Here is a 275,442-nt window from a genome sequence, read left to right as displayed (position 1 = left end):
TTCCAGCAACCCAGTGCTATAAATTGCTAAGGTATGTAGGCGTAGCCCTTTCAGATTTTCAGAGTGGGGCCCATGCTTGTTTGCTGTGGACACTGTTGTGTAAGTCAGAAGGTTGGTATACTTCTTATATCTGAAGCTAGAGGTGTAGACAGTGATGTACATGTTGTACTTAGACCTGACTGTTGCCACTTCCAGTACAGAGCTATCAGTGTAGAGTTTAACTCAGCCCTACAAATGCTTACACAAGATATATGTGAGTATGTAGTTTCTTTTCTACTTATGTAATTAACTGCCATACAAAAGTAGTTATTGAGAAGTATTCTTTTGACACATGAACTGTTTGTGGACTGTTATACTGTGCATATTGATGTACCCACTTCTGCAGGATTTGTGTATTTTTAATGTTGACATTAGCACAGGAGTCTCAGGTAAACTGGACAATTCCACTACTGAGTATGCCTACCTACATCCTTGGTTGACCCTAAACACACGTATATTTAAAATATGGGGGGGTGCAGACATACAGAGAGCATTATGTCTTATTGTGTGAGTGTTATCTTACTGGACTTAATGGATTGGTGTGTACCTGTTAGTTTATCAAGGCAGGTGGTCTGTCTGCATAGTTCCCAACTGTGAACCTATCCAGATGGTAGCCAGATGGTAGCCTGTTATTCTTTGTCTGTGCAACCCACAGGTGTTTTCAGCACTGGTACAATGGCATCGTTACAGTCAGTTGCTACCAGTACATGGCTAGATTCTTTGGTATTTCTGTGTTGTACTCCTACATAAGGGTATGCTTGTGGAAGTCCTCACAAAGCTATTTGCAGAGTGTGTAACAGCAGATGAGCTGATATGCCTGTGTGTTTGTGCCTCTGCCAGGCCTATGAAACACTCAGATACATATTTGCTTGGAGTCAGGGATAGGAAGTTAAAAGTGAGGTACACCTTCCAACTAATAGACAGTAAGTGTAGACTTGAGTGAAGCAGTGCATATGGATTATTACTCCTTTTATGAAGTACAAGCGGTGTCTACTGTTATTATTGTGATTATTCATTGTGTAATACACCACCTCTCTGATTAACATCAGTACTTTTCAGAGGGATTCAGAGGGACACAGCTAAAATATGTTTCACAATCAGGAAGTATGGCCTCTGCCCTAATCAGATATGCCAGTGTTTGTCCTGCTATGATACTGTGTGGGGGTTGTAAAGTGCCTCAATAACATTATTTGCTGCTAGAATGGCTGCTTCTCTTATCACAGTCATGTAATGCAATTCTACAACAATTGCTGGTAAAGATCCACAGAACAAGCTTTGTGTTATGGCCTTCCTATTTTTCCTTTACATTCACTCATTGTTTTGCATAATATATTTATTTCATCACCAAGTTATCTGCTGTGGCTTAGTGGTACTTCATGTAGTCAAGTGTGTCTAAGGTCTGGGGTTCGAGACTGACAGAAGTGTTTTATTTTGCTGCTGAGCAGAACAAGGGCCCTGACATACAGAGTGATTAAGGCACTTTTAAGCAGTTGTAAGCGGGTTTGCATGAGTTTTTGCGATGCTTAGCGATTCTAAGCTTAGCACACACATGCGCACACTTGCTCAAACCCACTAACTACTGCTTAAAAGTGCTTACTCCCGCTAACCCCCGAGCTAATTTCTTTGAAAGAAAAGAAAATGGGGAGATAGGAAAATGGTGAAAAAGGGGGCCCAAAGAGTGAAAGACAGTGGGGAAACCAGCTCGGGATGTGCAGGATGTGTGTAGGGAAGGTCCATAGCTGCCCATTTCTTTACCAGCAACAGCTGTGCATATGTTACAAATTTGGAGTGAAATTTGAAACCTTCCACCCCTGAGAGAGGGGTGAGGACAACAAAGTATGTTGTACTGCCAATTCTAATTATCTGTTTACATTTCCAGCGGACATGTGTGTTAAATGGGCAGCTATGTATGGGGCATAATTTTTTTGTGGGAACAGATTGCCCCTTTTTTTTTTTTTTTTTCAGGTGAGAGTGGAATGTGAGGTAGAGGATGTAGGTATATTTGGGGAGGTAGGTTGGGGAGGTAAACAGACAAGACAAACAAGATGCATACAGGGGCGGAGTACGACACATGGGGTGGGTGAACACAATTTACGGGGACGGATGTTTGGAAATCGCAAGCCCATGAGCCCACAGATGGTAACAGTGGGACTAAGATCCCCACTCATGGACAGTCACCACTGCACCTTCACAGCCCCGAGGGTGACTGTGCTGGGGGCTACGTAGGAGGGGCAGGCTCACCCGTGAGTCATGCCACTCTCACCTCGAGCTGGCGTAGGGGATCAGCGACTAAACGCTGGATCTCTCTATGCACCACAACCCAGACCCTTCGGAGAGTGACAGGTGACCATTCTCCACCCATGCTTGCAGGGGGGATGAGCCCCATCCCCTGCAGCGCTTCCACCCGAAGGTGGCACAGGACCAACAGAGGAGTGTGGCCCGGGCTGGGCACCGAACCTGCTGGTGCCAGGTGCAATCGCCAGCTGAGGAGGGACAGGTGGGTCCGCTGGGACCGGCCTTCCCATACGTTCTGTGATTAGGTGTGTTTAATTACAACATAGACAACTGCATTCCAAATTAGGTGTAACAGCATGCAGTAATATTCTCCATTAACCCAACACACCAGGGTTCCAACAGTTGAACAGCAAGCATAACACATGCATATATTGAATGACAGTGGACATTACAACAGCATGCAGGGATGATTGGTGGCAACAGGCCACCAAGATTGTGGTGTTTGAACAGGGCACATGCATCAAAGTAAATGCAGATATTTATAGAACAATAGGACATATGTCCCAACAAATGTTTTGAGATTAGACATAACCATTGAGGTGTGGAATTGCATTGTTTATGCACATAGAGTAGGGTGTAAAAAGAAACCTCCATTAACATCTTATAAGTACTTTTACTCTACACTACATTCCTATTGACTGCAGGTGTATATCCCCTACATGTATTATTACACTAGGCAACATGCATTAGATTGTGTAATGGGTTTGGCTAGTTCATTATATACCTGACCTATATCTGACATACTAACTGTCCAAGATGCAGATGTTACTGCTACATAGTTATATTTTATATTCATATTTATGTATCTACATATCTGGATATGTTCATGTGACATTTTCAGTTAAATTTCTACACAACCCTACATTTCATGTAGCACACTCACATTTCTGGGGAACAGCTTGACAAGCTACTCGTGTGCCAGATTTACCTATGCATGCCAGCCATTTACCGACTGTTGAGGACTGTATATATGCTTCACAGCTACTGGCACTTCCTTCATCCACTTTATATGGGACTGCCCAACTGTGGATTGACAGCACTTAATACAACAGTGCTATTTATTTAATGCAAGGGTACAACAACATTTCAAAGTAAGTGACACAGACACACTCCAAGTATTATACCTTTATTAATTACATTAAACACTCTTTTCTACAGGCTCTCTCCTTTATTTGATATTACAGTGCATATGGAAGACCTATTCAAGACATATTATACCTTTATTGATAGGTTACAACACTCTTTTTCAGGCTCGCTCACTTATTTTATATGACAGTACATGCAGAGATAGTATTCCAGACTTATTTATCCTTTATTAATGAGTTACTACACTCTATTTCTGGCTCTCTGACTTATTTTATATAACAGTACATGCAGAGAAATTATTCAGGGCATTGTATAGCTGTATTATTGGGCTACAACACTTTTTTCATGCTCTCTCACATATTTTATATAACAATACATGCAGAATAATTACTAACCTGCCTGGTGGTGCAGCCTTAGCAGCCTATCTGCATAGGCTTGCTGATTCGCAGCATGGACACCTGCAGCTGTGAAGTAAATGAAGGGATATTGAGACATACCTATCCATTATATAGACTATATTAGCATGTCTTACTGCATTCCATGGCTACCTACTCAGTAGTGGGGCTTCTTGCATATGACGTGCCTCCTGGATCCATTGGTTCAGTAGGTCCTGCTTCCATCTCTTCAGGTCTGCATGGTGGTGACGGACCTGCTCACCAGTCCGAGGGACGCCTGTGGCACTGGTGAGATCATGAGCCAACTGGTTCCAAGCCTCTGCCTTATACTCCATCCCTTGGAACTGGCCCTGCAGGAGTCGAGACTCATGACGATGGACAAGGAGCCAAACCATGTATTTTGACTCCTCGATGCCCCAGCGTTGCGCTCAAAAGTGAGTACCCTCTCCAGCACCACTCATTCTAACTGCAGATGGGAGCTACAATCAGTTATGGCCAGTATTCCCACCTATGGAGCTTAAATATGCCGCATTTCCCGCACTTTTTGTGATTGGCCATTTTTGAAAATTCTTGGCTGAATGCAGACCTGCTTAGCAATGGTTAATATACCATTTATAAGTATATGTATGTTAACAGTGGATGTTTACCCTAAGCTGGCATGGCATAGTGGCTCAGTACTTTGATGATGGTGCACAGTGTCCCGGGTTTGAACCTTACCATTGCTTTTTATTTTACTACTGTCCAGACAGGTTAGGGGGTGTGGCTGTGTTTAGGCAACTTTGCTCCACGTTGCTCCACGTTGCCCTATGGTGCGCTGGTTAGCGCGGTGCGCAGCTCCGTGCAAACTTATCGCACTGGGTAAAGTGCTGCTTAGCTGTGGGCAACTAGATTGCACTGGGTAAAGCACTGCTTAGCTGTGGCCAACTATATTGCGCTGGGTAAAGTGCTGATTAGCTGTGGGCAACTAGATTGCGCTGGGTAAAGCGCTGCTTAGCTACGGGCATTTATATGTCAAGATCCTTCTTACATTTCTATATATACATTTTGTTCACTGATACATAGGCCATTTCAATGCATTTTAGTAATATTTTAGTCATATATGTCAGGAATTCTTTCATATTCTAATTTAAAACATAAAATAGAGAGGGGAGTGGTGGGACTCGAACTGTGAATGCCTCCTCTTTGTGCAAAGGATCTACCACTACGCTATTGCTATTTGGATTGATTTGTATAAACATTTGATATTATGATCTTCAATGTCGACATTGCTAACTGCAGCTAAGCTATGGGCACACCCACGCAAACACGAGCAAATACAGGCAGCTATATCGGGAATTATAAAAAAAAAAAAAACATTTTACATTTTATAACTCTACTGGAGGTTTACAATGTGAGGGAGTTTAGTATTGGGTATGTTAGCGGACTCGCTCATGTGTGTTGACATTTCACAATTCAGACACTTGCAGGGGCGTGGACATTAGGACTGCTCGGCAGTCAGACATGCCCCCTGACTTCCTGCATGGTCCGTGTTAGACTTGAAGTGGAGTCAGCGTGCCATCATGAATATGCATGGCACGCTGATGTCATACCGTTCAACTGCAGTTTCCGAGTAAGACTTATTTAGTCTTACACAGAGTGTTCGTGAATCCGGGGGATATACATATATATATATATATGGTGGGAATATCAATTATGGAACAGTAGTGAGACATATGGTTATGTAATAATATTGCACAGTGTTGTGCAGAATGCATTTCACTATCCTCAGGCTGTATAGCCGTAGCAGACCTCACTGGCTGTAACTCAGTCCCACAGCATTTAACCATTACATGACATATACCTGCACTGCTTGCTGTTTTCAGTGCCACACACTACAACCTACATAGATATGTGCACATAGCAACCTTCAAATACATATATATGTCCAGCCTTCACTAACAGTTGCAGTATGTTCCTTGCCCTATGCACATCTGCATATACATATAGATACAGACTGCTACCACATAAGGAGTGTTCACAGAATGTAGAGTACCATTCAGACACATCATTCGGATGCCAGCAAATACATCTGTGTTACATACCTTACCTTTGTATGTCTCACCTCAGTCTGTTGTACCTGTTGATGTTTTTTTATTTTTATTTATTTAGGTTGGTGTCCTCCACTGCCTCTGTTTGTTTTCATTTTTGTTTTGGTTGGTCGGTGTCTCCAACCGCCTCTGTTTTATTTTTTGGTTTGGTCTCTCCAACTGTCTGTCTGTCTGTCTGTCTCTCTCGCTTGCTCTCTCTCTCTCTCTCTCTCTCTCCAATTGCTGCAATGATATTATTGCATGTGTGGACAGCAAGTACAAGCTGCTTTTGTAGATATCTGCACATGTGCATGTGATGGCCTCTGCACCAATTGGTGCCCACCATTTAGTAATTGCATGCAGCCTGCTGTGTGATAATTGCAGTTCTCACTGTGATTTCAGGACACTGCTATAAAATGATAGGCTAGGTAGGCATAGGCCTTTCAGTTTTGCAAGGTGGGGACCATGTTTGTTTGCTGTGGACACTGTTGTGTCAGTCAGAAGGTTGGTATATGTCTCATATCTGAAGCTGGGTTGTAGCCAGTGAAATGCATGTTGCACTGAAACCTGACTGCTTCTTCAAGTACACTCTTCTCAGTGTATAAGTTTGCTCACACCTCCTAATGCTAACACTGGATACATGGGAGTATGTACTTTCTTTTGGAATTAGGGAATTAACTGGCATACAACAGTAGTTATTGCAATGTATTCCTATGGCTTTCCTATTTTCCCTTTACATTCACTCCTTGTAATGCATGTTATATTTCTTTATTGCAATGTATTCCTATGACTTTCCTATTTTTCCTTTACATGCACTCCTTGTAATGCATGTTATATTTCTTTCAGCACCAAGTTATTGTATATATGCTGTGGCTTAGTGGTACATCATACAGACTGGTGAGTCCAAGGTGTGGTGTTTGAGACTGACAAGGGTATTTTACTTTGCTGCTGAGCAATACAAGAGCCTTGTCATACAGAGCGACAAAGGCACTTTGAAGCAGTTGTAAGCGAGTTGGCGTGGGTTTGACCGACGCTTAGCGATGCTAAGTGACGATTAGCTCAGCTTAGTGTATTTTAGCAATACTAAGCTAAGCTTAGCTTAGCTCATTTTATGTTAGCAATAGTAAGCTAAGCTTGGCAGAGCTTATCATATCTTAGCAATGCTAAGCTAGGCGCACACATGCGCACACTGGTGTAAACCCGCTTACTACTGGTTACAAGTACTCACTCCAGCTAACCCCTGCGCTCATGTCTTTGACGGAAAAGTTAATGGGGAGATAGGAATGTGGCGATAAAGGGTGCTCAAAGAGGGGATGACAGTAGGGAAACTAGCTTGGGATGTACACAATGGGTGTGAAGAAGGTCCATAGCTGCCCATTTCTTTACCAGCAACAGCTGTGCATATGCAATATATTAGGTGGGATATTTGAAACCTTCCACCCCTGAGAGAGTGGTGAGGACATCTAAGTATGTTGTACTACCAGTTATGAATATCAGGCACATGCACTATTTGTGAACTGTTATACTGTCATTAGTACGTTACTCACTTCTGAACAGTTTGTGGTTTGTGTTGACATTAGCACAGTCTGCTCAGGACAACTGGATATATTTCTGTACTTTGTATGCCTACCTACACCCTTGGTTGTGCCTGACTACACGGGTATATAGTACCTTTGGGTAGGGATGCAGAAGTGCAGAGTGCATTATTTATTATCGTGTGATGTTTATCTTACTGAACATGCAGAGTTGCTGTGTACCTGTAAGTCTATGAAGGCTTGTAGTCTGTCTGAGTAGCTCCCACCTGTGGACATATACAGATGGTAGACAGAGGTCAGCCTAGTATTCTTTGACTGTGCACCACAGCAGTCTTTTCAGCACCTGAACAATGGCATTGTCACAGGTGGTTGCTAGCAGTACATGGCTACATCCTTTGATATTTCTATGTTGTACTTTTACATAAGGGCATGTTTGTGGGATTCATTCTACATCTATTTGCAGAGTGTGTAACAGCAGACAAGCTGATATGCCTGTGTGTTTCTGACTCTTCCAGGCCTCAGATACTCTCACGTATATATTTGAACAGCCTCAGGGAAAGGTACATATAACTGGGTTACACCTGTGATATAGTTCAGACATTTTGCAGTTCAGACTTTGGGGGATTCAGAGCATATGTATTACTACACATTTTCTGACGTGCAAGCGGTGTCTACTCTCACTTATTGACATTTGTCATTAAGTGAGATTCAACACTTGTCTGCCTACTGTTAGTACATTTCACAGGGAGTCATAGGGGCACAGCTAACATTTGTTTACAAATCAGGGTCATCACTGTAGAGCAGTCACCGTTGGGAGGTCTGGCATGTGACCTATGCAAATATGCCAGTGTTTATCCTGCCCTGATACTGTGTGGGGTTTGTAAGCTGCTACTGTAACATTATTCCCTACTAGCATGGCTAATTCTCTTTTCACAATCAGTCATGCAATTCAACAACACCTGCTGGTTAAGGCCCACAGTACAAGATTTGTGATATGGCATTCCTTTTTTCCCTTTACATTCCCTCATAGTAATACATGATATATTTATTACAGCACCAAGTTATTGTATATCTGCTGTGGCTCAGTGGTAATTCATGCAGTCTAGTGTGTCCAAGGTCTGGGGTTTGAGACTGACAGGGGTATTTTATTTTGCTGATGAGCAGACTACAGGCCTTGTCATACAGAGTGACTAAGGCACATTGAAGCAGTTGTAAGCAGGTTTGCGTGAGTTTGCGCGACGCTTTACTACGCTTAGCTAAGTGCACACAAGCTACTGCTTAAAAGTGCTTACTCCCGCTAACACCCGCGCTAATTTCTTTTAAAGGAAAGAAAATGGGGAAATAGGAAAGTGCTGAAAAAGGGGGCACAAAGAGGGTAGGACAGTAGGAAAAGATGCTCAGGATGTGCAGAAAGGATGTAGGGAAGGCCCATAGCTGCCCAATTCTTTACCAGCAACAGCTGTGCATATGTTAGAAATTTAGAGTGAGATTTGAAACCTTCCACCCCTGAGAGAGGAGTGAGGACAACAAAGTATGTTGCACAGCCAATTGTAATTATCAGTTTACATGTCCAGCAGACATGTGTGCGAAATGGGCAGCTATGTATGGGGTGTAATTTTTTTGCGGGTACAGATTGCCCTTTTTTTATTTTTTTTTTCAAGTAAGAGTGGAATGTGAGGTAAAGGAAGTAGGAATATTGAGGGAGGTGGGTTGGGGAGGTTAACAGACAAGACAAACAAGATGCATACAGGGGCGGAGTATGACACATGTGGTGGGTACACACAATTGACGAGGATAGATGTTTGGATATCGCAAGCCCATGAGCCCACAGATGGCAACAGTGGAACTGAGATCCTCACCCATGGGCAGTTACACTGTGCCTTCACAGCCCAGGCTGAGGGTGTGCTGGGGGCTGGATAGGAGGGCAGGCACACCCGTGAGTTGCGCCACTCTCGCCTCAAGCTGGCGTAGGGGATCAGTCACAGAACGCCTGATCTCACTACGCACCACAGACCGGACCCTTTGGAGGGTGAGTGGAGGCTCTCCTCCGGCCACGCTTGCAGAGGGGGGCGAGCCCCATCCCCTGCAGTGCTTCCACCCAAAGGTGGCACAGGGCCACCGGAGGAGGAGGTCCCGGGCTGGGCACTGGTGCCAGGTGCAATCGCCAGCTGAGGTGGGAGAGGTGGGTCCGCTGGGACCCGCCTTCCCAGTTGTCCTATGTTTAGCAGTATTTAATGGCAGTTTGGGTTAGTGACAAACAACACCATTCCAAATTAGTTGCAACAGCATGCATTAGTATTCCCATTAACCAAACACACATGAATTCCAAACGTTGAACAGCAAGCATAACACATGCATATTTAGAACAACAGTGGACATTCCAACAGCATGCAGGGTTGATTGGTGGCAACAGGCCATCAGGTTTGGATATGTGAACAGGGCACATGCATCAACGTACATGCAGATATGTATAAACCAACAGGACAAATGTCCATAGGAATTCATTGTGAATACACATACCCAGTTTGTTGTGGAATGGCATCATTTGTGAACATAACATAGGGTGGTAAAATATTACATTAACAAATTAAAACACCTATACGTATTCTGTACATTCCTACTAGATGCAGATATATATCCCCTACATGTATTAGTACAGTTCCCTGTATGTAACCTTAGAAATGTTGGTGATGGAGATGTTACTGCTACATTAATATACATTCCATTTGTATTCATATATGTTCATATCTGGCTGTGTTCAAGTAAAGTATCCTGCTACATTTGAACAGTTACGTACAGTTCTAGCAACACACTGACATTTGTGGGATCACAAGCACAAGCTGCTCATGTACTGGATTAACATGTACATACTATACATGAAACAGTTGAGGACTATAAATATTCTTCTGAGATACTGGCATTCCCATCAGCCAGTTTATATGGGCCTAGACAACAGTGGATGTTCAGCATTTCATACATATATACTATCTCCATAATGCAAGGGTACAGCAACATATCCAAAATGTGGGACAGACACAGTCCAGGTATTGTACTTTATTAAAAACATTTCACTCTTTGGTTGTTGCTGTCTCATTCGTTTCATTATGTAGTGCATGCAGTATACCTTTATTCCAGACTTCTTACACCTTTATTGGTAGCTTCAAACTCTTTTTCACACTCCCTCACTTATTATATATTTACATTTCAGGATGGTACTTAATTCCAGGCTTATTTATTACTGGGTTACAACAATCCTTTCCAGCTGACTCACTTATTTCATATGACAGTATATACAAGGATGTATTCAAGACTTGTCTGTCCTTTATTGATGGATTAGAACACTCATTTTCAGGCTGAAGCAGTTATCTGATATTACAATACAGGTGGAAACTCTATTTGAGACTTGTTTACTCTTTATTAATGGATTACAATACTCTTTTTCAGGCTGCATCACTTATCTGATCTTAGAATACTAACAGAAGCTATATTCTAGGCTTATTTGACCTTTATTACTGGGTTACAACACTGAACTCTTCTACAGGCTGTCTCACTTATATTCTATAATAATACCAGCTGAATAATTACTAATCTGCCTGGTGGCGCAGCCTTAACAGCCTATCAGCATAGGCTTACCGATTCGCGGAACGAACACCTGCAGTTGTAATATAAATGAAGGGCTATTGGAACATACCTATCCATACTATAGGCTAGGATAGCATTTCTTACATACTTAATTACATGGATACTTACTCAGTAGTGGGGCATTGGGCATATGACGGGCCTCCTGGATCCATTGGTTCAGTTGGTCCTCCTTTCGACGCTTCAGGTCAGCATGGTGGTGACGGACCTGCTCACCAGTCCTGGGAATGCCTGTGGCACTGGTAAGCTCATGTGCCAACTGGTTCCACACCTCTGCCTTGTATGCTCCCCATTGAACCTGGCCCTGCATGAGTCGGCCTTCATGTTGGTGGACTAGGAGCCAAACCATATATTTAGACTCATCAATGCCCCACCTTTGCGCTCTAAAGCGATTACCCTCACTGATGCCTGCCATCCTGAATGCACGTGGGCACTGCAATCAGTTATGGCAAGTATTCTCGCCTATGGGGCTTAAATATGCCACATTTCCCGCACTATTTTGCGATTGGCCATTTTTGAGAATTCTAAGCTGACTGCAGACCTGCTTAGTAATGGTTAATCTACCATTTCTATGTATATGTATGCTAATAGTGGCTGTTTCTCCTAAGCTGTTATGGCTTAGTGGTTCTGTGGTTTGATTATGATGCACAGGATCCTGGGTTTGAACCTTGTCGCTCTTTTATTTTATTACTGTCTAGACAGGCTAGGGGGTGTGGCTGCGTTTACGCAACCTAGCTCTACGTTGCTCCCTGGTGCCCTGGTTTGCGCGCCGCACATCCGCGTAAACACATTGTGCCAGGTAAAGTGCTTTTAACCTTTGGGCAACTCTGTTGCACTGGGTAAAGCGCTATTACACTATAAGCAACTCTGTTTAGCTGGGTGAAGCGCTATTAAACTATGGGCAACTCTGTTTAACTGGATAAAGTGCTAGCAAACTATGGGCACCTCTGTTTAGATGGGTATAGCGCTATTAAACTATGGGCACCTGTGTTTAGCTGTGTAAAACGTTGCTTAATGGCAGGCTATTTTATATCTGGGTGCTGATACATTGGCCATGTCACTGCTTTTAATAACATTTTAATCATATTTGTCTGGTATTATTTCAAATACTGATTTAAAACATAAATAAATAGGGGAGTGGTGGGACTTGAACCATTAATGCCTTCTCTTTGTGCATACGCTCTACCATTACGCTATTGCTACTTGGATTAATTTGCATAAGTAGTTCTTATATGCTCTTCAATGTCACAATTGCTAACTGTGGTTAAGCAATGGGCACACCCATGCAAACAAGCACAAATACGGGCAGCTATATCGTGGATTTAAAAAAAATAATAATTTTTTTCCATTTTATAACTCTGATGGGGGTTTACAGTGTCAGGGAGTGTGGTGTTGGGTGCATGTACATTTGAGCGGACTCGCTCTTGTCTGTTGACATTATGCTTTTTAAAACCTTGCAGGGGCGTGGACATTTAGACTGCTCAGCAGTCGGACATGCCCCCTGCTTGCCTACTCAGTCTGTGTAAGAGTTACGGATGAGTCAGCTTGCTCTTATGAATATTCATGGCACGCTGATGTCATACCATTCAACTGCAGCCTCCGAGTAAGACATATTAAGTCTTACACAGAGGTTTTGTGAATCCAGCCCATTCTTATGAATATGTTTTCCTTATTTTGATGTATTTATTTATTTATTTATTTATTTTTGCCTTTGTATCTACCTTGGAAGATACTTAATAATGTTATATGAATGTGAATGTTAAATATGTCTAATCTCATGTGTCTGAGGTATACTCCATTTGATCTGTGCCATAATCCTCTCCATCTTTTAGATCATAATGCCCAGGTGTAATGAATCTCCCATTCAGTCTCTCTTTATACCTTGACTTGTCGATACATTTTTTTTCTAGCTGTCTCCACAGATGTGATTAATACCTTTTTTCGAAATCTGTCTAGGAATAGCATATAACCATATAATCATAATATCATGAAATAATTTTCTAACATAATCTTTTATCCAGTTATAACAAGATGCACCATACTATTGGGAACAAATGTTTCCTCAGAATTTCTATTTTTGCATGCCAGCATAGCATGACTTTTAAATATTCCATCCAAGTTATTTGTCACCTGCTCTAATTTAGTGTCCCCTGTCCAAGAAGTACACAACTGAATGGCTAAAAGCCATACTGTCTACAAACTTAGTTAACACATGCCTTCCAAAGAAAATTGTATCTGGGAGCATTGGACCTCCTCATCTATCTATTGTGCAAAATAAGCAGCTGACACTTCAACATTTTGTGAAAAATTAGATTTTTATTGTTCACAAATTAAAACATATGGGTGACATCAGAAAAATGACATAATGGTCATTGGCAAAATAATTGTCTGTCAAGTACTATTTATAACATTTATAAGAAACAAAGTCTATCAGTTGTAATAATTATGTAGGGTAACGGGGGCGGGGGGCTAGAGGCACTTGGTTTTCTGACTCCACCCCTATTGGCACCATCATTATTGCTAAATAACAACTTAAAATATAATTTCCTAGTGAATAACTTAATTTCTGCAATAGTATCAACTAAATGTAAGCCTGTAGAGGGTACAAATCTAAACCTTATTTTAAAAAATTCAAAGTATTCTTTAGTCAAAACTATATTACTATAATCAAAAATTCTGAAACCTGCACATTCATTAATACCTGTATCAGTGAAGCCATTGTTTATGGATAGCCTTGCCTCCCCCTCCCCGATTCTCCCATGCTCCCTTGTCAGTTGCTGTTAATTTCCATACTGATTCCCCAACAGAATCTCCTGTTCTGACCGCATCTGATTCTTGTGTATTCACATGGACCTGTGTAGGAGTGAGGAAAATTCCTGTTGAGGTGGTGGATAAAAGCACAACACCTTGTTGTCATCCTGTTGCCATGACTTTCCTGGATAGCACTCTCCATTTGAATATGATAACCGTAATTGTTCCAATTGCTCCTAGTTCCTTTATTCATGTGAGTCCTATTCCCCCTTTATTTTAGCATTTTATTATTATTATTCTGTTGTTCTTTTCTCTTATTATTAGATATATGATATGTCATTCTAGTTGTAAGACATTTTGCTACATAAAAATTGTTCTCTTTGCATTACATAATGCTATCACACTGCATATCAGTTCTTATAAATACTTCATCATACTGTTTTACATACACCTCACTTAATAAATCCTCAAGTATTTCCCCGAGTTGTAATTTCTATAATTAATTTAACCAATTTTCTGTCATTGTCTTTAATTAGTAGTCTCATATAGTCCATAGCCATTCTATCAAATAAGTCTAAAAGTTCAAGATGCAATACAGACTTTGTTTCAAGTCCATTAGGATAGTTCCATTAAACCCTTTGGTACTTGGTACACTGCAATATTGTCCTCAAAAATTACATGATGTAGTTGCAAATGATTATATCATAGAAACAACTTCTCAAATATTTGAATTTTGTCTTGTAAACACAATCTTACCTCATGTTAGTCTCACCAATCTCTACATATTTAATTGAAATAGGTTTCTAAAACCATGATGTAAAATCCACATCATAATAGTATAATTGAATACAGAAAAGCAGAATACACCTGAAAAGTCATGGATGACAACAGTTGGGGGGGGTTACATCAGGTCCCTGTGAATATAAAAAAATGAGGATACAACAGAAGATTTTGCAGGGGAATCAGCAAGGAAATTACCAGCAATTGAAGAGGAGGCATGAGAGAATCTGGGAGGTGACAATACTATCCATTAATGATGGCTTCACTCATACTGTGATTAATGAAGGTGATAGTTTAAGAATTTTTAATTACAGTAATTAAGTAAGTAGTTTTGAGCAAAGACTACATTGATATTTTTGAAAAGGGATTTATTTGTACCCTCTGCTGGCTTTCATTTAGTTGATACTATTGCAGAACTTAAGTCATTCACTAGGAAATTACATTTTAAGTAATTATTTAACAATAATGTTGGTGATTATGATGGTGGAGAAAGATTCTCTGCACTGTTTGAGTGAAATGCCCAGGATCCCTTTTAGGGACAGCACTGTTTTTGCAATGGTGCATGTTTAATGATTAAATTAGTCATACAACATTTACATAGGTCACATTGGTTTTAAGAAGCACTGTCTATGGGTTTTAATTTTAATCAGCAAGATATTAATTTTATTATAGAATTAATGGAAATGGTTTTGCCCTTTTTTTTAATTTCTCCAAATCTTTTGGGTTTCTAATACCATGTTGGGAATGGACCCCATTCCTACGTCAACGTACGATTAAAGTTCATTCAGTCTTTGATATCAGCCAAAAGTGCTCTTCATAGCACCCCCAATGTTCTCAGTAATGACTCCTTCTGCAATTCGTATGGAGTTACATGTATTGGTTTGTTTGTTTCTTTCTTTCTTTCAGCTTTTCCCGGTTAGGGGTCGCCACAGCGGAACTCCGGTCCGCTAATGATTGGCAGTAGATGTTTATGTGCTGGCTTGCCGGGCCTAACGCACAACCTTCAACGAAGGAACGCCCATTCATGCATGTCGCCACACAGCTAAATATGATTGTAGATTCTTTTTTATAAGTCCCATTGCTCTTACTACTACCGGAACTGTCTGGGTATCTTTCTTCCACATTGCCTAATTTCTGCCAGCAAATCCTGATATTTTAAGACTTTGTGTCTCTCTGTACACAAGACACTGTAGTCACTGGGTGTGCAGATTCCAATGATCAATGCTACTTTTGCCTTTTTTTATGCACCGCTATATCCAGTTTTCTAGCATCTATTTTTTGAACTGTTGGTAATGGATGATCCCACGTAATGTAGACTTCATAATTTTCTATGATGCTTCCTGGGTCATGTTTTCAGTGTTTTTCAACCACTTCAGTACCATAAACCAAATCACTACCAGCCTCTTCTATCAAAATACATAAGTAATAAACACATCCCCCATCCCACTTACCTTTACTTAGCTGACGATATTCACCCCAATCCAGGCCCAAACTTCTTTCCTACAAATCTCCCATGCACCAACAACAAATCCTCTAACAAAAACCTCAAGTTCCTCACTATCAACGCCCAAAACTTAAAAAATAAATTAACCCTCTTCCATGCCTGGCTCAATCACAACTCTTCTGACATAGCAGCTATCTTTGAAACCTGGCTAAAACCTCACATTAATGACTCTGAATTCCTACCTCCAGGATTTCATTCTGTCCAATCTGACCGACCTAATAGAAGAGGTGTTGGTATTGCTCTAATCTACTCCAACCTCTTGTCCATTACTCCTTACCCTAACCCCATCCCTTCTTTCAATAACACTGAACTTGTAATTGGGATACTAAAAATAAACCATAAAATCATCTGCATTATTTGCCTCTATATACCTCCTGGTAACAATACCAATACACTGGAAGACATCCTTTTCTGGACCTCCTCCAATATTAAGCTAGAAACCTTCATTTTGGGAGATGTAAATATTGACTGGGGAAAAAATCATTAACCCTAATCCCACGATAACAATCAACCTATTCAACTTCACTCAACTTACCAACTCCATTACTAGACCTAATAAAACTAATCCCCCTAGCACCATACTTGACTGCATCCTAGTATCTCATCCAAACAAAGTTATAAAATCTGTTGTCACTCCTGACCCATTAGGAGACCACCTCCCTGCCTTCTCCATTCGAGCTACTCCCACCTCCCCACACTCTCACCACTACATTCATACTCATAACATATCTAACTTTAACCCTACTTCTTTCTCTGACTCTCTTAAGCTAACTAACTGGAACCCCCTAAACACACTACCATTAGATGAAGCCATTGACTATTTCAATTCAACATTCATAACTGCCCTTAACTCCCTAGCTCCTATAAGAACAAAAAGAGTTAAAATAAAAACCACCCCTTGGCTCACCAATGATACAAAAAAGATTATGCTACAAAGGGATAAGACATGGAAAGCCTACCTTAAGCACAAGCAGCCTGAAATCTTCCTAAAGTATAAGCAGTTGAGAAACCTTGCCGAAAAACAAGTCATTAGAGATAAAAAGTCTTACTACTTCAAACTACAAGAAAACCATGCAAGAAATCTCAAACAATTCTGGAATTCTATTAATTCCCTCCTTAGGCCAGGTACAAAAAAACCAACCCCTGTCCTGATACCAGCAAATCTGACCTTGAAATTGCCTCCCTATTCAATTTCTTCTTCACCTCTTCCATCGCTGAGCTAATCAAGACTTTCACCAACAATAACCCTCCTCCCCTCCCTGCTCAATCTTCCGTTAACTTCCCCCCCCTCTTTCGAACTCAAACCTGTATCTACCGACCTAATAATGAAACTTCTCTATAAACTAAAGCCTTGCTCCAATGCCCCTGACAGCATTCCATCCTCCTTCCTAAAAATAGCTTCTGACGCTATTGCTCTACCTATCAGCATCCTAATTAATAGGTCTTTACTTGAATCCTATGTACCTAAACTATGGCACACTGCTTTCATTCTTCCTCTCTACAAGGGTGGCAAAAATTGGAATGTCTCCAATTTCCGCCCCATAGCCATCCTCTCCCCAATCTCCAAAATCCTTGAAAAATGCATCCACCTGCAGCTCTTGCCATTCCTTACCAAACATCAACTACTCTCTCCTACCCAACATGGCTTGCGCCCAGGACACAGTACTAACACCGCCCTTCTCTCCTTCTTGCACTCTGTCAATTCAGCACGTGTCTCCGGTAATATAGTATCCTCTGTTCTACTAGACTTATCCAAAGCTTTTGACACCATCTGTCATACCCACCTTCCAAACCACCTCTCTAATCTCAACCGCTGCCAAAAACTCTTTCCTGGTTCTCCAGCTACCTTTCTAACAGGTCCCAAACTGTGAAATGGGGCCAAGCCACCTCTACTTTCCTTCCTACCCCTACTGGAGTACCCCAAGGTTCCATACTTGGCCCGTTACTATTCAATATCTTTATTAATGACTTCCACAAAGCCATTCCTAACACCAAAATTGTACAATACGCTGACAATTCTACTTTGATCTGCTGTGCCTCCAACCTAACAGAGCTCCAAGCCCTAACACAAAGTGCCTTCTCAACCACTGAAAACTGAATGCTCCAAAATCATCTCTCTCTAAATGCAAACAAAATTAAAATCCTCCTTTTCTCCCCCTCTAAGTCCTCCTCTCTTGATAAAAACTCATTTCAAATTATCAGCCTTAACAACTCCACTATCGACATTGTACCCTCCGCCAAACGTCTTGGTGTTACAATTGATGACCAACTAAAATGTAATACTCATATCCAGCTAAACATAAAAAAATACACATAACACTTGGCTTACTGTATAGAAACAACCACTTCCTCTCTCCTCCCATCAGACTTACTCTTGCCTCTGCCTACCTCCTTCCCTCCTTACTGTATGGTGCTCCCCTGCTCACTAATTTATCATCCACACTTACCCCAAAACTAGAACAATGTTACAACAAAATCTCCAGATTTGCCACAAATGCCAAATCCTCCTCTCATCACTACACCTCCGCTTCACTCTCTAAACGGGCTTGAACTCCCCAGTCAACTTGACTTTCTCCAAATCACCACAGCCCACAAATTATTGTTCCATCCTACTAACTGCCCTGCTCTTTCCAATATTCTACAACCTTATACCCCCTTTAGATCCCTTAGATCTTCTCACCAAAACTTGATCACCGTACAAAAACTCAAGCGCCCAGCAGGTCAGCTTCTCTTATCCTTTACCCTAGCTAAAAAATGGAATGCCCTGCCCTCCACACTAAGAACATGTACCAACCTTAAAAACTTCAAAACCCAACTTCATTCCTACCTCTATCTAAACAGGAAATGCAACTGCACTCTTCAGCCCATACCTCTCAAGATATCTTCCACCTTCTCTCCAGGCTAACCTCTTTACCTTCCTAACCTCTTTGAAATATACTTAGCATAGGTAACTAAATAGTAAAATCTTGATTTTTATGCTATAAGCCTGTTTTTTTCCCCCTCTTGAACAAAATAGAAATTCTTAGTGTTTATTCTTGTGTAGCAACCTGTTATTTGTAATGCAAAAGTGTCTTTGAATTTTCATATAATTAAACTGTTGTTTCCTGTTGGAGCTTTTCTCCCCAGGCCTCCACTGAAAATGGGCCCCCAAGCCCAGTGGACCTCCCCGATAATCAAACTGAAATAAATAAATAAATAATGTTTGCACAATCCCCACTGCAACAGTCTTGCCAGATTATTATGCCTTTCAGTATACAGTCCTTCTGCCATTAGTTGCCATTAGTATGTCACAAACAGCAACAAGGTGTGCAACTATTTGCAAATCTGTTTTACAAAACCTAAATTTGTCTGTTTCACCCACATGTTCAATGGACTTTGTAAACCAATGTGATTGTAGCACACTATCTTGTGCCACCAGTATTAACCTTTCATCTCTTGGTTTGAATTTGCCTCTCATTCCTGCATTTGCTCCTAATCAACATGAGGTCCTTCTAGAAGTTTTCTGTACTTGCAACTATATTTATGTTTTTTCCACATCCCATGCCTCCTCATTTGCTCCTTCACCTTATATTCCTTCTTTTGTTTTTTTGGCACATTCAGTTGCTGCCTGATTTGTATCTACTTGTGGTTTGATTTCCATTCCTGCTTGACGCCGATATGCTTCTGCTAGACTAAGCAGGGATGTCATCTTAGGTTTATTCTCCTTGTGTTTCAAAATGTTCACTACATTAGGGTCCTGTGAGGTCAGCAGATACGTGTGCAGTCCCACAGTTGTAGATCTATACATTTAATCAATTTCTAGGATGCCCATCCCTCCTTCAGAACAGGAGATTATATAATCTTGGTATGCACCGATTCTTATAAATCATTTGGTGAGCATGAAGCATCCTTCTTGTTTTCCTATCTAATCTATCCAACATGTTTTGGGGCCAGTCAGTCACTCCAAAACCATAAGCTAGGACAGGAAGAGCAAATTGGTTTATAGCTTGGATTTTGTTCCTAGATGTCAATGCTGTTCTGAGGATTAATTTAAGTCTTCTAAAGTATTCCTTACTGAATTTTATTCACATTTGTTCATGTTTTATTATTGATCCTTCATCAATTCCAAAATATTTATACACTCCCTCTCGCTCAAGTTCTTTTATAGGTTCATAGGTTCATAAGTGTGTACTAGGCTAATGGCCCTGGAGCCTTTACAACCCTAGTCCAAAAAAATTGCCCAGGCACATGCCACCAGATGTTAATTCATAGTACTCCTATCCAGTAGGGTAACTGGAGTGATCTGTGGGGTGAACTTTCTGTTTCCCATTCATCCATCACATTCTTGTCCCAAACTGATGTTTTCTTGGTGCTGCAGTTTTCCTGCTTTAAAGGTTGCTTTTGCACATTTATCAAGACCAAATGACATTCTTATATCAGCTGAAAACGTTTTGACAACTTGCAGTTATACTTTCAGTTCCTCATCTGATGAGCTATACAGTTTTAAATCATCAACAAAGAGAATATGAGAAGTCTTTACACTTTGTTGTTTTTTAGCAGCTAAATTATAGCCATGGCCAAAGCTGATGAGTAGACAGCTTAATGAGTTAAGGGCAAGGCAGAATAGCAATGGTGACAGAGAGTCACCTTGGAATATCCCCCTTTTAATTTTTATTCCTGGAATAATAATTTGTCCTTTATCATGGCTTAATTGCAAAGTGATCTGCTACTGTTTCATGGTCACTGTAATGTAGTTGATCAATGCGGGTGTATCTTATACATTTTTAAGCACTCTTTTATCCATGAATGTGGGATACTATCAAATACTTTATTGCAGTCAATCCATGACATACTTATATTCTTCCCCTTTTTACAGTTCTCCACTATGACTTTATTTAACAATAAATGATTCTTTGCTCCATATGACTTTCTTTTGTTACTCTTTTGTTCTATTCCCATGATTGAGTTTTTTTCTAAATGACTATAAACTCTGTCAGCATCAGTCCAGTGTATAGTTTATAATTTTTAGTATAGTTTTCAGGTTCACTGTTAAGTAGGAGTAACGTTTTTCCTGTTGTTAGCCAGGCTGGTGTCTGTTTGGGGTGCGCATGCAAATAGTTCTTACTCACGGTTCAATCTTCATGAAAAAATGCTAATACTTTAAACCAGAAGTTAGGTACTGCATCTTGGCCTGGGGTTTTGCAATTAGAGGCTTTTCTTAACTTTGTTTCAATTTCTCTGGATGTTATTTCATCTCATTTCATATCCTGTACCTTTAAACTTCTTATTCTTTCTTTTACTTCTTCTATCCATTTAGCATCGTTGTTATGTTCCACAGGATCTTCATAGATACTTCTCCAAAATATATCTATTTCTTCTTTTTTTAGTGGTTTTCAATTCTTTTTACCTTATTTCCCAATTCTCTATAAAACTTTTTGTGGGTCATCAATAAATTGTTTATTCTGTACTTTTCCTTTATACTTATCTGCGTATCTTCTAAGTTTTTCCACCTGTGCTGAGATTTTTAGTTTGTTATTTGTGATAGTGCATGATAGAGCCTGCTCTGTTCTAATACTGCGCATTGTTTTTATCACATCTATCTTTCTCTGTTCTCTCTTCTATACTCTTCTAACTGTGACACTTCTTGCCCTAATTGCTTTATAATTTTCTCTATTCGATACTTCTATGACAGCATTCGATTTCTCCCCTTCCTTTCCCTTACTACCCTGTGTTTTTGTGGTAGAGTTTTATCAGTTATTAGTTTAGCTGCACAGTAATATATCCTGTTTACTTCTGTTATATTGCATGGATCTCTATGGACAGTCCTAATTACTGTGTTCATTTGTTTTATCAAACTTCTGACTTTTTGTTTTTTATTCAGCTGCTGTAGTTTATTTCTTTCATTGATCTTAATATGTCTGTCTATCTCTACTAATCAAGCAAGTCTTCTCTTAGCTCATTTTCTTCTAGACTGAGGGCACATTTTTAGTTTTCCATTTCCTGCGGGCATTCCATAGAAAGTTCTATTGCATCTTCCTGTGGCACCTTCTCTTCAATTTCATACTGTACCATCTGAGCTCTTTCATATTGGAACTCACTGGTCTAGCACTCCTCAACACTGACTGCATCAGAGTTTTCACAGTTTCCTGTTCCTTCCCTTGCTGTCCAACTTCAAGGGAACATTTACACTGGTTTCCTGTGGAAGTCTCCAAAATATCTTCATATGAGGTCCCTCTCACTAGGTTGAATAAGGAGAAAGTAACAGTCAGCTGCCTGTCAGGTGCCAGTATCTGCCACATAACGCACACACTCAGGTCCCTCAACAACAAGTACAAATATGACTCTGTCATTGTACATGTGCATGTGAATGACCTGAGACGTATCTCCCTGGACTACATTAAAGGAGACATTAAGGAGCTCTCGGATTATGTAGCCCAGGCAGGTATGACCTTAGCCCTGAGCAGCATCCTACCATCACCCAGAATGCTACCACAGTACAAGCAGAAAATGATTGATTTCAACAACTGGCTAAGTTTCTGGTGTCAGGGATCCAGTATCTGCCTGCCTGGGTTGACATGACTGACAGACCTTGATGCTTTGCCAGAGATGGCCTGCATCTGTCACCCCTTGGCTTCCGGATACTGGCCAAGGGTCATGCCACCCCTGTAGTGCATTTTTAGGCCATGTTTCAAAGACCAAATTACCACTGTAACAGCTACAAACAAATGCAATCTGAGGGTCATGCTGCTCAATGCTAGCAGTCTAAATAACATTGACATTTGTGCTGTAACAGAGACCTGGTTTAAAGCAACAGAAAGCACCCCTGCACTACCAAGCTATAATTCATTCCACACCTTTCGGCCCCAGAACTTGTTTCCATATTCATAAAGGATGCACACACCTCCAGACTGATAGCCCAACATAATGCATCAGAAATACTTCAGGTGCAGCTAATATTGGGTAAGACAGCAATTCAGGTTGTAGCCTGCTATAGGTCCCCAACCATGTCCCAAGACTCACACTCCATATTCCTAAGCACCTTGGAGAATATCAGGGTCCAACCTAACAGTCTTACACTGGGTGACTCCAACTACCCCTCCATTAACTGGGAAAACTACTTATGTACCAATATACTTGCCCAATGTTTCCTGGAATTCATTAATTCCAATGCCCTGGGCAAGCTCGTTCTTACCCCCACTAGAGGTAGCAACATCCTTAACCTGGTCATTGCTAGCATGGGCAACTATTGCTCTACACCATTAGTCAACTCCTCCCTGGTTAGATCCAACCACAAATTAATCACCTTGGAAATGCACATCCCTCCCACCCCGCAAAAGTAACCACCATGAAAAACTTCTCCAAAGCTAACTTTGGGCTCCTAAAAACAGAGGTGGATAACTTCATGGCACCCATGCAATTGGAGAATAGTTGCATGACCGTTGAATCATACACAATGCACTGTACAAACACATACACAAATGCATGGATCTCACCATACCAAATAGAACCAAGACACTCTCTTCCAAAAAAACTGGTGGTCCCCTGCCATAAACAAACTCTACAAAAGAAGGAGGAAACTGATATGGAATAAGATAAAGTCCCAAGATTGGAAAATCTCCCTTATCAGCGTCAACAAAAAGTTGACATCCCTCATCAAATCCTCTAAAGCTAGTTATGAAAACATGACTGCAGCAGATAGTAAAGACAACCACATGGCCTTCTATAGTTATGTAAAGAATCTCCATGGGAATACCAATATTTGTTCTGAGCTACTGCACAATGGTACCTCCTATACCGAGCCAACCGATATTGCCAATATACTGGCTGACAGATTCAATGCCAACTTTACCCCTCTTGCCCTCCCAAAGGACCAATCACAATACCAGTAGATTGCCAGGCACCCAGTATTACTGCTGCACAAGTTAAAACAGCACTGTTCAAGGCCAAGAATACAGTTTTGCTGGGACCTAACAATACCCCGGGCAGTGTTCTACATGAACTACAGAATGAACTGGCACCTCACCTGTGTGCCTGTTCAACTACAGCCTCACCTCAGGCTTTGTCCATACTAAATGACACACTTCTACAGTCATCCTGCTCCACAAAGGAGGAGCAATTACATACCCTGGGAACTATCGCCCCATTAGCCTGATGAGTTTGATATGTAAAGCTATGGAACACATCATCATGGGCCTAATAAACAAGGATATAGGGAATCTCCAAATGCTAGATCCCACACAGTTTGGTTTTGTGAAGGGTAGATCATGCCTGCTCAACCTGGCTGATTTCTTTGAGTCAGTCACCAGAGCTGTGGATGAAGGCAAGGTGGTTCATACAGCCTACCTTGATCTGGCCAAGGCCTTTGATACCATTCCCCATGCAGGAATCATAGAAAAACTCACTAAGCTCAGCATCAATCTGTATGGGTTGCAAACTGGCTAACAGATAGAACCCACAGTGTGAAAGTAGTTGACTCCAAGTCAGACTGCCAACCAGTCATGAGTGCAGTCCCACAGGGTTTGGTCCTGTGTGTTCTCCTGTTTGGTATCTACTTCTCTGAAGTCCAGGCCAACATGAAGGGACTCTGGCTGACAAAGTTCACAGACGATTGCAAGTTAGGAGCCATTATTAACTCCCCAAGTGATGATGACGTCCTATATAAAGGACTGTTGGAACTGTCTGGGTATCCTTCATGACTCTGTGTCTCTCTGAACATAAGACGCTGTAGTTACTTAGTGTAGCAATTTCAATGATACTTTAATCTTCCTTTCATGGATCTTATCTGGTTTCCTCAAAACTATTTTTTAAACTGTTGATAATGGGTGATTCCATGTGATATAAACTTCAGCATTCTCTATAATGCTTTGTTGCTCATGTTTCCAATGCTACTCAGCTACTTCAATATTGTAATGTTTGCTCAATCCCCAGCGAAACAGTGTTGCCATATTATTTTGTCTTCCAGTACATAGGCCCTCTGACATTAGTATATCACACCCAGCAACAGAATGTGCAACTGTTTACATTTCTGTTTCACAGAATCTGCATTTGTTTCTCCCAAATGTTCAATGGACTTTGTAAAACAATGTGACATAGTCCAGTATCCCGGGCCACCGATATTAACCTTTCATCTTTTGGTTTAAATTTGAGGTATAGACTAATTTTTTACATATCATTTGATAACCATGAAGCATTTTTCTTGTTTTCTCATCCAAGTGATCCAATGCCTTTTGGGGTGAGTTAATAACCCCAAAATCGTAAGTTAGAACAGGAAGAGCAAATTGGTTTATAGCTTGGACTTTGTTCCCAGATACCAAGGCTGTTTTCAGTATTAATTTTAGTCTTCGAAAATGTTCCTTACAAAGTTTGTTCACATTTGCTCATGCTTTATTGTTGATCCTTCATCATTTCCTAAATATTTACACAATTCTTCCTGCAGAAGTTGCTTTATATCACATTCCTATCCCAGTTTGATATTTTATAGGTGTGCAGCTTTCCTGCTTTAAATGTTTGCACATTTATCAGAACAAAATGGCATTCTTATATCATCTGAGAAATATTTTCCCACTTAAAGTTATGCCTTCAGCTCCTCATCTGATGAACTATACAGTTTTAAATCATCCAGAAATCGAGCATGAGAAGTCTTTACACTTTGTTGTTTTTTCCATGAATCAAACTGTAAGCATGATGTAATATGTTAAGTAGGCAGCATAATAGGTTAAAGGCAAGACAAAGGAGCAGCGGTGACAAAGATTCACCCTGAAATACCCCCCTTTGAATTTTTATCCCTGGGATAATAATGTGTCCTTTATGATGGCTAACATATGATAATCGTGTCGATGTAACATTTATAATGTTTAGTGCGATGCTCACATATGACAAACATACTGGCAAACAATTTACAAACACTCTGCCTCACTAAATTGGAACAAACTAACTCTCCATATTAGATCCAACCTTTCCTTTCCCTGTTTTAAAAAGGAGCTTAAATCACACCTACTAAACTTGAAATTATGCCGTTGCCTTGACCACACATAGTCTTAGTCTGTCCTACTGTATAACCTGTTGCTTCTCCTAACTTTGTTTGTCTGTTAGTAACTTCTGCTTAAACTAACCTCCTAAACCATCAGCTCTACTACTATAGCCCCTCTTTTCTCTCCCCCCTCCCATTCTCCATGCTATTTATCTTTCCCCACCACTTCTTATCCGTTTCTGTATATTTCCCTTTTTTCGAATGATTACCTTTTTGTTTTTACTCTTATATGTAGTAAATGCAGACCACTGCTATATGTGCAACCCTTAATGTACATATGTTTTTCTTTTATTTTTCTCTTTATAATTAATTTTGTATTTGCATTGTTATTTTTAATAGTTTTTGTTCTGTATGTTTATCTTTGCTTATATTTGCTGGGGCTCTTTCCCCTTGGGTCTCCACTGAAATGGGTTGCTTACTACTACTGCAATGCAAATAGTTAATAACCTTATCTTCTTTATAATTATTTTGTGTTGTGATTGTTATTTAATGTTTGTATATCGTCACTTCATCTTTATTTATGTTTGCTGGGGATTTTCCCTGCCGGTCTCCAGTGAAAATGGGTTTGTTTGCAAACTCAGTTGGACTAACCCGGTTAACAAATGTGAAATAAATGTGAAATAAATAAATAAATGACTCAGTGTAACATTTATAGTGTCTATCGAGATGCTCATATATGACACAGTGTAACATTTATAATATTGACTGAGATGCTCACATATGATGCAGTTTAACAATTATAGTGTTTATCGAGATGCCCACATATCACACAGTATAACATCAATAGTGTTTATCGAGATGCTCACATATGACACAGTGTAACATTTATAATGTTGACTGAGATGCTCACATATGATGCAGTTTAACAATTATAGTGTTTATCGAGATGCTCACATATCACACAGTATAACATCAATAGTGTTTATCGAGATGCTCACATATGACACAGTGTAACATTTATAATGTTGACTGAGATGCTCACATATGACACAGTGTAACATTTATAATATTGACTGAGATGCTCACATATGACACAGTGTAACATTTATAATGTTGACTGAGATGCTCACATATGACACAGTGTAACATTTATAATATTGACTGAAATGCTCACTTATGACACAGTGTAACATTTATAATGTTGACTGAGATGCTCACATATGACACAGTGTAACATTTATAATATTGACTGAAATGCTCACTTATGACACAGTGTAACATTTATAATATTGACTAAGATGCTCACATATGACACAGTGTAACATTTATAATGTTTAACAGGATGTTCACATATGACACAGTGTAACATTTAAAATAATGACTGAGATGCTCACATATGGCACAGTGTAACATTTACAATGTTTAACAGGATGTTCACATATGACACAGTGTAACATTTAAAATAATGACTGAGATGCTCACATATGACACAGTGTAACATTTATAATGTTTATAAGGATGTTCACATATGACACACTGTAACATTTATAATATTGACTGAGATGCTCACATATGACAGTGTAACATTTATAGTGTTTATCGAGATGCTCACATATGATGCAGTGTAACATCTATTGTGTTTATCAAGATGCTCACATAGGATGCAGTGTAACATTTATAATATTGACCGAGATGCTCACTTATGACACAGTGTAACATTTATAATATTGACTGAGATGCTCACATATGACACAGTGTAACATTTATAATATTGACTGAGATGCTCACTTATGACACAGTGTAACATTTATAATATTGACTGAGATGCTCACATATGACACAGTGTAACATTTATAATATTGACTGAGATGCTCACATATGACACAGTGTAACATTTATAATGTTTATCGAGGTGCTCACATATGACACAGTGTAACATTTATAATATTGACTGAGATGCTCAGATATGACACAGTTTAACATTTATAATATTGACTGAGATGCTCACATATGATGCAGTGTAACATCTATAGTGTTTATCGAGATGCTCACATATGATGCAGTGTAACATTTATAATATTGACTGAGATGCTCACATATGACACAGCGTAACATTTATAATGTTTATCAAGATGCTCACATATTGACTGAGATGCTCACATATGACACAGTGTAACATTTATAGTGTTTATAGAGATGCTCACAAATGACACAGTGTAACATTTATGATGTTTATTGAGATGCTCACATATGGGGGGCCATGGTGGTGCAGCAGTTAGCATTGCCACCTCACAACAAGAAATTCTCCGGTTTGATCTTTGGCTGGGGTGCCTTCTGTACAGAGTCTGTATGTCCTCCCTGTGGTCATGTGGGTTTCCTCCAGGTGCTCCAGTTTCCTCCTACATCACAAAGATTGGTAGGTGGATTGGATACTCTAAAATTGGCCCTAGGCATGAGTGCATGCGTGTGTGTGCCTTCCGTGGAACGTTGGACATCGGGCTGGCAACTCGACACTGTAAAACTCCACTGCCAATCATGAGTGGACAGGTGATCCATTGTGGCAACCCCTAACCAGGAAGAACAAAAGAAGAAGAAGATTGAGATGCTCACATATGACACAGTGTAACATTTATAAGGTTTATCCACATAATCACAAATAGCACAAACAGTATGAATCTGTAACCAGCCTCCAGTATGTCTTTACTATGACTGCCAAGTACTGCAAGTGATATAATGTCAAAGACAATACACAGTAACTTTACAGCCCATTCCTAAAGCTATTTTATGTTACAGAAAGGTAGTACTGATGTCAGTCTTAATATGAACTATCACTAATCATCCACAAGGACTCTATAATTGTTATATTGCTATTTTCCCAAAATAATGTTTATAGATTTAGGGCACATTAACCGAAGAATAAACACCACTGCCTTACCCTTTAGAAAGCATGATGTTCCCCAATGTACAGCATGCTGCCATGTCCATCTGCTCATTACTGCTCAATGTCCATATGGATGCAAATAAAGCTAACGCATCTGGATGCACATAAGGCCTTTTTAAATGTAGCCGTGCATCGGAAAGCTCTTATAACTTCTGTCAGCCTTGGTATTGTAACAAGGGGCCTGGTAGCTGAAAAATTTAAAAGGAGGGGCCTGGGAGATGAACTGTTTGCAGGCTGCCTGTGTCCATTAGTGGCAGAGATACTAAACCAGGGGTAAATTTCTGGTTCTACATCCAGCTGTCCAAGTTACACTTCAGTTTGGTTTAATCTTCTTCACAGAGGTGAATATCCTATTGCAAAGAAGTGGTTGTATTTGGGAAACTACCTGTCTTTCCAGCAGATCCTATTTAAATCACAGACAAGGTTTAAGTCTTTAGAACAGATATTTCTTTTGCTGTTTGTTTTGTGGATATGCAGGAGGTTAATGAGAGTGGAGTCTGATGATGTTTTATATGCCGAGCATAGCTCTCCCCTCAACAGACTCTAGGAATCAGAATACAGTCATAGGGCTTTGATGCGATCTGAATAGGCCACATTACTTACACTCTGCATTCTTTTAGTAAGGAACTTCTGTTGACTCCCGGTCTGACATTACAATGGTTGAATATGCCTGGTTAGGTACATACCAAATGTGGCAAATTATTCATTGATAGCCCTGATGAGTGCCAAATACAGTGGAACAATGACTTCCTTGGAACTAGATGACACACCCCCAAGAGTCAACCCAATAGTCAGGGACTTGGGGACACACATAACCAGTAATCTAGCTGTTGCCAGCATATGTTTACAGTAGCAAGGAAATAATTCTATGTTGTGCAGCTTATAAACAAAGGTATAGCATATAGTTACAAGGACGTCACTGTTCCAGTTTATTCAGCATTCAACAGACTTATCATCCCCCCTTTGGTATGTACATAACCAGGCACATCCAACAACTGGAATGTCCACAGAGGTTCCTCACTAAAAGAATAGAGGACATAAGTAACATGTGCTATGCAGACCACCCCATAGCCCTATCCCTGTAGTCTATCTCCTACAGGCTGTTAAGGGGAAGATCTATGCCTGTCAAATGAGACATCAACAGATGCCACTCTGACAGACCTCCTGTATATCCACAAAATAAACAGAAGCAGAATTATCCATTATAAAGACTTAAACCTTGCGTGTGATATAAAGAGAACTTGCTGGAGAGACAGGTGTGTATCCCAGAGACAATTTCTTCTCTGGAACAGGCTCCCCATCCATGTAGAGCAGAGTTCTTCCTTAACCCAATTTAAGTGTAACTTGAACAATTAGATAGACAACAGGAAAATCATCCCTGGTTTGGCACCTGTGTCTCTAATGGACACAGGCAACCTGTAAATGGTTCATCTCCCAGGCCCCTGCTTGTAAATGTTTCATCTCCCAAGCCACTACTTGCACTTATCGAAAGCACCAGAACTTGTCAGAGATTTGGCATGCATGGCTAGACTTAAAAAGGCCCTTGTGGTCATTAACCTAGTGCACACTTATAGACCTATTAAGAGAGAGCATTGAGGGACAATTCCCTAATGATAACTGTGGCAGTTATATTTGATGGTATTTCCTGAGGAGACTGAGTGGTAAAGTTAGAGATGAATTTGCCTGCCACTAGGTTTGCTATATCTTCTGACTCAATATAGATGTTAACAATTAGCATTGCACACAATTGTATATTGCCTTTAAGGTTGTGGACATAGCTAAAGAATACTGTGTGGTTATCCTTGGCCTGAGTGGCCCAATTTACCTCAAACTTGCCTTTGTCTGGATTTATGTGTCCTCTGAGCTGTTCATTTAGTTTGATGAGAGTGCTTTTTTCCTGCTGGGTGCTACACCTCCTATTTTTACTATGATTTTCTTCCTTCTGTTATTCAGCTTATTGATGTTGTGATCCTGCCAGGGTGGCTTGTTTTTCTGAGTTAGTTCTGTACATATTCCTGGTGGGTACAAATGCCTCTTTGCAGCAATTAGCATGCTTCAGTTGGGTTTCTGTGAACAGTTCCACACAGGTAAAAGTGTTCTCAAGGTTTGGGGAGGGCTTGAAATTTTGCCAGGATATTGTTTAATAGTAGGGAGTTAGTCTTATTATAGTTCCTGAATGTTCATGTGTTAGCTGGGATTCTGGGTTTTATTTTTACTTCAAGGAAGACCTTTTTGTGATCTGACCTGAAGAGAGAAGATATTGCACCAGGGGTTGTGCAGTTTTCTCCCATATTAGTGAGGAACAGATCAAATATGTTTGCACCCCTGGTTAGCATATTTACAATGTGGTCCAGGAAGTTTGTATTTAGAAAATTCAGGAATCTCTGTACCTACATGCTTAATAGTGGGGTAATTAAAGTCACCCAATAATTTGGTATTGTGTTGGATGGTGAATGTTTCCAGTAAGCTTAAATACATGTTATGGCTTTCCTGTGTCATAGAGAGGGACCTATTGTTTACAAGGAAGTGGTATGGGATTCTGCCTATGGTGATTTAAACATGGAGAAGCTCAAGTGTGTGAACCTACTAACAAACCTTGAGGTATATTTATTTTGAATGTAAATCAAAACATCTACACCTTTAGTTCATGCCTGTGTACGAGCTGATCTAAATGCACGGAAGGCATTATAGCCTCGCATTGATGTCAGGTCAGTTTTGATACAACTCATGGAAACATGTATTTCCTCCCTCCCTTCCTTTCTCTCCCATCTCTCACTTCCCTGTTTCTAGAATACTTCTCTGTGCTTGAGATTACTCTCTTTTAACAATCCCATGTCACACAATTAGCATAGTGTTTAAAATCTGCTCATATCATGCACCAAAAGCCTGAAACTATGTTCCACACAAAATCAGAAATGTTCCAACCCTAGCTTCTTTCTTTTCTGTAGTCAAAAATCATCCAAGGTCATTAACTTAAATTAGTTGCTATTCATACACTATATATATTTGAGGAATACTTGCCCAGCTTGCAGCTTATAACACTGATTGCAGTTGTTTGCAGTCTATTTCACTATGCTTTTTGTAATGTTCTTACTTACTATCAGCCTGTAATTTAGATATTAGTAATGAGCTCCAACTTATAAGAGCTCTGTTATATATTGTGCAGCGGCATCAAATTTACCTACCGCTTAACTCCTACTTATAAAAACATTCTGATATAATGTGCAGCGACATTAGCTGTACTCACTGCGTAAATCTTAAATGTCAAGCTGTTGTATGCCTATTAGTGTTGTCTGCTGTTTATGGTGACTTTTAGATATTTTCATCTTTGGATATAATAGTTTTTTAATATCATTTTAGTGTCTGTAATCAATGTGAATTTCTATTATGTTTACATACCTATTTATTGTGCTGGAGATTGTATACATATCTTACTAAGCTGTAGTTGTGACTGTATTTTATTCTTTAAATGCTACTTCTTGAACTTTACTTTTTTCAATGTTTATAATTATTTTAACCTTTATGTCTTACCTTGTTTATTTATTGCAAGCCCTGTTAAAGCAATCATCGTGATTCTGCACTTCATTAGTTATAATTCCATTCAACTACATTTATCACATGGATGTCTTTATCTAGTAAAAGGAAAATATCTATGGCGTATGTTTGTATTTATGTTTCTTGCCATATGTTTTGTTTGTACTCTTGTATTTGAACTTGCCTTGGAGAGCAGACTACAGGACCCCCCCATGCCCGGTATTCACTATTGGTGCTTTTTTATTCTGTTAGTCTACTGCCTTCCTTAGTCTGTTTCCATTAGGGATTGTCCTATAGTCTTTTAGCTCTTTCCCTACTTGTTGGTAAAGTACTATACTATTTTTGTTAAACAGTTCTCAGTATTGCTGGATTACCTGTATTTTCTTCTCATTATCTGGTTAAATCACAGTGGTTGATTGTTCCTGGCTGTGCAGTCGTGGCCTCAGCTCTGCTGCTCCATTTACCCACTCTATACTCGGGCTCACTATGCTCCCCTACCCTGCCCTCATTCCCACCCTCCCCAGATGAATTACATTTCTTCCAACCCTAGTCACTCCTACTCTATTCTCTAACCAATCAATATGTTCCTATGCTTACCTTTTGTACTTTCTCTGTCTTATCCTACTTACCTTCTCTAACTCCACCATCTTATTTGCATTTCTACTTACTTACCATTTGTATACATTTTATCTTATTTCTAGTTCCACCCACCTGCTTTATTTTTTTTTACTTTACCTGCACTCTGCTATACAAATTCCTTTTCCTCTAACTTATTTTCCCTATCACCCAATTCTCCTTTAGATTATTATCTATATTCTTATATTTATTCCTTTGATACTTTGCATACATAAACATCTATCAATACTATTTATCGTATAATGTTTCCACTTCACATCATATTAATCACTTTTCTATTTACTCCTGCTTACTTAACAAGCTTTCAATTTGTATTAATCTCTCCTCAACATCTTCACAAATCTACTACTTACTTTCTACACTTAGATATCAATTCTCATTTTATTTCTTCAACTATTGTTAACATTACAGATTTCCATCAAATAACCTATAGACTATATCACCTTAAACATAGCCCAATAACTAACTCTTTAAAAGATCACATACATATATCCATATCCTTGCAGACACTGGTAACAATTGCTATGAAACGGATTATTAGCAATGATATTCATCCTAATCTAAGTCCTCAATACATATACCACATCTCTGCCTAAAGGACTAGGATTTTATGATCTCCACGTAAACCCTCTGATTTGTTACTCCTAAATCAGAACCTTAGAAGCATTGTCAATAAAGTCCATAGAATGCATGCCACCCTTTCCCATTACTCTCCTGACAGTGCTTTCTTGACTGAAACTTGGTTAAAAGCACACATTTCTGATAATGAAATCACTTCACGAGCGTACAACATAGTCAGAGCAGACAGAAATGGGAAAAGAGGTGGTGGTGTAGCCATTTTATTTAAGAGTACTCTTACATTGTTACCATTTAATCTTCATATTTCTAACAGGTTACCCAAAGAAAGTTAATTACCATTATAGCTACTTATGTCCCAGCAGGCAATAACATCTCTACGATAGAACACATTCTCTAGTCTATAACAAAATCTGTAACTCAAGTAACTATTATTATGGGTGAATTAAATATTGACTGCACAACCTGTAATTCGCATAACTCTAGCAATCACATCAGCCTTTTCACCTTCACACAACCTATCCAATCTCCTACAAGGATAGACAAAAATTCTAACTGGCAATCAATACGTGATTGGACTTTAACAAACAAACCTAATCTTTGCCAGTATACTGGATGTCTACCTGACAGTCTCAGTGACCATATGCCAACTTATCTATTAATCCTATTAAACTTACTACTTTCTGACAAATACATAGTAACAGAAACTTTAAACCCCAAGAACTGATGGACACCCTTAAGAAATGTGACTGGTACATTCTTAAGGACTACCACTTAATGCCACAGGTGAACATTTCAGCAATTTATTCCTTGATATTATCAACAGATTGGCTCCTCCTAAGACTGTTCGGACTAAGGCCCCATATACAACATGGCTAACTAATGAAACAAAGAACTATCTTATGCAAAGGGACAAGGCTTGGCAAAATTGGCACTCCAGTAAATCCACAAGTAGCCATTTAGTTTGTGTCTTTGTGTCTTTTGGCTTTTCCCAGTTAGGGGTCGCCACAGTGGAACTCCGGTCCGCTAATGATTGGCAGTAGAGTTTTACGTGCTGGCTTGCTGGGCCTAACGCACAACCTTCAACGAAGGAATGCCCATTCACACATGTCGTCACACAGAAGATGCTCTAACGGGCAACATCTAACTGTGAGGCGACACCACTACCACAGCACCACCACTGCAGATATAATTATATTCCAACAAATTAGGAATAAGGCTAAATATCATATCAGTCTAGACAAAATACATTTTTACCATAACTTATAACAGAAGTACCAACATAACCCCTCAAAATTGTGGAGTACCATTAATATTATTCTTCACCAAGGACAAACAGCTACCCCTTCTCCTAATATACCACATTGCTCTGGTATTGTCGCTGAAGAATTTAATAAATTCTTCACAGAAAGTATACTATCTCTAACCAAAAATATTAAACTTGTTCCACCATTAACTCCCAAATTTTATAATCTGAATAATATATGCTTCTCTTTCCAGCCCATCTCCACAGTTGCCATAGAGAAATTATTCAGGAAACTCAAAACCACTTCTATTGCAGCTGATAAGCTTCCAACAGAATACTTAAAATTGGAAGCTGAAGGTATTTCCTATTCTGTGGCTATTCTTATCAGTAGGTCTGTAGCAGAACAATATGTTCCAGCAATTTGGAATGTTATTCACATTATCCCCCTACACAAAGGTGGAAGTTCAGCTGAGCTCACCAGTTATAGACCTATTGCCATCCTCTCTCCCCTATCAAACTCCTTGAAAGATTCATTGACTCACAACTGCTCCAGTATCTTGCCACCAATAGTCTACTTGCAAACTCCCAACATGGTTTCAACTCCTGTCATAGTACCACAGTAGCAGTTCTTAACTTTACAAATACCATTAACCAATTTAGAAATGAGGGTAAAATAGTATCTGCAGTCTTTCTGGACATCTCCAAAGCCTTTCATACAGTTTCCCACATCAAAATTATCTGTTCTTTCCAAACTGAATCTAAACCCCTCGCTGCTTCAGTGGTTCCAAAGCTATCTAGATGGCCACCAACAATCTGCAAAATGGCAACAGGTCCTCTCCCCCCATCTCCCTGTCTCATTAGGTGTTCCACAGGGTTCACTATTCTTTAGCATTTTTACAAATGACCTTAATACCACGTCCCCATCAACTTCATTTTCTTCAATATGCTGATGACTCAATATTTATTTGTGCTGTATCTACTCTAAACTGTCTTCAAGACATAACCCAAAAGTCCTTCTCTGACACTGAACTATGGCTAACAAACCATCAACTCATACTTAATCCCAATAAAACAGCACTTATGATCTTTCAACGCACAAAATCCTCTCTTCCCCTAACTTCTTTCTTCATCACTGCCTGTAACAATACAATAATCACTCCTACATCACAAACAAATCTGTTAGGTGTTACAATTGATAGTAACCTAAGAGTTTGCCTATATATAGCAGAAACAATTAAAAAGTTCATAAAAAGATGGGTGCTTTATATCGAAACAAGAAGTATCTAACTAATGCTTCCAGGGTAGCTATTTCTAGAACCCTCCTCCTTTCAACTCTCTTACATGCATCCCCAATTTTCAGCAACCTTAAAAAGGCTGACTTAAAGAAACTTGAAACTTGTTATAATAAAATAGCTAAATTTGCCAGTGACAGTGTACATTACACCCACCATTGTCACACCCTAAAAAAGCTGTCTTGGCTTGAACTATCACAACTATTATCCTACAATCAACTAATTTTGCCACACAAACTGTTTTATTGGTCCAACAAAACTCCTGCTTTACTAAACATTCTCCAGCCTCATACTACCAACTGTAATCTATAATCAAATATTTCACTATTACACGTGTGCAAGTCCTGCAATATGACAGGTGACTACCTATTTTCAGACCAAGCAGCCAAAAAATGGAACATGCTTCCTCATTCCATTAGAGCCATTTTCAATATAAACCAGTTTAAAGCTGCTCTTAAAAGCTTTTTTAATACTTCTTGGCTTTGCACCTGTTCTAGTCCAGGCTATGTTGATATATGAATACCTGCACATATTGTTCCTTCTGTCCTAACTGCTTCTAAATTTCAGCTCTTTTTATTCATGCACTTTTTTCCCTGCTTGCTAATATTTACCTTAAGTTTTCTTTTCAGTTGTCAGGATAGTTTGATATTTGCTTATGTTGTACAGTTTGCACTGTCTCTATTTCTTACATTGTAAAATAGAACTATTCTTTGTTCAAATTGTAAATAAGTTAGCTGTAATTTACAATATATCTATTTTATGTATTGTCATACTTAGATTATATTTTTATATATATCTTATTAATTTTTATTGTTTTGTTAATGTGGAGCTTTTCTCCCTGGGCATCCGCTGAAAATGGTTATTTATCCCAGTTGGACTTTCCTGCTAAATAAATGTAAAATCAATAAATAAATAAATAAAATAAAGCTGACATTTGCCTATTACTTCCAATATGAATAAGTTCCTTACAGATCTGATGGTTACATCTGTCAAACTATTATGAATGTTCCTACACTGCTCAGTTATTTTGTTGCATATATTGTTCTTTTCTGTTTGGTGGTATTGCGTATTATATGTCTTTGCTTTTCATTTAATAGTTTTATGCATGTTTGTTTAGTGTTGTTGTAACTATGTCATGGCTAAAGAATGGTTTTTTTTTTTTTTTTGGTCCAGTTCACTTACCTCCCTAAATTAATTAAAATAAAACAGTTTTTTTGCGAAAAAAAACAGGATGACAAGTTTTGTAGAGAGAATGCAGTTTCATACCTCTAAACCTACAGATGTTGAAAATAGGATCAAAGGCCCTTGAAAAATGGGAACATCCAGCAAGAAATCTGGGAATCTAATTAGAATAGAAAATTCAGTATCAAGTAATGCATAACTGTTACCATTTCCACTAGGAATGCGGTATACTATTCAAAAACATGTTTAAAAACAGAGTGACAACAATGACAGAAAAATATAAGCACTTTATCAAAGAGACAGTGTAAAATATCTACCCTTTAATGAACTGTACCACAAAATTCTTCCATACAAGGTCATTTATTTTTGGTTCTGAAAAAGACAGTTGTAAGATGTGAGTCCTTTTTGCTTAAATTATTGCTGTCACCAGTATCTTGGTCATGTAGTGTGATTTTCAGTTCACTAGACAAGTTCATAAATCATGTGATGATTGGAAATTAGAAAATTGTATGAAGGGGTAAATCAAGCCTGAAAATAGGGGCATACCTCCAAAATAGGGACATCATAAATCAGGCTTGAAAACAGGAACATTCCTCCAAAACTGGGACAGTTGAAAGGTGTGCATGGTAATACGTTTCCAGATAATAGGTAAGTTACCTGTAGTGCAAGACCTGTAAGATGGGTTTTGCATATCTGCTGTCACTGGCGGGTATCATATCCAGCAGTTAGGTTTTGTGCAGGTGTGTTTTCCAAAGGCATGGTCACCTTCGATCGCAGAAAATTTCCTTGAGACATTGTGTTTTGAGACAACCATGAAATACAAAAGAGATGTAAATTAAAGCCAGTTGGAACACATTTTTCTATAGCATATTCCATTATTCTACATTTCATTTTTACTTGAATTACAACTATATTCACTACAGCTTTCTGGATATAGAAAATTGCACAATTATGCTGCTAGGAAGTAATTCATATGGGTGGTACAGTAGAACTAGCAAGGAGAAGTTGATATTGTGTATCACTTTCTGCAGTTCTCAATTGTAACAAACTTTTACATCAGTGTATTATTCAAAATATGTCATTTAATCACAAAGGCCTTTGTATAATTCACTGACATTTGGCCATAGATTCATTTTACTGGCAAAGAAATCAGGTGATGCACATTATCAAAACAGCGATTGACTGAAAGCACATGGCTGAAAAGTCATTTTATTGATAAAGGTCTACACAACGTGTATACTTTAGAAAGCTTTTTGCACGGGGTAAACACCCTGATTGCTCTGTACCCACCCAAACTAATATTCTAATTCCATGGTTGCAAGCATGTGGAAAAAAGTACAACACACAATGAATCATCACTGCCTCACAAACACAAATATCTATAGATCCAAGGGTACAATATTATAATTCTCATTGTCAACACACATAAAAACCATCTAAATGACTTCCCTTACAACTCCCAAAATCAAAGATTATTAAAACAAAACATCTATAGACTTTTATCTTTTTTGATAAAATGAATTTTCAATCAAATGTACTTTTGGTGAAATTTAGTTTCATCATTTTTACTACATGAAGTCTGTGTAAGTAAAATGGATCTGCAATCAAATGTCACACAACCATTTGTACATAGCTGTTTTATCCACATAATAAAGAATAAATAAAATAATTTTAAAACAGTTCTTGGCAGATATCTTGGACAGTCAGCATTAGTAATCTCAAGATAATGAACATTGGACAGGACGCTTTGCTGATATCAGATGCTGGAACTGTGAGAAAGACTGATTCAGGAGCAAATGCAATTAGCAGTTCTAAGAGCACATGCCTTTATCAAAAACTGTCTTTCAGATTGATTCTCATACAGCAGTTTGGGAAGGTGATACATTTTTATTGGTTTTCACATTTATAGTCAAGCATGTCAGAAGAAAATAAACTGCCAGTGAAAATGAACTGGCCATTTATGTGGTGGACAAAATGTTCAACTTATTGTGTTGTGTATTTTATATACTTACAGACAAAAAAACTGCTTGGGTCTCTGTCATGAGGGCCACACAGTGGTATCTTAATATTTTAGGGACTGCCCATATAGTGCAGAAAATGAAAATGTAGACAGAAGGGCAAAAATTAAGTCTGGAGTAGAAACCATTTGTAACTGGTTTAGTCCATCACACGTCTGCATAACAGACTGGAAAATTCTGAAATACTTGAGATGCTCTGATTGAATAAAACTGAACAACACTTGCATTAAAAGCAGAAATGGCATTCATGAACCAAAAACTTGCTGTTTCTCTAGCCATGGATATGTCTTAACTTATTGAAAAGTTTCCAGTATTTCTCAGTGAAAAGGAAATTGCTACAGCTTCTGTGGGATCACGGGCTTAATCAGAGAGAACAAAAACGTTGACAAAAGATTGATGAAATGAAACTGATGACTTAAGCCTCTCTTCTCAAGATGAAGGAAAAACTGCAGGGGAATCACTGATTGGAAGCAAAGAACAGGATTAATGTAATTTTCAGTGGACTCTGCTTGCTTTGAAACAGCAAGCGATTTGAGTTTAAAGATTTCCTTTGGACAGGACTCTACAACAGAATGCAGAGCATTACTGTTTTCAATCTACTCACTAAAGATTAGAAGCCCAGAGCTACAGAAGTGGAATTAAGTGAAACAATTCTGAGTTTAGCAATGTTTCTTGTACGGATAGTTAAGATGCCAAGTATGTTTAATGCAGCCTAGGGGGTTATGTGACCTTGTATTAACTCTGTTAAATCAGCTATGTGGCTAAAGCATCTACATTGTACAGTGGCAACAAAGTAGCAAACTGTGACTGAACTCCACACAGAATCACTGAGTGTTAACTCCACCTGTATGATAACTAGAACAAGGGATATACAGCTCTTTGGTATACGTGAACTTCGTTACTACCCCATACAATGGATGCTGCTTGGCTTACTTGTAGGGTCATGAAAATACAGGTACAACAAATGATTAGGTTAATGTTATAACAGATATTATGTGGAATAAAATGCCACATTTATTTCTGGGGAAAGGTATTTAGATATAGTGCAGCATAAGAATAACTATATCTAAACCAGGAATGTTGAATGACTTAAAATGAAACACAGAACAAATCCTGTGGAACAGTAACAGGCCACCAGATTCTGACTGTACTAGCTTAGGTACGGGATCTAAATACAGGCTGAAAAGTAGGCATACCCCAGGTGATATTGGGACTTTAGTCACTCCAACTACTTAATTTCTAGATATTTCTAGTATCCCCATGCATGTTGGCAAGACTTTTCAGAGTTAATGGTTCTGTAAAGCTTAAGAAGGTTACATGCATAGTGTGGACTGACAATGGAACAATAAATAGTTTGACCATGACTTAGGAATGGTGAAACAATGCTGGTTCATGTTTAAGTCACCTGCACTCCAGCAGTTTAATATAAATTATTGGAAAGGGGACTAGGCATACATAGTGGTGACAGAGTCATAAGGATGGCCTGCAGACACCCATCAGTAAAACTGATACATTTCAGGGGGAAGGCTGGCTAGGGTAAACAAATGATGGGTGTGAATGGAGACAAAGAATGCTTGTTTGAAAGGCAGTCAGCCATTGGAAACTGGGCCAGCACTGTGTTGATGTAAACCCAGTCACATAATCACAAGGCCAAGAAGGAGACAGCAGCTGCAACAAAATACAGAAAGTTATAATTAACTTTTTTTCTAAAAACAAAAGTATCAGTATATTACCAGGGGGAGTCTTGGAAATGATCAAGGGTAAAGGCTGCATTGATTGGCATATTTATTAATTGGCTGGATTCAGCTTATCACAGATGATCTTCTCTGGTGACCCAAGATCACCTGGTTGCAAAAGTAGCCTGTAATACATTTTTAAAAGTCTGTGTGGTGTGTGTGTGCGTGTCTGTGTGTGTGTGTGTGTGTGTGTGTGTGTGTGTGTGTGTGTGTGTGTGTGTGTGTGTGTGTGTGTGTGTGTGTGTGTGTGTGTGTGTGTGTGTGTGTGTGTGTGTGTGTGTGTGTTTTGTTGATATAATCTGTATTCCCCAATTCTTAACTAACTTCAAAAGTTCAACTGTCAGTGCCAATTTCAATTCTAGTTCACTTTCCATAAATATTCATTTACTTAGTTTGCCTCACAAAGTGTATTAATTTAAATGTGGTACAATTTGCATTCAAGCAATTCAGGAGCAAGATCCTGAAAAAGCAGTGAAATGATGACATTGAATAACATTCTGAAATGTGAAATGCAGCAAAAAAAAAAAAAGAGTTTGAAAGCATCGTAGCACATTCAGCACACAATATTGAACAGCTCCGTGTTTGTGCAATATGCCATACCACTCTCAGAAAAGGGCCAGGCTTTGTGATGAATGCCAAAAAAAAGGGTGAAGACATTTGACTAAATCCTCTGATTGTGTGTGTGTGTGTGTGTGTGTGTGTGTGTGTGTGTGTGTGTGTGTGTGTGTGTGTGTGTGTGTGTGTGTGTGTGTGTGTGTGTGTGTGTGTGTGTGTGTGTGTGTGTGTGTGTGTGTGTGTTACAATATTTTAATAAGGTAAAAAGTGTAAGCATGACCATATTTGAGCCAAAAATGTTCACAAAACACTTATCAACTGGGATCTTGGCCTACACCCTTATCTTAAAAAAGACAGAATCAGAGACTGAGTGTGCAGTCCTGCAGACAATAAGAAATACATGTCAGACTTACTAATCTTTCCAGATAGCCAAGCTTTTCACTCTGTCATGAAGAGTGATTCATGCTATGAAGGAAATTCAATTATCTTGCTTTGATCCATAATCTCATCAGCTTGGGCTTTACAAAATCTAATTACCATAAGTGTAGAGGGGAACAGAAATTGACCAGTAAATGGAAAGCTTCTTCCTGTAACCTGGCCTTCACTTCAACATCAGTCTGGGACTTCTCCAATACTGCTGCTATTGTACGCTTCTTTTGGTCACTCCTTCTCAGTCTTCTCTAGCCACACTCATGGACAAGTCCCCAAGATACTTAAATTCCCCCAGCTGTGGTAGGTGCTTGCAGCTCTTACCTGCAAGAGAAAAGCTACACGATAGAAACACTGCCTTCTGATTAGGAGGAAATGTGATTCATCCCAGCTGCTTCACACTTAGCAGAACATTGATCCTGTCTGCACTGTAGGTCATAGTCACTTGAGGTTAACATAATAACATCTATACACAACAAATATACTACCTTCTTGGATCCCAGATGATGTACTCTAGATGTTGGCTACTCCTTAATATCCCATCTGTGAAGATCACAAGCAAAAGGGGAGACAAGACACACCTGGAGTGGATGGCTTTGCCCACTTGAATATGTTCAACTTAATGCTGAGAATGTAGACATAATTTTCACCCTTCAAATATACGAACTGAATGACATGCAGCAGGGGACCTGGGACCCCGTCATGTTGTACTACTTCCCACAAGAAATTCCAGAGTACCTGCTGTATGTCTTCTGCATTTCAACTAAGTCCATCATACAGAAAAGATTGGCAAACTCCCATGGCCACACTAATTTATGTGGAAGGTCAAAGGGTCAATTCACTGTTGTAAAGCAAGTAGAGAATCATTAGAACTCCTCATGATTCAAAAGACTGACTGTCAATGAAGTCTCCATTCCAGCACCATGCTTTTCCATGTAGGCTAAGAAGTGTTATCTCTTTATCAATGTAACATACCATTTTGTACACTTTTTTGAAAAGGGAAACAGTCACCTCAGTATGCCAATCCAGGTCTTCACCAACACCATCATCATCATCAAGATCATCATTGACATCCTTATTCCTATTTTCTAAATATGGGTGGGGTGTTGCGTCCACTGTCACCACCTCTCTGTCTCAATTCAGATCCACTTTCCCACCTTCTTTGATAGTCATGCCTGACTGTCACCGGTCTTCTCTCACACAATTCATCAGTCTCTTGGATGGCCTCACTTCCTTTTGACAGTCCCAAATCATTTTCACAAGATTGTCTTCTGCTTTCCTGCATGTGTGCCCACGCCACTGTAATCTCTTCTTTTTGACCTTCTCTGCAATTGGAGCTACTTTGTCTTCTTTTCTGGTGTCCTCATTCATTTGTCTGCTCCACAGTGTGCATTCTAGCACCTGTCTCAGGCACTTCATCTCCATCACCTCGAGCTTCCTCAACTGTTCTGCCTTCATTGTCAAGGTTTCTGTATCACTCAGTGGTACTGGTCTCACCACTGTTTTGTACACCTTACTTTCCAGATTATTTGGCATTCTTCTGTCATACACTACCCCTGACAATCTATATCATTTGTTTGCAGTCCCTCTGATTCTAGCTCTGACTTCCTCATTCAGACTTCCTTTCTCCTTTCTGCCCCTCCCAGGTATGTGAAGCTGTTAACTTGTTCCACTGTTTTCCCATCCATTTCAGTTTGTGGCTTCTTCTGATTTTACTCATTTGCTGTCATTACAGCTGTCATATCTGTACTCACTTTCATCCCATTCGTCTTCAGTTTTGCATTTCAATCCCCTTATCATTTGCTTAAGTTTCTGTTCAGACTCTGCTTGCAATGCTGTATCATCTGCATACAGCAACTTTGTTCAGCTGGCTTCTCCGACCTGTTTGCTAATGCTGAATATCCACTATGAGATGGCACCTCGGTCTCCGCTATGTTAAACCAGGCAGCAAGTGAGACAGGACTCGAACAAGGATAAATTACTATTTATTCAGTTAAAAAACGAACATTATTCGGAGAAAACGGATGGTTAAGCGCTTTCATCTGCAGACTTCCTCAGAGTTCTGAGGAAGTCTGCACATAGCAGATGAAGCACTTAACCATCCATTTTCTCTGAATAATGTTCGTTTTTTTAACTGAATAAATAGTAATTTATCCTTGTTTGAGTCCTGTCTCACTTGCTGCCTGGTTTAACATAGCAGAGACGGAGGTACCATCTCATAGTGGATATTCAGGAGTTGTTTTGTTTCCAGTTTCTGTTTGCTAATGTAGTCCTTCACCAGTATGAACAGCAGTGGGGTCAGAGCTTAACTGTGATACACACCTACTGGGAACTCCTCTTTGAGTACAAAGACTGTTCATACTTGTGTCATTTGGTCCTTGTACATAGCCTGCACTAATTCTACCAGTGTTTCTGTGACTTCAGACCATCACATGATTGCCCAAATCACCTTTTTTGGGACCTTTTCTGATGCTTTTTCCAAGTCTAGGAATGCACAGTTGAACTGTTTCCTCATCTGGAACTTCTTTTCAAATATCTGTCTTACTGCAAACATTAGGTCAGTTGCACCGTATCATGATCTGAATCTAAACTAATTGCCTCTCATCTTACTTTGTACTATGTATTCATTTATCAAGCAACTTCTCCAGATCTTTCATGCAGTGTGAAAGGAATTTGATACTTCTATACTGCCCACGGTTGTGAATATCCCCTTTGTTCATGTATACTCCCACTAGTATACTTATGCTCCAGTCATCTGGGATACTTCTTTCTCTCCACACTGTTAAGTGTATCCTCAGAAGCCATTTCTCCCCTATCTCACCCAACATCTTAATTATATCTGCAGTGACCTCATCAGAGTTTGCTGCTTTCCCCTGACTTCATTTTCCTTAATGCTGTCCTTACTTCTTCTATAGTGAGCTCCCCCTCTTCTGTCATAATAGGCTTTGTGGGGGACAGTGCAGCTTCTGTAGGGTTTTCTTCATTCACAAACTGCTGGAAGTATGCCTTCCATCTGCCTTTGATGTCCTGCGGACTGGTGAGCAGATTGTTGCTGGCATCCCTTTTGAAGGGTATCTGATGACTATCTTCTTTATCTTCCTGTTGTTGACTTGCAACCTGATAGTTTCATTCTGCCGTCTACCTAGTCACATTCTAGAAGCTAGTAGACTGCCTCTGATGCCTTGTTTTCAATATAGCATCTGCTCTCTTAGCCTCTTTGTTAGCTAGCCACTATTCCTTCTTAGCCTGGTCCATCTTTTCTATCTCTCACATTTTCTGCACCCCTTTTTCTTTTGATGACATCCTGGATTTCAGGATTCCTCCACCAGCTCTCCATATGTACCTTATTTCCATACCTGGCATGGTCGCATGCTGTTTTGAGATACTGACATTCTTCTTCAACCCCAACTATTTCCTCTTTTTCCTGAGATGCTAGAGGCCTAAGGAATTCTTTGAACTCTTATGATTTCTATCCAGTCAACTTCCAGGCCTTTAGCCTGGTCCCTGTTGACCTTATAGCCTTCCATGTCACCACCTGCAGGTGATTGTGACAACTAGAGGTTTACCGAGGATGACTTTGGAATTATTGATTCTGCCCCAGTGACTTTTGTCACAAAAGGAAATATTGCCAGCCCAGCTATCTGGAATTTTGTAAAAAATTTTATGTCATTTATATGATTTATACAGAAGTGTGACAGAAAGAGATACTGCCAGCCCAGCTATCTGGAATTTGGTAAGCGGTTATGTGTCATTTGTGAATGTCAACATGCTTCATGTCAGATGCCTGAGCTACAACTGTGTTAGAACTGTATGTTATTTACTGAACTAAAATGTGACCACAGCATGCCTTGCTGGCTTAGAACAGAAATGTATATAAATTATTGTAATTGTGTAAATGTAAATGTTTAACAGTGGGAACTAGAACATACAAGGTTACCTCACAGAACATCAAGAAAATAGTTGAATTTAAATTGTTTTATGACTGTGCTATAAAGGTTAGTTTCAATACAGCAAGGAGACAGGGTGTGTAGAACTAGGGTGCCTTCTGCATTGTTTTGTAAGTGTTTTATTGTTTTACGTCTTCTAGCAGTTATAAAGATAAGAGAGATATATTTTTCACAGGAAGATGCTAAAATTCTGATAGTTTCTGACAATGAGGGTTTAGCTTAAAAATAAAGTCAGGTGAGAAAAAGTTATGTCATCCAAGCTAACTCAGCAGTAATATTTGATATTAATTTAAGAACTCTCTGAGAGAGAGAGAGAGAGAGAGAGAGTGGGCATTTTGTATCTGTCTTTTGACCTGACAACAACATCAGCTAGAAGATCCATTCACCACGCTTGCCTTACTGTAAGTAATTTTCTAGGGCATAGTAACTCTTTTAGATTCAGATAGGAATATAGTGAAGTATAGCTTAGATGTTTTATTTATTTATTTGAGACTGTCCTGCAATGTTGTTTTAAATATTTTCTTTGATTTTGAACTCTGCAGTTACTGTAATGATTTACTGAGTATTTTCTTGTTTGTTTATAATTTATTATTAAATATATTTAAATCTGTCTTTGTGGCTGATAGTTGTGACACATATTTAAGATCTTAGAGTACTTGCATATCTATTTGCTGACATTGTGCAGGCCACTCATAATAGCCTGGCCCTTGGTCAAACTACCATTTGAATTTATAGTAAAATTACACAGTAAGATTTGACACCCTTTGTTAAGGGCCTTAAAGTAGCTGATAAGGAATGTATGGTGGCAGTGAAAACTACCTTATAGTCTGGGCAGAAGGGGGCATAGCTAGTAAACCTGTGCCAACATTTCCCAGGTGTGTGTGTGTTTCTATATAAATCAAATATCAAAGAGTGTGGGTGTATGTCAGCTACCTGGGCAGGGACACAAAGCACTGGTTGGACAGAAAGGGTGCTGGAGGCCTTGGCCTGGCCACTAAGCTGAGATCTCAGCTCTATAGCTGTGCCAGTGGGGAGTCTTATTGTGATCTGGAGAAAGAGGGAGAAACCTGCCCCAGACTGACAATGGTCTCTGTGTGGTCTTAAGGGAAATTGCACTTTACAGTGTGTGTACTCATCATCCTCCCAGTGTGTATGATCCCCACTGTTGCCAGTGGTCAGGATTGAGGCTCTTTGATTACTAGCCCAGTGTTGGGGCATCACATATTAATTGGTGGGCAGTGATGGGATATCCACATCACATATTAATTAAGATTCAGTGATGTGGATATTAAATTCCTGTAGACAGTAAATAGTGGTCACTAAGGAAGGTTTTGTAATCTCAATCAGCCACACAGTGAACATTCAGAGATTCATATCACAATTGATTTTTTTTTTGTCATCTTAGTTAGTCAGGGAGAGCAGGCAAGGATGTCAGTAGAGGAGTATGGCAAGCTGACAAAGAGCCAGTTAGCTGAGATGTGCCAGGCTAAAGGACTGGTGCATGCCAACCTGACTAAAGCAGAAATTATTGCAGCCTTAGTCACAGCTGCATCACAGACAGGCAGCCAGGAGGACAACCAGACTGGGATTGGGTATGTACAACTCTCAGAAAATGGAAAGTTCCAACTTCCCACAGAGGACTTAAAAATCCATCTGAGACTTGAACTGGAGTCCAGACGTTCGGAAATAGAATCAGCAGAAAGACTGTGGCAGGAGAAACAAATGGAATTAGAAGCAGCAGCGAGACTGAGATGTCTGGAAGTTGAAGATAATGAGAGGCAGAGAAAATATGAAAAGGAGATGCTGACTGTTTGCCAGGGTCATGGAGGTAATGGGGAAGGGAGTAACCAAACCCCAGAAGCAACAAAGGTCATTACATTTCTTCTATAATTTAGAGGGAGATAATTTTGATATTTTTATTCAAATGTTTGAAAGGGTATGTAAACCAGTATAATGTTGACCTAGGGCTCTGGGTACGGTTACTGACCCCCTTATTCCATGATAAAGCTATAACTGCTATTTATAAATTGTCTGATACTGAATGATTAAATTATAATACAGTCAAAAATTGTCTGTTAGTATTTATTAAGTTAAGCCCTGAAGCTTATAGGAAAAAGTTTCATGAGCACAGATGCAAGGCAAATAAAAAATGTGTATGAATATATTGCTGAACTAAGCAGTTGCTTTCATAGGTGGGTGAATGGATGTCAGGTCACCACTTCTGAAGGGCTGGCATACCTTTTGGTGAGGGAACAAACCCTTAGCACTTTGCCTGAGGACATAAGAGTCTGGTTAGCGGATAGAGAACATAATCCAGCAGATGAGTTGGGGAAATTGGAGACCTATAGCTAGGAAGCAGGGCATCACTGCACATGAAAGAGATACCCAGTGCTGCTCATGGGTCTAAGGGAACCCATGGTGAGCAGCCTAGACTGCCATAATAGAGTACACCAGTAGCAGAGAAGCCACTAGTCCAGGTACATATCCTGGACCAAAGGTTAAATGCTTTAAATGCAACCAGTGGGGGCATGTAGCATATAGATGTGCACGAAGGCAAGGTGAGGAGCAAAAGGTGGGAGAGCCCATATGTGGGAATGACAGAATGCCATAGTATCAGACTGCCACAAGAGGTTATATCCTATCTTAGTGGATGGGAAAGAGGATACTGCTAAGAGAGACACAGTCTCTGAGCTAACCATTGTGAAGCTTGCACTGATTAAAGAGGAGCACTACTTGCTTGGGCAGTCTACTCCAGTCAGAGCTTTAGGTGGGACACCATTATTAATACCTTTGGCTAGGGTTCACCTTGACTAGGAGGTTGGAAAAGGAAGCCAGCAAGTAGGTGTGTTTGAGGATATCCCTACAGATGTCTTGATAGGGAATGATTTTGATAATGCAGTACCTTGTATGCATGCAGTGGCATGCAATAAGGCTTGGAGACAAGCATGTGGGTCTGGCAGCCTGGGAGAGATCCGACAGACAGCAAACTTGAGGCCAGGACCGGTGTGGTGGTTACTTCAGAGAGGGAGCTACCCTGTAGCAGTGAGAGTGAAGGGGAGCCACAGCTGCTTGTGGGTACTGATGTTCCCTTGGACAGAGTGACTGCAAGGGCAGAGGTGAGTAGTAGAATCCAGGCTGACAGTGAGGTACCATTGTCAGAGGATACCAGACTTCCTGTGGAAGGGTAGCTGAGAAAGTTTACCAAGTGAGAGTTGAGACAGACTCAACTCTCAGACCTTACATTACAAGGCCTGAGAGAGGTAGCTAGTGAGGCACCTGATTTTCAAGGGAAGGGGGAATCTGTATACTGGGCCAAAGGGTTACTGTATGGAGAGTGGACCCCTGAGGGTGGGCTAGAGGGTGAGAGAATACAGCAGTTGGTAGTGCCCAGAATCTACTGTCTGGCACTTCTAGCCATAGCCTATGATATTTCCTCTGCAGGTCATATGGGCATAAAGCATACAAAGAGACATATTATGCAGAACTCTTATTGGCCTGGGATTTTCAGATATTTAGCAGGGTATTGCAGGCTCTGTAAACTGTGCAAAAAGGTAGACAAGGCAGGAGACAATGTGAAAGCTTCTTTGATGCCTTTGCCTGTGATTGAGGAGCCATTTCAGAGGGTAGGTATAGATATTATGGGGCCTCTGGAATTTTGTAAATGGTTATGTGTCATTTGTAAATGTCAACATGCTTCATGTAAGATGCTTGTGCTACACCTGTGTTAGAACTGTATGTTATGTACTGAGCTAAAATGTAACCAAAGCATGCCCTACTGGCTTAGAACAGAAATGTATATAAACTTCTGTAATTCTGTAAATGTATACATTTTAATAGTGGGAACTAGAACATAGAGGGTTAATGTGCAAAACTTCAAGAAAATAGTTGAAATTAATTTGTTTTATGATTGTGCTATAAAAGTTAGTTTCAATGCAGCAAGGAGACAGGTGTCTAGAACTAGGGCACCTTTTGCATTGTTCATAGGTTCATAGATAAGTACTAGGCTAATTGTGCTTGTGGGTCATTTTAAGGCTAGCCAGTTACCCCATGTGAAAATAAAACCCTGCACCTTGTATTTGTAAGGTAACCATCTTAACCATTATGCCAAGTGCTTTATTGTTTTATGTTTTCCAGCAGTTGCAAAGATCTGAGAGATGTGTATTTTTCACAAAGATATGCTGAAATGCTGATAGTTTCTGACAATGGGGGTTTAGCTTGGGAACTAAAGTCAGGTGACAAAAAGTGATGTCATCCAAGCTAACCCAGAAATAATATTTGATATTAATTTAAGAACTCTCTAAGAGAGAGAAAGAGTGAGCATTTTGTATCTGCCTTTTGACCTGACAACATCAGCTAGAAGATCCATTCACCACACTTGCCTTGCTGTAAGTAAGTTTCTAGGGCATAGTAATTCTTTTAGATGTAGATAGGAATATAGTGAAGTATAACTTAGATGTTTTCTTTCTTTATTTGAGACTGTCCTGCAATGTTGTTTTAAATACTTCCTGTGATTTTGAAATCTGAAGTTACTGTGATGATTTAATGAGCATTCTCTTGTTTGTTTATTATTTATTATTAAATATATTTAACTCTATAATAGTAAATACAAATCCACTGCACTTGGTAAAGCCCAGTTCCTGTTCCAAAAAAGTAAATCATGTATATAAAATGGGTAAACAGCAAGCACATTATAAAAAATGTACACATTTATTTAATAAAACATTGCAGATATTGAAATAGTAAGCACTTTCACATGAATCAACCATGCTTCATTAGACAGAGATGTCTGATGATGCGTGGTTGATCCATGTGAAAGGGCTTTTATGCTGAATTCGCTGTTTACCCGTTTTATATACCTGATATATTTAAACCTATCTTTTTGGCTATTTATGAAACATATTTAAGCTCTTAGAATACTTGCATATCTATTTGGTGACATTGTGCAGGCCATCCCTAATAGTCTGGCCCTTGGTCAAACTACCATTTGGATTTGTAGTAACATTACATAGTAAGATTTTTATTTATTTATTTATTTATTTATTTATTTGCAGTTGGTTTACCAGGATAGTTCATTGGGCCAAGATGAACTCGTTTTCAATGGAGTCCTGGGGAGAAAAGCTTCAGACATTTTAGGTTACAATAAGTTCTTAGACATGTTTAGACATTGTAAAAAAAATTTGAGTAGACAATACAGATAATAAACAAACAATTACAATTAATTCAACAAGAGTTAAAACTTATATGAGAAGCAAATTAAACAGGATTTTATAATTAAAAATAAGAAGTCATTACATATTAAGAGTCCTACACTTATGAGGTATAGTGTAGTATATTCTTGCAGATACTACAGTAATAATAATATAAGAGTTAGGAGAAATGTTAGAGTGAAATCCAGGGTATAAGCAGGAGAAAGGAAAGGAAAAGGAAATACCCAGTATTAGTTATGAGGGGTGGGAGCAAGAGCATTCCCACTGAGATAGAAGATGTGAGTGAAGAGATTTTTTGAAAATAAAATGGTTAGAGGTGATACGGATAGATGGAGGTAGAGAGTTCCAGAGTCAAGCTAGGCCATGTGATAGAAGATTTTTGCCAGTGGGACCGGTTGGTTTATACACTTCTAATAGATTTTGGTTATTAGACCTTAATATTCTGTCAGGTATGTGCATTTTAAATACAGAAGACAGGGAGGGACAGAGGGAGGGGGTTGAGAATAAGCTTATGTGCGAGGGATAGTTGAGTATAGGTGAGATGACTGGGTAGTTCTAGCCATTTTAATTGTTGGAGAAAGGAACAGTGGTGGGTTGAGGACTTTTGGCTGGTAGCAAATTTTGCAATTTTGTTGTAGCAGGAGGAAAGTTGTGTTTTCAGGGAGGTTTGTAGATTAGTTAGAAATGGAGCTCCATAGAGAAGGGATGGAATTAGAAAGGAAGTAGAGAGAGTGATTTTAGTGGCAGTTGTAAGATAGTGATTTTGTCGATAGAGCATCCCTAGTTTTTGATGTTTTTTATATATTTATTTGTAGATGGGAGTTGAATTTTAGTTGGTTATCAATTTGGACAATTTTGTCTCTGTCACCAGTTCTAGCTGAGTGTTATTTTGACTGTTGATAGAGAATGTCTTTGTATTAAAAGAGTTGACTTTAGTGGGGGTGAATATCATTAATTTGGCTTTAGAGGCGTTGAGTGCTAGGAGATTTGTTTTCATCCATTGTTCAGTGGTAGAAAAAGCATCCTGATTTAGCATTAGGAGTGCTAGGATAGATGTGGCAGTGCAGATAATGGTAGAATCATCTGCATATTGGATGATGTTGGAAAGAGGGATCGCCTTGTGGAAATCATTTATGAATATGTTGAAGAGGAGTGGACCTAATATGGAGCCTTGGGGGACTCCGGTTGGGGTGTTAAGGTATGAGGAGGTTGCCTTTTTCCATTTTACTGCTTGATATCTGTTGGATAAGTAGCTGGAGAACCAGTTAATTGATGGGGGAGATAGGTTAAGTTTTGAGAGTTTGGTTAGAAGCAGGTTATGTGATATAGTATCAAAGGCTTTAGAGAGGTTGAGTAGAAGGGTAGAGACAATAAGGCCAGAGTCCCGGGCTTTATTTACAGTTTCGAGGAAGGAGAGGAGAGCTGTCATAGTGCTGTGATTAGGTCTGAATCCATGTTGTGTGGCAGATAGTAGGTGATTATCTATGAGATATGGTAGGAGTTGAAGTTGGATACACTTTTCAAGGACTTTAGAGATGGGGGACAGGATAGCAATGGGGCAGAAGTTAGTAACACTGTTATTATTGCCACCTTTATGTAAAGGTATGATAAAGGCTTTTTTCCAGATTTGGGGAACTATACTTTCTTGGACTGAGCGATTGATTAGTATGCTAATGGGGTAAGCAATTGCTTTAGCAGCTATGCTAAGAAAGTAGGAAGGGATATCATCAGGGGCATTGGTACATGGTTTTAGTTTCTGGAGGAGTTTTTGTATGGTAGACGTGGGTATAGGTTTTAATGAGAATGGAGGAGAGTGTGGAGAGGGGATGTTGTGGGGTGAAAATGATGAGGAGGAAGAGGTAATAGGAGAGAGGGTGGTTGGTAAAGGGGGTGAGGAAGATGAGGAGGAAATGAGAGTAGGAGAGGAGATGGATGGCAAAGATTTAGTAGATATGGGTGGGGGAGAGGTAGAAGTGCTGGGTGGAGTGTTGGTGGAGGGGAAAGGAGGAGAGTTTGAGAGTGTGTTGTTAGAGAAGGAAGAAGTTAATTTGGAGATAGATTAAATGAAAAAAAGAGTTGAATTGAGTAGCTAAGTCGATATCTGGGGCATTAGGGTCTGGGGTGGGGGAAACAGGCTTACTGGGATTAAATAGGGTGGAGATGCCTTTCCAGAATTTCTGAGGATTTGTTTTTTTATTGCTTTGGAGAATGGAGAAGTAATTTTGTCGATCAGAGATGATCAGCTTTTTTACCCTGTTTCTAAGTGTTTTATATTCGTTGTGAATGAGGGGGGGGTCTTATTTTTCTGGTACTTTGTCCAGGCTTTATCTCTTTGCTTCATTGTTGCTAGTGTATTTTTGGTAAGCCAAGGGGCGGTTTTGGTTTTTATTCTTTTCATTCTTAGAGGAGCATGGAGGTCTAGTAGTTCTAAGAATGTGGTGTTGAAGTGGGCAACAGCATTATCTAAGGGTAGTATTTTTAGACAATTCCAGTTTATTGCTTTTAGGGAGTTATTAAAGGTAGATGGGTTAATGTTTTTATGACTATGAATTGTAATATAGTTGTGGGTGCGGTGTGGGAGTAGGGGGAGCCGGTGAGTGAAAGTGGGTATGTGGTCACCAAGTGGATCTGGGAGAGTTCCACTGCTGGCGAAATAGTGGGGATGTGAGACTAAGATCCAGTCCAGGATACTGCCACTGGAGAGGTTTTTTGTTTGGTGTGTTATAGAGGTGATTAGTTGTGTAAAATTATGTAGGTTAATGTTAAGTGGGTTAATGGGAGACTGAATGGTGGCCCAGTTAATATTCATGTCCCCTAAGATTACTGTTTCATAGCTAATGTTGTTGGTAAGCCAGGAAAGTATGTCTTTGAGTGTGGAAATATTATCTCCTGGGGGGATGTAGAGTGTGGCTATACATATGTATTTGTGTTTGTTAACTTGAAGTAGTGTTAAGAGTAGTTCAGCGTTATTAAATTGAGGAGTAGGTTTGTTATAGGGAGTGATTGACAGGGAGGTTGAGTAGAGGAGAGCTACTCCCCCCCCCTTTTTTGTGAGACCTATCTCTTCTGATAATAGAATAGTTTGGTGGGAGTATTTCTGAGTCTTTATATGGGGTTTTAACCATGTTTCTGATATGGATAGGATGTCAGGTTTATGGTGTGTTAGCCAGGCATGCAGGTTTGGGATTTTGTTAACTATACTTTGAGAGTTTAGGGCAGTGAGTAGTATGGATTTGTCTTTAATTGTTGAGGTGGAGGGGCCAGGGTTAGGATGGATATCGCCTGATAAAAGGTTGGTAATGGAATATATATTTGAGTTGGTGAAGTATATGCACAGTCTTGAGAATAGATTTAGTTCTATGGTGTTTTTATAGGATTTAGAGATGGTTAAATGGGTAGACTGTTTCTGGGTGGGTATGAGTTTAAATGGGAAAAGTAGAAGGTTTATTATAGGGCAAAGATGGGGCGAGATTGGGATGTATGAGTGTGTTAGTGAAGGGGTAAGATGGTTAGTTACATGGAAGGATTGGGAGTGGTAGGAATAACTGGGCTGTGTGAGGAGGTAGAGATAGGTTAAGGTAAGTAGTAGAGTTAGTAAGAAGGAGGAGAAGAAGAATGTGGGTTTTGAAGGCATGATGAAGTGGAGCTAAGTGTAGCTATTAAGTAGTTGATTAAATTGTATGTGGAGGTGAGAGAGAAATTGTATGTGAGAGCTATTAGTGTCTAAATGGAGGTTATAGTGAGAGAGTTATGAAGGATAGGTGGTGAAGTGTTATGGGAGTGGGAGTATGATAGTAAAGGAATATAAGTGGTTTGGTGATAAGTCTATGGAATGTAAATATAATTAGTGTTGGAGGGAAGAGGAGATGGTGTTTCCAGAGTATTGAAGAATGATTGGTCTAAAATGGGCGGGAGCAGGAATGGGTGTTTGTAGAGTACTGGAGAATGATAGGTTAGTAATATGGGGGTGTGGTTATGGGGAGATAAAGGTAGATGTGCTGGGGCGGGTGAGATTTGGGGGCAGGGTAGGGGAGTGGAGTGAGCCCACAGGGCGAACGGAGTGGGTAGAACCAAAGGGATCAGGAGAGGATCGAAAACCTATCAGTGGTGTGTTGAAAAGCAGAAAGGTAAGTAGAGGGGACCTGGAGTTAGTGGGTAGAATGGACTAAAATGCAATAAGAGAGAAAGAGGGAAGAAAGAAAAGAGAGAATTTAAAGAGTTTTAAGTGGATAGAATGGACTAGAATGTTATAAGAGAGAAAGAGGGAAGAAAGAAAAGTGAGAGTTTAAAGAGAATGTTAGAGTAAGAGAATTGAAGTAGATATTAGTGAGGAGAGGATGTCATCTAGTGGCCAAATGCAGAACTGCACCGTAGTGCACCAGAGCAGTCCCAGGTCAGGCGTAGACCCAAGGGAGAGGGGAGCTCAAGAAGTCAGGGAACTAGGTGAGGGGGAAGAATGGAGATAGGAAGTTAAGAGGGGTTAGGCTGCTGGCTTTCCTGGCTGGGAGCAAACAGAACACCTAGCAGGGATACGGACTATGGAATATCGGCTAGGCAGCAAGTACACATACTTCCTTGAATTCCACTAAGGAGAATCTTGGTAGAGTCAGCAGGGATTGTTGAAATGCTTTGAGCAATTGGCTGAGGATGTACAGTAATAGTTTGGGTGAAGGAGTCCACCGAGGCGTAATCACAAGGGGAAAGTCAGGGTGAAAGCTGGAGAACAAGAGAAAAGTGAGAAATAAGTTGTAGTGGTAATTAACACAGTATCCCTAGTGCATAAGCAGAAGAACCAACAATTATTAGTAGCACTGAAACACAGTAAATCACATTAGGAAATAGATAGATTGAGACAAAAACAGTTATAGGGAGTAAAACAGTACACACGTCTACACTGCACAGTATTACAATTTGCTATCCTTAAATGGCCTTCAACAGCCTTAAAGTGAGCAATTTAACAGAATGGGGCACTTTTTTAAATTCCAACATTTAATGGTTGCCGTTGGCAGAGTACATTTAAGGTAGATCAGAAGCATATATGAGACTCCATTTTGTACACAGGTTCTTCTATAGCTGGGCGATGTCACTGTGTTTAAAGCAGTTAAAGACACCGTCACGAGTAATTATATAGTTGAACAGTTTCAGACCTCTAAAAGCTAGAAGCATTATATGAATGCTCCGCTGTATACAAAGGTACTTCTAAACAGTATTACAACCTCTAAAGGCTAGAAGCATTGTACGAACGCTCTGGTACACCCAAGGTACTTTTAAGCAGTAACAAGCCTCTAGAGAGCTAGAAGCGTTAGACGAACACTCCGTTTCACACAAAGGTTCTATTTTAAAAAGGCGGGCAATGTCGCGGTATTTAACACATTTTTAAAACAGCGTCTTAAGTATTATGCAGTAAAACAGTATCCAAACATAAAAACATTCAGTTGTACAAATAAGCACTGGTACTGAGGCAGGGCCGTATCCTGTGGTTCAAAGCAGTAAGCTAGTGAAACACTTATGCATATAAACAGAATCCAAGCTCTATATTATCCGTTTAACAAGTAGGCACAACTAAATAGGCGAGGAACAGTCGTGGTAAACCAAACTGTTTTGTGCTTCAACACTATTCAGAGTTTAAAATGTACACCGCTAATTAGAAATGTTAGGTCGCAATACAGGCAAAGTCTAGCAAGCACTATGAGACCCTTAATATGGCAGTTTCGTTACAATAACAATTATACACGCAATCTCTATATTATTTGAATTACAGAAGCAGTGCACTCATTGAGATGATAGTCACAGCTTGTGATAACAATACAGAGACATACGCTCTGTAATTAGCTTTAAAGCATTAGACCAGGGACATTCCTGATAGCTTAGTAAAACAAAACGGAGTGCAGGGAGTAGCAAATTCAGTTACCGGCACAGGCAATAACCAATATAGAATAAAAACTGTTGTTTTAACTTTAACTAGTAAATAATAAAAGCATAAACTGTTGTTTTAACTTTAACTAGTAAATAATAAAAGCATAAACTGTTGTTTTAACGTTAACTAGTAAATAATAAAAGCATAAACAATGGATACAGCAAATATAAAGAACAAATAGGTAACTTACTGAAGGTGTAGGTGCTCAGCTAAGGACACACAGCAGCCTGGTACGGGTGAGTTTAAAAATGGTGCCCAGAGTTATGGAGGGACTTTAAAAACTTCCAGGAGGAAGTTCAGGGGGGAGGGGCAGGAATAAGGATAGTTAGGTACAGACCGGAAAGGCTGTATTTCCAATGCAGCTAGGAGGTGAGATGTAGTAGTATCACATGGATGAGTCAGAGTATATGGTAGATAGAGGTAGGTAGGAAGTGAGGAGAGTCCCAGGAGTATGGCTAGGTAGTGGAAGATAGGGGTATCCTGGGCAAGGCAGTAAATTAAATATGAGGAAGAGAGGGCGAGATGGGGAGATAGGGAGAGGGAAGGAGACCAAGAGTGTGCAGCGTTGTAATGTCAGAGATAACTCTGATAGCTAAGGAAGGAATTATAAGATGGGTATGAGGAGGAGAGAGGGGGAGGGAGAAAGGAGGGAGCAGAGCAGTATAGTAGGACACGGAGTAAGCAGAACCAAAGGTGGGGCACCCTTTGTTAAGGGCCTTAAAGTAGCTGATATGGAGTGACTGGTGGCATTCCAAACTACCTTATAGTCTGGGTAGAAGTGTGTGTCAGCTACTTGGGCAGGGACACGAAGCACAGTTTGGACAGAGAGGGTGCTGGAGGTCTTGGCCTGGCCACTCAGCTGAGATCTCAACTCTATAGCTGTGCCAGTGGGGAGTCTTGTTGGGGATCTGGAGATCGAGGGAGAAACCAGCTCCAGACTTACAATGGTCTCTGTGTGCTCTTAAGGGAAATCACACTTTACCATGTGTGTACTTGTCATCCTCCCAGTGTGTACGCCCCCCACTGTTTTCAGTGGTGAGGATTGAGGCTCCTTGATTGCTGGGCCATTGGTAGGGTGTCACACCTTTTCTTTACTATCAAAAGCAAAGAAAGAAAGAAACAAAAAATCAAACACAGTTGACATAATGGAAAAGGTCTTCACCTCCCATGCATTTTATTATTTATTTATTTATTTATTTATTTATTTTATTTCACTTTTGTTTACTGGCAACGTCTGATTGGACACATGCCCTTTTTCAGTGGAGGCCCTTTGAGAAAAGCTTCAAGAGTAAAAAATACATACAATAGAGAAACAAATACAGCCAAATACATGCAAGATAGTGGTTTTGGACACAATAACTAGAGCAACAGTAATTTACATAAAAAATGGTTGTTTACACTTAGTGGGTATATCCAAATGATTATGTACAGTTAAAGTGAAACTACCATTAGTGGTAGATCATGCTAGTAGAGTAAGAGTAATGATAACCGAGTGAAAAGGAGGACTAGGTTATCCAGGGGAGGAGCAGGTGCAGAGCCAGGTATTATTAGTATGGTGCATTTTTAGAAATGTTTTAAATTGAAGTGTTGAGGAGTTATTTACTAGTAAGTTAGGTAGATTATTCCAGTGTTTGGAGATGTAGTTGGAAAAAAGTGAGTCACCTACTGAATTGTTAGCTTTGGTAGTGTGTAGAAGCAGTTTGTTGCTGGTGTAAAGGGGTTTTGAGGAGGAATATGGCAGAATGATATCTCTGAGCACCAGTTTTTTTTCTGATTGATGGAGTATTTTGTAGGCGAAGGTATGTTCATTAAAGAGAAGAAGTTGAGGGAGTTCAAGCCACTCGAGCTGCTTAAGTGAACACTGCTATGATTTGTATGAGGCATTAATGTCAAACTTGGAGATTTTGTTGTAACAGGCTTCAAGTTTGGCTGGATTTGTCTTGTGGATGTTAGTTAAGATTAGGGAGGCATACAGGAGAGTTGAGAGGAGGTGGGTTGTAGCAATGGTGGCTTTTGTGTTACTTGTCAGAAATCTGTTGTTTCTATATAGGATACCTAGTTTTTTGTGAACTTTTTTAATGGATTGGGCAATGTGAATATCAAATTTCAGGTTATTGTCAATTTCCACTCCTAGTAATTTGGTATTGTTTGTTGGGGTGATAATAGTTTCATTTTTAGTGGGGATACTGAAGGTTGTAGATGGGGAGGTGTATCTGGTTGGGTAGAAGAGAAGAAGTTTTGTTTTGTTGGGATTAAGGATAAGTTGGGAGCTAGTGAACCTGGATTCAGTGGATAAGAAGGAATCTTGTGTAATGGTATGGAGGTGTTTGAGGGAGGAAGCTGAACATATCAGGGTAGTGTTATCAGTGTACTGACCTACTGAGGCCTGGAGTGTAGCTGAGTGGAGCTGGTTGGTAAAAAGGAAAAAAGAAGAGGACCAAGGATGGAGCCTTGGGGAACCCCTAAAGTGGCAGGGAGAATGGGTGAAAGATCTTGTTGCCAGTGGACAGCCTGTTAATGTTCTGCTAGTTAACTTTGGAACCAGGTGATAGTGGGGTGACTAAGGCTAAGGGATGAGAGAGCATAGATGAATTTGGAGTGACTGACCAAGTAAAAGGCCTTGGACAAGTCCAGGAATATGGCTGATACAAACTGACTATTGTTTCTATGCTGGTTAGCTGTGTTAGTTAAAGGCAGTAAGACTATGGTGGTGCTGTAAGAGGGATAAAAACCACGGTGGGTATTAGATAGGAGCTTGTGTGTAAGGATATAGTCTTTAAGTTGGGTGTGTACAATCCTTTCCAGACTTTTTGAGAGAGGGAATAGAAATGCAATTGGGCAATAGTTTGTTAGTTCAGAGGAGTTATCTTCTTTGTGTAAGGGTAAGATGAGGGAGATTTTCCAGATGGTGGGGAAGTAAGATTCAGATAATGACCTGTTTATAAGTATGGATATGGGGTATGTGATTGTTACTGTAAGTATGGATATGGGGTATGCGATTGTTACTGTAAGTATGGATATGGGGTATGCGATTGTTACTGTAAGTATGGATATGGGGTATGTGTTACTGTAAGTATGGATATGGGGTATGTGATTGTTACTGTAAGTATGGATATGGGGTATGTGATTGTTACTGTAAGTATGGATATGGGGTATGTGATTGTTACTGTAAGTATGGATATGGGGTATGTGATTGTTACTGCTGCAATTTGCAGGAAGTCAGCAGGGAGATTGTCGGCAGCTAAGATAGTGGGCTTAAGTTTATTTAGTAGTATTTTTATGGTGTTAGTGGAGACTGAGGTTAGTGCAAACTGGTTGTTGCTTCTGGGAGGGTGTAAACTGTTGTGGTCTGGGGTAGGAGGGATGTGGTTGGGGCTGGTCTGGGTCATTGCAATTTGTTGAATTGATTCTATGAAGTAAGTATTAAATTGAATGGCTAAGTTCATGGAGTTGTTGACTGTTGTTGGGGTGGGGGTGGTTATTTTTCCAGGATGCAATAAATTGTTAACTGCTGCCCAGAATTTTGAGGGTTATTTTGATGTCTATTCTGTATGTTGTAATAGTATTTGCTTTTGTCTAATTTTACTGGGTTTTTTTTTTTGCTTTATTTTGTAATTCTAGTAAGGTTTGTTTAGTTATATGGAATTTGGTTTTACTATATTGCTCACAGACTTTATCTCTGGTTCGGAGTAGGGATCTGGATTCTTTACATAGCCAAGGTGTGTATTTTATTTTAATTTCACTCTAATGGCTCTAGAGGGGGCATGCCAGTTGAGTATGTTTAGGAGGGTGGAGATAAAGGAGAGCAAGGCTTCTTCTAGAAGCAGATGCTTGAGAGGTTCCCAGTTGCAGCATTTAGGGCAGAGATAAACCTGTTTTGATCAAAGTTTTTTTTGTTTCTGATTAGATTGATGGAGGGGTGGCAGTTTTTATGAATGCAGTTTCATAGGAGAAAGGTTGGGCTGTGGTCACTAAGGCAGTCAGGGAGACAGCCTGGTGGGATGAGAGATTGGGGTTGCTAAGCAAATCCCAATAAAGGATGCATTAACTCTTAGAAGTTTTACCAGTCCTAGTGGGAGATGTGATGAGTTGGGTGAAGCTGTAAAGGTTTACATGGGATGTAGGGTTTGGGGAGGAACAAAGGAGCCAGTCAATATTAAAGTCACCCATTAGTATAGTTTCTTGTGGGAAAGATATAGAGGTCCATTGTAATATACTTTCAACTGTGGTGATATTGTTGCCTGGTGGAATATATCCAGCTATGATATTTAGGTGCTTTTTGGGGTTAATTGTTAACTTAGTAAATATTAATTCTGCATTATCAAATGCAGGTATGGAGAGGTCCAGAAGGTCTAGTATAAGGTGATATTTGAATAAGTTTGCAACATCCCATTCTTTTTTGTTTTTCCTATCTTTATGTAGTATGCTGTAAATGGGGGCAGTAATTTCATTGCTACTGATATCTGCTTTAATCCATGTTTCTGTCAGTGTTACAATGTCAGGGGAGTAAAGAGATAGTAGGGTATGTAGGTCATGGACTTTACTATGCTTCTTACATTCATATTAAGGATAAGAAGGGAGGATGTTCTACTATGGTGGAGCATAGCAAGTGTTGATGGTGAGGGGTTGGCTAATGAACTGCATTTGGGGGTGGGACCAGGATTAGGGTGAATGTCTCCTGAGCACCTTAAATGCATAATTATGTGTAAATGGAGCCTGGAGAGTTTGTGTTGAGGTTTTGAATATTTCAGAGCTACTGGTGATGTGGGATGATGAGGAAAGACTTTGATTGTGTGATAGACTATATAGGTGGTGTGGAACAGGGTTGAGGCTATAGTGTGGTGTTGTGAACAACTTGAATAGTGGAATTAGGTGGTTTGCCAGGGAGGGGGAGTAGTGAATACTAAGTGAGTGTCATAGGTGGAGCAAGAGTGTAGGAGTTTAAGTGTTAAGCTAGTAGGGATATAGAGGAGTGTTGTATTAAAAGACTTCATTTTGAGGTTGAGCTGGTGTGTGAGGTTGCAGTAGATAGTGAATAATGTATGAATAGCAAAAGTAGTAGGGAGAGATATAATGTTAATGAAATGTAAGTGGGTGCTTTGGTAAGTTTTTTTGGGAGTATTGCATGTTGTATACTTCTACCTGACTGGAGAGGTGGAGAAGGGAAAATGAAGTGAGGGGAGGAACTAATGTAGTGGGGTATGGAACTGGTTGGTGTGATGTTATAGGATTGGGTGTTGGGTGTAGTTATATTTAAGTATAAATTCAGGTGAAGTGAGGTGGGTGGGAATTGGGGGGTAGGGTAGGGCACTGGCATGACCCCGAGCATAGGGAGGGTGAATGGAGTAGGTAGAACTGATGCAGGCTGATCGCAGAAGTAAGTCAGCTGAAAATAAACTATTGACAAGTGGGAAATAAGGTAGGCAGCAGGTCAGTGCCATCTAAGACACCAAGGTGAAGAAAAGCAGAGGTAGTGTTTAATTTACCACAGTGAAACTACTGAGAATTTAAGTACAGTAGTATGGGTGAGGGAATGAAGAAATAACTTTGTGGAGAGGGAGTGGGGTAAGGGACAGGTTTGCTGGGGTGCTATTTCCTTGTAAGTTCACACTTACTAGAGATGTCACACCTGGAGTGTTTCAGCTGCAAAAGTAGAGCAAATATGATGTTGAAGGTTTTTAAAACCTTTGGTGTGTTTTACCTGACCAATAACTTGAGGGTTAGGGAGGGCAGGGAGACAGTCAAATATCTGTAAAGAGTAGCAGGGCAGAAACAAAGGCACTCTGCAAACCTAGCTAATTAGCAAAGTACAGCAAAGGAAATAAGGTAAATATACAGACAATGTTCAAGGACTGGAAGGTTTCTTTAAGAAAAACTATCAGTAAGAGTGCATCACAGGTAGAAGTTGTATGCTGCTTACTAATCTGCAAAGGCAGCTTTCATTCTTTTTTATATTTGTATTCCCTTTTGCTCTTTGTTTGCTGCACATTATATAGCTAAAGATAAAAGCAGGTTCAGACTTTATACCTTTGTTTGGTGTTTAATTAGTGAAGAATAAGTACCGAGGGGGAGGGACTGAAGGCTATAACTCTATTGAGAGGGGCTAAATAACAGATAAGTTGAGCAAAATGTATCAGCAATTAAATGGATGAAAGGGGTGGGGGGCTAAGAGGAAGAAGGTTTGCAGCTGTTGCCCATGGGTTATGCACTCTAGCTGATTGTAACAGATTTTAACAAGACATAACAGTAGTCACACTATGCATAAGTAGCAACAGCAAGGATCCTGGAGTTAAAGCTTAGGCTGCAGTCTTTATTTTTTGATGATTGTTAGAGTTTCCTTTGCTTTTAGCTGGAGTGAGAGGAGTCTAAGGTACAAAGTTCAATCCTGACCTTCGGTCAATGCCTATATGGAGTTTGCATGTTTGCCCAGTGTCTCTGTAGGGTTCTTCCTACCTTGCAAAAGCAAACTGAGTGTTTCTACCTCACATTCACCCAAGAATGGAGTTGTGGACTGCAGCACAGACACTTGATTATGTGTATTAGACCACTTTGGGCATCAACTGTGACAAACATTATTCTCTGGATAGGACAACATGGATCACAGATTGTGCACCATGCCAGGGATAGTTACCTGATGGTGCAGAAATTGGCTCTAGGTGATTTTGCCAAGTTGTTAAATGTTGGTAAAATCTGGGCATGGTATTTGCTCATGATAAGTGGGTTGATGGTCCAACCTACTTCAGAGACTCAAGCTAACAGTGAGAGGGGTCTATGTGCCCCTACTGACCAGTGTGTGATTGCCATAAAGCCCAATATTCCTGTGTCAATAAGCTACTGGCTGGCCATTGTCCAATTACCCAGCTTGGGTTACCTAGGATAACCCTGTTGACCAAAAGCTGGACATAAAACCAATCAACCTGACAAACATAAACTAAGGACTGCTACACTTTATAAAGGTTCCCCGACAGGAAAATGATTGGAAGTGGATGACATGATGGTAAGGAGAAGGCTGAACAGCCTCTTAATTCTAGAAACAAAATGGAGGAGCAGTGCAGCAGAGCCAGTTGGCTTGGGATCCAGAGTCTACTATTCAAGAAGAGGACAGACTAGAAATGGAGATGAAATTGTAGTGAAGGAGACGCTTCAGAAGGCAGTGATTGATGTCACCAGAATTAGTGACAAACTCATGGCAATCAGACTCCAGTGTAATTATAGACATCTATTCATAATCTCAACTTATACTCCACAGCAGGGTTGTTACAGCAAGAAAAAAGGTGAATTCAGGTAGCAGTTGCAGAACCTACCAAATAAATCAGGACAACATGAGTTAATGCTGGAAATGGAGGACTTGAATGCATATATCAGGACAGACAGAACAGGATATGAGGACTGTCTGGTCCCACATGGATGGAGCAAAAGGAATAAAGGATGAGAGGTCATTCTAGAATTCTCTCTGGCAAGTGCCTTGATGGTGGCCAACACATGGTTCAGCAAGAGACACAGTAACAAAATCACATACAGGAGAGGCCAACATGCAGCTCAGGTAGAACCAAACCTTTCATCCTCTTAGTACAAGAAATCTGGACAAACCCTGACAAAATGGGGGGCAAAGGACCAAACACAGGGACATATTTTAAGTATTGCTCAACTTAGAAAGTAGCTAAAATTATAGGATTTGCTTTAAGATACATTCTCTGAAGGACTTGAAGTCTGAAACACAAATTATGTCATTATTTAGTTACTTCAGTCCCCAGATCACCCCAATGATTTGTCAGAAAAACACAAATTTTATGAGGAACAGATCAAAAATATGAGCCAAAAATCTGGCAGTTGAGCGGTATGGGTAGATCTAAGTTTGTATTGTTCAATGCAGCTCTTTAAAAGTCATGATAACTGTGAGACTCCAATATGCATCATAGTTTCATAGTTTCATAGTTTAGTACTAGGCTATCTGCCCTGGGGCATTTATAAGCCTAGCCATAGTGATGTGGCTTTCGCCACCCCATGTAATGGTACAAAAGTGTACAGAATAGATTTAGAATACTGTGCCTCTGTCTAGTAGTGACACAGTGAAGACCCCCTTACATAATAGAATTAGTTTACTGTGCCTCTGTCTAGTAGTGACACAGAGATGACCCCCGGGGTAAACCTACGATCTCCCATCCACTCGTCAAGATTTCTCTTGAAGAGAGTCAGTGAGGGGCTCTGCCTAACATGAACTGGGATTCTGTTCCAGAGTATGGAAAGCCTCTGAGTTATGAATCTGTCCCTCCAGCATGTCCTATTCATATTTGTGCTGAGGTTTAAATCTTTAGCTCTCATGGTTCTGATGGATTTGGATTTTTGAGGTGGAGCATGTCCATCAATTCCTGATTGGACATGGCCTTGTACATCAGGCACAGATCACCTCTGAGTAGGCGGTATGCTACTGAATAGAGCTGGAGTTTCTTTAGTCTGGCAACATATGACATATGTTGGAGACCCTTGATCCTCTTGGTGAGGTACTTTTGGGGTCTCTCCAGCTGTTGCAAGTGCCGGATGAGGTACATACCAAATGGGGCATTGTACTCAATCATGGGCCTGATAAGGGAGGAGTATAGGGGTACAATGACCTCCTTTGATCTGGATGTGAATCCCTTCATAATAAGGTGGGCAAGGTAGAAAGTCTTTCTAACCACTTTGGCAATGTGGGTGTCAAATGAGAGGTCACTATCGACTTGGGTCCCCAGGTTTCTGATTACTTTTTCCATACTCAGTGGGTTACTGTCTATGTGATAATTTCTGGGTACTTTGTTTTTCCCAAAGGGGATGACTATACATTTTTTGGCATTTAGTTTAAGGCCATGACTCCAGCACCAGTTGTCCGTTTCAGCGAGGCCTTTCTGTAGGATGTATGTGTCAGCTGGTGTATCGACTATGGCGCCTAGTCTGCAGTCATCTGCAAACTTTGTCAGCCACAAACCTCCCATGTTTGCTTTCACATCTGAGAAATAAATGCCGAACAAGAGGGGTCCCAGGACAGATCCCTGTGGGACACCACTTGTGACTGGCTTTGAGTCTGACATGGCTCCAGCGATTTTGACTTTATGGGTTCTATCCTTTAGCCAGTTTGCAACCCATCTTGTGACATATGGATTTACATTTAAGCTGTTGAGCTTGTCTATGATGCCTGAGTGGGGTATTGTGTCGAAAGCTTTAGCCAAGTCCAGGTAGGCTGTATGGACTGCTTTGGCCTCGTCAATGGCTCTAGTGACTGTTTCAAAAAAGTCAACCAGGTTCAAAAGGCAGGATCTGTCCTTTACAAACCCGAACTGGGTGGGATCAAGTGTCTGTAGGTCCCCAATGTCTCTGTTTATGAGTTCCATAATGATTCTTTCCATAGCTTTGCAGACCAGGCTGGTTAAGTTTATGGGGCAGTAGTTACCAGGGTCTGTAGAGGTGCCTCCTTTGTGGAGTGGGACCACTGTTGCTGTACTCCAGTGTTCAGGTACATATCCTGTAGTAAGGCTAAGGTTAAATAGCATTTTTATGTGCGGGTTTAGCTCCTCTTGGAGTTCATGTAGCACGCATCCCGGGATACTGTCAGGTCCCATTGATGCTGTGTTTTTAGCTTTGCTGAGGGCGGTTCTCACCTGGACATCTGAGATGACAGGGAGGTTACATTCAGCTGGGATAAGTATTTCTTCTTTTGGGGGTGAGGGAGGGGAGAAATTTGCACTGAACCTGTCTGCCAGAATGTTGGCAATATCTGTGGGTTCAGTGTATTTTTTGTCATTGTGAACTAACTCTGAGCATATCTGAGGGTTTCCACCCAGGTTTCTAACATAGCAGAAGAAGGCCTTGTGGTTATCCTTAGTGTCCAAAGCAATTTTTCTCTCAAAGTTGGCCTTGGATGTTTTTATGAGAGAATGTAGCTTTCTACTAGTGCTGATCAGAGATGCCTTATCTTTATGGGATTTTGCTCTGTCGTGCAGTAGCTTCCTTCTTTTGTTATACAATTTGTTTATGGCTGGGGTCCACCAGACAGGACGCCTGCCCTTGGTGGAGAGGGTCTTGGTTTTATTTGGGATTGCATGATCCATGCATTCTTGGAGATATCCGTAGAAAGCAATGCTTTCAAAATTTCTGGCTGGACCTAATCTACTCTGACAGCCTTGTCACACCAGAACTATTTAGTTGCCACTGTGACATCACCTCATGAACTGCATTAATTTCTACCATGTGCTACTAGCACTGCCTCTTCTAAGGAGGAATGTTCATTTCTACCTCTCAGCTGTGTCTTTAGCAAAGTTCTGTGTTTCTCCACCCTAACTGAGAGCAACAGGGACAATACAATGCCTTCCCAGTTGGGGTTACTGGGTCATTTGCTAGAACCTGTCAGAGGCTGTCTTAAAGTCATTCCCCGTGACCTGATGAAGATCATTCTTCATATGCTCCTTCACTAACTGTCACAGCTTCTGTCATTCTGACTTATTGGCACCTGTCAATGTGTTCCAGAGACCCCTCCATTAGCATTGCAAAGATGGCCTCTTCTTTAACCTGACAACTTCCAACTCTGAGTCCTAGAATTACAAGTGCCAAACATTTCAGCTTCAGTGAGGTTCATTCAGACTGCAAAACTTCTACCTCCCTAGGTGCATGACAGACTTACCTTTGAAGGTGAAGTTCACAGAAAAGTAGGTGCAACAAATACGTGCTTAGCAGTGAACAAGAATATAAAGCTGTATCTTCATATGACATTAAATGGAAATATAGTATTATTCAAAATGTGTTAGAAGACCTACTATTGGACACTTGTGTTGATAAAAAGTTGTTTTATTCTCTTTATTCTCAGTGCACTAAGACTGAGCAAGTTAAAATAATTTATATTGAATGAAGGAACATAGCTGTGTTCACTTTTGATGTTAATTCTTTATTTACATGTATTTCGTAAGAGGATGGTGCATAGTATCTTAAATATTTTTTTATTAACTACACTAATAAGGAGAACTGAAAGGCTAATAGTGTATGTCTCCTTATAAAGTTTGTACTGGATAAAATAATATTTTATAGTTCCATTGTATGACCATGTTATTTTTTAGCCAATGATATGTATTTTCAGGATTGTTTGTGTGAGGAATGTATAGTATTCACTGAACAGTTAAACACCACCATGGAATTTCTCATATTTAATCGTTGGAGATGTTTGTTAAATACTGACTTTTTTTAGATGTTTCTATTTTTTTAAATCTTAATGACAATTTCTTTGAATACACTGTTTATAGAAAAAAAATGCATTTCTTAATAGTGATTTGCAATATAATGGAAACCATCCCATGAATATGAAAAAGAATATTCCCCGGAGACAAATGATTTGGGTTACAGGCAAGTGCCCTAGGATGAGGTGTTCAACAAGGCATTCCAAGAAATTCAAATTATTATTAACATTTTCATCAACAGGGGACATAAAAGAGAATTTCTCGAGGACACAGCTATAGAAGTTACAAATAAACATAACTCTGTGTTCCTACATATTCTACAACAAGGATTTGGAGAGGGTCTGCATCTGGCAAAAAATAATAACATGAAAAATGCATTTTGTTTAGATATGACAATTGATTCTGGTGCCATTAAAGAGGTCTTGGTATACAACTGAAAGTCCTCTTATGAAACAATGAAATTGCCAACATTGTTCATCATAAACCCAAGTTTGTTTAAAAAAATTCTGGCAACATAAAGCATGTTTTGCAAAATGATAATACTTTACAGTACTTTATATCGCAAAAAAACCATGGGGCCTATAAAAGTGGCAAATGTCTGCAGATTCATTTATAAAGGGTCATTTATTATTTTGGAACACATGGATAAATCAATTATAGCAAAGTACCATTTTGACTACATGGATAAATCAATTATAGCAAAGTACCATTTTAACTGTTTATGTTGCTATTTGTTCATCATGCCCTGCTTTTTATGTGGGGATGATGACTAGAGCTATATCTGAGGGAATTAAAGAACATCTGTGTGACATAAAAAATAAAAAAAAATGATCAATGCATTATTCAAGCACATTTTACTTGTACAGATTGTAAAAATGTTTTATTTTTATTTTATTTTGTTTTATTTTTTCATAAGCAAGAATCTCTGAATGTGAGGGGAGGTGATTTCAACAGTAGGCTAGAGATATAGAAAAACTAACTAGCTATTGTTCTATCAGGCAGAACATTTTGGTGGACTAAATGAGTCCATTAATATTAAATGTTTTCTAAAAAGTGGTTAGATCCAATTTAAAATTTAACAGATTTTACTTGTATATTTATTTATTAATGTGTTTTAACATCTTGGATTAATTTTTATGTGCATGTTATTAACATTTTAAGCATTGCCTCTTTAAGGAGTGCAAGCCGTGGTCATGTGGCCTTATTAGTCATGTGATTTTATTGTTATTTAATGTCTGAAGTGTGTTTGTTATGCATTCTGATGAAGTCTTTGTCTATCTATCTATCTATCTATCTATCTATCTATCTATCTATCTATCTATCTATCTATCTATCTGTCTATCTATCTATCTATCTATCTATCTATCTATCTATCTATCTATCTATCTATCTGTCTGTCTGTCTGTCTGTATGTCTGTCTGTCTGTCTGTCTATCTATCTATCTATCTATCTATCTATCTATCTATCTTTCTATCTAACTGCCTGTCTATCTATCTATCTATCTATCTATCTATCTATCTATCTATCTATCTATCTGTCTGTCTGTCTGTCTGTCTGTCTATCTATCTATCTGTCTGTCTGTCTGTATGTTTGTCTGTCTATCTACATATCTATCTATCTGTCTCTGTCTATCTATCTATCTGTCTATCTACCTATCTGTCTCTGTCTGTATGTCTGTCTGTCTATCTGTCTATCTATCTATCTATCTATCTATCTATCTATCTATCTATCTGTCTGTCTGTCTATCTATCTATCTATCTATCTATCTATCTATCTATCTGTCTGTCTGCCTGTCTGTCTATCTATCTATTTTTATTTTTTGTGGCAGAGGCACCCAACAAATCCCGTCTTACTCCTTCTGCTGCTTCAACATGAATCACGATTTCTTGTTACTCCTGAAGCTCAGCATGGAGATCTAAAATAATCATAAACATTTGTAACAAGACGAAGCTATTCCTGTCTCTTTCATTTTTATTTTTTATCTTCCTTGTCAGTCAGATATATACTTTGTTTCAGTTTTGGTATTTTATCCTAAATGTAATGTTATATCAGCTGTCTTTCACTAAATGTAAATCCTATACTTTGTAATATTTATGATATGTTTTTCTAATGTGGAGCTTTTCTCTTTCCATCTCTGTGTAGCTCTCAAACACCTAAACTGGCTTGAGTTGCCTCAGCTAATGAATCTCATCCACTGGTCATTGGCACACAAACTGTACTACTACCCAGCTAAAACTCCAGCACTCCAGAACCTAATTATACCCTATTCTACAAACAGAAGCTTAAGATCCGGTACCCAAAACCGCCTATATGTCAGCAAACATAATAATGATGCTGGGAAATCTCTCTTCAGTTATTCTATTTCTAAAGCTTGGAATACTCCACCTAGCCACCTGATTTCCATTAGCTCCACCACACAATTTAAAAAGTTCCTCAAAGCACACTATATGAATACCTGGTTATGCTCCTGTGACTCCCCAGGATAAACACTTACTCAACAACCTATTCTCTATCTAAACCCAATTACAAAGTCCTTCTCTATCTATTTGAACTAAGCCATCTGCATTCTTGCTTAGAACCACAGATCTTGATTTTATTTTGCCCCTGTATTGATCCAGAAATCTTGTTTTTACTAGGCCCCTCTAAGCATTATGTTTTACAAATCAGTTCTGTTATGCTGCTTCACCCCCTGCTACTTCGTAACAACTCGACCATCCACAATGTCTCTGCTGTTAATGTTGTTTCACTCTTTACTTACCAACGTTACTGACTAGCTTCAGCATTCCACACCACCCCAATAAGTGTAGCATATTGATGTACCCCAGCTATACTACTGTACTGAGTGATGGGCCTTCTAAGTGTGATTTCCATAGTAGTATCATCAACACTGTGTAAGTAATGTATAATATGTCTATTATGTACTATATGAAACTAACTGCTAATGTTTCTCATCTTGTTTCCTATGTGTTATCTTAGAATACTTTACTGTGTTCGAACTTGATATCCGTAATCTAAGTCTTGTTGATCTCTTCCTGTTTGACTTGCGTATTTTATCCGGAGCTTTTCTCCCTGTGCCTGCACTGAAAATAGACCTGTGTACAGTTGGACTTTCCCAGTAAACAAATGTAAAATAAAATAAATAAATATTCTCCCCAGGCTTCCATGAAAATGGGTTCCTAACCCAGATGGACTTTCCCCCAAATGTCAGATAAATGAATAAATAAACAATGTGCGCATGCATAGCAGAGCAATAAATAAATAAATAAAAATAAAAATGAAAACAGACGGAATCAGTACTTTGGCGCAAGGTTTGAAAAAGGCAACCAGGTCGCAGTTATGCAGGCGTGATTATTTTAGCCTCATTGTCACGGATCATTCGCTCACAGGCTGACAATCAGCTGTCAGCAATACTGCTAAACTCTTGACTTTAATAAAACCTACTATTTCATACCTCTTTTACGAGGTCTCTGCTTGGCGTTGACCAAGATCTGTAAGCTTGCCTTCATACTTTAGATCAACATTTGTTTCCAAATAACTGTTCGTTCATTTACATTTGTCAGTTACCTTAAATCATCTGTTTCTATTTGAAAACCTTGGCTAACAACATGAAATATATAAAATCTTAAAGGAACCAACACCCTTAGTTTTACTACCCAGGCAGGCAGAGATGCATAATGACTGTAGATTATCCATTCTAAGACTGTCTAATACAGAAATTAGTTAATAAGACATGAGGTTTTAGAAGCAACTAAGAAATATAGCAAAATACTGTAGACATGATTATAATTATATGAACTTCCCTTATATAGATACGTATACTTTTATATATAGTCCATTTGTTTGACAAACACAGGTGATAAGGATTGCCAAATGGTGGCTATGCAATGGTATGGCATGTCGGTACAGGTTAGTGGGGTTGGGCAAGGTTAGAGAGTGTGTGTGTGTGTGTGTGTGTGTGTGTGTGTGTGTGTGTGTGTGTGTGTGTGTGTGTGTGTGTGTGTGTGTGTGTGAGTTAGGGCTAGGGTCAGGAATAAATGAAGAACGGGTGTTGTGTTTTTGTGTGTGAATTTGTATATTTTAGGGTAAAGGAAAAGGTTAGGTTAGGGGACAAATGTGGTGTTTGTGTGTTTATGAATGTTTGTGTACCAGTCTCTCTTGTGTAGTGGCAGTGTTATGGGAAGGTTTTAATGACATTAAGGTATAGGGTTAGGGTTGAGTGAAGGTACAGCATTAAGGTTAGGGTTAGCACCCATTATTAAAGTGGTGCAGGGGTGGAGCCCCCTGTTCTCTTTAGTAGTGGGTGTAAACCCTAACCCTAAGCTTTCCCTTTCCCTACAATTAATATGAGCATATAATGTTATAACTCTGTATACTTGTTCTTTCCATTTTAAATCTGCGATGGTCAATCTTCCCATTTTTGCTAAAGTTACAACTAATATCTGTACTGAATTTCTACAGAATGCAGCTATTTCCGAACATCTCTTGTTTCCCAAATTCCAGATTATCTTTCCCCCTGATAGTTTCTCTGTAATCTTTCTTCATTTGTTAAAAATATTGTGTTTTCTAATATAATTGCATCTTCATCACATGTATTACACAGCTCCAAAATTCTTTTTCTTATTATTATGTTCTTAATACTATTCACATTTACAGAAAGCACTCTAAAATTTTAATTTTCTCTTAGATTCATGGTTTCATAACCAATTTCAAGGCTAGCTTTCCTAACAGGGCATTACAAGCCTAGCCAGCTTCCTTACTAGAGGTGACAATCAAACATTATCCCTTGTGTCTGTGAGGCAAACACCTCAACCATTATACCATCCACCAATCATTAGCTGCATATATTCTTCTTCATCCATTTCCTTTCTTTTTTTTCCTTTTGTATGTATCGCTTTAAATTTTCTTTTTTTGTCATTTACCCTTTTACCAATAGAACTCTTTTTTACTGCCTCACAGTTTGTCTTCATCGTTTATTTAAGAACCTTCTTCTATGTCCTCTTTATTATTTTTTTCGCATCTAATTTTTCTTCTATTTCTACTTCTAAAATTTATTCTCTTTCTTTTTCTTTTTCCTTATGCAAATTTACATTTTTTGCAATCCATCCATAGGTGTCCAATTTTGTTACATTTATAACATTTCAATTCATATCTTTTTTGAATCATGTTCCATTTCCCAATAAATAAAACATTTTCTTTTGTCAGTTACTTACCAAATGCATTTCTTTTCCACAAAAAAAAAATATTTTGGGTTGTCCACAATATTTTATGACACCCTTGTTCCTCTCCACATTTATAATGTGTGGCATATGTATAATTTAATCTCTATTATTAATGCAGTATTACAAACCCAGTCACCAGTTCATAAACCCCTTTTGTCATAAACCTTTGCAATGTCCAGTATTTCATTACATAAAGTTTTCAAATGTCCTTTCAAAGCCTTTCTTTCTATCCCTGTTTGAAACTGTAAATTAATTTTCTTTTTTTTGTTTCCCTGTTAAATGGTTTTATTACATAAAGATTCCATGTGTTGCGGTATTTCTTTTTCACATATTCTCCAAGAAAATTTTCCATTGAAAAACAATCACAGATATAATGTCACAAAATGTCTTTGTTAATAAGAATAAATGCTGTTAACCCATGCTTTTATAGCATCTATATTACGTGATTGAAACGTTACGTTATCGAACACCTAAAGGTCGATCACTAAATATCAAATCCTTAACATCGAAAATGGGCATTTCCACACAGGGAAACAAAGCCGTTGGCCAAAAAAAAAGAAAAAAAAAATTTAAACAGAAATTAAGCTTTGCTCCCAAACCCCCCAATGTGGGGGGCTGTGCCCCGTACACATCCCCTAACTAAATATACCAACTCTGAGATCACTGTACAGTGGAGAAAGAACAAAATCCATGTAATGGCCAAACAACGTATTGCCCTGTGTGGAAACGGCTGTTCTTCATTTTCAGACTTCGACATTTAGTGATCGACCTTTAGGTGTTCGATAACCTAAGGTTTCAATCACATAATAGGTAACCGCTTTTATACCCAGAAGAGTAATTAAGTTGTCCTACACTTCATACTTGTCCATTTATTTGTCTTCTTTACTTTGAATCTTAACCACATACTTCAGTTTTTCATTTTCTTCTGCCTTTTTCATTTCTGCTACTTCACTTTTGCTTTACTTTACTTTCTCTGAATATGTTTTCTTTTCCATCTCACCACTATTTTTCAGGACTGTCTCTGCATCCTCCTTTGTATTTTATCTATAATGTCCCCCAAGGAAATATCATCTTCATTTTGCTGGCTCACTCTGTACCACCATTTCTTTAAGCAAATCATCCCGCAACCCTCCAAACTGGAGGGTTGTAATTATGCATCCATCATTTGCTGACTCATCTCCATTAAACAGATTTCTTTGAAACATTTCCTTGGAATCCTGCACACATTCTCTGGTCTCAATATTTGTTTTCTCGTCTATTTCTTTCACCAATCCATTATTTTCTTCTCCAGGCTGCCATTGCACCTGGAATGGAAATAGGAAGTGCTCCTCCAAAATGGGTCTCACTTGCAACAATATCAAATAGAGGAAGTTCCCCCATACTTTTACCAAATTTCCAAAGGTAGTATAAATGCCACCTTAAGTTTCCCCTGAAAAGAGGCTAATAGAGTAGTGGGACTAACCGAGTCAAAAAAGAATAAACAAATACAGATAATGTGTGTGTGTGTGTGTGTGTGTGTGTGTGTGTGTGTGTGTGTGTGTGTGTGTGTGTGTGTGTGTGTGTGTGTTTAAGTTCATGAATCTCAATTTTTTTGTTCAAAGAACAAAAAATAAAACAAATAACACTGAAACACCAAACATCACAAAATTCCTGAACAGATATTAACATGAGCATTTTCCTTGCCCCACTGAAATAGGAGATTTTTGCTCAACCACCTGTGATTCTAGCAAAACCATTAGATACAATGCACTGCAAACATATATATATATATGTGTGTGTGTGTGTGTGTGTGTGTGTGTGTGTGTGTGTGTGTGTGTGTGTGTATATATATATATATATATATATCTATATATATATATATATATATATATATATATATATATATATATATATACACATACATATATGGGTCTCGGAAGTTTGCTGGAATGAGCAAACGTCTGAAACCCAAATGGCTGGGCATACATACGCGAAAGTGCTTTTCACCAAAGAAGCACTTTCGCGTAAGTATGCCTGTTGCCGAGGCCGTAGTATGGTGCGGATAAGGGAAAATTTCCTTTTTCCCACTGTAGTGCGGTCTCGGAGGCAGAATATTAAAGTAGGGGGGTGTGGGGGGGTGCAGGGGCTGAAGCTGCTCCTGCTAAAATGTTAATGCAGTGTTTTTTTTTTTTTTGTAACACGCTTTAACGAAAGCGCATTTTTGATAAAAGCTCTTTCATTAAAGTGTGTTCGGTTGTTATGGATTCGGACATTTGTTCATTTGAGCAAACTTCCTAGATATATATATATATATATATATATATATATATATATATATATATATATATATATAGGTCCACTTTTATATCTTAAAATACTGAATTCCAGTATTCAGAGACCATAATGTCGAAAGTGCAGTTTTCCGAAACTGCACTGTGCCGAATCTTAGTATCCCATATGTGCGATAGGTGTAGTGTTTTATGTATGTGATTGTGCACTGTTTCTTTAAGGATACTGTGTTATGGCAGCTGATGTTCATTTATGTACAGAGATTCAGGTAAGTGTTCAAATTTTAAGGGTTTTGGGTAGAAACATGTTTGTTTTTAGTTTTTCTAAGGAGTTTTAGGGGTAGATTGGGGTACGTAGTTGAGACTGTATGTGTGTGAACATTGTATATGGGGATTTTAGTATGATTGTAGTATGTGTGGTTGCTATTTGCTATTGGATTTTTTTTTTTGTTTTATTTCTTTCGATTTTGTGAGTGTTCGTGATTATGTAGTTTTGTGTTTGTGAGCTTTCAATGTTTTAGAATCGAAATACTGAAATTTGAGATTTCAGTATTTTGAGATTAAAAAGTGGACCCATATATATATATATATATATATATATATATATATATATATATATATATATATATATATACACACACACACACAATATAAATATATATATATATATATATATATATATATATATATATATATAAATAGACACAATCTCACCCATATATATATATATATATATATATATATATATGTTTAGTATGTATTAAGAAGAGGAAATATTTATAATAAAATGGTGTACAAATACTAGAAGACAAGGTAGGAATATGTGCAATGGACTCAGAGTGCTTAAATTTCAGGAAAGGGGAGAAGAATGGAACAGAATGGTGTAGCCAATTCGCCTGTTCTTGTAGAAAGAAAAATATCTTTCAGGAAGTACACTTCCAGTCTTTAGCAAGGGATCCTGATTGACTGAGAAGTGAACAAAGGGACAGAAAACACAGTGAAATAGTTTCATTGCCATGAGGTATTTCAGTAAGATTCTTTGTTCACAGAGCTTTATTTACCTTTTGGCATCAGAGATTATACTTAAAACTTTGTTAAAAAGTACTTCAGGTATAAAGCTGTCTATAGGCATAATCTTCTTACTTGCATCTGCTAAAGACTGAAGCAGTAATTAATCAGGTCATATTTTTAACACTTGCACTACAAAGAGGATTACAGTGTCTTTACAGTACAGCCGTAGGGGCAACATTAAACTGAAAGGAATGTTACTTGTTTACTTTTGCGTATGAAAAGTTGAGGAAATGATAAATATACAATAACACAGTGCACTGACATGAATGACAGAGTAATTAACACAAACATCAGGTGAGGCCGAACCTGTGCATTTCCTGCAGATGGGTGTAACTGTAAGTAAAAACTGGATAGGTCAGTATCAAGGCTCCTTTCATACGCTCCTCCTCCCGTTCTATCAGGCCTTGTTATTTTTAGGTAGCTCGTTGCACAACAACACAGGTTTGGTTTGAACCGTGTCAAAAGACCTGTGAGTTAAAAAAAATCACCTTGTTCCTTTTTAGAAAGAGTAACAAAACTGCTTACAACACTTGACTATGATCATTTGCTAGCACCACCAAACTACCCCAGGACTTGTAAATCATTGCAAGAGTCTCTTAAATACTTCCTGCAAGTTCCTTGAGTGCAAATAAAATTGAAGGTTTACTAAAATGCAGCAGACAGAGTTACAAGTGAAATAAAAACGGTGCAGCATTAGGTATCTTATTTTGGGAATCAAATTTACACACACATGGCAAACTATTTTTTTTTTCATTTTGACTTTAATGTAACTAAAATCTCTTCAAGTTTGGTTTCATCTTCAGGTCAGGGCTTACAAAGATTGCTGAATGACTATAATAGCCATTAAACTTTTGAAATATTATGTATCATTAGGCATGAGAAAAAAATAACTACCCCTAGAGTAAATTCCTTACACTTAGCACAGCGTTCACTGGTGTTCTGATTCTGAAGGGTATGAGAACTGTAACTATCCTGGTCATCATAATTAATTAGGCCATCTGAATTAAAAATAAATCTCTATTACCAATATCCTTTGTTCACTTTTTATCTTTAGTTTATAATGCTATTAATATCTTTATTTCATCCTGGTGCTAAATAACAGTATAGAACATGTAGACATTTCATCCTTCTGTTTTCAGATTATATTTGATCACTTGTACAAAATATTTACCTGTCACATTATTCTTTTGTCAGGGAAAACATTACTAGGTCATAAAATGAATCTATAGTGAGATTAACAAGGAAGAATCAATTTGTTTCAACCATTTTCAATACAGGTATTTTAGTTGATTTATGAAAGTGTACTATAAAGCCTTAAAACTCATATGTTCTACAATAAGGAACAGATATAGAAATATTTAAAAGTAGACATGCATACTGGCTCCTTAAGCTGCTAATGAATGCTAGTGACCTTTACCCTATTATGTTTTTTAACTTACACAACAGTCATTCAAGGAAAGTTAGCCAGCCTGTCTGGATTGCCATAGATTTGTATTCAGTGGAACAAGTGAATCAATTCATCATGTGCAGTTACAGACCTCATAACTACACCAGAGATGTATGATAACATTCATTTAGGTAAATACTTGAAAAAAACAGCTAACTGCCACATTTACCTGTCATGAACACTGACTCAGCGTAATGAGCTCTACCTTACAATTCAAGTGTCTTAGTTTCTTTATTTCAACACAGGGTAGAGCATTGGTCTTCATAGTTCGTTTTCAGACTTAGCTGGGAGCACTGTCTGGTTAAGTAATCTGCTCAGAGTTACACAGTTAGTCAATGGAAGCTTAGGGAATCAAACCCTGGATTACTGGACCAGTGGAAATAGCTTGTTAACAAATCCTTAATCCTCTGAGCCAGTTGCCAGACATGTTCATTCTTGACCACTGGTTATCATATGTGTGGAGTTCACCTGTTTTCACCATGTTTATCTGTGGTTTTCTTTTAGGTACCCCGACTTCCATGCCAAAACATGAAAATGAATAGGTTAAACTGTTCTTATTTTTATGTGCTGTATTTACCCTTGTCCTTGAGGTCCATTTATGGATGAACAAGTTAAATAAACAATAAATCATTAAATAAACATGAGGATATTGGGAGGACTTGTTCATCACCTGAAGGGACAAGAGAAATTTAAATAATATTTCCCTTCTTGCTTTATACATCACAACTCTGCATTTTTTGGGGGCTAGTTCATAGGCTCATAGGTTTATAGGTAGGTACTAGGCTATTGGCCCTAGGGCCTATACAAGCCCAGCCAAAAAGGTACCCTGGCTTTTGCCACCCAAGAAAATTATTTTCCTGTGCCACTGTCGAGCAGAGCCACAGAAGTGATCCCCGGGGTGAATTTCCTATTTCCCATCCAGTCATTAAGATTTTTCTTGAAGAGTGCTAATGAGGAACTTTGATATAGATAGGTAGTTTATTCCAGAGTATGGGAAGTCTCTGGGACAGGAATCTATCCCTCCGGCATTTTCTGTTTATTGTGGTGACAATGTATAGGTCCCTACAGCGTGTAGCTCAGAGGGATTGGGATTTCTTTAAGTGGAGCATGTCCAACAGCTCTGGGTTTGACATAGCTTTGTATGTTAGGCAGAGATCACCTCTGAGTAGGCGATATGCAACAAAGTAAAGCTAGAGTTTTTTGAGAAGGTCTGCATAGGGCATCTGTTTGAGGCTGGTAATCCTCTTTGTGAGGTATTTCTGCAGCCTTTCCAGTTGTTGTAGATGTCTTGTGAGGTACATACCAAAAGGGGCGTTGTACTTTATAATGGGTCTAATGAGTGATGAGTAGAGGGGAACAATGACCTCTTTTTTTTCTGGAGGAGAAACCTTTTGTGATGAGGTGTGCCACTTAGAATGATTTCCTGACTACTGCAGCAATGTGATTATCAAAGGAGAGACTACGTCCACCTGTGTCCCAAGGTCTCTTATCACACTTTCAGTGTTAAGTATACTACCACCTATGTTGTAGTTCATGGGTACAGAGATTTTACCAAAGGGGATGACAATGCACTTTTTGGCATTGAGCTTTAAACCAAGGCTTTGACACCAGGCATCTGTCTCAGTGACGCCCTTTTATAGGATGTCCACATCGTTAGGAGTTTCGATTTTGGCTCCTAGTTTGCAGTCATCTGCGAACTTCATTAGCCAAAGACCTTCTGTGTTAGCCTGTACTTCAGAGAAGTAGATACCAAACAGGAGAGGACCCAGGACTGAACTCTGTGGTACTCCACTTGTCACTGGTCTGAAGTCTGATTTGGAGTCTGCTACTTTCACAGTGTGGGTTCTGTCAGTAAGCCAGTTGGCAACCCATCTTGTGACATAGGGATTTATCCCTAGTTTAGTGAGTTTACCTATAATTCCAGAGTGGGGGATGGTGTTGAAAGCCTTGGCAAGATCTAGATAGGCTGTGTGAACCACCTTACCCTCATCTACGGCTTTGGTAACTGCTTCAAAGAAATCTATCAGGTTTAGGAGACATGATCTGCCTTTTACAAACCCGAACTGGGTGGGGTCCAGAGTTTGGAGATTACCAATGTCTTTGTTTATAAGTTCCATGATGATACATTCCATGACCTTGCAGACCAGGCTCGTCAGGCTACTGGGGCGGTAGTTCTTGGGGTCCGTGGTGGCTCCCCCCTTATGGAGTGGGATAACCGTCGCTGTGCGCCAATCAGCGGGCACAAAGCCTGACAGTGAGGCTAGGACTGAATATGGTACTTAGGTGGGGTGCCAGTTCGCTCTGTAGTTCATGTAGAATGCAGCGTGGGATGTTGCCTAGTCCCATGGATGCTGTGTTCTTGGCTTTGGAGAGTGTGGTTTTTACCTGTGCAGCCGTGATTACAGGAACTTTGCATTCTTCAGGTATAGAGATGGGCCCTTTAAGGGGTGAGAGGGGGGTAAAGTTAGCACTGAAGCTATCTGCCAGGATGATGGCAATATCAGTTGAGTCTGTATATTTAGTGCCATTGTGCTGTAACTCAGAGCAGATCTGAGTGTTGCCATTGAGATTCTTGACATAGCTATAGAATGCTTTGTGGCTGTCTTTAGAATCAGTGGTGATTTTATAGGTTCATAGGTTCATACTAGGCTATCTGCCCTAGGGCATTTATAAGCCTAGCCAGAATGTGTTTGGCTTTCGCCACCCATTTTAAATTTATTTTGCTATGCCCTTTTTCGAGGTTAGTATACTGTGCCTCTGTCTAACAGTGACACAGAAGTGATACTCGGGGTAAACCTACGATCTCCCATCCACTCATCAAGATTCCTCTTGAAGAGAGTCAATGAGGGACTCTGCCTAACCTGGACTGGGATTTTATTCCAGAGTGAAGGGAGCCTCTGGGTTATGAATCTGTCCCTCCAGCATGTCCTATTTATTTCAGTGCTGAGGTTCAAGTCTCTCGAGCGTAGCTCGAAGGGATTTGGATTTTCTGAGGTGCAGCATGTCCATTAATTCTGGGTTGGACATGGCTTTATACGTCAGGCACAGATCGCCTCTGAACAGGTGGTATGCCACTGAGTAGAGCTGGAGTTTCTTTAACTGGGCAGCATATGGCATCTGCTTGAGCCCTTTGATCCTCTTGGTGAGGTACTTTTGGGGTCTTTCCAGTTGCTGCAGGTGTCTGGTAAGGTACATCCCAGGAGGTGCATTGTACTCAATTATGGGCCTGGTGAGGGATGAGTAAAGAGGCACGATGACCTCCCCTGATCTAGATGTGAATCCCTTCATGATTAGGTGGGCTATATAAAATGTTTTTCTAACAACTTTGGCCACGTGGTTGTCAAATGAGAGAATGCTATCAACTTGGGTCCCCAGGTCCCTAATTACTTCTTCTGTACTTAATGGATTACCACCTATGTGGTAATTTGTGGGCACTTTGTTTTTGCCAAAGGGGATGACAATACACTTTTTTGGCATTTAGCTTGAGGCCATGGCTCTGGCACCAGTTGTCTGTTTCTATGAGGCCCTTTTGGAGGATGCTTGTGTCAGCTGGAGAGTCGATTATGGCGCCCAGTTTGCAGTCATCTGTGAACTTGGTCAGCCACAGTCCTTCCGTGTTGGCCTGTACCTCCGAGAAATATATATCGAACAAGAGAGGTCCCAGGACTGAGCCTTGTGGGACACCACTTGTAACTGGTTTGGAGTCTGACATGGCTCCAGCAATTCTAACCATGTGGGTTCTGTCCTTGAGCCAGTTTGCAATCCATCTAGTGACATAGGGGTTTATATTTAAGCTGGTGAGCTTATCTATGATGCCCGAGTGGGGTATTGTATCGAAGGCTTTTGCGAGGTCCAGGTAGGCTGTGTGGACCACCTTCCCCTCGTCAATGGCCTTGGTGACTGTTTCAAAGAAATCAACCAGGTTTAAGAGGCAGGATCTGCCCTTAACAAAGCCAAACTGGGTAGGATCCAGTGTCTGTAGGTCCCCAATATCTTTATTTATGAGGTCCATGATGATCCTTTCCATGGCTTTGCAGACCAAGCTAGTCAGGCTTATGGGGCGATAGTTTCCAGGATCCGTTGAGGCACCACCTTTATGGAGAGGGACCACTGTTGCTGTACGCCACTCTTTGGGCACATATCCTGTAGTAAGGCTGAGATTGAACAGTAGTTTTATGTCTGGGTTTAGCTCTTCTTGGAGTTCATGTAGGATGCAGCCCAGGACACCATCTGGTCCCATTGATGCTGTGTTTTTTGCTTTGGAGAGGGCGGCTCTTACCTGAGCATCTGAGATGTCAGGGGGGCAGCACTCTGCTGGGATAGATATTTGCCCTTTTGGTGGGGAGGGGGGGAGAAGTTTGCGCTGAACCTGTCAGCTAGGATGTTGGCAATGTCTGTGGGTTCAGTGTATTTTTTGTCATTTTGGACTAATTCTGAGCATATCTGGGAATTACCACCCAGGTTCCTAACATAACTAAAGAAAGCCTTATGATTATCCTTAGTTCCTTAGTGTCCTGTGCAATTTTTCTCTCGAAGCTGGCCTTAGACAATTTTATGAGTGCCCATAGTTTTTTGCTAATACTGATCAGTGATGCCTTCCCTTTTTGGGATTTTGCTCTATCATTTAGTAGCTTCCTCCTTCTATTATATAGTTTGTTTATGGCTGGGATTCACCCAACAGGACATCTGCCTTTGGAGGATTGGGTCTTGGTTTTATTTGGGATCGCATGATCCATGCATTCCTGAAGGTGTTCATAGAATGCGTTTATAAAGGATTCTGCGGTCTGGGCCGTATTTTCCACAGGCCCGGGGGCTTTGAAGGATTCCACCTCGGTTTTGAGGAGTGTGAAATTTGCTTTAGAGAAGTTTTTCACTGTTGTTTTCTGGGCAGGGGGTGGGGTCTGGATGTGAAAATCCAGTGAGATTAGTTTATGGTCTGATCTTACCAGTGAGGGATACACTTCTGGTCTGGAGCATAGAGATCCCATGTTGGTGATGATCAGGTCCAGTATGTTTTCCCCTCTCGTGGGAGTGGTAACAAGTTGTTCCATAGCATTTGAGTTTGTAAATTCTAGGAACCTTTGGGCTAGGGAGTTGGAGCTAGAGTAATGCTCCCAGTCTATGCTTGGGTAGTTGAAGTCACCCAAGATAATGGTGTTTGGAGAGACTTTCATATTTTCCAGTGTTCTCAGGAAGGCCGAGTGGGGTTCCTGGGTTTGGGAGGGTGGTCTGTAGCAGGCTATAAACTGGAAGGCAGTTTTACCCACTGTTAGTTGCACATGGATAGTCTCTGAGGTTTCGTGCTTTGCCACCAACCTGGAGGTGTGGGTATCTTTGATGAATATCGATACTCCCCCTCCTTTTGTGGTTCGGTCCAAGTTTTGGGGCCGAAAAGAATGGTATGAGGTATAACCTGGTAGTGCTAGGGTGCTCTCAGGAGCCCTGAACCAGGTTTCTGTTACTGCACAGATATCGATGTTCTCCATGCTAAGGAGAGTTTCGAGTGTGTGCATCTTGAGGTTTAGACTTCTGGCATTGAGTAGCATTACTCTTAGTTTATTGTCCCTTGTGATACCTATGGAGGTGGGTTTGTCTTTTGAGCCTTGCCTAAAAAAGGCACTATGGGGGTAGCAAGAGCCTTTGCCAATATCCGAAAGCCCAGGGGTGACAGGTGCAAGCCGTCCTTAGCGAAGCATTGTGGCTTGTCGAGCATATCATCCCAAGCTGACAGGCATTGGATCCCCTTTGAATGACACCAGTACTTAAGCCAGTTGTTGAAATTGATCATCTTGTCTTCATATTGTGGCATCATTCTTGGTGAGGGTAAGATGCTACTCAAGGTCAGGGACATACCGGCCTGGGCTACATGCTCAGAGAGCTCCTTTATGTCTCTTTTCATGTAGTCCAGGGAGGTACATCTCAGGTCATTCACACCAGCATGGACAATGACTGAGTCATATTTGTACTTGCCTTTTAGTGACCTGAGTGCTTGTGTTATGTGGCGGATCCTAGCACCCGACAGGCTGCTCACCGTGACCCTCTCCTTGTTCAGCCTGGTGAGCGGGACGTCAGTGTGCCTGATGATAGAGTCACCTATTACAATTGTATCAGGTGTGTTGTTTAGCCTTAAGGGCTGTGACTGTTTGGAACACTGGCTTTGAGAGCTATGTGTTACACGTATTTTGTTTTGGGGTAGCGGTTGCTTGGGTGTCTGCTTTGGAGGTCTCTGCTGCTTAGGCAGATTTTTATTTAGAGCCTCCGAGTATGTTTTTGTGTGTTTATGTGTTTGGTTTGCTGTCGTGGTAGGTCTGTGTGAGACTGGAATTGTAGTGAGTGTGGTTTCCTTCTCCTCCCGACTGGTTATGCCAGTACTGAGTTGAGAGAGCTTAGCCTCCAGTTTGGCTATATGGCTGCATCGCTCACATGTGTTGGAATTTGTTGGGAGGAGGAGAGGGTTGTCTGTGTACATGAGGCAGTTGTAACATTGCCTCAAGATTCCCAGATTCACCAGCTGGACCGGAGAGGAGATTGACAACTGACCTTTGGACATGCTAGAATAATATTGGGAATTCCTTAATAATTGAAAACAAGGGCCAGTGGGGAGTGAGGGTGTAGTGCTTTTAATTTTTAGTGCTGACTTATATAATTGCTTTAGCGCGCAAGTGCCAGGTAACTTAAGTGCAATGTGTTACAGGTAACTTAAATGCAAAAACGACAAACAGTAACTTTCTTTCAAGTGAAACAAGGAAATAAGTACAGTAAGCAATGCAGATATCACTAGTGATCCACAGAAGTGCTGAGAAGCCCCGTATTAGGTGGAATTAGCTTTCCAGGGAAATAACAAGCAAACAAACAACAAGCATATAAACAAAGCTAGATTCAGCAGGCCTGTATCTAGTCTATGCCACTGCAAACAAGGTGTACCAATTTCAGTAAGATACAGTTCAAATATTCAGGCACTATAAACCTTTAACCAGAAATTCCCAGCTCAGAAGGGCAGAGTCCAGCCTCTTCTCCCACAAGAGTGCAGACCACGAACCTTCTTAATGTAAAATAACTGGCCTGACACCCAAGTGCCTAAACCAGAACTAATACACTTTAAGAATAACAGACACTGGGCTCTCAATCAGCAGTTCCCAACTTAGAAGGATGAAAGCTACCTGTCCTGCCACCACAGTGCATGCCACAAACCTTCTTAATGTAAAACAACTGGTCTGAAGCCCAAGTGCTTAATCCAAAAGACTTAGAATTATAGCTATACTTTAATCAAGTTACTACCAAGCAGTAATAAATACAATTGAATACTTTAGAGAATGCCTGGATTAGTGCTCAAGTTACACAAACAAAGCTAGATCCAGCAGGCCCGAATCCAGTCTATGCCACAGCAAACAAAGCGCACCAACTTCAGTAAGAAGCAGTTCAGATATGCATGCACTATAAGCCTTTAACCAGAAATTCCCAGCTCAGAAGGGCAGAGTCCAGCCTCTCCTCCCACAAGAGTGCAGGCCACGAACCCTCTTAATGTAAAATAACTGGCCTGAAAGCCCAAGTGCTTAAACCAGAATTAATACACTTTTAGAATAACAGACACTGAGCCCTCAATCAGCAGTTCCCAACCTAGAAGGATGTAAGCTACCTGTTCTGCCACTACAGTGCAGACCACAAACCCTCTCAGTGCAAAACTGGTCCGAAGCCCAAGTGTTTAAACAAAAAGGCTTAGAATGAGTTATACCAAGCAGTAATAAATACAATTGAGTACTTTTAAGATGATGCAAAAGTAAAATAAAGTAGGTAGAAACACAAGTACAGTAAAAGCAGATGAAATTTTTTTTTTTCCTGAACAAGTGCTGAGATCAAAGAAACAGATTTGAGTGCTGAAACTAGAAAACTGGCTAGTTATAAGAAAAAAAAACTAAGCTAGAAGGCTTCCCTCCAACACAGAAGGGCTTGGGGGCTCAGAAGCCTACAAACAGTCTATACCACTTAACAGGAAAGGCAGGAAACAAGCTTAATTTTTTTTTCTGTTTCCCAGATGCTCTCTTTGTACACAGTAGGAGTGCCTGAAATCAGAATATGATCTCAGTGCACTCAGTTGAGTGAGCAAATGAGATGGGCCCAGAAGGAGTATCCAAACACTAATTTACAAGAGGGGCGGGCAGTTTCAAGGCCACTAAGATTAACACCAAAACAAAAACAGGGAGGGTGGGTGGAACTAACTGAAGAGCAGAGTCAAAACTTCCAGTTCAGTTAATATTCCTGCAACACACAGTTAGAATCAATTTAAATACTGTATTTTTTTGAAAAAAAAGTGCAGATAAAGGTACTTAAATTCTCTTATACATCCAGTTGAATACAACAAGTTCTTAGCCGGCCAAAGCTGAGGTTTTTAAGCAGAACATATTTCATTTGTTTTCCTAACTAGCTTTCGAGGATTTTATCAGGGATCGCAGCTTCTTACTGAGGCTGACCAGGGAGCTCCTCCACTCGTGGGATTTTACAACAGTTTCTTCCTTCTGCTGTATCGTTTGTTTATGGCAGGGGACCACCAGATTGGCTTCCTTTTTTTGGAAGATAACGTCTTGGTTCTGTTTGGGATAGCACAATCCATGCACTAGTGTAAGTGCTTATAAAGTGCAATTGTGTAGGATTCAGTAGTTGTAACTGTATTGTCCATCTGCATGGGTGTCATGAAGTTCACCACTTCTGTCTTAAGAAGCATGAAGTTGGCTTTGGAGAAATTTATTACCGTGGTTTTCTTAATGGGGGGTGGAGGCAGGATGTGGATATCTAGGGTGATTAGCTTATGGTCACATCAGACCAATGAGACTTTGATTTCACAGTTACTCATGTTGGTAATGACTAGCTCTAGGATATTGCTGCCCCTGGTGGGGGTGTGGATAAGTTGATCTAGGGCATTGGAGTTTATGAATTCCAGAAAGCATTGAGCGAAGGAGTTGGTACATGAATAGTTTTCCCAGTTAATGGTGGGGTAGTTTAAATCGCCCATTATTAGGGTGTTTGGTTGAACCCTAATATTTTACAATACATCAAGAAAAGAGGAGTGGGTGATTTATTTATTTATTTATTTATTTATTTATTCAACATTTGTTTACAGGGGAAGTCTGACTGTGCAAGTTTGCTCATTTTTCAGCCGAGGCCCAGGGAGAAAAGCTCCACATAATAACAACATAACAGTCAGTATTTTAAACAATAGTGAAACAGTCAGAGAAATGAGTGATAAATCACATAGTAACACATATTATCACAGTTCAAGTTAGTAATAATGATTTCTTCTTTGTTGTTTTTCTTGGGAAGGAATTAAAATACGTACACATTCCATGCAAACAAAAGATCTCCACATATTACTTTTGAGCCTTCATACTTTTGTGACATTCCATCTGGGAATGGTCGTAAAGATGGGAAAGAAAACTAAACTCTGTAGTCACTTATCTGAATTTCAGCTTCAGATATGACCCCACTCACTGTTATCATTTTGAGTTCATGAAATGCAGCCATATTCAGCTATAGACACCACAGTAGAAGCTAACCTGCGTACTAATCCTGTAAAGGAAGACAATTCTGAACACATTTCTTAAGTGCAGGAATATGATATTATCTGGATGATCATTGTGCATTTAAATCATTGTAAAGCCCATCCTTGAAGAGTATGTGCAGACCTGTGATTCAAAGGCTGAATGCAACAATGTAGTTAAGGTTGTTTTCCACAGATTAGAATTTAATTGGTTTGTAGTTTCATGTCTGGGGAATAACACACGTTTGTGTAAATATATGTTTGTGCTTTCTATGGTTTTTGGAATGTCACCTGATTCCTGGTATAGGCTGAGCAGATGTATTAGAATTCATTTAGGCCCAAATACAGCTCACAGAAAATCCACAATGTAAACTAGACATTCTCATGCCATTCTTTGTACTGAAGCTATTCAATCTGTGGAAGACATCATTAATGCAGAAGACCTGTGGAGAGATTCCTCGCCCTCCCAGGTGAATAGCCAGAGGTCTTTCTTATATGTGTGTGTAGATGAAGAAATACTGCTGGGAACCACCACGATAAAATAAAGATCCAATTTATTTTTGTAAAAAACAAGCGCTTTCACGCATACAAATGCGCTTCATCAGGTTATAACATTCACATAAAAAACGCCCATTTATATACTAAAACAATCATCAGTTAACTAATACAATTTGTCAATTAACCAATTAATTAAAACACAATCAATGCAGTTGAAGCAACTAACAGTGTGTGTTACTTCACTCAATAGATGCATAAGCAAATATAATCAAACATCCCTCAACATTTCACTAAGAATACTAAAAAACACTCATAACATCATATCATATAAGTCAAATAATGACTTAATAAAATTACCAAAATATTCATTTACTATGTCAAAAAATCATGAAGCGTTATTCTGTGCATATGCGCTTGAGCCGAATGCATGAATTGTATTCTATCACTTTAAGTAACCTGAATCACATCAGATTGACATCGCAAAAGAAACCAACATGATTCACAGCCAGCCTATTTTTTTTTTTTTTTTTTTTTTTTTTTAGTCATTGTTATATTGGAACTATAATCAGCAAACAAACATGCATATAGATATTATTATATAGGAATAACCATAGAATATCTTTTTTAGACCATAAGTCAAATCAATTGCTGTGAAAAAATGTCATTTATATTTCATATATTTCTTGGTTTCTTATTCTCTTAATGCTTTTTATATATATATACAACCATCGGTAAACATATTGTAACCGACAGACCTTCATCTTAGTATCTAACGCCCAAAACCAATCCGAACAAACCTATCAAAAATTGTAGAAATATGTAGATATTCTAACATTATCTTCGTAATTTCTTGTAGCCGTATTCATTTAGAACATTATATGCAACATTCTTAATATGTGTATACATCATAGTTTAATGTCACCATTATTTATAAATAATGTAGAAACTTTTTTAACATGTAAGATTTTTTGTGTACAATTTCACAGTCAGTAGCCGCACGATAAAGCAGGACTACAGCCCAAAAACTTTCAACACTAATCCCAGGTACATAAATAGTACTTCAAGAAGTAATAATAATATATTAGATTCCTATAACAGATAGTCCTAGCGATATAAGGCAAATATTAAAATAATTCTACATTAGCACTCAATCGCAATTTAAGACCTCAAGATGTCAAAAGGTCAGAAATTAATCAATCATTATTCAACAATTTTTAAACAGATATGACAGTGCAGGTCATTGGTATGGAATGTAGATAGGTATTTATAAGGACTTCTCATAAGCTACATGTCATTATATATCAAAGTGTAACAGAAATCTATAGCCATAGCTCCAAAAAGCTATAGAGTGTATAAGAGACGAAGGCAGATCCTGGCGAAATAAATCGCAACTAGCCAAACGGCCATACCAACCTTTGACATATGTATAAGGAGATATTTAGGGCAAAAAGCCCATAAACAATATCTCATTACATATCAGGATGTAGCTGAAAAATAATACTGATACAAAAACACAAGTTGTATGTCAGTATATATACATAGTCACTGTCTCATAATGATCCTAATAGAGCAGGGCGAATGTTGACAGTGGTATTAAGCCCAGGTGGTATGTGCGCCTTTAACCTTAATATCCACCTAAGTTCGAACATTTCTATAGTGCCTAAGTGATCACCCTCCCTCCTATTAGGGTTGATAACTTGTAGGACCTGGAAGCTAAAACTGTGCCGTGACCTTTCAGCACAATGTATAGCTAAAGCACTAGTATGATTGTTCTTCTTTATGTCGTAGACATGATTGTAGACTCGATCTTTGAGTCTACGTGATGTCATGCCTACGTAATAGCTACTACATTGATTACACACTGCAAGGTAAATGACATTTTGCGTATTGCATGTGGCATAAAAAGTAGGTTCAAAAGTTATATTGATACCTGGAATACTAAAACCTTGTGTTCTACTAATGAATTTACATATAGAACATCTGCCACATGCATAAGTACCTGTTTTTATTTGGGCTCGAATATCAACTGGACCAATATCAAACTTCTCCTTGCATAGTAATCTTTTAAGATTCATGCAATTATTAAATCTGAAGTTAGGTTTATTACCTACAAATTTCAAAAGGGATGGATCTGAAAGCAAGATTTTCCAGTTCCCTTTTATGATCCTGGTTAAGTGTTCAATATCATTGGTGTATTTGATATCATATTTGATGTTATTTCCTTTCTCTATTCCATACATGGCTTTCCCTCCTCTACTCCATGAAACTGGATTACTTAGCATAGATTCAACAACTTCATTAATTAATTCTGCTGGATATCCTCTATCTATAAAGAGATGTTTTTGCTGCTCAATCAGATATAGGGCATCCAGTCTGTCACTGCATATTCTTAGTATTCTGCTTATCTGACTTTTTATAATATTACGGAATATGTACCGTGGATGTAAGCTGTCATAGTGGAGGATGCTATTCCTCCAGCATGATTTCCTGTACAGGGTAGTGGCCAGGCTGTTGTTATTTCCTTTGGTTATGGTGATATCCAAAAAATCAACCTTAACCAAAGAATATTCATAAGTGAACGTAAGAAATGAGGTGGTATCATTCATATAACCAACAAAATCTTCTAGCTCGTCTATACCTCCATTCCATAGTATTATGACGTCATCTACGAAACGTCTGTATAGGACCACATTTTTAAACCTAGGGTCACCGAAGATGTTCTCTTTCTCCCACCTATAAATCACAAGATTGGCATATGCGTTGGCGCAGGGAGTGCCCATGGCAACTCCCCACGTCTGCGCATAAACCAAATCATTAAACAAGAAAATATTATTATTTAGGACCAAATCTAAAAGACAACATATGTTCATGATCTCATTGCTGTCTAAGGTTCCTAATTCAACTAAATGGAGCCTAATTGCATCAAGCCCATATTCATTGGGGATGCTTGTGAAAAGGCTCTTTATATCTAATGTGACAAATAAAGTATTCACATTCAGGTTATTAGTCACAGAATCTTGCTTAAGATCATCTAATAGCTCATATGAGTTTTTTAGGATGGTTGGTATTTCTTTTATCATTGGACCAAGTTTCGATTGTATATATAGGGAGATATTCTCAGTGACCCAATGGTCACCCGATACTATGGGTCGTAATGGAGGAGGATATTCATCTTTATGTAGCTTGGGCAGTCCCTTGATGACAGGAATAAGAGGTGATTCTATCATCAGAAAATCATATAATGACTTCTCTACTGATCTTGTCATGAGCAAGTCATATAGTGTGTCATGCACATAATTTATTATTGATGCAACTTTTGATTTGTCTATAACTTTGTATGCCTTATCCTCACTAAGCATCCTATTCATCAGCTGTTTGTAAAAACATCTATCTAGGGCAACAATTCCCCCTCCCTTATCAACAGGTTTGAATACTGTGTTCATATCATTGCTCAAATCATCTAAAGAGTTTCTTAACATATGATTCAAATTTATAAAATTATTTCTATGTCTATCATGCTCATAATAGTTGTAAAAATCATGTTCACATGTTCGCATGAAACACTCAATAGACGGGGTTAATGAAGGTATGAAGGAACTCTTCCTTTTATAGATTACAGTATTACAAACAGATGTATTACTATCAGGTGAACCATTTGTGAACAACACTTTGAGAGACAGTTTTCTGGCATACAAACGTAAGCCTATGAGAGTGTCTGAGAGAACACTATGCTTAGAGGGTATAAAAGATAACCCTTTATTTAATATAAGCTGCTCTTCCGCTGAAAAAGACCTGGTCGCCAAATTAAAAAACAAGGAGTTTAGTTCTTCATCCTCCTTCGCCGCTCCGGTGTTTCTCCCGATAGTTTTCTTTTTCCTCTTCCCCTGCTCCCAGAACGCGGGCGCACAGCGCCTTTGTAAGGGAGAGGGAAGTTTAAAGGCAAAGGTGCGGCAAAAGTACTGTTCTTACCAACGGCTTTAGATTTCGCACCTGTATTTTCAGTATTGTTCAAACCTTGTTGATTACAGGGTAATGATAGGCTTACTGTACTAGGAATATTGGACTCTCGATTGCTTGTGCCATCAGCTTGAGTTGAAGTTTCTGATCTAGTGTCCAAAGGCTCAGCTAGAACAGTTGTTAATCCATCGTTAGATGTATTCACAGCTGCCGATGTCTGAGACGTGTGAGGACCGGTCTGTGTATTAGCTCTGGGCCAAACAAAGATACGGCCCAACTGAAAATCTTCACAGTCACGTTTAAGTTTCTTAGATTTGACTTGTTCTAGTTTATTACTATACAATGCTAGCTGTTTGTTCATAGATTGTATTTTGGAAACGCAAAAATCAGTCTGGAAATTAATTGTAAGATAGTTATATTGTTCCTCTACCTTATCCAGGAGCTCCGCTTCAATCGGTGAAAAGTATTCCAGTAATAATTGCAGGTACTGGTTACCAAAATCGATATTCAGTTGTTGCCACTTGCGGAGCAGTTCTGGGTGGCTATCCCCGTAACTTGGCATGCATAAAACACGCATGCCGCGGGGGATAACCTTAAAGTGTAGGCATGCTTGAAGATGTCTTCTTTGCCAGACAAGCCTATGAAGGCGATATAAATCATTTTCCAAAGACCTCAAGTGCCCAAAGAAATCATGCAGGTTCTCATTATTAGTTGAAACATTGTCAGAAACATCATAGTTAGTGTCCAAACGTAACAACGGGTTATCCTTCTGATAAAATAAGCAATTCCAACTATCGGTTCGCGTAGTACCTGTTGGATTGTAGTCCAATTCAATGTTCGGCACATCCATCGTGTGAGGATCGGCTAGGCACAACAAAAGAAAAACCAACAGCAAGATACAAAAACCGATCATCCAAAGGTTCCGCACACAAGACAAGGAAGGTAGATGAAGAAATACTGCTGGGAACCACCACGATAAAATAAAGATCCAATTTATTTTTGTAAAAAACAAGCGCTTTCACGCATACAAATGCGCTTCATCAGGTTATAACATTCACATAAAAAACGCCCATTTATATACTAAAACAATCATCAGTTAACTAATACTCGCCCTCCCAGGTGAACAGCCAGAGGTCTTTCTTATATGTGTGTGTGTGTGTGTGTGTGTGTGTGTGTGTGTGTGTGTGTGTGTGTGTGTGTGTGTGTGTGTGTGTTTGTGTGTGCGCGCGCGCACGAGCGCATGCGTATATATGTGTGTGTGTGTGTATATAAGTGTGCATGTGTGTGTGTGTGTGTGTGTGTGTGTGTGTGTTTGTGTGTGCGCGCGCGCACGAGCGCGTGTGTATATATGTGTGTGTGTGTATATAAGTGTGCGTGTGTGTGTGTGTGTGTGTGTGTGTGTGTGTGTGTGTGTGTGTGTGTGTGTGTGTGTGTGTGTGTGTGTGTGTGTGTGTGTGTGTGTGTGTGGGTGTGTGGGTGTGTGGGTGTGTGGGTGCGTGGGAGCATGTGTGTGCGTGCGTGCATGTGTGTGCGTGTGTGTGTGTGTGTGTGTGTGTGTGTGTGTGTGTGTGTGTGTGTGTGTGTGTGTGTGTGTGTTTGTGTCATGGAAACATTTCTAACATCTGATACTAGCTGCTGTTTCCTTTATTTTATTGGCCCATTTGTTTTCTCACTGATGTTGTGGTCATGCCATCAAATGAGTGGAGCTACTCTTTCTAGAAGAGATCATAGTTTCGCCCCCCCATCTTATAGTAGGGGTAGCAGTCAGTAGGGCAGCTCTTAAAAGAAACTTTCTGCCAGTTGTCTAAACAGTTCTTCTTAGAAACCAAATACTGCACTATTTTTTGGATATCCCTAAAGATCTATTTTTTAATAATACTTTTAATTCTGTTTCATTTTAATATATGTTTGATTTCTGGGTTATGATCAAACCTTTTACTTTTGATTGTAATTTGTTCTTTACTAAGTTATGATATATATATTTTTAATTTCTGTTTTTCAAACTTGCAATGTCTTTAGATTGCATGCAGTTATAATAAAAATTAATTTGATGGATTTAAGCCCTATCATCAATATACAATACAGGCGAGATCAGACAGGAGTCCCCGTGGACTATGATGTTTGCAGATGACATTGTGATCTGTAGTGAGAGTAGGCAACAGGTGGAGGAGACCCCAGAGAGATGGAGATATGCTCTAGAGAGAAGAGGAATGAAGGTCAGCAGGACTAAGACAGAATATATGTGTGTGAATGAGAGGGAGGATAGAGGAATGGTGAGAATGCAAGGAGTAGAGGTGGTGAAGGTGGATGAGTTTAAATATTTGGGATCAACAGTTCAGAGTAATGGTGAGTGCGGAAGAGAGGTGAAGAAGAGAGTACAGGCAGGATGGAATGGGTGGAGAAGAGTGTCAGGAGTGATTTCTGACAGACTCGTACCAGTAAGAGTGAAAGGGAAGGTCTACAAGAGGGTAGTGAGACCAGCTATGTTATATGGGTTGGAGACAGTGGCATTGACTAAAAGGCAGGAGTTTGAGCTGGATGTGGCAGAGATAAAGATGTTAAGATTTGCACTGGGTGTGACAAGGGTGGACAGGATTTGGAATAAGTATATTAGAAGGTCAGCCCAGGTTGGAAGGTTTGGAGACAAAGCCAGAGAGGTAAGATTACATTGGCTTGGACATGTGCTGAGGAGGGATGCTGAGTATATTGGGAAAAAGAATCTAAGGATGAAGCTACCAGGTAACAGGAAAAGAGGAAGGCCTAAGATAAGGTTTATGGATGTGGTGAGAGAGGACATGCAGGTGGTTGGTGTGACAGAGCAAGATGCAGAGGACAGGAAGAAATGGAAACAGATGATCCGCTGTGGCGACCCCTAACGGGAACAGCTGAAAGAAGATGATGATCAACATACGATACAGCAACACAGGGCATGTGCACACAACTATTTCTAACATATAATACAAATAAACAATGCATCAACACAGGACACGTGTGGACACCTACTCCTAACATACAACAGAAATATGCAATGCATCGATACAAGGTATGTGCATACATTCAATACAAATATACAATGCATCAACACAGGACACGTGTGGACACCTACTCCTAACATACAACAGAAATATGCAATGCATTGATACAAGGTAACATTCAATACAAATATACAATGCATCAACACAGGACACACCTACTCCTAACATACAACAGAAATATGCAATGAACATTCAATACAAATATACAATGCATCAACACAGGACACGTGTGGACACCTACTCCTAACATACAACAGAAATATGCAATGCATTGATACAAGGTATGTGCATACGCCTACCCAACATTCAATACAAATATACAATGCATCAACACAGGACACGTGTGGACACCTACTCCTAACATACAACAGAAATATGCAATGCATCGATACAAGGTATGTGCATACGCCTACCCAACATTCAATACAAATATACAATGCATCAACACAGAGCATATGTGCATGCATACTCCTAGCAAACAGTACAAATATATACTATATCAGTGCAAAATATATGACCACACCTACCAATAACATAGCATACAAACATAGGTTGGGAGGGTGGCCTAATGGTTAAGGTGTTTGCCTTACAAACACAAGGTGCAGGGTTTGAGTCTCACAAGGGATAATTGGCTAGGCTTAAAATGGCTCACAAGGGCAGTTAGCCTAGTACTAATCTATTAACCTATTAACCTATACAATGCATCAACACAGGGCATGTGTGCATGCCTATACCTAACAAGCAAGACAAATATGGAATGCATCAACACAAGATATGTGCAAACACCTACCAATATGAATGGGAGGTTATGATTAATTCCTCTATCCAGGAACATGAATATCAAGATGATCTCATGTTTGTTTCCTCCAAAGGCATCAGAAGTTAACAAATATGTGTTTTTATGATGCCAATTATTTACATACGGTCTGGGGTCCTAGTATGCAAGCCATAGGTCCCCCTCTGTGACCGAGGAAACCCATAGCATGTATTTAAACTTATTGGAAACACTAACTATTCAACCCAATACTATATTCATGTGTGACTTTAATCACCCCATTATTAACTGGAAATCATATGTGACACAAAATGTACAGGCACAGAGATTCCTAGATTTTGTAAACACAAGCTCCCTGGACAAGATTATTAATAAACCAACATGAGGTGCAACCATACTGGATCTGGTTCTCACTAATGTGGGAGAGTGCAGCACACCCCCTAGTGTAATGTCTTCTCTGGTAAGGTCAAACCACAAAATGGTCTCCTTTCAAGTAAAAATAAAACCTGGAACCCCAGCTAACCCTGGAATATTCAGAAACTCTCTAAGGCTAACTTCCTACTATTAAGTGATAACCTGGCAAATTTCAAGATCCCATAAACACTAAAACTCCTGCTGCCTATGCAGAACTGTGCACAATAGTTGCATAGAGGCAGCTGTACACACCAGGAAGAAGTACATAACTAACTCAAAAAACAAGCCACCTTGATGGACTCAAAACATCAATAGGCTATATAACAGAAGGAAGAAAATCATGGCAAAAATTAGGAAGTGCAGCAACCATCAGGATAGAGACACTCTCAACAAACTAAACAAACAACTCAGAAGACAAATAAAGTCTATCAAAGCCAAGTTTGATGTAAATTTGGCCTCCCAGGTGAAGGACAAGCACAAGGCATTTTTAGCTATGTCAGCAACCTCAAAGGCAAACCCCAATTGTGCACAGAGCTCATTGTAAATGGAGCCACCTATACTGAGCCAGAAGATATAGCAAACCTACTGGCCAACAAATTCAATACCAACTTTACCCTCTCTCCAGATTAACCTTTCCTCAGGAAATAACATCAAATATCATCAAATATAACTCCCCCTACTATCACTAGGGAACAGGTCCTTAATGCTCCCTCAAATGCTAAGAACACTTCATCAGTGGGCCCAGACAATATCTGAGGATGCCTTCTATATAGCATGAAACATGACCTATCAGTGCCTCTGGAATTACAATTTAACTGTAGCCTCCAAACAGGCTTCGTGCCTCATGACTGGAGAACAACAACAGTCATACCTCTGCACAAATGTGGACCATCTATAGACCCTGGAAACTACACTCCCATAAGTCTCATTTGCCTCATATGCAAAGACATGGAAAGAATTATCATGGAAATGACCAAGAATGACATAAGAAACCTCCAGACACTGGACCCAATCCAATTTGGTTTCATCAAGGACAGGTCAGGCTTACTCAACCAGATGGACTTCTTTAAGTAGGTCACCAAAGCATTGGATTAGGGCAAAATGGTTCACACTGCCTAACTTGACCTGGCAAAGGCATTTGAAATAATCACCCACTGAGACATTATTAACAATCTTAAGAGGTTATGTACAAATCCTTATGTCACCTGGTGCATAGCCAGCTGGCTCACAGACAGGACCCAGGAAGTTAGAATTTAGGAGTCCACCTCTACAAAACGGCCAGTCAGAAGTGAAGTCCTTCAAGAATCAATCCTGCTACCAGTCCTTTTTGGCATTTACTTCTCTGAAGTCAATGGCATCTGGCTAACTAAATTTGCAGATGACTGCAAATTAGGACCTGTCATTGAATCTCACACTGACACAGATGTTCTCCAGGAAGGGTTAATGCAGATAAACAGCTGGTGTCAGAGCCATGGACTTAAACTAAATGCCAAGAAATGCATAATAATGTTCTTCAGGAAGTCATCCCTTCCTCGTACTATAATATTGACAACACACACCTAAGAGATGAGCCAGCAGACAGGGACTTTGGGACACACATAGACAGCAATCTAGCCTTTGATCATCATGCGTGTACAGTTGTGAGAAAATCATTGTGCAAGTTATAAACAAAAGTATAGTATCTATGTCCAAGGAAATCATTGTTCCAGTGTAGCTGGCATTCATTACCTGTCATTTAGTACAATGCCCCCTTTAGTGTGTACCTAACCTGGCATATCCAACAAATGGAAAGTCCGTAGAGGTTCCTCACTAAAAGAATACAGGAGTAAGTATTATATCCTATGCAGACCACCTCAATGCCCTATCCCTTGCATTCTGTCTCCTACAATCTGTTGAGGAGACATCTATGCCTGACATACAAGGTTTTTGTCAGACCCCCATTCTGATGGACCTCCTGCATTTCCGCAAAACAAACAGCACTAGAATTACCCATTCTAAACCTTACCTATGATATAAAAAGGACCTACTGGAGAGACAGGTGTGTATCCCAGAGACTACCCTTTCTCTTTAACAGGGTACCCATCCATGTGAAGCAGAGTTGCTCACTAACCCAATTTAAGTCTAACTTGAGCAGTTGGATGGGAACAGGAAATTCATCCCTGGTTTGGCATCTATGTCTCTAATGGGCATGGGCAGCCTGTCAATGGTTAATCTCCTAGGCCTCTGCTTGTAAATCTTTCAACTCCCAAGCCTCTGCTTACACTTATCAACAGTACCAGAAATTTTCAGAGATTTGGGATGCATGGCTAAGCTTAAAAATGCCCTTGTGGTTGTTAGCCTAGTAAACTCCTATGAAGCTATGAACCTATACAACAAATGCAACTATTTGACTGAATCAGAAAATCCAGAAATTGAAGTTCTTCGCATCAAGATGCATTTAATGTCAATAAAGTTATTTATGTTTGGAAAAGAAGTGGCTTTAAGCCAAAGTCACCAAAAGTTTTTATTTTTATTTATTTATTAAAATGTATCCTTTGTTGAGTCGGAAATTCCCACTAGGTCAGGGGCCTCTTTTCGGGGGATACCAGAGGTTGTATTTCTACTACTAGTAGAGGAACTTTAGCGAGGGTATCAGTGAACTTCCCCTATTCTCTTTGAGCGGGGGAAGCATTTCATTCTTGCACTTCCTTCTGTTCTGGGTGCAGCTGTGGCCTAGATAATTAGGGAGAATCACGCTGGATGAAAGAGGAGTTTGTACAGTTAGGAGGAGTTGTTTCAACCAAGATGTGAGAAGGTAGTGAATGAAAAGAGTTAGGAGGAGCAAGCAGATGTTATTTTTGGTGCAAAGGCAGTTGAGCCTTCGCAGCAGGAGTTTGTAGGCAGCTCAGAGGTTATAAAGCAAGCAAGCCTTCAGAGAAGACATCTACATGCATCCTGAAGGGAGAAGCAGGTGTTTGTGAAAGTGTGAAGATGATCGAACCTTCACAAGACTCAGTAATGAGTTTTCAACAGCAGCAACTTGAGGGTGAAAGGGAGAGGCAGAAAGGATGTATTATTACAATCCTCAATTGCAGGGATGTTTTATTACCAGATCTAATGATGCATAGTGAGAAAGTGGTTCATGGGAAGATATAATGGATAAAATACAGGAAGACACAGAGGAAGTCATGAAGGAGGAGAAGAAATCATATGTGAATACAGGAAAAGAAGGAGAAAGGAGAGAAGAAAAGAAGATAGAATCGAGAAAAAAGAAACATTTAGTAAGAACAAGTAGTAAAGAAGAAATAGGACTAGGCAGGTATGATGTTTTGGACAACATAATAATATCATTTTTGGGTAATTCCCCACAAGAGGTAAGTGCATTTATTCATGTTAATAACAGCACTTTTTGTGACATTATATTTGAATTGGGACAATGTATGTAGAACCGTTTGGGACAATGCAAGATAAAGAAAAAGTGTAATCCATGCAATCTGTGTGTTTTCAATTATTTAATAGAAAAAAAAAAAAAAGAAAATATATATTCAGTTTCAAACTGAAGTTGAAAAAGAGACACTAAAAGAATATATAAATACAGTGTGTGAACTGATGGACATTTCTAAAAATTTTGACAATAGAGTTTTGTGGACTGAGGGTTGAGAATGTAGTTGTTGTTGTATCTTTCGGCTTTTCCCGGTTAGGGGTCGCCACAGTGGAACTTGTTTTAAAAATGGAAAATGAAAAGATAGTGTGCATTCTATGTATGATAAATTTAAATGGAAACAAAGGTACAGTGAAAAATTGGGAAATTAGGGATAACAATTTTTTTGTGGAAAAAGTGATCATTTAATTAATAATTGTGATAAAAGAAAATTATATGTTTTCGGCAAGTAGGTCATGATGCCAAAAAGATGAGAAATGAAATGTTTTAAATGCGATAAACAAGTCACTTATGGGTGGATTGTAAGGAAAATATAGAAGAACATAAGTAGGTAGAGAACAAGAGATTGAGCATTTGACAGAGCAATTTTATTTCTTTATTCAACATTTGTTTACCAGTAAAGTCCAACTGGGACAGTGCCCATTTTCAGTGGAGGCCTGGGGAGAAATGCTCCAGATGCATGTCTTTGGAATGTGGGAGGAAACCAGAGCACCCAGAGGGAACCCACGTGAATGCAGGGATCTGCAGACTCCACATTGAAGGTACCCCGGCCAAAAAGTGAACCAGAGAGCGTCTTGCTAACCACTACACTACTGCATTGCCCAAGAAAAAAAAATAGAACAAGAGCAAGAAAAACATAAAGATAAAACAGATAACAATAGACAATGATGAGGTAGGAGAAGGAGATATAGTAAAAGAATAAAGAGAGGGAAGAAATGTCAAAAATAAGTGAAGTAGAAGAGATGAATTGCAGAGTAGTGAAAGGCAGAAAAAATCTATAGGGAAAAGTGTAAAAGACAGGACAAGAAAATTCATTGGTTTAGGTATGAAAGATACTAAGAAAGGAAAAGGTAATTAAAAAGGAGAAAATAAGAATACAAGAAAAATAAATAAATACTTGAGAATTTTAGCAATAAATGTAAATAGTAAAAGCATGTAAGACAAGAATAGGGTATTAGAATGGTGTGCAGTACTTTACATGGATATGATTATATTAGAGGACACAATAATACGAACAGAAGAAGAAAAATTTGAAACAGAAAATTATGCAGGGGTGATATTATTTGAAATATAGGAAAAGAAGCATATTCAGACATAAAAAAATATTATGTAAAAAATCAATAAGAATTTTGGATTTTTCCTTGGTAATAAAGGATAGAATAACGATTGTAGATGTGACATGGAATGGTCAGGTTTATACAATTATAGCAATATATCCATAAGTGACAAAGAGACGATATGATCAAGAAAATTCTAGGCTCTGTAAGAGTGAATATGGATTTGATATTGGTGGACGATTTTTAACTGTGATAGAAAAGGGAAAAATGGGGTGACAATGTAAAAAACAGTGTTAGAAGTAAAAAAAGTGGAAAGAGATATTTAGGATAATAAACAGTGGACATACAGAAGAAGTAATTTAAGTATAGAGATAGATTACTTTATTATTTCTGAAAGTTTGAAAATAATACAAGAATGAAAAAAGGGTACATTATTTTGAAATAATTTATCAATTTGGATATAGATTCAAAATAGAAATGGAAATATATTTATTCTATTTATTTTACATTTTGTTAACCAGGAAATTCTGACTGGACCAGGTCCATTTTCAGCAGAGGCCCCGGGAGAAAAGGTCCAGCATCAAGTTATACAAGTACAGTACATCCAGCATAATACACAAAACAGGTTACATCATGTATGCTGAGCATAGTAATATAACAAGAAATTAATAAAAAACTCCAGGTAAAAGAAGATACAGAACACAGGTAAAAGACAATGTCAGTTACAGTTGGTCAAGGCATTAAGAGACTAAATGGAAAAGACTTAGATAAGGAGGGTGGAGAAAGGATTAGACAGTTCTGGAAATATATAGGAATGAAAGAATTCTACAAGAACTGGCAACTATCGTGTATACGTTTCAAAAATAAATATATAAAATGTTATTTGGAATTGCAAGGTTTAAAAACAAAACAGGGTAATAATATATACAAGGAAGTAAGCAATTAAGCATTTACAGATTTATTAAAGAACAAGAAAAATTTTTTGATAGTGAGAAAGACATATATGGCATGAATCAAAAGAAGATCAAACAGCAGTTGTTTAAACAAAGGTTGTTGTTGTGTCTTTTGGCTTTTCCCAGTTAGGGGTTGGCACAGCGGAACTCCAGTCCGCTAATGATTGGCAGTAGATTTTTACGTGCCAATTTGCCAGCTCTGATGCACAACCTTCAATGAAGGTACGCCCATTCACGCATGTCTCCACACAGAAGACACTCTAGATGAGAATCAAACAGGACAACGTCGTGCTGTGAGGTGACAATGCTACCGCAGCACCATCACCGCAGTTGTTTAAACAAAGGTACTGTTTGCAAAGGAAAAAGGAAAAGGTAGCACCTTCTTTGAGTAGTAAAAAAACAAACAAACAGAGAATAAGAGAAATAAGAAGGAGAAAGTATTAGAAGTCAACAGGAAATAATGAATGTGATTAAATAATATATATATATATATATATATATATATATATATATATATATATATATATATATATATATATATACATATATATATATATATATATATATATATATATATATATATATATATATATATATATATATATATATATATACACATTCACTTCATAACACTGAAAACTCAAAACACTGAAAATGAGAAAACTTCATAATATAGACGACCAAAACACTGAAACTTCAAAACACTGAAAACACAAAACACTGAAACTCAAAACAATGAAAACACATATCATACATATACTGAGTTTAAACAACATAAACCATAGCAATTTCCACCAAGTGTAATCGGGGGACAAGCCCCCCTGCACTCTCCATGTGAGCAAATTGCAATCTTGAAGTTGATATATATAAGTAACAGGGGGTGTGGGGTGTGCACCTGTTGGAAAGTGCTATGATTTATGTTGTTTAAACTCAGTATATGTATGATATGTGTTTTCAGTGTTTTGGTTTCAGTGTTTTGAGTTTCAGTGTCTTGAGCTTTCAGTGTTATGAAGTGAATCTATATATATATATATATATATATATATATATATATATATATATATAAACATTTAAAGAAAATAAGATAAAAAGAACACAAAAGTGGAAAGTTAAGAACTAATACAACAGGATAATAAGGAATTAGAGAAAAAAGTACAATGGAAGAAGTGAATAATATGTTAGAATTGGTAAATGTTGAGTTGAAAACAGGACCAGATAGGATAGAATATCATATGTACAGAGATGTGTTAGACTGGCAGAAGAAGTAGTTCCTGGAAGTTTTAAAAGAATTGTCAGAAGAAGGTTTTGGACAAGAAGAAATATGTGGTGGAGCTATGAATGTTATATGAAGAAAAGGGAAGAAGAAGAAGACATAATAAATTGGAGGTTGATAGCACTTAGTTCTGATCATAAGATTTTCATGAAAATAATAGAAAAACACTGGAAAATGAATTAAATAAAATATTAGAAGATACAATATTTGGGAGAAAGGAAACAGGAAGTCAAGAGTTACTAGTGATACTAAAAAGAAATTGTAGATAGTATAATGAAAAGGAAAACAGAAGTTAAAATCATGACAGGTGACTTGACATTCAACAAGATACAACATGAAATTTTATGGGACATAATGAAAGAATAAGTGAGAAGGTACTCTCATTGCAATCATTCTTATCCCTGAAAGATGCTGACATTTGTGTAGTCACAGAAACCTGGTTTAAAACTATGGAGAGCACCCCAGCCATACCAGGCTACGCATCCTATAGGTTCAGAGGTTGGTACTAGGCTATCAGCCCTAGAGCCTATACGAGCCTAGCCATAACAATTCCCTGGCTATTTCTTCCCACACTATTTACTTCCCTGGACCCCTGTCTAACAGGGCGACTGACGTGATACCTGGGGTGAATTTCCTTTCTCCAATCTAATCATCAAGGTTCCATTTATAGAGGGCCAAAGAGGTGCTCTGCTTGACATGTATGGGCAGTCTATTCCAGAGTCTGGGGAGTCTCTGTGTCAGGAACCTATCCCTCCAGCATGTTTTGTTTATTGTGATGACAAGGTTTAGATCCCTGGAGCGTGTGGCTCTGAGGGATTGGGATTTCTTAAAGCGTAGCATGTCCAACAGCTCTGGGTTTGACATGGCCTTGTATGTTAAGCAAAGATCGCCTTGGAGTAGACGATATGCGACAGAGTATAGCTGGAGTTTTTTAAGGCAGTCAGCATAGGGCATCTGCTTTAGGCCTGTGATTCTTTTAGTGAGGGATATCTGCGGCCTTTCCAGTTGTTGCACATGTCTTGAGAGATACATACCAGATGGGGCGTTATATTCTATAATGGGTCTAATGAGGGATGAGTACAGTGGGACAATGGCCTCCTTTTTTCTGGATGAAAAGCCCTTAGTGATGAGGTGTGCCACACAGAAGGATTTCCTGACTGTTGTGGCAATGTGGTTATTGAAGGTGAGACCACTGTCCACCTGTATCCCTATCTCTTATCACACTTCCGGTGTTTAGTGTACTGCCACCTATGTGGTAATTCATGGGTACATGTTTTTTTCCTAAAGGGGATAACTATACATTTCTTGGCATTGAGCTTGAGCCCATGGCTCTGGCACCAGGCATCTGTTTCTGTAAGGCCCTTTTGTAGATTATCGACATCATTTGGGGATTCAATAATGGCTCCCAGTTTGCAGTCATCTACAAACTTTGTTAGCCAGAGTCCTTTAGTGTTGACCTGTACTTCAGAGAGGTCCCAAAACTGAACCCTGAGGTACTCCACTTGTCACTTGTCTGGAGCTGGATTTGGAGTCAGCTACTTTTACGTGTGGGTTCTGTCACCCATTGAGTGACATAGGGATTAATGCCCAGCTTAGTAAGTTTATCTATGATTCCAGAGTGGGGGATGGTGTCAAAGGCCTTGGCGAGGTCCAGAAAGGCTGTGTGGACTGCCTTACCCTCATCCACGGCTCTGGAGACTGATCCAAAGAAATCAAGGTTGTCCTTATATTGTGGTATAATTCTGGGCAAAGGTAGGATGCTACTCATGGCTATGGTCATACCTGCCCAGGCCACATGATCCGAGAGCTCTTCCATGTCTCTTTTCATGTAGTCCAGGGAGGTACATCTCAAGTCATTCACTCCAACATGGACAATGACAGAGTCATATCTGTACTTGTTGTGGAGTGACTAGAGTGCATGAGTTATGTGGCGGATCCTGGCACCCAACAGGCAGGTCACCATAATTTTCTCTTTGTTCAGCCTGGTGAGTGGGACATCAGTATGCCTGAATATAGAGTCACCTATGACTAAAGTGTTAGGTACGTTGTCTTGCCTTAGGGGCTGTTGCTGGGTGACACACTGGTGTTGTGAGCTATGTGACACTTTGGTTGTGATTGGTGTTTGTTTGCATTTCAGCTTCAGAGTTTCTTGTTGCATGGGCAGGTTACAGTTAAGGGCCTTCGCACATGTGGATTTAGTGTTGGTGGTGTGAGTTTAGAAGGGCTATGTTTTGCTTGAGGTGTAGTGCGGGTGTTAACCTTCTCCTCTTGACTGTCTAGCACAATCTTGGGTGGAGAGAGCTTTGCTTCCATTTTGGCTATGTAAGTACATCTCTCACAGGTTGTAGTGTTGGATGGTAGGAGGAGAGGGTTGTCTGTGTACATGAGGCAATTGCTGCATTGTCCCAGTATGCCCAAATTCACCAGGTAGACAGGAGAAATCACCGGAAGCTGACCCTTGGACATGCCTGGGTTGGTGCTTTTTTTTAAAAGTACGGGAGCTGTTTTCCCTTACCTTTGCAAGGTACTTTGCAATTATAGGCTGTTTAGTGCCTATGATTAATTTCTCCTTATTAATAAGGAGAGTTGAGTGCTTGTATCAGTTTAAGGCTTCCTAGTGCTTTCCAGCAGGTATTAGAGCAAGTGCTAGTCACAGGGATGCTTAAAGGTAAGATGAAAAAAAATGGTTTATCCTAAACACTGCAGTATGCACTAGAGAAATTAGATGTGAAATTTTCCATTTTTAAAACAAGTTCCACTGTGGCGACCCCTAACCGGGAAAAGCCGAAAGATACAACAACAACTACATTCTCAACCCTCAGTCCACAAAACTCTATTGTCAAAATTTTTAGAAATGTCCATCAGTTCACACACTGTATTTATATATTCTTTTAGTGTCTCTTTTTCAACTTCAGTTTGAAACTGAATATATATTTTCTTTTTTTTTTTTTTTCTATTAAATAATTGAAAACACACAGATTGCATGGATTACACTTTTTCTTTATCTTGCATTGTCCCAAACGGTTCTACATACATTGTCCCAATTCAAATATAATGTCACAAAAAGTGCTGTTATTAACATGAATAAATGCACTTACCTCTTGTGGGGAATTACCCAAAAATGATATTATTATGTTGTCCAAAACATCATACCTGCCTAGTCCTATTTCTTCTTTACTACTTGTTCTTACTAAATGTTTCTTTTTTTCTCGATTCTATCTTCTTTTCTTCTCTCCTTTCTCCTTCTTTTCCTGTATTCACATATGATTTCTTCTCCTCCTTCATGACTTCCTCTGTGTCTTCCTGTATTTTATCCATTATATCTTCCCATGTGAAAGTAGGTAACTTAAGTTTTACCTGTCTAAAAAGTTAAGTTTTAGTGGAGAGTCACTATTTTTAAAACAGCAAGATAGACTGAAAGGGGGTGATCACTTTTGTATTCTGGTACTATGGAATACAGTAGAATGGCCAATAAATTTAAATAGTTGAAAGGGAGTGATTTCACAAAATGATAATTTTGTGCTTACTCACACAAGCCAGTGAAAGCAGAGAGGAAATGAGATATATGGTCAAATTAACATAAGAGGCAGGGAACTAGAAAGACAATGGTATTTAAGAACACGACAGTGACAGGGTGGGGGCATGGGGAAAATTTTCTGCCTGACTCACAAGAGACAGTGCTGTGGGGTCTTTAGAAGTTTTAATATGCAGTTAAAAGCAGAACACAAGCAAAACACAAGGTAAAGAAAACAAATCATAGCACTCAAAATATAAAAAGGCTATAAACTAATACAAAATACAACAAAATAAAAAGCAAACCAACCTTTCCCTCACAGCAAAGTGTAGCAAAGTCTGGGTGAGCCTTTCCAATAAAGCTCTGAAATGTTTTATTTTACCCCTTAAACAGAAGGTTTAGTTCCTAGCTCCACCCCCTCAATTCACAAATGCGTAACCTTAAGTGACCTCTTCTATCTTATGTATGAGTCCTTAATTGATCAGTTCTAATTTCTGCCTGACTCACAAGAGACAGAGCTGTGAGGTCTTTTGAAGTTTTAATATGCAGTTAAAAGCAGAACACAAGTAAAACACAAGGTAAAGAAAACAAATCACAGCACTCAAAATATAAAAAGTCAATAAACTAATACAAAATACAATAAAATAAAAAGTAAACCAGCCTTTCCCTCACAGCAAAATGTAGCAGAGTCTGGGTGAGCCTTTCCAATATCACACATTCAGACCCCAAACCATGGGAAGGAAAGCAAAAGGAGGTGGATTTGCAATATATATAAAAGACATACACACCTCCAGGCTGGTCAAACAGTATGACACACAGGAAATACTCTAGGTGTAGTTAACAATTGACAATACCCCCTATTAAAATCATAACTAGCTATAGGCCTCCAACTTTGACTCAAGATGCCCACTCCACCTATCTGTACCTCTTCATATCTATCAAGATTCAGCCCTTTACCCTCATCCTGGGTGACTTTAACTATCCAACCATAGATTGGAAGAAATAATCATTCTAAAACACAATGCCCAGAGATTCCTTGATTTTGTCAATGCAAATGCCTTGGACCAGTTGGTCAACACCCCCACAAGAGGTAAAAATATCTTGGACTTGGTACTAACCAACAGGAGTACCCATTGCAGCATCCCTACAGTGTCATCATCCCTGGTAAGATCCGACCACAAAGCGGTCACTTTTAAAGTCACCATCTCCCCTGAACCTACCCCCCCCCCCCCAGCTAGGGTCAAACAAAAAAACTACTCCAAAGCTGATTACAACCTACTGAGGGAAGGCATAAACAGCTTCACAGCCCCTCCCCCTCCATAAGAACTGGCATGTATGTCCAAACCTTCACCAAAGGGTTCCCTATTACACTGTCGCAGATGCAGGTTGTCGAATGCGTCTTTGTCGAACAGTAAAGCATGAAAAGGCAAAATAGCGAAGCAGCTGTTTAGCGAATTCTTTCCCTGGGAAATAATTTGTTTGTCCGCTTTCGCTACTTTGCCTTTTCGGCACTGTAGTGCGATCTCAGAGTTGGTATATTTAAGTAGGGGGTGTGGGGGGCACAGCCCCCATGCCGGGGGTTGTGTTTAACTGTTGTTTTTTTTTTGTTTTGTTTCAGAACAGCAATTGTTTTCCATTAGAAAATAATCACTGTTCTGAAGTTTTGACGTTGTAAGCTTTTGTTTACATGGGGTCAATTATCTGTCATTCGCTCTTTTGAGCATGCGATATGATAATATAGACCCTCACCAAAGTACTATATGAGCATTTATATAGCTGAATGGAATCGGGAATATCCAACAGGTTGAAATCATCTTCCTCAAGGAAGCGTAAACCTGTCTGGTGGACATCTGCAATAAATAAATTCTATAATAAAAGAAAAAATTGCTGTCCAGGACCAAGACGGAGCAGATGCCTAATTGGAAGCACTCTCTCCTTAGCCTGAACAAGCAAATAAGAGCACTAGTAAAATCGTTCAAAGCTGCCTTCAAGTCCAAGCTGGCCACATCTACTAAAGGTAATTAGAAGGCTTTCTTCACATATGTCTGCAATATCAAGAGAAGCACCCAGATCTGCTCAGAACTGGTGGTCAAGTACACCACATACACAAATGCTGTAGATATAGCTAACCTGCTGGCAGACAGGTTCAGTGAAAACTTCACCCCCTCTGTCCCCCCCATCAGTAAAACATGACATCCCCAGTACCTGTCCCCTCCCCTTATCTCTAGGGAGCAAGTCATCACTGCCCTCTCAAAGGCACAAAATACAACATTCCATTGGACCCGATATCCCAGGCTGCATCCTATATGAACTCAGACAGGAACTTGCAGCACCATTAGAAACTCTATTCAACCAAAGCCTGAGTACCAGCTTTGTCCCAGCCAAGTGGAGGACAGTCACTGTCATTCCTTTGCACAAAGATGGAGCATCCACCGATCCAGGAAATCATAGATCCATCACCCTAACTAGCCTGATCTGCAAGGCCATGGAGCAAATTGTCATGGACCTCATTAACAAGGACATTGGCAACCAGACACTCGATGCCACACAGTTTGGTTTTGTCAAGGAGAGGTCAAGCCTGTTAAATTTGGTTGACTTCTTTGAGACAGTCACCAAGGCCATGGATGAGGGGAAGATTGTGCATGCCACCTACCTTGACCTGGCCAAGGACATTGATACTATTCCTTACTCAGGTATAATAGATAACCTCTCTCAACTAGGCATCAATCCAAATGTTATCAGATGTGTAGCAAACTGGTTCACTGATAGAACCCACCTAGTCAAAATACGGGAAGCCACCTCAAGCAGTAGACCATTAATGAGCAGTGTACCCCAGGAATCAATCTTGGCAGAGGCCCCAAGACTGATCCCTGTGGTACACCTCAAGCAGTAGACCACTAATGAGTGGTGTACCCCAGGGATCAGTCTTAGGGCCTCTGCCATTTGGGATATACATATCTAAGGTGCAGGCCAAAACCAGTGGGATATGGCTGACTAAGTTTGCAGATGACTGCAAGCTGGGTGCTGTCATCAATTCCCCTAGTGATGTGGACATCCTCCAAGAGGGTCTCACCCAAACAAATGGCTGGTTCCAGAAGCATGGCCTCAAGCTGAATTCCAGAAAATGCATCATCATCCCCTTTGGGGAGAGTGACTTCAGCACAAATTATCACATTAATAATAAGGTCCTAAGCATGAAATCAGTCATGAGGGACTTGGGCATCCAGGTTGATAGCAAACTGACTTTTGACCACCATATTACCTCCGATGTATGGAAAGCTTTCTACATAACCCACATCATTAGTAAGGGTATCTCATCCAGGGGCAAGGAGGTCATAATATCCCTGTATTCTTCCCTTATAAGACCCATTATTGAGTGCAATGCCTCTTTCGGCATGTACCTCACAAAGCACATGCAGCAGCTCGAGAGACCACAGTGGTTCTTAACCAGGAGAATGCAGGGCCTCAAACACCTACCCTACAAAGATAGGCTAAAGGCCCTGTCCCTCTACTCAGTCTCATACAGACTCCTCAGAGGTGATCTCTGTCTGGCATACAAAGCAATCTCAGACCCCATCTTGATGGGACTATTACATATCCGTAAGTCAAGCTCCACTCAAGTAACCAACACACGCGACCTCAACCTGGTCTGTGACATCAATAGGACTTAGTGGGACAGATTTGTGGAATCAGCACCATCTCCACATTAAGTAGAGTACCTCATTAAACCTTTTTAAGTACAACCTTGATAACTGGATGAGGAATAGAAAATACACCCTAGAGAGCCCACCTATGTCCCTGCTTGACAGTGGCATAGGGTACTGACTTGTTGGAAAATGAGCTAAATTCTTGTCTAGGCTTGTAAGGGCCTCAGGGCCAATAGCCTAATAACTTCTTATGATCCTATGATCCTGTGATCCTATGATATTTGTATGAAAAAAAAATAAATAAAGTAAAAGTGCTACTGAATGGATGGTTAAGCTAAGAAATAGAATTAAAGAGTGGCCTAAGACAGGATTGTCCACCAAGTGATATTTTATTTTCATTATCCATGAATGCAGTAGTTAGTAAAATAAACACATCATTAAAGGTAGCAAAATGTAGGATTATAGAGGGTATTAAAGAACCAATTATGTTTTTATATGTGGATGATATAGAATTAGTGACAAAAAACAAAGAATGGATGGAAAAAGCTATTAAGCAACTCAATAAAGATTTGAGAGCCATATGCATGAGTATAAATAGAGATAAGATAAAGGATTAGGAGAAAAAGGCAAGACAGGGAATGCTCAGTTTAATATGAAGAAAATAAAAATATTAGATATAACATTTGGAAATGAATTAGTAAAAATACAATGGGAAGATACAATAAAAATTTAAGAAATAATATTTTTATTTTGGAGAACATATTTGCTGTCATATAAAAATAAAGTGTTTCTCGCAAATTCTGTGTTATTGGGAAAAATTCCATTCTTAGCAAATGTTTTTTATGATTCCTATAAAATGGGAAAATAATGGATGGCAATTACATGGCTTGGGTTTGCTAAATCTGGTTGTATATGCAGCATAATTAAATCCATATAAAGTGTTGAGATGGATGAAAGAGGAAAATGGGTGATTAATGTATGTAACAATGAAAGAAAAATGCAAAAATATGATGTGTGATGAGTAAATTTAAAAGAGAAACAGAAGCTGTGAATTGGAGAAATGAAAGAGTATCATGAAAAAATAATACCGTGGAAAATAAAGATAAGGGATATAGAAGACAGGAAAATATGGCATTTGAACATAACAAACAAGTATTATTGTGTTTATCCATGGGAAAGAACTGAAGAAAAAAACAAATTAAAGCAATAAAGTCAAGAAAAGAATGGTGTAAAAATATACAGAATGTAGAGATTTTCTATGGAGATTATCAATAACAAATTGCCAGTGAAAGCAAGCATGCCATATAAAATAGAAGCGAGAATATGAAAATATTGTAGTGAAGTTGAAACACCAGAGCATGTTTTTTTAAGATTTAAAAGGGTGAAGAAATTATGGGAAAAGTTATGTGAAGACAATTACTTGGAAGGAATTAAGAAAATGGAGAATATAAATATGAATATGTTGGAATGTGGATATTATAGAGGTAAAAGAAGAGAATTTATAAAGAAAACAGAAAGTTGTTATACATAATATGAACAATATGGAATGAAAGACTGAATGAGTTAAATCAATGGAGAATGTATATTGGCAGAAATATAAAAAATAAGATTTTGGTATGGAAAAAGGGATGGGGTCATAAAACAAATACATATTCAAGAAATACATATATAAAAGTTATCCACCGTAACATCCAATGGACCAACCAATAGTGAAAGAAGCAGTCAGACTAAAGAGGTTTATTAAGAAGTTAGTGCTTTTGTAGAGTTAAATACTACTTCCTCAGACTATGAAATCACATGAATAAAAACTAAATATATACTAATCTCTAAAAAAAACAGCATCCAATCAAAATCAAACCAATTAATCTTTCAATCAATCACTTAAGAATCGAAAAGCATCTGCTGGATAATTTATTTAGTTCTTTTGTCAGACAGGCCATTTATTGATGCTGCAACCTTCCTTTTGTGTGCTGGATATATAAAGTTATGTAAATTATGTGAAATTGGTTGTAAAATCTTGTGAATAATTGCAAATAGTGCATAGTATGTAAATTTTGTAAATATTGCAGATAATATATTTAATAAAGGGACCTTACTATTTTCAAAAGGTGCAGTGTGATCTTTTGCATCCACCTGAGCTACTAACAACCCAAGCAGATCGCACGTCTGTTTAACATTTCATCTGAAGAATGTACTCTGATTTCTAACTTAGTGTCTAATGCAGTCTAATTTCTAACTTACTGTCAAAATCACCTTGTCTGTTTTAAGCAGCAACATAATCTAATACAATGAAAGAAAATCTGTTGCAATTTGGATCATCAGTTGGATGTTTAAACAAAGCTTTATTTTGCTTTTGATCCTGAAGGCATGCAAGTGTTCATATATTCCTTGTAGCAACTTTCTAGTTGTTTTGCTAACAGCAGGACAACATTTGCATTGTGTTAAATATGTCACATTAGAAATCCAAGAATTAAATCACCCATTATCATCCTTAAATATGTCACATTAGAAATCCAAGAATTAAATCACCCATTATCATCCTTAAATATGTCACATTAGAAATCCAAGAATTAAATCACCCATTATCATCCTTAAATATGTCACATTAGAAAGCCAAGAATTAAATCACCCATTATCATCCTTAAATATGTCACACACATTGTTACTCTTAGCAGTTGTACTATCATTCACCAAAAGCTTCTTCCAATTTACTTTTTAACATACAAATCTCAGTGCTTCCCCAATTTTTCTACTTCCTCTTTTTGGCCCTGTAAAATCTTCCATTTGTTTCAAATGGAATGTCTAATTGTTTGCATGTCAAGTTAAAAACATAGAGTAGAAGAAGTCTGATGTGTTGATTGTTAAGAACTGGAGCTTTCTGACTGAGGGTTTAATGCTTTTACTCTATGTGCATATAAAGTATTTCTCTTTCCTTTAACTTCATCAAATATTTTTTTTACTGGTGGAAAAGCACAGCCTTTATCCAAGAATATATTTTTCAAAGTAACTGGCTCTAGGAAAAATGTTCAGGATAGTATGATAGCAAGGCTAATTGAAGATCCTCCTTGAGAGCTTCATTGTCTTCCTATTGGGTTTGCTGATGTAAAAGAAGCCAGATGAGTGCCACCTTATCCAGCATTTATCTTACCTAGCTTGTGGATCAATGAATGACAGCTGTAGAAAGGAGGTGAACAGAGTTCAGTGTGCCTCCTTTGGAAAATGACGTCAGTATAATAAGGGTAATGAAAGTCACATGGAAGGTTAAGCTAACAATAGCTCGTTAGTAAGTTATTATCCACTATTACCCATATGTAAACAGAATCAGCAGCTGCAGAAGCATGAAGTTAGAAGGAGTTATTTCTATGATAAGGCAGTAGTTTGTGTGATATTTGAGAAGGTCACCACTGCTCTACACTGGATAAAGTAAAGGTAGTAGAGCATTATGTAGACAATTTTATGACCATTGTGGAAGGTCAGGAGAAGACCAGCCAGAGAGTCAGTGGTTTGTCAACATCTGTGCCAAGATACAGGGGTGCTATTAGAGGTAGACAATTTAGAGTACCATGTTGAAAAGCTTTAGCTAAAGGTCAGACAAAACAAAGAGCCAGCACAAATCCTGTAGTTAGAATAGTGTATTAAAAAATACACATACACATACACATTACAGAAAATCAGACCGGTTTTGGCTTTTCAGCCTTCCTCAGTGAACAAAAAATAATAATAAATGCCATTTCCCTCCAACATCTATTATTAGAGGACTGTCCTCTGACACAGATGACCTGGGTATTTTTGGTTTGGGTTCACATTCCTTGCCCAATGGCCTATCAAGCCAATTAGATGACTCACTTCATGAGTATAATTTGTTTTTTACCAAACTAACTAAGGAGATGAAACACTTAAGAAGTAATGTATGGCATTTATGTTTATTTAAGGCTTATCAGCAAAAACAAATATCAGCGAGAGGACTCAGGGTTAAGTTACAACCACTAGTACCCCAGGTTGATCAATCATTATTAGATGATTGGCTTGCGGTACAGCAGCAAGCTTCAATGGGATTTGTCAATGCTTTAGTTGCATATTATGAGAAAATGGCACAACAACAAACTCTTAAAGCTGAGAATTTGAGCCAAGGGGTAGTGAAATATCAAAACCTTCCCTGTTATACGTCAGGTCTAAATCAGCTAAGCAAGGATCGTTTAGAATTTGAAAACAATCGAAAGGACAAGAAAATGAATTAATGTAATAGGGACGTTGAGGATTTTGACAGGGGGAGACCCTTTGACATTCGTAAGAATGTTAAGTTTGTGACCCCAAATCAGAAATTTGGCTATCCCAAATCTAAAAAATCAAAATCTATTCTTAAAAAAAGAAATAGATACTCAGTTACATCAGGTGAGGACACCTCATCCAATATTGAGGAGGAAGATAATCATGCGGATAGGTCACCGATCTCTAAGAGGAAGAATTCTGTAAATAATCTGGGCCACCATTTAGATTTAGGTCCAGAAGAGGGGGGGGAGCACAAAGGTCACTCCAGATTTAGAGGGCATCTTAAAGATGCTAATTCAGAGATAAGTTGCAGCAGCAATGTACACAACATATCCTCATTGATGCTGTTGGATTTACAAATAAAAATTCTTAATAAAGGTTTGAGTTTTGTGCCCAGTATTTTTGTGCCTGAACAAAACGTTGCACAAGATGTGATTGACTTTTGTTGTTTACTTAATTTACATTTGTTTTTTCAGTGTGGTCATAATCACGAAGATGTCAGGCCATTTCAGTTTCATGACTCCACCTTTAAACCACCTACGTCTTTGGTGGTTTCTGCTTTTCAGAGTAGGGTGTTAAAGGATTTACATATGCATCTTGGCAAAGATCATGTGATGAGAGATAATATCACTAGGGCAGAAAGGCAATGTATTGATGAACTCCAATCTAACAAAAATATTGTAATTTTACCAGCAGACAAAGGAGGAGCAGCTGTGGTCCAAGACTGGACCAAATATCATCAGGAAGCACTTAACCAATTGCTTGGCCATAGGTATTATATGCTTATGCACCTAGACCCCACACATACATTCAAGGTGGAAATCGACAACTCCTTAGATAAGGCAGTTAAGGAAGGGATAATTTCTAAGGATGTTGAATACCATCTTAAAGTGGACCATCCCAAATAGCAATATCTCTATTTATTGCCAAAAATCCACAAGGACCCCAACAACCCTCCAGGTAGACCTATAGTTTCTAGGAGGGGTTCACTTACTGAACCCCTCTCTGAATTTCTTACTGAACATTTAAATCCGTTGTTGTCACATATACGGGTTTGTATTCAGGATACAACCTACTTTTTTGGCATTATATCAGATCTACAATTGGAGTCATATTGGTTACTATGTACCCTTGATGTCACCTCCCTGTATACCAACATTCCCCACTGGGCGGGTTTGATTGCACTTGAATATTGGCTGAATAGAGTGGAACTATACAGACCATGTTTTAATACTTTCCTGGTCTGTTTAGCTGAACACGTTCTTGATAAAAACGTGTTCTATTTTCAGCAGCAATGTGTGTGGTAGGTTCGGGGCACGGCTATGGGGGGCATCTTTGCCCCCATTTATGCCAACTTGTTTATGGCATATTTGGAGGAGGAACTTATTTATAACAGGTGTCATAACATTTACCTTGATGAAATCGACATTTGAAGGCCTTATCTTGATGACTGTTGGCTAGGGTGGAGAGCTGATGTAGGATATTTGGAGGCATTTGTGGAATATTTGAACCAATACAAGTGGGGCATCGAATTTAAGGTTACATGGCACAAATATGAGATTACATTTTTGGATGTTTTGGTGAAACATACTCCTTTAGATACACTGGAGACTGAGGTATTCTGCAAATTCCTTCAGTATAACACCTTACTACATGGCTCCAGCTTCCACCCCCAACATGTCATCAGGAACAACCCCAAGTCTCAATTTCTCAGGGTGAAGAGAATTTGCTCCAAAGCCAGCCTCCACTTATAATCATTTTAAACATGATCTTTCCACCAAATTTAAGGATAGGGATTACAGGGTTGGTGTCATTTGTAGGGCTAGCCAGTTTGCTCATCTTCAGGAGAGATCTGATTTATTACAATATAAACAACATTATACTGACAACAGGGATCAAATTAGGTTGGTTACTACCTACGACAAAAATACAAAATCTTTTATTAGTATTATTTCCAGACATTGGAATATTTTGCAGGGTGAGGGTTCCCTTATGGATTTTCTAGGAGAAAAGTGTTCATTTTCCTTCCATAAGGGTCGATCCTTGGGATCATTATTCAGTCATTACAAAAGATGGCAAGGTCAAGATAAAGTCTTGGGTCAAATAACCATCACTGGTGAAAAGTTGGTTGGCTGCAGTCCATGTGGCCATTGCTCACATTGCTCAAGGGTATCTAAAACTACAAGTTTTACCAGTAAGAACACTCTGACAGTATACGATCTGTCTTTTTTTGGTAATTGTAGCACCAATTGGGTGATTTATTTGGCCTGCTGTTTATGCCAAGCTTTTTATGTGGGGCAGACATCTAGGCCTCATAGGATAAGAATTAGTGAGCATATGAGTGATATTAGGAACCACAAACAATCCAGTGCATTATATAAACATATTTGTCAACACAAGACTGGGATCTTTAGATTCACCATTATTGATTGTATTTTGAATAAATCAACAGACAACGCAGGTTTACATGAAATACTCAATTTAAAAGAAAAAAAGTGGATTGTTAAGCTAAGGGGGCTTTTTCCACCTGGCCTCGATGAATATTTCTAAATAATCTTCTTACCTGATGCATTAACTGATGCATTAAGTGAATGTTGGTTAATTAAGGATGTTATATATATATATATATATATATATATATATATATATATATATATATATATATATATGGTTCCCATTCAGAAGCCGGAAACATCATAAGCCTGAAAATCAAAATCCTGAAACCAAAAGCCTGAAAATTCAGAATCCTGAAAACTCAAAATCCTGAAAGCCCAAAATCCTGAAACTCAAAATCCTGAAAACACAAATAATGCTAATATGTCACTATAAAGACACTAATATCTACCAACTGACCCTGACCCTAACCCTAACCCTAAGGTCCGTCACTATCGCACACTCACCTGACCCGCGCCCTAACCCTAACTCACTTAAACTGCCCCTAACCCCAATATTTGTCACTATTGCATACATGCCTAACCTGCGCCTTAACCCTAACTCACTTAAACCGCCCCTAACCCTAACATAAAACCAACCAAGCACTTACCTGACCCCAACGCATGACCTAACACCACAGGGCTAACAATAGCAAAGCCACAATGACATCAGTATGTCTACTTTGTGTTTTCAGGATTTTGAGTTTCAGGATTTTGGGCTTTCAGGATTTTGAGTTTTCAGGATTCTGAATTTTCAGGCTTTTGGTTTCAGGATTTTGATTTTCAGGCTTATGATGTTTCAGGCTTCTGAATGGGAACTATATATATATATATATATATATATATATATATATATATATATATATATATATATATATATATATCATACTGCTGGAGGGAAATAGCATTTATTATTATTTTTTGTTTACTGAGGAAGGCTGAAAAGCCGAAACCGGCCAGATTTTCAGTAATGCGTATGTGTATGTCTATCTTTTAATACACTATTCTAAATACAGGATTTGTGCTGGCTGTTTGTTTTGCCTGATTTATCACTTTTTGGGACGATGCACTATCCGTACTTGCGAGTTGCTTTTTTTGTTCTTTAGATAGAGGTGCCTTTGCAATCCTTCCAATTGCCAAAAAGTAATTTATAGGATTTAAGAGACAGGACAGAAGACATAATGGGAATTTTTCTACTTCCTCTTGTTGGGTATCTTCTTGGCCTATGCTTATATAGGCTCCAGGGCCATTAGCCTAGTACACACCTATGAACCTATGGACAGGCAAAAGGTCAGGGTAGTGGAGGCCATGATACTGTTGGATCTGCTTAACTTTACTTGTATATGGAAAAGCTTTTACCATGTCATGACAAATGTACTTACAGGGACAGTCAGAAGCACCACAGAGTAATGGTCATTAGGCACTCAAGGTAGGATTTATAGATCTCAGAAAAATTTCTACAAGAATATAATGGTTTGTCTTTTTTGGCAGGAGACCTGCGTACCAATGTAGACTTCAAGTTGCATACAGGTGCATCAAACAGCACAAAGAAACCCTGCAAGGTTACAAGGCAAAGGCAAACGTTCTAAGTCCAACCAAGAAGGAAATGACGCGGAGTCATGAAACTTACAAGTTATTCAACATATTCTCCTACTTAGCACATCATATCTGAAGTTGCTGTAACCCTGCCAAAAAAAGTCTGAAGTCTGGTCACTGAAATATTGCTCTTCTGCTGCAAACACCTCCAAATCACTCGTACATCTTCACCCTTTCAAACTCTTTTTAAGGTTTGGAAACAGGAAATAATCAGATGGAGCAAGATCTGGTGAGTAGGGTGGATGGTCTAGTCACTCAAACCCCAATTATGTCCACAGCTTCCTTCTCTTTTTTTCTTTCAAAGTGTCCTTTACCTCATTACAGCCAAGTATACTCCAGGCATTTCTGCGGTTAACTCCTACTGATGCCGCTAGGTATTTAATATTGTTTGTTCATATTTGCATTAATAATTCCAAAACCATGCCACATAGACGGTATCGGAAGATTTCATTTTTAAAGCATACATGATGACAAATACAATTGTATTGATATTTGACCTCTGTTTAATGCAGCTAAATAAATATTGACTATTATTTGTATACTGTTTATTTGTATTGTAATAATTTTCATATTTCTCTAAATATCTCAACATTCACATAACACAGACAGAACTGCATAGCCTCATATAGAAGCTCACAGCTCTATGAAGAAAATCCTGCTAGCAGTATGTATCTTACTTGAATAATTACTGAGATACATAACCACTTTACACAACATTACAAAATGAATATTCACTGCCTTTATTTTGGCTTATAAAAGCCATTTAAAACATCAAACTTAATCAATACCACTAATGCAAAGAATCATTTGTCCTGAATAATTTGCCATTTACACTTACAGTTCCAGAGATATGAATATTTGTTTGAACTGTAAGGTGATAACTTTATTTTCTAAAGGCTGAAGCCACACCCACTGGGAGTTAAAAGTACACACTTAAGAGAGCTGTAATGGAGGGAATGAGTTAATTGTCACAGGAAGTTACAGTAGTATTCAACGTTAACCATTTCCTTCAAGTAAGGAAAGGGTACTGGGGTAGAATCAATGATTGCAAAGTCATCCCCAGTGAAACAGTCAGCCCACAGCATAAATCACTGGTTTCCACAATCAGCTGCAAACAGTGGTCAAAGAAGGCTCTAAGACCAACAGAGACCAGGCTGAAGACCTAAAGGTTGCCTGGAGATAAAGTACAATGGTTTAAGGAATTACTCGGGGCTCTAGTACCCCAAGAAGAGGAGGAAATAAGTGAAGATAAAGAAGAATGGCAGCATGTCAAAATAGCACGTGTGAGGACTACAGAACTGATATGTGGTCAAGCCACGTATGGAAATAAAGTTCATACGGAAAGCTGGTGGTGGAATTGAGAAATCCAGGAAGTCACCAAAAGAAAGAAGGAGTGCAGGAAAGAGTATGAGATAGAAATGACTGACCAGGCTTGGAAGGACTACTGGTTGGCTAACAAGGAAGCTAAGAAAGGAGTTGCAATAGCAAAAATAGGGCATCAGAGGCACTCTACCAGCTTCTGGAAAGTGAGTCAGCAGATGGCAAAAAGAACTATATCAGGTTGCAAGGCAAAGACAGAAAGACAAAGAAAATCGTCAGGCACCCTTCATAAGGGATGTCAGCAACAACCTGCTCACCAGTCCACAGGACATCAAAGGCAGATAGAAGGAGTACTTTCAGTGGCTTCTGAATGAAGAAAAGCCCACAGAAGCTGTACTGCCCCAGACACAGCCTACACTGAGGGAAGAAGATGAGCCCACACTAAAAGAATAGCACTAAAGAAAATTAAGTCAGGGAAAGCAGCAGGCTCAGATAAGGTCACAGCAGATATGATAAAGATGCTGGGTGAGATAGGGGAGAAATGGCTCCTGATGGTGCAGCAGTATGGTGTGAAAGGCATATTCCAGATGACTGGAGAATAAGCATACTCATGCCAATATACAAGAACAAAGGGGACATCCACAACTGTGGGCAGTACAGAGGCATCAAACTCCTATCACACTGCATAAAAGTTCTGGAGAGGGTGATTAATAAATGGATACACAGAGTAGTAGAATGTAAGATGGGAGATGAGCAGTTCAGATTCAGATCAAGATGCAGCACAACTGACCCGATGCTGGCAATGAGACAAATAGTTGAGAGGAAGCTAGAGATGAGGAGAGAGTCCAACTGGGCATTCCTAGACTTGGAGAAAGCATATGACAATGTCCCAAGAAAGCTGATCTGGGCAGCACTGTGGCAGTCGAAGTCCCAGAAACATTGGTAAAATTAGTGCAGGCTATGTACAAGTACCCAATGGCTCAAGTACAAAGAGCATTCAGCCTCATAGAGTTGTTCCCAGTGGGAGTGGGTGTACACCTGGGTTCAGCTCTGAGCCCACTGCTGCTTATACTGGTGATGAACTACATTAGCAAACAGGATGGAGGGGACAAATCAACAAAGTGCTGTATTCAGACAATGTGGCAGTACAGCAGACTCTGAGAAAGAACTTCAGCAAAAGGTAGGGGAATGGAATGCAAAACTGAAGACACATGGGATGAAACTAAGCACAGATAATTATATTTAATATTTGTTTACCAAAAAAGCCTGACTGGAACAGAGCCCATTTTCAGTGGATGCCCAAGGAGAAACTCTCCAGATGCATGTCTTTGAATTGTGGCAGGAAAATGGAGCACCCAGAAGAAACCCATGCAAATGCTGGGAGGACATGCAGACTATGCACAGAAGGCACCCCAGCTGAAAATCAAACCAGAGAACCTCTTGCTGTGAGGTGACAATGCGAATCACTGCACCACAGCGCCACCCATAATAATAATAATAAGACAGCGGTAATGGCAGCAAATTGAAGAAAAGAGAAGAAGCTGAGAAATGAGCCCAAAGGGAAGATAATGGAACAAATAAATAGCTTCAAGTATCTGGGGGGTGGCTGAGGAGACGGGAAGTCTGAAAGAAGAGGTCAAAGCTAGAAACAGAGGGGCTGCAGCCAACTGGCATAGAGTGTCCAATGTAGTATATGACAGAAGAATGCCAAAGAAGCTGAAAAGTAAGGTGTACAACACAGTGGTGTGACCAGTACTAATGTGTGGTACAGAAACCTGGGCAGTAAAGGCAGAGCAGATAAAGACACTAGAGATGACGGAAATAAAGTGCTTGAGAAGGGTGTTTGGATGCACACTGTGGGACAATGAAGAAATGAGAACATAAGAGCAGAAGCTAAAGTAGCTCCAGTTGCAGAAATGATCAAGGAGAACAGATCACAGTGGTTTGGACACAGGTGTAGAAAAGCAACAATCTGGTGAAGAAGATATGGAACAAACAGGAAGAAAGTAAGAGGAAACAAGGACATAAAGCAAAAAGGTAGATGGATTGTGTGAAAGAAGATCTGTGACAGTCATGGCATGAGTGTCGAAGAAGGCAGAAATGTGGCACTGAAACAAGAGAGTTGGTGATAGTTAACACAATACCCCAACCCCATGTTAGCAAATGGGAAAAAAGTGGGCTGCTGCTGCTGCTGATGATAATGTAATAGGGGCTCCCTGGTCTTTTTGTTTTGGCATGTAATGTCATTCTTGGCTGATATAGATATAAGTTTCTAACAGAGATCAGTTTGGAAAACGGCAACATTAGATAAGGAGAAAGATGGGCTGATTTTCCCTCTTAGTTTAATTTCTTCAAGACTTTTGGGTTTCCAATACCATGACAGTAATGGGCCCCATTCCTAAGTCAAAGTATGATTAAAAATCATTAAATTAGTATTGTTTGAATCTTTAATGTTAGCCAAAAATGCTGTTCACATCACCTGCAATGTGCCCAGAGCTGAATCCTTCTGCAGTTCATACAAAGTTCCATGTATCAGTAGAATATCTAACCTGCCCATAGCTGAATCCTTCTGCAGTTCATACAGAGTTCCAATCTATCAGTAGCATATCTAAATAAATTCATACAGAGTTCCAATCTATCAGTAGCATATCTAAATACATTCATACAGAGTTCCAATCTATCAGTAGCATATCTAACCTGCCAGAGCTGAATCCTTCTGCAGTTCATACAGAGTTCCATGTATCAGTACTATATCTAAATAAGACTGTAAGTTCGTTTTTATGAGACCCATTGCTCCTACTAATATTGGAGCTGTCTGGGTATCCTTCCTACACATTGCCTCATTTCTGCCTGTAAATTCTGGTATTTTATGAAATTGTGTCTCTGTGTATATAAGACACTGTAATCACTGGGTGGAGCAATTTCTATGCTCAGTGCTACTTTTGTCTACTTATGGTCTACTATATTTGGTTTTCTCTCATGTATTTTTTGAACTGTTGAAAATGGGTGATCCCTAGTGATATAAACTTCATCATTCTCTATAATGCTTTGTGGCTCATGTTTCCAGTGCTTCTCTGCTACTTCAATATTGTAATCTTTACACAAACCACAGTGCAACAGTCTAGCCACATTATTATGCCTTTCAGCATACAGGCCCCCTGTCATTAGTGTATCACACCCAGCAACAAGATGTGCAACTGCTTACAGTTCTATTTTACAGAACCTTCCTTTGTCTGTTTCTCCACATGCTCACTGGACTTTGTAAATTAATATGAACATAGTCCACTATTCTGGGATGCCAATATTAACCATTCATCTTTTGTTTTAAATTCGCCCCTTGTTAACCATTCACACCTGAGGTCCTGATCGACAGGAGGTTGTTCCAGCAGTTTTCTGTACTTGCAACAATATTTATGTCTTTTCCACATATCTTGCCTTCTCATCTGATCCTCCTCCTTATATTTTCTCGTTTTTTTCTTGGCGCATTCAGTTACTGCTTGATTTTTCTCTACTTCTGGTTTGGTTTCCATTCCCGCTTTGACACTGATGTGCTTCTGGTTAAATAATCAAGGAAGCCATCTTAGAGTTGTTCTCTTCATGTTTCAGAACTTTCACTATGTTCACATCTGATGAGGTCAGCATATGTGTATGCAGTCCTGCAATTGCAGATCTATATATGTAATCAATTTTGAGGAGGCCCATACCAACTTCAGAATGATGAGTATATAGTCTTGGTATACAATGATTTTTAAATATCATTTGATAAAAGTGAAGCAATTTTCTTGTTTTATTCTCCAAGTGATACAGTATTTTGGGGGGGGGGCAGTCAATCACCCCAAAACTGTAAGTTAGAACAGGAAGAGCAAATTGGTTTATAGCTTGGACTTTGCCCTAGATTTCAGAGCTGTTTTCAGTATTAATTTTAGTATTCTGAAATATTTTTTGAGATTTGTTTTAAATTGCTCATATTTTATTGCCGATCTTTCATCAATTCCCAAATATTTATAGAACCCCTCCTGCTCAAGTTCCTTTATATCACATTCCTATCCCAGACTGATATTTACATGTGCTGCAGCTTTCCTCCTTCAAATGTTACTGTTGCACATTTATCAAGACCATATGACATTCTGATATTATCTGAGAAAGTTTTGACCACTTCCAGTTGTGCTTTCAGCTTCTCATCTGATGAACTATACATTTTTAAATCTTTCACAAAAAGAAGACGAGAAGTCTTCAGAGCCAAATTATAACCATCTGTTAAGTATACAGCTTAATTGGTTAAGGGCAAGACAAAAAAAAAAACATGACAAGGATTCACCCTAGAATACCCCCTTTGAATTTTTAAACCTGTGATAATAATTTGTCCTTTAGTATGGCTTAGCTGCAAAGTGGTTTGGCACTGTTTCATGGTCATTATAATATAACTGATCAATGTAGGGTATATCTAATACATCTAATATATCTGCAAGCACTCTTTTATCCATGGGATGCTATCAATTTTTTTTTGTAGTCCATCCATGCTATATTTAGATTCGTCCCCTTTTTACAATTCTTCATTATGACTCATTACAGCCAAGTGCACCCCCAGGTGTTTCTGCAGTTAACTCCTACCACACCTCTAGATATCAAATATCGCTTGTTCATATTTGCATTAATAATTCCAAAACTATGCTACATACAAGATATCAGAACATTTTATCTTGAAGCATACATAATGGCAAACACAATTGATTGATATTTGGCCTCTGTCAATGAGTATTTGTTACAAATGTAAGGTGATGACTTCATTTTTTTCAGGGCTCAAGCCGCACACACTAGGCGTATACACTTAAATGAGCTGTACCGCAGGGAATGAGTTAGCAGGAAATGATCCTTTGTTCCGTATGACTTTCTTTTGTTACCCTTTTGTTCTGTTGTCATGATTGAGTTTTCTTCTAAGTGACTATAAACTCTCTCAGCATCAATTCCAATATATAGTTTATATATTGTCAGTAGGCAAGTTACTGATCTGTTATTTTTAGGATAACTTGTTTTTGTATATTTACATCTTTTTGTATATTTACCATTTACTATTTGAGTTATGCTTATTTTAAGTACTGTACTTTATATTACCAACAGATGTTTAAGTTTAACTGTTGTAACCTTTTATATTGTTTATGATATCTGTCTTGGAGCTTTTCTCCCCGGGCCTCTACCGAAAATGGACATATATCCAGTTAGACTAGCCCAGTCAACAAATGCAAAATAAATAACCTTGTAGGTTCATTCTTAAGGAGGAGTATCATTTTTCCTGTTAATCAGGTTGGTGTCTGCTCAGGATGCACATGCAAGTAGTTCTTACTCGGGGCTATATCTGCATGTAAAGATGTTAATACTTTTAGCCACATGGTAGGCACTCCATCTGGAACTGGGGTTTTCCAGTTTGGATCTTTTCTTAATTTTCTTTCATTTCTATGGCCATTACTTCATCCCATTCTATATCCTGTGCATTTTAACTTCTTACTGTTTCTTTTCATCAGGGCAGCTGTGGTGGTGCAGCACAGGGCGGCCGCAGTGGTGCAACGGTTAGCATTGCTGCCTCACAGCAAGAGGTTCTTCGGTTCGATCCTCGGCTGAGGTGCCTTCTGTGTGAAGTCTGCATGTTCTCCCTGTGGTCACGTGGGTTTCTTCTGGGTGTTCCGGTTTCCTCCCACATCCCAAAGACATGCTGTACGTGGATTGGACACTCTAAATTAGCCCTAGGTGTGAGTGCATGCATGAGTGTGCCTTCTATGGAAGGTTGGGTGCCGGGCTGCAAACTCGACACCGTAAAAGTCCAAAGCCAATCATTAGCAGACAGGTGATCTGTTATGGTGACCCCTAACCAGGAAAAGCCAAAAGAAGAAGACTGTTTCTTTTCTTCCTCTATCCGTTCTGCATCTTTATTATTTTCCACAGGGTCTTCATAGATATTTCTCCAAAATGTGTATATTTCTTTTTATGGTGGTGTTTCTATTCCTTTTGCATAGTTTCAGAATTCTCTATAAAACTGTTTATTTTGGACTTTTCTATTATATTTATCTACATATCTTTTAAGCTTTTCTGCCCGTGCTGATATCTTTAGTTTATCATTTGCAATAGTATACGATATATCCTGGTCTGTTTTAATACTGCACACTGCTTCTAATACGTCTGCCTTTCTAAGTATTTTGTTGATCTGTTCCCTCTTCTGAAGTTATGGATTACCTGCAAAGTGACACTTTTTGTCTTAATTACTTTATAGTTTTCTCTATTTGATTTTTTCATGATAACATTTGATGTCTTCCGTTCCCTACCCTTATTGCTTCTATTTTTGTGGTAAGACTTTATCTGTTAATAATTTAGATACACAGAATACATATTACATTTACTTGTATGAACCGCAGTGGTACGGTGGTAGCGTTGTTACCTCACAGCAAGATGTTCTCCCGTTCTATTCTCGGCATGGCTTGGGAGTGCCTTCTGTGTGGAGTCTGCATGTCCTCCCCGCGGTTGGGTAGCATTCGAAAGACATGTGTGTGTAAATGGGCATGCCTTCGTTGAAGGTTGGGCATCGAACTGGCACCTCGGCATTTCATAAAAATCTACTGCCAATCATTAGCGGACTGGAGTTCCGCTGTGGCGACTCCTTACCGAAAAAAAGCCGAATGACAAACAACAACTTGTGTAATATTACATGCATTTCTGTTACTAGACTTGATTACTGTGTTCATTTGTTTTATCAGACTTCTAACGTTTTGGGTCTTATTGACTTTCTGTGATCTATTCCTTTCATTGACCTTAACATCTATCCATCTCTATTAAATCAAGAAACTCTTCCCTTAGATCTTGTTTTTTTCTAAACTGAGGGCACATTCCACAACATCTTCATTTGACATATTCTCTGCAACTTCATCCTGTGTCATCCCTTGCTCTTCATATGGGTACTCATTGGCCTATCACTCCACAACACTGACAGTGTGAGAGTTGTCACAGTTTCCTGTTCCTTTCCTTGCTGTGCAACTTCAAGTGAACTTTTGTACTGGTTTTCTACAGAAGGAACCAAATAACGTAGAAACAAGCTGGTATACCAACAAACGCCAAAAGGATGACAATGCTGCCAAGAAAAAACGCTGCTCTCTTGATTCAAAACGTTTAATAATCCCACAGAACGTGGACAAAAAACAGAACAAAATGATGGTTAAGCGCTTTCATCTGCAACAGTCAGATTTCATCAGAACCATGAATGCTTCATACTTCAAACAATATATACTCATTTTTGGCGCCAAAAGTAAATGAGTTGACCAAATTAATTAATTAATTAATTAATTAATTAACCAGTTACAGGTGATAAAACTGACATTTTGTGTATACCATATATCAACAAAAAAATACATATATAAAACACATAATTTTTACATAATTTTTACATATAATGCATACTGATTTCACAAATAAAACATACTGCATATACATGAAAGACTTACAAGGGGTGTGCAAACACCAAAAACCAAAAGGCAAAATTCATCTACTCAAATGTTCTACTAACACTAGTTAAAATGGTAAAAGAAGAAGATGTATAAATAAGTAAGATATATAAGTAAGGTGCTGATTTATATTGTATTAAATGTACACAAAACATATGTTGTATAAAAAATCAATATAATAAATATCATAATTATCATAAATATTATAAATATTATAAATATTGTAAATATAATAAATAATTATTATAAATATTATAAATATTATAAATATTATAAATATTATGACTGTTATAAATATTATGAATAAATATTGATGAATATAAATTGATAAATAAAACACATATTAAATATAAAAAAATTGGTTAAAATTTACTGACAGGGGTAAAGGACATAATAAATATATGAATACATGATAAATACTTGAATGCATGAAAATGTGAAATAGATGTATAATAATAAATAATGAATAATAAGTTATCACAAAACAGGATGAATCTTCAACTGTCCATAATCAAGAAGGGTTTTATACTTATGTGTTCATTTAGACCAGGATTGGTCGTGGCGTCACATAGTATTTGCCATTTGCTTTCTAATAAAGCTAAATAACATTTCCAATTACCTTCAGAATGTGAATGGTCAATAAAATCTATGATGCTGAAACGGAAGGAGTGTTCATTACCCTTATCTAGAATATGTCTACTTAAGGCATTGTTAGGATCCTGTTTCCTAATCCTATATGTATGCTCATATATTCTAGTCCTTAACTTCCTTTCCGTTTTCCCAATGTAAAACGCATCACACGCTGTACAGGTAGCAATATACACTATTCTCGAGGTGTTACAATTCCCCCCTTTGACTATATATCCTGTTAGCAATGGAATTCTTTAACTTTACTAACTTATTTTCATTTACAAACTTACATTGCTTGCAAGCTCCACATTTTCTGGTAATTTTGGTACTTGATGCCTCACTAGAACATGTCTTCCTCCTTTCTAGCATCCTTTTAATATTTGATGAAGTTTTATATACAAACTTAGGTTTAAATCCCACATGTTTGACAATATCTTCCGTAATTGTGAATATGTTCCAATATTTTAACAATATTTCTTTCAATACATCGATGTAGGGACTATAAGTAAGTACACATATACACCCATTAATACTATTATTCCTCACCTTACTGATAAAGGGTTTACCCAGTAAGGGTACATATTTGTTGTCCCATTCTTTCTTAACATACTCTTTAATTGGTATAATCAATTCGTCAGGGTACCCTCTGTTGGAAAACATTTCAGAAATAAAATTTAATTCATGCTCCATAATTTCTTTATTTGATGTCATCCGGGCCGCACGGATACACTGACCCTTAAAAACATTTTTAAAAATGTGCGGTGGATGGCAACTGTCATAGAACAAATAGTCATTTGAGAAGGTAGTCTTCCTGAAAATCTTGGATTGGAATTCAGTACCAGTGGAATAAATATATGTGTCCAAATACGCAATACCATCAGGTTTTAAGTACTGTACTTTAAAAAAATAATAAAATTGACAGGGATTTGTTATTATATAAACAACAAAGGGCTTATATTTGGCCTCAGAACAAACACAATACAACACGTTTCAATAATAGAGAAGTTAAAGTTGATAAGGGACGTAGAGATACTTGGTTTAATGATGATGATGAAAATTTTCAAGGGGGGCGTTACCATCAAGCACCCAAAATATACAGAAGGAAGTATTAGAACATCAGACTACCCCCACGATAGAACATTGTTGTGAAGCAGTTAGTGACCCTCTTTTTTCCACAGGAGACACACCTTTGGACAATGGAATTTTATCTTATGATGACAATATTAGTGTTTTGTCTTTCAAGGGGTTGAAGGTATACAATTACACAGATATTTTGATATCAGAGGAATTTTGTACATTATTTTTTAAGGGAATGAAGTTCATACCCACTGCCAAGTTTAATATATTTGATACTATCAAAGAAATTAAACTATTTTGTAGGAGAATGAACTTGGCCATACAATTTAAAGATACAATTAAGGATGGTAACAACGAGCTAGTGCTATGCCCCCAGGTCGATGTATTGAAGAGAAAGAGCACGTATGTCCCAGGGTATCATCCCACAGTTGCCCAATATGAAAAATTAGTAGCACATGATATGTACAGGTTTGAAAATAGACTCAAAAAGAAATTATTACCACAGTCCTTAGGGCACCACGACAATTTGACTACGTTAGAAAGAGAATGTTTAAAAAAGGTTATTGAAAACAAGGACCTTAGGGTTATGAAACCAGATAAAGGTGGTGGAATAGTCTTGTATAACACTGTTAATTATAATCAGGAAATTTTGAATATTTTACATTTATCTGGTAACTATGAAGAGGTGTCCCTAAATCAGGTCAATATCGGGTACAAACGTATTGATCTAGCCATTGAAGAATTTTTGCTGGATAATAGGATTACTAACGAAACATATGAATTCATTAGGGTTGAATTCCCCAAGATGGCTTCAATTATAGGGATCCCCAAAATACATAAGAACATAAAAAACCCCCCTTTTAGACCTATAATTTCTGGTTCTAAGTCAAAAACCTACAACATAGGTGTCACTATAGACAGATGGACAAAGCACGTGTACAACAATGTTGATCATCTTACTAAAGATTCTTGGAATTTTTTGAGCAAATTAACCCCTATGATTTGGCACCAAGAGTTAATATTCATCACAATCGACGTTGTCGATCTTTTCTCCTGTATTCCTAGGGAGACAGGATTAGATTATTTTTTCAACAGTTTAAAGAGATTCTCAGGGCTGAGTTTTGAGAGAATTAACTTGATAGTGGATATGATGGGCTTGGTGTTGGATCACAATTACCTTCAGTTTCAAGGGGAACTTTTTAAACAGAGCAGAGGGGTAGCCATGGGTGCGTCTTGTGCCCCAGTGTTTGCTAATATGGTAATGCTAGAGTGGGAATCACAGTTTATTTTTCCCAGTGAATATTATCAATATATAGTACATTACACCAGGTATTTAGACAATTTGTTTGTCTTATGGAATGGACCTGTCAACTTGATACAGGAATTTATCGAATATTTGAATAATTCCACTGATTTCTTAAAATTCACTTATAATATGAAACCTGATGGTATTGCGTATTTGGATACATATGTTTATTCCACTGGTACAGAATTTCAATCCAAGAATTTTAGGAAGACTACCTTCTCAAACGACTATTTGTTTTATGATAGTTGCCATCCACCGCACATTTTTAAAAATGTTTTTAAGGGTTAGTGTATCGGATGACATCAAATAAAGAAATTATGGAGCATGAATTAAATTTTATTTCTGAAATGTTTTCCAACAGAGGGTATCAATTGATTATACCAATTAAAGAGTATGTTAAGAAAGAATGGGACAACAAATATGTACCCTTACTGGGTAAACCCTTTATCAGTAAGGTGAGGAATAATAGTATTAATGGGTGTATATGTGTACTTACTTATAGTCCCTACATCGATGTATTGAAAGAAATATTGTTAAAATATTGGAACATATTCACAATTACGGAAGATATTGTCAAACATGTGGGATTTAAACCTAAGTTTGTATATAAAACTTCATCAAATATTAAAAGGATGCTAGAAAGGAGAAAGACATGTTCTAGTGAGGCATCAAGTACCAAAATTACCAGAAAATGTGGAGCTTGCAAGCAATGCAAGTTTGTAAATGAAAATAAGTTAGTAAAGTTAAAGAATTCCATTGCTAACAGGATATATAGTCATGTAACACCTCGAGAATAGTGTATATTGCTACCTGTACAGGTGATTTTTACATTGGGAAAACGGAAAGGAAGTTAAGGACTAGAATATATGAGCATACATATAGGATTAGGAAACAGGATCCTAACAATGCCTTAAGTAGACGTATTCTAGATAAGGGTAATGAACACTCCTTCCGTTTCAGCATCATAGATTTTATTGACCATTCACATTCTGAAGGTAATTGGAAATGTTATTTAGCTTTATTAGAAAGCAAATGGCAAATACTATGTGAATCCTGGTCTAAATGAACACATAAGTATAAAACCCTTCTTGATTATGGACAGTTGAAGATTCATCCTGTTTTGTGATAACTTATTATTCATTATTTATTATTATACATCTATTTCACATTTTCATGCATTCAAGTATTTATCATGTATTCATATATTTATTATGTCCTTTACCCCTGTCAGTAAATTTTAACCAATTTTTTTATATTTAATATGTGTTTTATTTATCAATTTATATTCATCAATATTTATTCATAATATTTATAACAGTCATAATATTTATAATATGTATAATATTTATAATATTTATAATAATTATTTATTATATTTACAATATTTATAATATTTATAATATTTATGATAATTATGATATTTATTATATTGATTTTTTATACAACATATGTTTTGTGTACATTTAATACAATATAAATCAGCACCTTACTTATATATCTTACTTATTTATACATCTTCTTCTTTTACCATATTCACATACATATTTAGTTTTAACTAGTGTTAGTAGAACATTTGAGTAGATGAATTTTGCCTTTTGGTTTTTGGTGTTTGCACACCCCTTGTCAGTCTTTCATGTATATGCAGTATGTTTTATTTGTGAAATCAGTATGCATTATATGTAAAAATGATGTTAAAATTATGTGTTTTATATATGTATTTTTTTGTTGATATATGGTATACACAAAATGTCAGTTTTATCACCTGTAACTGGTTAATTAATTTATTAATTAATTAATTTGGTCAACTCATTTACTGTTGGCGCCAAAAATGAGTATATATTGTTTGAAGTATGAAGCATTCATGGTTCTGATGAAATCTGACTGTTGCAGATGAAAGCGCTTAACCATAATTTTGATCTGTTTTTTGTCCACACGTATCGTGTTCTGTGGGATTATTAAACGTTTTGAATCAAGAGAGCAGCGTTTTTTCTTGGCAGCATTGTCATCCTTTTGGCATTTGTTTCTACAGAAGGATCCAAAGCATCTTCATATGGGACCCACTCAGATGCTTCCTGTTCCACCAGTTTCTCCTTAATTTGGAGATTCATTGTTCTGTTATGCTGTGAAGTTACCAGAGTTGGGTTTTCTACAGTAAATTCTTCAATTTGCAGGTACTCCATAACTTCAGTTTCTATTTCTTTAACTTCTCCATTATTAATCATCTTTTCTACTTTCCCTCTATTTTCTTATTTTTAGTTTTGCAAAATGTTCATATCTGGATGGCTTTGCCTGTATTTCTCTTCAAATATCTTTGGTGCTCCTTTTTTGTATTGATTAGTTTTGCTTTCACCTTTGAATAAATATTGCACCACATTAAATCTCTTTTTCTTTCCCATGTCCATATTTCTTCTTTAGATGTCTCCTGCTCGGAGGGTGGAGCCTGAATGGCCAACTGAAAACAGCACATCTTTGGAGCTCCATAAAATCATTATAAAATACAGGAAAATGTCTATTTTTTTCTAACAAAACAACTAGAAATTATTGATAAAAGACTAAACTATGTAACTAGAAACTGTTTTGGATTTTTATAGATATTTTCCTGTCAAACTACGTTGGACACTTCACATCTTGTGGAAATGAGCAGCTCAATGAATTCCCACTCTGAAACTGCTTTGAAAAAAGATCTGCAATTGGTGTCTACTACTTTACAGGAGCTGTCTTTTAAAATGGATGGTTTTAAAGAAAACCCAAAGAATATAAAAGAGAATTGTCAAAAACAAACAATGTATTTAGAGAACTGCTTCAGCAATACCAAACTACAATAACAAATATTGAAACTTCCTTAAATGATATTGAGGGAAGACTGAAGGAAGAAGAAACTCAGAATGAATTTCTATCAATCAGAATACTTGGCTTCTTAACAAAGTGGATGCTTTAGAGAATAGAGAAAGAAGAACTAATATAAGAATCTTCTGTCTACCTGAAAGAGCTAAATATTATTTAATTTTTAAATTCATGTCTCCCTGAAATCTTAGACTTAAAAGAAGGTCTTTCATATGGTATTGAAAGGGCACATAGAGCCTTAGGGAAGGCAGCTTCAACCTCATCTACTGCACCTCGTAGATAAATTGCAATAAAATTCTTTTCTTATTTAGACAAGGAGCTTGTACATAAAACAGCTTGAAGAAAAAGTTCACTGAAATGCAACCAAAATTTAATTAGATTTGACAATGATTATTCCATCAGAGTATTGGAACAAAAGAAAAAATGATGGTCACTCTTAAAACTGCTTAACCAAAACAATATCAAAGCTCAACTTGCTTTTCCTGCTAAAATTAATATTTTCCATTCAAATGAAATGAGAACTTTTAACAGCCTAGAAGAAACTTCTCTGTTCATTAAAAACAACATCATATCTATTCCTGAGGACATGGAGTGGTCAACCCCTACTCTGAAGAGATCTCCTGAGAAGAATTCCTGGACTGATCTTAAGAAAAAACAAAAGACTGACTCTAAAATAGCTGTTCCTGTAAAATCTCTCAAGGCATCAACTATTGTCTTATTTGTGACGTGTCTTTGTGTTGATTAATATACAATAATTTGTCTTTCATTAGTTCAGTTTGAACTTTCATAAGGGAATTAACAACATTTAACAACTATTGGAAGTCCTCCGTTACTTTAATTTACAAGTGCTTTGTTGTTCATAGGTTCATAGGTTCATAGGTAGGTACTAGGCTATCTGCCCGAAGGCATTTATAAGCCTAGCCAGAATGTGTTGGCTTTTGCCACCCCCCCCCTTAGATTAGTTCCCTGTGCCTCTGTCCAGCAGAGCCACTGAAATGATCCCAGAGGTAAACTTTCTGTTTCCCATCCACTCGTCAAGATTTATTTTGAAGAGTGTTAGCGAGGAGCTCTGCCTAATGTAGATTCGGATCTTGTTCCAAAGCATGGGAAGTCTCTGGGACAGGAATCCATCCCTCCAGCACATCCTATTTATTGTTGTGGTGAGGTTTAGATCCCTAGAGCATGTGGCTCACAGGGATAAGGTTTTCTTTAGGTGGAGCATGTCCATCAATTCTGGGTTGGACATGGCCTTGTATGTCAGGCAGAGATCACCTCTGAGTAGGCGGTATCCAACAGAGTACAACTGTAGTTTCTTCAGTCGAGCTGCATAGGGCATTTGTTTGAGGCCAGTGATCCTCTTGGTGAGGTACTTCTGTAGTCTTTCCAGCTGTTGCAGGTGACTTGTAAGGTACATCCCAAATGGGGTGTTGTACTCTATGATGGGTCTGATGAGTGATGAGTAGAGGGGCACAATGACGTTTTTTGATCTGGATGTGATCCCTTTTGTGATTAGGTGGGCCACGTAGAAGGATTTTCTAACCACTTTGGCAATGTGACTATCAAAGGTGAGATTACTGTCTACTTGGGCCCCCAGATCCCTTATTAAGTCTTCCATATTTAGGGGACTACCACCTATGCAGTAGTTTGTGGGTACTTTGTTTTTTCCAAAGGGGATGACTATGCACTTTTTGGCATTTAGCTTGAAGCCATGATTTTGACACCAGGTATCCGTCTCAGTGAGACCCTTTTGGAGGATGTCTGTGTCAGCTGAAGAGTCAATTATAGCCCCTAGTTTGCAGTTGTCTGCAAACTTGGTCAGCCATAGTCCTCCTGTGCTTGCCTGTACCTCTGAGAAGTATATGCTGAACAGGATGGGTCCTAGGACTGAGCCCTGGGGAACTCCACTTGTAACCGATTTAGAGTCAGACCTAGCTCCCCCAACTCTCTCCATGTGGGTTCTGTCCATGAGCCAGTTGGCAACCCATCTTGTGATATAGGGGTTTATGCTCAGGCTGGTGAACTTGTCTATAATATCAGAATGTGGAATGGTGTCGAAGGCCTTTGCGAGGTCTAGGTAGGCCGTGTGTACCACCTTTCCCAAATCTATAGCCTTGGTAACTGTCTCAAAGAAGTCCACCAGGTTTAGGAGGCATGATCTGCCCTTAACAAAGCTGAACTGGGTAGGGTCAAGTGTTTGGAGGTTCCCAATGTCTCTGTTAATGAGTTCCATGATGATGCGCTCCATAGTTTTGCAGACCAAGCTAGTCAGGCTAATAGGTGATAGTTCCCTGGGTCTGTTGTGGCTCCACCTTTGTGGAGCAGAATAACTGCTGCTGTGCGCCACTCTATGGGTACGTAGCCTGTGGAGAGGCTGAGTTTGAACAGTGTGTTTAGGTGAGGGGTTAGTTTGTCTTTGAGCTTGTGTAGGATGCAGCCTGGGACACCGTCCGGTCCCATTGATGCTGTGTTTTTGGCTTTGGAGTGGGCTGTTTTAACCTGAGTATCTGTGATTTATGGGACTCTGGTATGGTTATCGGCCCTCTTGGAGGTGTGGAGTGTGAAGTTTACCCTGAACCTGTCTGCCAGGATGTTGGCGATATTGGTCGGTTCAGTGTATTTTGTGCCATTCTGCATTAACTCCGAGCAGATCTGAGCATTGCCACTTAGATTCTTGACATAGCTAAAGAATGCCTTGTGGTTATCTTTGGAGTCCTTGGCAGTTTTTATTTCAAAGCTCGCCTTGGATGATTTGATGAGGGATCGTAGTTTCTTGATGATACTGATCAGGGATGTCTTCCCTTCTTGGGATTTTACTCTTTTCTGTACTAGTTTCCTCCTTCTCTTGTATATCGTGTTTATGGCAGGACCAGACTGGTTTCCTTTTCTTGGAGGAGTGAGTCCTGGTTTTGCTTGGGATGGCATGATCCATGCATTCTTGTAGGTGCCCGTAGAATGCATTAGTAAAGGATTTTGCAGATTGGACAGTCTTATCCTTCAGCATGAGGGCTTTGAAACTTTCCACCTCGGTCTTAAGTAACATGAAGTTTGCTTTTGAAAAGTTTTTCACAGTGGTTTTCTTGTCTGGGGGTGGGGGCGGAATGTGGATATCCAAAGGGATTTGTTTATGGTCAGATATAACCAGCGAGGGGTTGACCTCCGGTGTAGAACACCAGTTGCCCATGTTGCTGATGACCAGGTCCAATATGTTGTCACCTCTGGTGGAAGTGTTGACCAGTTGAGTTTGAAAAATGTATTCATAAACAATGCCTTCACTATCTCCTACAAGAAGATCTTAACATTCCTCTAATATGGCTTGCGCCCAATACACAGTAAAACTACTTCCTTACTTTCATTCACTGACATCATAAAGAATACAAGAGCTCAAGCAAACTTGTTTTGCCCCTATTCCTTGAGCTGTCTCAAGCCTTTGATACAGTTTTCTCACCCTAAACACAAGTACAAAATATTTCAGCTTAGACTATCCAATAGTTCTGAGGTTCAATAGCCATTTAACTGACAAGATCCAGTCTGTAAAATGCCAGAATACTTTGTCTTCCTACATGCAAGTCTCTACTGGTATATCCTAAAGCTCTGTTCTTGGTTCCCTCCTCTTTAATATCTTTATCAATTACCTCTCTAGCTCCATAGGTCCAGCCTCTTTTACCCAATATGATGATGACTCCACTCATATATGTGCATCTAATAACATGTCTCAGCTCCTCCATATTGCACTAGTAGCTTTTTCCTCAGTTGGGAAATGGCCTCATAATGTCCAGCTATTAATGAACCATTAAAAAAGTAAATGTTATGTCGAACTGCCTCACTACTTAGAATGCATACAGTTTATCTCCACACACAGTATTACTCACCAAGCTGACAACCTCACAGCTTTTATTTTTATTTTCCATTCCTACCGCAGTACTTTTATTTTTATTCTCCATTCCTACCTCAGTACTTTTATTTTTATTCTCCATTCCTACCTCAGTACTTTTATTTTTATTCTCCATTCCTACCTCAGTACTTTTATTTTTATTCTCCATTCCTACCTCAGTACTTTTATTTTTATTCTCCATTCCTACCTCGGTACTTTTATTTTTATTCTCCATTCCTACCTCAGTACTTTTATTTTTATTCTCCATTCCTACCTTGGTACTTTTATTTTTATTCTCCATTCTTACCTCGGTACTTTTATTTTTATTCTCCATTTCTACCTCGGTACTTTTATTTTTATTCTCCATTCCTACTTCAGTATATATAAACCTCAAAAAATCCTCTGTCCAAAATCTTTACTCATTTTCTGTTGCTAGGAAATAGATTTCTATCTGAATTAGATCTACCTCTAACATTGCATCTTCAAACATCTACTAAAAGACTACCTAAATAAAACTTGATTCTGCTCCTACACTACCCTAGGCTAAACTTGTCCCTCCCTCACTCCTTCCAATCCCAGTATATTTATTGCTAATTCCTTCTCTCCAAGTATTGTCAATCTAGTTCTTAGACAAGATGCAAATATAATTTTGCCTATGCTGTATTATCTAGTCATTTCTGTTAAAAAGGGTGTATTCAGTTTGTTTAATGTCATCTTTAAACACTGCAACTTTGTGAATTTTTTAACTATAGACACTGATCTGTTTCAGCTTGTTATATCTGTCCAAATATTTGCATTAGGTATGTACAGGTTCACACTGTATGAACTGAAGTTGATTTTGTCTTTTACTTACTTAATATATTACTCTTCTCTATTAGGTTTTGTAATAGCCTTTTTAAACTGTAACCATAATATGTCAATGTGGAGCTTTTCTCCCTGGGTCACTACTAAAAATGGGATATTATCCCAGTCAGTCTTTCACGGTAAACAAACGTCAAATAAATAAATGAAATGAGCATGGACGTTTGGAAGTGTTTTTAAGTGTGTGAATGTGAGAATGTTTGTGTGTGTGTGTGTGTGTGTGTGTGTGTGTGTGTGTGTGTGTGTGTGTGTGTGTGTGTGTACACAGGGTCATTGCTCTCAACTGTTGATGTGTTCTATGTAAAATTTATGATTTTCTGGCAAATAATTGAGCATTGCAGTAACTAAATAATGACAGCCATTTGACTTTCCAACTTCATAACCTTCAGAAAAAAGGCATGCTAATGCAAAACCTGATGTTCTAGCAACATTCTAAGTATATACCACAAAGTGCAGATGAACAAAACCAATGCAGGTCAGGCATAAAACAACACCTTTATTAAAAGCATGAGCAGTTTTACAGTATCAAACACACTGCTCCATCAGATGATAAAACAAGTAAAACATTGTGTGTGTGTGTGTGTGTGTGTGTGTGTGTGTGTGTGTGTGTGTGTGTGTGTGTGTGTGTATACACATGCACAACTGTGGGTAAAAGTAAATGATTGCAGGCAATTGTTACTTTTGTTTTATTGTGTTCTGATAGCTGAAGTCTACACAGTCAACAAATTTGGTTTAATTGCAGTGTATGGGAGCTGTTTCAGGATGAATGACCCTGCTGTCTTTTTCCCAGGTTAAACAGTCATTTTTTCTGGTTTGGCATGACTAATGTGTATGTGTGTAAAGCAAGTTGAAATATTTGCTGTGCTTATTGTTTGCATAAAGCAAGTGTGGAATGCATTGTTGTGATCATTGTATCCTAATCAAACATGTAAGATATGCACAGTCAACAAATTTGACTTAAATTATTTGGTGTGAGGTCTATATGTGGATGAAAGTGACTTACCTTTTAATTTGCTCAAGTCAGATAGTCATTATGCTGGATATACAGGAATAGTGTGTACTTGTGTGAAGCAAATCAGAATACATTACTGTGCCTATTGCTTGTGTAAAAACCCATCAAATTCCATTATTCTGAATCCATTATTCTGGCCATTTTTGTTATCACAGTCAGGCATCTCAGGTGTACTTAGTCAATAACATGGCCATAATTGTTGAGCACTGGAGCTCTCTGCAGATGACCTCCTGCCATTTGGTCAAGTTAAACATTAGCTTTGCAGGAATAATGAGAATTTGTGTGAAACAAATAAGAAAACATTATTGTGGCTTTGCAGGACTAATTAACTTTTTCATGAAGCAAATAAGGATACTTTACTGTGGCTATTACTTGTGTGAAAGAAACTTTAAATACATTACTTTGGATATTGTTTTGTGACAATCAGACATGTAAGGTATATGCAGTAAATAAATTTGGAATGTAGGTTTGGGTATGGTGGCTATCAGTGGAAACAAATAACTGATACTGCTATTATTTGCTCAAGTTCAGCAATTCTTTTCCCTGTGTAACAGAACTAGAGTATATTTGTGTGAATCCTGCTGGAATTCTATTCCTCTTTTGTAACATAATCATATATCTGATATATGAACAGTCAATAAAGTGACAATTATTGATGGGTATGTGGGCTGCCTGTGGAAGAAAATGACTTGCGGTGAGAAGTGGGGTGGAGTGTCATTAAAATAGCAAGTTGGTCATAATTTGTTTTCATTTTCCATCAAAGTCAGTCACTGGCATTGCTTACAATTAAGTGTCTGTTTGTGGTGGGATGGGTAGGATGCATACAATAGGAACTGGTTACTGATACAGTGAATCAGTGAGTAGCCTTGCCATCTTACTGTGCTTCATTCTTCAGTTGAGTTTTCTTCTGTGTGTACTCCCTTTTTCTGTGTGGGTTTTATCCAGGTGCTTCAGCTTTTCCCCAGCTACTCACATGTAATATACGTCCAGGCTCATTTGTGCTTTTACTTTCATCCTAATCTAACATGAGAGGAGTACACAGAAGGTAACTATTTTTGGGAAGTAAGGATACAGAATTTATATATAAGTGCAGGCATGTTTCTTCTCTATTTACTGGAAATTACTGTATAAAATAATATGCTTTGGACTCTTTGGAGTTTATTTTTCCTTGAAAGGAAAACATAAGACTATTTTTTTCCTTACCCATGATTTTAGTTCAGGTCATCAGTGGATCAAAAAGTCAGAAAAAAGCTTTAAGATGCATATCAGAGTATCTAGGACCCTGTAATATCTGAAGGCCAAGTGGCCACCAAACTCCGCGCTTGATTCAGTTACTTCACCAAGACATATCACATTATAATCCTAGTCAGTTAGAGTATGTTGAAGGGATGGTGTAAAAACTAAAAAGGAAGAAAAACTACAAGAAAAAAGGAATGTCTAGATGGTACAGATTCAAGATGGGAGACAGTGAAGAAACACAGGGGAGGCACAGGGGGGACCAATGTGCAATAGGGAGGACTCCACACAGTCCTTTGTTTAGGGAACCATTTTACCTAAGGATAGCCCTGTTGATCACATTCAGAAATCTGAGGTATATGTTGTTAAAAAAGTGTCTAGAATAAGTGGATAGTAAGGAGACCTGTGGATGAAAGTGACAGACTCCATGTAATGTTCAGCAGCAGTAAATGGTCATTGACCTACCACTGTATAACCTCATCTCTTTCTAGTTATCCCTACCCAGTCAGTTCCTTCCTGCAGCCTCGCACACCCAACCCCATTGCTTTAAAATCACCAGCAACCACTGTGAATTAGAGCATTACCTTCAGTGAGGTATTTTTGAGATGAATGTTTTCTTCTGCAGTGTTTGCAAAGGTACCCCTGCACAAATAAGTAATTAACTGGGTTGTATGACAACTGACAGAATAATTGCTCCAACACCAATGCCTTTGTCCTTAAATTGTTGAAATGAGTCTATATGTAATGATCGATTGTAATATAATATCTGCAGTCCTTCTTGACTACTTTTTGTTTACTTTTATTCTATTTATTTGTTTCAGTTTGTTATCAAGGAAGGTGAATTAATTAAACTGACTCTTTTCAGCCATGACCTTGTATCCATAAGTGCACAGGAATGACAGTCCAATACAAAAACAATAATAATATAAAGTGGCAATCTAGTATACTGAAGACTGATGTTTTACAGCCTGGTTTGCTAACTTCCCTGTCCCATTATCTCATTTAACTGCCACAGAAGATTATCAAAATGAACTGTTTTAAAATGGTTTTGTAGGAGAGGTACAACCCTGATATGAAGGCTCTGTCTCAACACTCCCATTCTAATAATGTGCTAGCTCACATGAATGTAAAATGTCACACAGCATCTGTTGAAAAGAGCAGGGTTCCTTTATTTAACACAGCATAAAAACATTATTTTTATATTTACAGGCACATATATACACACATTTCTATATTTTTAATATTTATAATTATCTTATATCATCCTCATTGTCATTTTTTCATAACTGACCCCCACTCCTTCCACAACCATAATCTATTTTTTGCACTATATCTGCCAAAGTCCATTTCCCATTGAACATTTTATTCAATCTTTCATTTAAACTAAACCATATTGCATAATATAAACTCTTATCTACCCTTCTCATATATTCTTTCTTATCGTGTAATATCCATATATAGCCATATTCATACCTATATTGTTTATAATATATATAATAATATAATAATATAATATAATATATATATAAATATTCACAAAACATTTTTCTTCACATTTTCTAGAATGTCACCATTCTTTTGCATTTCAAAAAAAAAACTTGCTCTGTTATCTCCTCCTTCCCACAAACGAAACGCACTTTTCAACCTTCTTTTCATGTGGCATATTCCCCATTACTGGTAACTTATTTATTACCAGTCTCCAAAGGAATTTCTGACTCTCTGCTATCTTGGTGCATCACTTTTCTGTACCTTAATGGCTTTAATCATTTCTTCTGGTAAATTCTTCCATGGATTTGCATAATGATATTGTTTCATCACATTATTATACCACAGCCTTCTATCTTTCTCAAAATCACCAGCTTTTATTTTCCATGTTAGCATTTTTTCTTCATAATTTTTAATTTCTTCATCTACATATTTTTTTCTTTTTCTCTTAATGTGATCATTTCCTAGAACTTTTTGTACTTATGTTAAGCATTCTCACTATTCATTTCACATTCTTTTCTCACTTTAATACTCCATACAAATTTAAAGAAGCAGAAGAAACAAGTGGATTTAGTAACCCCAATCACCATTCATCTTCATGCACATACAAAACCCATTTCACTGGGTTTAATCTTGCAACCCATATGAAAGAAAACACCAATTGCACAATTTCTTTTTTCATATTTTTCTGGCATCATATAAACATTTGACATATATGCCAATTTCCCATTTATACAGACTTCACCAAATAAACATTTTTCCTAAATGCTAATCAATACTTCCTCAGCTGAAGGTATATACATTCATAGATTCATAGGTAAATACTAGGCTAGCTGCTCTTGTGGGCCATTTTAAGCATAAGCAGTTTTCCTTTTTGTGTTTAAAATAACCTATCCCATTTGGTTATAGATTAGCCTTTCCCATCCTATAGTTGATAATTATTTATTACCCCTAATGAGAATAAACAGGATTATGCCATAGATAATTTGGAGACCCATGCATGGGACAAAGCATTTGGCAGCTGCCTCTGTCCATGAGTAGTACAGCATGCTGTCCTGGGGTAAATCTTCTGTTTCCCATCCATAGATCTAACTTATGCTTAAATATGGACAGGGATGAACTTTCTTTTATGTGGATGGAAAGTCTGTTCCCTAGCAGTGGTATCCTCTGCAAGATATACCTGTCCCTCCAAACCTTTCTGTTGATGCTGCATAAGAGGTTTAGATCCATAGTTCAAGTATTCTGATGCTACTTGACTTGCTGATGTGCAGTTAAACCATCAGTAATAGATCAGGGAATGCCTTGTATGCCAGACACAGGTCACCTCTTAGCAGTCTGTAGGATACTGAGTACATTGACAGGACTTGGAGCCAGTCTATATAGAATGTGTTGTTTAGGACTTGTACCTGTTTAGTAAGATTTCTCTTTGGGCATTCCAGTTGTTGTATGTCTGGACAGACACATGCCAAAGAGGGCATTATATTTTATGACTGGCCTAATAAGCCTGAATAAAGGGGTACAATGACATCTCTAGGTCTAGACACAATCCATTTGTTTATAAGTTGTGCAAATAGGAGGACTTTCTTACACCAATACACACACGTGAGTCAAAAGTTAGGTTACTGTCTACATAATCTCACAAATCACAAATAAACTGGGTCAACTGTTAGGGGCATATTGTCAATATGGTAGATGTCTGGGGTAGATGACTTCCCAAATGATACAGTAATGCATTTTTTGGCATTTGGTTTCAGTCCGTAATTTTGGCACCAGTTAGTTATTTGAGACAAAACTTCCTCCAGGATGACTACAACATCTGAATATTTAATGACTTCCCCTAGGTTGGAGTCATCTGCAAATGTAGTTACCCAGAGCCCTTTGGTATTAGATTTCACTTAAGAAAAGTAGATAAGGCACAGAAGAGATCCCAAAATAGAAATCTGTGAGTCTTCACTGGAGGATGGTTTCTCTCTCTCTCTCTCTCTCTCTCTCTCTCTCTGTGGAGATAACTTCTCCTATTTTGATAGTTTGCATCCTATCTGTCATACAGTTGGCAATCCAGTGGGTGACATAGGGGTTTATTACCAGATTATTTAGCTTTTCTACTATGCCTGAGTGGGGAATTGTGTCAAAAGGTTTCACTAGGTCAAGGCATGCAGTGCGTACCATTCTGCCTTCATCCATTGCTTTGGTGACTAGTTCAAAAAAATCCATCAGGGTGAGTAAGCATGACCTGCCCTTGATAAATTCAAACTGAGATAGGTCCAGTGTTTGGAAGTTCCATATGTCCTGACGGATTATGGGTCTGCAATAGCTTGGGGCTGTGGAAGGTCCTCCCTTATGCAGGGCAGTGACTATAGATGTTCTCCATTAGCTTTTCATTTCTTTTTTTTTTTTCATGTTTCTTTCATTTCTTGTCAAACCCTCCCATTGTATCATAACTACATCACTTTCCCAACTTTATCCCTAGCAAAGACATATCATTCATTGAAAAATACCCCCCCCCCCAATTTTTACCACATCAACCAAACTCTTATGTTTATCTTTATTCAAGGTCATTCCCAATTCTGTTAAACATCCATTCATGCAAAACAATTCTTCCTTTATCCATATTTTGTTCTTAACATCGACAGCTATATCTTCAATGTATTTCAGAAATACTGGAATTGTCGCCATGTTTTGCTTCACATATCTTGCATCTTTCATTTTATAGGCTACTTCACACACTATTGCATTCATTTCCATTGTAAACAATATTCCACTCATGGGGCATCCCTCCCTTATACCACACTATATGCATATTTCTTTACTCAACCACCTATTCATTAACACTCTCACTCTATTGTTTTGATATGCTGATATACACAGTCTCCTAATTCTATTACCTAATCCATACTTCTCGTTAACATCCCACAAAGCATCATGTCCTACTATATCAAATGTCTTGCTAATTTCCCCTACCAAAAGTTTCACATCCTCCCGTTTACTTATAGTATCATCCACAATTTCTCTCACAAACAATAACAATTCTTGACACCCCTTCCTTTTTATACCTTATACACTTTCTTCCAGAATATCCCTCATCCTTCATCCATTATCCTCTGTATTATTCTCATAAGAAATTACAATTTGTATTGGTTAATGTGATAAGCCTACAGTTTTTATTTCATTCTTATCTTTCTTCCATATAAATGTTAACATCCTACTACACAATTCTTGATAAACAAACTCTTCTCTCAACCATTCATTCAGTACATTTACAAAACTCTCTCTATGTCAGTCCATAAATTTCTTGTACGTTCCATACCGTATAATATCTGGGCCTGACACTGAATCGACATTAGCATTCCTAAGTACTTCACCCGATTCACTAATAATAGTTTAATTATTAAATTATTCCTTAATTTGTTCTGGATTTTTTTTTCTTTCCAATTTCTCTTAATTTATCTTCTTTTTACGGTTACATATATTTCTGCATGGTGTACTACAATACTCATAATTTGCTCTTGTGTTATTTTCACCTCTCCTTCTACATTTTTCATTTCCCTCATTATACTAATATCTTCATAGGTTTATAGGTTCATAGGTAGGTACTAGGCTATTGGCCCTATGGCCTATATAAGCCTAGCCAAAAATGTACCCTGGCTTTCACCATCCAAGAAAATTATTTTCCTGTGCCTCTGTCGAGCAAAGCCAGAAAAGTGAGCCCTGGGGTGAATTTCCTATTTCCCATCCAATCATCAAGATTTTTCTTGAAGAGTGCTAATGAGGAGCTCTGTTTGACATAGATAGGTAGTCTGTTCCAGAGTATGGGAAGTCTCTGGGACAGGGATCTATCCCTCCAGCTTGTTCTGTTTATTGTGGTGACAAGGTTTAGCTCCCTAGAGCATGTAGCTTGGAGGGATTGGGATTTCTTTAAGTGGAGCATGTCCAACAGCTCTGGGTTTGACATAGCTTTGTATGTTAGGCAGAGATCGCCTCTGAGTAGGCGATATGCGATGGAGTAAAGCTGGGGTTTTTTGAGATGGTCTGCGTAGGGCATCTGTTTGAGGCCAGTAATCCTCTTTGTGAGGTATTTCTGTGGCCTTTCCAGTTGTTGTAGATGTCTTGTGAGGTACATACCAAAAGGGGCGTTATACTCTATAATGGGTCTAATGAGTGATGAGTAGAGGGGAACAATGACCTCTTTTTTTCCTGGATGAGAAACTTGTTGTGATGAGGTGAGCCATGTAGAAGGATTTCCTGACCACTGGGGCGATGTGATTATCAAAGGAGAGACTACTGTCCACCTGTGTCCCAAGGTCTCTTATCACATTTTCGGTGTTGAGTAGACTACCAGCTATGTGGAAGTTCATGGGTACAGAGTTTTTACCAAAGGGGATGACAATACACTTTTCGGCATTGAGCTTCAGGAGATGGCTTTGACACCAGGCATCTGTCTCAGTGAGGCCCTTTTGTAGTATGTACACATTGTTAGGAGTTTCGATTATGGCTCCCAGTCTGCAGTCATCTGCAAACTTTGTTAGCCAAAGACCTTCTGTGTTAGCCTGTACTTCAGAGAAGTAGATACCAAACAGGAGAGGACCCAGGACTAAACCCTGTGGTACTCCAGTTGTCACTGGTCTGAAGTCGGATTTGGGTTCTGTCCATGAGCCGGTTGGCAACCCATCTTGTGACATAGGGATTTATACCTAGTTTAGTGAGCTTATCTATAATTCCAGAGTGGGGGTGGTGTCGAAAGCCTTGGCGAGATCTAGATAAGCTGTGTGAACCACCTTATCCTTATCTATGGCTTTGGTGATTGCTTCAAAGATGTCAGTTAGGTTTAGGAGACATGATCTGCCTTTTACAAATCTGAACTGGGTAGGGTCCAGAGTTTGGAGATTACCAATGTCTTTGTTTATGAGTTCCATGATGATACATTCCATGGCCTCGCAGACCAGGCTTGACAGGCTAATGGGGCGGTAGTTCCCGGGGTCCGCTGTGGCTCCCCCTTTGTGGAGTGGGATAACCATCACGGTGCATCATTCAGTGGGCACAAAGCCTGGGGTGAGGCTATGATTGAACATGGTACTTAGGTAGGGTGCCAGTTCATTCTGTAGTTCATGTAGAACGCAACCTGGGATATTGTCAGGTCCCATAGATGCTGTGTTAGTGACTTTGGAGAGTGTGTTTTTTACCTGTGCAGCCATAATTACAGGAACTTTGCATTCTTCCTGTATAGAGATGGGCCCTCTAGGGGGTGAGAGGGGGGTAAAGTTAGCACTGAACCTATCTGCCAGGATGTTTGTAATATCAGTTGGTTCTGTATATTTAGTGCCATTGTGCTGTAACTCAGAGCAGATCTGAGTGTTGCCATTGGCAATTTTGTTTTTGTAACTAGCTTTGGATGCTATTATGAGGAATCTCAGCTTCTTACTTGAGGTTGATCGGGGAGTTCCTCCAGTCATGGGATTTTACTCTTTTTTGCAACAGTTTCTTTCTTCTGTTGTAGAGTTTGTTTATGGCCGAGGACCATCAGATTGGCTTCCTATTTTTGGAGGATAGCATCTTGGTTCTATTAGGGATAGCATGATCCATGCACTCATGTAAGTGCTTATAAAGTGCATTTGTGTAGGATTCAGCAGTCGTACCTTTATTGTCCATCTGCATGGGTGTCATGAAGTTTGCCACTTCTGTCTTAAGAAGTGTGAAGTTGGCTTTGGAGAAGTTTTTTACGGTGGTTTCCCTAATTGGGGTTGGGGGCGGGATGTGGGTGTCTAGGGTGATTAGCTTGTGGTTGGATCTGACCAACAAGGAGTTGACCTCTGGTGTGAAACACTGGTTGCCCATGTTGGTAATGACCAGGTCTAGGATATTGCTGTCCCTGGTGGGGGTGTGACTAAGTTGATCCAAGGGGTTGGAATTTATGAATTCCAGAAAACGTTGCGCAAAAGAGTTGGTACATGAGTAGTTTTCCCAGTTAATGGTGGGGTAATTGAAATTGCCCATTATTAGGGTGTTGGGTTGTACCCTAATACTTTCCAGTGTATCAAGAAATGAGGAGTGGGAATCCTGAGGCATGGTGGGGGGTCTGTAGCAAGCTACAATTTGGATTGCGGTCTTGCCCAGAGTTAGTTGCACTTGGAAAATCTCGGATGCATTATGCTGTGCAACTAGCCTAGAGATGTGGATATCCTTAATGAATATGGACACGCCTTCACCTTTAGTGCTTCATTCTGGGTTAGGTAGCCGAAAGGTGTGGTATGAATTATAGCCTGGTAATGCAGGGGTGTTCTCAGGAGCTTTGAACCAGGTCTCTATCACTGCACAGATGTCGATGTTCTCCATTTTAATGAGTGCCTCAAGTGAGTGCATTTTGAGGTTTAGACTTTTAGCACTGAGTAGCATTACCCTTAGATTTTGCTTGCTTGTACCTGTTATGGTGGTGAATTTGTCATTTGAACCTTGCTGAAAAAAAGGCACTAAAGGGGTGGCAAGAGCTTTAGCCAGTATCTGGAATCCCAAGGGCGACAGGTGCAGGCCATCTCTGGCAAAGCATCATGGTCTGTCGATCATGTCATCTCAGGCAGACAAATACTGGATCCCCTTAGAATGACACCAGAAGCTTAGCCAATGTTTGAAGTCAATCATTTTGTCCTTGTACTGTGTTATCATTCTGGGTGATGGCAGGATGCTACTCAGGGCTAGGGTCATACCTGCCTGGGCAACAAGATCAGAGAGCTCCTCCATGTCTCTTTTCATGTAGTCCAGGGAGGTACGTCTCAGGTCATTCACACCAACATGGACAATGACAGTGTCATATTTGTACTTGTTGTGGAGTGACCTGAGTGTGTGCATTATGTGGCAGATCCTGGCACCTGACAGGCATCTGACAGTAACTTTCTCCTTGTTTAGCCTGGTGAGTGGAACATCAGTGTGCCTGACTATAGAGTCACCTATGACTAGAGTGTTGGGTACGTTGTTATGCCTTATGGGCTGTGGTTGAGTGGCAAACTTAGTTTGTGGGCTATGTGTCATTTGGGTTGTGTTGGGGGGTGGAGTTTGTTTGTGTTTCTGCTTTGGATGTCCCTGATGCTTGGGCAGGTTTTTATTGAGAGCCTCCGTGAATGTAGGTGTGTGTTTTGTGTTTCTATGTGTGTGTTTTGGTGGTGTAGGTTTTGAGGGACTATGTGATGAGTGTGGTGTGGTGCAAGTGTGTACATTCTCCTCTTGACTGTTTAGTCCAGTCTTGGGTGAAGAGAGCTTTGCTTCCAGTTTGGCTATATAAGTGCATCTCTCACAGGTTGTAGTGTTGGGTGGTAGGAGGAGAGGGTTGTCTGTGTACATGAGGCAATTGCTGCATTGCCCCAAGATGCCCAGATTCATCAAGTAGAGAGGAGAACTTACTGGGAGCTGACCCTTAGAAATGCCTGGATAGGTGCTTATTTATTAAATACTAAAATCTGCTTTCCTCTAGATGAGTGAGGAAAGATGAGTGATGTAGTAATTTGCAGCTTATTTAGTGCTTAAAACGAGTTCTAAACAAGTGCTGAGTTCAAAGAAACAGATTTGAGTGCTGAAACTAGAAAAATGGCTAGTTCTAAGAAACAAAATTAAGCTAGAAGGCTTCCCTCCAACACAGAAAAGCTTGGGGACTCATAAGCCTACAAACAGTCTAGCCCACTTACAGGAAAGGCAGGAAACAAACTTAATTTTTTTTTCTTTCCCAGATGCTGTCTTTGTACACAGTAGGAGTGCCTGAAATCAGAATGTGATCTCACTGCACTCAGTTGAATGAGCAAATGAGATGGGCCCAGGATGAGTATCCAAACACAAATTTACAAGAGGGGAAGGCAGTTTCAAAGCCACCAAGATTAACACCAAAACAAAAACAGGGAGGATGGGTGGGGACCTAACTGAAAAAAACAGAGTCAAAACTTCCAGTTCAGTTAATATTCAATGCAACACAAATAAATCAATTAAAATGCTTTATTATTTGAAAAAAGGGCAGATAAAAGGTACTTAAATTCTCTTATACATCCAGTTGAATGCAGCTAGATCTTAGCCAGCCAAAGCTGAGGTTTTAAGCTGAAAATATTCCAAAGTGTACCACTTAAATAGGCAGTGGCAGGATATCAATGAATAAGACTACCCCCGCCTGCAATTACTAACAAGCAATAAAAATCTAGCAAGCACTAACTGAAAAAACAGAGTCAAAACTTCCAGTTTATTTAATATTCAATGCAACACAAATAAATCAATTAAAATGCTGTATTATTTGAAAAAAGTGAAGATAAAAGGTACTTAAATTCTCATACATCCAGTTGAATACAGCTAGATCTTAGCCTGCCAAAGCTGAGGTTTTAAGCAGAAAATATTCCAAAATGTACCACTTAAATAGGCAGTGACAGGATATCAATGAATGAGACTACCCCCGCCTGCAATTACTAACAAGCAATAAAAATCTAGCAAGCACTAACTGAAAAAACAGAGTTAAAACTTCCAGCTCATTTAATATTCAATGCAACACAAATAAATCAATTAAAATGCTGTATTATTTGAAAAAGTGCAGATAAAAGGTACTTAAATTCTCTTATACATCCAGTTGAATGCAGCTAGATTGTAGCCGGCCAAAGCTGAGGTTATAAGCCTTCCTTTACTATTTTACCCAAATATGCAGACCCCTTCTCTCTTCTTCCTAGTAAATAATATTTCTGCCTAAACATCAATGCCTTATTTTTCGCCAGTTCTTTTATTTCTTTTTCTATATCACACTATTCCTTGTATTATTCTCTAAATTGTCTAATATATTGGTATACATTTTCCCACACCTCATTTTCTTTTCCTTTCTTACATCACTCCACCATTTGGACAAGCTTTTATATAAGGCCTTCATGGTTATATGAACCTTCCATAACTGCAATACTTCCCACTCCCCAGTTTCATCCAATAAATTTTCATTTACTCTTTTTATTCCCTTTACTATTTTTAATATACTCCCTTTCTTCTATCATCGCCATCCCCCAAGCGTTATGATAATACAAAATAATCAATTTCATATCCAAGTGCCCCCTTCTATAAGTCCATTGGCTTTTGTTCCACACAGCCAATTTACAACATTTTATCACCTTTTAATTTTTTACATCTTTCCCTTTCTTTTTACATGTTCCCATTTAATCACAATTAAAGTTCCATGGAATTATAATTTTCATGTTAACTACCACATAGTCTAATATCTGATGAAACAGATTCTCTTTTTCCTTGCTAGATATGCACATATAATGCTATAATTCATAAACATGTTCTCTCCACCTCACACCCACAACAGTTAACCGTCACATCCTTGCCAAAATTAATTCTAATATTTTTGCTATTTTTTACACAACCAGCCACTCCAGCACAGTATTCAATTCTTGAGTTCCATATTATATGTCCACCCCACAATTACTTCTGTTTTCAGTCTTTCTTAACTTGTCAGGAATCTTACATCCTCTAACTTAATAACATCCGCATCACATTTAGCATACAATTGTAATATTCCTATTCTTCTTACAGTGTAATAATACTGTTCACATTTGCTTTTCCTTCTTACATTTGGGGGAATATTTTTGAATTTTCATTTTCTTATTTTTACTCCATCACCAACTGAATATTTTTCCTGGATTTATGTACAAATAATCCATGATTCTCAGACTCTAACTTTTCACTGGCTTCATAGGTTCATAGGTACATAGGCTGGTACTAGGCTATCGGCACTAGGGCCTATACAAGCCTAGCCATAACAATTCCCTGGCTATTTCTTCACACACTATTTACTTCCCTGGACCCCTGTCTAGCAGGGTGACTGATGTGATTCCTGGGGTGAATTTCCTTTCTCCCATCCAATTGTCAAGGTTCCTTTTGAAGAGGGTCAAGGAGGTGCTCTGCTTGACATGTATGGGCAGTCTATTCCAGAGTCTGGGGAATCTCTGGGTCAGGAAACTATCCCTCCAGCATGTTTTGTTCATTGTGATGACAAGGTTTAGATCCCTGGAGCATGCATCTCTGAGGGATTGGGATTTCCTTAAGTGTAGCATGTCCAACAGCTCTGGGTTTGACATGGCCTTGTATGTTAAGCAGAGATGAAATTCTAATCAATGTCCACCCCGTCCTCTCTTCCTGCACACATTCTTTCTCGACTCATTTTTCCTCTCCATATTTTTTCTTCTTGTAGACTTTCTTCATCACCTAGTTTACCCTCTTGCCAGCCTTTTGTTGTCCTGCCTCATGCATGTTCCACCCCCCTTTCTCATTCTTTTTCATTATTTAATGTTTGTTCTTAACAATCCATGCAAAAGTGTTGCTTCTTGTATTATGTTCTTTCTCCCCATACTGGTTGCAATGTTCCTTATCATGATCACTACTTAATTAAGAAAAGTCCCCACAAAAGAAACATGATTTACTTTGGCCAGCATATCTTAATGCCCATCTATGACCAGTCCTAAAATAACACTTGGCAAGCGTTTCACCATGTTGTTTTCACATTTGAAAACAGCTTGCAGTCTGCATCCTCCATTCCATAACTTTATTTCATCTCTAGCTTCATATCAACAGTTTCACACAGACCCTGCAGGCATTTTTAACATTGGTTTCTTCCGTTTCACCAGTTCTAAACCGAAAGTAACATTTTTTGTAAGATTACGTTACTGTCAGAAAACCAATAATTGTTCCACAGATAAATGTCCCTTTTTGTTACACAGTTCAATAAATTTCATCATTATTCCATCAATTTCAAATGTTAAGCCACAGATAATCTACTATATCAGTTACCTACAGTATCCTCTATTCATTCTTGATGCCTATATAGCAATAACTCTAAGGCTGTCCCTCACTCTCAGAATCTTTAATCTGCTGCTCTCCATCTCTCCCTCTGTACTGCAAAACTGCAGTACTGTATTGTTCACACACTCACTATTATCCCATGTCATCAACGCTTGCATACTTAAAATCTAGCATCTGTATAACTAGTATTATCTATTTTATTGCATCACCTATTCTGTAATGTATTGTTCTGTACCATCCCTACTTGATTTCTGTATTTTGATTCTGTAGCTTTGTCATGTTGTTTGTTTTTGGAGCTTTTCTCCCTAGGGCTCTACTGAAAACAGGCTCACCCTGGCCCAGTAAATCTCCTAGTAAACAAATGCAAATAAAATAAAATAAAATAAAATAATAAGTCACAAATATTATTATTTCCACTATGTATAAATATTAAATTTCTGAATGCTTTAAAACCCAGAACAGTTGTCGACTTGTCCCATACATAATATCTTTCTATTAAAGTGTCATTTTTTTCTTCTTATTCTCACATGTGGCCTTTTCTTTTTATAAACAGTTTTACCTACAGTTTGTTGCTGCTCTCCATTTTTGCCTGCTGTCACTGCTACATATGTTTTAATTACTCTATTTGCTGCCACAAAACCAGACTCCATCTCAGGTTGTTGCTTTCCTCTTTAACTTTCTGTCACTTTTGCATATGTTTTAAATGCTGCATTCTCTGCTGCCACATCATCTGGTTGCTTTCCACATTACAATCCTCAGCACTTTTGAAAAAGTTATCTGCCAGCTCATCCCATAAACAGCAGCACTGTCACCTGGATCATCCTGCTCAATTATTTTTAAAAGAACATCATCTGCAATCCCTCCTGATGCCAATATAGTTATCTACACCAGCCCACTAGATTTGCTTACTTACTTTACCTTGGAGACAACTAAACACTACTTATTTGAAACATCCACCACACAGGAATCTTTGTTTACATTCAGAAGCTCCATATCAAACATTTTTTTACCTAGATTCTCACCTTCTACCTCCAAAATTTCCACAGCTTTTGTCTCATTCTCCATGGTGTTGCTTCCCTTAAGCCTCTTCCTTGCTACTGTAGGAGCTCACCTACACCATCTATCAGCTCCACAGAGTAGGAGAACTTCCCCCAATGCCCTGGTCCAGTTTCCCCAAATAGTGTAAATACCTCCCCTGAAAAGAAGCCACTAGCCTAGCAGGACTAAACTAATCAACAAAGGATAGAGAAATAGTGCCTCTGAAGTCACATGAACACGGAAAAGAGCAACATACCATTATTCCCTTTTCCCTTCGTTAGTGCGTTCTTAAAGACAATACATTGTTTAATCAGAGGTATAAAGGTACAAGACAATGCAGAGTGACACAGTGCCTTCCCCAGAGAATGCACTGTTTTAACACTGGCTTGTTTTCATTTATGCCACATGGGTATAATTGCTAGCAGGATATTGCATGACAGTATGGTAAGCTTCAGATGTTATGCAACTTGATTTCGCAGTCATTAACCTGCATCTTCACAATGACCCACCGATTGGGTTTGAAATACTTGAAAACTGGTCAAATCTACTTTCCAACGTAGATCATAATACAAACATGTATACATGGGATCAATGTATGTGTGAGAACTCTTGTATACTGCTTTGAAGACTTTGGCCCTTCTCCATTTTTGCAGGTCTGTGTAATTAGTACCACCATGTGCGTGTGAAGATGGGTTTGTCCACAGATAAAACCCTTTTCTCAGTTTGAGTTGGTAGAGTGGAGGTATCTTGTAATCTAGGTTGGCTGTGGTCATGTTTTCTTTTTTTCGTTTTTTTTTTTTGGAATTGTGCAAGAAATCTGGACAAAACCATATTGGAAATCTGGACAAAACCAGAAATAATGGTGTGACAAAGGCCCAGCAATAGGGACAGATTTTAAATATTGCTCATATAAACTTAGGAAGTTGCTAGAATGACAGATTTTGCATTAGTATATATTTTATGAAGGATATGAAGTTCTAAACTCAAATGTCTGTCATTATTTAGTATTATTTAGTGACTTCAGTCCTCAATGATTTACCAGAAAATGACAAATTTTATGGGGAACAGACCAAAACTAAGAGGTAAAAATCTGGACAGTTGAGAGATATGCCATTCCCCATTAGAGTTATGTCATAAAACCAGTACATGTACACCTCCTTTCTCCACATTATCTAAAATACATGTAATGCTTGCATGTCGTTATGCTTAGCAACTCCATGTGCCACCCTGTAGTCCTCACTTAAAAGTAAATGTTTATTCTCTTGGGTACCGCACTCTTTGTCAAATAAAGATTTATGCTCATTGTTTAAGGTCACACCTTCTCTCTCTCTTAATCTCCATCAGCTTGGTGCATACATTCTCTTTTTTAAGAGGTGACCTCTTTCATCTCTTTGGTGAGCTCCAAAGGAAAGCATCACCTTCACTATGGTATAGTGCACAATTCATGACTGAGATGATTATGCATATCATTATAATACTGGGAAGCTGGCATGGCATATGTGTGCATTTCAACTGTTGAATATAAGTGTGTGCAGGCATGAAAGACTGACAGACAGGCTACACTGAGGCAAGCAGTTGTATAGTAGCTTTATATATCAGGCATGGAAAGGTGAGATCAAAGGAGATTGCATCACACCAGAGGATAATGCCATGTAGATAGCTGAGCAGAAAGCTAGTTTATTTTTTTAAGAATTAATTAAATGACATAAGGTGACAGCGATTCCTCTGTATTACTTTGCACAATAATGTGTAACTGCATGACACTCTAGTGTGCTATGGGACTATTCAATGGGATCGGATTTGCAGGAATTTCATATCCCCATCTCAGTGGGATTTACATAATGGAAGAAATTTCAAAGGATTTATGAGTTACAGAACCAAATGATATCGCTGTACAAATCCCATATTCTGCCTTAACTAACACAATGATATGAGCATTTTTTTAGAAAAGGGAAACAAACTTATGTGGATCTACATTAGAAGGCATCCGAAGAAAGAGACTTATGTAACTTAATAAATATTCTTCATGGAGACAGCAAATATTCTAAAAGATGCAAACACTTTAAAGGAATTAACAAACTCAGGAGGTGACAGTTTGCAGAAAAAGAAAAGTAGGAAAACAAGTGGCACAGCTGCAGTGGAAAGGTATCTGTACAGAAGGTGTGCCACTCAACCAAAGCCCCTAAGGCAGAACACCATGCCCATCAACCAACGCCCCTAAGGCAGAACACCATGCCCATCAACCAAAGCCCCTAAGGCAGAACTCCATGCCCATCAATCAATGCCCCTAAGGCAGAACACCATGCCCATCAACCAAAGCCCCTAAGGCAGAATACCATACCCATCAACCAACGCCCCTAAGGTAGAACTCTATGCCCATCAACCAAAGCCCCTAAGGCAGAACATCATGCCTATCAACCAACGCCCCTAAGGTAGAACTCCATGCCCATCAACCAAAGCCCCTAAGGCAGAACACCATGCCCATCAACCAACGCCCCTAAGGTAGAACTCCATGCCCATCACCAAAGCCCCTAAGGCAGAACTCCATGCCCATCAACCAAAGCCCCTAAGGCAGAACTCCATGCCCATCAACCAAAGCCCCTAAGGCAGAACACCATGCCCATCAACCAAAGCCCCTAAGGCAGAACACCATGCCCATCAACCAACACCCCTAAAGTAGAACTCCATGCCCATCAACCAAAGCCCCTAAGGCAGAACACCATGCCCATCAACCAACGCCCCTAAGGTAAAACTCCATGCCCATCAACCAAAGGCCCTAAGGCAGAACACCATGCCCATCAACCAACGCCCCTAAGGCCGAACACCATGCCCATCAAGCAAAGCCCCTAAGGCACAACACCATGCCCATCAACCAAAGCCCCTAAGGCAGAACACCATGTCCATCAACCAATGCCCCTAAGGCAGAACACCATGCCCATCAACCAAAGCCCCTAAGGCAGAACACCATGCCCATCAACCAAAGCCCCTAAGGCAGAACACCATGCCCATCAACCAATGCCCCTAAGGCAGAGCAGAACACCATGCCCATCAACCAACGCCCCTAAGGCAGAGCAGAACGCCATGCCCATCAACCAATGCCCCTAAGGCAGAACACCATGCCCATCAACCAACGCCCCTAAGGCAGAGCAGAACACCATGCTCATCAACCAATGCCCCTAAGGCAGAGCAGAACACCATGCCCATCAACCAACTCCCATAAGGCAGAACACCATACCCATCAACCAAAGCCCCTAAGGCAGAACACCATGCCCATCAACCAACGCCCCTAAGGCAGAGCAGAACACCATGCCCATCAACCAATGCCCCTAAGGCAGAACACCATGCCCATCAACCAAAGCCCCTAAGGCAGAACACTATGCCCATCAAGCAAAGCCCCTAAGGCAGAACACCATGCCCATCAACCAACGCCCCTAAGGCAGAGCAGAACACCATGCCCATCAACCAATGCCCCTAAGGCAGAACACCATGCCCATCAACCAAAGCCCCTAAGGCAGAACACCATGCCCATCAACCAAAGCCCCTAAGGCAGAACACCATGCTCATCAACTAATGCCCCTAAGGCAGAACACCATGCCCATCAACCAATGCCCCTAAGGCAGAGCAGAACACCATGCCAATCAACCAACGCCCCTAAGGCAGAACACCATGCTCATCAACCAATGCCCCTAAGGCAGAACACCATGCCCATCAACCAAAGCCCCTAAGGCAGAACACCATGCCCATCAACCAATGCCCCTAAGGCAGAGCAGAACACCATGCCCATCAACCAACGCCCCTAAGGCAGAACACCATGCCCATCATCCACAGCCCCTAAGGCAGAACGCCATGCCCATCAACCAAAGCCCCTAAGGCAGAGCACCATGCCCATCAACCAAAGCCCCTAAGGCAGAACACCATGCCCATCAACCAATGCCCCTAAGGCAGAACACCATGCCCATCAACCAAAGCCCCTAAGGCAGAACACCATGTCCATCAACCAAAGCCCCTAAGGCAGAATATCATGCCCAACACACTAGTCATAGGTGACTCAATACAGAGGCACACTGATGTCCCACTCACTAGGTTGAATAAAGAGAAAGTAACAATCAGCTGCCTGTCAGGTGCCAGGATCTGCCACATAACGCACACACTCAGATCCCTCAACAACAGGTACAAATATGACTCTGTCATTGTACATGTGGGTGTGAATGACGTGAGACGTACCTTCCTGGACTACAAGAAAAAGACATGGAGGAGCTATCGGATAATGTAGCCCAGATGTGTATGACCCTAGTCCTGAGCAGCATCCTACCATCACCCAGAATGATACCACAGAACAAGTAGAAAATGATTGATTTCAACAATTGGCTAAATTTCTGGTGTCATTCTAAGGGGATCCAGTAATCCAGTATTTGTCTGCTTGGGATGACATGATTAACAGCCCTCGATGCTTTGCCAGAGATGGCCTGCATCTGTCACCCCTTGGCTTCTGGATACTGGCCAAGGCTCTTGCCACCCCTATAGTGCATTTTTTTTTTTGGGGCGGTGTTCCAAAGACCAAATTACCACCGTAACAGCTAGAAATAAATGCGATCTGAGGGTCATGCTGCTCAACGCTAGAAGTCTAAATCTGAAAATGCGCTCGCTCGAAACACTCCTTAAAATGGAGAACATTGAAATTTGTGCTGTAACAGAGACCTGATTCAAAGCAGTAGAAAGCACCCCTACGCTACCAGGCTATAACTCATTCCACACCTTTCAGCCCCAGAGCTTGGACCGAAGCTCCAAAGGCGTTGATGTTTCCATATTCATAAAGGATGCACACACCTCCAGACTGGTAGCTCAACATAACACATCAGAGATACTTCAGGTGCAGCTAACATTGTGTAAGACATCGATTCAGGTCGTAGCCTGCTATAGGTCCCCAACAATGTCTGAAGACTCACACTCCACGTTCCTAAGCACATTGGAGAATATTAGGGTTAAACCTAACACTCTTATACTGGGTGACTTCAACTACCTCTTCATTAACTGGGAAAACTACTCATGTACCAGAACACTTGCCCAACGTTTCCTGGAATTCATTAATTCAAATGCCCTGGACCAGCTCGTTCTTACCCCCACTAGAGGTAGCAACATCCTTGACCTGGTCATTATTAATATGGACAACTGTTGCTTACACCAATAGTTAACTCCTCCCTGGTTAGATCTGATCAGAAACTAATCACCCTGGAAATCCGCATCCCACCCCACCCCACCCTGCAAAGGTAACCACCATGAAAAACTTCTCCAACGCTAACTTTAGGCTCCTAAAAACAGAGATGGCTAACTTCATGGCACCCAAGCAAATGAAGAATAGTTGCATGACCGCAGAATCAGGGGAGCACTGAGCAACCTATTTGTCCCTAGAGGATTGGTTCCAGCCCAGCAACTTGTAGTTTATTGGCCATTTTGGGTCAATTCCTGGCTCTTTTCAACCCCCTGCTATAAAGCCCGCTTTTGCGCGCTTTAGCGGTTAATCAAGTTTAAACTATTTCTGGCTCCGTAAAGTCTGCTCTTCAATTTTTCCCTTAGAACTGTTCTACTTGCAATCTAAACAGCCTATACTCTATCTGAAAAGCTCAGCACTTGCTCCTAAAGCATTTTTTATACAGGTAAAGCACTCTCAAACAAAAGAAAGTACTTCATTCACCTAAATTCCCTTGAGTACCCATTTCCCTATAGGTCCTTTCTGACTCAGTTACACAGCAATCATTTTCACTATTTCTAGCATGTCGAAGGGTCAGTTGCTGGCGTCCTCTCCTGTTCAGCTGGTGAATCTGGGAATCTTGAGGCAATGTTACAATTGCCTCATGTACACAGACAACCCTCTCCTCCTCCCAACAAATACAAATATATGAGAGATGCAACTATATAGCCAAACTGGAGGCTGAGCTCTCTCAATTCAGTACTGGCAAGACCAGTCAGGAGGAGAAGGTAACCACGCACACCACAAACCCAGTCTCACATAGAACTATCACAACTGCAAACCAAACACATAAACACACAAAAACATACTCGGAGGCGCTGATTAAAAATCTACCAAAACAACAGAGGTCTCCAAAGCAGACACCCAAACAACCGCCACCTCAAGACATAGCACATGCAACACATAGTTCACAAAGTCAGTGTGCTAAACAGTCACAGCCCTTAAGGCCAAACAACATGCCAGACACACTTGTAATAGGTGACTCCATAGTCAGACACACTGATGTCCTGCTCACCAGACTGAACAAGGAAAAGGTCACAGTAAGCTGCCTGTCGGGAGCTAGAATCTGCCACATAACACAAGCACTCAGGTCACTCCACAGCAAGTACAAATATGACTCAGTCATTGTACATGCCGGTGTGAACGACCTGAGACGTACCTCCCTGGACTACATGAAAAGAGACATAGAGGAACTCTCTGATTATGTAGCCCAGGCCGGTATGACCCTGACCCTGAGCAGCATCTTACCCTCACCAAGAATGATGCCACAGTACAAAGACAAAATGATCAGTTTTAACAATTGGCTTAATTACTGGTGTCATTCTAGGGGGATCCAATGTCTGTCTGCTTGGGATGACATGCTTGACAAGCCACGCTGTTTCGCAAGGGATGGCTTGCACCTGTCACCCCTGGGCTTCCGGATATTGGCCAAGGCTCTTGCCACCCCCATAGTGCCTTTTTAGGCAAGGCTCAAATGACAAACCTACCTCCCTAGAAAACACAAGTGGAAAAAAACTAAGGGTAATGCGCTCAATGCCAGAAGTCTAAACCTCAAGATGCACGCCCTCGAAGCCCTCCTCAGTATGGAGAACATCGATGTCTGTGCAGTGACTGAAACCTGGTTCAAGGCTCCTGAGCGCACCCTAGCACTATCAGGTTTTACCTCATATCATGCTTTCCGGCCCCAAAACTTGGACCGAACCACAAAAGGAGGGGGAGTATCCATATTCATCAAAGATACCCACACCTCCAGGTTAGTGGCAATGCACGAAGCATTGGAGACCATTCAGGTGCAACTAACCATAGGCAAAACTGCCTTACCGTTTGTAGCATGCTACAGACCACCCTCTCAAACTCAGGAACCCCACACAGCCTTCCTGAAGACACTGGAGAGTATGAATGTCTCTCCAAATACCATCATATTGGGAGACTTCAACTGCCCAAACATAGACTGGGAACATTACTCAAGCCCCAACACCCTAGCCCAAAGGTTCCTAGAATTCATAAACTCAAATGCAATGGAACAACTAGTCACCATTCCCACAAGAGGAGACAATATACTAGACCTGATCATAACAAACATGGGGACAAAATTCTCCACACCGGAAGTATATCCCTCTTTGGTAAGATCAGACCATAAATTAATCTCACTGGAAATCCACATCCCGCCCCCACCCCCTGCACAAAAGACCATAGTGAAGAACTTCTCAAAAGCCAACTTCACACTTCTTAAGACTGAAGTGGTATCCTTCAAGGCCCCTGGGCCAGTGGAAACCACAACCCACACTGCTGAATCCTTTGCAAATGCCTTCTACGGGCACCTTCAAGAATGCATGGATCATGCAATCCCAAATAAAACCAAGACCCATTCCCCCAAAGGCAGGCGCTCGGTCTGGTGGACCCCAGCCATAAACAAACTTTACAACAGGAGGAGGAAGCTACTACATGACAGAGCAAATTCCCTAAAAGGGAAGGCATCTCTGGTCAGTACTAGCAAAAAACTGCGATCACTTATAAAATCATCCAAGGCCAACTTTGAGAGAAAAATCGCAAAAGACACAAAAGACAATCACAAGGCCTTCTTTAGCTATGTTAGAAACCTGGGTGGAAACTCCCAGATATGCTCAGAGTTAGTCCAAAATGACACAAAATACACTGAACCCACTGACATTGCCAACATTCTGGCAGACAGGTTCAGTGCAAATTTCTCCTCCCTCCCCAAAAGGAGAAATAACTATCCCAGCAGAGTGTAGCCTCCCTAACATCTCAGATGCCCAGGTGAGAGCCGCCCTCTCTAAAGCTAAAAACACAGCATCAATGGGACCGGACGGTGTCCCGGACTGTGTGCTACATGAACTCCAAGAGGAACTAAACCCACACATAAGGCTGCTGTTTAATCTTAGCCTTACTACAGGATACGTACCCAAAGAGTAGCGTACAGCAACAGTGGTCCCACTTCACAAAGGTGGTGCTTCTACGGACCCTGGAAATTACCGCCCCATAAGCTTGACGAGCCTGGTCTGCAAAGCTATGGAGAGGATCATTATGGAACTCATAAACAAAGACATTGGGGACCTACAGACATTGGATCCTACCCAATTTGGCTTTGTCAAGGGCAGATCCTGCCTTTTGAACTTGGTCGACTTTTTTGAAACAGTCACTAAGGCCATTGATGAGGGTAAGGCAGTTCACACAGCCTACCTTGACCTTGCAAAAGCCTTTGACACAATACCCCACTCGGGCATCATAGACAAACTCACCAGCTTAAATGTAAACCCATATGTCACAAGATGGGTTGCAAACTGGCTCAAGGACAGAACCCACAGGGTCAGAGTTGCTGGAGCTATGTCAGACTCTAAGCCAGTCACAAGCGGTGTCCCACAGGGCTCAGTCCTGGGACCCCTCTTGTTCGGCATTTATTTTTCTGAGGTACAGGCAAACATAGGAGCATTGTGGCTGACAAAGTTCGCAGATGACTGCAAACTGGGCGCCATAATTGATACTCCAGCGGACACAAACATCCTTCAGAGAGGCCTCATAGAAACAGATAATTGGTGCCAGAGCCATGGCCTTAAGCTGAATGCCAAAAAATGTATAGTCATACCGTTTGGGAAAAACAAGGTACCCACGAATTACCACATAGGTGGTAATCCATTGGCACGGAAGAGGTAATCAGGGACTTAGGGACCCAGGTTGACAGTAACCTCTCATTTGACACTCACATTGCCAAAGTGGTTAGGAAGACCTTCTATATTGCCCACCTTATCATGAAGGGTTTCACATCTAGATCAAGAGAGGTCATTGTGCCCCTGTACTCTTCTCTTATCAGGCCAATGATTGAGTACAATGCCCCATTTGGAATGTATCTTACCCGACACCTGCAGCAGTTGGAAAGACCCCAAAAGTTCCTCACCAAGAGGATAAAGTGTCTTAAACATATGTCATATGCTGCCCGACTGAAAAAACTCCAGCTCTATTCAGTCGCATACCGCCTACTCAGAGGTGATCTGTGCCTGATGTACAAGGCCATGTCCAATCCGGAATTAATGGACATGCTCCACCTCAGAAAATCCAAATCCATCAGAGCCATGAGAGCAAGAGACTTAAACCTCAACACAGAAATAAATAGGACGTGCTGGAGGGACAGATTCATAATCCAGAGGCTCCCTACACTCTGGAACAGAATTCCAATCCATGTTAGGCAGAGCCCCTCACTAACTCTATTCAAGAGAAATCTTGATGAGTGGATGGGAGATCGTAGGTTTACCCCGGGGGTCATCTCTGTGTCACTACTAGACAGAGGCACAGTAAACTAAACCCTAAAAGGGCGTAGTATTCTCATCCTAAGGGGTGGTGAAAGCCACACACACTCTGGCTAGGCTTATAAATGCCCTAGGGCAGATAGCCTAGTATGAACCTATGAACCTATGAACCTATGAACACCAATGCACTGTACAAACATGTACACAAATGCATGGATCTCGCCATACACAATAGAACCATGATGCTCTCCTCCAAAAAAGGAAGCCAATCTGGTGGTTTCCTGCCATAAACAAACTATGCAACAGAAGGGGGAAACTGATGCCGAATAAGGTGAAGTCCCAACACTGGAAAACCTCCCTTATCAGCCTCAACAAAAAGTTGAGATCCCTCATCAAATCCTCTAAAGCTAACTATGAAAACAGAATTGCAGCAGATAGTAAAGACAAACACAAGGTCTTCTATAGTTATGTAAAGAATCTCCATGGCAATACCCAGATTTGCTCTGAGCTACTGTACAATGGTACCTCCTATGCCGAGCCAACAGATATTGCCAATATACTGGCCGGCAGATTCAGTGCCAACTTTACCCCTCTCTCCCACCCAAAGGACCAATCACAATAGCAGTAGATTGTCAGGCACTGAGTATTACTGCTGCACAGGTTAAAACAGCACTGTCCAAGGTCAAGAATACAGCTTCCATGGGACCTGACAATATCCCTGGCTGTGTTCTACATGAACTACAGAGTGAACTAGCACCTCACCGGTGTGCCCTGTTTAATCACAGCCTCACCTCAGACTTTGTCCCTACCAAATGGCACATTGCTACAGTCATCCCTCTCCACAAAGGAGGAGTGACTACAGACCCTGGGATCTATAACCCCATGGAACGCATCATCATGGACCTAGTAAACAAGGATATAAGGAATCTCCAAACTCTGGATCCCACACAGTTTGGTTTTGTGAAGGGTAGATCATGCCTGCTCAACTTGGTTGACTTCTTTGAGTCAGCCACCAGAGCTGTGGATGAAGGCAAGGTAGTTCATACAGCCTACCTTGATCTGGCCAAGGCGTTTGATACCATTCCCCATTCAGGAATCATAGAAAAACTCACTAAGCTAGGCATCAACCCCTATATCACTAGATAGGTTGCAAACTGACTCACAGATAGAAACCACAGTGTGAAAGTACAGGACTCCAGGTCAGACTGCCAACCAGTTACTAGTGGAGTCCCACAGGGTTTGGTCCTGGGTCCTCTCATGTTTGGTATCTACTTATCTGAAGTCCAGGCCAACACAAAGGGTCTCAGGCTGACAAAGTTCACAGACGATTGCAAGTTGGCAGCTATTATTAACTCCCTAAGTGGTGTTGACATCCTACAGAAAGGCCTCACTGAGACCAATGACTGGTGTCAGAACCATGGCCTTAAGCTCATTGCCAAAAAATGGATCGTCATCCCCTTTGGGAATAACCCGGTTCCCATGAATTATCACAACGATGATAGTCCACTGAATACAGAAAGTGTTATAAGAGATCTGGGAACACAGGTTAACAGCAGCCTCTCTTTTGACAACCACATTGCCGCTGTGGTCAGAAAGTCCTTCTATGTGGCACATCTCATTGCAGAGGTTTTTGCATCCAGGAAGAAAGAGGTCATTGTCTCCCTCTACTCTTCCCTCATTAGACCAATCATCGAGTACAAGGCCCCATTTGGCATGTACCTCACTAGACACCTGCAACAACTGGAGAGGTCACAAAAGTGCCTCACAAAGAGGATCCTAGGCCTTAAACATTTGTCCTATAGGGACAGACTGAAAAAACTCATACTGCCTACTTAGAGTCGATCTCTGCTTGATACACAAAGCCATGTCTGATCTAGCTCTGTTAGAGATGCTACATCTAAAGAAATCCCAATCCCTCTGCACCATATGCTCCAGTGACCTCAACATCATTACCACAATCAACAGAATGTGCTGGAGGGATATGTTCATAACCCAGAGATTGCCCTTGCTATGGAATAGACTTCCCATACATGTCAAACAGAGCAACTCACTGGCCCTCTTCAAGAGGAACCTTGATGAGTGGATGGGAAATAGAAAATTCATCCCCGGGGATCACTCCAGTAGCTCTACTCAACAGAGGCACTGGGAACTAAGGTCGGGTGACACAATGTCAGGGTAATCCTATGGGCTAGGTTTGTAAAGGCTCCAGGGCCATTAGCCTAGTACACACCTATGTACCTATGAACAATCCAAGGATGCTCCAGACAAATGTACATTGGTACTAGTGAGTTGAACAAAAATGTCATAATAGATACTGGCTAAAAACATTAATAGCTTATCTGCTACATTACACATTGAGCAAACCAGTCTATCCAAGTAATCCTTATTAATAATTTCATGTACTCACCAACTCAAAAACACTCGCATGCACATGTATACAAGTGTACAAACAAATACATGTTCCTGAACACAAAAACACCACAGCACAGGTACAAACACACAGACACACACACACACACACACACACACACACACACACACACACACACACACACACATGTACGCATACACACACACACACATGCACATACAAACAGATGTATACTCCTGGATACAGACACACTACAGCACAAATACACACACACACACACACACACACACACACACACACACACACACACACACACACACACACACACACACACACACACACACACACATACACACACACATGCACATACAAACAGATGCATACTCCTGGATACAGACACACTACAGCACAAATGCACACACACACACACACACACACACACACACACACACACACACACACACACACACACACACACACACACATAAACGCATGTACGCATACACACATGCACATACAAACAGATGCATACTCCTGGATACAGACACACTACAGCACAAATACACACACACACACACACACACACACACACACACACACACACACACACACACACATAAACACATGTGCGCATACACACATGCACATACAAACAGATGCATACTCCTGGATACAGACACACTACAGCACAAATACACACACACACACACACACACACACACACACACACACACACACACACACACACACACACGCACACACATTCAGATAAATAGTCTTGTTAATAAATGGAATGCTGCATAAACCTCTAAACTAACAGGAAATATAGCTGTTATTCTTTGATGCAAGCTGGCTGTTAGTCTGCAGCTCTTACAAAGGATTAAGACTGAACTGTTACATTCTGTGGTGCAGAGTTTGATTCCCTCAGACTACTGTGTGACCTTTAGCAAGTCTCTTAACAGGGTTGTGCTTTGGGGCAACTGAAAATTTGGCCTAGGCTCTTTCAATGTCATCTGGACTACATGACTAGAAACTCCCTATGAACTATGAACAGAAATAAAAGCACATTGAAAGTTGATAAATCTGATGTCATGATCAGCACAATTTCAGATGTCCATGAGTATATAGTGTAATTGCAATGCCACATATACGATTTGTAAGGCACTTGTTCAAGTCTCATTGCTGCCATCATCTTTATCATCATTGTCTTCATCATCATCATGACGACTCTGGATTTAGCACGTTGCATATGATTGTTTGTTCTCTAATGCTATCTGATGTAGGTGACTGCTTGGTTTAGCTTTTCTCATTTTCTCTTTCTAAATAACAATACTCCAGACTGATAGGACAAAGTGAAGATTACACATACATGTAATATGAGGAGCTTTGGTGGTCAGTGCCAATGTTATGATGGACTGTTTCTTAAATATGGCAGCATCAAGACTTTTGCAAACCTGTCTTCAGTGTAAACCTGTATTGGCAGGCTAGAACTGCATCATTGCCCATATGAATGTGACTCTGAGAAGGAGAATATTTTGATAATCACGCATGAATTCACAGTACAGATCCTAGCATTAACTCAGATTCATTAACTTAATAGTCAAACACAGTTACACAGAAAGGCCTATCATTCCTGTTTCAACTAGTAATACATTGTATCCTCAGGGATATTATGTAATACAATGTGTCTTCATGGACAGTCATTGTAATATTGTAATACAATGTATCTTCATGGGCACTCATTGTAGTACAATGTATCTTCATGGACACTCGTTGTAAAACAATGTATCTTCATGGACACTCATTGTAATACAATGTATCTTCATGGGCACTCATTGTAGTACAATGTATCTTCATGGACACTCATTGTAATACAATGTATCTTCATGGACACTCATTGTAATACAATGTATCTTCATGGACACTCAGTGTAATACAATGTATCTTCATGGGCACTCATTGTAGTACAATGTATCTTCATGGACACTCATTGTAATACAATTTATTTTCATGGACACTCGTAGTACAATGTATCTTCATGGACACTCATTGTAATACAATGTATCTTCATGGACACTCATTGTAATACAATGTACCTTCAGGGACACTCAATATTACATTCCAATATGCATCTATAAAATGTTGAGTTACCACTGGATGAGGTTGCAACCTGTGGATAACAACTGAACTAATTGCAACTTACTGACTTCTGTTTGCCACAGAAAATAATTGCTTACAGTGTTTCTATGACAGTAGCAGCAAGGTTCTTCATCCATTGTACAACAACGGAGCTGGAGTACATATGTTAGGATGGTGTAGACTGATTGCTCATACAAAAAAAATACGTTTTTTAATGTTCTTTTTTTTTTTTGCCAGTTAAATTTATGGCTGATTGCGTGCATTTGGTCATTTGGTTATGGTTTCATCTAGACATTACTATATAGTCCGAAGCAGAATCTATATAAAACATAATAATTTACATAAAATAAATGTAACACCATGTACATGTATATTAATAGCAGTTGTTGCTACAGATTATTCATGAGAGTACTTCATCCTCAGGACCACATTTCTAAATATTTCTGATTTTCATCACACCTTTATTGGCACTGCCTCTCACTGGCGATACAGCTAACCTTGTAGATTTCTGTCTGAGCATTTCACAGCTGTGTGAAACTACATTGCTTTCACAAATCCGAGGATGTTATCTCAATATTTTTCACTTTCACACTCTTCTAACTTATATAAGCAATTATATTCCTTGGGCTGTTGTATGATTAAATGAAGGAAGGTCACTGTTCTGAAGGAAAGTCATCATTCTGTCAAATGAAGAGGTTATTTCTATAATAATTAGGAAATACTAGGGCAGCCAGTAAATTGCATCGTATCTGCAGAAAGAAAAAAAATCAATTTTGCTACAGCTTTATAAGCTATTTCTCTGAACCTGCTAGTGACATAAATAGATTCTTAACACTAGGAACCTGTATCATAGAGTTATCCTGAAGTGATAAAGCTATTTTTAGTTCACAGCATGATAACCAGCTGTGATCTAAATATGACTCTTTCTAGATTAACTTTGCAGCAGTTGCCATATAAAATCAGTTGTGGCCACTGTAAAGCTGTGTGACATTACCAAAACAAACCCTTGGTTATTAATAAAGGAAATCTGATCTAAAAAAAATTAAAGATACTGCAGCTGTTAGGTCTACTGCATGTCATGTATGCATAGTTAAGCTAACCCACTTTACACTAGTAAAAACAGAATACAGTTAATTATAGGTAGCATTCATTCTTTCTTGTTTTATTAATTTTCTGATACCAATCATATCTTATTTATGGATGTGAGAGAGCATGACCTTGTTTTGGTAAGCGATCAAACTAAGGCAGGATGCATAGACACACGCGGACATACATGAGCACATGCAATCGTATACATACATACACACACACACACGCACAGACACACACACACACGCACACAGACACACAGACACACACACACACACACACACACACACACACACACACACACACACACACACACACACACACACACACACAACACCAATATGTTGCTTGTTGTATGGTGAAAAAATATTGCGTGCAAAATATTAGATATTTTATTGCTTTAGAATTTGATTTGGGACAGATGCTGCTCTTTGGCTTTGGGTCATAAGATTTGGAAAAGAGGGAAAAGCTTAATTGTATTTTTGTTTTGCACCTCTACTGATTTCCATTAGTTTGTTTGATTTCAGAAGTAGTTATAAGAACCTGGGTGTGGGGACAGATTCATGACATAAGAAGTGTGCATTTCTGTGTGTGTGTGTGGGGGGGGGGGGCTTATGTATTGTACAAATTACTTTTATGGAACATATGGTGATTTAGTTATACTGAATCAAATCTTAGCTAGGTAAGATGCAATTAATCATAATAAATCCACTTAGGATGTGAATGCAAACACAGTAAAACCTCATGCAAACACAGGAAGGACAGCTAGCCTCCAGACACATGTCCCTATAGCCAGGAACCAAACTGTTATACCAAGAACTTGGCCTAAATTACAAACAATTGTTGTATTTTCTTTTTACTTGCAACAGTTTGCTGCATTTGAGGAAAAGAGGGTTGACCTCTGGATAAGGTTACCACCTTTTCAAATGCTCAAAGTGAGACATTTTTTGTAGAAACTTGATATTTTGCAAGACAAAGTATACCTATGACCAGTGCAGAGGAAAGAACTTCACTTTTTTGTCAAAATAAAAACTTCTTATTGTAGCATTAGAGTTGTTTATGCTATTTCTTACAATATGTAGGTGTTTCAGATACAAAATAAATGTTGTATGCAACTATTGAAGAAAACTTAAAAAATATTTTTATACTAAAATCTCAGGACATTTGCAATTTTTTAGTTTTTTTCCCCCCAATAGGACACAACTGTCCAAAGAGGGACTGTCATTTGCAAAGAGGGACAAGTGGTAACCCTACCTCTGGACAGCACAGCATCACAAAGAGAAAAGAAAAGTTTGTTAAATATTCAACATTGTAATAGCAAGTTTGCTCTTTTATGTCATTCATCTTTATTAACAGCAATAGTTATTTGAATCCACCCTTTATAGAGAACACCCAATCAGCCATAGGGTAGGCAATTAACATATGAATCAGTGTTGTTATACACCACACTCTAACAGCAAATGACAACACCAAGTAATATATTTCAGAACAAATGAATTATATTTGTAGTTCTATGTGAAACAAAAAATTAAAAACTGAGTCATTTAAAAATCCGGATCAATGAAATAGAAATCTCTGGCTCATTTGTGAACTTTGCCAGCCCAGAAACTCTACATTTGCAATGGTTAAGATGGTCTAGAGTGAAGGAAAGGCAAGTAATGAGTGACAATAGTACTAAAAATCGAAAACTAAGATATATCACAAGCTATAACACTAGATCTAGAGGTGTAGAAAATATAATAAGAAAAAATTGGGACATATTATTATCGATGCCTGAACTTAAAAATATCTTATCTGAAAGGTCATATTTTGCTTATAGAAATGAAAGAAATTTTGAGCAAAGGCTATGCTATAAAGATCTTAGACCAGATAATACTGATAGTAGCACTAGGACTACTAAGAAAGGTACATTTCCATGCTACAATTGAAGCTGCTGTGAAGACTTATTATCTGATATAGAATTTAGACATCCAGTTACTGGCTTTTCCTATAAGTTTGAATGTTACGCTAATTGTAATACAACATATATAGTATACCTAGCCACGTGTATTAAATGTTCTGCATTCTATGTTGGTAAGAGTAGTAGAAAGTTAAAAGATCGCATAATAGAGCACAAATCATAGATTAGAAGAAATGTCCCCACTAATGCGCTTGCTAAACACATATATAGTAATGCTAATGGTCATAGTTTTAAATTTAGAGTTATTAAGATTATTCAATGTAAAATGAAGGGAGGTGATATTAATAATACATTGGAAAATATAGAATATTCATAGATAGTAAAATTACAAGCATATGTTTAAAGTTGTTTTTGCACCTGCACTTTTAAAGTTTGTCCTGTTTGTTGCATTTACCTGTTGAGGCTACACACTCAAGTGCGCTAGCCTGTGTTACATATTTATTGCATTTTCCTGCTGTTTGTTGCAAAAAAGAAAAAAACAAAAAAATGATCCTTGTTTCCCATCTTTCCTGACCTAGAGTAGTCCAAATACAGGCTTTGCTGTATTCTGGACTTTTGGAAAGTTCCTGTGTTGCCCATTTCCTTTCTTGGATAAAGGGAGGATTCTTTGTTCACCAGTGGCAGTGGGGAGCTTAGAGCAGCCTATCTATCCCTGGAGGAGTGTTCCCAGCACAATAATCTGATAGTCTATTGGCCGTTTTGGGCCAATTTCTAGCTCTTTCAAGTCCCCCTGTATAAAACCCACTTTGGCGCGGTTTTTGCACTTGTTACTACTCAGCCAAGCTCCTCGTGGTCCTGCAGAGTGGTGCTAGCAGCAGAGAGGCTAAAAGAGCAACTGCTAACCTGATAAAAGTGTTTTTTTTTCCTGATACTACCTGGGCGACTGTCCGATCTAGCTAAACTGCAAGTATTTCTGCTTCTTGAACTGTTTTAAACTGTTTAAAGTTGTTTTTACACCTGCACTTTTAAAGTCTGTCCTGTTTGTTGCATTTACCTGTTGAGGCTACACACTCAAGTGCGCTAGCCTGTGTTACATATTTATTGCATTTTCCTGCTGTTTGTTGCAAAAAAGAAAAAAAAAAATGATCCTTGTTTCCCATCTTTCCTGACCTAGAGTAGTCCAAATACAGGCTTTGCTGTATTCTGGACTTTTGGAAAGTTCCTGTGTTGCCCATTTCCTTTCATGGACCTGTGTAGCCCATTTCCTTTATTTGATAAAGGGATGCTTCTTTGTTCACCAGTGGCAGTGGGGAGCTTAGAGCAGCCTATCTATCCCTGGCGGAGTGTTCCCAGCACAAGAATCTGGTAGTCTATTGGCCACTTTGGGCCAATTTGTAGCTCTTTCAAGTCCCCCTGTATAAAACCCGCTTTGGCGCGGCTTTGCGCGATTTTGCGCATAGCGCAGCATCGGGCAGCTCCGCTTAATTGGTTTTAAACCATTCTCGGCTCCACAAAGTCTGCTCTTCACTTTTTCCCTTAGAACTAATCTAGTTCTCATAATAAACACCCTATTCCTACTCTAAAGCCTGGCACTTGCTCACTAAAGCAATTATATAAGTCAGCACTAAAAAATTAAAAGCACTACACCCTCACAAACTCCCCTTGAGTACCTTGTTCCCCATCGGCCCTTTTTTTCAATTATATACAAAGAACTACGGGCACTCATAAAATTGTCTAAGGCCAGCTTCAAGAGAAAAATTGCACAGGACACTAAGGATAATCACAAGGCTTTCTTTAGTTATGTTAGGAACCTGGGCGGTAATTCCCAGATACGCTCAGAATTAGTCCAAAATGACAAAAAATACACCAAACCCACAGACATTGCCAACATCCTAGCTGACAGGTTCAGCGCAAACTTCTCCCCCCCTCCCCACCAAAAGGGCAAATATCTACCCAGCAGAGTGCTGCCTCCCTAACATCTCAGATGCTCAGGTAAGAGCCGCCCTCTCCAAAGCACAAAACACAGCATCGATGGGACCAAATGGTGTCCCGGGCTGCGTCCTACATGAACTCCAAGAAGAGCTAAACCCAAACATAAAACTACTGTTCAATCTCAGCCTTACTACAGGATATGTGTCCAAAGAGTGGCGTACAGCAACAGTGGTCCCTCTCCATAAAGGTGGTGCCTCAACGGATCCTGGAAACTATCGCCCCATAAGCCTGACTAGCTTGGTCTGCAAAGCTATGGAAAGGATCATCATGGACCTCATAAATAAAGATATTGGGGACCTACAGACAATGGATCCTACCCAGTTCAGCTTTGTTAAGGGCAGATCCTGACTCTTAAACCTGGTTGATTTCTTTGAAGCAGTCACCAAGGTCATTGACGAGGGAAAGGTGGTCCACACAGCCTACCTGGACCTCGCAAAAGCCTTCAATGCAATACCCCACTCAGGCATTATAGATAGGCTCACCAGCTTAAATATAAACCCCTATGTCACTAGACGGATTGCAAACTGGCTCAAGGACAGAACCCACATGGTTAGAATTGCTGGAGCCATGTCAGACTCCAAACCAGTTACAAGTGGTGTCCCACAAGGCTCAGTCCTGGGACCTCTCTTGTTCGGTATATATTTCTCGGAGGTAAAGGCCAACACGGAAGGACTGTGGCTGAAAAAGTTCACAGATGACTGCAAATTGGGCACCATAATCGACTCTCCAGCCGACACAAGCATCCTCCAAAAAGGCCTCATAGAAACAGACAACTGGTGCCAGAGCCATGGCCTCAAGCTAAATGCCAAAAAGTGTATAGTCATCCCCTTTGGCAAAAACAAAGTGCCCACAAATTACCACATAGGTGGTAATCCATTAAGTACAGAAGAAGTAATTAGGGACCTGGGGACCCAAATTGATAACAATCTCTCATTTGACAATCATATGGCCAAAGTGGTTAGAAAAACATTTCATATAGCCCACCTAATCATGAAGGGATTCACATCTAGATCAGGGGAGGTCATCGTGCCTCTTTACTCATCCCTCATCAGGCCCATAATTGAGTACAATGCCCCTTTTGGGATGTACCTTACCAGACACCTGCAGCAACTGGAAAGACCCCAAAAGTACCTCACAAAGAGGATCAAAGGGCTCAAACAGATGTCATATGCTGCCCGATTAAAGAAACTCCAGCTCTACTCAGTGGCATACTGCCTGTTCAGAGGCGATCTGTGCCTGATGTATAAAGCCATGTCCAACCCAGAATTAATGGACATGCTGCACCTCAGAAAATCTAAATCCCATCGAGCTACACGCTAGAGAGACTTGAACCTCAGCACTGAAATAAATAGGACATGCTGGAGGGACAGATTCATAACCCAGGGGCTCCCTTCACTCTGGAATAAAATCCCAGCCCAGGTTAGGCAGAGTCCCTCATTGACTCTCTTCAAGAGGAATCTTGATGAGTGGATGGGAGATCATAGGTTTACCCTGGGTATCACTTCTGTGTCACTGTTAGACAGAGGCACAGTATACTAACCTCGAAAAAGGGCATAGCAAAATAAATTTAAAATGGGTGGCGAAAGCCAAACACATTCTGGCTAGGCTTATAAATGCCCTAGGGCAGATAGCCTAGTATGAACCTATGAACCTATGAACCTCTAAAGGAATTCCCAATACTATTCTAGCATGTCCAAAGGTCAATTGTCAATCTCCTCTCCAGTCCAGCTGGTGAATCTGGGAATCTTGAGGCAATGTTACAACTGCCTCATGTACACAGACAACCCTCTCCTCCTCCCAACAAATTCCAACACATGTGAGAGATGCAACCATATAGCCAAACTGGAGGCTAAGCTCTCTCAACTCAGTACTGGCATAACCAGTCAGGAGGAGAAGGAAACCACACTCACTACAATTCCAGTCTCACATAGACCTACCACAACAGCAAACCAAACACATAAACACACAAAAACATAGTCGGATGCTCTAAATAAAAATCTGCCTAAGCAGCAGAGACATCCAAAGCAGACACCCAAGCAACCACTACCCCAAAACAAAACACATGCAACACATAGCTCACAAAGCCAGTGTGCCGAACAGTCATAGCCCTTAAGGCTAAACAACACACCTGATACAATTGTAATAGGTGACTCTATCATCAGGCATACTGACGTCCCGCTCACCAGGCTGAACAAGGAGAAGGTCATGGTGAGCTGCCTGTCGAGCGCTAGGATCCGCCACATAACACAAGCACTCAGGTCACTAAAAGGCAAGTACAAATATGACTCAGTCATTGTCCATGCTGGTGTGAATGACCTGAGATGTACCTCCCTGGACTACATGAAAAGAGACATAGAGGAGCTCTCTGAGCATGTAGCCCAGGCCGGTATGACCCTGACCTTGAGTAACATCTTACCCTCACCAAGAAAGATGCCATAATATGAAGACAAGATGATCAATTTCAACAATTGGCTTAAGCACTGGTGTCATTCAAAGGGGATCCAATGCCTGTCAGCCTGGGATGACATGCTCGACAAGCCATGATGCTTCACTAGGGACGGCTTGCACCTGTCGCCCCTGGACTTTCGGATATTGGCAAAGGGTCTTACCACCCCCATAGTGCCTTTTTTAGCCAAGGCTCAAAAGACAAACCCACCTCCATAGGTATCACAAGGGATAAGAAACCAAGAGTAATGCTACTCAACGCCAGAAGTCTAAACCTCAAGATGCACTCACTCAAAACTCTCCTTAGCATGGAGAACATCGATATCTGTGCAGTAACAGAAACCTGGTTCAAGGCTCCCGAGAGCACCACAGCACTACCAGGTTATACCTCATACCATGCTTTTCGGCCCCAAAACTTGGATGAACCACAAAAGTAGGAGAAGTATCAATATTCGTCAAAGATACCCACACCTCCAGGTTGGTGGCACAGCATGAAGCATCAGAGACTATCCATGTGCAACTAACAATGGGTAAAACTGCCTTCCAGTCTATAGACTGCTACAGACCACCCTCCCAAACCCAGGAACCACACTCGGCCTTCCTGGGAACACTGAAAAATATGAAGGTCTCTCCAAACACAATTATATTGGGTGACTTCAACTACCCAAACATAGACTGGGAGCATTACTCTAGCTCCAACACCCTCGCCCAAAGGTTCCTAGAATTTATAAACTCAAATGCTATGGAACAACTTGTTACCACTCCCACAAGAGGGAAAAACATACTGGACCTGATCATCACCAACATGGGGGCTCTATGCTCCAGACCAGAAGTGTATCCCTCACTGGTAAGATCAGACCATAAACTAATCTCACTGGATATTCACATCCTGACCCCACCCCCTGCCCAGAAAACCACAGTGAAAAACTTCTTTAAAGCAAATTTCACTCTCCTCAAAACTGAGGTGGAATCCTTCAAAGCCCCCGGGCCTGTGGAAAATACGGCCCAGACCACAGAATCCTTTATAAACGCATTCTATGAACACCTTCAGGAATGCATGGATCATGCAATCCCATATAAAACCAAGACCCAATACTCCAAAGGCAGGCGTCCTGTCTGGTGGACCCCAGCCATAAACAAACTACACAGTAGAAGGAGGAAGCTACTACATGATAGAGCAAAATCCCAAAAAGGGAAGGCATCTCTGATCAGTATTAGCAAAAAACTACGGGCACTCATAAAATCGTCTAAGGCCAGCTTTGAGAGAAAAATTGCACAGGACACTAAGGATAATCACAAGGCTTTCTTTAGGTATGTTAGGAACCTGGGTGGGAATTCCCAGATATGCTCAGAATTAGTCCAAAATGACAAAAAATACACCAAACCCACAGACATTGCCAACATCCTAGCTGATGGGTTCAGTGCAAACTTCTTCCCCCCCTCCCCACCAAAAGTGCAAATATCTATCCCAGCAGAGTGCTGCCTCCCTGACATCTCAGATGCTCAGGTAAGAGCCGCCCTCTCCAAAGCACAAAACACAGCATTGATGGGACCAAATGGTGTCCCGGGCTGCGTCCTACATGAACTCCAAGAAGAGCTAAACCCAAACATAAAACTACTGTTCAATCTCAGCCTTACTACAGGATATGTGTCCAAAGAGTGGCGTACAGCAACAGTGGTCCCTCTCCATAAAGGTGGTGCCTCAACGGATCCTGGAAACTATCGCCCCATAAGCCTGACTAGCTTGGTCTGCAAAGCTATGGAAAGGATCATCATGGACCTCATAAATAAAGATATTGGGGACCTACAGACACTGGATCCTACCCAGTTCAGCTTTGTTAAGGGAAGATCCTGCCTCTTAAACCTGGTTGATTTTTTTGAAACAGTCACCAAGGTCATTGACGAGGGAAAGGTGGTCCACACAGCCTACCTGGACCTCGCAAAAGCCTTCGATGCAATACCCCACTCGGGCATTATAGATAAGCTCACCAGCTTAAATATAAACCCCTATGTCACTAGATGGGTTGCAAATTGGCTCAAGGACAGAACCCACATGGTTAGAATTGCTGGAGCCATGTCAGACTCCAAACCAGTTACAAGTGGCGTCCCAGAAGGCTCAGTCCTGGGACCTCTCTTGTTCGGTATATATTTCTCGGAGATACAGGCCAACACGGAAGGACTGTGGCTGACTAAGCTTGCAGATGACTGCAAACTAGGTGCCATAATCGACTATCTAGCCGACACAAGCATCCTACAAAAGGGCCTCATAGAAACAGACAACTGGTGCCAGAGCCATGGCCTCAAGCTAAATGCCAAAAAGTGTATAGTCATCCCCTTTAGCAAAAACAAAGTGCCCACAAATTACCACATAGGTGGTAATCCATTAAGTACGGGAGAAGTAATTAGGGACCTGGGGACTCAAGTTGATAGCAATCTCTCATTTGAAAACCACGTGGCCAAAGTGGTTAGAAAAACATTTTATATAGCCCAGCTAATCATGAAGGGATTCACATCTAGATCATGGGAGGTCACCGTGCCTCTTTACTCATCCCTCATCAGGCCCATAATTGAGTACAATGCCCCTTTTGGGATGTACCTTACCAGACACGTGCAGAAACTGGAAAGACCCCAAAAGTACCTCACCAAGAGGATCAAAGGGCTCAAACAGATGCCATATGCTGCCCGGTTAAAGAAACTCCAGCTCTACTCAGTGGCATACCACCTGCTCAGAGGTGATCTGTGCCTGACGTACAAAGCCATGTCCAATCCGGAATTAATGGACATGCTGCACCTCAGAAAATCCAAATCCCATCGAGCTACGTGCTCGAGAGACTTGAACCTCAGCACTGAAATAAATAGGACATGCTTGAGGGACAGATTCATAACCCAGAGGCTCCCTTCACTCTGGAATAAAATCCCAGTCCAGGTTAGGCAGAGTCCCTCATTGACACTCTTCAAGAGGAATCTTGATGAGTGGATGTGAGATCGTAGGTTTACCCCGGGTATCACTTCTGTGTCACTGTTAGACAGAGGCACAGTATACTAACCTCGAAAAAGGGCATAGCAAAATAAATTTAAAATGGGTGGCGAAAGCCAAACACATTCTGGCTAGGCTTATAAATGCCCTAGGGCAGATAGCCTAGTATGAACCTATGAACCTACGAACCTATAAAGAAATTCCCAATACTATTCTAGCATGTCCAAAGGTCAGTTGTCAATCTCCTCTCCAGTCCAGCTGGTGAATCTGGGAATCTTGAGGCAATGTTACAACTGCCTCATGTACACAGACAACCCTCTCCTCCTCCCAACAAATTCCAACACATGTGAGTGATGCAACCATATAGCCAAACTGGAGGCTAAGCTCTCTCAACTCTGTACTGGCATAACCAGTCAGGAGGAGAAGGAAACCACACTCACTACAATTCCAGTCTCACATAGACCTACCACAACAGCAAATCAAACATATAAACACACAAACACATAGTCGGATGCTCTAAATAAAAATCTGCCTAAGCAGCAGAGACCTCCAAAGCAGACACCCAAGCAACCACTACCCCAAAACAAAACACATGCAACACATAGCTCACAAAGCCAGTGTGCCGAACAGTCATAGCCCTTAAGGCTAAACAACACACCTGATACAATTGTAATAGGTGACTCTATCATCAGGCATACTGACGTCCTGCTCACCAGGCTGAACATTGAGAAGGTCATGGTGAGCTGCCTGTCGGGCGCTAGGATCCACCACATAACACAAGCACCCAGGTCACTCCAAGGAAAGTACAAATATGACTCAGTCATTGTCCATGCTGGTGTGAATGACCTGAGATGTACCTCCCTGGACTACATGAAAAGAGACATAGAGGAGCTCTCTGAGCATGTAGCCCAGGCCGGTATGACCCTGACCTTGAGTAACATCTTACCCTCACCAAGAATGATGCCATAATATGAAGACAAGATGATCAATTTCAACAATTGGCTTAAGCACTGGTGTCATTCAAAGGTGATCCAATGCCTGTCAGCCTGGGATGACATGCTCGACAAGGCACGATGCTTCACTAGGGACAGCTTGCACCTGTCACCCCTGGACTTTCGGATATTGGCAAAGGCTCTTACCTCCCCCATAGTGCCTTTTTTAGGCAAGGTTCAAAAGACAAACCCACCTCCATAGGTATCACAAGGGATAAGAATCCAAGAGTAATGCTACTCAACGCCAGAAGTCTAAACCTCAAGATGCACTCACTCAAAACTCTCCTTAGCATGGAGAACATCGATATCTGTGCAGTAACAGAAACCTGGTTCAAGGCTCCTGAGAGCACCCCAGCACTACCAGGTTATACCTCATACCATGCTTTTCGGCCCCAAAACTTGGACGAACCACAAAAGTAGGAGAAGTATCAATATTCGTCAAAGATACCCACACCTCCAGGTTTGTGGCACAGCATGAAGCATCAGAGACTATCCATGTGCAACTAACAGTGGGTAAAACTGCCTTCCAGTCTATAGCCTGCTACAGACCACCCTCCCAAACCCAGGAACCCCATTCGGCCTTCCTGAAAACACTGAAAAATATGAAGGTCTCTCCAAACACAATTATATTGGGTGACTTCAACTACCCAAACATAGACTGGGAGCATTACTCTAGCTCCAACATCCTCGCCCAAAGGTTCCTAGAATTTATAAACTCAAATGCTATGGAACAACTTGTTACCACTCCCACAAGAGGGGAAAACATACTGGACCTGATCATCACCAACATGGGGGCTCTATGCTCCAGACCAGAAGTGTATCCCTCACTGGTAAGATCAGACCATAAACTAATCTCACTGGATATTCACATCCCGACCCCACCCCCTGCCCAGAAAACCACAGTGAAAAACTTCTTTAAAGCAAATTTCACTCTCCTCAAAACTGAGGTGGAATCCTTCAAAGCCCCCGGGCCTGTGGAAAATACGGCCCAGACCACAGAATCCTTTATAAACGCATTCTATGAACACCTTCAGGAATGCATGGATCATGCAATCCCATATAAAACCAAGACCCAATACTCCAAAGGCAGGCGTCCTGTCTGGTGGACCCCAGCCATAAACAAACTACACAGTAGAAGGAGGAAGCTACTACATGATAGAGCAAAATCCCAAAAAGGGAAGGCATCTCTGATCAGTATTAGCAAAAAACTACGGGCACTCATAAAATCGTCTAAGGCCAGCTTTGAGAGAAATATTGCACAGGACACTAAGGATAATCACAAGGCTTTCTTTAGGTATGTTAGGAACCTGGGTGGGAATTCCCAGATATGCTTAGAATTAGTCCAAAATGACAAAAAATACACCGAACCCACAGACATTGCCAACATCCTAGCTGACGGGTTCAGTGCAAACTTCTTCCCCCCCTCCCCACCAAAAGGGCAAATATCTATCCCAGCAGAGTGCTGCCCCCCTGACATCTCAGATGCTCAGGTAAGAGCTGCCCTCTCCAAAGGAAAAAACACAGCATCAATGGGACAAGACAGTGTCCTGGGCTGCATCCTACATGAACTCCAAGAAGAGCTAAACCCATACATAAAACTACTGTTCAATCTCAGCCTTACTACAGGATATGTACCCAAAGAGTGGCGTACAGCAACAGTGGTCCCTCTCCATAAAGGTGGTACCTCAACGGATCCTGGAAACTATTGCCCCATAAGCCTGACTAGCTTGGTCTACAAAGCTATGGAAAGGATCATCATGGACCTCATAAATAAAGATATTGGGGACCTACAGACACTGGATCCTACCCAGTTCGGCTTTGTTAAGGGCAGATCCTGCCTCTTAAACCTGGTCGATTTCTTTGAAACAGTCACCAAGGCCATTGACGAGGGGAATGTGGTCCACACAGCCTACCTGGATCTCGCAAAAGCCTTCGATACAATACCCAACTCGGGCATTATAGATAAGCTCACCAGCTTAAATATAAACCCCTATGTCACTAGATGGGTTGCAAATTGGCTCAAGGACAGAACCCACATGGTTAGAATTGCTGGAGCCATGTCAGACTCCAAACCAGTTACAAGTGGCGTCCCACAAGGCTCAGTCCTGGGACCTCTCTTGTTCGGTATATATTTCTCGGAGATACAGGCCAACACGGAAGGACTGTGGCTGACCAAGTTTGCAGATGACTGCAAACTAGGCGCCATAATCGACTCTCTAGCCGACACAAGCATCCTACAAAAGGGCCTCATAGAAACAGACAACTGGTGCCAGACCCATGGCCTCAAGCTAAATGCCAAAAAGTGTATAGTCATCCCCTTTAGCAAAAACAAAGTGCCCACAAATTACCACATAGGTGGTAATCCATTAAATACAGGAGAAGTAATTAGGGACCTGGGGACTCAAGTTGATAGCAATCTCTCATTTGAAAACCACGTGGCCAAAGTGGTTAGAAAAACATTTTATATAGCCCAGCTAATCATGAAGGGATTCACATCTAGATCAGGGGAGGTCATCATGCCTCTTTACTGATCCCTCATCAGGCCCATAATTGAGTACAATGCCCCTTTTGAGATGTACCTTACCAGACACCTGCAGAAACTGGAAAGACCCCAAAAGTACCTCACCAAGAGGATCAAAGGGCTCAAACAGATGCCATATGCTGCCCGGTTAAAGAAACTCCAGCTCTACTCAGTGGCATACCACCTGCTCAGAGGTGATCTGTGCCTGACATACAAAGCCATGTCCAATCCGGAATTAATGGACATGCTGCACCTCAGAAAATCCAAATCCCATCGAGCTACGCGCTCGAGAGACTTGAACCTCAGCACTGAAATAAATAGGACATGCTTGAGGGACAGATTCATAACCCAGAGGCTCCCTTCACTCTGGAATAAAATCCCAGTCCAGGTTAGGCAGAGTCCCTCATTGACTCTCTTCAGGAGGAATCTTGATGAGTGGATGGGAGATTGTAGGTTTACCCCGGGTATCACTTCTGTGTCACTGTTAGACAGAGGCACAGTATACTAACCTCGAAAAAGGGCATAGCAAAATTCATTTAAAATGGGTGGTGAAAGCCAAGCACACTCTGGCTAGGCTTATAAATGCCCTAGGGCAGATAGCCTAGTATGAACCTATGAACCTATGAACTTATGTCCATCCGGGTATTAATAATGCAGTAAGTCTAAAGCCTGTGCTAATTAAGAAACAACGAAAGCTTCATTAATTGAAAGGATATGCATGTATATATATATATATATATATATATATATATATATATATATATATATATATATATGTGTGTGTGTGTGTGTGTGTGTGTGTGTGTGTGTGTGTGTGTGTGTGTGTGCATACTTTTTGGTGTACATATGTATACATATAATATTGTTGTATTAATTCAATATGTTTGTCTTTTAAGTGTTTTTAATTGCTTTATATATTTCTTAGTTGTTCTGTTGGTTGGCTGTGTCATATGATTAATGGTTTTACAATATATAAATGTGAATTAAAATGGTTCTTTATAGCACTGAGGAAGGGGAGACCCGAAAGCTTTGCTGCAATAAATTTTGGTGGTTTTACGTAACTGTGTTCTATTTTGTTTTTGCAAATATAAAATTAACAGTACAAAGAAAAGCATCCCAAGGACTGTACAATGAAAAGCCCCTTTGATCAATGATCATTGAGAGAAACATTTGTCATTTAATTATTGCTGTTTGCTTACAAGTTAAGTGAGTTGGACTTTTGATCTTTTTCATCCATGACTTAGGTAAAGAGAGAGTGCACTGCCACGGTGGTGCAACGGTAGCGTTGTTGCCTCACAGCAAGAGGTTCTCCCATTTGATTCTCGGCTTGAGTGTTGTGAGTACCTTCTGTGTGGCATATGCATGTCCTCCCCACTGTTGGGTGGCATTCGAAAGACATGCATAAGGGCATGCCTTTGTTGAATGTTGGACGTCGAGCTGGCACCTCGGCGTTCATGAAAATCTAATGTTAATCATTAGCGGACTGGAGTTCCGCTGTGGCGACCCCTAACCGGGAAAAGCCGAAAGACAAACAACAACAACTTAGCTAAAGAGACCAAAACATAAGCAAGGAATACAATATTTATGAACTTAAACAAATGGTATAAATGACTGAGTTAAATGTATACAAAATTGAGCTTTTAGGCAGACATAACAAGCAGTAATGTTAAATCTAAAAGCAAGAGCTGTACAAGTACAAACTATATACAAATATAAAAATTATTAAAACACACTTTCTAAATAAAGCAAAATAGTAACTTCCGTGTAGATTGAAATTGTTATAAAATTAACCATTATTACAAAAGCAGGTTTTTTTTTTTTTTTTTTTTTTGAGGAGGTGATCTTTGAGTGAATATTCCAATGTCTCCAAATTATCTTGGTTTTTAAATTCTCTAAACAGATAGTTCCAAATGGCTGGACATGGCACTGAGAACGTTCTTTCTCTGACAGCAGTTTGGTAGTATGGGTGAGCAAGGGAAAGGTTGTTATTTTTTTTTTTTTACTTTATGTTTTTATTTGGTTTTAAAACAACAGATAAACAAATCAATTATTAGACAAACAAATAACTATTTACATAGGTCCAGAGCTGATCAGTACATCAGAGTTATACATATCAACAATTACTATTTTTCAAGCAAGTCTTTAAATTTAAGCCAAGATTTATATGAATGTCTAATATTAGACGTTATCATATTTATAGTATGCAATTCATTACTGCAAACAATTTTTGCCATACCAATAAATTCAAGACTAGAGGGACTAACTTTACTTTTCCAATTTTTAGTAATTACTTTTCTGGCTATAGCAAGAATCAACCACAGAAGAGGCACTTGGGTTTTTGGAATTATTTAAGGAATCAGAACACTAAATAAAACTAAAGATTTAGAAATATTACATCTATCTGACCAAAGAGCTTGAATGAACATATTGATTTCTTCCCAAATAGAGGAGATGACTTCACATTCATATACCATATGCATCCAATCAGCTATTATTTCAGAATTACATCTCCAACATTTAATTCTATTTGATTTATACATAATTGTAATTTTGTTAGGCGTGACAAATGCTCTGTGTAAGAATTTCCAAGTTAAAATTTTGAATATAATGACGATGTGGTTTTATCTGTAGATTTGTATATTATTTAATAGTATTTTTCAGAGAAGTCTCCATTATTAATTTTAGAGGAATAGTTCCAAAAGGAATTGTCTAAATATGTGAAATCTAACTTAAGAACTGCATACATTTGTGACAAATATGATTTATTTTTCATTGCATTATTACTGATATTTATTAAACATTACAATAATTTAGGGAATGATTTCATATCTAGGTTAAATATTTTATTTATCTCTGTGTTCACAAAGTCTCTAAATATTTGTGAAATTAACCATTTCTTAGAATCTTGATTGTATTTGGACCTTAAATTTTCAACAGCATGCATACATCAGTACCATTTAAGAAATTATACCAATAAATTAAGTTACTTTGTTCTTTCAGTTTTGTATTTAAAAACAGGAAGTCCTTGAAACATTTATTATGCTATCCTAGGATTAGGATGAGTGTCGCCTCCTTTGGGCATACACTCCTATGTAACGGGTGTACTTTTTCTACTTACATTGACTCATGTGGGAGGTTTAAGCACCCGAATAATAGTATATTGTTTATCTTTAAAGCTATAGCTAGCTGTGATTTCCAGAACATGATATACTTAGTGGTATGTGGTTTGTGTTCTGCATTTTATGCAGGGAAAACAAACAGGAGGTTCAAAGATAGGATCAGGTAACACATCTATGCTATTGAGAGTAATGTTGAGTCTAATGCTTTAGCCAAACATGTTTCAGTGCTAGGACCCACACATTTCTTTAGGTTTTTAGTCATGGACGTGATTAATGTTAATGAATGTGGAAGTGATATTAATAATTGGACTGAAACATCAGAGGTTAGATGGATTATTAGATTAAGAGCTGATGTTAATAAAGGTCTAAATGATAAAATCTCTTTAAAACCAATTCTTAAAGCCAGATATCTTTAGATTTGTACTGGTACTGGGCACTGGTATAGGGCTATATATTTGTATGTGTTTGTATATACATATTAATATATATTATTATGTTAGTTTATATTTTTATTACTTTTTTATTACTTTGTATTTGATCGGTGTTTGTATGTTTTGATGCATATATTCTTTATCTTTACATGTACTCATTCGTACTATAGAGACTGAATTGGGAACGCAAGATGTTTCACCTTTTATCACTGTAATAACATTACCATGATCTTTTATTAAGTAATTGACTGTTTAAACTGTATTTAATTTTTGCTTGGACGAGTAATATGTGAGTGAGATTATTTAAATGGAGTGTGTAATTGATTTAAATGTCTGAAGAAGCAGTTTTTAAACACTGTAAAAGTGCTAACATTACTCAATAAATTTGTGGTGGTATTATTCCCTTCTGCCTTGTCATGTTGGATTTTATTCTTTGTATTCATTTTGGTAGACCACTTATTCTCACTGCTGCTATTGGTGTGATTTTAAACTTAAAATTTTATCAACAACCTGTTGAAAGTTTGTTTCTATCATTTCTTTACTATTAGACATAATGATTTTGATTGCTATTACATTAGAATTTTTTGTATGATTTTTTTTTCAATTGATTAATAATGTACTTGTTTTATTATGATTAAATCTTAAGTTTGAGATATCTTCAAACTGACTCATAAAGTTATTTATATGTTCTAATGAATTTTCTATATTTCCTATCGTTAGTAAAATATCATCAGCAAAGAGCTCAATCTTTAGTTTGAAATCTGCTTTTATTTTGACACCATTAATGTTCTTATTAGATCTCATACTATTAGCAAAGGATTCTATAGCTAATGTAAAAAGTAAAGGTGATAATGGATGACCTTGCTTTGTGCCTTTTTGTAATTTAAAGGAATTAGAAAGAAGAGAACCTATTTTAACAAAACCCAAGCGTTATTGCACAACTTAGAGATTAATCCCCCACCATACCCCAAGATTCTCACTACACCTTTCTAAACATACTGGAAAATATTAAGATAGAACCAAACACCCTAATACTGGGTGATTTTAACTACCCTGTCATTAGCTGGGAAAACTACTCATGTCCCAACACCTTTGCGCAACGGTTCTTGGAATTCATAAATTCCAATGCCCTGGATCAGCTAATCCATAGTCCCACCAGGGGCTCCAATATCCTAGATCTGGTCATTACCAACATGGGAAATCAATGCTCCATACCTATGGTCACCCCTCGTTAGTCAGGTCTGACCATAAGCTAATCACCCTTAACATCCACATCCCACCCCCACCCCCCAGTAAAGAAACCACCGTAAAAAACTTCTCCAAAGCCAACTTCATGATACTCAAGTCAGAAGTGACAAACTTCATGACACCCATGCAGACGGGAACTGAAAGTTCAACTGCTGAATCCTACACTAAGGCACTGTACGAGCACATCCACTCATGCATGAATCGTGCCATCCCAAATAGAACCAAAATGCTCTCATCCAAAAAAAGGAAGCCAATCTGGTGGTCCACTGCCATAAACAAACTTTACAACAAAAGGAAGAAACTTTTGCAGAAAAGAGGAAAATCCCAGGATGCAAAAAACTCCCTTACTAGCCTCAGTAAGAAACTGAGATGCCTCATAAAATCCTCCAAAGCTAGTTACAAAATAAAATTGCCAAAGATTCCAAAGACAACCACAAAGCATTCTATAACTATGTCAAGAATCTAAATGGCAATGCTCAGATCTGCTCTGAGCTAAAACAGAATGGCATTAAATATACTGATCCAAGGATATTGCCAATATCCTGGCAGATCGATTCAGAGCCAACTTGAACCCTCTCAATCCCCCAAAATGGCCCATCTCAATACCGGAAGATTGCCAAATTCCAGTAATAACAGCCACACAGGTACAAAACACACTCTCTAAAGCCAAGAATACAGCATCCATGGGACCAGATGACATCCCGGGCTGTGTACTACATGAACTACAATATGAACTGGCACCTCACCTAAGTGTCATGTTTAATCATAGCCTCACCTCAGGTTTCGTGCCCACTGAGTAGCGCAGAGCTACAGTTATCCCAATCCACAAGGGGGGATCCACCTTGGATCCCAGAAACTACCGTCCCATCAGTCTGACAAGCCTTATCTGCAAGGCCATGGAGCGTATTATCATGGAACTTATAAACAAAGACATTGGCAACCTTCAAACACTGGACCCCACCCAGTTTGGGTTTGTGAAGGGCCGATCTTGTCTCCTGAACCTGATTGACTTTTTGAATCAGTCTCCAGAGCCATGGACAAGGGTAAGGTGGTCCACACAGCCTATCTAGACCTTGCCAAGGCCTTTGACACCATCCCCACTCTGGAATCATAGATAAACTTACTAAGTTGGGCATTAATCCCTATGTCACCCAATGGGTTGCGAAATGGCTTACTGATAGAACCCACACTGTAAAAGTAGCCGACTCCAAATCCAGCTCCAGACAAGTGACAAGTGGAGTACCTCAGGGTTCAGTCCTGGGGCCGCTCTTGTTTGGCATCTACTTCTCTGAAGTACAGGTCAACACTAAGGGACTCTGGCTAACAAAGTTTGCAGATGACTGCAAACTGGGAGCCATTATTGAATCCCCAAATGATGTGGATACTCTACAAAAGGGCCTTACAGAAACAGATGCTTGGTGCCAGAGCCATGGGCTCAAGCTCAATGCCAAGAAATGTATAGTTATCCCCTTTGGGAAAAAACATGTATCCATGAATTACCATATAGGTGGCAGTACATTAAACACAGAAAGTGTGATAAGAGACTTAGGGACACAGGTGGACAGTGGTCTCACCTTCGATAACCACATCGCCACAACAGTCAGGAAATCCTTCTATGTGGCACACCTCATCACGAAGGGCTTTTCATCCAGAAAAAAGGAGGTCATTGTCCCACTGTCCTCATCCCTCATTAGACCCATTATAGAATACAGCGCCCCATCTGGTATGTACCTCTCAAGACATCTGCAACAACTGGAAAGGCCTCAGAAATACCTCACTAAAAGAATCACAGGCCTAAAGCAGATGCCCTATGCTGACCGCTTTAAAAAACTCCAGCTATACTCTGTTGCATATCGTCTACTCAGAGGCGATCTCTGCTTAACATACAAGGCCATGTCAAACCCAGAGCTGTTGGACATGCTACACTTAAAGAAATCCCAATCCCTCAGAGCTACACGCTCCAGAGATCTAAATCTTGTCATCACAATAAACAAAACATGCTGGAGGGATAGGTTCCTGACCCAGAGACTCCCCAGACTCTGGAATAGATTGCCCATACATGTCAAGCAGAGTGCCTCTTTGGACCTCTTCAAGAGGAACCTTGATGATTGGATGGGAAAAAGGAAATTCACCCCAGGGATCACGTCAGTCGCCCTGCTAGACAGGGGTCCAGGAAAGTAAATAATATGGGAAGAAATAGCCAGGGAATTGTTATGGCTAGGCTTGTATAGGCCCTAGGGCTGATAGCCTAGTACCAACCTATGAACCTATGAACCTATGAAATGAATGCATTGAATTGTATAATTTCTCACCTGAGCCAAACAGGTACGACCAATTAACTGAGTCAAAAGCCTTATCTAAATCTAGACAGATGATAGAAAGTTCTTTTTCATTTTCATTTTCATAGTCTATTAATAAATGTATTCTTATTATGTTATACTGTACATGTATATTTAAAATAAACCCAGTTTAATCATGGTTAATTAGTTTAGGTATAAGTAGATTCATTTTGTTAGCTAAAATGGACATAAACATCTTATAGTCCACATTTAAAAGTGAACTGGGTCTGTATGATGAACACTTTGTAAGATCCTAATCTTGTTTTAATATAAGTGACATAAGGGGATATTTCCATCATAGGGACATCAGTAGTTATTTTTATTTCTCAATAGACCTTATTTTAACTGCATCATCCAGTTGTATTTTATACACTTCTGGTATAAGAACATCTAAGCCCAGCGCCTTAATATTTTTTCACTTGTTTGATCTTTTTTCTGTTAAAGTGAGCGGTTTATCATTTTTTTATTTGTTCACTTTTTTATTATTAATAGTTTCCCTTAGAAAAGTTTGTAATATTATTTATATTTTCATAAAATATTTTACAGCCCTCAAGAATACCTTTAATATCTCTTCTTCTTTCATTTTTGTATGATTTATATGTGTTATAATTTTTTATATGATTTAGTGTATTCATTTTCTTTGACCTAAGAACAAGTTTATGCAAGCTTAAAGGGTTTACTGAATATGCCTGAAGTTTAGGATTTTCCAGGTTTATTAAAACTTTATTATTTAGAATTTCAACATATTTTGTAATTAAGTTTTTAAGTTCAGACTGAATGCTAATGTTATTTGGGTTTACTTTTAACTTTAGTGTGTCTGTTTTGGCCTGTAGTGTATTCAGTTCTTTGTCTCATTCTCTTGTTCTACTAATATGCCAGTTTGTAACTCTTCCGTTTAGTAAGACTTTAATGAACCCACAGGACAATGTCCAATGCTTCACCATTCGTGTTTATTTCTAGGAAATGTTTGATCGCTTTAACATACTAATCCTTAAATCCTTTTATTTTAATAATGTGCGCTTGGTAATCTCCTGTGATGTATTAAATAGGTTCATAGGTGTGTACTAGGCTAATGACCCTGGAGCCTTTACAAGCCTAGCCCATAGAAGTGCCCTGGCATTGTGCCGCCCAATGTTAGTTCCCAGTGTCTATATCAAGTACATCCACTGGAGTGATCCCCGGGATGAACTTTCTATTACCCATCCACTCCTCAAGATTTCTCTTGAAGAGGGACAGCAAGGTGCTCTGCTTGACATGTATGGAAGTCTATTCCAGAGCATGGGCAGTCTCTGGGTGAGGAACCTGTCCCTCCAGCATGTTCTGTTGATTGTGGTAATGAGGTTGAGGTCTCTAGACCGTGTGGTGTGGAGGGAGTGGAATTTCTTTAGCTGTAGCATTTCTAACAGAGCTGGGTCAGACATGGCTTTGTAGGTCAAGCAGAGATCGCCTCTAAGTAGGCGATATGAGACAAGAATAGCTCGAGTCTTTTGAGTCTGTCCATGTAGGACGTGTTTAAGACCGAGGATCCTCTTCGTGAGATTCTTTTGTGGCCTCTCCAGCTGTTGCAGGTGTCTAGTGAGGTACATGCCAAATGGGGCATTATACTCAATGATTGGTCTAATGAGGGAAGAGTAGAGAGAGATGATGACCTCTTTCTTCCTGGATGCAAAACCCTTGGTAAGAGACATGCCACATAGAAGGACTTTCTGACCACAGTGTCAGTGTGGTGGTTGAAGGAGAAGTTGCTGTCATCCTGCGTCCCCAGATCTCTTATAACACTTTCAGTGTTCAGTGGGCTCCCATCAATGTGGTAATGAGTGGGAACTAAGTTTTTACCAAAGGGGATGATGACACATTTTTGGCATTAAGCTTAAGGCCATGGTTTTAACACTAGTCATTGGTCTCAGTGAGGCCTTTCTGTAGGATATATGCATCACTTGGGGAGTTAGTAATGACTCCCAGCTTGCAGTCATCTGTGCACTTGGTCAGCCAGAGTCCCTTTGTGTTGGCCTGGACTTCTGAGAAGTAGATGTTGAACAGGAACGGACCCAGCACTGATCCCTGTGGGACTCCACTCATGACTGGTCAGCAGTCTGACTTAGAGTCTACTACTTTCACACTGTGTGTTCTATCTGTGAACCAATTTGCAACCCACCTAGTGATATAGGGGTTGATGCCTAGTTTGGTGAGTTTATCAATAATTCCTGAGTGAGGAATGGTATCAAAGGCCTTGGCCAGATTGAGGTAGGCTGTATGCATTGCCTTCCCTTCATCCACAGCCCTGGTGACTGACTCAAAGAAGTCAACCAGGTTGAACAGGCATGATCTGCTTTCACAAAGCCAAATTGCATGGGGTTTAGAGTCCAGTCAGTGTTTAAAATAATATTAAATAATTATAACATTATGGTCCAATAGTGGACATGAAACTATTGAAAATTCTGTGATATGTGATAACAGATTGTTTGAGACGAAAATTTTATCAATATTTGTTTGTGTTCCATATCTATATGAATAATGGGTAAATTGAAGTGAGTTTGTTTTCCCTATCTAATATATATCCTTTAAATTCATTAGATTTACAAAATTCACTAAGTGTTTGGTTGATGTCATTCTGAGCTTTCTGTCTGCAGTGGAGTCTATGTCTGATAAAATACAATTAAAATCACCAGCCATTATAACTTCACCTTTCATATAATAGGCTACAGTGTATAAGTTATTTTTTGCATCCTTAGGTCCAACCCCATCCAATAAGAGTTTACCAATTTATATAGGTCTCTGTTCTACTCAATTATACCAATGCTTAACATACTTTTTTTATCAACATAGGTATCCTTTTCTTTTGGCATTGCTAAAGAGTTGGATCATAAAATGAGGGTGCCTCTTCTTGTAGCTCAAAAGCAAAAACCTGCTAAAACCAAATACTTCTTTAATGAAAGTTTATTTACATGTTTTTTAGTAATGTGTTTCCTGTAGAAGTACTATTTGATCTTTATGTAATTGCAAGTATTTGAACAGACTCCCCTCTTTATTGGATTGTTCAGTCCCTTAATATTAATAGATATGCATTTAAAATCAGACATTTATATAAAAGAGAAAAAACACAGGTATAATGAAATCACATTTATGTACAGAACTTATTATATACTTTATATATAACAATATGAAAACTTCAGCTATGGACAAAACTTTTGAAACAAATAAAAAAAACTACCTAATGATATAACCCTAAAACATTCTACCATATAATAATGTATTCCTAGTGTGTTGAAAAAGACAAGCAAACTTCCTCTCATTAGACTACCAATGCTTAGCTCTTGTTTCTTATTCATATTAATATGGCTCATATTTTTAGTGTGCATCATCTTAAAAAAGCCCATCAGTGAGTTCTTATGAATAAAAAAAGTTAAAAGGGTGTTCAGAATCTTTATTATAGATTGACCAAACTGAATATCTCTACAATTCTCTTACCAGTATCTCACATTATCTCCCTGGTCCACTATAGGGAGAAAGTCAGTTGTCATTTTCATATTTATTAATTTATAGGGCAGATGATTTTATATTTTTTGTATTTTATTTACTATGTATAAAGTTGTTCATAATATCATAAGTTCATAAATTAGTACTAAGTTAACTGTCTTTGTGGGCTATTCAAAGCTCAGCAAATTACCCCATGTCAGAATCAAACCCTGCACCTTTTGCCTATAAGGTGAACACCTTAACAATCATGCCAGCCTGTTACAAAAGGGGCTACTGACAGCCCAGCTATTTGGAATTTTATAAATAATTATGTCATTTGTGAATATCAACATAATGTATACAAGATGCTTGCATTACAAATGTATTAGAACTGTATGCCATGTATATATCTAACTGCTTGAAGGTGTTTGCAAGTGCTTGAAATGTAACCACAGCATGCCCTACTGGAATAGAATAGAATAGAATAGAATAGAATAGAATAGAATAGAATAGAAATGTGCCTGCACTATAGTAACTGTTTAAATGTATATATTTTAACAATGGAAATTGGAATACAGGAAGTTACCTTCAGACAAATAGCTGAAATTAAATTATTTTATAACCAGGCCATAAAAATATATCATCTTCCAGATTCAATGAAGCCAGAGGCACAATGTCTAAAACTTGGAAGTTTTTTGTATTGTCTTTAATTGTGGAGGAATGTGAATTGTTTTAGGACTTCCACCATTTGTTAAGATCCAAGAAAAAACGTTTTTTATGTATTTTCATAGGTGGATGCTAAATAATGTTAGCTTTCAGCAATGAGGGTTACCTGGGATAGAGTAAGATGACAAGAAATTATGTTATTCTGCAAGCTATCCCAGCAGTAATATTTGAGATACTAATTTAAGAAGTCTCTGAGAGAAAGAGAGAGAGAGAGAGAGAGAGAGAGAGAGAGAGAATGAGGGAGAGAGAGCATTCTCTATTCTACCTTCAACCTGACAACATCAGCTAGAGGATCTATTTACCACATCTGCCTTGCTGCTCTAATTAAGTAAGTGTACTAGGGTAGAGTAATTCTCTTTGATACAGTCAGGAATATAACAAAGCTTAGCTTAGATGTTTTTCTTTGTTTATTTGAGACTATCCTGCAGTGTTGTTTTAAATATTTCCTATGTTTTGAACTCTGATGTAACTGCAAATATATGCTAAGTATTTTCTTGTTCTTTTATTACTTATTATTAAATATATTTAAATAGTTCATTATGGCTGATCTGTCTAGACATATTTAAATTCTGAGAGTACTTGCTTATTTCTTTGGTGACACTGTGTAGTCCACTAATAATAGTCTTGCTCTTGGTCAAACTACCATTTGTATTGATAGTAACATTACACAGTAAGATTAGACACTCTTTGTTAAGGGCCTTAAAGTAGCTGATAAAGAGTTGGCTGGAGGCAGTAATAACTACCTTACATCCTGGGCAGAAGAGGGCATAGCTAATAAACCTGTCCAAGCCTTTCCCAGGTGTGTGTGTGTGTGTGTGTGTGTGTGTGTGTGTGTGTGTGTGTGTGTGTGTGTGTGTGTGTGTGTGTGTGTGCGTGTGTGTGCATGTGTGTGTAAAGCAAACCTCCAAGAGTCTGTGTCTGCTACTTGGGTAGGGACAGAGAGGGTGCTGGAGGTCTTGGCTTGGCCACTCAACTGAGATCATAACTCTATAGCTGTGCCAGTGGGGAGTTTTACTGTGGATCTGGAGGAGTTGGGAGAAACCAGTCCCAGACTGACTTTGGTCTCTGTGTGCTTTTAAGGAAAATTACACTTGATGCAGAGAGCTGCATCTGGAAATACTGTGTGTGCACCTGTCATCCTCCCAGTGTACATCCCTCACTAGTGCTAGTGGTGAGGATTGAGGTTCCTTGATTACTGGGTCAGTGTTGGGGCACCACACAGACTGTCACCCTTATAAATATATTTATATTCTTTAACTACATACATATCTATTTATTCTGATCTCTTTCTATGTTTGTTTGTATATTATGTCTTATACTATGACTATATTTCTAGTTTTTATATTTTAGCTATAATCCTAGTATGGAGCATCATATAATAGAACATTTATATTTACCTTTATATAGTTGATACTCTTTAATCTAGCACTACTGTTAGAATTGGTCCTGTTTTTTCCTTAAATGTTATGTCTAACAGTATCTGAACAAATATCTGAAAAATCTTCCCTTTTAAGATTCAAACTTTGCATAATAAATTCTTCTGACATAGTAAGTTTTGTTATCATTAAAAAGGCACAATAACAGAAACTCAATCCTATTTTTTTTATCAGGAGTGTCATGCCATAGGCTAGTATATAAACTATTCTTTTGGTTTAGCGTAAGCATTCATAACTGTTTAATAACTGACGGCGGTTTAGGATGCAGTTCACTGCCTTTTCCTTATTATCTAACTTGTACTCATTGACATCTTAGCATACGATTCAAAATATTATGATTATTTACTTTTAGACAGGAAGAAGTAACCTGGACAGTTCTTAATATTTCAGAACTCTCGCAGTATCACAGAAAGTGCTCATGATTGTAATTAAACTACTTCAAGCTGGTCCTCATGACAAGGGCTTGCAAATGAGTTTATCGGCTACAGTTCACACAAAAAAAATTCACATATGAATCCGAGCCACCTCTACATTATACATTAATTCCTCAAACCCTTCCAAAACACTAAAAAAACAACAACTATTTCAAAGTATGTTAACCACTAAAAAGCTATTGTATTTAAAGAAATAACATTTAATCATTCAGTAAGCACTGTTTGTATGAGACGTTTAATATAAAGCAGACTGTCATTTTTTAAAGGAGACATACCCCCAGATTCACTAATCTTCTGTGTAGGACTAGCTTAGTCCTGCATGGAAGTGCCCGTTTAGGAGCTGGACAGCAGTGCACCATGCATATTAATGAAGGCGCACTGCCTGAGCTCCTAGGCTTACACAGAGCGTATACAAGTGCAGGGAGCATGTCTGAGAGCAGAGTTCTCAGAATAAGCATGCCCCTGCAATGTAGAACAGCAGAAAGTGGTAGGAAATGAGCGAGATTGCTCATAGGTGTTCGCATATCCCCACCAACAGTTCCCCATGTGTACAACAACAACAGTACATAAAAATTAAATGAAGAAACCCCTTTATTTTTATTTAAAAATCCAAGTACAGCTAACCGTAGGTGCATGGGTGTGTCCATCGCTTAGCTACGGTTAAAGCAGCTTAAAAAGGCTGAAGAGGATAACAAGGAAGATACATGAAAGCAAATCAGCACAGCAATAGTATAGTGGGTAGAGCATTCCCCTAATGAGCAGGTATTCCTGGTTCGAGTCCCACTGCAGCACAGTCTATTTTACATGGCAAAGCACATTATAACCAATATTTTTGTTGCAAAACCCACTAAATAACATATATTTATGAACTGGAGTACTGCAGGGAATGCACATGTGAAGTGTTAGTGTCATGACTAAGGCACTAGTAAGCAGGTTTAAGCCAAATAAGCAGTAGTAAGCATATGTAAGCAAAATTAAGTGTGTTTAAGTGCATTTGCATTGGGGTAAGCACTGCCAACACAGACTAAGCAATTTAGAAGCTAACTGAGTGTAAGAAACTGTAACCAGAAGTTAGCAGTGCTTAGCTCCACGCAAACCCATGCAAACCCACTTACAACTGCTTTAAAGTGCCTTAATCACTCTGTATCCAATGGCCCGTGTTCTGCCCAGTAACAAAATATACAGCTTCTGCAAGGCTCAAACCCAGGATCCTGTACATTACAGTCACAGTAGTTAACCACTACACCATCATAGCAGTAGATAAGACTGAGGCTTCAACAAACAAATCCTCACCATATGAAAATCAAACTGAACATGTGAAATTAATCTATGTACAGTGTGATGTTGTAAAACCTGCTACATAACATAAATATGTGAACTGGAGTACTGCAGTATGGCCAGATGTGAGGTGTTATTGTAATTAAGTGTTGAAGTCCCCAGGACACCATACAGTGTACATACACATGAATCACAGATACCAGACACAGATATAATATGTAACAAATAATAAATCAATGTCAAAAGGAAAATATAATGCTAATTAAATATTGAGTAATGCCAAGCATTGCACAACTCAGTTAACATGGTGTAAGCAATGTGTAGGCTGGATAACTCAATCTGCCCAGTGGTATATCCGTTTAAGCAATGCCAGCATTAGGTAAGCAGGTGTGCCTATAGCTTAGCCTTTTCAAAACCATCCAATCACGGGAAAGTGTGGGAAACTGGGCATATTTAAACCCCACAGGCACCAATAATTACCATAACTTGTTGCAGCTCCCTACTGTAGGCAGTATGGCTGGAGTTGGGGAAGGCACTCAATTTAGAGCACAGCGTTGGGGCACCCAGGAGTCCAGATTCATGGTATGGTTCCTGGTAAAACACCATGAGGAGAGACTACTGCAGGGCCAGTACCAGGGCTCTCAGTATAAAGTGGAGGCCTGGGACAGTCTCGCCCGTGACCACACCTGTCCCACTGGTATCCCCCAGACTGGTGAACAGGTCAGACATCACCATGCTGACCTGAAGCAGCAGAGGGGTGATCTCTTGGAGCAGTGGATCCAAGAATCAAGGCAGATGGCCGATGCCCCAGCACTGAGTAAGTACCCATTTTACTATGTAGATAATGATTGCCTAGCTTGTGTATACTATGGATAGGTAATGGCTAAAAAATCACTGTATTTTGCTGACAGCTACAGATGAGTGGGCTGCGAACCAGCAAGCCCATGCTGCTAGGCTGCAAAGGCAGTGTCGTGAGGCAGGTTAGTAATAATCTTGTATGTACTGTCATAAGAAAAAAATATAACAGTTCTAGAAAGTGTTGTACCAGTATAAAAATGTATTGTGTATGGGATGTACTGAATAAACCAGACAATATAGCAGGAAGACTGTCAGATAGGTTGTATGGAAATAAAGGTGTAATATCTTGTGAATAAAAGTATAACCCCTGAAGTGCTTGTATATATACTGCTTTCATATGTTGTTGTAGTGTTGCATTCTATAAATAGCACCGTTGAATTAAGCAGTGTTACCCACACTGTTGAATGCAGTTAAAATATGTAGGAAGTTCAGTATAACAATGTTAGAAGTCCCAAGAGGTCAGTCATATGGAACAACTGAAGGAGACTTAGAAACCATTGGAATGCTTCACACTAGTTCCCTGATAGCACAGTGTACTGTGATGTCAATTGTCATATTTTTACCACACACAGCAGAGGTTTGAATTCCGGGAGTGGTAGTAAGTTGCATGCATAATCATACCCCACAACTGTACAGAGTTTGTGAGAATGTTCAGATAGAAAGCTGTAGCTGTATGCATAATTAAACCCAACAACAGTACAGACTTTGCTAGAATGTGGCAGAGTGTTCAGGTAGTAAGCTGTATGCATAGTCATACCCCTCAACTGTTCTGATCTGTCCAGCATGACCAGATAAATGGCCCATATCTGCTGCCCGTTAACCTGTTACCCTGATAATTCAGTGAGATGATCCAAGAAATGCAGGCAGCTTATACTGACATATAATGGATAGTGAGACCTGAACATAAAAAGAGAATGTATATGAAAACAAATCTGTCATTGTAGCATCTCACCCAAAGTATATGACAGCTATTCCAACATATGTCACATGAACACCTGCACCCTGTTAAGCCTTGACCGGAGTGTGTGCAATAACGGATTGTTAGGTATGTGTATAACATCAACATGGAATCTGGGAATAAATGTAGCATTCGTCAGGTAGTGTTAACAAATATTTCTACACAGCTATAACAGGTAAGAGGTGTAGACTGTAGTTACAACACAGTTCACTCATATACTTGTCTACAAGCATGAAATCTGGGAGTATGTGTAGAATCTGTCACGTAGTGTTAACAATGAGTTTCCCCACAACTATAACAGGTAAGAGGTGTAGACTTAAGGTACAATACAGTTCACTCATATACCTGTCTACAAGCATGGAATCTGGGAGTATGTGTAGAATTTGTCAGGTAGTGTTAACAATATTTTCTCAACAGCTATAACAGGTAAGAGTTGTAGACTATATGTAAGACACGGTCCACATATATAAAAATCTACAAACATACCATTATACAAAGTAAGGCCATTGGGTAGTGTAATAATACATATAAGGGACAGATCACTGCAGTGACTAAGAAAGTTGTGAAAACTACAGGGATATATTAGTTGTTAATTGATCTCTGTCTCTCACCCCTACCATATGTGCCACAATAACCTAATTACATGCCTAAATCGGTACATGTACACTTCAGTCTTTTGTTGGGACATATGTCCTATTGGTTTATAAATATTCACATGTGGTTCTATGCATGTGCCATGTTAATATACTCCCATATTGGTGGCCTTTTGCCATCAATGAAACCTGCATGCTATTGTAATGGCCACTGTTGTGCCATATATGCATGTGTTCTGCTCACCCTGCAAATGTTGTAAATCTGGTGTCTTGGGTTAATGGGAATACCTATGCATGCCGTTATAACTAATCCTGAATGCTGTTGACTATTACTAGCTGATATCTGTCCTAAAACTGCAACACCATAGCTTATATAGGAAGGCAGGTCCCTGAGGACCCACCTGTCCCACCTCAGCTGGCCATGGCACCGGGCACTAGCATGTCTGGGGCCCGCCTGGGGCCTCTTTGTTCCTGCACCACGTTTGGGTGGAACTGCCTCAGGGGATGGGGCTCAGCCCCCCCAGGAGCAGGGGGGGAGAGGTACCTGTCACCCAAAAACAGGTCCGGGCCGTGGTGCATAGGGAGCTCGACAGGGAGATTTGAGACCAGCTACGTCAGCTTGAAGGCCGCAAGACCCCATTAGAGGGTGACCCTGCCCCTCCTACCCAGCCCCAGCACAGCCACCTTTGGGGCCGTGAAGGTGCAGTGGTGACTGCCCAAGGGTGGGGACCTCAGTCCCACTGTTTCCATTTGGGGGCTCATGGGCTTGCGACTTCCAAACACTCCTCCCCTTCCAAGGTGTTTGCTCCCCACATGTGTCATATACCGCCCCTGTATGCATCTTGTTTGTCTTGTCTGTTAACCTACCCAACCTACCTCCCCAAATATACCTGCTACCCCTCCCCAACATCCCACTCTCACCTAAAAAAAGGGCAATCTGTTCCCACAAAAAAATATCACCCCATACATAGCTGTCCATTTCGCACACAGTTCCACTGGACACAAGTAATCTGGTCTAATTGGCATCACAATGAATTATTGTTGTCCTCACCCCCACCCTGGGGTTTGAGTGTCCAAATCTATCTCCAAATTCAGTGTATATTCACAGATGTTGCTGTAGAAGAAATGGGCAGCTATGGACCTTCCCTACACCCTTCCTGTACATTCCTGGCTATTTTCCCTACTGTCTTTCCCTCTTTGTGCCCCTTTTTTCACCAATTTCCTATCAACCCCTTCTTCTTTTCTTTTAAAGAAATTTGTGAGGGAGTAAGTGTGAGTAAGCACATTTAAGTAGTAGTAAGCGGATTTAAGCCTGTTTGCATGGGGGTAAGCACTGCCTACACAGGTTAAGTAACGCAGAAGCTAACAGAGTATCAGAAACTGTAACCATTAGTTAGCAGTGCTTACCTCTGCACAAACCCATGCAAACCTGCTTACAACTGCTTTAAAGTGCCTTAATCACTCTGTATCCAACAGGCCATGTTCTGCCCAGCAAAAAAATAAACAGCCTCTACAAGGCTCAAACCGAGGACCCTGCACACCATAGACAAAAGAATTTACCACTAAGCCATTACAGATATACATTAATCAGATGTTTTCAGAAACATATCATCCAGCCCAGTAATGCAGCAGTACAGAGAATGTATACCAACATCTAGATGTATGTCTTTGTATGAATATATTAATATCTAAACAGATACAACATATCTATATATGTCGAGATATATATATATTTAGAAATATATACATATATATAAATATATATGAACATATATATACATGCAAATGTCTACATTGACACATATATATGTCTACACCTATATGTCTACATATACACAGCAAGGTACATATATATGTACGCAGATATATATCTATTTTGGAATATACGGACATAGTCAGCAGATATATATATATATATATATATATATATATATATATAGGTATATGTGGCCATATATCTGTAGATAAGAATGGTAGATTAACAAAAACAAATATGTCCACATGCACCGTTAATGGGGTTGAGAAGCCCCAAACAATATACGTCTTGTACAAATAGGCATACCCCCCACAGCCAAACACGTTTTCCCTGCAATACACTACTAAGTGTTGCAGATCCCATAACCAGGACCTGACATGACATGGGCACAAGATGTTAACAGTACTACATCCCACCTGTATGATGTCAGGCTGGTATTGGTAATATATCATGCAGTACAGTCTGGCTCCCAAATGAAATGTAAAATGTGGAAGCTATCAACATCCCCAGGATACATCTAGACATACACACATATGCAGATACAGATATACATGTATATATATATATATATATATATATATATATATATATATATATTTACATATATATAGATATATATATGTGACTACACATACACATGCAGAGATATGTACAGTAAGATACGTAGAAGGTGCACAAAATATGGAACAGCCACTATGTCAACAGTTCACACCTGAACACCTGGACACTGTATGGACCACCCATACAAATGACACTCATTGCCTGCAACATATACCCACAGAGAGGTCATAGGACAAAACACCACACACAGGTTTGCAGAAATGGAAAACCATTATATGTGTACTATTACAGTTCTATATACTATTGCTACTTTAACTGGGATTGTCTTCACAGACATGGTGTGTGTGTCAGGTCACATCTGCTTTCCACATGTGTGCCATTGGCTACTGACAGACATCCTAAGGACATCATAGTAAAGTATCACTGCTAGCATGTACAGCCCCTGTTGACTGCAGCAGAGATTTTGGCCAATATGTGTGGACATTCTGACACACTCTGTACAGTCCGGAGGTATACACAGAACCCCTTAGTGCAAAACATGTGTACCATACCTGACAATATGGATGTTAACAGCCATGTAGATGGGTATAACACATAACGGCATGGTATACATATGCCAGCATAGGTTATGCATTCACACACCCCTGTGTGGCCTGACACGTAATAACTGCTGGTACAGGGGTGCTATGTCCACATACTACCCATTAGATATTGACATACATTTGTACAGCATCCCACTACTCTGACTGACATACATGATTGTTAAGGGAGGGCTGGCAGCAGTACATCTGGCAAATATCTGCACATGACATCTCACTGGGTAAGTACACTAAGCTGTTAGGCGTGTAACAATGCACTGTGCAGGCTACAGGCAGACTGTCTCAACACTGACCTACATCTCCTATGGGGGAATGCACATGTACCTGCATATATAGCAGACTGTACAGGCATGTCACAGCACAGGGTAAGATACACCTGTGTGAAAGTGCATAACCACAACCAATGAGAACACAGCCACAGACACATATGGCAAGCTAGCATGATATTACAGTATATGGACTATCTGTTCGACACCATCCTCATATGTGCCACTCACACACTAACCCTACATATACTGGGCTGCTATAGAGTTTGGTCTGATGGCTGACTGTGGTATGGGGCATGTGTGTGTGTATGGCCCTACAAACATGTAAGTCAATACGGTAACATACAGTGGAGCAACATGTAACATCAGATAGGACGGGATCTAGGACAATGACAACTACCACAGTCTGCACACAGGCCAAGGTACATATTAACAATACACACACTGTTGACATTCACCATAAGTACACGGACCTCAGTACTGTACAAACAACCACAATATGTCCAGGTTATGTCATCAAATATAACCCCTACTGTACATAACATGTGTAGCACTCTGATATCTCACTGGCTTGTCATCAGATATGATGACACTAATTATGGTGTACAGCACATATGCACCTCTTAATGCATGACATATGTACGAAGGTTGACTGAGTTGTGGCTGGAAGCACATATACAGGGCCAATATTGACACATTGCTGTGATAATATCATACATTTACTGTTGTAACAGGGTTTGTTTCAACATATGTCTTATGAGGGACATGAAGTCAGTAACTGTAATGGCTTTCACCATCAACAGACTGTAATCCTCACACTACCTTCTGCAGTTCACAGATACATGTTCTGTGGGTAACACATGACACCAAAGGCACAACGCAATGCTCAGTCTGCAGATGACCCTACCGATGGGGAGTCCTCATAAACATAGAACTGATATGGCAGGTATTAATACATGTAGGACAGCGATATCCGCACACACCCTGTTAAACCAACATAACTCCAAATGCAGTATAGCAGTACTTACAGTCTGTAGTCAGGTCAGGCACATCCCCTTCCTGTGTGTTTTATTCTATTTCCACAGTGTATGTTGTCAGAGGTAAATCCCCACTCCATCTGAGATGCTGTTTGCCAAACAACAGAACGAGTTCCTGCTCACAGTGAATGAAAAGGACCAAGACAAACATGATATTCCTAGATACTGGAGTGTGTTTCCATGCAATTGGATATGGGAATGTTACCACAGCTGTTCCCCATGCAATCAGCTAGGGGAGGGCTGCAATTCATGCAGAGGTCATCAGCTGATCATGAGCATTACCTAAAATACACATGCTGCTGCCTAAGAAAAGCAGGAATAAATTTCCACATCCACCAGTGAGGGAGTGAGAGAGGCAGACAGAGGCATCAACAAGTCAGGGAGGAGTGGGAGAGTAAAACCTAAGCATGTTTGTGTCATACACCTACCAGCACAGGGTAGCAAACCCCTGATGACTATGTAGTGCTATCACAGTCCTATGCAGTTGTTGGATATGCCACATAGGTTGCCTGTTGTGCAGTCCGTAGAACATATATGTGATGGTGAGTAATATCTGCAACAGGGATAAGGTAGCTATACGGTAGGTGATGTACATGTGCCTGTCCACATGAACAGGTGTCAGCGTCAACACAGCCACACTCTCACAGGGACGCACACACATTGACACACTTGGCAGGGCCAGGGATACAGCTCATCCCTAGTGAGATTGCCACAACACATTACTGTTCAGGTATCACATGCACCTCATGGGTCATACAGAGGTTATATGGACAAAGGGTATGGGGAGGTGTCTAACATCAGACAGCATGCTTCAGTATGCCACTGGGTGTTGTAGTGAGTGTGGATGTGATCATACACATCATAGAACACACACACGAACACACAGGGTGCCAGTACTGACATGCATGGGTGCATTTCTGCATGGGTATGTGGTGGTTGACTGTGCCAGATGGCTATACAAGGCTAGGTGATAGGTATACCTTGGCATCAGGCCACATGACAATGGTCTGCATTGTGGCTCAGGCCTGTGGTTTCTGCATTTGCCCACACAGGTGGATATTGTATCCACCATCCAGTCACCTAGATGGCTATTGCGTGTGGCCAATGTATTGCATTGCTTGTCATGTATGTGTTCCCTAGTCCCTGACATGGATGGTGTCTGGGATGTGCACACCTCCCACATGCATGTACAATGACATGTGGAGTTGTAGGGTGTCGGGCCCATGTTGTGTGCACAGATTATCATCAGATGTGCCAGTCTTGGCCACCTGTGGCAGCAACTGTTAATGGACAGCAGGTTAACCCTGCACCTACATTGATAGCATGCTAACAGCATTCCCTAGTGTCAGTGGCATCAGTCCATACTAGGCATGTTTTCAGGCATGGTATGTCCTTTGTGGGTCACATGTGATGGCAACACAGGTGTTGCAGGTGTCCAGTGGGGAACATGGGGAAGGTGCACTGTCTGCATGTATGTGCCTATTGGACAAATGGACAGGGTGCCATGCCCTCTGTAGGCCACTGCAATTACTCCATAGTTGCTATCAGCCACCAATATGCAGTGTACTACACACATATTGTCTGTTGCCTCGGCATGTGTGTCTGTGTATGTGACATGGGTTGAGACTGTGCTCTGTGTAATACTGGGGTTGCTGTGATTGCCTGGCTGTGATGTCACATGTATGGGTATGGATTTGCACTCCAGCTTCTCAGTTATTTCACATCTGTTATCCCTGTACAGTGGACATTGTGATACAGGGCCACCATAAAATACATTTGGAAATCCCACCCCATATTGGGCCCAGGTGTCACATACTTACACCTACCTCTACACAGGATACAAGTTACAAACATACACACACCTGTCATGTCTGGGAGTTGAACTCTGGCCTAACTACTTTATTGCACTACAGTACTACGCAGTTATAGTACACGCCATGGAAATTATTGGAATACTCTTTCCCCAAAGGTGTATTTCACATTGGATGACATCAGCAGGACTGCCAAAGTAGGCCATTGGACATGTACTGAGTGTGACTAGCCTAAAATGCATTGCTGCCCACACAGACATTGAAACACACACAAAACATCCACAATGGACATGTATATGTATAGGTATTGAACCCCTAACAGAGGTCTATATCACACTATAGCCTGGAGCAGTTACAGGACATACCACAGGGATTACTGGAGAATTCCTTCTCCAAAAGTGTATTTCACATTGGATGACATCAGCAGGACTGCCAAAGTAGGCCATTGGACATGTACTGTGACTAGCCTAAAGTGCATTGCTCCCCACACAGACATTGAAACACACACAAAACATCCATGTGTGGGTATAGAACCCCTAACAGAGGTCTATATCACACTAGAGCATGGAGCTGTTATAGGACACAAAACCGTGATTACTTGAGAGCTCCTTCCCCAAAGGTGTATTTCACATTGGATGACATCAGCAGGACTGCCAAAGTAAGTCATTGGACATGTACTGAGTGTGACTAGCCTAAAATGCATTGCTCCCTACACAGACATTGACACACACACAAAACATCCACAGCTAACATGCATGGGTATAGAGCCCCTAACAAAGGTCTATATCACACTACAGCAGTACAGAGTTATGGCACATGCTACAGAGATTACTGGGCTGCATTTTTCCCAGAGGTGTATTTCTAGGAGGATGACATCAGCAGCCTTGCCAAAGTAGAGCATACAAATTGTATGGAGTGTGACTACCCTAAAAAGCATTGCTCTTTACACAGACAGACACACAATCACCTGTGATTAGAACAGCTACCTAACTAATTTATCACACTACAGCAGGTCACACTTACAGGATATGCTATGAAGATAACTGGTCTACAGCTACCCAGAGGTGTATTTCTAGATGGATGACATCAGCAGCCTTGTCAAAGTTGAGCATTTGAATTGTAGGGAGTGTGACTACCCAAAAAAGCATTGCTCTCTACACAAACAGAGTCAAGCAGACACACACCTACCATGTACAGGATTAGAACAACTACCTAACTAATTTATCCCACTATAGCAGGTTGCAGTTACAGGACATGCTACGCCTACCCAGAGGTGTATTTCTAGGTGGATGACATAGCAGCCTTGCCAAAGATGAGCATTTGAATTTTAGGGAGAGTGACTACCCTAAAAACCATTGCTTTCTACACAAAGAAACACAGACACAAACTTGCCATGTCTGGGAATTGAACTCCCACTGAACTATTTTAGCACACTACAGCAGTACATAGTTATGAGACATGCCACAGAAATTACTGGGCTACAACATTTCCAGGGATGTATTTCTAGGTGGATGACATCAGCAGCCTTACCAAAGTAGAGCATTTCAATTGTAGGGATTGCGACCACCCTAAAACACATTGCTCTATACACAGACTGAGTCAGACAGGCACACACACACACACACACACATACACACAGTTGCCAAGGCTGGGGTTAGAACTCCTACCTAACTAGTTTATCACACTACAGCAGTATGCAGTTATGGGACGCGCCATGGAGATTAATGGGATACAGCCTTTCCAGGGATGTATTTCTAGGTGGATGACATCAGCAGCCTTACCAAAGAAGAGCATTTCAATTGTAGGGAGTGTGACCACCCTAAAATGCATCACTCGATACATAGACACACACACACAGTTGCTAAGGCTGAGGTTAGAACTCCTACCTAACTAGTTTATCACATTACAGCAGTACGCAGTTATGGGATGCGCCACAGCAATTACTGGGATACAACTCTCCCAAAGGTGTATTTCACAGTAGATGACCTCAGCAGGCTTGTCATAGTGGGACTATGGGGAGGGTATTGTGTGTGTATGGGCCATAAGCCATTCATCTAGGGGTTGACATGCCAAATGCGGGCACAGCCTGGGTCATATTCCACATGTACGTGTATACAACTGCTAAATGACTACTTCCTTGAACAGTCATGTTGCACAGCTGGCACGTGCACCACATACTCTGTAATGGTGACAGATACCGGTGGCTAGTATCTGCAGTGTGTGACATCAGACCCTCATGTGGTTGTGGCCCTTTGGCTGTGTGCTGGGTGGGAGAGCCCTGGATGGCTCCTTGTCACAGTCACCCTCTTCCACAGATCTATGTATGTCTACCTTTGGCTTATTATAGTGTGGTGTCTTTACATATATGCCTGTATTCCTATCCACTGTGTGTGCAAAGCATGTGTGGTGCATACTGAGGAGTGTCTGCACTAACACCTGCGGCTGCCAGATATGTCTGGTCCATTGGTGTTTGCAGACATGGCCTTTATGTGTTTAAGTGTGTGGGCATGCCCAGTATGGCTGTCTGTACTGAATGTGTGGATCAGGTCCAGGTAATTTGTACTGCAGTGCTGACCTTTGTGTTGTACACCTACAGGTAGCATGCTGTCTGTGCAGGGTATCCATCGATCATTTGGCATGGACTGCTACTACATTGCTGCATAGGTGGGGGGGCACACCTGACTATTTCTACATTTCTACACAGGATCGTGGGGGTGGGTACACCTGACTGTTACTATATGCCTGCGTGGGATGGGGGGCACACCTGACTATTTCTACATTTCTACACAGGATTGTGGGGGAGGGCACACCTCACTATTACTATATTTCTATGTAGGATGTGGGGGCACACCTGACTATTTCTACATTTCTACACAGGATTGTGGGGAGGCACATCTGACTGTTACTGTATGTCTTCATGGGATGGGGGGGCACACCTGGCTATTTCTACATTTCTGCACAGGATTGGGGCAGGGCACACCTGACTGTGACTACATTTCTACGTCGGATCAAGGGGGGCACACCTGACACTTGTACACATTTGCTAGGACTGTACTGGTATGTCGTGTAATCCATTTCAGTCTGTAGTCTTACCTATCGTGTTGGCCAGAGGCATACCAGTGTACTACAGATCTTAGCATTTAATTGCCTATATATTAGTTTCTGACTTCCTACCATTCAGAACTGACATCCCACTGCCTGACCTGCTGTAGTCTGTCTGTGTAGGCCTAGGGGGGAGGTTACCCATATGTCTCATTCAGAGGCCATAGTACAGCCTTTGTTTGTGTTTGTCTGCACCTGTCCTGCTGCCTGTGACTGTTGTTGAGTATGTGACCCCCCCTGACTGGCATGTGTGAGTCACTTACCTTGTGGGTGTCCCAGTATTGAGTGTGGTGCTGCAGGGCTGCCTATGTCGGATGCACATAGTACACTCCCTACACATGGTTAGGCACAGGTAGTGTAATGTTTGGCATCCCTTTTACTGTATGTGAGAGTCAGAAAGAGGTGTTATTCCCTGGGTCCCACCTATGTCAGTATATGTGCTATGTGTTGCCTCTTTGCCAAGGCCAGGACATACTGGGCATGCCTCCTTCTGCCTACTGGGGCAGGCTCAGGTTGTTCCTCCTTTGAGTCACTCTGCCTGTGCAGGCCTTGGCAATGGGGGGAGGGGGCTGTGTGGCCCTGCCTTGTGCTGTTCCTGCTGCAGCTGTTTCCACATGATCATATTGTGTAGCATGGCACATACAAGGGCATTTTGGGTACATGTAGCTGTTGAGTACTGCAAGGCTGCACCGGATGTGTCCAGGCACTAGAACCATGACTTGAACATCCCAAACACATGCTCTACTATAATTCTGGTCTGTGCACGTGCCTCATTATGAAGTTCTCGTTTGGGTGTGTGTGCATTTCTGATGGGTGTCATCAGCTACAGCTCCAGTGTGTATCCAGCATTCCCCACTAGGTGACCATGAGGAATGTCCCTATTGGCAAATCTCTGGTAAAGATGCGTCAGATGCCAGATGTGGGAATCATGATAGCTTCCTGTGCAGCCAGCACACACATTCATTATTATGCCCTGGGCATCGCACATGACCTGCAGTTGATGGAGGGGAAGTCCTTGGAGTTGATGTAGACCCTACCCCGCTTACTGGGTGGTGCTTTGATGCATATGTGCGTGCAGTCTTTTGCACCCACTACCTCAGGGTGTTCTGCTATTTGGTGGAACAGTTGCATATTGTAGGCCAACAACTCATGGGTGTTAGGGAAATATATGTGCTCACTGACATGTGCTGACATGGCATCCAGGAACTGGTGGAGTACCCTGGATGCTTATGCCTGTGAAATCCCCATCATATCCCCAGCTGGCCTTTGGAAGGTACCTGTAGCTAGCATTCTTAGGCTTACACATACCTTGGTATCAACGGGGATGGGTTCCCCTCTGTTAGTTCTGTGTGTGAGGCGTAGCCAGCACAGCTCAACAATTTGCTGTAGGAGGTCCCTGTCCACCCTATAGTGCTCCACTATCTCCAGCTCATGTAGCCCCTGGTAGGTTACTCTGGGTTTGTACACTCTTCTCTGTCTCCTCACTGTGGGTTGGTTGACACCATTCACATCCTCATCACCCTCAGCCTCTTCCACAAGTTGTATGATAGCTACTGCAGCTGCTATCATTTTGCTGTTGTGAGTGTTAAAAGTTCCTTGCTTGTTTACAGCGGTGGTGTAGAGTTAGGGAAAAACCAGAGGGGAAGGTGTTTGCTTAGTTTATAGTAGTATTCTGTGCTGGGCTTGTCTGCTGCCTGTGTAATTGGCTGATTCTGATATGCTTCACCTGCAAGCTAAGCTAGTTCTACTACTCACAACTGACTCCCCCCAACTCAGTATCCACCTACACGGCTTCCACCAACTTATAACATCTCCCACTCACTTCCATAAAAATTCTACCTCCAGATCCATCATAGACTGGATCCTTACCAATTCCCCCCACCAATACCACAATCCCATCACCTTACCTGACTCCCTCGGTGATCATCTCCCTACCACCATCTTAAGACACTACTCCCATATTCCCAAACCCCACCTTATCAAAGACTGTCAAAAACTATCAACTTTCAATTCATCCCAATTTAACTCCATTCTCCACAACATAGATTGGTCCATCCTAAAACACCTCTCCCTAAACAATGCTGTAAGCACTTTCAGTAGCATCTTCATGAGTACTCTAAACTCCTTAGCTCCCTCTAGGAAGATCAGAGTAAAATCAAATCATGCTCCCTGGCTCTCCGAGGAGACTAGGTCCCTTATGAAACAAAGCGATAGTGTTTGGAAAACCTGGACTAAAACTAAACAACCACCTCTTCTTCAAAAATACAGGCACCTGAGGAACCTTGCAAAAAAACATGCAACTAATGACAAACAGTTATACTATAGCTCTGCTCAGCTTAACAACAAATCCAATCCTCAAAAATGTTGGTCAACTCTCAACAACATCCTCAGTCCTGGAAAGCCCTCTAATCCCTCCCCATACCCAAACTCTTCCTCTCAGGAAACAGCTGCCCTCCTGAATAAACACTTTATCTCTTCCATCCAAAATCTGGTAACCTCTAAGCCAAACATTACCTAGACACCCACCCCTCCAAGTCCCATTAACACAACTTTGTTTTCATTTGAGCCAGTTTCCGTTACTTACATCAAATCTCTACTATTCAGGCTAAAACCTTGCTCTCCTTCTACTGACAATCTATCTCCTACATCCCTCAAACTTGCTGCTGACTCAATTGCCTATCCTATATCTATACTAATTAATCGATCTATTCTGGAATCAAATGTCCCCACTCTTTGGAAATCTTTCTTTACTATCCCGCTTCATAAAGGTGGAAACTCCACTGACCCCTCAAACTACCGACCCATTGCCATTCAGTCCCCCTTCTCCAAGATATTAGAAAATTGTATTCACGCACAGCTTCTCAATCACCTCCTCACACACCACTTACTTATCCCTACCCAACATGGATTTCATCCTCACCACAGCACCAACACTGCCCTCCTCCCCTTCACTCATATCATTGCAGAGGTCCTAGACAACAATAAACTCATTTCCTGTCTCTTCCTAGATCTCTCCAAAGCCATCGATTCTGTCTCTCATCCTCTACTATTATCCAAATTCACAAATCTCCACCTATCCCCCTCCACACTTGGCTGGTTTAATAGTTACCTATCTGGCAGGGAACAATCTGTCAAATGGCTCTCATCCTCCTCACCTTTCCTTCCCATCTCTACTGGTGTTCCCCAAGGCTCCATCTTGGGACCTCAGTATGCCGACGACTCTACACTTATATCCATCTCAAATAACATTCTTGAACTGCACTCCCTGACCCAACAATCCCTACTATCCACTGAACAATGGCTCCCTCACAATGTACTGATCCTAAATCCCAAAAAGACAAAACTCCTACTTTTCCTTACCCATTCTCTTTCTCATCACAAAACCTCCTTTTTTAATAAATCTTCTAACAATACAACTATCCAACCTGACACCAACACAAAACTCCTAGGGGTCATTATCAATGATGAACAAAAGTTTAACCTACACATACTCCAGTGTATAAAAAAACAAAGCAGAAACTAGGTCTTTTATATCAGAACAAAAAATTCCTAATCCCTGAAACTAGACTTACCCTGGGCCAGGCACTCCTCCTCCCCTCCCTCATATGTGCCGCCCCTGTTCTTACTAATATCCAGGCCTCCACTCTAAACTAACTCCAACAGACTTACCATAAAATAGCCAGATTCATTACTAACTCCCCATACAGCTCACACCACTGCATTTCTTTAAACTCTCTTCAATGGCTTGAACTTCCCCAATTTTTGCTATCTTATCAGTTTCATATGCCACACTCTATTCTTTATAAAACCTTCTTCTGTCCATCTCTATCTTCCTTAGTCTCCATCTACATCCCATTCCAGACCCTCCGTACTTCTAACCAGCAATTACTTGATGTCTACCACCCAAAAAGGTCAGTAGGCAAACTACTCTACAAACACTCCCTTGCCCATGCTTGGAACAAAGTTCCCCTTGACTTACATTCAAACTCCCCCACCTCACACTTTAAAAATGAACTAAAAGCTTATTTTCTCAATCCCAGGACCTGCCCTTGCCATGATCCCACCTAGTCTTCCTTTCCTTTATGTACCCTCAAAAGGTCCATACTTAGTACCACATTACACCTCTCTCTCCAATGTGTCTACTATGCATTTACATAATTGTATACAAACAAAGATGTTATTGTTGACCTATTGAAGTATATCAATGTAAAATTATGTTACCAAGCTTCTTTTTAACACAACTTTAACTTTATGCATGTAACCCAACATATGTGAATCTTTTTGCTATAACTGCTATTATATCAATATTGTTTAAAATTGTACTTGTTTAAACATGTACTAATGGAGCTTTTCTCCTCAGGTCTTCACTGAAAATGGGCCACAAGCTCAGTTGGACAAACCCGGTTAACAAATGTCAATAAATAAAAAATAAATAAATACTGCTGTTTTCCCTTCCCATTGCCTTCCTGTGTAAGCCCATGTGCACACCGCGCAGAGTGCTAAAATGTGCACATTGCTGCTATTTCCTGGTTTAACCTATTTTTTCTTTCGGTAAAACCCAGTGCATGGCATGCACACCTGCTTCGGCTTTGTAAAGAGTGCTAAGCAAGTTTAGACACCCCGCTCAGCTTAACTGTGCTAAGCTAGGAACAAACCCGAGCCATAGGGCTCCAATCAGCTTACAGTATGCCTGACACACCCACCCATGATGTCACCTACCTCCTAGTCTTGCACTCAGCTATTCCTACTCTTACACTGTTGGGACCTGACTCACATGCTGGGGAAAACTGGGATTCACTATCCTTCCCCTCGTTTGCATAAGATTGCTTGCTAATGCATAGTTACATGTCCCACACTTAGCCTCCCCCCTTAGCAACCACTACTAAATAAATAAATAAATAAATGATTTACCTTGTAAAAAATAATATTCGGCACCTGTTCTTAAGTATTCAAGCACTTCTTTAAATTAAGAAGAATTCATAACCATTAAATGCTTTAATTTTCATTTGTCCTTCAGTTTTTTACTGTTTTTGTCTTTTATTAACCAACCATCTCTTGTTGCATTTCTCTTCAAAGAAGTTGATAGATTCCAGTATATTTCTTCTGTTTTTTTCTAGGAATTTATTTTTCGGTATAGTCATTTGCATCTTCCAAGGTGTTAAAAATCTTTCCTTTGGAAGGTGAATCCTTATTTTTGCTGGAAACAAGATTTGTGCTTTAATATTGTTTTTCTTTAAGCTGTTAACAAGTGGCACACATGCTTTTCTCTTTGACATCACTAATATTGAATAGTCATTCTTAAATCTGATAGAATTTTCTTTAATTTTATCTGGATAATTAGTCCATGCAGCTTTTAAGACTAAATCCTTATCTTGAATGAAAAGTTTTTGTTCATCTTACAACTTGTAAAAAGTTTGTACCTAGATTCTATGCAGATTGCTGTCATCTTAATTTAATATACTTAGCTGCTTGTAATGAATGTATATGCTTTTACATTGGAAAGACCAACTGATGATTTCATGAGCTCATTTTCAAGCATGTTAATGATATACGGAGAATGGATGTAAATAACATACTAGCAAGACATGTTGATATATGTGCTGCACATAGCTTTCAATTTCTAGTCTTACAGTTGATTACACATTGTTTGAGAGAGGGGATATTGTGAACAGAATTGAAGCAGCCAAAATGAATTGGATAATTACATTATAAGCTCACTGAGCCCCTGGTTTAAATGGGACTATACCTTTAAAACTGGCATTGAAGGTTTGTAAGTTACCTCATTAATTGGGATGGTCGTGTTCTATAAATGTTCTGTTTGCTTCTTGTTTTTATTATTTTTTTTGGCCTGAAGAATTGCCTCTAAGCATGAAAGTGCTTGCCAAATAACTCTACTGGATATACCAGCTGTGTTGGTTGGTTTCTCTATATAGTCATTGTTATTTAATGCTTATCTTGACTTGAGAAAAAATCTTATGATCACTGACATTCGTGAAGGTGTTTTTTTTTTTAAGATGAGTTAGAAAGTAATCTATGTGCCCTTTCAATGCCAAAGGAAAAAGCTTCTGGCAGGATCAAAGTTTTAGGCAGCCAGGTATTAAGGAAATGAATCATACTGTCGCCCTTTTTTCAGAAATCCCATAAATCCTGATGTTATTCCTTCTAGATCTGTTCTTTAAGTCTTCTATTTTTTCCCAGAATAAGTTTCTTTCTTTTAGAAGAAATTCACCAACTGTAGACTAAAACAAAATGCACCAGTAGGGTAAAAGTTGAAGTACATAAAAGCAACAAAATAAAATAAAACCAAAGAAACTTTGACTAACACAGCTTAAAAAGAAAAGTTTAATTCCAAGCGTAAGCACTTTCACAGCTATATGCTACTTCTTCAGACCATAATACATACATAAAACTTAAATAATTTAAATAACACAATCAAAATTTATATAACCAATAAAATCACTTCTAAAAACTAATATCACTAAAGAAGGAACTCCATACCTCCAATAAAAACAGTTATATAGGATCTTAGGATCATAGGAAGTTACTAGGCTAATGGCCCTAGGGCCCTTACAAGCCTATCCAAGTTCTACTCTTATTTCTATGATCAGCACCTATATTCCCTGTCCAACCAGGACACAGGGGAAACCTGGGGTGAATTTATGGTTACCCATCCAATCGTCCTGATTGTATTTGAAAAGGGCCAATGAGGTGCTCTATTTGACATGAAGTGGCAGTCTGTTCCAAAGGTGTCTTAACCTCTGGGAGACAAATCTGTCCCTCCAGCAGGTTGTATTAATATCACATACCAGGTTAAGTTCTTTAGAGCGAGTAACCTGTGTACCATTTGACTTGTGGATATGCAGCATTCCCAATAAAGCAGGCTCGAAGATTGCCTTATATGCAAGGCAGAAATCACCTCTGAGTAGTCTGCATGAAACAGAATAAAGTGACAGTGATTTCAGATGATCTGCATAGGACAGATACTGAAGACATTGAATTTTCTTTGTGAGGAACCTTTGTCGACTCTCCAATTGCTGCAGGTGCTTGGAAAGGTACATACCAAAAGGGGCATTTTACTCAATTATTGGCCTGATGAGGGAAGAGTACAGCGAGGTTATAACTTCTTTTTTTCTGACGGCAGTGCCCTTACTTATGAGATGATCAATATAAAATGTTCCTCTTACCACTGTGGAGACATGGTGATCAAAGGTAAGGTTGCTGTCAACCTGTGTGCCCAGGTCTCTCACACTGAGTGCGTACTTAGGGTGTTGCTATTGATGTGGTAGCTAGTAGGAACATCACTCTTAACTGAAACACAGAATACAGAACACACACTTCCTTTAATAAAATGAGCTTTTCAATAAAACAATGGCACCAATAGGAAAGGTAAGGTAATATACTCCGTCGTATAAGAAACCTATAAATTCAGTGGAACAGTGGGTGTGACTTAAGTAAGGGCTTTAAACAGATATGATCATTCAGCCCTGGAAATTTATTGGCTTGTAACTCAATAATCCAATTAAGTTTACTTTTCTCTGTTCTGTTATTGAAGTCACCACCTCTAATGCATCCTTCTACTAGTTCCAAAACTATAACAAAAACAAAAATCCAGTAGTTTGTTCTCACAAACATACTTAAATTCACACTTTAATTCAATCCATCATAAAACAAATAAAAGATAAAGCACTCCCATCTATAATATTTTTAGACATCATCTAAACCAAACAGAAAAGTGTAAAAACCATTAAATACCCTTAGTGTAATGCATGCACCTCCTAAATCAAATAATCTCAAGCTTGTTGTTAAAACAAACCCTGCAATGGTCTTCAAGAGCCATTAAAGAAACAAAACATTTAACAGTAAAATGTATATATATATATATATATATATATATATATATATATATATATATATATATATATATATATACTGAAACTGTACAAGCTTCTAAATCTTATCAGCTCTTCTTTTCAATTCACTAAAAATAGATATTAGATATATATATATATATATATATATATATATATATATATATATATATATATAGATAGATAGATAGATATATTATCGTTAATCCCAGGAGGGGTAGTAACATCAAGCCTTAACTGCCAAAGCATCTTCCAATGCAGCAAAGTGTTCTTCCAATCACTGGAGTATGCAGTCACTGCAGCCTGTTCGAGAACCAAAAACATAAACTTGACAAAGCCCTCACAAAAAAAAGAATGTCTTGTGAGGACACTTTTATTATCAGAACATTATAAACTATACAAATGCTGATAAATCCTATGATTTAAAGCAGTTTGTCTTGCCTGTATAAAAGGCATGATGTTGAGTGCAGAAAGCAAGTTAGCCACCCTCTCAGACCAACAATTAAATTTACCACCCTTCATGTGTCTTTTTATTTTGTCATATAACCCCCCCCCCCCCCACTGGTGGCACCTGCCACATCTGTGAGTCATGGGGAACATTGTTGAACTAATGCTCATGGGTGGTCTTTCTAAAAAGTAATGCTACATCTTCTTTTATATGTAAAAAAAGGTCTCCATTTACTCAGCAATTTAGTAGTGTCATCACACTGAAACATCAACCAGTTTTTGAGAATAATGTTTGTAATGTCCTACACATCTAAGTAATAATGCAATGCCATATTGTTCTGGGTAACAGCCTCATCCCAGTCAAGATTGTTGGATTCACTGTTCTTTACCAATCCATATTTAATAATTGGACCATATCTCCCCTGTCTCCTTGCCAAGATCTCAAATTGAATAGAATTAAGCATGGAATCAGGATATCCACTGTCGAGAAACATGCTTTTAAGCACTGAAAAGTCTTGTTGGCAGACTGTGTCATTGGAGGTAAGCCTTGCCGCTGTAATAAACTAGCTCCTCACAACACCCTTTTTCTGGTGATAAGGATGACAACTGGAGAAAAAAATTAAAGTGTTACATAAGGTGGGTTTTCTATAAACCCTAGTTTTCACCCACTTCCAGTGACTATTGACTTTTAATGTCCAAATAACTAATCTTTCTCAAACCAATGTGGTGGGTCAACTTTAAAAAATTGGTACTGGTCTCCATTTGACAAAGAAGTTCGGTAACTTTTTCCCAGTTACCATGCCAGATGAATAACAAGTCATCCAAATAACAGTAATAAAAGGTACAATATTTAAATAAAGGGAGTTGGAACAAGATGTCAAGTTCTATTTTTATTTTCACAAAAACTTCCTCAAACTTATTATCATCATTATGAAGTCTCATTGCTCTTAAAAATTGATTCTTGAGAACATTTCTGGGTATATGCTTTGACTGCATGCTTTTCTTTTGCAATAAGGTATTCTTATTGCAAGGTTTTTTAAACACAGACATGTTCAAACCTTCTAACTCCTGGCTATTAACTGTAATATCTAAAACATCAACAGTCCTATCTGACAACTTGTAACTAAATTTCAAAAATGTGGTGGCCCTATGCATAAATTCAAAACATTCAATAGGTTTCTTTGATTCCAAATTAGGAAGATATTATCCACAAAATGCCTGTAATAAATAATATTTTGAGTGAAAGGATTTGCATTCAGAATTTGATGAAGCTCCCAATGGGCTAGGACAGCATTCATATAAGTATTAGCACAAGATGTTCCCATGGCTACCCTACCTTTTTAGATAGAAATATGTGCCAAAGATAAAAACATTGTACTCACGTATTATTTCTAGTAAAGTGCAAAGGAGCGCTATCTTAGAATTAGTGTTAAAAGAAAAAAATCTTACATTGTCAATACCTTCTATATTAAGAATTACTGTAAAAATAGAAGTAATATCTAAAGTCACAAACAAAAACTTAGTATTTAAATTAATTGACTTAGACCATTCATGCAGATCTCCGATAAAATGTTTGTAACTTTTAACGCAGATTTAATGCTATCCAAAATGTAATACAGTACAGGGTTCATTGGGTGTTCAACAGTAAAGCAATCAAACAGTTCTTGTAAAATCATGCCAGTCATTAATAAATCATATACATAAAAGTACTCCCTGTTAATCAACTCTGTCACTTGATGTTTACAAAGCTGCATATAAGTGCTTTCATCTTTTAACATTTCTTGCATCTTTGTTATGTAAAAATGTCTGTAGATTTATCACATAGTTCTTTCAGGGCATCAAATTCACCTGTAGATAAATTATGAAAAAATATTTTATGTCTATCGATCAGTGATTCTCTTATCTGTTCTTCACACATATACTCATAAAGAATCTAAAGATAGAGGTGGGGTAGTGTAAATTTACTTGGTTTCATAAGTGTTCTAATAGATGGGTCACCTTGTGGAAATGTCAGGCAAAATGAAAAATTTCTTACAAAGAGCTGTAAATTGATGAAAACATCAGAAAGATCTGAACGTTTAGCTTGAATAAAAGAGTCCTTTGTTTAATAAACTGAATTATCTGACAAAACAAGAGAAGATAAATTAACAATCATATCATTGGATTCCTGTTCCTCGTGGCCATACCTATACTCCTGTCGGTTTGAGGTTGTTGGCGTACACATCCCCTTCTTGCTTGACTTCTTGAATGACTTTTCCTTTGATCTTTGTCTATTAGTAATGGTTCCAGAAGAGAAACATGGGAAGGGGATACATCTGATGAAGTAGAAGGTTGAGCTGGAGCAATAATCTTCCTAGTAATGGCTTTGGAAAAAGAATGTAAATCTGCATCCCTTGTTTCAACTCTATTCTCTGTTGCTACAGTGGCATTCTTGGCAGGAGAAATAGAAACATTTCATTCTGTTGGCCAAGAGAAGACATTTTCTTTCTTGAAATCAGTGAGGTCACATTACAACTTCTTAAGTTTCACTGTTTGCAACCTCTTCTAATAGTTAGCCAAATTACTGTAGACCTCATCAAGTCTCTTCTTAAAGATATCAGCAGTGAAATTATTCGTAAGCTCATTCTGTATATTCCTGATATCCTTATATGCAGATGATTCAGTTAGTTTAGAAAAGTCAGTTAAAAGTCATTTATAATCAAATCCGAGGTATAACTTCAGCAGTTGCTATTACTTCCAAAGCTGTCGAAAAGTTTCTCCCTAAGCAGGCATTTTCAATATACCGAGCCCACGGAGGATAACTCTATGATGTAATAAAGCTTTAATGTGTAGATGTTGCCATTGTAGGTATTTGTACTTATGCAACTTGTTTTCAAATTCTTTTAATAAAGTATTAAAAGTCTCTATAGCTGTTGCATACATAGTAGGCTCAGAGGTCAAAGTCAATTCAGTATGAGACAGAAGCAACAGATTTGTTTCTACCTGTAAAATGCAATGCCAATGATCAGCTTTCAAAGTAAAATTGCTAATGTGGTTATAATCTAATTCTAGCTTATTACCTTCAGCCATATTGCGCTGGTGAAAATAAATAAAACTGTAGATTAAACAAAATGCACCAGTAGGGTAAAAATCGAAGTACACACACGCAATAAAATAAAACCAAAGAAACTTTGACTAACACAGCTTAAAAAGAAAAGTTTAATTCCAAAAGGTAAGCACTTTCACAGCTATATGCCACATCCTCAGACCATAATACATACAGAAAACTTAAACAATTTAAGTAACACAGTCAAAATTTATATAACCAATAAAATCACTTCTAAAACTAATGTCATTAAAGGAGGAAATCTATACCTCTAATAAAACCAGTTACATAGTACAAACCTCGTTTAATAAAATGAGCTTCTCAATAAAACAATGATACCAATAGGGAAGGTAAAGTGAATATAGAACAAGAATAACTGTGTCTATATTATCATATTGCACGCTCAGAAGAGCGAAAGACAGATAATCGACTCCACGTAAGTGAAAGCTTACAACATCAAAACTTCAGAACAGCGAAAACAATAGCTGTTCTGAAACAAAAAAACCCAGTAAAACATTACTTAATGTGGGGGGGGGCTTTGTCCCCACCCCCCCACTTAAATATACCAACTCCGAAATCACACTACAGTGCTGAAAAGGCAAAGTAGTGAAAGCGGCCAAACAAATTCTTTCCCAGGGAAAGAATTTGCTGAACAGCCGCTTCGCTATTTTGCCTTTTCGCGGTTTACTGTTCGACAAAGATGCATTCGACAGCTTGCATCTGCGACAGCGTGATAGGGAACCGAATAACTCTGTGTTATTTAGATTGTTAGTCCAAGTTTCTTTGGTTTTATTTTAATCTTCCATCAAAATCAGACGTTGCCTGTTCTATACTCGACATTTGTGATGATTGTTGTTTAAGAGATTCACTCAGCACTTTAATTTGTTTTTGCCTTCTTTTTTAAAATTGTCTATTTTGCTTTCTAATTTATCTGCCTTTACAGATAACTCACTGATGTTAATTAATATAGCCTGTATGTCTTTTTTCATAGCTCTCCTGTACACTGGGCTTAGAGTGGCTAAATCTGAAATAGTTAGTTTTATTTTATTTTATTTATTTATTTTACATTTGTTAACCAGGCTAGTCCAGCTGGATATATGTCCATTTACAGTGGAGGCCCGGGGAGAAAAGCTCCACAAACAACAAAAAATAGGCCAAGACAATAATATTTACAATAGAAATTGGTACATTACAAAGCTTTATAACATATTACATATCTAGGATTTTATATTCTGTATTCCAATAGGGAAAAACCTGATGTAAATAAACCAAAATGCAACAGTAGTTTGTATTAATAATGCAAATTATATCTAAGAGATACTATAGATTCTAAAGTCACACAAAAATATCAAAAGAAAAACGTTAGTGTTAAGTGGTTAGAGTATTCAAAAGCAAAGTACAAGGATACGATGATAATGTTCAGTCTCACAAGAGTTCTGGTCTTATATGAAAATGTTTAGTCAATCAATTGTATATACATGTTTACATGAGGAATAATCCTCAGAATGGTCAAGCACACTATTATCGGCGAGTAAACACAAGATAATGTTCATAAGAGGCTAGGAATCAATGGAGTCTGGAAAAGGGTATGGTGGTTAGTCTGGGTTATCACATGGGGCATAGCCAGTGTGATTTGAGGTAGGGTTTGAGCTTGCTTTTAAATAGGTTAACTGAGGATAGTGAGGTTAGTTGACTTGGGAGGCTGTTCCAGGTTTTACCTACTGAATTATAGAACAGGGTGTCACCAGCTGAATTATTGGATTTAGATATTTGTACAAGTAGTTCGTTAGATGAGCGTAGGGTTTTGAGATTGTTATAGGGGGTGACTAGGGACGTAAGTATGGGTGTAGTTTGAGGTTGATACAGGATCTTGTGGACTACTATTAGTTGATTGAAAAGTATTCGATTTGGCAATTCTAACCATCCAAGTTGATTCAGATTGATACAGTGATAAGTTCTATAGGAGGACCCAACTGCAAATCTGGCAATATTGTTGTAGGAGGATGACAGTTTGCTCAGATTGCTTCTGCATATTTTGGTATAGATAGGGGAGGCATAGAGCAGGGTAGAGATAAGGTGGGTGTGAGCAATGGTGACCCTGGCTAGAGGAGTTAGAAAGGGTTTGATCCTGTAGAGGGAACCTAGTTTCTTATTCACTGCTTTTATGGTGTTATTAATGTGAGGCTCATAAGACAAGTTATTATCTATTAGTACTCCGAGTAGTTTGGTGGTTGGCTCAGGAGATATTATAGTTCCATTATATGAAGTGACAGTAAAGTTAAGTAGGGAGGTTCTGCGGGTAGGGGTGAATAGTAGCATTTTATTTTTTTTTTGGGGTTTAAGATAAGACACCTATGTAGGAGCCACTTTTCAACTGTGCTAAAGGTCTTTTGGGCTAGTGACTGAAGTTCTGATTGAGAAGTAGCAGAGCATATGAGTGTGGATTCATCTGTGTATTGGATCCAGTCAGCTTGTGGAATTACAGAATGGAGGTTATTTGTAAAGATGGAGAAGAGTAAAGTACCCAAAATGGATCCTTGAGGGACGCCTAGGGCAACTGGGAGGTGGGAAGATAAGGTATTGTCCCATAGTACAGCCTGTTGCCTGTTATCTAAGTATGATTGGAACCACTGTATAGAAAGGGCATTCAATGACAAGTTTTTGAATGTGTCTATGAGGAGGTGGTGGTTAACCATGTCAAATGCTTTAGACAGGTTGATAAAAAGGGCTGAGGACAGAGTGTCATTATTACGATTACTATTAATGTGGTTAGTGAAGGATAAGAGAGCAGAGGTGGTGCTATGAAATGGTCTAAAGCCATGTTGACAGGTGGCTAGTAAATTGTTTTCAAGTAGGTAATTTAACAGTTGTAAATGAATGCATTTCTTTATTATTTTTGCCAAAGGAGATAGTGTGGCTATGGGCCTGTAGTTGGAGAACTCCTTGAAGTTACCACCTTTGTGCAGGGGGATGATGTGAGAGACCTTCCAGATTAAGGGGATAGTTCCTTCAGAAATAGTTCTGTTAATGAGGATGAATATGGGGTAGGCTATGACTTTAGCTGCTTTTTACAGGTATTCTGCAGGTAGTAGATCTGCAGAGAGTGTGGAGGGTTTAAGTTTCTGGATGAGGTTACAGATGAGGGATGTGGGCACTGGCTGAAAATGAAATAGAGGAGGATTATTGGTAGAGGTTGTGGTAGAGCATGAGGTGCTAGGGGACAGCTGGTTGGCTAGGGATTGGATTGTTTCAGTCAAAAATGTATTAAATGAGTTGGCTATTTGGATGGGATTGTTGTGAACAGAGCCAGAGGGAGTAGGATTGCATGAGTGTCCGGGGTGTAGGAGGTTATTGATGCCTAACCAGAATTTTTGAGGATTATTTTGGTGGGTTTGTTGAAGCTGGCAGTAATAGTTTCTTAGCTGTCTGAATTGTAAATGATCTGAGAAACTTTTTGTTGAACGCCATTTGCAACCTTGCTTGTAAATTTTTTTTCTCTTTTTTTTTTGGCTCACTTTTGTATGTACTCTTTGCAAATTGTTTTCCCTTACTTTCTTGTAATATAGTAAATGTACTTCTTAAACTCTGGAGCTTAACTCCTCGGGCCTCTACTGAAAATGGACATGTATCCAGCTAGACTAGCCCGGTCAACAAATGTAAAATAAATAAAATAAATAAAATAAAATTTGGCCCATAGTTTATTTCTTTGGAGGACTTTTTGTTTGGTAGTTTTGGTGAGCCATGGTGCTGGTTTAGTTCTGATTCTAACTTTGCATAATGGGGCATGCCAATCTAGAATGGAAAGGAATTTTGAATTAAATTATTTAACTGCATCATCTAATGGGAAGTGTTTCAGGGGTGACCAGTCACAGGTGCTTAGTTCAGTTTGAAAGTAAGCAGGGTTAAAATTTTTGTTAGTACAAATATTTCTGTAGATGGTTGAGTTTGGAAATTCGGTCTTATATCTGATTAGATAGGTAAGCAAGTGGTCACTTATGTCCTCTGGGAGGCTGTCTGTTTATAGTTTTGTTGGGGAGTATTAGTGAGTATCCAGTGCCTGTTTTATAGTTTTGTTGTGGAGTATTAGTAAGAATCCAGTCTAGTTCTTTCCAGTTTTCTTGTCAGGAAAAAGCAATTAAAAGAGTTTCAAACTTGTTATCTTTTTGTAGTAAATCTTTCAGCAGATGTTTAACAACTATAAATCCATCAAGTTTTGAAATGTTTTATTTGAGATTTTTAGTAAAAATCCCATAAGAGATGTTAAAATGAAGCAAAGCTAAAAAACTGTGCTGTTAACTGCTCACCATCTTGGCCACACCCCCCGCCCAGAAATGTTCTTTTGGTTGCTTCTGAGAGCCTAGTTGCCGTCCCTAAAAATTAGTTTTGTCGACAGAGGGGGGCAGTGGCTTAATTTTAAAATTTTGAAAATCAATGTACCTAAAAGTAAGGTGTCCCTCTTATTTCTTATCCTGAAGTAACTTGCAATGATGTACAAGAGACTCTGCCAAAAGTATAATTTTACAGATTTTATTTTCAGCTATTTGCAATATCTGAGCATTGAAGGATGAATGCATGGCTAGTACATTTTTGGCTGTGGCTATATTGGCCAATGGTGGAAGAATATGCATGATTATAGGTTCATAGGATGATACTAGGCTATTAGCCTGGAGGCCCGTATAAGCCTAGCCAAGAATTTTGTCCATGTTCCCTCAAAGTCAGCAGCTGTTTCCCCTGTCCAGCAGGGACACAGGTGGGATCCCAGGGGTATATTTTCTGTTTCCCATCCAGTTGTCCAGGTTCCTCTTAAAGAGGGCTAGAGAGGTACTCTTCTTGACATGGAGAGGGAGTCTATTCTACAGACGGGGGGAGTCGTTGGGACACAAATCTATCTCACCAACAAGTTCTATTAATGTCACAGACCAGGTTAAGGCCTTGCATGTGGGTTGTGCGAGTGGAGTTTGTCTTACGGATATGCAACAACTCCATCAAGGCATGGATGATCATGTGGCAAAGTGTAAACTTTGAAAAAAACAGTAATTTTCTTGTTATGAACAGCAAAGATTAAAGACAGCTAAAGCATGAGTCCAATCTGTTTCTGTTCAGCAAAATTAGAGATGATGTAGTCATGGGTGTCTTTCAAGTTTAAGGCTGCAGCTAGTTTCTAAGTAGTGGCAAATACCAAAACACTGGTTTTCTTTGGATTGATTAGTAGTTTGTTACAGAGGGACTACTTGCAGAGGTCTTTAAAGTTTTTTTGTATTTTTTTTGTAGGTAAGAATATGTTTTGTTACATTCAGCCAGAACAATATCATTAGCATATATCACAATATTATGGTTTGGCAGGTCAAAGGGGAGATCATTAACAAAGAGTGAAAAAAGTTAGGGGACTAACAACAAGCCTTGGAGAATGACTGTGTTAAGAACTGCATTCTCAGAGAAGGAGTTTTTGATGTAAATTTGCAAGGTCCTATCCTCAAGGTAGCTTTGGGCCAACTGAATTGCAGCCACTGATCTTTAGCTTATGCAGTTTTTGACAGTAGTGATGAGAACTACATTCATATTGCGATAGACGGAGTCAGTAACAATGATAATAACTGTAAGCATTATGTAACCCGTGATGTTTGTCACAAAACAACTGCAGCTATTAATGTTTTAAATACTTGTTTTTCATAGGAGCTTTTCAAATATTTTTGCAAGAGGGCAGAGAATTAAAACTGTTAAGTTGTCCATTAAGGTCAAATGGCTTTCCAGATGTTGGTGATCTGAAGTGTCAGTGTTCTGGTCTCGGGGAAATGCGTGTTGGGGAAGTGGTCTTTCAGCAAACTAAAACTAACCCATATATATATATATATATATATATATATATATATATATATATATATATATATATATATATATATATAAATAAATACTTCATATGTTCAACATTCCAAATCGCTGACTTTCATATGGCCGAGACTATACGATCGACATTTTGAAATGTAGAAGATCTGCTAGATAACGTAAAATAACAAAAAAATACTTCACTAACTGTGTTTAGCACTGGGTCAAGCCCCCCTGCACCCCTCATACACCCAGCTACTTAAATATTCCTACTCCAAGATTGCACTACAGTGCAGAAAAGGGAAATCTCCCGGTTTTGCACTGTATAGGGATCTCTGCTATACATTTTCGACATTTCAAAATGTCAATCATATGGTCTCAGCCATATGAATGTCGGCATTTTGAAATTTCTAACATCTCAAGTAGACCCATATATATATATATATATATATATATATATATATATATATGTGTGTACAACAGAAAGATTATTTCTTGCTAAAGGAGAATATCTGATGAGTTGGCAATTATTTTCCATACAATATTAAACTTTGTCCGACAGAAAAAGGAAAGGTTATGCCAGGCAGATTATTAAATTTTGAAACTGACTTTTATTTCACAGATGTTATTTTGCTCAATGTGAAAATAAATAATTAAAATAAAATGCAGTTTTAGTAGACAGGATGTGATAGGCTGTGTTCTAAGTTTCTTTTCACACATGACAAAGTTACAACAGAACTCATAAAAGAATTTATTAATGTTTCCTTGACAACAAGTATTTTCGCAGATCGTTGCAAATCTGTCAGTGTATTTCCTTGCCAAAACCTGTTATGGACCACAAAGAAATGTAGAATTGTACAAACCTGTCTCTGTAGTGTTATCATTAGCCAAGATGCTGCAAAATGGGTTGCCTGTTAAGCAGTGTCATGGCTTTAGAAAAGGTCACGTGACTGCTTCTGCTCTCCATTCCCTTTCTGATATTATTATAAAAATAATTGACAATGAGGAAGAGAGTGCACTGGTTTTCATACAGCTAGATGACGCTTTTGATTCTGATCGTAATAAAAAGGTCTTAAAGATACTCAATGTCCTTAGGTAATCCAGCATTATTTTTAAAAGCTACATGCAAAACACAACCTTTATCTAGGCACCAACCATCAGAAGTCACATTCTGTGAAATCAAGCTTAGGTATACTTGAAGGATGCATCCTGAACCCTTTGCTTTTCACTAAACTCTCTCACTCTTGTAACTTTTCTCAGAAAATAATTACATGCAGATGACATATCCTTTCTGTCCAATAGTGAAACATCCTTAGAAATTGTTAACAAAAAAACTTATCTCTGTTATGCCAGGGTTTTAGCATGTAAATGTGCTACAACAAGACTAAAGTCATCCTTTTCATGATGTAAAATGTCTGACAGAGTTAAGTGTAGCTGCAACTTATTCCAGAGTATGGACAGTCTCTGGATGATGAACCTGTCCCTCCAGCATATTCTATTGATTGTGTAGCAACTGTCTCATGTACACAGACAACCCTCTCCTCTTACTCCCCACCACTCATACATGTGGAGATGCACTTATATCATCAAATTGGAAGCTATGCACTCTCCGGCCAAGAACGGACTATCTGGTCAACAGGAGAAGGTCAACACTTGCAACACACTACATTCAACACACAGCCTTCCAAAACACCACCTATCACAACTCACACATAGAAACACAAGCCATACACCCACCTTTGTGGAGGCTTTCAATAAAAATGTATGCAAACAACAGAGATCCCCAAGAGAGAAACACACTTGACCACCACAACACAACACCAACCACAGAACACATAGCTCACCACCACAGTGTGCCCCTCAACCTAATTCCTTAAGGCAAACCACTTTGCCCAATGTACAAATCATAAGAGAGTCAATAGTGAAGCACACTGATGTCCCACTCACTAGGCTGAACAAGAAGAAGGTGACAGTCAGTTGTCTATTAGGTGCCAGGATCCGCCACATAACACATGCACTCAGGTCACTCCACAACAAGTACAAGTATGACTCAGTCATTGTCCATGTAGGTGTGAATGACCTGAGATGTACCTCCCTGGACTACATGAAAAGAGATGTAATGGAACTCTCAGAGTATGTGGCCGAGGCAGGTATGACCTTAGCTCTGAGCAGTATTCTACTGTCACCCAGAATTATACCACAGTACGAGCAGAAAATGATTGACTTCAACAATTGGCTAAACTTCTGGTGTCACTCTAAGGGGATACAGTGTTAGTCTCCCTTGGGCAACATGATTGACAAACCTTGATGCTTTGCCAGAGATGACCTGCATCTGTCACCCCTGGGATTCCAGCTACTGGCTAAGGCTCTTGCCACCCCTATAGTGCCGTTTTTAGGAAGTGTTCCAAAGAGCAAACTTCCAACATAACAGCTACAAATAAAAGCAATCTGAGGATCATGCTGCTCAATGCTAGAAGGCTAAATCTCAAGATGCACTCACTCGAAGCTCTCCTCAAAATGGAGAATGTCGACATTTGTGCTGTAACGAATACCTGGTTTAAAGCAGCAGAAAGCACCACTGAACTTCCAGGCTACAACTCATTCCATGTGGTACACATTATAACGTGTATTTCATGTACAGCATTCTACGTAGGGAAAACCGTGAGAATCCTACATGAAAGGATGCTAGAGCATACTAGGGACATTAGAAAATGTAAAATAAGTAGTGTCCTTTATATGCACAGTAGAGAATGCACCAACTTTAACAAATTTATATTTTTTATAATTGATAAAGCGGTGAAAAATCATAGAGGGGGTAATAGTGACATAGCTTCTGATAAAAGAAACAGAATGGTAGCTGAGATTAAATGTTAAAGAAAGAAACATGTATAAATGATAGCCTGTCCATTATTAGCATTTAAAAAAAGAAGAGATAACCAGATATATGCTCTAAATAAATAGTTTTACCATGATAACTTGTGCTATTTATCATACTGTTATATTAGCTAAATTGAATTGTGTATAAACAACAGAACAATATTTTAGGAAACTATTATGGAGGTGCTGATTCTAAATAATTTCTATGTAGTGTTTGTATTTTGTATTTTAAATATGATTTTATGTGAAACATTTGAACTAATTGTAACTGGAAAACAGAAGGCTAACACTGGCAATCAAGGAAGTGATGTCATAATTATGTCACCACCTATATTTTTAAACGGGGCCTTGCACTACTACATTTGACTCTGAAGATGCCTTTTTAGCTGTAATGCTAGGCAAAAGCCCTCAGTCAACTGTGTGTCAGTTTGTTTCAACTAAAAATGTAAATTCAGTGGAATAAAAGACCATCCTTTCATTTTGAGCTTTGGACTGCAGTTATATTTTATTTGCGTTTAAAGAGGGAGAGTGGAGTTAGGTTCTTACAACTCATTCCATACCTTTCAGCCCCAGAATATGTCTGGAAGCTCTAAAGCTGGCGGTGTCTCCATATTCATAAATGATATGCACACCTCTAGACTGGAAGCCCAGCATAATGCATCCAAGATAATCCAGGTACAACTAGCACTGGGTAAGTTGGGAATACAGGTCATAGCCTGCTACAGAACCCCAACCATGTCTCTAGACCCTCATTCCATGTTCCTAAGCACCCTGGAATCTTGATCAAGCCCAATACTCTCATACCGTGTGACTTCAACTACCCTTCCATCAACTGGGAAAACTATTCAAGTACCAATGCACTGACCCAACACTTCCTGGAATTCATCAGTTCCAATGCCCTGGACCAGCTCATTCTGACCCGCACAAGAGAAAGCAACATCCTCGACCTGGTTATCATCAACATGGGAGACTGTTGCTTCACACCTAAAGTCAATTCCTCCCTGGTTAGATCCAGCCACAAATTGATCACCATGGAAATATCCATTCCACCTTCACCCCCCGCAAAGGTGACCGCCCTGAAAAACTTCTCCATAGCTGACTTTGGGCTCTTAAAATCAGAGGTGGCTAACTTCTCGGCACCCATGCCAGTGGAAAATAGCTGCATGACAGCTGAGTCATACACCAATGCACTGTATGAGCACATACAGAAATACATGGAACTTGCCATACCAAATAGAAACAAGATGCTCTCCTCCAAAACAAGGAAGCCAATCTGGTGGTCCCCAGCCATCAATAAACTCTACAATAGAAGGAAGAAATTGTTGCAGAAAAATGTGAAGTCACGAGACTGGAAAAACTCTCTTATCAGTCTCAACAAAAACTTGAGATCCCTTATCAAATCCTCTCAAGCCAGCTATGAAGGCAGAATTGCGGATGACACCAAATACAACTACAAAGCCTTCTATAGCCATATCAAGAACCTCCAAGACAATACCCAGATTTGCTCTGAGTTATTACACAATGGTACCTCCAATACTGAGCCAACAGATATGGCCAACATACTGGCCGACAGATTCACTGCCAACATTATGCCTCTACCCCCCATAGGCCCTATCACAATACCAGAAAAGAGCCTGGTACCCAACATTTCTGCAGCACAGGTAAAAGCTGCATTTTCCAAAACCAAGAATACAGCATCTATGGGATCTAATAACATCCCTGGCTGTGTTCTGCAAGAGCTGCAAAATGAACTGGCACCGCACTTGTGTGCCCTGTGCAATCACAGCCTTACCTCAGGCTTTGCCCCTGACTAATGGCACACTGCTACAGTCATCCATCTCCACAAAGGTGGAGTGACTACAAACTCTGGGAACTATCACCCCATTAGCCTGATGAGTCTGATATGTAAAGTTATGAAGCGCATCATTATGGACCTGCTTAACAAAGATATATGCGATCTCCAAACTCTTCACCCTACGCAGTTTGGCTTTGTCAAAAGGGAGATCCTGCTTGCTGAAACTGGTTGACTTCTTTGAGGTGGTCACCAAGGCTGTGGATGAGGGTAAGGCAGTGCATACCACCTACCTCAACCTGGCCAAGGCCTTTGATATCATTCCCGACTCAGGTATCATTGATAAATTCACCAAATTAGGCATCAGTCCCTATATCACAAGGTGGGTTGCAAGTTGGCTCACAGACAGGACCCACAGAGTGAAAGTTGTGGATTCCAAGTCAGACTGCCAACCAGTCATGAGTGGAGTCCCACAGGTCTAAGTCCTGGGCCCCCTCCTGTTTTTCATCTACTTCTCAGAAGTCCAGGCCAACACAGAGGGACTCTAGCTGACCAAGTTCACTGATAACTGCAAGCTGGGAGTCATTATTAACTCCCCATGTGATGCAGATATCCTACAAATGGGCCTCACTGAGACCAATGACTGGTGTCAGAACCATGGCCTTAGCTTACCACCAATAAATGTGTTATCATTTCCATTTCCAACTAATTACCACATCAGAGGGAGCCTGCTGAACACTGAAGGGTCCATAAGAGATCTGGGCACCTGGGTCGACAGCAACCTCACCTTTGACCACCACATTGCCACTGTGGTCAGAAAGTCCTTCTATGTGGCACATCTCATAACCAAAGGTTTCGCATCTAGGAAGAAAGAGTTTCTCATCCCTCTCTACTCATCCCTCATTAAACCAGTCATCGAGTATATCAGTATAACGCCCCATTTGGCATGTACCTGACCCAACACCTTCAACAGCTGGAGAGGTCACAAAAGAAAAGTACCTACCAAAAAGGATCCTAGGCCTTAAACACGTGTCCTACATGGACAGACTCGAGAAATTTCAGCTGTTCTCAGTCTTTTCTCCTCTACGTAGAGCTGATCTCTGCTTGATTTTCAAAGCCATGTCCAACCCAGCCCTACTCAGGGGCAGCTCGTGCAATCGGACTGTCGGACTGCAGCCCTCCCACCTAGAAAAACAAAAGAAAAAAATCTGTGAAACAAAAAAAAATCACGATTCCCGACTCCTCTGCGCATGCGTGGACACATTGGGGAAGGAACTCAGACTGCCTTTATCAGCAGTCCGGATGCAGACAAAGAGGTACCCAGCAATCTGTGCTGTGAGATACCCAGGAATCTGTGTGGTGACGACTGCACAGAACAGAGGAGCTCCGGACTGCTTCCCCTGCAGGCAGAACCAATGAGGGGTGAGCTGAGAGCACTCGTGGGGATTTCGCTGCAAGGGCTTCATGAGTGGATTATACAAAGGCTTCGGGTAGGTGTAGAAATGGTCACTGGCTGGATGGGCTTCGTACATATGGATTATGTTCTTGAAACAGGTAGGTGAAGGCTTCATGATATGGACAAAGGGTGTGTGTGTGTGCACGCGCACGTGTGTGTGTGTGTGTGTGTGTGTGTGTGTGTGTGTGTGTGTGTGTGTGTGTGTACGCACGCAAGCGTGTGTGTGTGTACTGTATTTACTGAATGGGATGAGGTGTGATGACAGAGAAAAATTAAAAATCTGAAACTGTAACCTCCCAATGTTCTTACTTAAAGTATCAGCAAAGCTTAGCTCACGCTCAAGCTGAAAGTGTGTTGATTGAATCCACCTGAAGTTACCTGAATACAAACTCTTCCCTCAAACCAGCATTCTGAAATGAATAAATGACCATCAATAGAAAGAGACAGGTAATATCTACTTACTACTCATGGCATACGGAAAGATAAATGCATGAGTTTGAAAATTTAACTCTCTTTCTTAATGCACACTGTCTGCTATGGACAAAACTGACTTATCCTTCTAATAGACTGTGAACACTATGCTTATAGTGTAGAAGCATTAGTGTGAGACAGTGAATTGTAAAGCCACTCAGCAGCTGCCGGAAGCCATACTAGGTGAAGACTTCCTCCACGAGTGAGCTGCACTGTTTTACAAGTTTGTCACGGTGCGCTATAAGTGCAAACACAGAACCCCGTGGAGGTTAACAGCAGTTGTTAACTCCCTTTGATCTTCTAAATGACCACCCAAGCTTTACTCCCAGGGTCACTTAAAATGAAGAATTAAAAAGCTGAAAGGGTAACACTCTCATTATCCGGCAGCAATAAACCCCCTCACATCGATCTAGCAATCTCATTTCTATCTCTTTCTACCTACTAATTTTCAAGGGTCCTAAATGGTTCAGAATCTTAAAATCAACATCTTACAAGGTTTTGCAAACTGTCAAGAGTTTTAGTTCATTTCTTTGTTAAGTTCAGACAGAATGACAGGACAGCTGAAACGGGATTAAGTGAACAGGACAAACTGATTTTCAGTTATCCAGCAAAATATTTTTTCTGTATCACTGAAACCCTGCAAGGCTACATTGGATCAAATTTGTGTCTGGTACCTTCTCCTAAATAAAGCAGTCCCAGTACTGGAGCAAATTAAATCAATTTTCAAGTGTCATTTCTGAGTTTGGATTCAATGAGTACCTTTCCACAGAAATGAAAAAAAAAATCACTCTTGTACAAACTGCGTACTGGTTTAAAGTTATTATATTTTTAATAATGTACATACCTTAGAACACTGCTTGTGATTCTGACACCATGTAAGGGATCCATTATTCTGAAAAAGTTAAAAAACTAGTGGTTAATTATATGCTATATTGATGTATGCATCTTTATTTACAGCTAAGTGCATGCTAGTAAACTGAGGAAATATGTACAATAAGTTTTCCCTAAAGCCATGCTTCTAAACACATCTTAATCTCACGCACATTAAAATGCGTACATAATATCTTCCATGCTCTTGTGAACACTACACATTTTAATGATAATTATGTACATCACAAGTAGGGTGATAAAACATTGAGGTATAGAGGCTGAGGCAGTTATATATTATTTAACATCCAGTTTAATTTCTTGTGTTTCTTAGGTTCAGTAGCTTAGACATGGCATACACTTGCTTATACATATGCATACTTAACTTTTTCTAGAACAGCTCTTATCTGAAAGCTCATTTTCAGAATATGCTTTATCATTGTGTTTAAGACAGGAAAACAGTTTCACAAAATATATATTTATATCTACAAAATACCTATCTGGTACATACTAAAGTTTAAACATCAGAAACATGGCACATTCTATACACTGAAAATGCTTCATACATCATTAGTAATTCCTCAGTATTATTTTTATTCATGTATTTCCTTTTATTTTTCTGCATTCTGAATATTTAAATTGTCTAACCTGAGCTTAGCTACAGGATTTGTTCCTGAAGTGTGGCTAACTGCAATGTGATGCTTCTACACAAAGCAGTCTACCAATGCCCTGGGAATCTACAGATTCACTAGCCTGACTGGTCTGATTTGCAAAGTCATGTGATGAATTATATCTGACCTCATAAACTATATCAAACACCTTCCGAGCAAGACCCACATCAAAGATATAAATTACCTCATTTTTGGAGTATTAAACTACTTCATACTGACTGGAAAGGAGAAAGGGAAGAAGTCAGCATAGTATTTTAGAAAAATCTTGCTCTTGGCCATGATGTTACATTCCTCCATCCAGATTAGTTTTGGAATTTTTATGGAGCCATTCTGAGTTCCTTTATATAAACTGTCTTTGGAGTTCTGACTTTTTTCAGTCATCTCTAAGGCACAGGTGGGACTCAACTTCCATGGCAACAGATAGATGAAATAAAAATGTGGCCACGGTGGTGCAGCAGTTACTGTTGTCACCTCACAGCAAGAGGTTCACTGGTTTGATTCTTGGCTGGGGTGCCTTCTGTGTAGAGTCTGCATGTCCTCCCAGTGGTCATGTGGGTTTCCTCCAGGTGCTCTGGTTTCCTCTCACATTCCAAAGATATGCTGTAGGTGGATTGGACACTCTAAATTGTGTGTGTAATGCCCCAGTTGCTATATACTAGTGGCTACAGCAAACAAATGGTGGTGGGTAGAGATACTCAGGCTTGTACCTTGGATGCAGGTGGCAAGGACCTGAATTCCCTATCTACCACCATTTCTAGAAAAATTTGCAGATGTTTGCCTCATATTTGTTCTGCTCCTCATAAAATCTGTGGTTTCTGTATCTACATTTTTCCTTGCAAAGTCTGTAGTGCAGTGGTGCACTGGTAGCATTGCTGCCTGACAGCTACAGGTTCTCTGGTTTGATTTTTAGCTAGGGTGCCTCCTGTGTGGAGTCTGCATGTCCTCCCATCTTACAAAGGTGTGTCTGGAGTTTCCCCCTGCTCTGCTGAAAATTGTCTTTTGTTCTAAGTCAGACTAGTTTCCTGGTTAGATGTTTAAAAATAACAGGCATTTGAATTTCAGACTTCATATTCTTCAGAAAGTATATGGTAATACAGAACTGTCTATTCTAGCAGATGTCTAAGTTTATAACATGGATATTTGAAATTTGTCCCTATTTTGGGACTGTATTCCCCCATTATTTGCTTTGTCCAGGTATTTTGTGCTAAGGTTGAGAGCTATCTATGGTGAGAACTGAATTCATTGAATGTTTGGGGGCTGTATTCCCCCCATTACTGTCTTTGTCAACATGTTTTTTGCTAAGAGGTTGAGAGCTATGGTGAGAACTGAATTCACTGAATATGTTTGGGGGCTGTATTCCCCCATTATTGGCTTTGTTCAGATGTTTTGTGCCAAGAGGTTGACAGCTATGGTGAGAACTGAATTCACTAAATGGTAGCCATTTAAGTTTGTCTTCCTCTCTTTCACAAAACAGCTGATTTGGCATAGTGGTATATTTCTCTGACTGTTTTGCACAGGGTCCCCTGGGTTAAAGATGTGTCAGTGAAATGTATGGTGGTAACGTAGCATTTTATTCTAGCAACTTTCCAACACTGTACAAGCAATGTTTAAAATGTGTCCCTGGTTTTTGGGTTTTTGCCCCCCCCCCCCAATAAATTTTGGCTTTTTCCAGATTTCTTGTGCTGCAAAGTTCAGAGATACAACTGTGTGTTGAGTAGATTTTACAAGGAGCTGAGAGCTGCAGGGGAACAAAACTTTAGTGCTGCTTATTCGCAGTCTGCTTGTGTTGTTAATAGCACAACAGGTAGTGTACTTGCTTTTGATGCAGAAGGCTGTGGGTTCTACTCCCACAATAGATGGATACATTGCTGATACTGTACTGTGTTGTAAAGTGGGTGGATGCTGCAGTCCTTTTTGGCAAAGATACCTAGAGTAGTAACTATGAACCTGTTATCAGTTTGCCATACAGTCCCTATTGCGATATTACTAGCTTATCATTTTTTTTAATGCATGCAACATAGGCAATTTATTCCTCAAGGGCAACTGGCACTTTATTTGTAGATGAATAAACAATGACATATAAAGTTGTTTGCTAGCAGCAACCTCTTCATTTTTACAGATTTCTTTAATGTGGAATTATTTAGATGACTTTTACACTTGAGATTGTGCATATTTACTGATACTGGTGGACTGTAGAAGGTTGAGTAGACTTTTATGCTGGAAATGTTCTGATTTGGGTAGTTTTATCATTGGTGCAAGCATTTTATTTCATTGTTTACTTGAAAAATGTCCAAAACAATAAATTTAAAATGCCCTCTAACAAAGGTACGGGAAGGTGTATCAAAAAGCATGTGTATGTTTCGTGTTCAAGGGGCCTATGATTTGAAAACAGCCCAAAAGGAGCCTATGATTTGAAAACAGCCCAAAGGTAATCTTTATCTGCCACTGCTGTTTCAATGCATGTGAGTTTCAAGGGTAGAGAAGTTTTAATGCTAAGTCTGTTTTCATTGTGAGACTGCATTGCTTTGTTTAGCAGATATCTATTGGGGTTTGTGCTGTAAAAATGCAAAATAAAACTTTCAAATGAAATCCAAATCATCGCAGAAGTAAAGCAGTATGCACATTACAGTGTTTATGGTAAATGGGGCAAAATAACCAAGGAATGGGACACTGGAATGGTTGCAGGGGGGAGGCTCCAATCGACTATGATTTTGAGAGGGGAAGGGCAGCAAACTCAGACAGCCCTGGTTGAAGTATACCTCTCAGCTGTCCATATTTTTGCAGAATGAATAGATATTTGCTTCTTATTTTTGGTTTGTTCCTCATAAAATGTGTGGTTTTCTGGCAAATCATTTAGGAATGAAGTCACTAAATGACAGACAGTGAGTTTTACATCATAACCTTCAGAAAAATGCATGCTAAAGCAAGACCTGTTCTATCAACTGTCTTAAGTTTATACAAGAGCAATTTTTAGTAGTGTTTGTATGTTCCCCCAATATATTTAGCCTTGTCCAGATTTCCTGCATTAACAGGTTGATTGGTACGTGCAAATAAAATTGCTTTATAGAATTAGGCATATCCAAACCTCTCAACTGTTCCTGATTTTGGCTCAAAATGTTGCCCTTCCCCTAATAATCCCTGTGCAAAATGGCAATTTTGGAAGAAAACATGGAGGGTTTACAATTAATAAATAGCTGTAATAATCAGTTATAGATTACTTTTATTTCAGAAATCCATGTAGATTCTTTTATTTTGTCAGCTGCTCAAGTTAGCAGTACTAATATTAAAGTGTCCCTTCTTTGACAGGTTCCCAGCTGTATTGTGTGGCTATTTTATATTTTTGCATCACATTTTTGGTCCATTTTTCATAAAATTGTGTTTTTTTGGCAAATTAGTGGCAAATCATTAAAGACTGAAGTTAGAAAATAATGACAGACATTTGAGTTTCAGATTTCGTACCTTTCAGAAAATTCATACTAATGCAAGACCTACTGTTCTATTATCTTTCTAAGTTTATAAGAGCAATATTTAAAAATTGTCCTTATTTTTGGGCCTTTGTCCCACTTCTATGTATGGCTTTGTCCAGATTTCTTGCCCTGAGGTTGAGAGGTATGACAAATGTGTCAGGGCCATCGCAGTCAGCCAGAGACATTTCAAATTGTGACAAACTTGTTGCACCCCACTCCCCCATGTAGTGGCTCTGGATGTGTCCAAGCAAGGCAAGGAGCAGTTATGCAGTGTAAATGTGCAGACTACCCCCCCCCCCCCATCCAAGGTAAACACAAGTACTACAGTGGCTTTTCATCTGTCATTGATTTTGCAGAATGTTCTGGTTTCTGTCATATTTTTATACTGTTGATATATGCTTATTATTATTCAGAAAGTGCCTTTTGCTCTGTGTTTAAGTAGCAGTGCTTTAATGACCATCAGGTAAGCTTGTCTGATATTGTAAAATGCAAGTAAGTTTTAATAAGCAGTATTGCCAACATTGAAAGCCTTTCTGTTGCCATGCAGAGAATACTTACATAACTAGATAATGTATAAGCCTTGGGTATTGGAATGCATATGACAGTATTTGTAATAAAGGCCAGGATTAGATTATGTTAAGCTCATTACAGGCTTTACCTGCAAACTAAACAGAATGCCAATCTATCATGTGTGGTCCATATCCTGTGCAGTAGTCCTTTAAGCAATATATGTTGAGCGTGTTTCTTGTTTGCTTTTCATTTTTTACTTTGATCATGTTTTCCCCATGAAACAAGTAGATAGTTGTCAGGCAGCAGGTCTTTTTTGGATAAGAAACATTTTTACAAGTGGGGGTATCACAGAGATTGCTACTTTCAGCATGTTACTTGGTACTTTAATAAAGCTGAATATAAATTATAATTAGAACTGGAGTGCAAGGAGAAGTGATTTAAGTGCTGCTTGTTTTTCTTATACTTGATTTTGACTGGCATTCCAGTAATGTATTTAAAAAGTAATTTATTTTTTCATGCCTCACATCCTTTTTGTTTCCATCTAGATATTAAGTAAGCTGTTATGCAGTCAATGGATTGAAATATTTTTTTTCTTCTTCACTACATTTTGTCTTGATTGGACTCCCATAATGATGGTTTGGCACCCAGGGCAGTGTATTTAATTAAAGTTTTTGTGGTTTTGAGCATAGCTCCTCCCCTTTCTAGTTGGCCACACCCATTCCCATTGACCCCACCCATTCAGCTGTCTCCTGCAGCCCCCCTTTGATTTGAAGTCACCAGCCGCCACTGGCCCTACTTGAAATGCTACACCTAAAGAAATTCCAATCCCCCCACGCCACACGATCCAGAGATCACAACCTCATTACTACAATCAATAGAACATGCTAGAGGGACAGGTTCATCACCCCGAGACTGCTCATACTCTGTAATAAGCTTCCAATTCATGACAAGCAGAACATCTCACTGGCCCTCTTCAACAGAAATCTAAATGAATGGATAGGTAACAAAATGTTCACCCCAGGGATCACCCCAATGGCCCTACTGGATAGACGCACTGTGAACTAACATTGGGTGACACAACACCAGGGCAATTTTTGGGGGCTAGGCTTGTAAAGGGTCCAGGGCCATTAGCCTATTACATACCTATGAACATATGAACCTATGAATGTAACAGAATACAAGGCATTGCTAGGATATGGTTAGAATTGGCATTTATATTTTTTATTCAGATACAAAAAACTGTAACTAGAAAATTATCACTTCTTTCCCCCTGCTACAGAACAGTTAACATACAAACAGAAGAAATCAGAAAAATACTTGCCTTAAGTATTATAGTCCTATCACTGGAATAAGTCCTGCAAACAACATCATAATCCTCAAAGAATAAAATAGGGAATCCTCATAAAAAGCCTTAAAAAATATCTGCGATTTTATCATAGTGGACTCAAGAGACAACATCACTGTATCGCATTGGTCAGTCATGTTAACTACATGGTAGAACTGGTAAGAAGGAGGTAGGGGCACAAGCTGTGCCATGTGAACATGATGAAACCTTACCATGATAGAGAGGCCCTGGTGCTAAGTATTTGCAGTAGGAGGCAGGATGTGTCTGAGGGAGATCTATGCCTACCAGGAGCTAGCCAGCAAAATCCCAAATTACTATGGTGGAGCCTAGGATTGCAGGCATAGGATTGGACAGTGCAGCACTGTACTGAGGTCAGCAATGCCAAGGCAGTTGGAATCTCAAGACAAGGAATGGGGTAATGTATTTCCAGATAGACTCATGCCTCTCAAGCAATGTTTCTAAAGGGTCACTTGAAAAACTAGCTTGAGTCTTCGGGGAGGAGTGTTACGAAAGTAGATACTGCCAGCCCAGCTCTCTGGAATTTTGTAAATAATTATATGTCATTTGTGAATATCAACATGATGTACACACGATGCTTGTGTTACAAATGTATTAGAACTGTATGCCATGTGTATATCAAACTGCTTGAAGGTATTTGCCAAGTGCTTGAAATGTAACCACAGCATGCCCTACTGTTATAGAACAGAAATGTCCCTGCACTATTGTAACTGATTAAATGTACATATTTTAACAATGGAAACAGGAATACAGGTGGTTAACTTCAGAAAAATAGCTGAAATTAAATTACTTTATGTCAAGGCCATAAAAAGATGTTAGCTTTCAGTTTCAGTGAAGCCAGAGACACAATGTCTAAAACTAGGAAGTTTTCTGTATTGTGTTTAAATGTGGAGGAATCTAAATTGTTTTATGACTTCCACCATTTGCCAAGATCTGAGAAAAAGCCCATCTCTATGCATTTTCACAGGTGGATGTTAAATACTGCTGGCTTTCAGCAGTGGGAGTTACCTGGGATAGAGTCAGATGATAAGAAATCATGTCATTCTGCAAGCTATCCCAGCAGTAATATTTGAGATATTAATTTAAGAACTCTCTGAGAGAGAGAGAGAGAGAGAGCATTCTGTATTCTGTCTTTGATCTGACATCAGCTAGGGGATATATTCACCACATCTGCCTTGCTGCTCTAATTAAGTAAGTGTACTAGGGTAGAGTAATTCTCTTTGATACAGTCAGGAATATAGCAAAGCTTACCTTAGATGTTTTTCTTTATTTATTTGAGACTGTCCTGCAATATTGTTTTAAATATTCCTGTGATTTTGAACTCTGATGTAACTGTAAATATATATTGATTATTTTTTTGTTCTTTTATTATTTATTATTAAATATATTTAAATATTTCATTGTGGCTGATCTGTCTAGACATATTTCAGTTCTGAGAGCACTTGAGTATTTATTTGGAGACACTGTGTAGACCATTCCTAATAGTCTTGCTCTTTGTCAAACTACCATTTGTTTTGATAGTAGCATTACACAGTAAGTTTGGACACCCTTTGTTAAGGGCCTTAAAGTAGCTGATAAAGAGTTAGCTGGTGGCAGCAATGGCTACCTTATAGTCTGGGCAGAAGGGGGCATAGTCAGTAAACCTGTGCTAGCCAGTGTGTGTGTGTGTGTGTGTGTGTGTGTGTGTGTGTGTGTGTGTGTGTGTGTGTGTGTGTGTGTGTGTGTGTGTGTGTGTGTGTGTGTGTGTGTGTGTGTGTGTGCATGTGTGTGTGTGTGTGTGTGTGTGTGTGTGTGTGTGTGTGTGTGTGTGTGTGTGTGTGTGTGTGTGTAAAACAAATCTCCAAGAGTGTGTGTCAGCTACTAGGGCAGAGACATGAAGCACTGGTTGGACCAAGAGGGTGCTGGAGGTCTTGGCTGAGATCACAACTCTATAGCTGTGCCAGTGGGGAGTCTTACTGGGGATCTGGAGAAAGAGGGAGATACCAGACCCAGACTGACTGCTGTCTCTGTGTGCTCTTAAGGGAAATTACACTTGATGCAGAGAGTTGCATCTGGAAATATTGTGTGTGCACCTGTCATCCTCCCAGTGTACATCCCAGCTGGTGCTAGAGGTGAGGATTGAGGTTCCTTGATTACTGGGCCAGTATTGGGGCATCACACAGCCTGCGACCTGTATAAATATATTTATGTTCTTTAACTACATGCATATCTATTTATTCTGATCTCTTTCTATGTTTGTTTGTATATTATGTCTTATACTATGACTATATTTCTAGTTTTTATATTTTAGCTATAATCCTAGTATAGAGTATCATATACTAGAACATTTATATTTACCTTTATATAGTTGATACTCTTTAATGGGTCTATATTAGATGAAGGAATGATCAAAATGTTGAGTACTACATGCTCAACACACTTTGATAGAACGTTCATCTAATCGAACCCTTAAAATGCCAAAAAACAAGAGTTTCGAAAAGTTTTGTTTGTCCCACACCTTCCCTACACTAACATACAACACACACACACACACACACACACACACACACACACACACACACACACACATACACACACACACACACACATACAAATAATACATATAAACCCTACATGCTCACATTATTCAACTCTAAAACCTAAACACACTCTTCTGCTTTTAAAAGAAATTGGGTGGCTTCGCCCCCCACAATTCCCTCAGAGCCTTTTTCTACATCTCTCTACTTTTACTCTGATAGTAAATCTATCACAGGAATCATAAACTTAGGAATATCTTCTAAAATGTAATATTATATTGTAGAGAATTAATGTATCCTATCTGTTAGGTAATATGTATGTCAAAGTCCCTTCTATGAAAATTGTATGTCAAAAGTCTTTCCTTAAAACTATGTTTTGTAAAAAATTGTTCTCTTGGAGCTTTTCTCCCCGGGCCTGCACTGAAAATGGACTTGTAATCCACTTGGACTCTCCCGGTCAGCAAATGTAAAATAAAATAAATAAATAAAATAAAAGGATGAGATTCATTTTTTAGTCTGTCCTTAAGTCAAATTTGTATGCAGGTCAAAACACGTACATATGGTTCTTATTAAATGTCACTTAGTCAAATGTTTGCCTCAGTCTAGTATTTATTTTACTTTTCTTTGCATATAAAACACTTCAGAAACACTTCCAAATAAAAAAGAAAATCTTAAATATAATACTGTATACTCTAGCTATGTTTCCTTACTTCCTATGAACATAGCTGGTTTAAGGCATCTTGTTTTTAAATGCAGTGTTTATGTGGACTTTTTCACACACACACGCACACACACACACACAAACCATAACTCTCAACTGTACCGATTTTCATAGAATGTCCAGATTTTTGCCTTAAATATTTGGTCCATTTTTCATAAAATTGTGGTTGTCTAGCAAAGGTAGTGGCAAAGCATTAAAGGCTGAAGTTAGAAAACAATGACAGACATTTGAGTTTCAGAAATCTTGCCCTTCGGAATATTAATGTTAATGCTAAACCTGCAATTCTATCAACTTTCTAAGTTTGTAAGAGCAATATTTATTAAAATTGGCCCTATTTTTGAGAATTTGTCCCACTTCTATTTATGGCTTTGTCGAGATTTCTTGCTGTAAGAGGTTTAGAGGTATGACACACACACACACACACACACACACACACACACACACACACACACACACACACACACACACACACACACACACACACACACACACACACACACACACACACACACACACGCACACACACAGCACACAAATCATTTAAAATATGCTCCTATTGTGAGCCCTTGCCACCTGTTAATTTTAGGCTTATCTAGATACCTTGAGCTAGGAGGAGAGGTAAACAAATACATACTTCTCAACTGTACATATTTTTGCTTCATACTTTTGGTCTGTTTCTCATAAAAGTGTGGTTTCCTGGCAAATAATTGAGGGTTGTAGTCAAAAAATAATGGCAGTCATTTGAGTTTCAGTCTTAATACAGGGCAGAAAATTCATGCTAATGCAAAAAACTGTTGTTCTAGCTAGAGAAATAGTTAAAAATTGTCCCTATTTTTGTGCCTTTATCCCCCCATTATTTATAGCTTTATCAGATTCCATGCCATAAGAGGTTAAGAGGTATGGGTGGAATATCAAGTATTCTGACACACACACACACACACACACACACACACACACACGCACACGGTATTGACAATGTAAGTTTTTTTCTTTTAAGACATAGCAAATTTTCTAATTCTAAGATAGCGCTCATTAGCACTTTACTAGAAATAATACTTGAGAACAAGGATGTTATCTTTGACACAGATTTCTATCTACAAAAGGTAAGTGTAGTCATGGGTGCATCTTGTGCTAATAGTTATGCAAATGTTGCCCTAGCCCATTGGAGCTTGAACAAATTCTGAATACAAATCCTTTTACTCAAAATATTATTTATTACAGGCATTTTGTGGGTGATATATTCTTAAATTGGAATGACACTACACAGAAACCTATTGAATTTGTTGAAATTATGCATAGCACCACCACATTTTTGAAATTTAGTTACAAGTTCTCAGATAAGACTGTTGATTTTTTAGATATTACACTTAATAGGCATGTGTTAGAAGGTTTGAACATGTCTGTGTTTAAAAAAACTTGCAATACGAATACCTTATTGCATAGGGAAAGCATGCACTCAACGTATATACCTAGAAATGTGCTCAAGAATCAATTTCTAGGAGTAATGAGACTTCATAATGAGGATAATTAGTTTGAGGAGGGTTTTCTGAAAATGAAAATAGAATTTGACATCTTGTTCCATCTCCCTTTATTTAAATATTGTACCGGTTATTACCGGTATTTGGATGAATTGTTATTCATGTGGCATGGTAACCAGGAACAATTTACAGAATTTGTTTGTCAAATGGAGACTAGTACCAATTTGTTTAAAGTTTATCCACCGCATTGGTTTGAGAGAGATTAGTTATTTGGACATTAAAATTCAATAGTGACCGGAAGTGTGTTTGGTTTATAAAAACGACCTTCTGGAACGCTCTTCTTTTTTTCTCCAGTTGTCATCCTTATCACCAGAAAAAGGGTGTTGTGAGGAGCCAGATTATTAGAGTGTCAAGGCTAACCTCCAATGACACAGTCTGCCAGCACGAATTTTCACTGCTAAAAAGCATGTTTCTCAACAGTGGATATCCTGATTCCATGCTTAATTCTATTACTTTTGAGATCTGGGTAGAGCGACAGGGGGGATATGGTCCAATTATTAAATATGGATTGGTAAAGAACAGTGGATCCAACCATCTTGGCCAGGATGAGGCTGTTACTCAGAATAATATGGTATTGCATTATTCCTTAGATGTGAAGGACATTGAGAACATTATTCTCAAAAATTGGTTGATGTTTTAGTGTGATGGCAGTACTAAATTGTTAACTAGTACACAGAGACCTTTCTTCACATATAAAGAAGGTGTAACATTAAGGACCTTTTAGAAAGACCACTCATGAGCATTAGCTCAATGTTTCCCATGACTCACAGATGTGGCAGGTGCCACCAGTGTGGTTATATTGAGAGTAACCACACCAGTGGGGGGGGGATTATATGACAAAATAAAAGGAGACGTAAAGGGTGGTAAATTTAATTGTTGGCCTGAGAGGGTGGTTAACTTGCTTTCTGCACTCAATGTCATGCCTTTATATAGGGAAGACAAACAATGCTTTAAATCGTAGGATTTATTAACATTTGTATACTTTGCAATATTCTGATAAAACAAGTGCCCTCACTAGGCATCCTTTGGTTTGTGAGGGCTTTGTTAAGTTTATGTTTTTGGTTCTCGAACAGGCTGCAGTGACTGCATACTCCAGTGATAGGAAGAACACTTTGCTGCACTTGGAGGTGCTTTGACAGTTAAGGCTTGATGTCACCTCTCTACCTGGGATCAATGATAATATATCTATCTATCTATCTATATATATATATATATATATATATATATATATATATATATATATGTATATACATAAAATATATATTTTTAGTGAATTGAAAAGAAGAGCAAATAAGCTTTAAAAGCTTGTACAATTTCAGTTTTTATTTTATATATACATATACATATATATATATATATATATATATATATATATGTGTGTGTGTGTGTGTGTGTTTATATATATATATATATATATATATATATATATATATATATATATATATATAGGTATACACACACATACACACACACACACACACACACACACACACACACACACACACACACACACACACACACACATATATATATATAGGTTCATAGGTTCATACTAGGCTATCTGCCCTAGGGCATTTATAAGCCTAGCCCATTGTTTTGTGGCTTACGCCACCCCTTTAGTATGGGGAACTATACCCATTATTTTGCTGTGCCTCTGTCGAGCAGTGACACTGAGGTAATTCCTGGGGTATATCTGCGATCTCCCATCCATTGGTCAAGATTTCTCTTGAACAAGGCCAGCAGGTGCTCTGCCTCACATGTACGGGATTTTGTTCCACAGCATAGGAGTCTTTGGGTGATGAATCTATCCCTCCAGCACGCCCTATTAATAGCCGTGTCGAGGTTTAAGTCTCCGCCCTTGTGGCTCTGATGGATCTAGATTTTTGAGGTGAAGCATATTCATCAAATCTGGGTTTGACATGGCCTTGTATGTTAGGCAAAGGTCACCTCTGAGCAGCGACTGAATAGAGCTGGAGTTCTTTCAGTCGGGCAGCATAGGACAGATTTTTGAGACCCTTTATCCTTTTGGTGAGGAACTTTGTGGCCTCTCCAGCTGCTGCAAGTGTCGGGTCAGATACATTCCGAATGGGGCATTGTACTCAATCATTGGTCTGATGAGTGATGAGTAAAGGGAGACTATGACCTCCCTTGATCTAGATGAGAATCCCTTCATGATAAGGTGGGCAATGTAGAAGGACTTCCTAACTACTTTAGCTACATGGGTGTCGAATGACAGACTACTATCAACCTGGGTCCCCAGGTCCCTGATAACTTCTTCTGTGCTCAGTGGATTGCCACCTATTTGGTAGCTAGGGGTAACCTTGTTTTTCCCGAAGGGTATGACTATGCATTTTTGGCATTTAAATTTAGGCCGTGGCTCTGGCACCAGTTATCCGTTTCTGTGAGACCCTTCTGAAGGATATCTGTGTCAGATGTGTTTTCTACTATGGCCCAGTTTGCAGTCATCTGCAAACTTTGTCAGCCATAACCCTCCTGTGTTTGCTTGTACTTGGAAAAGTAGATGCCAAACAAGAGTGGGCCCAGGACTGAGCCCTGTGGGACACCACTTGTGACAGGCTTTGAGTCTGACATGGCGCCAGCAACTCTGACCCTGTGGGTTCTGTCACTCAGCCAGTTTGCAACCCATCTTGTGATGTATGGGTTAACATTTAAGCTGATGAGTTTTTCAATGATACCTGAGTGGGGTATTGTATCGAAGGCCTTAGCCAGATCGAGGTAGGCTGTATGGACTGCCTTTCCCTCATCAATGGCTTTGGTGACTGTTTCAAAAAAGTCAACCAAGTTTAAAAGGCATGATCTGCCTTTGACAAAGCCAAACTGGGTTGGATCCAAAGTCTGCAAATTCTCTATGTCTTTATTTATGAGGTCCATTATGATCCTCTGCATGGCTTTGCAGATAAGGCTTGTCAAGCTAATGGGCCGGTAATTTCCAGGGTCTGTGGAGGCACCGCCTTTGTGAAGTGGGACCACAGTTGCAGTCGCCACTCCTGGAGCGTATCCAGAGGTAAGACTTTGATTAAACAGCTGTCCTAGCTGTGGGTTTAATTCCTCATTGAGTTCGTGGAGCACACAGCCGGGGACTCCATCGGGTCCCATGGATGCTGTGTTTTTTGCTTTGGAGAGAGCAGTTCTCACTTGGGCGCTGGAGATGTTTGGGGCTGCACTCATTTGGTATAGATATCTCTCCTTTTGGGGGAGGGGAGAAGTTTGCACTGAACCTGTCAGCCAGTATGTTGGCAATGTCTGTAGGATCAGTAATCTTCACATCATTTTGAACTAGTTCTGAGCATATCTGGGAGTTTCCTCCTAGATTTCTAACATAGCTAAAGAAGGCCTTATGATTGTCTTTTGAGTCTTTAGCTATTTTTCTCTCGAAATTTGCTTTGGATGATTTTATGAGAGCTCTTAGTGTTTTACTTATAGTGATCAAGGGTGTCTTACCTTTTAAGGATTTTGCTCTATCTTGTAGTAGCTTCCTCCTTTTGTTGTAGAGTTTGTTTATGGCTGGGGTCCACCAGACTGGACGCTTGCCTTTGGTACAAAGAGTCTTTGTTTTGCTTGGGATTGCCTTATCCATGCAGTCCTGCAGGTGCTGGTAGAAGGCGTTTGTAAGTGATTCAGCGGCTTGAGTATTGTTTTCCGGCTCGGGGGCCTGAAAGGAGACCACACTAGTCTTTAGAAGTGTGAAGTCGGCTTTTGAGAAGTTCTTTACTGTGGTCTTTTATATTTCAGGTGGGGGTGGGATGAGGACCTCCAGCGAGATTAGTTTGTGATCTGATCTCACCAGTGAGGGTATACTTCGTGTTGAACATTGTGCTCCCATGTTCGTGATGATGAGATCAAGTATGTTATCTCCTCTTGTGGGGATGGTGACTAGTTGTTCCATGGCATTTGAGTTTATGAATTCCAGGAACTTTTGGGCTAGGGTGTTTGGGCTTGAGTAGTGTTCCCAGTCTATATTAGGGTAATTGAAGTCACCTAGTATGATGGTGTTTGGTGATACATTTATCCCTCTAGTGTTTTCAGGAAGGCCATGTGAGTTTCCTGAGTTTGTGAGGGTGGCCTGTAACATGCTACAGTTTGCAGAGCAGTCTTGCCTATGGTTAATTGCACCTGGATGGTCTCCGATGCATCGTGCGTTGCCACCAGTCTTGAGGTGTGGGTGTCCTTGATGAATATGGATACCCCTCCTTTCTTGGTATTGTCCGGATTTTGGGGCGGGCATGATATGAGGTAAAACCTGATAACGCTGGGGTGCTCTCAGGAGCCTTGAACCAGGTTTCTGTCACAGCACAGACATCGATGTTCTCCATACTGAGAAGGGCCTCGAGTGCGTGCATTTTGAGATTTAGACTTCTGGCATTGAGCAGCATTACCCTTAGTTTTTTCCTTTTTGTGTTCTAGGGTGGTAGGTTTAGAATTTGAGCCTTGCCTAAAAGGCACTATGGGGTTGGCAAGAGCCTTTGCCAATATCCGGAATCCCAGGGGTGACAGGTGCAAGCCGTCCCTTAAGACAGCGTGGCTTGTCCAGCATGTCATCCCAGGCAGACAGATACTGGATCCCCTTTGAATGACACCAGTGTTTAAGCCAATTGTTAAAGCTGATCATCTTATCTCTGTATTGTGGCATCATTCTTGGTGAAGGTAGGATACTGCTCAAGGTCAGGGTCATACCTGCCTGGGCTACATAATCAGAGAGCTCCTCAATGTCTCTTTTCATGTAGTCCAAGGAGGTGCGTCTCAGGTCGTTTACACCAGCGTGGACAATGACTGAGTCATATTTGTACCTGCTGTTGAGAGACCTGAGTGCTTGCGTTATGTGGCGGATTCTAGCCCGACAGGCAGCTTACTGTGACCTTCTCCTTACTCAGTCTGGTGGCGGGACATCAGTGTGTCTGACTATGGAGTCACCAATGACTAGTGTGTCTGGCATTGTGTTTGGCCTTAAGGGCTGTGACTGTTTGACACTCTGACTGTGAGGTCTATGTGTTGCGGGTGTTGTGTTCTGAGGTGGTGGTTGTTTGGGTGTCTGCTTTGGTGGCCTCTGCTGTTTTGGTAGATTTTGATCAGAGCCTCGAGTATGTCTTTGTGTGTTTATGTGTATGATTTGAGGTTGTAATGGTACTATGTGAGACTGGGTCTATAGTGTGTGTGGTAACCTTCTCCTCCTGACTGGTCTTGCCAGTCCTATGTTGAGAGAGCTCAGCCTCCAGTTTGGCCGTATAGTTGCATCTCTCATGTATTTGTGTTTTGTGGGAGGAGGAAAGGGTTGTCTGTGTACATGAGGCAATTGAAACATTGCCTCAATATTCCCAGGTTCACCAGCTGAGCAGGAGAGGACACTAGCAACTGATCCTCGACATGCTAGAAGGGTAGGCGAAAAACTTTAAAAAGATTCCGGGGGCGTGGGTGACCGAGAAATGGGGGTTGCCTTTTGGGGTACTATCTATGACAAGAGTGCCGTATCAAGGTAATAAGTACTGTAGGAGCAAGTGCTAGGTTTAATAGATAGAGAATAGTCTACTTGGAGTCAAGTAGAGTTGATCTTTTAGTTATAGGATACGCTGATTTGATCAGTAGTATAGTTTGAGGAAGGTAGTTTTAAGGGTAAATTTGAAGAGTGGACTTTAGGTAGCCGAATAGTTTAAACCTGCTTAACCGCACTGCCCTAGTGTGCAACAGTGGCAGCTCGGCTAAATCGCTCTAAATCAGCTAACGTGCGTTTAGCGTTTTATACCAGGGGCTGTAAAAGCTAGAAACTGGCCCAAAGCGACCAATAAACTACTAGTTACTGGCTGAAACCTCACAAAACTGGACAAAGGCAGCTCAATGCTTCCCACTCCCACTGGTAAGCAAGGTAGCTTCCCTTCCCCAAATAAGGCAAGGAAACAGTACACAGGAACTACAACCAAAGCCCAGGAATCAGCAACTCTGAAACTGGACTAAACTAGTAAAGCAGGAAAGCAAGGTAGCTTCCTTCCCCAAATAAGGCAAGGAAACAGTACACAGGAACTACAACCAAAGCCCAGGAATCAGCAACTCTGAAACTGGACTAAACTAGTAAAGCAGGAAAAACAAGAGATATTTTTTCTTTTTTTTTTTTCACAGAACAGGCAGAAACAGGTACAGCAAACACTTATAAATGCTATGAATCAGCTACTACAGCTTACACAGAAGAATTTGCTACAAATACAGTCAAATAGTAACAAACAAGGATTCCAAGTGCAATATTAAGTTAAATGCAGTAAAACAGCTTCAATGTAACAGAAAGGCAGGAAATACAGTTGCTAGGTATTCAGATGTGGAAAGCAACAAAAATATACTTAGTATCAAGAAAAGTCGCTTATTCAGCTCTCTGCAGCCTGGATTACTCTGCTGGCCCACGTGGAGTCTGTGCTGAGTAGGTACAAGCTGAAAGTTTTATACCAGGGGCTGGAAAAAGCTAGAAACTGGCCCAAAACGACCAATAAACTACTAGTTACTGGCTGAAACCTCACACAACTGGACAAAAGGCAGCTCAATGCTTCCCACTCCCACTGGTAAGCAAGGTAGCTTCCCTTCCCCAAATAAGGCAAGGAAACAGTACACAGGAACTACAACCAAAGCCCAGGAATCAGCAACTCTGAAACTGGACTAAACTAGTAAAGCAGGAAAAACAAGAGATATTTTTTCTTTTTTTTCTTTTTTTTCACAAAACAGGCAGAAACAGGTACAGCAAACACTTATAAATGCTATGAATCAGCTACTACAGCTTACACAGAAGAATTTGCTACAAATACAGTCAAATAGTAACAAACAAGTATTCCAAGTGCAATATTAAGTTAAATGCAGTAAAAACAGCTTCAATGTAACAGAAAGGCAGGCGAAATACAGTTGCTAGGTATTCAGATGTGGAAAGCAACAAAAAATATACTTAGTATCAAGAAAAGTCACTTATTCAGCTCTCTGCAGCCTGGATTACTCTGCTGGCCCACGTGGAGTCTATATATATATGGGTCTACTTCATATAGAGCATTCTGGAGTATTTCTCCCCGCGTCTCTGCTGAAAACAGGCTCTGTGGAACCTAGTCAGACTTTCCCAGGCAACAAATGTTAAATAAATAAATATGACCTAAACTTCATTTGACCTAAATTTCATTGGACCTAAAACTCATTTCACTGACAATGAGCACTGGCAGTCTGTAGAGCACTGTAAGGCAAGTAAAAGATATATGCCCTGTTCCCCACTGTAGTGCAACCCTGGAGTTAGACTATATAGTTGGGGGCGCAGCCCACCACATCGGGGGGGTATGTGGGGTGTAGCCCCTCACCTAGTTTGATTATATATTCTGTGGTTTGATTTTATATTGTTCAGTAAAACTGAACTTTGTGGGGGGCTATGCCCCGCACCCCCGCAATTATATATTCTAACTCCACGGTCGCACTACAGTGAGTAACAGGGCATATACCTTTTACTTGCCTTATAGTGCTCTACAGACTGCCAGTGCTCATTTCAGTGAAATGAGTTTTAAGTCAAATGAAATTTAGTTCAAATGAAGTTTAGGTCATTTGATCTCAGTGAAATGAACTGCGATCATATGAAATTTAGGTCATATGAAGTAGACCCATATATATATATATATATATATATATATATATATATATATATATATATATATATATATATATATGTACATTTTACTGTTGAATGTTTTGCTTCATTGGTGGTTCTTTAAGATCATTGCAGGATTTGTTTTAATAATAAGCTTGTGATTGGTTGGTTTAGGAGGTGTGTGCATTACACTAAAGGTATTTAATGGTTTTTACACTTTTTTATTTGGTTTTGATCATAGGTTCATAGGTTAATAGGTTCATACTAGGCTATCTGCCCTAGGGCATTTATAAGCTTAGCCAAAATGTGTTTGGCTTTCTCCACCCATTTTAAATTTATTTTGCTATGCCCTTTTTCGAGGTTAGTATACTGTGCCTCTGTCTAACAGTGACACAGAAGTAATACCCGGGGTAAACCTACGATCTCCCATCCACTCATCAAGATTCCTCTTGAAGAGAGTCAATGAGGGACTCTGCCTAACCTGGACTGGGATTTTATTCCAGAGTGAAGGGAGCCTCTGGGTTATGAATCTGTCCCTCCAGCATGTCCTGTTTATTTCAGTGCTGAGGTTCAAGTCTCTCGAGCGCGTAGCTCAATGGGATTTGGATTTTCTGAGGTGCAGCACGTCCATTAATTCCGGGTTGGACATGGTTTTATATGTCAGGCACAGATCTCCTCTGAACAGGTGGTATGCCACTGAGTAGAGCTGGAGTTTCTTTAACCGGGCAGCATATGGCATCTGTTTGAGCCCTTTGATCCTCTTGGTGAGGTACTTTTGGGGTCTTTCCAGTTGCTGCAGGTGTCTGGTAATGTACATCCCAAAAGGGGCATTGTACTCAATTATGGGCCTGATGAGGGATGAGTAAAGAGGCACGATGACCTCCCCTGATCTAGATGTGAATCCCTTCATGATTAGGTGGGCTATATAAAATGTTTTTCTAACCACTTTGTACGTGGCTGTCAAATGAGAGATTGCTATCAGCTTGGGTCCCCAGGTCCCTAATTACTTCTTCTGTACTTAATGGATTACCACCTATGTGGTCATTTGTGGGCACTTTGTTTTGCCAAAGGGATGACTATACACTTTTGGCATTTAGCTTGAGGCCATGGCTCTGGCACCAGTTGTCTGTTTCTATGAGGCCCTTTTGGAGGATGCTTGTGTCGGCTGGAGAGTCGATTATGGTGCCCAGTTTGCAGTCATCTGCGAACTTGGTCAGCCGCAGTCCTTCTGTGTTGGCCTGTACCTCCGAGAAATATATACCGAACAAGAGAGGTCCCAGGACTGAGTCTTGTGGGACACCACTTGTAACTGGTTTGGAGTCTGACATGGCTCCAGCAATTCTAACTATGTGGGTTCTGTCCTTGAGCCAGTTTGCAATCCATCTAGTGACATAGGGGTTTATATTTAAGCTGGTGAGCTTATCTATAATGCCCGAGTGGGGTATTGTATCGAAGGCTTTTGCGAGGTCCAGGTATACTGTGTGGACCACCTTCCCCTCGTCAATCACCTTGGTGACTGTTTCAAAGAAATCAACCAGGTTTAAGAGGCAGGATCTGCCCTTATCAAAGCCGAACTGGGTAGGATCCAGTGTCTGTAGGTCCCCAATATCTTTATTTATGAGGTCCATGATGATCCTTTCCATAGCTTTGCAGACCAAGCTAGTCAGGCTTATGGGGCGATAGTTTCCAGGATCTGTTGAGGCACCACCTTTATGGAGAGGGACCATTGTTGCTGTATGCCACTCTTTGGGCACATATCCTGTAGTAAGGCTGAGATTGAACAGTAGTTTTATGTTTGGGTTTAGCTCTTCTTGGAGTTCATGTAGGATGCAGCCCGGGACACCGTCTGGTCCCATTGATGCTGTGTTTTTTGCTTTGGAGAGGGCGGCTCCTACCTGAGCATCTGAGATGTCAGGGGGGCAGCACTCTGCTGGGATAGATATTTGCCCTTTTGGTGGGGAGGTAGAAGTTTGTGCTGAACCTGTCAGCTAGGATGTTGGCAATGTCTGTGGGCTCAGTGTATTTTTTTGTCATTTTGGACTAATTCTGAGCATATCTGGGAATTACCACCCAGGTTCCTAACATAACTAAGGAAAGCCTTGTGATTATCCTTAGTGTCCTGTGCAATTTTCTCTCGAAGCTGGCCTTAGACAATTTTATGAGTAGCCGTAGTTTTTTGCTAATACTGATCAGTGATGCCTTCCCTTTTTGGGATTTTGCTCTATCATTTAGTAGCTTCCTCTTTCTATTGTATAGTTTGTTTATGGCTGGGGTCCACCAGACAGGACGTCTGCCTTTGGAGGATTGGCTCTTGGTTTTATTTGGGATCACATGATCCATGCATTCCTGAAGGTGTTCATAGAATGCGTTTATAAAGGATTCTGCGGTCTGGGCCATATTTTCCACAGGCCCGGCAGCTTTGAAGGATTCCACCTCAGTTTTGAGGAGTGTGAAATTTGCTTTAGAGAAGTTTTTCACTGTGGTTTTCTGGGCAGGGGGTGGGGTCGGGATGTGAATATCCAGTGAGATTAGTTTATGGTCTGATCTTACCAGTGAGGGATACACTTCTGGTCTGGAGCATAGAGTCCCCATGTTGGTGATGATCAGGTCCAGTATGTTTTCCCCTCTTGTGGGAGTGGTAACAAGTTGTTCCATAGCATTTGAGTTTATAAATTCTAGGAACCTTTGGGCTAGGGTGTTGGAGCTAGAGTAATGCTCCCAGTCTATGTTTGGGTAGTTGAAGTCGCCCAATATAATGGTGTTTGGAGAGACCTTCATATTTTCCAGTGTTCTCAGAAAGGCCGAGTGGGGTTCCTGGGTTTGGGAGGGTGGTCTGTAGCAGGCTATAAACTGGAAGGAAGTTTTACCCACTGTTAGTTGCACATGGATAGTCTCTGATGCTTCGTGCTTTGCCACCAACCTGGAGGTGTGGGTATCTTTGATGAATATCGATACTCCCCCTCCTTTTGTGGTTCCGTCCAAGTTTTGGGGCCGAAAAGCATGGTATGAGGTATAACTTGGTAGTGCTGGAGTGCTCTTGGGAGCCCTGAACCAAGTTTCTGTTACTGTACAGATATCGATGTTCTCCATGCTAAGGAGATTTTCGAGTGCGTGCATCTTGAGGTTTAGACTTCTGGCGTTGAGTAGCATTACTCTTAGTTTCTTATCCCTTGTGATACCTATGGAGGTGGGTTTGTCTTTTGAGCCTTGCCTAAAAAAGGCACTATGGGGGTAGCAAGAGCCTTTGCCAATATCCGAAAGCCCAGGGGTGACAGGTGCAAGCCGTCCCTAGCGAAGCATCGTGGCTTGTCGAGCATATCATCCCAAGCTGACAGGCATTGGATCCCCTTTGAATGACACCAGTACTTAAGCCAATTGTTGAAATTGATCATCTTGTCTTCATATTGTGGCATCATTCTTGGTGAGGGTAAGATGCTACTCAAGGTCAGGGTCATACCGGCCTGGGCTACATGCTCAGAGAGCTCCTTTATGTCTCTTTTCATGTAGTCCAGGGAGGTGCGTCTCAGGTCATTCACACCAGCATGGACAATGACTGAGTCATATTTGTACTTGCCTTGGAGTGACCTGAGTGCTTGTGTTATGTGGTGGATCCTAGCACCCGACAGGCTGCTCACCGTGACCCTCTCCTTGTTCAGCCTGGTGGCGGGCGTCAGTGTGCTTGCGATAGAGTCACCTATTACAAGTGTATCAGGTGTGTTGTTTAGTCTTAAGGGCTGTGACTGTTGGCACACTGGCTTTGTGAGATATGTGTTGCACGTGTTTTGTTTTGGGGTAGTGGTTGCTTGGGTGTCTGCTTTGGAGGTCTCTGCTGCTTAGGCAGATCTTTATTTAGAGCCTCCGAGTATGTTTTGTGTGATTATGTGTTTGGTTTGCTGTCATGGTAGGTCTATGTGAGACTGGAATTGTAGTGAGTGTGGTTTCCTTCTCCTCCTGACTGGTTATGCCAGTACTGAGTTGAGAGAGCTTAGCCTCCAGTTTGGCTATATGGTTGCATCTCTCACATGTGTTGGAATTTGTTGGGAGGAGGAGAGGGTTGTCTGTGTACATGAGGCAGTTGTAACATTGCCTCAAGATTCCCAGATTCACCAGCTGGACCGGAGAGGAGATTGACAACTGACCTTTGGACATGCTAGAATAATATTGGGAATTCCTTAATAATTGAAAACAAGGGCCAGTGGGGAGTGAGGGTGTAGTGCTTTTAATTTTTAGTGCTGACTTATATAATTGCTTTAGTGAGCAAGTGCCAGGTAACTTAAGCATAATGTGTTACAGGTAACTTAAATGCAAAAACGACAAACAGTAACTTTCTTTCAAGTGAAACAAGGAAATAAGTACAGTAAGCAATGCAGATATCACTAGTGATCCACAGAAGGGCTGAGAAGCCGCGTATTAGGTGGAATTAGCATTCCAGGGGAAATAACTAGCAAACAAACAACAAGCATATAAACAAAGCTAGATTCAGCAGGCCTGGATCTAGTCTACGCTACAGCAAACAAGGTGTACCAATTTCAGTAAGATACTGTTCAAATGTCTAAAAATATTATAGACAAATGTTCTTGTTATAGTTTTGGAACTAGTGGATGCATTAGAGGTGGTGACTTCAATAACAGAACAGAGAAAAGTGAACTTAATTGGATTATTGAGTTACAAGTCGATAAGTTTCCAAGGCTGAACGATCATATCTCTTTAAAGCCCATACTTAAGTCACACCCACTTTCCACTGAATTTATAGGTTTCTTATACGAGGGAGTGTATTACTTTACCTTTCCCATTGGTGTCATTATTTTATTGAAAAGCTCATTTTATTAAAGGAAGTGTGTGTTCTGTATTCTGTGTTTCACTTAAGAGTGATGTTCCTGCTAGCTACCACATCAATAGCAACACCCTAAGTGCGCACTCAATGTGAGAGACCTGGGCACTCAGGTTGACAGTACCCTTACCTTTGATCACCATGTCTCCACAGTAGTAAGAAGGGCATTCTGTATTGCTCTGCTCATAAGTAAGGGCACCGCCTTCAGAATAAAAGAAGTCATAACCTCCCTGTACTCTTCCCTCATCAGGCCAATAATTGAGTACAATGTCCCTTTTGGTATGTACCTTTCCAAGCACCTGCAGCAATTGAAGAGTCAACAAATGTTCCTCACAAAGAAAATTCAATGTCTTCAGCATCTGTCCTATGTGGATAATCCAAAATCACTATCACTTTATTCTGTTTCATACAGACTACTCTGAAGTTATCTCTGCCTTGCATATAAGACAATCCCTGACCCTGCTTTATTGGGAATGCTGCATATCCTCAAGTCAAATTGTACAAGGGTTACTCACTCTAAAGACCTTAACCTGGTATGTGACATTAATAGAAACTGTTGGAGGCAAAGATTTGTCTCTCGGAGGTTACCATACCTTTGGAACAGACTCCCACTTCATGTCAAGCAGAGGACCTCAGTGGCCCTCTTCAAACGCAATCTGGATGATTGGATGGGTAACTGTAAATTCACCCCAAGGTTCCACCTGTGTCCCTCTTGGACAGGGTCAAAAGGTGCTGATCATAAAAATAAGGGTAGAATTTGGCTAGGCATGGTAGGGCCCTAGGGCCATTAGCCTAGTAAGTTACTACAACCCTAAGATTTTTTGTAACTGTTTTTATTGGAGGTATAGATTTCTTCCTTTAGTGACGTTAGTTTTTAGAAGGGATTTTTTTGGTTATATAAATTTTGTATTATTTAAATTAAGTTTTCTATATGTTTTATGGTCTGAAGAAGTAGCATATAGCCATGAAAGTGCTTATCTTAACTTCCTGGTTGCTGTCTGTGAACCAGTGGGATACCCACTGGATTACATAAGGGTTTATGCCTAACCTCTTGAGTTTACCAACAATGCCTGTCTCAGGTATTGTGCCAAACATCTTGGCCAGGTCAAGGTAGGCAGTGTGAACTGCTTTACTCTTATTCATTGCTTTGGTGACCGTCTCAAAGAAGTCCTCCGGGTTGAGTAGGCATGTCCTGCCCTTGCCAAAGCCAATTTGGGTTGGTCCAGTATCTGCAGGTTTCCTATGTCATTATTGATCATTTCCACGATAATTTTTTCCCATGGCTTTGCATATGAGACTAGTGACTTATGGGTCTGTAGTTTCCAAGATCTGTAGATGTCCCACCTTTGTGCAGAGGGTGACTGTTGCTGTTCTTCATTTGTGAGGCACAAATCATGTTTAGAGGCTATGGTTAAACAGCAATTTCAGAGGACCTGATAGATCATGTTTCATCCTACCTAGAAGGCATCCCGAGATATAGTTGGGACCCATCAATGTTTATAGGATTTTGTTGTTCATAAGTTAGTGCTAGGCTAACTACCCTTGTGGGTCATTTTAAGCCTAGCCAATTGCCCAACATGAGAATGAAACCCTGCACCTTGTGTCTGTAAGGAAACATCTTACCCATTATGCCAACGTCCCACCCATTATGCCAACCTCCCACCCCAGTGTCCTTGGCCTTAGAGAGAGAGCATTAAGAATCTGTTCCCCCAATAGTAGGGGAAGTTATATTTGATGGCATTTCCTGAGGAGTGGTTGATGGAGAGAGAGGGGTAAAGTTAGAGCTGAAGTTGTCTGCCAGCAGATTTGATATAGTTTTTGATTCAGTATATGTGGCTCCATTAACAATGAGCTCTGCACACAACTGTGTATTAATTTTGAGGTTATGGACATAGCTAAATATGCCTTGTGGTTGTCCTAAGCCTAGAAAGCAAATTGTCCTCTGAGTTGTTTGTTTAGTTTGCTGAGAGTGCTTTTATTCTGCTGGGTGCTACACCTCCTAATGTTTGCCATGATTTTCTTCCTTCTGTTATACAACCTATTGATGTTGTGATTCCACCAGTGTGGGTTGTTTATTGAGTTAACTTTGTACTTATTCCTCGTGGGTACAGCTGCCTCTGTGCAGTAATTAACATGCTTTTATAGGGTTTCTGTGAACAGTTCCACATAGTCAGCAGTGTTCACAGGGTTTATGGTGGCTTGAAATTTTGCCAGATTATCAATTACTAGTAGGAATTTAGTCTTAGAGAGTAGCTCCTGAACACTTAAGGGTTAGCTGCAGTTCCAGGCTTAATTTTTGGAGACCATTTTGTGGCCTGATCTTACCAGAGAGGGTATTACACTAGAGGGTGTGCAGCACTCTCCCAGATTAGTGAGGAGCAGATCCAGTATGTTTGGGCCCCTGGTTGGTGTACTGACAATCTGGTCAAGAAAGTGTGTGTTTACAAAATAAAGGAATCTCTGTCCCTGCACATTTGGTGTCATACATGATTCCCAATAGAGGGGTAAGTATACTCACCCATGAATAAGGTACTGGATTGTATGGTGAGTGTTTTTAATAAGTTTAAATAAATGGCATGGGTTTCCTGGATCATAAAGAGGAACCTATAGTTTTCAGGAAAGTGGTATGGTATTTTGCCTATGGTAATTTGAACATGAAGAAGCAAAAGTACATCATCCTGTTTGACCAGCCTTAAAGTGTATTTATTTTGATGTAAATCGTGACACCTCCACTTTTGGCCCTTGTCTGTGTAGTAACTACATCACCCAACCCTGGGAACTATAGACCCATAAACCTAACCAGCTTTATCTGCAAGGCCATGGTGAGAATCATCATTAGGGGTCCTAATAGAATCATCATTAGGGGTCCTAATGGAGAGATGAAAAGTCAGCAAGCAAAGGAGAGTAGTAGTGTTAAAACTGAATTCATACCCAAGTCTTGGTGAGTACCTTCACAAGGTGGACCCTGTTTTTTCACAAAATGTCACCAAGGCAACACTGATATATAGGCTGTATTTATGTAGCACATATCATGGACAAAAGTAACTCAAAAACAAAAAAAAGATAGCTGGGTGCCCAAGACCCAGGATAAAAAGTGCCCAATCCTGGTAGGTGCACTAATTCCAGGACAGAAAAAAAATGACAGTGTGGAATCCTCAAAATACTGAAACATTCCTACAATGGGGCTAGGCCAGACCCAGGGGGAGGATGCCCCCCCTGTTGTAGAAGGAAGCAGCAGTCCATAAAAATCAGAAAAACTGATAAGCCAAAGAAGAGCCATTAAGAAGATAGAGTGGACTATTGAGGAAAAAGAAATTATGTATTGTTACCATTATGTAAAAAGCCCAGAATTTCCAGAAACAAGATATACAAAATGATTAAGAGAGAAATTAGAGGAAAGAAAAATACTTCCGTAAGAAAAACTGTTAGAAGCTTCAAATACAAATTTGTGTTCATTAATACAACAGATTTTTGAAAAAACAGTATATAGATCAAGAAACTTTGATCTGTTTGGAAAAAGAAGCATCTGAGGAAGTGGGAAAATCTAAATAACAAAACTAGAGATATTTGAAAAATATAAAAAAAGAAATATGGACATGGGAAAGAAAGAAAGATTTGATATGGTGCAATATTTATGCAAAGGAGAAAGCCAAGTTAACTAATATAGAGAAGGCAGCCCCAAAGATATTCAAAGAGAAATACAGGCAAAGGCATCCAGATATGGAAAATTTCACAATAAAAAAATAATATCACAAAGAGGGAATGTGGAAAAGAAGATTAGTAAAGCAGAAGTTAAAGAAATAGAAGTTAAAGTTATGGAGTGCCTGCAAAGTGAAGGATTTAATGTAGAAGGTCAAACACAGACTACATCACGGCATGATGGAGTGAGTCCCCAGAATAAGGAAAAGCAAGATCAGGAGACATGTGAAGAAGAAATATGGACATGGGAAGGGAAAAGAGATTTAATATGGTGTGATATTTATTCAAAGGAGAAAGCAAAACTAACCAATACAAAAAGAGCAACACCAAAGATATTTGAAGCAAAACACAGGCAAAGGAATCCGGATATGGAAAACTTTACAATACAAAAAATAAGAAGACTAAAAGGAAAAGTAGAAAAGAAGATTAGTAATGGAGAAGTTAAAAAAATAGAAACTGAGGTTATGGAGCACCTGCAAAGAGAAGGATTCAGTGTAGAAAATCCAATACAGAAAGCACAACAGGATAAAGCATTGAATATCCAAATAAAGGGGAAACCAGTGGAAAAGGAAGCAATTGGTCAAGTACCATATCAAGATATTTTGGAGACTTCCACAGGAAACCAGTATCCACCTCTGTGATCTGCTCGACAGTGGCACAGGAAAATAATTTTCTTGGGTGGCAAAAGCTGGGTACCTTTTTGGCTGGGCTTGTATAGCTCCCAGGGCCGACAGCCTAGCACCTACCTATGAACCTATGAAACGTTCACTTGAAGCTAAACAGAAGTAAAGGAACACAGAACTGTGGAAACTCTGATGCAGTCAATGTTGAGGAGTGATAGGTCAGTGAGTTCTCATATGACAGAGCAACAGATGGCACAAGATGAAATTGAAGAGAATGTGCCACAGGAAGATGCTATAGAACCTTCTACAGAATCCCCTCAACAAATGGAAAACAGGAGATGTGCCCTCAGTCTGGAAGAAAATGAGCTAAGAGAAGAGTTCATTTAATGGACGTGGATAGATATATTAAGATCAATGAGAGAAATAGACTACAGAAGGTCAATAAAACCCAAAAGTCAGAAGTCTGATAAAACAAATGAATGTAGTAATTAGGACTGTCCATAGAGCTCCATGTGATATAACAGGTGTAAACAGGATATATTACTGTGCTGCTAAATTAATAACTGATAAAGTTCTACCACAAAAACACAGGGTAGTGAGGGAAAGGAAGGGGAGAAATCAAATACTATCATGGAAGTATCAAATAGAGAAAACTATAAAGCAATTAAGACAAGAAGTGTCACTGTTAGAAGATTATAGAAGTGGGAACAGATCAACAAAATACTAAGAAAGATGTGATTAAAGCAATGCACAGTATTAGAACAGACCAGGATCTATCATACACTATTGCAAATAACAAACTAAAAATTTCAGCACAGGTGGAAAAACTTAGAAGATACACAGATAAATATAAGGGAAAAGTACAAAATAAGCAATTTATTAATGACTCAAAAAAGTTTTATAGTGACTTGGGAAATAAGATAAAAAGAATTGAAAGACCGCTAAAAAAAGAGGAAGGAGATACATTTTGGAGAAGTATCTATGAAAATCCTGTGCAACATAACAAAGATGCTAAATGGATAGAAGAAGTAAAAGAAAGAATACAAAGTTTAAAGGTGCAGGATATGACATGGGAGGAAGTAACAACCAGAGAGATTGAAACAAAGTTAAGAAAAGCCTTCTAATTGGAAAACTCCAGGCCCAGATGCAGTACCTAACCTTTGGCTAAAAGTATTAACATCTTTGCATGTGGATTTAGCCATGAGTGAGAACTATTTATATGCACACCCCAAACAGATAACAACCTGGCTAATAACAGGAAAAGCAATGATCCTACTTAAGAGTGAACCTGCAAGCTACTCTAAAAATTATAGACCAATAACTTGCCTTCCGACAATGTATAAACTATACACCAGAACTGACGCTGACAGAGTTTATAGTCATTTAGAAGAAAATTCAATTATGGCAGTAGAAAAAAAGGACAATAAAAGAAAGTCATATGGAACAAATTATCATCTGTTGTTAAATAAAGTTATAGTGGAGAACTGTAAAAAGCAGAAGAATATAAGTATGGCATGGATTGACCACAAAAAAGCATTTGATAGTATCCCGCATTCATGGATAAAATATTGCTTAAAAATGTATACGATATACCCTACAGTGACTGATTACATTACAGTAACCATGAAACAGTGGCAGACCACTTTGAGATTAAGCCATGATAAAGGACAGATTATTATCCCAGGGATAAAAATTCAAAGGGAGATATTCCAGGGTGACTCTCTGTCACGCTTGCTATTCTGCATTGTCATTAACCCATTAAGCTGTTTACTTAACAGCTTAGGCCATGGCTACAATTTGGCTCCTAGAAAATAATAAAGACTTCTCTTTGTCGATGATTTAAAACTGTATAGTTCATCAAATAAGGAACTGAAAGCACAGCTGCAGGATGTCAAAACTTTGTCTGATGATATTAGAATGTCATTTAGTCTTGATAAATGTGCAAAAGCAACCTTTAAAGCAGGAAAACTGTAGCACCAGGGAAATATCAGTTTGGAACAAGAATGTGATATAAAAGAAATTGAGCAAGAGGGAGTGTATAAATACTTGGCAATTGATGAAGGATCAGCAGTAAAACATGAACACGTGAATAAATTCAGTAAGGAATACTTTAGAAGACTAAAATTAATCCTGAAAATAGCATTGACATTTAGGAACAAGATCCAAGCTATAAACCAATTTGCTCTTCCTGTCCTAACTTACAGTTTTGGAGTGACTGACTGGCCCCAAAAGGTGTTGGATAGATTAGATATTAAACAAGAAGGGTGCTCCATACCCTCCAAATGATCTATAAAAATCAGTGTATACCAAGATTATATATTCTCCATTCTGAAGGAGGGATGAGCCTCCTTGAAACTGATTACATGTATAGATCTGCAATCGTGGGACTCCACGCATATATACTGACCTTACAAGATCCAAATGTAGTGAAAGTTTTGAAACATGAGGAGAATAAATCTAAGATGACGCTCCCTTCTTAATTTATCAGAAGCATATCAACATCAAGCAGGAATGGAAATCAAACCAGAAGTAGATAAAAATCAGGTAGCAACTGAATGTGCCAAAAAACAAAAGAAAGAATATAAGGTGAAGAATCAGATGAGAAGTCAAGAAATGTGGAAAAAGCATAAATATAGTTGCAAGTATAGAAAACTTCTGGAAGAACCTCACGTTGATCAGGAACAGACACAGAATGGTTAAGGAGAGGCAAATTCAAACCAAGAGCTGAAAGGTTAATATTGTCAGCCCAACATAGTGGGCTACATTCGTTTATATTACATGACTGAACAGTGAAATGTTTGAACACGTAATAATCGACCCCTAAATGTCTAAATGCCATAATGTCAAATGGCAAAAAAAAAAAAAAACACCCAAACAAACCATAGAAATGCTCTAAGCAGGGAGGCAAGCCCCCTGCACCCCCCAGACCCCCTGCTACTTAAATATACCAACTCCGGAATCGCACTACGGTGCAGACAATGGAAAACCTCCATGTCCATACTGTACAGAGATCTCCATTGAACCGTTCGACATTGTGATGGTTCAATATTTAGGGGTTGATCAGGTGATATAGACCCGGCTATGTATATGCTGGTTTACAAAGTCCATTGAGCATGTGGGAGAAACAGACAAATGTAGGTTTTGTAAAACCAAATTGAAAACAGTCACACACCTAGTTCCTGGTTGTGACACACTAATGGCAGAAGGACTATATATTGAAAGTCATAATAATGTGGTGAGACTGTTGCACTGGGGATTGTGCAAACATTATGGTACTGAAGTGGCTGAAAAACACTGGAAACATGAGCCACAAAGCATCATAGACAATTATGAAGTTTATATTAAATGGGATCACCCAATACCAACAGTTCAAAACATAGATGCTAGAAAACTGGATATAGTGGTCCAAGAAAAGAAGACAATGAAATCACCACACCCAGTGACTATAGTGTCTTGCGTACAGAGAGAGAGAGAGAGAGAGAGAGAGAAAGTCATAAAATACCAGACTCTGCAGGAAGAAACGAGAGCAATGTGGAAGAAAGATATGCAGACAGTTCCAATAGTAGTTGGAGCAACAGGTCTTATAAAAAGAGAATCTGCAATCGTATTTAGATATGTTACCAATCCATGTAACCTCAAACGTTTTGCAGAAGGAGTCATTACTGGGCACTTTGCGGGTGCTGCAAAGAGCACGTTTGGCTGGCATCAAGGATTGAAACAAAACTAATTTCATGAACTTTAATCGTACTTTGACATAGGAATGGGGTCCATTCCCATCATGGTATTAGAAACCCAAAACATTTGGAGAAATAAAAAAAAAAACAGTGACCTTATCAACAAAGATATAGGTGACTTTCAAACTCTTGACCTGACCCAGTTTGTCTTCTTTAAGAGTAGATCATGCTTATTAAACCTGGTGGACTTCTCTGAGAATGTCATCAAAGCTCTAGATCAAGGCAAAATAGTACATACAGTCTGTGCTGACTTAGCCAAGGCTTTTGACACAATTCCCCACTCAGACATCATTGCGAAACTCACCCAGCTGGGCATTAACCCATCCACCACTAGATGAGTAGCCAACTGGCAAGCTGACAGAATGCATGCAATCAATGTTGCGGATTCCATCTCTACCGGCAGACCAGTTACCTGTGATGTAATACAAGGATCTGTGCTACCCTCCCTACTGTTTGGAGGTTTCTCACCAAGAAAATTCAGGGCCTTCAACAGATGACCTACATGGACAGACTGAAGGCCCTGTCACTGTACTCATAGGCTGCTGAGAGGTGACTTGTGCCTGGCCTACAGAGCAGCCTCAGACCCTGCCCTAATGCAAATGCTTCACATCCGCAATTCAAATGGGAGAAGATTCACTCACTCTAGGGATCTTATCCTAGCCTGCAACATTAACAGGACATGCTGGAGAGACAGATATGTCTCCCAGAGATTGCCATTCCTCTAGAATAAACTCCCAATTCAAGTAAAACAGAGCACCTCAATGACCCTAATTAAGTGTAACTTAGACAACTTGGATGGGAGACTATAAATTTACCACGGAGGTGTCACCTATGTCCCTGTTGGATAAGGGCAGTCAGTGCTAATCATAGACTCATGCTGCAAATATAGACCATACAACTCGGTCAATAAGGGAACAAGAATATAACATGGCTAGGCTTATAAAGGCCGTAGGGCCAATACGCTAGTAGACTCCTAAGAACCTATGAACTTATAAATGTGTGGAAGGCATTATAACCTTGCACTGCTGGTATGCCCTCCATTGCTTTAAAACATATGTCAGTGACTGCACAGATGTCAGCATTTTCTAGGGTGAAGAGAGTTTGTTGGGAGTGGACTTTCTTATTTAGATCCCTAGAACTGAGCAGTAACACCTTTAGGTCTTCTTAGTTTTGGTTTGCTGTCAGAAGTGCTTTCAGTTTGGCATTGCCTAAAAAAGCACTATGGAGAAGGACAGCTAATATGTGAAAGCCTAGACCTGACAGGTGCAGACCAAGCCTGGCAAAGCAGTGTGGCTTATTGATCATCTCCTTGCATACTGACAAATATTGTTCCCCTTAGAATGACACCAGAAACTAAGCCAATTATTAGTCAGTCACCTTCTGTTTGTATTGTGGTATCATCAAAATACTGCTCAATGTTAGGCTCATACCAGCCTGGCATGCATATTCTGAGAGCTCTGTGATGTCTGTCTTCATATAGTCTAGGGAGGTACATATCAGGTCATTTACACCAATATGAACTATGTTCCAGTGTCCTAAGTGAGTGTGTAATGTGGCAGATCCTGGCCCCTGATAAGCAACTGAGTTTTTCTTTACTCAACCTGGTGAGAGGGACATCATTGTATCTCACAATGGAGTCTCCAATGACCAAAAGTATTTTGTTGTGCTGTGGCTTGCCTTATAGGCTTAGAAGTAGAGGCTCTTTGAGATGTGGCTGTATCTGTTGATGTCAGTGTAGTTTTGAAAGAGTGCATTCGGGACTGCTGAGGGCATTTGTTATGTGTACTTCATCTAGGATGCTTTGGGATTTAGGAAGTTTACATTTAAGTACCTCAGCATATGTGGGTCTATGTGGCTGCTTTGAAATTTGTGTAATAGGTCCAATGTGTGTACCACTGACAACTTGAATAACATTACGAGTGCTTTTATATAAGAGCTTTGCTCTAATGACATTGTGTAAATACATCTCGCATATACCTTGTCAGTTTGTTTGAGAATTAACTGGTTGTCAGTAAACATGAGGCAATTTCTACATTCTCTCAGGATGCCCATATTCACCAAGTGGGTAATGTAGATAGTGGGAAAGTTCATATCCATGGCAACAGGCCTTTTTTAATTAATTAGAAGGTTAGAGTGAGAATATAAAGTAATGTAAGGAATATCTGGTTTGCAACTCAGGGGCCAGTGCTTGTCACCGTAAACTAGTTGTTCTGTGTGTAACTAGGTATTGGCGAAATTTCAAGGGTACTTTTACAGGAAAAATGTCAACTCAAGGTGTCTGCCTCTATACAGGGCTTTGCCAAACACTTGAGTGTAAACTACTAAAGCAGCTCCTGATGATTTATGGATGATGCATTTAGGGAAATATTCTGGTTAGGTTAGAGAGCAGCTAATCAGGCAACATTTGCTAAATACAAAGAATTAGTTTTGTCAAGAATGATGACTAGTGGGATTCACATAATTGGTACTCCCTGTCTACTACTGGTCTCACCACAGCTTCACGCTGCTGGGATACAATGCTCCGTTGCTTCTTCTCTCATCAGAAGCAAAATAAGAACACCAATCCCAAAAGGAGAAGCAGGCCACAGGCTCTTTGGTGATCAGCAGTCTTGCCCCAGATAATGCAGGGGTTTATAAGCTAGTTGTAGCCTTTTCCTTGTAGATGCCTTGAATAGCAACCAGACCATATGTGATGGTCCCACACAGACACTAACTGCCCAATCAAAAACAGTCAGGAATCGATGTACTCTGCTCCGTCTTTCACCAAGAGCAAAATATAAGCACAAATTCCAAGCTGATACCTACGAAGCAGTTATCAGGCTGTCTAATATCCCAATGCACCTTCTCACACCAGGATCAAAAGAAAAGCACTAATTCCAAGATGACTTCTGACAGGCAGAATGTGGTACATTCCAGTTAATGATTATCCCAGTGGAGAAAAAGCCACATTCATATAGATATATATCAACACCCACTTATACGTGTGTGTGTGTGTGTGTGTGTGTGTGTGTGTGTGTGTGTGTGTGTGTGTGTGTGTGTGTGTGTGTGTGTGTGTGTGTGTATATATATATATATATATATATATATATATATATATATATCACCTTCGTTTGCCTGACAGTTCATTTGCCCAACAGAAATTTCAGGCAGCCCAATTGTCTGACAGTTCATTTGCCCAACAGTTCATTTGCCTGACAGTTCATTTGCCTGACAATTAGAAAAAGGCAAATAAAAGGTATATGTCCTTTTCCCCACAGTAGTGCGATCCTGGAGTAAGAATATATAGTTGGGGGGGGGGGGTGAAGCCCCCACCTACTTTGGTTTTATATTGTCCAGTTTGTTTTTTGTTGTTCACTAAAACGAAAGTAAGTGGGGGGCTTTGCCCCCTGCACCCACCACTGTGGGGGGCTGTGCCCCCCACACTCTCCCTAACTATATATTCTAACTCCAGGATTGCACTACTGTGGGGAAAAGGACATATACCTTTTATTTGCCTTTTTCTAATTGTCGGGCAAATGAACTGTCGGGCAAATGAACTGTCAGGCAACTGGGCTGCCAGATATATCTATATATATATATAGATATATATATATATATATATATATATATATATATATATATATATATATATATGAGTCTACTTCAGAAACCTGAATCCTCACTTACCTGACTTCCAAAACGCTGAGAGAAAAAGGCCAATGACCGCACAACACCGACGTCTCGGAACATCGACTTTCCACTCCAGGTAAGTAAACGCTTGGGCATCCTGACAAAAAAGTAAAACTGAAAGAAGGCAAACCCACCTATGTGGAGGGCTTTGCCCCACTCACTCTAACTAAATATACCAACTCAGATCTCACTACCAGGGGATAAGGAGCAAAGTTCAACAGGATGGCCAACTGGTTTCTTACACATCGGTGTTGTGCGGTTGTCACCCTTTTCATCCCAGCATTTTGGAAGTCGAGTCAGTGAGCTTTTGGGTTTCTGAAGGGGAGCAATATGTATATATATATATATATATATATATATATATATATATATATATATATATATATATATATATAGGGTCTGTATTGATCCATCTAATATCACATCATCTGAATTTCACACAGCTAAAAGTATTTAATCTAAAGCTCAAAATACTGAAAAAAATTTTGAAAAACATTAGAAAAAAACAATGTTTCTGCAGGAGGCAAGCCCCACTGCATGCCCTGTAACTCCAAGATTACACAACATACCAATAGCTGTGTAAATGAGTCTAATCCAATATTCACTTACTGTATACTAATATCAAAAAACTAAATTTACGTGGTCAAAAACAGTAATATCAATGTAAAACTTAAAATCTAATTGTACAGCAAATGCACTTAGATCAAATGAGATTAGACCAAATTTACTTAGATCAAATGAATATCTCTAAATTTACACCAAATTAATTCAGACCGATTATACCAAAGGTATGGAACCCATGTGTATGCATATATATTTTGAAACTTTGAATGTTTTGAATGGAAATTTCTGTAGAACGCAGAAATGGAAATCAGCCATTTTCCTCACTGTAGTGTGAGCTCGGAGTTGTTATATTTATGTAGTAGGGGATGTGCAGGTTGCAAGGGAGGGGGGCTTTCCCCCTGCAAAAATGTAAAAAAAAAATCTGTTTGTTTTTATTTTTTTATTACAATTTTAAAGTTTCAAAACTTCAATCTTATGGTCTCAACCATTTGCAGTTGGAAGTTTTGAAACTTTGAACTTGTGAAGTAGATCCATATATACATATATATATATATATATATATATATATATATATATATATATATATATATATATATATATATATATATATAAATATATATATACATACAGTTGTGTGTGTATATATATATATATATATATATATATATATATATATATATATATACATACAGTTTTGTGTGTGTGTGTGTGTATATATATATATATATATATATATATATATATATATATATATATATATATATATATATATATATAGATAGATAGATATACATATATAGGTTCATAGGAGGGTACTAGGCTAGCAGCCCTACAGGCTTTGCAAGCCTAACCATGTTAATCCCAAGTATCCCCATTTGTTCTTTTTTGGATAGTTCACAGAACTCATTTATGTCTAGATCTCATGTGTGATCAACACCGGCTACCTCTTTCCATGAGGGAGAAGGGTACCACCCCAGGGGTGAATTGGGTTGCATTTGATTAGAGTCAGTGATGAGTTCTGTTTTACGTGAATAGGGAGTCTATTCCAAAGAAGCGTCAGTCTCTGGGAGACGCATCTGTCTTTCCAGCATGATCTGTTAATGTCACAAGCTAGGGTGAAATCTCTAGAGTGAGTGACTCTTGAGCCATTTGACTTATGGATTTGCAGCATTTCCATTGTCAGGGTTGGAGATTGCCCTATAGGCCAGGCACAAGTCACCTCTCAGCAGCCTGTAAGATACAGAGTAAAGTGACAGGTCTTTCAGCCTGTCCACATAAGTCATGGTTTATAGTCCCTGTATTTCCTTAGTGAGAAACCTCTGAGGACTCCACAGCTCCTGCAGGTTTTTGGTGAGGTGCATGCAAAGGGTGCATTATACTCTATTAGTGGTCTGATGAGAGTCGAGTACAGTGAAGTTATAACATTCTTTGACCTGGATGCTATGGCCTTGCTTATTAGGTGCTCTACATAGAAAGCTTTTCTTACCACTTTGGAAACGTGTTGGTCAAAGTTTAAATTGCTATCAACCTGTGTTCCCAAGTTTCACACCACTGGGTTGGAATGCAGGAGGTTGCTGTCAATATTGTGATTTGTAGTGAATTTTGTTTTCCCAAAGGGAATAATAATAATAATTCATTTTTTTGCATTTAGTTTTAGACCACAGCTTTGGCACCAATCATTTGTTTGTATTAGACCTTCTTGCAATATATTGACATCACTGGGAAACTCAATGACTGGGCCCAGTTTGCAATCATCAGCGAACTTAGTGGCATGGACATTTGAGAAATAGTTGCCAAACAGTAAGAGGCCCAACACAAACCCCTGTGGTACTCCACTGGTGATGGGTATACTGGTGGAAGTGAAGTCACCAGTTTTGACATAATGTGTTCTATCAGTGAGCCACTTGGCTACCCATCTAGTAACATAAGGGTTAATCCCTATCTGGGAGAGTTTCTCAGTGATGGCAGAGTGAGAATCTGTGTCAAAAGCCTTAGCAAGGTTGAGATATGCTGTGTGCACTGTCTTACCATTGTCTATGGCTTTGGTGACAGTTTCAAAGAAGTCTACCAGGTTTAATAAGCATGATCTACCCTTAACAAAGCCAAACTGGGTTGAGTCCAGCATATGGATATTGGCTATGTCTTTGTTGATTAGGTCCCGGATAATTCTTTCCATGACCTCACAAATGAGAGTGATTAGACTTATGGATCTGTAGTTCTCATGGTCAGTTTATGGCCCTCCTTTGTGCAGGGGGATTACTGTTGCTGTTCTCTATTCTGTAAGCACATAGCCAGTTCTCAAGCTGTGCTTAAAGAGGACACCAACTGGGTCCACCAGGTCTTGCTTTAGATTGTTTAGTAAACAACCTAGGATATTAACTGGTCCCACTGAGGCTGTGTTTTTGGCCTTGGTGTGTGCAGAGATGATGTGTTCTCTAGATATACTAGGCAGATGGCTGGTGTCGGGTATGCTTTGGGGTATGGTAGGTGGGGATAGGGTCTGAAGTTTGCAGTGAATCTGTCAGCTAGCAGGTTGGCAATATCTTCCAGTGTAGTATGAGTGGTACCATCTACAACCAATTCGGCACATAGCTGGACGTTCCCTTTTAGACTTCAGATGTAGTTAAAGAATGCCTTATGATTATCCTAGGCTAGGGATACAGTTTTAGTTTCATAATTTGCTTTAGAAGACTTTACATGATTTCTGATTTTCCTGTTTAAGCTTAGGAGGAAACTCTTCTTCTGCAGAGTGATATTCCTCTTGCATTTGGACAACAGTTTCTTCCTCTTGTTATATAACCTGTTTATACTTAAACTGCACCACTGTGGCTTGTTTTTACAGGAAGACCTGTTTTGATACAGCCATGTACAGCACAGTTTATGCAGTCATTTATGTGTTTTTACAGGGCATTTGCATATACGTCTGCATAGTGATCATTGGTATCTGTAATTGTGGATGGTATGAAGCTTTTTATACCATTGCTTAGTACGCTGTAGTTAGCTTTTGTGAAGTTTTTTATAATTTTTCTTCTTGCGAGGGTGTCAGTTCCAGTAGTTACTTCAACCGAGACTGATTTGTGGTCTGGCCTAACAAGGGAGGGCATCACACATGGGGAAGTACAGCAAACCCCTGTGTTGGTGAGTGCTATGTCTAGAACATTAGAGCCCCTAGTAGGGGTGCAGACTATCTCTTCCAGAGCTTTTGTGTTAACAAAGTCCAGGAACCTCTGGGTGAACATGTTTTTGCTCATGTATGTCCCCCATTCTATGGAAGGATAGTTGAAATCTTCCCATGAATAAGGTGTTGGGCTATATGGCGAAGGAGTCCAGTAAATCAAGGTAGGTGATGTGCTTATCCTTGTTCATGGTGGAGGATATATAGTTAATAATGAGATGGTATCACTTTGGAACGACTATTTTTCACAGATGCTTGCAGTTAAAAAGAAAAATGACTTAGATTAGTACTAGGTTAACTACCCTTGTGAGCCATTTTAAACCTAACCAGTTTATCCCTTGTGAGACTCAAACCCTGCACCTTGTGCTTGTAAAATAAGTACCTTAACCATTAGGCCACCCTCCCAACCCAAATTAAACTTAAAACTTTTTTTCTCACAATATGTGATTAAGTGCATGATAACAGAAATGTATGGATGAGAGTGGAACGTATAGATTACACTGAATATGCATAAAGGAAAATTACAAAGTGTTTCAAATAATATAATACCAAATGTAAAGAGAACAACTGTTAGGTATTGCATGATTTTATAATGGGGATGAAACATTTGGCTCAGGAATGTAGAAAAAGAAGATTTGGGTAATGTGCAGAGCGAGGCCATACTGTTAGACACTGTAGAGCATTTTGTAGGAAATGTAATTAGTCTGGCTATTTTTGGTTCAAATGTTCTCTTCTGGAAAATGAACGGGTGCATGAGAAAGAAATGAAGGGGTAGGAGGACGAGATGTGGAAAACAATATTATAGGTTCATAGGTTCATAAGTAGGTACTAGTCTGTCTGCCCGAAGACATTTATAAGCCTAGCCAGAATGTGTTGGCTTTCGCCACCCTCTTAGATTAGTTCCCTGTGCCTCTGTCCAGCAGAGCCACTGAAGTGATCCCTGGGGTAAACTTTCTGTTTCCCATCCACTCGTCAAGGTTTCTTTTGAAGACTGTTAGCAGGGAGCTCTGCCTAATGTAGATTGGGATCTTGTTCCAAAGTATGGGAAGTCTCTGGGACAGGAATCTATCCCTCCAGCACGTCCTATTTATTGTTGTGGTGAGGTTTAGATCCCACAGCGTGTGGTTCGAGGGGATAAGGTTTTCTTTAGGTGGAGCATGTCCATCAGTTCTGGGTTGGACATTGCCTTGTATTTCAGGCAGAGATCACCTCTGAGTAGGCAGTATGCAGCCGAGTACAGCTGGAGTTTCTTCACTCAAGCTGCATAGGGCATCTGTTTGAAGCCAGTGATCCTCTCGGTGAGGTACTTCTGTGGTCTTTGCAACTGTTGCAGGTGTCTTGTAAAGTACATCCAAAATGGGGCATTATACTCTGTGATGGGTCTGATGAGTGATGAGTAGAGGGCCACAATGACCTCTTTTGATCTGGATGCGAACCCTTTTGTGAATAGGTGGGCCACGTAGAAGGATTTTCTAATGACTTTAGCAATGTGATTATCAAAGGTGAGATTACTATCTACTTGGGTCCCCAGATCCCTTATTACATCTTCCATATTTAGGGGACTACCACCTATGTGGTAGTTTGTGGGTACTTTGTTTTTTCCAAAGGGGATGACTATGCACTTTTTGGCATTTAGCTTGAGGCCATGATTTTGACACCAGGTATCCGTCTCAGTGAGACCATTTTGGAGGATGCCTGTATCAGCCAGAGAGTCAATTATAGCCCCTAGTTTTCAGTCGTCTGCGAACTTGGTCAGCCACAGTCCTCCTGTGCTTGCCTGTACCTCTGAGAAGTGGTTCTCTATTAGAAGACCAAAGACGCATTCTTTTGAATGTGTCTTGGTCGAACTCAAAAGTCTGAAATGGCAAAATATCGAAGCGGCTTTTAAGTGAATTCTTTCCCTGGGAAAGAATTTGCTTGGCCACTTCATTACTTTGCCATTTTTGGCACTGTAGTGTGGTCTCAGAGTTGGTATATTTAAGTGGGGGGGGGGTGTGGGGGCGAAGCCCCCCCCCCACTTAATTTAATGTTTAATGTGTGCTTTTTGTTGTTGTTTTTGGAACAGCAATTTTTTTCCCTAGGAAAAAATTGCTGTTCTGACAGTTCGGAATTGTAAGCTTTCACTTACATAAGGTTGATTAATCACCATTTGCTTTTTTAAGTGCTCGGTGATCTAATATAGACCCTGAAAAGTATATGCTGAACAGGAGGGTTCCTAGGATGAGCCCTGGGGAATGCCACTTGTAACCGGTTTTGAGTTGGACCTAGCTCCCGCAACTCTCACCATGTGGGTTCTGTCCATGAGCCAGTTGGCAAGCCATCTTGTGATGTAGGGGTTTATGTTCAGGCTGGTAAGCTTGTCTATAATACCAGAATGGAGAATGGTGTCGAAGGCCTTAGTGAGGTCTAGATAGGCTGTGTGTACCACCTTTCTCTCATCTATAGCCTTGACAACTGTCTCAAAGAAGTCCACCAGGTTTAGGAGGCATGATCTGCCCTTAATAAAGCCAAACTGGGTAGTGTCCAGTGTTTGGTGGTTCCCAATGTCTCTGTTAATGAGTTCATGATGAAGCGCTCCATAGTCTTGCAGACCAAGCTAGTCAGGCTTATAGGGCAATAGTTCCCAGGGTCTGTTGTGGCTCCACCTCTGTGGAGCAGAATAACCATTGCTGTGCACCACTCTATGGGTATGTAGCCTGTGGAGAGGCTGAGTTTAAACAGTGTGTTTAGGTGAGGGTTTAGTTCATCTTTGAGCTCATGTAGGACGCAGCCTGGGACACCCTCCAGTCCCATTGATTCTGTGTTTTTGGCTTTGGAGAGGACTGTTTTAACCTGAGTGTCTGTGATTTCAGGGACTCTACATTCTTCTGGTATGGTTATGGATCCTTTTGGGGGTGAGAGGGGGGTGAAGTTTTTACTGAACCTGTCTGCCAGGATGTTGGTGATATCGGTCAGTTCAGTGTATTTTGTGCCATTCTGTACTAACTCCAAGCAGATCTGAGCATTGCCACTTAGATTCTTGACATAGCTAAAGAATGCCTTGTGGTTATCTTTGGAGTCCTTTGCAATTTTTCTTTCAAAGCTCGCCTTGGATGATTTTATGAAGGATCGTAGTTTCTTGCTGATACTGATCAGGGATGTCTTCCCAATACTGATCAGGGATGTCTTCCCTTCCTGGGATTTTACTCTTTTCTGTACTAGTTTCCTTCTTCTATTGTATAGCTTGTTTATGCCAGGAGTCCACCAGACTGGTTTCCTTTTCTTGGAGGAGCGGGTCTTGGTTTTGCTTGGGATTGCATGATCCATGCATTCTTGTAGCTGCCCTTAGAATGCATTAGTAAAGGATTTTGCAGCTTGGACAGTGTTATGCTTCAGCATGGGGGCTTTGAAACTTTTCACCTCAGTCTTAAGTAACATGAAGTTTGCTTTTGAAAAGTTTTTCACTGTGGTTTTCTTGTCCATGGGTGGGGGTGGAATATGGATATCCAAAGTGATTTGTTTCTGGTCAGATCTAACCAGAGAGGGGTTGACCTCCGGTGTGGAACACCGGTCACCCATGTTGATGATGACCAGGTTCAATATGTTGTCACCTCTGGTGGGAGTGTTGACCAGTTGAACCAGGGCATTTGAGTTTATAAATTCTAGGAAAAGTTGGGCAAGGGAGTTAGTACTTGAGTAGTTCTCTGAGTTAATATTTGGGTAATTGAAATCACCCAATATTAGGGTATTTGGTAGGACCTTTATGTTTCCCAGTGTTTCCAGAAATGCAGAATGGGGGTCCTGGGACATGGTGGTTGATCTATAGCAAGCTACAATTTGAATTGCAGTTTTGCCCATTGTTAGTTGCACGTGGATTATCTCTGAAGCATCGTGCTGTGCCATTAACCTGGAGGTGTGGGTATCCTTGATAAATATGGATATGCTCCTGCCATTTGTATTTCGGTTTGGGTTCTGTGGCCGAAATGTATAGTAGTGCTGGGGTGCTCTCTGGAGCCTTAAACCAGGTTTCTGTTACTGCACATATATCGACTTTCTCCATACTGAGGAGTGTCTCGAGTGCATGCATTTTGAGGTTTAGACTTCTGGCATTGAGTAGCATTAC

General features: G+C 39.6%; 1 long non-coding RNA gene across 1 annotated transcript; it reads right to left on the bottom strand.

Moving 5' to 3' along the window:
- Nucleotides 1–37,753: 37,753 nt before the first annotated feature.
- LOC122807798 lies at nucleotides 37,754–232,686 on the bottom strand. The gene is made up of 2 exons (XR_006365723.1): nucleotides 232,625–232,686; nucleotides 37,754–38,231 (listed from the first exon to the last, which is right to left on the bottom strand). It is a non-coding gene; the product is annotated as an uncharacterized LOC122807798 (long non-coding RNA).
- Between the last annotated feature and the right edge of the window lie 42,756 nt (nucleotides 232,687–275,442).

The sequence above is a fragment of the Protopterus annectens genome, chromosome 7.part1, assembly GCF_019279795.1.
Source record: "Protopterus annectens isolate FY-2018-M chromosome 7.part1, PAN1.0, whole genome shotgun sequence".
Lineage (NCBI taxonomy): Eukaryota > Metazoa > Chordata > Ceratodontiformes > Protopteridae > Protopterus > Protopterus annectens.
This window is presented reverse-complemented; position numbering and strand designations above follow the sequence as displayed.